The 203,759-nt window shown below is 45.7% G+C and overlaps 9 protein-coding genes across 20 annotated transcripts; 4 read left to right on the forward strand and 5 right to left on the reverse strand.

The window, feature by feature from the left end:
- Positions 1-12,072: 12,072 nt before the first annotated feature.
- On the reverse strand, positions 12,073-15,488 carry RGS21 (regulator of G protein signaling 21). Its single transcript, XM_061345350.1, has 3 exons — positions 15,059-15,488; positions 13,638-13,804; positions 12,073-12,672 (listed from the first exon to the last, which is right to left on the reverse strand). Exons 1-3 carry the CDS (start codon positions 15,099-15,101, stop codon positions 12,469-12,471), a joined length of 414 nt encoding a protein of 137 aa, XP_061201334.1. The 5' UTR covers positions 15,102-15,488; the 3' UTR covers positions 12,073-12,468.
- An 8,621-nt stretch (positions 15,489-24,109) lies between these two features.
- On the reverse strand, positions 24,110-33,014 carry RGS18 (regulator of G protein signaling 18). Of its 2 annotated transcripts, none has more exons than XM_061345353.1 (5): positions 32,654-33,014; positions 31,902-32,003; positions 28,439-28,500; positions 27,238-27,404; positions 24,110-24,586 (listed from the first exon to the last, which is right to left on the reverse strand). In XM_061345353.1, exons 1-5 carry the CDS (start codon positions 32,770-32,772, stop codon positions 24,332-24,334), a joined length of 705 nt encoding a protein of 234 aa, XP_061201337.1. In that variant the 5' UTR covers positions 32,773-33,014; the 3' UTR covers positions 24,110-24,331. The 2 variants fall into 2 exon arrangements, with proteins under 2 accessions (XP_061201337.1, XP_061201336.1); XM_061345352.1 differs by having other exon boundaries at positions 28,439-28,503; positions 32,654-33,013.
- A 26,276-nt stretch (positions 33,015-59,290) lies between these two features.
- On the forward strand, positions 59,291-64,784 carry RGS4 (regulator of G protein signaling 4). Of its 2 annotated transcripts, XM_061345354.1 has the most exons (5): positions 59,387-59,641; positions 62,140-62,244; positions 62,874-62,935; positions 63,696-63,862; positions 64,385-64,784. In XM_061345354.1, exons 1-5 carry the CDS (start codon positions 59,598-59,600, stop codon positions 64,634-64,636), a joined length of 630 nt encoding a protein of 209 aa, XP_061201338.1. In that variant the 5' UTR covers positions 59,387-59,597; the 3' UTR covers positions 64,637-64,784. The 2 variants fall into 2 exon arrangements, with proteins under 2 accessions (XP_061201339.1, XP_061201338.1); XM_061345355.1 differs by lacking the exon at positions 63,696-63,862 and having other exon boundaries at positions 59,291-59,641; positions 64,385-64,455.
- A 4,653-nt stretch (positions 64,785-69,437) lies between these two features.
- RGS5 (regulator of G protein signaling 5) lies at positions 69,438-79,304 on the reverse strand. Its single transcript, XM_061345356.1, has 5 exons — positions 79,174-79,304; positions 74,340-74,450; positions 71,533-71,594; positions 71,262-71,428; positions 69,438-70,745 (listed from the first exon to the last, which is right to left on the reverse strand). The coding sequence occupies exons 1-5, from the start codon at positions 79,215-79,217 to the stop codon at positions 70,584-70,586; spliced, it is 546 nt and encodes a 181-aa protein (XP_061201340.1). The 5' UTR covers positions 79,218-79,304; the 3' UTR covers positions 69,438-70,583.
- Positions 79,305-84,398: 5,094 nt separating this feature from the next.
- Positions 84,399-86,917, reverse strand: HTATIP2 (HIV-1 Tat interactive protein 2). Its single transcript, XM_061345357.1, has 5 exons — positions 86,690-86,917; positions 86,509-86,616; positions 86,291-86,428; positions 85,481-85,542; positions 84,399-84,909 (listed from the first exon to the last, which is right to left on the reverse strand). The coding sequence occupies exons 1-5, from the start codon at positions 86,864-86,866 to the stop codon at positions 84,684-84,686; spliced, it is 711 nt and encodes a 236-aa protein (XP_061201341.1). The 5' UTR covers positions 86,867-86,917; the 3' UTR covers positions 84,399-84,683.
- Positions 86,918-88,371: 1,454 nt separating this feature from the next.
- Positions 88,372-89,404, forward strand: LOC133208102 (1-phosphatidylinositol phosphodiesterase-like). Its single transcript, XM_061345772.1, is given in 3 exon segments — positions 88,372-89,194; positions 89,197-89,241; positions 89,244-89,404. Coding segments are annotated over 3 exon segments (1,029 nt in total).
- A 3,804-nt stretch (positions 89,405-93,208) lies between these two features.
- Positions 93,209-101,204, forward strand: LOC133207932 (P-selectin-like). 8 transcript variants are annotated; one of them, XR_009724196.1, is made up of 17 exons: positions 93,211-93,428; positions 93,838-93,928; positions 95,593-95,982; positions 96,070-96,177; positions 96,290-96,472; positions 97,426-97,611; positions 97,746-97,931; positions 98,085-98,270; positions 98,404-98,589; positions 98,726-98,911; positions 99,048-99,233; positions 99,369-99,554; positions 99,708-99,898; positions 100,046-100,163; positions 100,515-100,604; positions 100,795-100,850; positions 101,067-101,146. XR_009724196.1 is itself a non-coding variant. In XM_061345359.1 (17 exons), exons 1-16 carry the CDS (start codon positions 93,426-93,428, stop codon positions 100,847-100,849), a joined length of 2,469 nt encoding a protein of 822 aa, XP_061201343.1. In that variant the 5' UTR covers positions 93,218-93,425; the 3' UTR covers position 100,850; positions 101,067-101,204. The 8 variants fall into 8 exon arrangements, 7 of the variants coding, with proteins under 7 accessions (XP_061201349.1, XP_061201350.1, XP_061201348.1 ...); XM_061345359.1 differs by having other exon boundaries at positions 93,218-93,428; positions 99,708-99,893; positions 100,044-100,163; positions 100,574-100,604; positions 101,067-101,204; XM_061345358.1 differs by having other exon boundaries at positions 93,220-93,428; positions 100,574-100,604; positions 101,067-101,204.
- Positions 101,205-101,481: 277 nt separating this feature from the next.
- On the forward strand, positions 101,482-176,720 carry ATF6 (activating transcription factor 6). 3 transcript variants are annotated; one of them, XM_061345368.1, is made up of 16 exons: positions 101,482-101,640; positions 101,723-101,799; positions 103,462-103,549; positions 103,884-103,978; positions 104,471-104,600; positions 104,843-105,049; positions 107,681-107,901; positions 111,594-111,779; positions 112,204-112,295; positions 123,899-124,042; positions 126,325-126,444; positions 127,337-127,439; positions 128,611-128,675; positions 132,375-132,486; positions 158,276-158,360; positions 175,536-176,720. In XM_061345368.1, exons 1-16 carry the CDS (start codon positions 101,565-101,567, stop codon positions 175,742-175,744), a joined length of 2,010 nt encoding a protein of 669 aa, XP_061201352.1. In that variant the 5' UTR covers positions 101,482-101,564; the 3' UTR covers positions 175,745-176,720. The 3 variants fall into 3 exon arrangements, with proteins under 3 accessions (XP_061201352.1, XP_061201353.1, XP_061201351.1); XM_061345369.1 differs by lacking the exon at positions 175,536-176,720 and adding an exon at positions 160,024-161,159 and having other exon boundaries at positions 132,372-132,486; XM_061345367.1 differs by having other exon boundaries at positions 101,483-101,640; positions 132,372-132,486.
- Positions 176,721-178,332: 1,612 nt separating this feature from the next.
- On the reverse strand, positions 178,333-192,236 carry OLFML2B (olfactomedin like 2B). Its single transcript, XM_061345370.1, has 8 exons — positions 192,040-192,236; positions 190,767-191,030; positions 187,231-187,338; positions 183,954-184,130; positions 182,073-182,301; positions 180,832-181,356; positions 180,174-180,350; positions 178,333-179,874 (listed from the first exon to the last, which is right to left on the reverse strand). Exons 1-8 carry the CDS (start codon positions 192,181-192,183, stop codon positions 179,273-179,275), a joined length of 2,226 nt encoding a protein of 741 aa, XP_061201354.1. The 5' UTR covers positions 192,184-192,236; the 3' UTR covers positions 178,333-179,272.
- Positions 192,237-203,759: the final 11,523 nt, after the last annotated feature.

Raw genomic sequence — 203,759 nt, forward strand, 5'->3', positions numbered from 1 at the left:
CCTGCTAACATGCAAGATACAGGGATTTCCTTTTACTGGTTTAATTGACACAGGTGCAGATATTTCAATTATTCAATGATCTATATGGTCCCCTGAGTGGTCTTTGACACATGCAACAGCCGGAGTCTCAGGAATTGGAGGAACTCGAGTCCCTGGGCAAAGTGCTGTACAGTTATATGTCGAAGGGCCGGAGAAAAAGGTAGCAATCTTGCACCCATGTGTTCTGGATGTGCCTTATACCCTTTGCGGATGAGATTTATTGAAACAGTTTAACATGGCAATTATGACAAATTTTTTATAAGGGCCACTGATGCTCAGCTGTGCCTAAAATTGACCTGGTTGACAGAAAAACTGGTCTGGGTAGATCAATGGCCCTTCAAAGGAGAGCAGCTTCACAAAGCTCAAGAACTGGTTCGGGAACAGCTTTCTCTGGGACATATTGTTCCATCTACCAGTCCATGGAACACTCCTATTTTTGTTATACCTAAAAAATCAGGAAGGTGGTGGCTTTTGCAAGATTTGTGAGCTGTTAATGCTGTTATAGCACCTATGGGTGCCCTGCAACCTGGCATCTCTAATCCTACATGTATACCAGACAGCTGGTTTTTGCAGATTATTGACGTGAAAGATTGTTTCTTCACCATTCATTTATATCCAGATGATGGTCCCAAGTGGCACATATCCAGATGGTCCCTTTAAATACCAAATATCAATAAGTATCAACCAATGTCACGGTATCACTGGATTGTTTTGCCACAAGGCATGAAAAATAGTCCTGCAACATGTCAACTTGTAGCTGCTGAAGCATTCCTAATGTGCAAAATTCTCATGACCAGATCAAGTTCTATCACTACATGGATGACATTTTGCTGTCATCTGAGACCAAAGTTGAATTGAAATGAGCAGCTTGTTGTCTTTCTCTGGAACTGCAACATTACGGCTTACAAATTGCTCCAGAGAAGGTACAACGGCTTCCTCCTTGGCAATATCTTGGTTGGAAACTGTGCAATTCCTGTGTGTTCCTGCAACAAGTACGCATTGCTAATAATATCGCTACTTCAAATGATCTGCAGCGGTGGTTTGGAACCATTAATTGGCTTTGTCCTCTTTTGGCCATCACCACAGAAGAACTATCTCCTTTGTTTAACCTTTTAAAAGGGGATCCTGACTTAGCATCGACACGAAAGCTCACTCCTCAGGCAAATGCGGCTCTCATTAAAGTGACATTTAAGACAAGCACTGCCTTTGCACATTGTATAAAGCCTGCCTTGTCTGTAAGCCTTTTTATTGTGTTTAATGATTTTCAGCCTTATGGACTAATAGGTCAATGGGATGCGAATTCCTCTGACTAAAAGAAAACACTTATCGTAGTTGAATGGTTACTTTTACAACATTAATTGCGAAAACTCTGGTAAGTGCATTAGAAATTATTATCTGTCTAATTTCTCAGGGGGGATTGCTTTGTCAGCATGTGCTGGGACAAAATCCTGATGCTATCCATCTGCCTTTGCAACCTCTTGAATATGCAACTGCATTCAGAGAAAGCCTATTATTACAGAGTGCCTTGGCAGATTATTTAAATGACATTTCTCACATGTTACCTCAGCAAAAACTGCTTAATTCTTTAACCTCTTTGTCATTACAGCCAAAATCCTTATTATCTGATTCTCCCATCCCACGAGCTCATACAGTTTTTGTGGATGGTTCAGGTAAAACTGGTAAAGCTGCTGCAGTCTGGCAAGCAGGTAATGGATTGGACCTCTGAGGTTATAGCATTATCCGGGTCCACACAAGTAGTGGAATTAGGGGCCACTCACCATGCCTTTTTCTTGTTCCAACGTGAAGCACTTCACATTGTTGCATATTCTGCATATGTGGTAGAAATAGTTCAGCGTCGACAAGCGGCCTTTATCAAGGAAGTTTCAACCAAACAACTTTTTCAGCTGTTCAGCTGTTATTAAGTCTTGCCTATTTGCTTAAACAGCAACAACATCCTTACTTTATAATGCATGTTCGTTCACACACCCGTTTACTGGGCCCAATAACACAGGGCAATGCTGTGGCTGACAAGATAACTTTGACAATGGTTTTGCCAGAGCAGTGTGAGCAGGCTAAATTATCCCACAACTTTTCTCATCATAATGCCCATACATTGCGTGAGCAGTTTTCTCTTAGCCTGGAACAGACAAAGGGCATGTCTGTGCATGTCCAGGCTATCAGTGTTTAGCTCCTCTACCCTTATTGCAGGGGGTAAACCCTCGGAGACTAAAGGCTAATGTACAAATTATTTGACATTAATTATTTGGATTATTGGATATGCAAATGGATATCACTCATATCCCTTCATTTGGCCACCATAAATACATTCATGTTTCGATTGACACCTTTTCAGGATTTTTAGTTGCCACAGCTCATACAGGTGAGAAAGCCAAAGATGTTATTAAGCATCTGCTTCATTGTTTTGCCACCATGGGAGTCCCTGTGCAACTAACAACTGACAGTGGTCCTGCTTATAGTTCTCATCATCTGGAATTGTTTTTACAAACCTGGGGCATCACACACCTTACTGGTTTTCCTCACTCTCCGACTGGTCAAGCGATTGTAGAATGAGCACATGGCATCCTGAAAGCTATGCTTGACAAACTAAAAAGGGGGAATACCCCGGGTGTGAGCCAACAGGAGCAATTGGAGAAAGCTACCTATGTGTTAAATGTTTTAAATTTGTCAGGGTCTCAGAACTATACTGCAAAGGACAGGCATTTTTTGCCAAAGTCAGTTCGAGAAAGGTATCCTGAGTTTTTTTAGAAGGATCTGCAGACGAAGCAGTGGGAAGGGCCTGTCACTTTGCTTACACGGGTATGGGGATATGCATGTGTGTCTCTTCCAACAGGACTGTATTGGATTCCAGCAAAGACTGTGAAGCTCGCCCAGAAAAGTGAGCCACGTAATGATACCTCATCAGAATCTGTAGTGACCTGATGACAATAAGACAGTCAAGTTTTCTAGTTACTTGTTTATTTTGGTGACTGTTCATATGTGTGCTGAAGAAACTTCTGTGTATTGGGCACACATTCTAGATCCGCCCCTTTTCCAGCCACTTAGGTGGTGAGCTATAGGGGTGCATTGATGAATTAGACCTACCAACTGGGAAATACTGATCTGTGCAGTTGCACAGCTTAATCAAATGATAGAACAGAAATAAAAGCTTCTGCTTTAAGGAATGTTGTTTGAGATCTTGTTGCCTTGAAACTGATGTAGGACTGGGATGTTTTGTTTGCGTGTTAAACATAGTGCTTAGAAACTGACTTGTTTAAACATGTTGAGTACTTCTACCATGAGTGAAATGCGTGTAGTGTTTCCTCATAAAATACAGCTTATTTTTCAGTGCAGTGCTGATGGATCTCTGCCTTCCCCCGGCCCCCCCCCAACCCCTCTGCATTTGTTTCTGCTCTGGTAGGTCTAACAGCTTTAGTTTCAAATGCTTTGATTCCAAATAGCTTGGTTTGAGATTTCATATTCCATTTGTTTACTTGGGAATCATTGAGACGATATCTAAATACAAAATACCGGGGCACAAATTAGTACAGAAAAAAGGTTCCATTTGAAAATGTAGAGATATGTGAAGAAAGAAATGGTCTGCCCTCTCGTGGCCGTTTTCTGTTGTACAAAAATGGGTTGGTTTGAATTGAACTGGAAAATAAATGCTTTTTCTCTAAATTGCAGCGCTGTAGAAAAGCAGTGTTAAAAGCAGCTAAGTTGTAGATGGATTTCATCCTGCAGTCTGACAGAGTTCTCCATATTCATGGTTTAAGTGAATGGTTGTTTATTTATAGAAGATGCTTAAAATGTTATGAAGTAGGAATAATAATGAGAACCATTATGGTTATTTGAAGTATGTTGTTCAGATTGTTGAACATAGGTGTCACTACAGCTTTGCTATCCTCTGTACCAATTTCAGTCCTAGTCTTTTCAGCAAAGCCAGTTTTCAAGTTAGTAAAGCCTATTATATGTGGAATTATAAACCAGACTTATTTCCCTGTCAGTTTGCTGGCTTGGAATTGGGTAGCTTGCCTTGTGGTTTGGTTTCTTCCCCTTTTCCACATGAAGGGAGCTATGCCACGTATGTGTACTATGTCGTTATTCAAGTAGCTGAGGTAAAAGGGCCATTTGCAAAAGACCTGGGACTGCTGTCAGTGGGCAATAGAAAATATGAGGGAAACAAAAGGTAAGAAGGAAGATGTGCACAAACAAGTTGCCACTTTGTACAAAACAGATTCAACAGCTCCTGGAATTTTTTGTGTTCTCCACCCAGAGTAGCCAGATGAACTGGTATGGGCTGAAGTCCATGTGCTTATTTTCTGCATATATTCTTACCAGTGTGTCAGACCCAAACATCTAGAAGTGCTTTCACACAAACATGTGAAAACATATTATTGCACTAGTGGGCAGAAATGTGATTGTGAAAAGGATTATTCACATGTGGATTTTTCTCTTCGACATTCATGAATTTAACAGACAATTCACATTAGTAACACTTCTTGTTCTCCTGTATCTTTTCAGATTTTAACATTGATCCATTCCTTTTTATTCCCACACCTTGTTTTTTAATGTGTTGCTCTTTTTATCTTAAATACCAGTGACTGAAAGAGCATATCACAGTGGAGCTGGGTAGTCAATAGGTAAGTAGAATTGTCCCTGAATTGTATAAAGACATTTTCCTGAAAATACCAGGATGCTTAGGATTTGAGGGAACAAGAAACCTGGGTAGTTTTGTGCTATGGGAGTTGAGCACCAGCCTTGTGTTTGCTGCCTGCTGTAGGGGTGGAGTCAATGTCCAACTGAAGTGAAATATGGGCAGAAAAGAATTTAGTGGTGAAGCCCATCTGCTGTGCCAGTGAGAATTTCTTCTGTGGTCCATTATCTACTTATTATTCCAGTGAGTATCCTATCTCCTAGGAATTCTGTCCTTTCCCTCAGGAAAACAAGGAAAAATTCCTAAAAAATCCTCAATCTGTATCATGGAGCTGTAATCCCATCACTCTGGTTCCTTGAACCGTGTTCCGTGTTTTCTGCTTTTATGCTGCTTTAACAGATCTGGTACATATTACCTTGGCTGAGATACTGTATTTATGGTCACTTCTGGTCATAATGTTTTTCATAACTCAAACATCTGTTGCCCTAATTTCCTAGTCACTGGATTCCTGCTGGTTCATTTGCTTCTGATTTCAAAATGCCAATGCATGAAAACTTTGGAGAGCAACAGTTCTCTGCCCCGTGAACACCAACAATATTTTGAAAATGAAATGAACCCTTAATAGTTCAAGACTGTGTACATTCAATATGCGTATTGAATTCTAGCACTGTTTGGACCTAATACATTCAGATCCATATGAACTGCTTTCAATTCCTGAAGCCAAGCTCAGTTGGAGCTGGTTGTTCTTAATGCGAGGCCATGCACTCGGAATTATATTTCTATACTCCCCATTGTAGTCAAAGCCAAAAGGGACATTGTTTAAACATTATCTGCTAGTTCAGATCTTTGAAAGGTATTTTTGATAAGGGATAATACATACATCTGAATAAACAAGCCCTTAGACCAAGGGTGCAGAATGCCCTTCAACAATACTGCTAGATACCACCCGCCCAGTGGGCTGAATTTCAAGCTGTCTTCCCCTAAATGTATTAGATTAACATTTATGAAGCTGAATCTCATTACTTTTTTTTTGTCATTATTCTGCTGCCTCTATGAAGTTGCTCTTCAATTACATTGCACTACATCCCCTTTTAATGCCTGCAGATTTCATTTGCACATGAATTCCCCTCACTTTTATATAATTGAGAACTGAAAGGAGATCTCTAATGGGCTGTAATTCTTTTTGTTATTTCTCCTTTTTCATATGGATTTCCAACAAAAGATCAATTCCTGGAATAATTTTAAATACACAATTAACATAAAAATTAATAATAACACCAAAATCATATTGAAATGTATTATAAAAGTAAGATGTGAGATACAATTTTCTTAAGAAATAAAAACAGATAATTTTCTGGCATACACCGCAATTTTTCTGTAAGCACTTTGGTAAGCAGCAACTCATAGGAATTGTCTGATGGACTTCAGTTATCAATGCATAAAAACCTGTTTTCACAGAGGACAGTAAAGTATGAATTACTTCATATTTCTGCCCATTCTAAGGAGAAACAAAGACAATGAAAAAACTCCACCCTTCTTTTAAGAAACATTCATTTTTATTTTCATAATTATTATATAGAGAGAGCTAACCTGAAATGGCATTTTTTGTGGATGAAGTACTTAAAGGTGGTAGTCATTCTTTTTTAGTAATTCATGGAAACCCATGACACTTTACGAACAAGATGGACATTTTCTTTAAACTGGAATCCTTCACTCATGTCCCCTTTTACCATTCCTCCAATTCTAATTTCAGGTTAAAATACGGACTTACTACGTAGTTATGCACAGGAGAAAAAAAAAAAAAAGAAAAAAGAATTAGTCCCAATCAAAATGTTGGACCCAGCTTGGAGACCTGCCATTAAAAATGACAGAACCAACCTAGGTATATTTTTTAATATCCAATTTTCCTGATTTAAAATTTGTGCAGAAACTCGGTTTTGCTAAGAGAACCCATGTATTCCCAGCAACAGAATTCAGCTCCAATGGGGTATGTCATTGTCACTGCAGAGAGCTACATAAAGGATGAGAGTGACTGCAATATGGCATAAGTATCACAAAATATTAATATGATAAAACTACAGGTTATTCTAATGATTCCTGTCTCAAAATATAGAATTTCAAGTACCAACTCACTATTAACAGTGAAAGACATTTGAGACTGTAAAAGGTGTCAATATTAGTGACTTTGTCCAGATAGGAATATGTTGCACTTAGCATTTGACTTGAAAAGACATCATATCACAAACCCCCTTTTATGCCATTTAACAAGACACATTTTAAATTTTATTCTCCTAAAAGGTTCGGCTCTGGTAAGGAATTCAATAAATACATAGGCTTTCGACTGTGCCATTTTGTCTCATTACGACAGGCAAAATGATTGCATTTCGATCAAAATCCAGTCAATTTATTCTGGAAATTAAATTCAAATCAATTTGAAACTATTCATATTGTATAGCTGCTGATGGTGAAACTATACAATATGAATGCAAGTTCAAGTAGAAGACAAGTGATAGCACTATACAAATTTAGAATGAGCTTGAAGCAGGAGAAGATCCTTCGTGGTGAAGAGCTTGGGTGACCATGTAGACAGAGTGCAGAACTTAGAAAAATATTAGCAGTACAAGCAGTAGTGTCAGTGTCAGTCCATGGCATTTTATCTCTTATCTCCTAGTTTATGTAGTGTCATTTTACAGTGTCAAGAGCATTTCAAAGATGAAATGTTGGCCTTTTCAGCCTGAATTTGCCTATTCATCTTACTATTGAATATAGTATTTTAAATACCAAACTCATTCAGCCTTTCAAAGCAGCTTCCCATGTTACATTATGTGAAGAATGAGCTTTCCTGAGTTCGTGATGTTTATACTTCTTTGCATTCTTTAATTTTTATTTAGAAGCAAATGCCCCTTGAGCCCTGAATGTTGGGTATTTGCTTAGGTTAGTGACAGAACTATCTGTAATTAGACCGTAAGAACTATTAATAACATTATTTATGTGTGGTGGTAAGCACTAGAGAATCTGTAACCTGAAATTAACATGGCACAATTACTCTACATTTCAGAGGGAGAGAAAGGTAATGCATTATTAATAAGAGGAGTTCTTTGCCACTGGAACTTGGTGAAGAACTGAAGCTCCAACCTAGGCATGATTGACCAGTGTAAGGTAATCTCTCTGTACCCTGCCTTGCTACATTCTCCATGCTGTGCAGTCATGAAGATGTTTCTGCCAACACAGATAAGTTTTGTATCCAAAATAGTAAATCCTACATCTTCCTTATGTCTTCCCTTCCTGCCCTTTTCTCTCAGCTAAAACAAGATATTTATATGACAGCATAGTACGTTTGAAATTATTCAAAAAAGACAACTTATTTAAAGATTTTTTCCTTTCTTCTCTGGTTTATGAGTTTTTAAGTTATAACTACTGCATTATGAAAAACATGGTTTCAGTACAGTTTTTACTGAGTGTGTGCCTTTGTTTACCTTTCCAGGACTGTTATGCATAGTAGGCAAAATATTCATAGAACTAAAAATAACCTACATGCAAACCTGAATGGAAACAGATATGGATTGAGAGACAAATCCAGCTCTACTCATTTTATATGCAAATAACCAAACCCATGCAATATAGAAGAAAAAATAATGCAAGCTAATGTCTTACTTAGGACAGCTAAACCATAGCAGCAATATAAAAAAATAAGGCAGGGAATCATTTGCTTTAGTATTGTCTCATTTTTCTCACTAAAGATCAAAGCACTCAGGGCCTCCTCTGAAATGTGTAAGAATACATTGAGTCTAATTTCCATGGCCAAGTATTATAGAAGTTGAAAAGCTGGGAAAAAATGGAAAAGAAACTTTTCTGGGAGGTGTTTTTTCTCAAAATGAACATAAAAATTACTTTATAAAATATGATTTTATACTGGTGTTATTAATTTAATCTACCTGGCTTTCTTTGCAGGAGCCAGATTAGGTATGGTAGCTTTCCCTTTCTTAGACATAGCAGTAAATTCCAGATATAACAGGTAGTCTCCCCCAAAATTCAGAGTCTTTATGGTAAAAAAACAGCTATTTTTAGTCTCTAGGCTTCAGAACTTCTAGAAATTTTATATTTCTAGTTCAGATAGTGGATTGTATTATCTCACATCTGATTTAACTCACACAAAGGTGAGCATGGGTCCTTCCACTGGCTTATGTGGCTTCACTCACACAATTCCACACAACCTGACTGGTTTATGTATATTTTTAACTTCTTATGCTGCGCTTTCAAGCAGACAGGAGTTGGAGACCCCTGGCAGCCATCTTTTTACCAATTTCTAGCTTTGTCTGTGATGGTGTAAAGTCAAAAGTGTGCAAGTTTTAAAGGAGTGAGTTGTGAGGTTTCATGATCACACATCTATTTTCAAGGTAATTTTTTTGTTTCTCCTTGCCCTGATAAGAAAGGTGATGTGATCCCACTTCTTCCAACATGTGGCAAGTTTCTCTTCTGAAAATGAGAACTGGATTTGTAAGAAAATTACTTGCTGCATTTTTGAGTAAATTTCAGCAATCCTGACTTCTGCCTTCACTGTGACTTTAAGCCGCAGAAACCCCTAGTGCAGGAAGGAGACCAAGGCTGTGCTGCAGGCAGAGCTTGCAGTTTTCCACAGAACTATCATTGCAAAATAAATGGTAGCTGTGGGACTGCAAAACAAACCTACATCCTCTTTTCAGCGCAACCTCAGCGACCATGTATGTTTCTCTGTTAACCACTAGTACTGGGAAAGAAAGAAATGAAAATGAAATGCAGACAGGAAGATAAAGTAGGTGATAGTAAAGATGGTGGGTGTCAAAGAAGAGGTATTTTACACCGTACCTAACTACTTACTTGCATAAGTTGTGGCAGGTAACCTAAGTATACAACTCAAGACAGTGTACTGGGGTTTTCAGACTACTTAATATCCTTTATTTCCTACATGGATTAGTTCTTTAATGTAGTTGGATACCAGAGAGGATCTTTTGCATAGAATATGTGATGGTGTATAGAAGGCATAAACAGAGAATTAGAGATTCCTAGAGACTCAGAGCAGCTCAAAAGCAAAAGATTTGAAACAATTAAATTAATATCAAATGAAAGTCTTTGGGGGGAATTTTTCTGTTTTGTTTTTAAGAAAAATCTTATGGCTGTCTCTTGTATTTAGAATTAATTCCATAGTGAAGATTCTTCCTGGCCCAACATGGTTAAAAATATTTTTTATTTCAGTACTATACAACAGCTCCTTCCTTCATCAAAATATATGCAATAAACTCTCCAAGAGCAAAGAATGATATCAGTGTGTGCAAACATGACAACTGCACTAGAATCCTACTGCATCTTGCTTGTTTGAAAAATAACACCATGATTAAATTCTGATCTACATGCTTACTTGCCTGAAACTGTTCCTCTGATGTTTACTTTTCTGCTTACCTGTATTTCATTGAAAAATTGTAATAACTCATTTAATGAGTGCATGGGGACAGTATCACTGATACACTTGGAAAAACAAAGAAAAGGAGCTATTTATTTAAAATGTACAAAGGAATATTTACTCAGGGTTTGGAGTTTTTTTTCCAAATGCCTATACAATTAATAAATGAGATTTCTCAATAAAAATTCAAATTAAATAAACGCAAAGAAAATTGGATAGAGTCATATTGAGGACAGCTGCATTATGAAACAGTAATTTGCTCTGAAAGCCAGGGACATTTGTCATAAAGCATCTGCCTATTAAATACTATCATAGAATCATAGAATAGTTAGGGTTGGAAAGGACATTAAGATCATCAAGTTCCAAACCCCCTGCCATGGGCAGGGACACCTCACACTAAACCATATCACCCAAGGCCTCGTCCAACCTGGCCTTGAACACTGCCAGGGATGGAGCATTAACAACCTCCCTGGGCAACCCATTCCAGTGCCTCACCACCCTAACAGGAAAGAATTTCCTCCTTATATCCAATCTAAACTTCCCCTGTTTAACTTTTAACCCATTACCCCTTGTCCTATCACTACAGTCCCTAATGAAGAGTCCTTCCCCAGCATCCCTATAGGCCCCCTTCAGATACTGGAAGGCTGCTATGAGGTCCCCACGCAGCCTTCTCTTTTCCAGGCTGAACAGCCCCAACTTTCTCAGCTGATCTTCATACGGGAGGTGCTCCAGTCCCCTGATCATGCTCGTGGCCCTCCTCTGGACTTGTTCCAACAGTTCCATGTCCCTTTTACGTTGAGGACACCAGAACTGCACACAATACTCCAAGCGAGGTCTCATGAGAGCAGAGTAGAGGGGCAGGATCACCTCCTTCGACCTGCTGCTCACACTCCTTTTGATGCAGCCCAGGATACGGTTGCCTTTCTGGGCTGCAAGCACACACTGAAGCCACCTCATGTTCATTTTCTCATCGACCAACACCCCCAAGTCCTTCTCCGCAGGGCTGCTCTGAATCTCTTCTCTGCCCAACCTGTAGCTGTGCCTGGGATTGCTCCGACCCAGGTGTAGGACCTTGCACTTGTCCTGGTTAAACTTCATGAGGTTGGCATCAGCCCACCTCACAAGCGTGTCAAGGTCCCTCTGGATGGCATTCCTTCCCTCCAGCGTATCTACTGAACCACACAGCTTGGTGTCGTTGGCAAACTTGCTGAGGGCGCACTCAGTCCCACTGTCCATGTCACCGACAGAGATGTTAATCAAGACCGGTCCCAACACCGATCCCTGAGGGACACCTCTCATTACTGGTCTCCAGGCGGACATTGAGCCATTGATGACAACCCTTTGTGTGTGGCCATCCATCCAGTTCTTTATCCACTGAGTGGTCCATCTATCAAATTGATGTCTCTCCAATTTAAAGACAAGGATGGTGTGTGGGACAGTGTCGAATGCTTTACACAAATCCAGGTAGATGACATCAACTGCTCTACCACTGTCCATCAGTTCTGTAGCCCCATCATAGAAGGCCACCAAATTGGTCAGGCAGGATTTCCCCTTGCTGAAGCCATGCTGGCTGTCACCAAGCACCTTGTTGTTTTTCATGTGCCTTAGCATGCCTTCCAGGAGAATCTGCTCCAAGATTTTGCCAGGCACGGAGCTGAGAATGACTAGTCTGTAATTCCCCGGGACATCCATTTTCCCCTTCTTGAAAATGGGGGTTATATTTCCCTTTTTCCAGTCATCGGGAACTTCACCTGACTGCCATGATTTCTCAAATATGATGGCCAGAGGCTTAGCAACTTCATTCGCCAGCTCCTTCATGACCCGCAGATGGATTTCATCAGGACCCATGGACTTGTGCACGTTCATGCTGTGTTATCTACCATATTTCTACTTCTGTTTTGAGTTGGTATAAAATATGGAGATTTTCATTATTTCTTTTTTACATATTACAAATGAGATGATGAATGAATGAGTAAATGTATCCAAGTCCCCTGAAATTTATTTTTGAGGCCATACTTCTACAGAAAACTCAGTAACAAATCAGAAAACCCAAAACATTCTGCTTAATGTGAAAACACTTTGACAGATAAAGCAAGAACTGGCAAAACTATCTATGGCAAACTTCTTTACTAAAAAGGAAGCTCAAATGTCTTGGCATATTCCATGTTTCTTGACTATGTCTCCACTGTTATTAGAAAATATCATGTGCCTACTGTACCTGAAAACAACCTGGCAAAGGCAATTTAGATCTGGTTTGTACAATCAGTTTAATAAAATATTAACTGTACTGACTTGCAATGGGAGACATTTACAAATTCATAATCCCTTGGGCATTTTCTCACAAAAATGGGAACCATCTCTTCTGATTTCCATTCTGTTGCTTCTTTACCAATTCCTTGTAAACATCTGACCTTAGAAACCTGGGAAAAGAGTCCTTTGCCATGAGACTATAGACTAACCTCTGAGCATCATCAAAGCAGCTGAGAGTGGGTTCAGAGATGTTCTGAGAAATGTGGGTTTTAGTTTGGAAGTCAATATTAATCTGTAGGAAGAAAGGAAGCATAAAACGAATGTCAGTTTGGTTGGAAAGCTGACGTTTGTTCCTCTACAGGACACAGTCTGCATCTGAATTTCCCCCCAGATATCCTGGCTGATGCAAATAAGCAGGAAGGTTATTCCTTAATTTTCTACTATACTGAATTCCTAATTTTATTTGAGTCTTAAAGAGACAGCATCACTGCAAAAAAAGAAGGGGAAAACTTGCTTCTGTTTATCTCATTTTTTGCCAGTGCAAATCCTTTGAAGTACTGATTACCAATGGGTAAATTAGTGATGAAGGTACTCAGCATCAGTTTAGGTTTTGGCCTTATGTATTTTATAAATATTTTCTGGTTTTTATCATAATAAAATGGATTTCAATCATATGTAAGACATGGAGACACTCAAAGCACACTCACTGTCAGAGGCAAAAAGATGAGTGTAAAAATTTGTTAGGGAGTAGAATGTGAACGATAATCAAGTTGTAATTTCTTCCTTCATCACAAGCATTTTTAAAGTAATGATAACATTAAATGCTGTGAGGGAAATGTTTTGCAAGTTTCCATTTTATTTTTTATCATGTCAAAATACCTGTATGAAAGAACAAATACAACCACTAAAATTCCAATATACTGGTACCTAAAATATGGAGGAAATGGTGCTTATTGCATTATCAAAATGGTTAGAGAAAACAAATTATATCAAATATATATTTCATTACATTTTAAGGTGGAATTTTCAGAAGGTGAGATAAACCCATGCCCTCTGTGAAAAAATATATATACCATAAAAGGTCTTAGTTTGCTTTACAAAGTCCCATGCAGTGTTTCCTATCTGGTAAATAATTGACATGAAAATGCAAAACAGCCACATTGAATTGTATTTTCTGTTATTCCTAGAAGTTTGCATCTGAACTTTCCAATTGATTCTCATCCTCAGTACCCAAAGTACACACAGAACACTATGTACCTCCTTTGGAGCATCAGCTTGTATAAAGTCAGAATAAATCTTTTGGGCTTTTGAGGCGATCTTAGCCGAGGACTTGGTTTTCTTGAAGTCCTCACAGGCGAGCCAGAACTCCACATTCTCCTCACTGAACTCTGACTTTAAAAATGTCCTAAAAGCTGCCAAGCCATCTGGAGAAAAAATGCATGAGATGATGGGTAGAGGAAAACTGAAAGACGAATACAGATCATATATATGTACGTACACGTGTGTGTATATATATATATATGTGCATTTTACGCTGTGTAACTTATGTGTCTGATATTATTCGGCCTGTCAGTCAGCAATTAGTCTTAAGAGGCTGTTGTGGGCGAAATAAATAGGAGATGAAACTATAGCAATGATAAAGTGACTAAGAGTTCTTTCAGAGAGTTACTAACTGAGGAAAGCTCCCTGCTACTGTCTGGTCTCTAGCACTGATACACTAGTTAAAAGGGGATCCTAGAGATCTTGGCCTTCAAGAAGGTTTTTTCATGACTAGAAAATTAGGGATTTGAGGCTCACTGCTGCTCTACGAAGCAATGAGAAATCAAAGTTATATTGCACTACTGTTCTCCTCTCAGAGCTGAGGTTACCCTGCTTGAATAGCCCTTCCATCTACTTTCAAATAATGATAGAGACTTGGACAAAGACATCGACTCTTTGTTATTTCTTTGTTCAGCATTTTTTACACTTTTAAGAGGAAAAAAAAAGAAATAAAAGTTTGTTTGGACAAAATTGATTTCAACTTAATCCAAGTTGCAACCTCTTAGAAAAGAAAGCTGACAGCACCCAAATTAAGTTCTCTTAGTCAAGTTAATGCTATTAAGATACAGCGTGGAGGCGCCCCAGGGTCCAGGCCACAAAGTTACTGTAGAAAAGGGGGAAGGGGCAAGGAAACTTTAAAGTTACATGTGGTTTGAGGTTTCAGGTCAGTAGGAATGGGATCTATTAGAGAAGTGACTTTGGATAAATTAGAAATTATTGGTTTTTGTTTGACTGAAAGCCAATGCACAGCACATATATTTTGTTGTAACAGGAATACCTAAGAAAAGGTTTGTGTGTTTGGTTTGGTGGGGTTGGGGGTGTTTTTTAATTAAAAAACAAAAAAAAAAAAGAAGAGAACCATTGCATGGATAGTTAACACAGTATCTTAAACCAAAATGCTTTAAGAGGCTTTTGCTTTCTTAAATGTCCCTTTAGCACTGACCAGAGGTATATTGTGTTTGCAGCTTGGAGAAACATGCCCCCTCTGCCTTTCAGCATGGCAGGTTGCATGCCTCCAGTATTGGTGTACTTCAAAGCACGTGGAGAGTCCAACTGGAAAGCAGTGTGAAAACCTCATGGCAACGTTTGTGAACTGGGTTGATGCATGTTGAAAAAAAAACGTATCTTTCACTGCTTACCTTTATTAGCTAGTATTGTATCCACAGACTCAGACCAGGCCATGGTTTCCCCAGCGTTTGACCTGTGGAAACAACATCTATCCTTGAAAATAGCATTGGGATCTTTTGCCTGTGCAGTCTGTGGCAGCTAGTCTGTTATTTGGCTATCTCCTTGAAGGAGCAGAGTGAGTAATTCCTGTTACCCTATGCACTGAATAACAGAAAGTCAACAAAAAGTGTGATGCGGTTTTCTTTAGAGTGCAGAGAGCCATACGGACTCATAAAATATAATATTTGACATTGGCAACTTGATTGTTCATCCAGGAGGTAGTAGTAATGCTTACAATTAAAATAAACCCGGAAACAAAACACCAGGAATAAATCCCATTGGTCATCTAGCTCATATTTTTCACGTGTTTCTAAATAAGACACCTACTTCTTCAATAAAGCTCGGTTCAGTGGTTTGTAGCTACATTTTTAATAGGTTTTTTTTTTAAGCAAATTTTTCTTACAAATGTCCTCAGCCAAGATTTTTGAGATAGAAATTTCAAGTGTTAATCAGTTCTTCTTGTAGCCTCTAGTGACAGGTAATAAAAGATGAAGAATTTCAATGAGCTGATACCCCATTATCTACTTGGAACAGACTTAGTAGGTTTTATTTTATTTTAGTAAAATTAATGCAGGTGTTCTGCTTAGTGGATGGGGGAATGGCTGTGGATGTTCTCTACCTAGACTTAAGTAAAACCTTTGACACCATTTCCCACAGCACTCTACTGGCTCCTCACGGCTTGGACGTGTGTACTCTTTGCTGGGTAAAAAACTGGCTGTATGTCCAGGTCCAAAGTGCGGTGGTGAATGGAGCTCAATCCGGTTGGCAGCCAGTGACAAGTGGGGTTCCTCAGGGCTCAGTACTGGGGCCAGTTCTGTTTAATATATTTCTCAATGTTTTGGATGAGAGGATCGAGTGTACCCTCAGTAAGTTTGCAGACACCACCAAGCTGGGGGAGAGTGTGATCTGCTTGAGTGAGAGGCTCTACAGAACAATCTGGACAGGCTGGATCAATGGACCAAGGCCAACTGTATGAGGTTGAACAAGGAAACGTGACGGGTCCTGCATTTGAGTCACAACAACCCGTGCAAAGCAATAGGCTTAGGGAAGAGTGCCTGAAAAAGGACCTGTGGGTGCTTGTTGACAGCTGCTGAACATGAGCCAGCTTGAGCCCCGGTAGCCGAGAAGGCCAAGGGCATCTTGCCTTATATTAGAAACTGTGTGGCCAGCAGGAGGACGGGGTGATGATCCCCCTGTACTCAGCACTGGTGAGGCTGCACCGCAAATCTTGTGTTCAGTTTTTGTCTGTCTTCTAAGGTGAGAAAGAAAAACCCAAGCACCATCACACACCACATTTTGACCTTAGTAATGTTAAGGAGTTATTCCTCATATGGATCTGGAAAGAAGTTTCAGGCCAACTATTTGATGAACTTCACACGGGACAAAAAATAGTGAATCTGGTCAATGGTGCTTCAGAAAACTGAAATAAGATGGGAATAGATAAAAAAAGGTGTGGTACTGTGATGACTGGGAGAACTGAACTGTCTTACAGGAGAAGAATAAATGACTTGAGCTTGCCTGTAAAATGAAAGCAAAGAGGAGCTGTGATCACTCTCTGTCAATGCAGAGAGGTAACCCACAGAGAAAAAAGAATTATTTTAGCTTAAGGATCATATTGGCAAAAGAAAAAAAAGGTACATAAACAGCCAGTGAATAAATTTAGATGGAAAATGAAGAAGGCTTCAGAAAAAGTGTTTTTAAATCTCCCAGTAGAATTTTTGGTCTCTCTACTCCTCTGTACTTCAAAGGTAGAGTTTCACATATTTCACATATTTATGAAATAGATTATTTTAAATTGTTGCCTTTGATAATAGGGAACTAGAAATGATGACTCAAGGTACCCCTTCCACTCCTACATAATGCTGAAAAAGATTCCTGGTAGCAAAATACAAATCCTTTCTGCAATTTCTTACCTTTGCATCACCTCTTTCTGAAAGTTATAACAGAAGGAGAAAAATACGAACTATCATGCCGAGTCTTTGCAGTGTTTCTTGTTTTCCATAATCAGTTATTTTCTCTTATTTCCACTGAGTATGTACTGCAGGCTGTAACACCGCCAGTCAGGACCAAAAGCTTTCCATGCATTGCTCTATTAAGATTAATTTCAACATCTTAAGGGTGGAGAGAAAACCCTCAACATCTGCATGCACACTGAATCCTTTGTGACTGATTCAGTCCTAGGTTTGAGATTTGGTAAAGAGGAAAAACATCATCTAAAATTCAAACAATGTTTATCTGTAGAGTTTCTGGCCTTGTAGACGGTAAATACCTACAACTTGAATTTTCTTAGAGTGAGATTGTCTCTTTCTCAATTAATGCTGATACAGTAATTTCTTTCCCCTAATGGTATGTTTTGTGATTGCCGGTCTACTTTTCTCATGTAGCAATCAGGAGATTCTTCTGCAAATCCATGCAGGCATTTACATGTATTACTACATCTTGTTATTTGAAAAAACACAAAAAAGGGACTTTGCTTTTCAGTGGCCTATGTTCTTCAGGGAAAAGTGGCAAAGACTTAGGAGCAGTTCAAAATAGGCATTGAATTTCAGCCAAGAGACAAATTTCTAGATAAATATCTGATGCAAGTTTCTTCTGGATTCCTTGGTGCAATGCCAGTAAAGTCAGTGCAGTTATAAGCACAGAGATGACACAATTATGAGCAACATTCTTGGATGGTTCCATTGATTTCTTGATGCTTACCCTCTGTCTAGTCCTAATGATTATACTATTCACTCCCCTTAGAACTATGATCATAAATTGACTTATTTTACATTTTTGAAGTAGTAATAACACTCTTGTTATAAAAGAGTCCCATTCACTTCTGTGACACTATTTATGAGAGGGAGGGCTGCAGACTCTGTCCCTACTTTATTTATAATCAGGTGGTTATATACTTAAAAAGAAACCTAGCAAAAAAACAGTTCCAAACACTACAACAGATGCTTTTTTAAAAATACTTCTAATTGCCTGGTATCGAATGGCACAGACATAAGCATCTCTTGAAGATTTCCAGTGCTGACAGATACTTTCAAGACAGTTCTAGCAGTCACAGAAGGGTGCTAAAACCTATGAGTGTTCTGACCAGCACACAGAATAACTAGATGATGAAATCTGATTGTTCATGCAATTATGGGGTATTGATCACTATTCACAAAACCACAAAGAAGCTATGAGGGATTTTCACCATTGTGTAACATGCTGTTCGGTGACTATTTAGTGTACGTAAGCTGACTGTATTCCAGGAACACAGCAGGTAATGGGGTTGTTATTATTATCTTAGTACAAATACCACAAGTCCAGTAAGCGAAGTCAGGCATCTCTTCTCATAAAAAGTAGTTGGTAGCATTGTCATATACTTCTAATGCTTAAATTTATCAGAGTTTCTTTCCAGAAATTAGTATTTTACTGAAATTTCATAAGGAGCAAAAGTCATCTTAGTATTAAAATAAATGCATCAGCTGCTTGTGCAAATACTGTTCATAATGAACAGTATCCAACAAACAAAAAGAAATATGAATATGTACTAGAGGTGGGCTGGAAATTGCATGCAGAATTGTTTGTGAAGTTTTTGGAAACCTGGACCAGCTGACAGTGCTGATGTTTGCATCCTCAGTTAAATAATAACTCAGACTGGACCAGCTCCTAGACCCTTATCTGCTCAGCTCATTTCAGTGTATTTTAAAAACTTTATCCATGAAGCCTCTGACTTAACATTTCTGAAACTCTGAGAACCGTGCTATGGATTCCTGTTTTGAGCCTCCTGTCTTTGGCAGGCCACAGGAGAGTTAGAACTGTACGAAAGGGAATGTGGATCTATTGATTAGCCGTTTCCTCCTTTGCCAGTATTACTTGCTAAAGACTATTTTTTAATTTTTAAATATTTAAATCTCAACTTTTAAGCTTACTGCTTGGCTTTTTACTGATAGTCATCTTTTATTCTTCAGCTATTTTTAGGCACTAGTTTCACTGAGTTACCTTCCTGTACGAAAAGCTATTGGCTGTTTAGAGGAATAAGGTGTGATGTTTTTTGTTTCTCTGATCCACATTGGAGTTAGATATTAATGTCAATAGACCATATAAAATGCTTTATGTTCAAACTCTTGGTGTATTAACCTAAGAAATCACTTTCGCTTATACATGTTCCTAAAACAGTTGCCTCGTACTCACCTGATTGAAATGAGAAAAAGGTCACACTCTCCAGTAGCTGTTCTGGTGTGCTAGTGTTTCCCCTGGATCACGTTCAGTATGTTACTGCCCTTCAGCACTTGGCCTCTGTTCAATCCATTCCACATCCAGGTTTGCTTAGATAATGTTGTTTTGTATAGCGTAAGCTCAGCAGAAAAATAAAGTTAACGTTCTGCTGGTCCAGGTAATTCAAGCACACAGAGACTTGGCTGCATTTCTTATGATGGGAGAAGCCAAGATGATTTGAGCACTGCAGGCATCCTAAGTAACATGGAAACGCCTGTCATACGGGATGCAAATACATTTTAATCACAGCACTATTTTTTCTTCCATCTGAATAAGTTGGTGTGTCTGCAGTATGCCACAGAGTTGTTTTGCGTAAGAAAATGAGCTGTTATTTTCCACCCAAGCAAAGTATGCCCTTCAGGTAAAATGTTGTGATTTCAAGAACTATCTGTCAAAATGTTTTACAGCATTCTGGGCCCCTCATATATGGGATTTCCAAGTATTATGCAAACACTATACAAACACAAATCCACATCAGAGAAGAAATGGAAACATTTCTCAAGAAAATGTATAACCTTGAAGATTCTCATTTAGTAATAACTAGCAGATTATTTGGCACAGTTTAAGGATGAATAGACTGGTTTTTACATAGCATCACGCCTCACAAAACTTCATACAAGAAGCCAATATAGCATAGACATACAGGATCATATTACGACCTTATGATGAGACAAGTATAAATTGCACCAATGCAAGAATATGTGAAAGGTAGACACTATGCCTCAGAAAGCTCATATGGAGTAGCATTAACTGCAGAAATCTAAAACAAGTCTGGAAAGCTGGGAAGAAATGGGAGCCTCTAGAATACAAGCAAATTGCCTGGTGAAGGAACAACAGTTCAGGGTTGTCCTTACATTAGACTTCAGCTTAATCTTCTATCCTGTTTGAAAACTCTAAATTGACTTCTGTGGAATTGTGTTTCGTGCTAGTTAATTTTAGTTACGTTTCATAGAGAAGGCAATGATAGAGGCTAGACTGTAAATCTTGGTGTCTAGATAACCTGTTGTAAGATTTACGAGGGAGTTAGGCAAACAGATGCTATTTAGGAAAGGAGAGAGAAAAGCTTTAGTATTAAACCAGAGAGAGCTTTTGAGTCCAGCCCTAAATGAACTGAATACAAAAAGTGGAAGATGACAACAAGACACTAGCAAGAAAAAAGTAGGAATGGAAGCAACCTGTATGCTGTATAGAGGAAATACATGTTTATCTTTGGCATAGAGCCACACAGGCATTTGATTGAAGCATTTGACTAATATGCAAATTACAGAGCGGGATCCAGGACAAGCACCTAAGCCAGGCATAAGTTCATGAGCATATGAATCACTGGGGAGAGGATGATGATTTTATGCATTTATTATTTTTTTTTCTCAGTTGAGGTTTTTTGGCAGTATGCATGGAAAAGAGAGGGAACTGCATTCAAAGCAGTACCTAATTAAGGCAGGCTGAGCAGCTGGGGAACAAAAAGGAGAGAAAAATGATCTGACTTTTGTGAGTCTCTTGTAAGCTATAGCATGTAAAGGCGTCTAAGAGCCTTATTACTGACTGACAACTTCAACGGAAGATGGAAATCTGTTTCTTTTAGATTCTTTATCTTAGATTGCATTCCTCTTGTTTCTTGTCAAATCAAAAATTAATCAAGCTTTCTTTTGCACAATATTAAATTCCAAAAGCCAAAGAAGATAATGTGTCTGTTAATTTCCATCTCCCTGCAGTTAAACAAGAAGAGCAGATAATAATTCTGGTTTAAAGCATCTAATAAGATTTAAGTACTGGAGCACGAGACAAACCTTTGTGCTATACAGGTCAGCAGATTATTTCCCTTGTACTTTTGGTATGGTGACTTCATGTATATAAGGAGTAAAGTGAAGTGTGTATGTACAGTGAGTTATTATGTTTGTAAGAGGAATATTTTGAGAGCCGAGTATTTTGAGCACTCTTACTGGATGCTGAATGGCACATACAAATCTAAAAAGCTGCTACAGAAAACAATCCCCAATAAAAATTCTTGATGATTGATTTTGTGTATGTGTTATTTGTACGAGGTTAGCTAAACAAGAAGATTTACATAATTATGGCATTGATTCTGCCAAAACTAGAGAAGCCCAACAATGCTCTCTGGCACTACTCTGAGGTTCATACCATAAATCCACCTATGCAGGGGTAGCCCTTAGTCTGATCAATCCCATCTAACTCAACTTTGGGACAGCATCACAGACTTGTACTAAACCTATGCTTAGTTCATCTTCCAGAACTACAATAGAGAACTAAGTAGCAGAGCACTCGTTTTCTCCCACTAAAAGGACCCTCTTTTAGAAAAAACCCTTTGCCAGCTAAATATGTCATTTTAGTTTATCTTTGTACCCTTTGCTTTCCTTTCTCTGAATTTATCTTGACTTTCTTTTTACAGCAGTTCCCATGGCATTTGCATGCTGTAAATTCAGCTACAGTTCATAATTATCTTTGAAAACCATACATGCATAAATAGCTACCAGAAATATCTTGTTTGTTTTCATCATAAAACTCCTAAGAGGGACCAGCACTGTCAGTACCACAAGACTGATGGTTTTCAGGAAGGCCTCCCTGGAGATAAAGAAAACTTTCCATGTGTCAGTGAAATGAAACAAAGAGTGCCTGCTGACCTAAATTTATCATTACAGACCCTTTTGAATAACAGCTTTTTTTTTTGCTAAGAAGTAAAAGTCTTATTCAAGGTACTGTATTTGTCACTTGTTTGGGTTTTAGAATAGTATTAAGTATACTTTTTTTTTTTAGTTATCTATCAGTGGCAAGATTAAAGGTGCAGATTCTCAGCTGGTATGAAGAAACATAATCACACCAGGGGAGAATCTAGCTGCAGATGCCCTCAAACCTGTTCTCTTTCTCTAACAAAGTTAGTAATACAGACCATAGGAACATGCATTCTTTAAATATCTGCAAAACCTGGCATTCAGACATATTAGTCTAGTTGATTCTACAATTAGAGGTTCCCTAATCTGAAACAGGATCATTTGTGGCAGAACTGATGCATGACTCAGGAACAGACAGTCAAAGAGCAGGGATAAATAATCTATCCAGAAGAACATACTGACTTCAAGCCATGAAATTGTGTTAGGAAGTTGCTTTTCACTGTATTCACTCATTCATGTGACACGTATGACAATGACAACAGGAGTGCAGTTTGTAAAAAATGGTGCTGAGAAGCTCCAAAGCTGCATTTGATATTGATACAGAAAATGAAACACATTATCAACATTACTAGAAACATTTTATTTATTCCTGAATCACTGTGCAGAGGTTCTGACTGCTTACACAGTTAGAAATAGCATGTGTCTGGAGTTTTGGGATCAGGGAAGGATAATGGAATAAACCAGCAAGGATCATACTCCTCACAGCTGCTAAAGTGTTTCCTGTCTCTTCCCAGGGTAAAGCTGAGAGCTTAGAGATGGTTCTCAGGACGCTGCAGCTCAGCAGTGTTTCCTGGTGAGTTCGGGTCTCTCTGCACAGTAACACTTTGGGTTGAAATGGCAACAATTACAACTGGTATTGAACTGTAAGCGAAGTCTTCATGTTTTACTCATCAATGGACTGGTGATAAACTGAATCCTGGCAACTTTTTCAATAGATCACTTAGGATTTATTGAAAGTTAGTAAAGCAGACAGGGAAAGCCTCAGATCAAGCAGTTCATATATACCCTGAATTAGTAATGAACATAACTTTTCATCCTCAGGAACTGCACCTCTTCACTTTGACAACTTACAAAGAGTTATGAGAAGGGAAAAATCTTAAACTCCATGAAAAGTGACTGAATATACAAGTCATAGGTACAACTAAATTCCGCAGCCACTTGTTAAACTGAACCAGGGTTTAAGATTCTCAAACCTTTTCCATGCTTCAAGATATGTCTGCATCAATTCTGAAAGAAGACACTGTATCCTGACTGTCAAAATGACATATCTGACTTCAGTTTACTACTGAAGTTAAAGGGAGGTTTCTCCTTCCTCCTCTATAACCATGGAGAGTAATGACCAGTAGAACTGAAGGTTATTCTACCTGAGTCCAAGAGCTGTTAATTTTCAGATTATTTTTCAAAAGAAAAGTCAGAAAAAAAGTTTAGAACAAAGCTTAGTAACAAAGTTGGTATACTATAAATATTTGCAAATAAAAGTAGGAGTATTATATACATATACACATCCATGTGACCTGATATCTAATGACACACATTGTGTTAAAATAGCATTATTGGGTCTCTGTTGCTACTCATTTGGTTGCAAAAACCTAGAATACAAGTATTTGATGGCTAAACTAATATATACAGCATAACTTAAATACAGAGAGACACATGTAATAAGAAAACAGTACAAATTGTACCCAAAAAATTAAAGATATTCTTATGTTCCTCTTAAAATATGCAATAGCTAAATTTTAATTATGCAGTGGCTGTAGAAAAAATCCCTGTAACTTTATATTATACCTAATAAAGTTCCTATGTTTTGCAGTATGAGAAAATACCACAAATACTCTGTGCTTAGTGTAGAAAATATTGCAGAAACATAAATCATAAATATGTGCAAAGGCTGGGTATATAGATTCTAACTGTGATGAGACTCTGTCCTAAATGATACAGGCCAACAATACACAGTGGATATTATCAACTTATCATCTTATACAATGTTTTTATGCAGGAAACTCAAGTTTTTCTTCTAAATACTTGGGTTAAAAATAATACTGTATGAAAGCTTTACATGATATGTTTTGACAGTATGTCGCCTACTTCTCTATAATAAAAGAGATTAATCAGTGGATACAGAACTCTGAGCTGGTGTAAGTGCATGTAACTTTGCTTTCCACTCATTTACACCTGCTAAGGATTTGGACTGTAAAATACATGTGAGCTGCAGCAGTAGCTAAAATTTATGAGGGTTCAGTTTCCCTGTTACCAAACAGTAAAGTCTGGTCGTACCCCTTTAAAATCATTGACAGTGAAAGACCGTGACCGTCTCCTAAGGGTAGGACGACTGGGACTTCTCCCCTTAACCAAATTTAAATAAGGATCAGATCTCAGGAAGCGTGGGTAGCTGTCTTGCTCCATCAGCCTGTAGACCGTGTTTTGTGCTCTATCAAAGGTGGTGATGATGGGCTGTCCAATATTCTGACTTGTGACTTCTTTGGTTTGAAAGTCCAAATTCACCTGGAGAATGAGGAAAAGTGGATTGCTTTAATATACACTCATGCATTTCCTGTGTTATTATCCATAGCAATGATACTGTATTTTGGTGAGTTTTTTCTGATGAAAGGACCTTGAATCCCTGATACAATGGGATATTTATATCCCAGAAATAGTTAGTATGTTCATGTAACATCTGCCAGAAAGTCTGCACAGATGTGTTATTGGTACAATGGAAAACTGACAAAATAGAAGATGAAGTTTGATGTTTGACTAAAAGTAATTTTCTAATAGCAATCTTTGTATACTTGCAGCTGCCAAGCTTTGCAACACCAGACTAATACAGAACTTCATTCTCATTTAGGATTCATGTAGAACTTCATCTCATTAGACTAAGCTAGTCAATATTTAAAATTTCTGGTTTCTGTGTAGAGTTTTGGTGGTAGGAAGGTGAGAAAACTCTAATAATTGAAATATGAAAAATATTTAAATGTGTTTCTGGAGGTTTTTGATGGGGAAATATGAAAAATATTTAAATGTGTTTCTGGAGGTTTTTGATGGGGTATCAAAATGATCATTTGTTCAATGTGTCATTGCCTTCATCCTGGAAAGAATGAATCAGTAATTCTGGAAAGAAAGTTCTGGAAAGAAACCAGTAATTCTGGAAAGAATTACTGGGAAGAATTAATTAGTATGAGAATTTTATTAAGGTCTCAGGCACTTACCTAAACAAGATATTTTGAAAAATAAGGTAGAAGGTATATTAAAAATTGTTGATTCAGTCAGAAAGTAACTTCCCTAGTATGCTTTTTTTCCCCCTCTCTAAGATACATCTGTCATTTCCATAAAGCTAGTTAAAAAATAAATCCAAGAACTGAAGGACAGTTAATGATGATAAAATAGTCCACTCATCAAACCTATGATTTTATGATCCTATCATAAAACTGTACACTCTGAAATGTGTGTGTAAAAGAGCTCTGCTCTGATGTTAGTCAGAGAAAAGATGCAAGTTCCAGAGCTGTGTGTTGTGAAATGAGATGCTGTTGGCTGGTCTCAGCTGCTCAGCTAAGCCCAAGGAAGGAAGTCTCCCCATAGCCAACTGCTTAAGGGGAAAAACAGCACTCACACTACCCACACATGCACCAAATCAAAAGTATGACAGTTAAAGAAATTGTTATGTTACTATTAGTTAAAATATGACGTCCACACCCTGTCCTCTCCCTAGCTTTCCTACTGCTCACCTTCTCACTTATGTCAACCTTGGAAGTGCTGACAGTACCAGTACTTGATACCCTACCATAAGTGCTCAGAGATTGGTCAAATGGCAGTAACAGGTTCTACCTTGAACAGCTATGGGGTCTCTTTTTACATAAGGTTCACCACAAAGACAGGCAGCATGGAAGGAAATCAAATGGGACATAAGTCTTTGAAAGCGGGCATTTCCTAGGAAAAGCAGATCTGAATCTCAACTACAGTCTATGCACCATTTTGCAATATTTCTCTTAAAATAAGAATTACACCTTTTACACCCTTGTTACAGGGAAGCAGCAGTTAGTGTGTAAATTTTGCTATACTGACAAATAAGAAAGAAATAATACAGGAAAAAAAGGAGCATTGGCCAGTAACATAATTTGATCTCAAACTCAGCAGAATTACAGGAAATTATAAGTCCAAAAGACCTATTGGAGAGGCTGATGGTGATTTCAGTGAGACTTCATCATCTCCCAATCTGTTCATCACTTTCATAGAGCAGGAAAAAAAATATTCCTTTTGTTCATTTCTGAATTCTTTATAACATGTTTCAGTAATATGAAGAAATTGTAAATATGAAAACTTCTTGCACTATTACAGTAATATAAAAAGGCCTTACTGTCGATGAGGATTGATGTACCAACATATTTTTGTGGATGTGTGTCCTGGTTTAAGCCCAGCTGGTAACCCAGAACCACACAGCCCCTTACCCCCTTCTTCCTCCCCCACTCCCAGCTGACAGTAACGTACCAAGAACACACAATTAGATCTGGGGAGTAGAAGGGTGGAAGGATCAACCAGGGGAAGGACCAATCAAGAAAAGCCCATGCTTAAAACAGTTATGTTTTAAAGAATATGTTTAATTTTAATAGCTTATTCTAGTCTCTTTTAGTCCTTTGGCTCATTTAAAGTAAAAGCTTCTGAACCTCAGTTATGTAATAATTCAACAGATGATTACTGGTTTAAAAGAAAGGGACAATAGTTCTGTTGTTCTGGAGGTAGCTTTAAATAAAGACAGATAATACTTCCACAAATTCTAGCTAGTATGTCTCATTGCAGCTTTAATATTTAACATCACTATTTTTTCTTAAATATACCACGTATATGTGTATATATATATATATATGCTGGCTTTACAGACCACTAGGAATCTCTGAGTCCTATAACATTTAAAGTCTTGCTCTACAATTAAAAAAGTAACATGGAGAGGGTATTGAAAGGAATATGAGGGACAGTGAGAACAATCTATGCAGTTGCTTGCACATTTCCTTCCAGAACTTTGACATTTAAGATACAGACTTCATATGTCAGTGACTACACGATTAACTGTTGCCTCTGCATCTAGGCATGCACTTCTTAAAAGCAGATTTCATCAGATGCAGTTGTGTCAAATACTGTATACAATGAAGATGTTTTTACTGTACCTCTTTTGGAGCATCTTTCTGTATGAATGTTTCATAAATGGTCTTAGCTTTTGGCAAAAGTTCATGTGCAGTCTTGCTCTTCTTGTAATCCTCACAAGCTATCCAGAACTCAATGTTTTCCTCACTGAACTCAGTTTTCAGAAACTTCGTAAAGGCATCCAATCCAGCTACATAAAAGAATGTTAAATGGCATTAAAAAAAAACATATATCCTTATCAAACAGTTACTCTTTTCACACAGTCTGTGCAAGGCAACAAAATAGGTTCTGCTCCCTTTGAATTACATCACATTAAAGATAACTACTTTAAAATACATAAAGGTTTTCAAATGAGTGAAGTTCTTTCGTTATGATCCTGAATACTGCAACTCCCATTAGAGAATTCTCAGCATCTGTAAAACTCCACTACCAAGATCTCATTGATTTAGAAAAAGAAATAATCAAAACATGTGGATGTTTGTGGAAGTGACAGATTTTATTCTGGCTGAATGTCAACTTAGGTTGACTGAAACACTATTTGAATCTGTCTTTGTATGTAGACTGTCTCCAGTAGCAATTTAAAATGAATGGGTTTTAACATCTTGACAGTTTGATTTATCTTATTTTTATCATGCTGAAGATACTTTCGTTTCGAGTATGCTTAATCTGCAGAAGTAATGCAATCGTATTGATGTCAGCTATTCAAGGGGCAGATCTGAAAAGCACATAGTGTCCACCATTGTAGCTGGATTATACGTGTGTCCCTCCAAAACGGAAGGAGGGGCATATGTGCATTTGATAATTACATAAGCAATAAGCCCTTTCAAGCGACGGTCAGCTTTGATCCTATCACTGGTTTAGAAACAAACTGTACCAGAAGTGACAAAGTCTGTTCTTAAATACACAGAACATGTTTTGATTTGTAAGGTTTGATCTTATGGTCAGGAATATTTGAACAATGCTCAAATAAAGTCCTACTGTTTATTGAAGGAACTCCTTGCTGTCTGTTACATTACTTTGTTCAATAAAATACAAAACTTAAAAGCTATTTTCAACTATTTTCAATAGTTGACAGCATTCTATAGCCTAAGCACAGGAGAGCAAAAACACAAGCTGCTACAGATAACCCACCCTATCTAGTTTAGATAGCTGCCAGGTCTATTTAAGTGTACACTGGATTTTTTCTATCCCAACAGTCTGCACAGAGAGGGAAAAGCTACAAACCTTTCTCAGAAAGCAGTTTGTCAAAAGACTCTCCCCATTTCACTGCTTCTTCAGGAGACACACTGCTTAAGAAACAGAAAGTGGTTTTGAAGAATTGCGCATATTGTGTATTTATGAAGCTGCTGCAACTTACATAATCTGTTACCATTATTGCTTAAGACTGCTTCACAAAGTCTTTCATTAGATCACATTACTAAAGGAGCTAATTTTCTTAGGGACTTCAGAAACATCTGGTTTCATTTTTTCTGACACTTCTCCTGCAGAGTTGCACTTTTTCCCCTGCCTAAAAATCCATAAAAGCAGAGATTTTTCTTTTCAGTGTTTTGTGTTGTGCTACTGATTAAGCAAATTGATATCATGCAGTATAGTAAAACTCATAGGGGAACCAGGGCAGTCACCTACTTAAACTTAAAAAATATTCTTGCAGAGAATTGGTTTTGAATGTACTCGGTCTGAGGTTGTGTTACCACCAGAAGTTCTATAGCCTGAAGACAAAGTTGTAGCGATATGGTTCAGGTGATAGTCTTACAGGGTAATAGCACAAATAAGCTGGTTTGCTCTCCACGTTATGCTCCATTTATAAAACATATTCTTCAACAAATATGTCAAGTTGCATATATTTTACTTTGATTTCAAATATTCTGCCTAAAAGAACAATGAAGAAAGTAAAGAACAGCCAACATCACTCACACAATTACAGATTTGGAGAAACCCTTCTTTTTTGTTTTGCTTAGATTAACCCTAATTGCACACCTCAACAGCACTTTGATTTTTAGCAGACCATAAATGGAGTAAGCCCAGTGATTAATTTCATCATGCTAGGAGCAGGACTTAAGTTTCAAGCCTGAAGCTGAAGTCAATTTTTATCAGCTGCTTTATGAATACTAATATTTAGAACCATTTTCATTCAAGGGCAAAGCACAGTGCACCGAAAGTACCAGTAGGTGACTTGTCTGGGGTTAGTTGGTTTGAACAACTCTTCATGGACTGAACATTTCTTGGATATGATTCCCCCTTCCTTGTGGAGGCTTGACATTCTGTTGCCTGATTCACAAAGTTTGGGTTGCTTTGGCAAAATCTGTAGGCACATGAAGTTTAGATGAAAAGAAATTCCAGTCATTTTGGGAAGGAATTAAAGCCAGTAATGATCTTGGTCTTGCACAAAACTAAAAGGAATATTTTTTATTTATTTAATAGGTGATGCATGTGTCTTAGTCATTGCTTATAGGAATGAAATTTTTAACTAGGAAGAAGCAAAGAGCACTTCAGAGGTACACATGCTGGAGAACTGAAATTGAGCAAATGCGCATAGACCAGTAAAGTAGGGGGATTCTGGAGTCAGAGAAAACAAGAGCTCACTCTCTTACAGACGTTTTTAGTTATGAAAGTGCAAAAAGTGAAGTTCTCTGTGGACTTGTAAGTCTAGGAACAGCGGGTACATATAGTTACAGGAATTAATTTGGTCACAGTGAAAGAAAAACCCTGATGACTTCAGACAACCTATGTCATCTGCAACTGCATGGAATGTGAGAAGTTCTTTGCTGGGTTTGGAAACTTGGTGTGGGTTTCTGGTTTTCCTTTAAAAACTGCATCAACCCAATAGCACCATAGATCCCCGACACTTGGGTGCAGAAATGAGTTGCTGCAATAGATGGAAACCAAGATTTGCTCTAAAGATGAGAAAAAGCTAATTAACAGGTCAGAGGCATTTCCACAATCACCACATTGGCCAGCTGCAGTGTTTCATTGATTTTTTAATACCTGTGTTAGTCAATATCTCTGTGTGAAGAATGGAAATTATAAAAACTGTAAATTATTTAAGTAATAAATCTCAAACTATCATCTCATTTTACTATTCAAAAAAGAGTAATTATCTTTTATTTTCATAAAAAAAAAATACCCCTCTCTAATCCATATGGAAAGACTGGCAAAAATCTACCAGTTTCTCTTCTATACCACAAGAAGGTATGAATCCCTGTTGTCAGGCACCCAGCTGAGAATAACATGGTAAAAGGCAGCTGAGAAGGAAGTGATAGTCTGTTAAAAGGGGGAAATTCTGCAGAGAATTGTTTACTGCTATAACATCTGGCTCTAAAAGTGCCTTTTCAGAGATTATAAGAATGCACTGATGGCCATGTATTTTGAGATACCTGGGGTAATCGAACACCCACCACTGCCTGCATACAGGTGTCATGGTGGCTGTGCTTCCTATTTTTAGATGCAATCTCACATGGTTTTACATGTATGGAAAAGAGAAATGGAAAAAGGGTGTTCTCAGCACTGTTTTAACTTTGTCATTGCAATGTCTTGTACTCCTGAGTGAACTGTAAAACCATTGAATTAAGGCTTCTGCCAGCAGCAAAACAAGGAGAGGAAAAAAAATTAATGAAATGCCCCACAGGCATGGACTGGAAAGTCTTCCAGATTCTGAGCACACCCTATCATTTGGACGGGCATGATATTTGGACATAGGAGCAACAAATGGCTAATTACCCTGATGCATAGGTGCAAACATTCTTGACCACTTTTTCATGGAATCTAGAAACAGCATTTGGGTCTCTATACCATTTCTAACACGTGTTCACAATTAGTAAGGGCTTGTAGAAGCCCTTTTTCTGGTCAAAGAGGCATCTTGGTCCCAAAGATAGTAACTGCTTAAACAAGGCTCACCAAGTTCTAAAGGCAAAAGAGCATGGAAAGCCCTGAAATATTGTGAAGTGATCTGTAATAGAAAGAAAGGGTCAGCAAATTTGTTTAGGCCACGGAGTTGCAGTACTTCGCAAATTCCTTCTTTTCAGTCATGACCTACAAATGCAATTCTTATGTATCAGTGAGCTCTTGGAACCCCATTGAAGTCAGAAAATAAACTCTTATTGAATCCAACAAAACCAAGATTTTACCCTGCGTCTTTATAAGAAATAGTATAATAGGGACAATATTATAACAGTGTTTAAACTTCAGTATCTGAATTTTGGAGATGAAAGTATTCCAATAATTACTGGAATTATTGAGAAACTATGCATTCAGTATTTGACATTTATGTGGCATTTGTACATCACAGAATTCTATGGGAAACCTGCTTTCCAAGTAGCTGTATGATTTCCCTGTAAGCAATAATTCATCAGCTACATTTCTGAGTTGCTGCTTGCTCCATGTAGTCAGTGGACTAATAAAAATACTGTTGGCATGAAGAAAGGTTTAAACATACCTGCAAGTGTATGGGGACCAGTCTACACTTAGTGGTCTAAAAAACACTTGTGGTGAGCTGCCTTGGTGCATACCAGGTAATTCTACACTGTTTGCATGCTTGAGTTAGACTGCTAGCTTTAAAATTAAACAGAACTTGAAAGCCTTATCTCTGCCAAGTCTGAACACACTCATACAGATGCAGGAAACGTTCTGACTCACACACAGGCACTTCTTGAAAGGAATCCCCATCTACTCAGTCTTTTATAACACTTACCTTGCTGCTTTTGTCAAGTTTTCAGGCTTAGCGAGATGATCACCTTCATGAAATTCTGGTTTCTGCAGGAGAAGGCTCAGCCTATTTCTCTTCTGCTTAGCTCTACAACAGAATTAGGGTAGCTTTTCAAACAACTTTGTTGAAAATTAGGGGGGTTTACCCTCAAACATTTGACTAATATCTCTTTCTGCATCATAGATCCACGTAAATTTACTTAGAGTAATGTTGATGTTACTTCTCCTACTTAGTCACGTTAGTGATTTTTTTTCTTTATAGCTTAGTACAAATTTACATAGGAAGCACTGGCAAAGAGAAATAGAAATCTTTTCATTTTCACTCTTGATTTTGAAATGAAGGGGTGAAATTTCACATTAGAGAACATAAACAGCTGGCTCAGCTGTTCAACGTTTAAAGCTTCACAGAGAAAAAGGAAGTATTGTTTCCTGTCATTTGAAATTTTTAAAAAGAAACTTTACCAGATCATATTCAGGCTTTAAAGAAGCATTTCTCAGAATGTGTTGAAACCTCCTTTTCCTATTTTCTTACCTTATTATTTGTTCCTTGTTCTTACAAAAGAGAAAAATATCTGTGATGAGTATTTTGTGTATATGATTTCAAAGACTGCAGTTCTTGAGTTTTCATGAATACGTAAAAAAAAATAAAGATCTGTGCCCTAAATTCATACCCACAAGCTATGTTAGAATCCTCTGTGTAAACAGAATACTTAGTATCAGCATGCCCTTAAAACTTACCCAGGCTTGCTTGCTTTATGTGGCTCTTCCTTAATGGTTGATTTCATGACTTTGTAATAGGATTTATCCTTTGAAGCAGAAACGTTTAGTTGAGGGAATAAAAGAAGCGGAGTCTCCATCTTCCTCTGAAAAGGCTTCCCAGTTTCAGAGAATGTTTCTTTTACTTCCTTACAGCAGTTACATCTGGCGTGACTGATGTGCTCAGGAGGGCTCTCACATGCTGTATCGGTTGCCCCCAGTTGGCCGTTGAGCAGTTTCCAGAGCAGGTAGTAGGAAGAAGGAGGTTCTCCACCTTCACTGCCACTGCAGCTGCACGTACACAGGATTTCAAGTAGGGCTCTGGTTTTACGCTCGTCATTTAGGGAAGTGAGATTGCAACTTTGTAAAATGGCCATTGACCATCCAGACAAACACAGCTACCAGCAGGGAGCACCTCCTGGGTTTCTGCTTGTGGAAGCTGGTATTTTACTGTACTTAGGATGCCACCAACACATAACATTATCTTAAGCTCTTAGAAGAACTTCTAACTGACCTTAAATTGCCCTCTACAGCCTCCAGCAGTGCCATATGCCAGACATAAAATCAGTTCTATCAGCAGCATGTGAAATTGAAACACGGGGCTTCTCAGAGTCTCCGGCAAAAGCCAGATGAACCTGTGGTTGAGCAGATATTTTGTAAGCAAAGATTTTAGTTTTGCCCCATTTTTCAGGAATTACGGGCACCTACTCTGATTTCAAGTTTCTCCAAACTCCTCCTTTTTCTATCTGTGGCTTTATTTTCATTTACAGTCTCCCAGACAAGATAAAAAGTCTTTAGTTTAGCAAAAATAACTAACTAACTAACTAAATAAATAAATAAATAAATAAATGGAATTTTGTTGTTTTGACAGTAAATAAAAATTTCTCATTTCAGTTTGCATAACCTAAAAATGCATTAATACTTACCCTGATCGGCACAAATTACCTCTTCAAATACAAGCTTGGTGTCAGTTAAGTTTCTTAAGTACAATTTGCGTTGGTTTTGTTCAGTTCTGACAATTACTGCAACGTGGGTACGTCCAGGTGACTGTCCCACCATGGCCTTTTCCTTGTGGCTTCCAGAGATGAGAAGGACACGAGGTATTAACATTCAGATGAATTACAGAAAAAACCTCTGCTGGGACTATAGATTCCTGAAACATAACAAAAAAAAGATGTTCTCTACTGTGAATTTTTTAAGAGAGAAAAAAATGAAAGGAAACTCACATGCATTACATATGTGACACAAATTTTAAAATCAGACTAAGTGGGAAATACTCAGTGCAAATCCGCATTTTGTAACCCAAGGATCATTAAGAAGCCGAGTTATGGTTTTAACGTTCAATTTCACTTTCAGAGTAGACATATATCACATCCTGCTTCTTTTAAACTGGCTTTAACCACAGCTGTTTATGACAATATATTCTGCCTTTTACCAATAAGTAAGTAAATATAGAATGAATGATTTTATTTTGTTGTTCTGCAGCAGTGGTATTCACATGAGCTTTTTTTCCCTCCTATTATGTGTATATAATACTATCTGTTTACATCTACCATCATTTTATTATCTGGTGACTTCAGTTTCTGAAAAATGTTGTTAATTGTAGCCTCAGTATTTCATATAATCTGATTTAAGAAAGATTTGGAGCATGGAAGATCACTCAGAAGTGAGTTATTGTGGCCTTGCCACTGCACCATGTAACTTATAGATGGAAATGACCTGTTATGTCATTTCTTTCAGCACCCACCAATGATGGCCTCTCCTCAGTGTATGCATGAATGGTTTGTCCAATCCACTGTTAAATGACTCTAAAGCAATGGGTGTTACGTCTTAAATGCTTGACATACTACTGTGCTATACTGTGATAATAGCATCAGTCCCAGATGCAGCAGTGTGCTGTGCATCTCCTGAGAATTCATTCAGAAATTTGAATAATTACAATCTCTCTTTTTTCTATTTTCTGCTTCCCCTGCCCCATTAATAGAAACCTAATATTAAATTCAAGCCCTGAAGTAGCCAAATTGCATCACAGTCTGTGTTTTGTCAGCAATGGTGCTGGTGCTAATAAGTATTTCTGGTTTGCACTGAAGGCTACGGTAGTTATAGCAACAGCATTAATGACCCTGTAAATGCTTCTGGGCCATTTTGCACACTGCAAGATGACGATATAGAAATATGCATAAGTTACTTTAAGCTAGAAAAAGCAGACCCAAAATATTACACTGATGACATGAATAGAGACCTAGGAAGTTCTAAAGATATTTGGGATGAGAACTAAATGTTCTAATTCCCAACCACTTCTCTAACCACTGAAATGCATTCACAAATCTTTTGGGAGATTTTTAAGCCCTCAAATCAAGACCATCTCTGCAAAGCAAGAGCAATATTGACTTAATGATTTTTTTACTTGTAGACAAGAATAAACATATTTCTTCTAGAGCTTTCATAGATGAATAAAAAATGCATTTTCAAAACAATCTTCATGCAACAAAAAAGCAACACTGAGTTGACTATGAAGTGCAGGAGAGATAGGTCATGAAGTTACTTGAGGCGATGTCCTGATCTCTTTAGGTCTGTTGTGAAAAGTGAAAAGTGTCTGGCTTCTGTAGTGTTTCATAAAGTCCTATAAAAGCTGACAATCAAGTAATTCCTGACTTGTATAGACCCAATAGCTGCCCTCTGTGAAACAAATACTGACTGATACCATTAGTAATAAGGAAGCTGTATTATACACTGAATATGTAATTTATTTTTTAAAGTTTAGCACTGAAAGATTCAGACTTTCAGTTCAACTGACTTGAAGCCCTGACTGAGGGGTTCAGCTCAGCACAAAGAACTAGGGTACTATGAGAAATTCTTTGTCAGCAATCCAGCAACATCTCTCTCCAAGCTATTTTTGTTACTTCCCAGGTAAGTGTCATGTCCATGCTCATGTTCTAGCACTGCCTGGGCTCCTCCACAACCAAGTTCCACCACTGTTCTTATTCAAATCCAGTTTTACCAATATGACTTTTGCAGGGTTATGTTTGTTTTAGTTTCTGCTTTGACCTTTGCAGGAATGAAAAAAAGCAACGCAGTTTCTACTGTGCTGTGAAGAATAAGCACAGAAAGAAACTTTAATGAAGGGCATGGGCTGAAAAGCTGCATTTCCACATTTCCTTTTTCCTGTAAAGGACATGAAGAGTTGAAAATTAAAATTACATGTTTTTAATGAATTTAATTGTTACCATTCTTCAGTAACTTCCTAACAATTTATCACTTCGTCAATATTTATGTTGTTTATTCCTTATTGGAAACCACAATTGGACCTACAATTTAATCATATAATCCAACATGTTTGCTTTGCTTATCTTCAGACTAAAAAACATTTTTGCTTCATGAAGGACTACCAAAGGGAAAAGTTTTATTGTAAATCTCAAGCAGAGGAGCTTGCAGTCTAATTCAGTGGTGCATTTACATGATTCATCCTAGTAGAGGAACTTGGCATGTGGAATACTTCAGAGTTAGTGGAAGAGAAGTATTGTAATACTTAAACATAGCTCTCATTATAAAACCCTCTTCTGTTGTTCCTGTTTAAAAGGAAGGAAACAAAATTGCATTGTTTCAGATATGGATCACTGACAAGAAGAATACAACACTTCTCACTCAGGGTCTGTAGGTCCTGTCAGCCAGAGATCTCAAAACAGTTTTGTTAAGGCACCTGTGATGAAAACTCAAGCTTGCTGCAGGCTTAGGAATCTTTGTAGTTCCAGCAGAACTTCTGCTGTGGAAAATGTTTACATCTGTGCTAAACTAAATTCATTTATCTAGTTTTTGAAAGGTCAAAATAAGAAAGTGAGTCTGCAATGTTCTCAGCTGTATCCATTTCCTGCCTGTCCCATGGGTATTTGGCTGGCATCTCTGATTAGTTCTATTTACATATTACATACATCACTGTCACAATTAATCTACAGGAAGCTGATTTCTTAGTTGAACCACTTGGTGTTTACAACCAGCTCTCCATAAATGTACAGCAATGACATGGGTGCTCATTAGACAATTGCATTTTAATGACCAGCTTCTGGAAGGCACACTTTAAATGTGTTTTTTCAGTGCGGTATTCACAGGAAATGCTGAAGGCAGGAAATGTACTCTAAATCCTTACCAAAATATCTTACTGGAGTTGCTCACTACTGGATTTATTTCTGTCTTACAGAAACCCAGAGGGATTCCTCACATGACCCTCTGCTTATTTTTCAAAGAGAAAGATTTTATCAATCCATTCTAACAGTGCAAGCAACAGCAAGTATTTGGCTGAGCACTCTCTGGGCCTTCTGTGAAAGATGTGAGAGACAGAATGGAAAGACTATTGCTTAATGATGCAAGAGGGCTGTGACTCCTGGCACACTAAATATGAGTCAGAAAATCAAACTCCCTACAGCAGACAAGGCGATAAAATCTGGTTTACATCAGAACTGAGTCTGCCATCACCAAACTCTTGTGTAGTTTAAGCAGAGCCCTCATGTTGGGTGTCAAGCATGTCCTCACTCTGCTTTTCCAGTCAATGATTCAGGAATATCACAGGGATGCTGCAGCACAGGTTGAACTACAAGGGCAGGCACTGTCAAACCTTCATAATGCAGAAGCCATAAGGAGTGCTTCATATTTAGAGGCAGCTCTGTAGGGAAAAAGGCTACCCCAGTGCTGGGGGAGCACTCAAAACAGGTTTTGAAGGTCACATCCAGGTAGTTAGGGTTAGATAAGGCAGGCTTTAAAAGCTCAGGTTCTACTGTAAAGCCACCTTTGATGGCTGCAGTGTTGCATCATGTGCTCCCTCAGTTGCACTGACATGAACACACCTAATCCTGCCTACTTAAAGCATAGCTAAGATTATTGCAATAATACTTTCTTCAGCTTATATACTATGTTTTATTCTTCCTGATAGTGCATTGTTCTGATGTTGTGATTTAATTGACATAAATAGTTCTAGGGTTTACAAAGCAGTATGGTGCATTGCTCATCAGAGCAGTAAAAAACTTGGTACTGAGACCTGAAAAATTAACCTCAGTCCTCATTAAATATATAAATACATATGCATAAGAATATATAAATGCATCTTCAAAGTCTGTTAAAAGACAGCATCTGAAGATTTTAAAGCTCCTACTTTGATTTTTCTCTTCAGTAATTACCAAAGAAGTTCACCAATAAAATGAGAAATAACTTATTAATAAAGCCAGCTCAAATCTGAATGAGGACAAAATGTTCAGAATGACTGAGAAATTTTCCAGGAAGGTTAAACTCTTTTTTGAGGCTCAAGAAAAGCTGTACTCTAAAGTGTAAGTTGGGACAGTTTTATTTCCTAGATGATGGAAGTTTTGCAGGAGTACTTTTCTTTTGTTCCTCCCAGTCTGTTACAAATCTTCTCTTGTGAGGAAGGTGGCTGCAAGGCAGGGACACTCATTGTCAGTGTTCAAGAGCCAGGCATAGTCTTGTCTTCTTAGGTAATACCAGAATTTCCAACAAGTCTTCAGTTATCAAGCATCAGGGCAACACTGTCTTCCCCCAGATTTTGGGGAAGATCCCTCGAGGAAAGCTTCCCGATTACCTAACACAGTAATATGCTGAGGGCTTCACAAAAGCTTGAGGTGTAACAGAGATAAAACTCCGTTCTAGTAAGGTACTTATACATATGCTCACTTTCAGTCATGCAAGAAATCTCATCTGATGAACTTGCTATGCTGGATTGGAGACTGTGTGATGTGGCTAAGATCTGAAACACTCTGGGACACAGCAAATGTGAGCAGCAACTTAAGAAAGTATTAAACTCACTCTTCATTCTGGACTCCAGGCAACAGCATGGATTTTATGGATTCCTCACTGTCACCCCTGCCATCATGTTTTTGACAAAAGACCTTGCCATTTGGGCACTATCCATTCCTCAATTTTTTCCAGCTTTTAGCCCGAGTCACAGCGTGCTTCGTTATTGCAGTTTTGATTTGACACAGTCCTCAGCTTTTGCAAACCTTGACCTTGGCAATCTCTGGTTTTCACACCAGCATCTAAACCAGATTCTCATCAGGTCCAATCTGCTGCTCCTGTCTTTCTTGTCCACACTTTTTTGTTTCTGATGGAATAACTGGAATCACAAATTTAAGTTTTGCAAAGATTGCCAAAAATACTTCCTCAATACGGAGGAAATGTGAGATTTGCGCTTTTGGTATGCACACCAGGAAGCAAGCTATGCTATTCTCTCTGTTGAGTAAAATCAGGTGATCGCTTATCAGGTTACACTGTCAATTTGATAAATACAAAACTTGCAGTAATTTTGATATTGCTATGGTCACCGAATCTAACACACATTTTGCATCTGTTGCCAAACAGCCTAGATTTGAGGGTAAGAAATGTTGGTCTGAAACATGTCCTTGCGGCATGTATGAAATAATTTCCATTCCAATTCGCAGTGATCACAAGTCACTTCCTATGGAAGGTCTCCAGACTGCTTTGCTTGATTCACAAGTGCCTTCTAAACTCTAACTTTAGAGATTGTCACTGAGGGTAAGAAAAAGGGGGGTTGTTCTGTTGGGGGTTTTGCCCAGAATGGTCTCCAAGTTTAAAATCTTTGCTTTGTGATGACCAAATTACACCCCAATCCTGGCAGTGTTGGTATTTCTTCCCCAAAGGATGCAAGGTGGGAATAGCCGTATGGACATTCAGGTCTTCAGCGCCAAAATAAAGCAACCCAGGTTGACCGTCCAATGGCCACAGCTGTCCCAGTGCTCCCTCTGTTGGAAAAGGTCTGACATGTCCTTTCTCTTCTCTTTCAGAAAGAGGGACATGAACGGCCCTGCTCGGAAATCAGTGTCGCAGGTGTTTCTCCAGTCAAATCCAGAAGAGTTGTGAGACCTGTGCGCATCCCTCTGCTGCTGGCTTCTTCCTTCCTCCCACCTAACGCTGGGGTTTGTCTGGCACGGCCTGGCTGAGGGGGCTTGGTTTGGTTCAGTTTGTTGTCGGACTGTACAGAGCAATACATTTTTGGAAGACTAAAAAAAACAAAGAATCGGCAAAACAGTCTTATTTTTTGCAAGTATTTTGCCTAGGAGGGGCTTCGGTGTCAAGTTATCTGCTCCATGCCCCGGACTCAACACAGCGGCCCGGCGGCTCCGCCACACTTGTGGCCGCCGGGCCTACACCTCCCGGCACCCCTCTGGGCAGCCCTGGCCGGCCGGGGCCGCTGCACCGCCTCCCGTCGATGTGACCGGACACCCGGCAGGTTCACGCGCGTTCGTCTTCCGGAGGGGCCAGCGGCGGGGCGGGGGCTGCGGGGACGCTGCCTCGGGGGTGGCGATGCCACGGAGCGCACTGGGGTTATGCTCTGGAGATATGCACTGTTCTGTCCACAGGGTTTTCCACAGCGAATGGGTGGTGGAAGCCCTGATCCATCAGGTGTTGCTGCTTAAACAGTTGCCCTGGGTTGGGCTAGCTGTGGCCATGGGCATGTGAACTGGGCTTCCTGACTGCTCATCCTGATTACGCTGTTTAGTTACCTCCTTTACCTTGTAACACTCTGTTTCTTTTCTGAAGGTGATTTAGGCACATTCTGTCCTGGTCAGGTTTTCCCGAGATTTTGAGCTGGATCTGTGAGCAGAGCTAGACCTGCAGCTAGCAGAAGGATGAGCTAGTGAGGGTTGAATACTGCCAAGTCTCCGTATGGCCAAGGCAGGTACAGCCCGTATGTTCATGATACTCCACTAGCAGAGCCCTGCTGAGCCTCCTGGTGGGACAGTGGAATGGGCTACGTGAGTGCACAGACTCTTGCCTGGCTTCAGGTTTGAGCTTACAGCCCATGTTCCCTGGTGACCTACCTTGTGAGCTATGTGAGCTTGTGTGCAAGCCAGGTCTCTCGTGTACCTTCACCTTTGCTATGTGGTTCACATGGAATCATCTCAGATGCATGCCACCATGTGAACTTACCTGTCAGCTGCCTGGGGGCCAAAAGGCTTGCCCCTCTTGACTCTGTCCATGCTGAGAATGACCAGGATGCTCTTACCACCTGCCCAACCTACACACTGTCATTCCTGATGGGTATCTGGTATCTAGAGCTGTGCCATCATGCACTGGTTTTGTGGTCACCCTCTTCTAGAGACAGCCCCATCAATAAGAAATCCCTGTTTGTGTTGAGGGCACACACCCTGGTTGGTTGGTTGGCTGGTTGTTGTTTTCTGGTACTTTCGAGGCAGGGCTGTGCAGACGTGGCAAAAGACACAACTGCTCTCTTGATGTTTGCACCTGGTGTCGTTATCTAAGTAACCGAGTCCACGCAGGAGCCTGCATAATCTCAGTTGCAAAACAAACCCCACAACAAACAGGTGGACTGTGAGCTGGAGACCTTTTCTGGCTTCTGAAGAACCATTTGTGACTGCCTTGTCTCTGCACTTGCTATGCTGTATTCATTTAGCTGGAGTGAGTGTGATGGTTATCTGAGCAGAGCTGGAAACAGGGAACCCCAGTAAGCCCTTGGGGCAGAGCCAAAGCAGACACTTCAAAGTAAAACCCCAGCCTTGAGCCTGTGACACATGAGGGAAAGCCTCTTGTGCACAGTGAGCCTCTTTGAAGTCTCACACAGGCTCCTGCAAAACGTGCTTCTTTTCAGGTGACTTCTTTATCTGCACATTCTGCTTGTCATCACTTGTGGGCAGCTAAGCTTATGTTAGGTTTTGCTCTAGCTATGCATGCTTCATTTAGTTGTTCATATTTCAGCTGTAAAATGGTACAAAACTCAGTACAAGCAAGGAAAAACTCACAGCTTTGGGGTTGGCTGTCCAGGCTGTGCCAGGGAAGCTACAGTTTGTTAATCACCATCTTCTTGAATGGGAAAAGATGCTCTCCCTTTGTTTGAATACAGCCTGTTTCAGCAGACCAGGTGGTGCACCCTAAGATCACAATTGCTAGAAGTGAGACTATCCTATGGTATTGCTTGATGCAGTCTGGTCTAAGCAGGACTCAAACTTTTGGACAGAAGCTGCTGGCAAATTATGTTAGTCACATGAAAAAAAAACTGGTTGTCCAGTGACAGATGTTCAGCACAGTGTTTAACTGCAGCTGAATGCTACAGCGATAACAGGGGGCTGAGTAAGTCCGGGCAAAGTTAGTTTCTTGAAGAGGATGAAAAATTCTTGTCCCCAGTAGGAGTGACTTAGTGCCTTTGTATGGAGCCTGTGCAGGCACATGTGGGCATACAAATGAGCACCAGAGCTCCCCAGATGGAGGGACGCAGTGTCCAAGAGAGAAAACCAAGGTGTGTATGGAGCAGTGAGCCTGCAAATCACAAGTATATGGTGAAAACCAGCGTGAACAATAGCAATGCTCAGGCATGTCTATCTGCCCCGCAACAGGCACCCAGCTGACTGTTAGCTCCTTGTTGTCCTTCAGGCAGTAGTGGTAATCCCTATGCCATGCCTTCTGCTTCCTTAGGAGACATTGGAATTTTTCTCCTGAAATTTTTCACGTCCTGCATTAGCAGCTGTGAGCTTTGGGAATAGAAGTGTGGGCGATGGATGCACAGCTCCTGTCCCTGGCCTCACTGATCAACACTGTGAAAAAGTATAAGGTGAAGCAGTCCAGTGTCTCGCAAAGCCCTGGGTAGGCTAAGTAGCAAGAGTGGTGGCACAGCTAGTTGGACAAAGCTGGGTGTGGGGCTGGTACAGCTGTTTCGTTAGTATGTGCAAGACGGAAGCCTTCTTGGTCCAAGTCAAACCTGTTCCAGGCCCTACCTGACATGCCTGGTTGAGATTTCTTTCTGGTGGGACCCCATGTTACGTGATCCATAAAAAGAATACAAGACATCAAAGTTGTCCTTGCTTTGCGTTGTATATTGGACCAGATGGGCCCTGACTCCCTTCCAGCCTCAGTTACTCTGTGATTCTGAACTCACTAAGGAGCTCAGGAGTTTCCCACAACACAAACGAGCCAGCAAATTGTCCCCATTGAACCAGAAAATTGTAGGGCAATGAACAGTACAAGCACCTTTGCTGATTTTTGGCTCAATCCATCATAGTAACTGGGTGAGTTGTACCTTGGATGCCTCACCAGTTTGCTGCTGCTGCCGTGTGTGAGTAATCGCGAGAGACGGGTGTTCAGGGAGCAGATGTTGAGCCGAAGTCACGCAGGGTCGTTTAGCTACGATTAAAGCAGAATCGAAATACAAAGCATTCGCCATAGCAGATGTTTTGCTGCTGGCAGGGCTGTGCTGTGCACACCAGCAGTGGGCAGTCGAAGCCCATTCTAGAGTCCAACCAGAGTCTAACCTGCACCGAGGGTGCGGCGGAAGGCAGTTTTGTTCTCTGTTAGGAACTAGATTTCTTCTCGGTCTTAGCACTGCCCTGGAAACTAGCACTTGAATGGAGTCTGCAGATCAGAGAGGAGCTGGGAAGATGGTTCAATATAACAAAGAGAATAAAGCAGCTTTGATTTATTTTCTGAGATAGATGAGATTATTTTTTCTCTGCATGTCACAGTCCTGGGCTCTTGTATTTTTCATGCTTTATTACAAGTGTTTGTAATTATATGAGTGGCTTCAGAGGGCAATTAAGCCTTCATTTGGAGTCAGCTCTGGATGCTGGAAGCCCTCCATTAGTCTGGGCTTCTGCCAAGGAAAAACACTGCATTGTCTTTAACAACTGCATCAGCTTCTATCTGCTTAATGTTGATTTTCCTGTTAAGTTCAACTAATACTTTTCTAATTGTGTGAGCTGGGCCTGAAGCCAGGCTGGGTGACTTTTGATGGCTGCTTCCTAGGTTGAATCAGAGATGAGCAAAACCCTCACAAACACTTCACTGTGTTCATGTTCAGTTGCATCTAAACAGCAGCTGTTCTCCCCAAAACTGACTCAGGCTTTTACCTGTGCCCCTGTGTTGCTTCCCAAAGCAAACCCCACACAGTAGGAGATGTGGATACTCACTGGAGCACTAGGGGCCTGGCACTGATTGCAGCTTATCCCATGAGGTACCAAAGAAGATGCCATGGAAATCAAAGGCCAGCCTACATCTCTGCTTGCGGATGAGCCACAGACTGGGACTTATTCTGTGGCTTCTTTGAGGCAGCTGATAGCATAGAAACTGCCCAGGAGTGAATATTTACATTAGTCAAATTTTAATGCTTTATTACATCCCAGCACTGACAAATGGAAAAGACATTCACCTTGATTCTCAGAAGCTTGTGTTTGGAGCTGATTTGCTTAAGTCTCTCGCAAACCTGGCTCTGGGCATGACTGCAGCCAGTCACTTCATAGGGAGCCTGGCCCATCGCTGTGTGACAGCATATGGTGCTGAACAGGGGCCCCGGGGACAGCAGGCCACCAGAACTCACTGGTGGCCACAGAACCACCTGTGGTCATTGCACATGCTTCAACTGAGATCACCAGCTCTCATCCTCCAGGCCTGTTAGAACATTTGTTTTTCAAGGGTTTATTTCTTTACTGAGACAGGATTGAGAAAATTAGAAAGATTGCTGAAAATTTTGGTGTTTAAGGCAGAAAATAAGGTCTCATAGCAAAAGTCATCATTACTTTATTGAGCATAAAAAAACATATTTTTAAATGGTCATTTGACATGTTCAAAACCTAATTAATCTTGGAATTTCTGGCAGCAAAACATGCCTTCTGCTTAAGATGTTTGGTACACAGAGAGGAAAGCTTAGATTGCTTGAAATGAACTGTAACACAGCACTAGACATCCAAACAAGTCATTATTGTAGATGGTTTCCTGGTAGCATAAAGCAGCAAGAGGGAGCCATGGCTGTTTCAGAGCAAATTTGAAAACACTAATTGACTTTCACTCACTGGGAAAGAGGATGTAGCATGACAAATGGCTTTGTGGTTTCAATCATTAGAGACTGACAAGACAGTTGCTGCCTGATGGGACTCTACTGGGCAGAAATGGCTGTGTTAAGATTGCTGTGAGCAATTTGGAAGATGTGCTCATAAAGCACAGGAGGAGTCAGCAGGACCCCAGCTGAACACCACATGGCCGGGCAGAAAGCAAGAGGGATGAGGCTGGAAAGGGTCAGAGAAGAACTGAGCAGCACTTGATGTTGCCTTTGTCTCTGGGATGCGGTGTGCAGCTCTTCTTGGGGAGGTCAAAGATGACTCTGCCCATCTGAGGAGCAGGCTCAGAGGGCAGACATGGTGTCAGAGTCCCAAGGGCACTTATAGGCCTTAGCCACCCTGACCATACTCACCTGGTACGACACCCCTGCTCATGGACCAGGAGCTCTATTTAAACTCAGGCCTGGGGCTCTAGCTCTTTCCTGAACTATGTTGTAGGTAGGTCTATCCCCAATCCTATTCCCAGCTGCTCATTACAAGGCTGCCTACGTGTCCCCCTGCCCTGCTTGATCTAGGGCTGTGGATGGACCATTTATTTGTCCTCATGCAGCCTGCCCTGCCCTGCTTGGGTGCTTTGGGATGATGCCTCTCAGTGAGGGCATAGCCTATGCTGGGGTCATCCTCAGCTTCTGGCTTGTCCCCCTTTATAGAGCATCTCTAATCCTACTGCTTCCTAACACAAGCATGTTTTGAAGTGGGTCCTTCTGAGAAGGTGGGTGACTGGAAGTCCGATGGGCTGCAGAGGGGTCACTGGATGAGCCCTAGGAGGAAGAAGCCAATCTTCTTTCTTGTGGCCTGTCTCCTGCAGGAGAAATGTGTTCTGGCTATAGCAATTGAACATGTTTATTTGTTGAAATAATAAGGTTATGCGTCCAATGCTCCCTATTTTGTATCCTACGCATCAGGGTTTGGTTTAGCTGCTGGAAGAAGTGAGCTCAGAAATAACCCAAGGGTCAGCTTTCTAACATTAGACTGGAATTGTCTTTATTTACTTTTACAAACTTGGCCAAGGCTCAAGGCACTCTAATGTTATGTATTCTTCAGTAAACACAATTAACTGGAAACTCGGAAACACTGATATCATCTTTTCTCTCGGGACTGGTCACTGTGAGCTGCTTTCTCCAGCCAGAAAATCAACCTCCTTTTCCCTAGGGTTGCAGAGTAGGTGGAAATCCATTTGGCTACAATAACAAAAGAGAGAGAACCAAAAAGTTTATGAGTTTGATGATGCAGACTGGCTTGGCTTTACTGCAGTGGTCAAGGGGAAGCAAATCTTGGTAAGAATGGGAAAGTCTGGACTGTGAAAGGCAACTGCACTTAAAGTGTTGAAGTCAGGTTGTATGGAACCAGTGGATCCTTGCTGTTGAGCAGCAGTTTCCTGTTTGTCTCTGAGGCGCCTAGGTGGGATTGTTAGGACCTGTTTTACCACATCCTCAATAAGCTCTTACCAAGGAAATGCAGAAAGGCCATTTAGAGCCTCTCCAAGGAAGAGGCAAATAAACTACATTTGTAGTAGGAGCTTTTCTAAGTGGTGTTTTAAGCCCTTCCCCAGGTGATATAGTCTAATACTTCATGATCTCACAGCTGGAAAAAATCTTGTCTGCTTGTCTAATCTAATCTTTACTTGCTGTAATTCAGGACAAACATTTCTTGTCCTTAACTAGCATGGGCACACTGAACAGTTTATCATCATCTTCTCTGTAACTGCAGCCTTTTATGGATATGATATTTAGGTACTTCAAGTATCATTACCCTAAGTCCCTTTGGTCTACTCGCTTCTAGATTCAACAAACTCTCATTCTTCCATCTGGCCTTATAGGTCTGTGATCTGGACTACCTCCAGTTGGTCTACAGCCTTCTTGAAGAGCAATACCCATCTTCCAGCCTCTTACTGAATGTGAATGAGGCAGAGCATATTGATTATCCCATATATTCATGTATAAGACATTTATAACAGAAATATTAAGGTTGAAGTGAAGTCTGAATTGAAATGTGTGTGTAAACAATGGGAGAAAAACAATCGAATCAGGGTTAAAAGAATGACCAGCACTGCTCCCAGAACTGGGTTCCTAGGATGCCATTCCTGGTTGTAAAACTGAAGAATATGTTTATGGCATGACCAAAAGGCCTGCGCTCTGGTAGGGTCACAGCACAAACAAGTCATCAGCAACAGACCTCGCATCCTGCCTGGACATTGAGGTTGAGCAATTCACATACCACTGCTTTCCCTGACAGCCCAGGAGGAAAACAAACATGTCCAGACAAGGAGAAGCAGATCATTCTCAAAATTGAAAAGTTTAGCCCATGCTGTTAGTAGCAGGAAGGCCACTATGTACAGCTTCAAGCTGGCATACCTGGCTTTCTGCACTTTCTACATCTTGCCCTTCCATTCCTCCAGCAACAGTAGGCTGTCTCAGCTTCTCCTGTTCTCCTGTCTGTACTTCCAGGTTATTTGTTCTTTGGTCTCCATTCCCCCTCCCCTGCAGTCTGTCATCTTTCTTGTTGGTCTTGCAAACCTTTCATTGTGCTGCTGTATCCCAGCTGCCCCTGGTTTTCTCCCCAGCTGTCATAAGGTCACAGCTACCTGCTGTCTTGTGCTTTTGGCTTGAATAGTCCTAGTCTTGCTTCTTAGTGCATGGCAGTCTCAGGCTGGTGGCTTCTGCCTAGCCATGTAGTTGATTGAAAGCTGCTGTATCTCATCCATTGCACTGACCTTCAGCAGACTGTGTGTGTATAGCACACTCTGCTCTCCGTCTCTTTATTTTCCGTGTAGGATGGCTCACATTATAATTCTCCATGCTTTTTCTTATTACCAAGTCTTGTACATACACTGCTTCTGAGCCCTCTACATGCTATGTTCAGTACTGCTCTTCCATGGCTGAATATTTGGAGGTTCTGGACTGATTAAGAAGACGAAGGATGTCTCTACTGAAGCCCCTCAGAGGTCTGATCTGATGTACTTTCAGCTAAACAAAATATCTTCTTCGCTGAATTGTAAACTCTGGGTAACTGGGCCAGCTAGTTCATCAGCAGAGGTTGGTTAAGGTAGACATGTTTCTGCACCAGTACCAAAATAGGTTTCCTGAAAATACATTAGCAGCTTCAGAGCAGAGAATAGGGATGAATAAAAAATGGATGAACTCTTGGCTAGAAATCCCTTTCCTGTCCCTGTATAATAACACCTGATCCTGTACCATGGTTCAGTTTGGGGTTCAGGGTCTGTTACTGTTTTGTTGTGAAACCAAGCAGATACTATTAGATTGAAGGATTTGCTATAAGGCTCTGTTGACCTCAGGCTGGGTGTAGTATATCTTCCCCCTGCTCTCTCATGAGCAACATCAGGCAACATAGGAAATTGAAGAGGAAAAAAATTCATAATCCTTCCACTCTTAGAGGTATCCTCATTCCCCTTCCAGCCTCTGCAGCACATTACCTTGTGTGACTCATACAGAACAGAGACAAGCAGGATTTTTGAGCTAATTTCTTTAAAATTTGAGCACACTTTGGTCTCTGCTGTTGGCAGGGTCCAATCTGCCTCCCCTAATGGACTGATGGATTTTGGAACAAATGGGTATATATTAGAGAATTTTAAAAGCAATAAAACAGCACAACAGGATTCAGCCTCTGTTGTCCAGGAGCCGTAGTAAAGGTAATCCACAGCTGGGTGCCGGAAAATAGAGAAAAACAGAAACAAAACTCTCCCCTATTAACACTAGATTTCACATAGTGCCGTAGCTTTGTTAAGCTCAACGCTATCATGCTAATGTACCTTGTCTGTGAGAGTACATGATGTGGTTGTCATCTGTCAACAGTGCCTGTTTCCTCTTCATGGTGTGAAGTCCTTTTGACGGACCAGCCTCGGGGATGTCAAAGTTTAGCATCTGAAGTTTAGCATCCTCAGGCACCAGGCTGAAGGTGCTAAACTTGAATATGCTGATCCTAGGTCAGTGAGTTCTTGAGTGGGAGCAGTCTGAGCTTTCATGAGAAATACTGGAGCCATGCCGGGTTGTAGCACTGCTTGAGCAGGTGATGCCCTTCGTCCCAGTCTTTTCTCCATAATTTTTCTTTTATTTTTGTGATTGGGGTGCAACTGGCAAGACAGCTCATCCCTGTGCCTCCTGGCTTACTTCCTTCACTTCTCATTGATCAGAGGCTACTTCAAGAGTTGCTCATTAACCCTCAAATTAAAAAATCCTGTTGGAACACAATTTTTGCTTGATACAGAAAGCATCGCAGTCCTCACTTGGAAGCTGCATCAGAAAAGCTCTGCCGGCAGGTGAAAGCATGACCAGAATGGTGCCTTTAGATTACTGTAGCACAGAGTCCCTCAGCATAACAAGGATGTGAGCACCAGTGATTAGCAGAGAAACCGAGCTTGAGGGCTTGTTTTGATTTTTGCTTCAGCCTTCCAATCTAGTATAGTTAATGCGCACCAGGGAGCAGAGCAAGAAGACACTTTGTTCTTGTATCTTGCGAAGTCAATCAGTTGCATAATATGAATCACAGAGGCAGCAGGAACGTGATGAAGTGCAGAGAAGGGACACATCAAATGCTTTATTGTGGCTATGGGGAAGCCAGGCTTCTCTCTACCCAACTTCTCTTTCCCAAACTGCCTTTGAGCCTGTTTTGTTTCAGCTGCCTGTCACTCAGATTGCAAGGTAGCTTCCCTCAAGCCCTCGTCTATTACAATAAGCACCCCCAAAAGCCTCCAGAACAATTCAGAGAGTTTAAATGAGCCACTTCCTCTGCATTAGCCTCACAGCAGGACAGGGATTGCTCAAGTCTGTGCAGCCTGAGCAGTGTGACTAGAGCATGTTTGAGAGACAGGTGAGAGACAGCAGCAGGGCAGGTTGTCACCCTGCCCCTTTGATTCAAATGGCTGATCTCTGAGAGGGAAATAGCTTTTGTTCTTGACAAAAGGCTTACAATCAGAGCTCCTTCAGCTTCCGGGAGGTGTCTAGGCAGCTAGTCTGGTGTGGTGCAAGTAGATTTCTTCTTGTGCCGCCCCCCCCCGCCCCCATGCTTCTGAAGCTGGGCCAGTGGGCAGCGCGCAGTACCTGTCACACCATCCAGAGATGACCAGCGACCCGGGTATCATGGTAGCCTGAACTATTGGCTGTTTCCCCTCCTGAGCCTTCTGTTTTTCTTTCATCAATGAGTGATTAGAAGTTTTACAAACCCATAGTGCTTATTCAAAGGTTGAGCTGCAGGTGTACTCGGCCACATCACAAGGGGCAGACTCCGCACAGGGCAGAAATTGCAGCACCATAACTGAGGGTGAGACTGAAAAAAGCCCTATGTGGTCTGGGCAGCATCTGTCTCTGACAAGGAAGAAATGTTTCACTGAAGCTTGATGCTGAATTAGAAAGTAACAGATGCCCAGTCTGTTCTCTCCCAATGCAAGTTTTGGTGTGGTGGTCTACCAGATGCTTTCCACCTCTACTGGCAGCTAAGCCCTTCATATGGTAGTTGAAGGAAGCAAAGTTACACAGTGGATAGCAATGAGGTATGTTGAAAGAAGAGGGGGCAAAAGGAAATCACTCCAATATGAAGGCTTCCAGGCATCTACCACTGTCTTGAGCAATTTTCTTCTTTGCCTAGCAGCAAGAGCATTTGCTGTTGAAAACATATTTGAAAGCTGTGGGAGGATATAATGACTGTGAGGGGCTTCTGGGCTTTCTCTATCCACTTTGTAAATTCATCTCTTATCCTTGTTATATCAGCACTATTTTTAGCTGCTTTTACTCAGAACAGAAGTGATTCTCCATTAGGAATCTCAAGTACAAGATAGCAGTAAAGACAGGGATGTTGCCAGGCAGAAGGGTCATGCTGAAGGGCTGATTCGAGCACTGAAAAGGTAGCAGAAAGAAATTTGTGCTGCCAGTAGCTATTGTAAATGTGTTAATGTAAGGCTGGGGGAGGACTACTGGAACACTTACACATTTACCTTCACTCTCTGAAGAGTAAACCTGCCTCAGTGCTTTTACACTGTGTTCTTGGGATTATGCAGTAAATTATTCTGCGTGCGTTTTGTCCTGTTCATGGAGTACGCTTTTGCTATTTATCGGTATTTAAGGAAAGGGATTGTTCTAAAGATGGCAAGCTTGTGAGCGAGAGAAATCTGTGTAGAGGAGTCAGGATAAAGCATGTATTTCCTTATTAGATTGAAAAATGCCACAGATTCATGATTTTTGTTTGCCATCTTCATGCTGAACTCATTGTTTTAATATAAGAAAATACAGAAATTCTAAAATTGATCTGCTGTAGAATAAACCATTTCCAGGGTGAGTATCCATTTACAAAATTTTCTCATATATCTTTGTTTTTCTGCAGTGATAGATACACTGCATTTGCATGCTTGAATTCAACAGGTTTGGAAATGACAGTAAGGACAGCACTGGGACATTGTCTATTTCCAGAACTGTAATTTCTACAGAAAAAATATCTTCTATTGACAACTAGAAAGGTATTTTTCCCAACTTTTCACTCCAAAATCAGTTTAGAGTGTGCCTGCACAGCTTCCCTAGAGGTCCTACCTCACAGTCCCAAGGCACTGGGGCACTGGTTTCAGCTCTCAGTGACCTCCCTTGCAGGGCAGCAAGGCCACTCAGCACATGCACAAGCTCCCTCCAGAGACAGCTGAGTGTCCCTGTAGACCCTTGGTTGCTGAATAGTGTTCCCGATGATTGCCTTGTCCAGATGCCATGGGTCATATACTCCTCCCTCCCATGGCTCATCTCTGGGGCCTCTCCTCACATAGCTTCTGCCTCCTCTGTACATGACTGAGCACTCTTCCTTTCCATCTGTCATGACCCAGCCTTTCCTATTCCTGTCCACCATAGATTCATCCTCCACAGGCACCCCAAGGCATTGGTGGACATGGGGCAAGAGAGGAATACAGGTGGGGTCTGCAGGAAGCAAAGAGGTAGGATGTGTCTCACAGAGCAGAGGTGAATATAGAGTGCAGCATGGTCATGGCATGAATCTACCTTGCTGTACTAGCAATGCCCACGGGGGATTTGCTAGCTGACAGAATATTGGGCATGTTTATTTGGGGCATCGAGTGCTCTGTGTAACAAACCAGAGTGTGCGCCTGGCAACCTTTTCCAGGTGCGGCAAGCCCATGAAATCAGGCTGAGTGGCAATCTCATGTGGGGGATTTGTGGGTGAAGCTTAGCAGGACTAACCGGGATTGCAGCAAGGTTTCACAAAATGGGGAAACACAGTTTGTCAGTACTAGGCGCACCAGAGGCCTGAAATTTCCTATGGTGTACAAGTAAGATAAATAGTCTGTATTTATGGAATATAAAGCACTTTGTACATGATGGCAGTCAGTTTATACCATGATAATGCTGAACAATACAAATCCTTTCAGAGGCATGCTTGGGTTTAGAGGTAGCTTGTCTCTCCACTGATCAGAAACAGTATCCTGGATGTGAAAATGCTTGACCTGAGAAAGTCCAGGTCCATACTGTACCTTTGCAGCTCCATCTCTGAGATTATCTAAGGCAGAATCTCCTTTGATTTTTGCACTGTATCATTGGGACTACAAATCCTCTGTGGATGACAGTTCAAGGAATGTTACAATAGGTGTTGGACAGACACCTGTGTGACGCAAGTGATCCTGTGTTAGATGAGCCAGTTATGATTCAAAACAGGTGCAGAAGCCCATATTTTTTTCTTCTGTGTTGAAACTTATTTCTAGTTCGAACACCAAAGCACAAATGTGCTTTGGGATAGCAGCTTGCAGGAGTCCCACCTACTGAGCTGGTAATTGCAGTCTTTATTATCCAGCCTTCATCTCGAGTACCAGAAAGACAGGCACACAGTTTCAGAAGAGACAGTAAGATCTCAGCCACGTGCATCCTGCTGAGAAGTTCAAAAGGATGAAATGTAACAACATGGAGCATTTATTTCTTTTTTGGAAAAAAGGAGAAATTTCTAAATGATGAAGCGTTAAATGTTGTCACTCTCAGCATGATGCTGTGAGCATCAGCTGCAGGGCACAGCCATGGACCATGTGCCATAGCTCACAGCTCACAGTTCTTTCTGCCTTTTTTTTTTTCCCTCTGTGGCACAATGAACCTCAGTTCTCCTTGATTTTCAGCATTGCAGCACCATAGCTTTCAAACAGCAAGAGATCTTGCAAAACCAGAGCTCACCGAGCAGGGATTGTTTTCCAGTAGTCTTTGCATGTCTATCATATACTGTATGAGTTCCAATGAAATCAGCTTCTGCAGCAAGTGACTTTTTCCCAGTGTAGAAATTCCACATTTTTGCTACATTGGATGTTTGCCACTTGTAGTTTCTTTCTGTCCAGTTCACCCCAAACACTCAGATTGAGGAACTTCAGGCTAGGATCAGCTGTTTTCAGTGCAGTTTCATTTCGCTGCTTCCTTTCTGTGATTTCTAAACTACCTGTGCATCAGGGCTAACTGAGCTGTTGAATACTTGGCACCTTTTAGAATTGCCCTCCAGGCTGGGGCCATATCAAGAGCATTTATTTCTACCTCAAATCAACTCAGCCATTATATGCATCAGGCTGTCATCACAGCTTTTGAATGAATGCTGTTTCTCTGCTACAGGTCCTTGTGCTTGCTTTTGTGTTTCTTTAGCCTGAAATCATGAGGCTCTGCAACCCCAGACTTGTCAAACATCACTTTTAAATAACTGGCATACTCTTGAGACACCATTGACAGATGCTTGCTGCTTCCTAGCTGTCTTTTGTAAGTAGGCTTAGAGAATTAAACAACTAAACTGTGACCAGAGCAATAAGCAATGTGCTTTGGATGCTGAGCCATGACCCCGCTGACAAAATGTCCCATGGGCTTTGCACTTCTGAATAAAGCTCTAGCCTCAGTTCACTGGCATGGGCCTTTGTGGTATGGCAGCTGTAATCCTGCTCAGCTGCCACTGGAAAGATAAGAGGAAAGAAAGGAAGAAAGGTCCATCTAAGGTTAAGACAGTAGATCCCACTAGCAATAAAAGATTTAGCCTTGTAGCCTGTACTTCACATCCTCTAGGTATTGTCTGGCAGATGATAGCTCAATCACATTAAAAAGTTGGGCTTTTAAAAGCTGTAGAAAAAGGAGTCACTGCACAGCTGGGTTGCTAAGGGGCTGTAGTCTTGCTGTACACTGTACATAAAGGCGTCTTCACTTCTGACGCATCAACTCTCTACCTGCCTCCTTTCACGCCTCCTCCTCCTCTCCTGTACCTTAGGGCACATTCAGGTGAAGCAGTCGGCCCACGAATGAGAGGTTCCCAGGCGAGGTGTGTGAAACCCTGCCTTTAAGATAACATGGTGATGGGCCCACAGGGGCCATCTGAGCTGTCCCACCATCACTCATCACAGCTCCTGTCTCAAACAGGGGATTTCCCAGTAAGCTGCAAATAGCAAATGCAAACAAAGAACATGAAGGAACACAGAACTGTGTCTTTAAACCAACAGCAACTACATTCATATTACACTATATTGGGTCAAAATATGGAGTGGGAATACTTAGACCGGACTGCTGTCAAGGGTGAAATTGCTCACCGTGAGCAGTCCATGATGTGTGCCTCACCAGAGCCACCTTTGCTCAGTGGGAGCAGTGCCTGGCTCTTGGATGCTGTGCTTTAGCCAGGGTGTGTGAGCTGAGGAGGGGCTGGCAGCATGCAGACAGGACAGAACCAGCTGCTTCACACCCCCGGGCGCGTTCCAGGGACAGAAGCAATGGCAGCGTTGGCATCTGGCAGTATGAGACATCCAGAGGAGCTGCAGGCAGAGCTGGGGCACAGCACAAGGGTCTGCTCAGTGCTCCTTACAAAAGACCAGCAAGCATGTCCCTGCCTTGGGGCTATGCAGCCCTGGGGGTGATCTACACAGTTTTATATCACCCAAGTGCAACTGCCTTGCACTAAGATTTTTGAAGGAACAGGCTAAAGATCTCTCAGGACAAAGAGTGGTTCTTTTTCATGCATTTTACAATAAAAGGAGACTGGAAGCAAGCCATGCTCTGAGAGGGGGTGAGCTGTGTAGTCGCAGAGCAATTAACCTTTTTGATCAGCGCAGAAGCACTATTAGTATGGACAATAGCAGGCTCATTTGAAAAGGTGGTGATATAATTTGTACCAGCTGATGTGATTTAATGGAAAAATAGACCTTTTCTAATGAGCTTAATAGTGCTTTTATGAGGGATTTATGGTGGTGAAATAGATTTATAAATGAATATCACTTGCTATCAATATTTGGCTTAAAATGTCATAAAATCCATATTAAATGGACTAAAAGTGGCTGAGACATTTCAAAGTGGTTTTAGTGGACAGGCCTCTGTTGGCTTGATTTGTGGTTCAGTGTTATTCAAAACTTTCTCAGTGATTAAGAGTAAATGTTTAAGGGCTGTTAATCAAGATGGATGATGAGACAGAGATTTTGAAGATTGGAAGGCAAATTACTCAAATTATAGTTTCTTCTGTTGCCTGATGCCCACAAACGACAACAATGGCCAGACAAAAAACCAGAAACACAAAACCAAGCACTTATTTCATTTGCGAACCGAAACCAGAAGAAAATAAAGAAGTCCATTTGGGCTGAACAAATTTCTTCCTTCCAGAAATATTTTCCTCTGGGTATTAACAGCAAAAGCAGGCAGCCCAAACAAAAGCTGAGGGTTGAAGCAATGAAAAACCCAACCAGCCCCCTCGCCCCCCAGATTATTAGGAACTTCCAAGAACTTAGAAATTACAACAATCCACTGATGTTACAGGTGCATCTATAAGTAGAAAAAAAGATGAGAGCATGGGAAAACTGTATGAGTTGTACATTTGGTTGTATGAATTGTATGAAGTTGGAGCTAAGGAACATGCTGAATGAATTCGCTAACATTTACAGAGCATCATGTCAGAGAGGAGCAGGCTCAGAAAGAAACTCCAGCAACACGCAAAGCTGCTTTGCCTTTCATCTTTGCCTCATCCAAGAGAAGCAGAAAGGTGACTGGGTCAGGCTGGAGGCGCATCCACTTGAGAAGGTTTCTGTGTGATCTGCAAAGTAGCATGGTGAATTATGCCTCTGGTCAGGGCTAGTTTGGGAAGAGATGCCCCCTCCTCAAAGCGTGCCTCTGGGGGCTGGTTGCAAGGGCCACGGCTGTGGTGAAGCATGAAGTCAGGCAGTGCATTGCAGAGATATGGGAAAGAAGGTTTTCCTCAGGCTGTGCTGTGGGACAGTGTTTCTGGGAATCGAGCACTGGATGGGGGACTATGGGGACAAGTGTGTCCTCTCCATGTGTCTTTTAGAGAGGTCAGGCCATGGCCCTGAGATGGGAAACGTGGCTGCATGCTGTGTCAGGTACAAGCATGCACTGAGCTGATTCATCCAAACTCAGGCCAAAATGGCCCTTCCTGCTGCCAACTCTTTAGCCATAAGTCAATCAAAGCACACAGGTATGTGGATAAGATACAGCTTTCATGACCGGAAGGAAATCTTACCCACTATAATGGGTGTACCAGAGAAGAAGTTAATGGTTACTTGGGGGTTTCACTGTAAAAGATTTTGTGCAAAAAGTGCTTGGAGATGGGGTATGGAGAGAAACAAATCAGGAGTTCAGCACAGCTCCAGGCCCCCTCCCCAGAGCAGGGCTTGGTGCTGGGGCAGCTCACAGAGGTTTAAGCGTCACCAGGGCTTCTGGGGCCCTGGGGACCAGTGCCACCCTGGTTAGCACTTCTCAGGGGTGTGGAAGCTGCTCTGGTTCCTCAGCAATGCTGTCTTGTAGAGCGGATGAGAGGTCAGACACATATTGGGGTGGGATTACCCATGAAAAAAGATGGACAGTGCTCTGCCCAGCGTCCTGCTGTGCACCCAGGCAATTTGCTAGCCCAATCCCAAGATGCCTGGCATGAAGAGGAGGAAGGGTGGGACACTGTTAGCCTTTGCAAGGCACATGAGGGAAGGCAGCAGTGACAGGAGAGGCTCTGGCCCAGCAGCACGTCCTCACAGCTCCCATGTCATGCCCTTCCCCGTTTCAGTGACGCAAAGCAGCCGTCTTCCTTGTGCGCTCATGCATCCCACAGCACGCTGCTCTGAGATGGGAAGGGACTGAGGTAGGAGAGCCCCGCGCTGTCAGAAGGACAACAGCCTGGAGTAGCTTGGCTCTGGGCAACGACCGCTGAAGCAACGTTCCCGTGCTCCCTGCTTCCTCCCACGGCCTGCTGCTTGGCTGCAGCAGAGCCGAGGGACACATCCCACATGCGCTTGTGTATGGGGGTGAGCCAGTGTGTGTGACGTCTTTCCCCAGCAGTGATGGTGGGAGGGAAAGCTCCCTCTGTTCCATAGCCTTGTCTCTAGCTGCCTAGGGAGGCAGGGTGGGGGATGCAGCAGGGATGAGTGCGTGGGGGATGAGGGATGCCACAGTGCGCACCGCAAATGTTTGCTATCCTTTATCTCCTGTGAACCTCCAAAGCACCACATGGCCAAGAGATGCAGTTGGCCAGGGGGCCCCCAGCCCTAGCCTTGCACCTCCAGCCCATCATCACTGAGTTCTCCATGCTGCAGATGAAGTGAGCCAGAGGTTACGTGATAGGCGTAATAAGTGGCATGAGCTGCTGCTTCTCTAACTGGCAGGGAGGAGGAGACTGGTGTTGAGTACAGCACAGTCTGTGCCCTATGAGAAGAGGATGACTATGAAGGGTGAGAGATGGAAGGGGGTACTTTTGATTGGGGATCAGCTGGAGCAGCTGAGAGGATATTAAACTGCAACAGCTGGGAAACAGCTTAGAGGAGAAACACTATGCAAACTCCTCTCATGGGGGCCTGACTGAACCAGTCTGTATTAATCAACTGGGAAAAGGGAAATTTCAGCTTCAGCAGTTGCAGGAGGCTGCATGCCCAAGTCCAGAGAGGATGGACTCAGTTGCAAAGCTCTCTGGGCTGGCTGTTATGGCGGCAGTGTTAGAAATTTCTTAGTACAGCCTGCTCACACAGAAATTGGGGAATGCAGAAGGTGACTTGATGTTGGCAACACCAGGCAGGATTTGGATGTGATTAGAGCCATGCAGCAAACATGCTTACAGTCCACAGGGAAGTGAGACATTCCAAAATCTGATTACATGCCAGTTCACAGAGAAACTGTAGGATCTGTGCTCTGCACAGAGGTTCCTTGCCCTAGCAAGCAGCCTTTGGGACCCTCCTGAGCTGGGAGGTCAGGCTCTTGCTGCCAAGGTTAGGGTCAGGGTTAATGCTTACAGACAACCTTGGCCTTTTGAGCCAGCTGAGCTCTTGAATAGCTTGAATAAATGTGCTGCATGCATGGCACCTTGGGATTAACAGGCATGCAACGCATTTCACATGTCTGAGAGTAAAATTAAATGTTAATTAGTTTTTTTCATGTAGGCCATATTCTGCCCTTTGGCTTCTCTCCTTCCCAAACAGAGGATATCAGAGCTTTGGCACCAACTCTGCCAGTGCTCAATTGCTACCTACAGATCTGTACAGGTGCTGTCAGCTAAGCAACACTAAAAACAAAAGGGGATTCACTCAAAGTTTTACACTGCCCTGAGCTGGAGCTGATTTTCAGTCCAGACAGTGCATAACTTGCAGGTATGTTGCTTCAGGTTTGGCAACGGGATAGTTACATTCATACAAAAGCATTTATAGTTAATTCAGCAGTTAATAATCTGAGAGGATGCAGTGTGCCAAGGCAGGTAAACTAACCTGGGGTTTGGGGTGTCTGTGCTGCTGGCTGTAGGCTCTAGAGACACAGGAGGGAAAATCTCACTCTGCAACTTCTGCAGGTCATGGGCAAAGCATTTAGGGGTTTCTGGGGGAGGGAGTGCAGCAGTGGTGCCGTGGGCAGACAGCCTGCTCCTGAAATGAGCCTTCTTTATTTCGCAGCAAGAGTAAGTCTTCAAGTGTGGCAGACCATATGCACACCTGTCTGCCCAGAGCTTTCCCCTCTTCCCTAATGATGGTACAGGCTGTGCTGAGCTGCAACTCAATAAGTATCAGCCACCTCTCTCCAGAGAGACAACTGCTTTCTGCACCCTCCAAGGGCTGAGCACAAGTAATGTAGCTAGGCTCATTCTGCTCTCCCTTGTGAGTACAGGCAGTGTAGTCACCACCAAACATCCCCACAGCCAGGGGTTTCATCCTTCAGCACACAGCAGCCTCAACACTGCTGCGAATTCCTCTCTGGGCAGGCACAGTTATGCTATTGTTTTAATTAATGATCTTCCCTTGGAGATACAGGGACTTGTGATTCCCAAGGTCTGGCTTTTGATGGTATATCTAAGGCAGCTGTGTGGCCAGCCTCCTGTCTTTATTTGTACACATGTACATGAGCTGTCCCCAGATGCGTGTGTGCCAGGACACACACATTTTATGTCCCAATAGCGATATGCCCCTCAGAGCTTTCTTAGCTCCACCAAAAGCATATACCCACATGCCTCTAGAATAAAACAGGACAGTCTTGTCTGCCTGGGTTATTCCCTGTTGAATTTACATTCTTCTTTCCTCAGAGCTCTGTTTTCTGCATCTCTTGGGATTATAGGAACCTTTTGTGTTTAAAATTCTTGTCCCTTGTTTTCCCCAGGTTGCTTTACATAGAAGAGGAAAATAAACTGAGGAACCATCAAAGTGCATCTCACTTCTCTGAATTGATTCTCTGACCCTTTTTACCATCTGTGCCCCTCTGAAAATCTCCAGCTTTTATCTGCACCATTCCACCTTTTGCAATAGAGGAAGCTCCTGAAGCTCTTTCTGCCTTTTTAAAAGAATCCACCTCTGCAGTCAGACACCAAGCTTCATTTCTGTTAAGGTTTTCAATCCCACTCACTCCTTTGTCTTGGCTTATACGTCACCCTCTTCCTCTTGGGTGGGCAAAAAGGGGATGGGTGCTGCCGCTGTGCTGAGTCCTGACTGGGTCACCCAGTGCTGCTGGGCTGTCTGGGCTAGGCTATAAAACAGAGCCAAGGCAGCGCAGCTGGCTCAGAGACCAGACTGAATTCTGCAGACGCGAGGGACCCACGCGCAGCCTCTGCCTCCTCCTGCGTTGCTGTTTTTCCTGGAATACAGAACCAACCTCCAGACCAAGATGTGCAAGGGACTCGCTGCGCTGCCAGCCACTTGCTTAAAAAGGTACTGTTTATTTCTGAGCGTCTGTTAATGGTCTTGTTAGGCTGATGTATTGAACTTGGTGTCTGAAGCACAAGGTTTGGTTCTGCTGCTTTCCTAAGATGAGATATAAATGATTGCTTATAGGCTGGTTTTTTTCTTTTTCTGTTATTCAGAAGCAGAATTACATGAAGGTTTTGTACTGAGCTGTGTGAACTCTGAGCCCATCCTCATCAGCAAAACAAGCAGCTCTTAGCACTGCCACATATTGATATTCCTGTCATCTGTTTCTGCCACAAGCCTTGCACCCCTTTTCTCCTTTGAATCCTTTCTCTGCTGAATTTTTCTTTCTTGATTTTTTGAGGGAAAAAGAAGGCAGGAAGGATATATATATATAAAAAAAAAAATAGAATTGAGAGTCATTCTCCAAAACACATCCCAAATGCAGAAGGCCAGCCTGGCAGGACAAGGCAGGGCTGCAAGCCAGCCCAGGGCAACGCGGATCTGGATGCGGCACCAGCCAGTGCAGGGTCAGCCCTGGGTGTGTATGGGCGGTGAGGGACCAAGTCAGGCTGTATCCTGGTGGATGGTGCTGTGGGGCTGGTGTGGGGCTGGCCATTCCCAGTGTGTCATGCTGATCAGGAAGGGCTGAGCTGTACCCCTGCCATGGGTGCATGATATGGCTGCACCCAGGTGTACGGCACCAGCCAGACATCCCTGTGCCCCCAAGACATGCTCTTGGCTTCATGGCCTGCCCTGCAGCCCAGTGTGAGGGGGTCTCTATGCCAGCAAGGTGGCCATGAGCTCTCATGGAGGGGTGTTACTCCCTTTCAGGTGCTATGGGGCCTTGAGACCCCCAGCAGAGTGGCCCAGGTCCCCAGAATGTCACCAGTCCCACAGAAGTCCCTGCTCATCCAGCCCATGCAAACTTGCATGGGTCTCTGGTGGTGCAGTGCTTTCCAGCTCTCATGCCTTCAGGCTGCTTCCCTGTGGCTGTGCAGTGGGAGAGAGTTGGGAAAATACAAACTGAGACTCAGCCAGCTCCCATCTGGGAGAAAAAGCTTCCACTCATGGTGGATTTGAAAACAAGTGCTGAAAATGCAAGGAAGAATATTGACACACACCACACCACCCCCCCCACCCCCCACCCCCCCCCTTCCCTGTTTGCAGGAGCATGTGATTGGGGGAAAAAAAGGAACATTAAAAAAAAAAAAAAAAAGAGGAAGGGAGGGTTCACATCTTTTAACCTTTCTGTTCAGGATTGCCAAGAAAATCCCTCTCTCCCAGAAAGCTGCGGGACTCACTGCAAGCAGCAGCATCTTGTTTCCCCCTGCTGCTGCTTTCCTGCGGACCTGAGCGGTCTCCTTCTGGAGGCAAGAAGCATGACCACGCAAGGCAGCCAAGTCTGCTGGTGCAGAGTACCCGATGTCTGCCAGGGCAAGGCCTGGGTGCTGGCCCTCATCACAAGCTCTAAGGAAGCTCTGAGGTCCCTTCACTCTCACCCTAGGGCTGCAGTTGTTAAGGAAACATTAGGAGCACAGCAAAGCAGTGAGATAAGATATGATCGGGAGTGCTGACATGGTGCAAAGAGCAGTGCTGGGAGGCTGAGAAGCTATCAGAGCTCAGCCCCTACACAGCCTCTTGCTCTTTTCCAGGCTCTGATCTGAGAAGCAGGAGAGTAATTTCATGCTTACACTATCATTGCACCCTGCAGCAGGCCAGGGCTTGAACCCCAGAACAAGCAGGACTGATTTACCCACCCCTTCCTCCAGTTCTTAAATTGGAATAAAATCCAGAGAGATGCTGAGAGCAATACCAGCTGTATATCTAGATGCTGCTATCAGAAAATGATTGTCCTAAGCATGCTAGAAGGCAGAACAAAATTAAACATGAATCCTTGAGGAGCTTGCTGTGGAGCAAGGGATTAGCCTGCAGCTAGTATATGCTGGTTCCGGTGAAGCTCATGGCTCAGCCTCTGATCTCACCCCCTGGTCCTGCTCTGAGCCCTTTGCTTCCTCCCTTCCCCCTGTGTCACGGGCAGCTGCTTGGCGGTGTGGCCTGGCATGGCCCTGCTGTTCCTGTAGCTCGATGATGAGGCAGGGAGATGGCAGGGGCTGCCAGAAAGGATTAGCAAGGGTGTAAGAACCAGACACTGGTAGCTGTGCGAACCAGCTCAAGGAGAGGTGACGCATTTACAGTGCAGTGATGCCTTTCTATCATAATAATGTAATTGTAAACAAACAGTAGGAAAACAGCAACTGTTTGCAAGGCCCGCCTGAAGGCAGATGACCTTCTCAGCAAGCAAATGGTGCTGTTGAACACAGAAAATTACTTCTTTGACTTCGTTGTGTTTGTCTAGCAGCAGAAATGTGCATTATGTGAGGAAAGCCAGCACTGGAGTCACTAGCAGCCACCTGCATTTGTGTCATGAGTGAAGCTAAAGGAGCTTGTTGTGGGTGAGGACACTGCAGTGGGAATTGCAATGCATTATCTTCATCTTGCTCTTCAATTGTTTCTTTCAGTGCCAAAGACATGAAGCATCGTCTGGGCTTCTTGCTGCAGAAGTCAGACTCCTGTGACTACGGCTCTTCCCAGGGCAAGAAGGAGAAAATACCTTCAAGCCAGAGGTAAGAGCAGATGCTGCCATGTAGTTAAGCCCAGGCTGGCAGCAACATGTTAGTTACTCTTTCACTGGGCTGAACTTCGATAGTGTTTCTGCTGCTGCCTCCTTGTAACTCCTGAATGCCTGTGTTTGACTCTAGTGGGCAATAGTTCTCAGGTATTGATTGATAGCCCCTTTCCATGAGGAAAGTTAAACTAGATGTCCCTTTCTGCCAGCACTTCTGTGATCCAATATGCATATGCACATGGAAAGATTTGTGCAGGGGAATAATGCCATCACAAGACCCAGCTGCTGTTCCCCTGACAGGTTAAAGAAATCAGCTCTTTGGAGTTTGCCAATATGACCTGTAAGAATGGTCCCAGCTCTGTGCTCCAGCGAGAGTTGCAATCAGTCACAAAATAAACACAAGTCTCCAATAATTGCCAGGGATTGCAAACCAGAATTTCTGTAGATTGGATCTGGGATACTCAGGGGTCTTTAAAGGAATCAGGCGTTTCCTTCTTGGTCTTTTGTGTATGCTCTTAGAACAATCAGGGAAAAAGATATTCTAATGATGCAGAGCAAAAGAACAAATTTGTCTCTTCTGTATGGCCCTTAAATCTTCCCTATGTTTCTCTCTTTGTCTCCTTTTAGGGTTAGCCAAGAAGAAGTCAGAAAGTGGGCGGACTCTTTGGAAAACTTGATCCATCATGACAGTAAGTAAAGAGGGCCCTTCTGCTGCCTGCAGTGTGTGTGCTGTGAGCAGTCCCTGGAGTGAGCATGGAATGTTATCTTACGTCTCTTAGCAGCACACAGTACCTCCTCTGGCCACACAGGCCTCTGGGATGAGTGGTGAAGTGTCCCCTTGGTGAAACCCCAGGGACAATCACAAAATGTCAAGAGTGGGGCTTTGGCCTGTTGCTGAGCTGTCCTTTTTGTAAATGCAACTGGTTTATCCCCTCTGCAAGGGGAGTGCAAGACCACAGCACACAGTTAACAGTGGGTTAAACAAGAACCTAAAAGTGGAGAAACTAAGCCCGTGGGAGACTTTGTCTTCCTGTTGGTTCCAGGCTACACTGATGTCCTTGAGGTTTCCTTTGTGCTGTTCCCATGGCCTGAGGCTCCTGTGGCATCTGTTGGCTGTCTCCTCAGGGCCTCCTGGGAACATGTGAGTTGCCTGTGTTCTCCTGGCTGAGACACTGGAACAGTCTCACAGCGGGGGAGCAGGCAGCTGAGGGACCCACATGCAACATCCCCATGGGGCCTGTCTGAATTCCAGGCTCCCTCAACAGCCACGAGCTGCACGAGGAGCTGCCGTGGAGGCAGGCAGCTATCCTTACTGCTGGCCCCAGGGGAGCTGCTCACTGTGCTCCGGGAAGGAGAACCCAGAATTGTTGTTTGCTGGGGTTCACAGGTACAACTATCCAGGAACCAACACTCTTACCTGATCTGTTTTTTTCTCTGAACAATCTGTAGGAGGACTGGCTGCTTTCCGTGCCTTTCTCAAATCTGAGTACAGTGAGGAAAACATCGAGTTCTGGGTCAGTTGTGAGGACTACAAGAAAACCAAGTCACCAGCCAAGCTCAGCCCCAAGGCCAGAAAGATCTATGATGAGTTCATCTCAGTGCAGGCTACAAAAGAGGTATGTGCACAGAATATTTCTTGGGCAAAGGTATCACCCTGAATTGTGAACTAGGCCAGCAGCACAGGGAAGGTAATTTCACAAGAGTTGAAGGGTGCTGCTTCTCTGCTAGTTAGCAAGTAAATGGTGCATTTTTATTGCTTCCATATTAAACTTGGATAGAGAAAAAGTGGATTTAGTCACAACCATGTGACCATCCTGTGGGTGTACTCAAATGGGAGAAGCCCAAGTGGACTCTGATTCCCAGTGTTCCTGCTTCTCTCATGCAGTTTAGTTTCCTGGCTGGCCGCATCCCATAGGGGTACGTGTCAGCCCTCCCTGACGGCTCGTATGACAGAAGGGATGCATTGGTATCAAACTGCACAAATTCTGCCAAGGCTACAGGGTGTCAAACAGCCATTACAGACATCTGCCCAATAAGGAGAGCTAAAGCACATTTGGTACAGAGATGCTTGGATTTTCCCTTACCTATGCTAGCCACTCTGGGACACGTTCTAATTACGCTGTCCCTTTGGCCCACAGGTGAACCTGGATTCATGCACACGGGAGAAGACAAGCCACAACATGCTGGAGCCTACACTGTCCTGCTTTGATGAGGCTCAGAGAAAAATATTCACCCTCATGGAAAAGGATTCGTACCGCCGTTTCCTCAAGTCCCCCTACTACCTGGACTTTGTCAGCCCCCCTGCTGCTGGCTGTGGGCCTGAAAACTGCAAAAGAAGCCACACTCACACCTTAGACTGCAACTCTAACATCATCTCCCAGTGTGCCTGAACCTGCAGCAGGGCAGGAGCAGGCAGGGCTCTTGCAAGAATATACATCAGCAAAAGCATTCATTGGCATGAAGCAGCAGAGCTGTCTCCAATAGCCGTCTAATGTCCCAGTTGTATCCCATGTCATGCTACAGCCAGCATTGTAAACCAAGCCAGGCTCAGTCTGTGTAGCAAACCCTCCTCTGACTCCATCGGTGTAGGAGCCCTGGAGCCTGTGTCTGACAGGAAAGCTGGGTGCAGTCCTTGTCTGTCCACTGTGTTTCTGGTGAGCCCTGCAAGCCCAGGAGGGTGGTGGGGAGCACTCATTCAGACCCAGCACTACCCACCAAGGGACCAGTCTTGCAGTGTTGCAGTGAGACACTTAGCAAAGAGCAGGGGAATGAGGAAGCCAAGGGAAGTGTTGGGGACTGTGATCTCCCCTTTTTAATTGGCAAAAGCTTAGATGAATAGGACTTGCTCTGGTCCTTAGCAACTTGAAGCTCTCCCCTCTGGCCACTTCTCCCTCTGTAGCATCTCGTTTATGCTGGCCAAGGATCTTTCCTAGGGGTGTACAGAGCTATTGTTTTGGGAGAGGTTCATTATTTTGTATATTATTTTGTCCCTGATGCTCCCAGGTAAAACAGTGTAGCAGAGCAGAACAGAAACATGTTTCTTCTCTTCCGGATTGACAGGTGTATATTCCTGATGCTGGGAGCGCTGTTTGGATTCAGGTTTATCTGCCCTGGCTTGTATGGAGAAGTTTGTGAAGGAATAGGATCACAACCACAACAGCTGGGGGAGGAAAGACCCTGGTTGGGGTATTTGAAAATGTCTTTTTTTCTTTTTTAAATGTTATTTATGGGAGTTTATATTTCAGGAGTAGCATGACTCACTTTTTTTTCCTGAAGATGGTAGGAGGAATGTGTCAGGCTCATTACTGCCCCTGGGCTTTGCAAGAAGGCAGCTTCATTTTTAGCCACTGCAGCTAGACATGGCCTTCACTGGGGCCTTTGGGACAGACACTGACCTGCAGTTGGAGGCAAGAAATAGGCGCAGGGCTTGCTGTCTTGGGCTGCAGTACCAGGTATCGCACTGTCCCCCAGCCCCTCGGTCTCTCCTTGGTTGGATATCGCTACTCTGACAACCATGTATTGCTTGCTCTGCATCCCAGCCCAGATAACAGTTCTCACACCGGGGTTTTGACACAGCAGGAGGAGGCTGTGGTTCTCCAGTAGACACTTCCAGGCCTAGAGAAACATCTCTTTTAGCATTTGCTTTATTTTGTATTTATTCACCTGTACTGACACATACCACCATAGCATGTTCAGCTAAAAGATGGAGAGGCTTGCTAAAGCTCTGAACATAGCCAAGCATGTGGCTATGTTTTATTTCCCCTGGTACTGGGAATTCTTGATAACTGTTATGAAAACTGCATTGATATTTAAATAATAATGAATTCATTCTGAATAAAAAAAAAATGTGTTAGTCCTTTCTAAAACACCATTGTGTGAACCAAAGAAAATGCACAGAGACCCAATTCACTGGCCAAGGTTACTCTAAGAAGTCATTTTACAAATGGCTCCGCACACATTTTACTTATGGAAAGATGAAACAGCCATTTTTTCCTTCAGATGCCTTTGGCATCATGAGTGTGGGGGTTACTGGGCTTTTGAGGTCAGTGCGGTGCCTGACAGTGAGCACAGCACAGGGACCACCCAGTCTTCCTGAAGGGCTGGTCTGAGTGTGAGGCCCCTGTGACAGCTTTGGAGGGACCAACATAAAGGAACACCTCCTCCCTGCAGATGTCCTCCCACCCACAGCTCAGCCTTTCCCTGTGGACACAGAGCTGCCCAAAGGCTGTGCGGCTCCCAGTGAGCAGGGCTGGCTCCTGTGCCCCTACAGACACCACAGCAGCTACCGGGGTGTGAGCTGAGTGTGTGAGCTGAATCCTGAGGAAGCACCCAGGCAGTGGGGCTGAGGGTGCCTGTACCACGCTGGTGAGTTGCTTTTGGACCAGCCTCCTGGGGTGATGTTTTTATTTGCCTTTTCAGTTTCCTGAGAAACCAACACAGCTGTTGCAGCAGTAGCTCTCAGAAGCCCTTGGTCTTGCCAGGCATTTTGGGTACAAGTTTTGGGAGAGCACTATAGAGGGTAAGGAAACTTTCAGTGCAAAGAGATAAAATGAATCATCAATCAAGATAGTAGCAGAAATAACATATTTATGTGTGGATTACTGAGTAGTACAAGAACAGGTGTTAACACAACCAGTCCCTCAGTGCACACCTGTGCCCGTGTCTTCCCCGTATGAAGATCTGTAGTGGAAAGCACATGGAGAACATCAGCCTGAAAACCTGTTGCTTGTGTCAGGAGTCAGTTGCCCCTCCTGATCTCATTTCAGCCCTTGGCCACAGCACTCAGAACCCTCCAAGAAGTGACCAAGGAATGGGGGGAGCCTGGGCGAGCCCTGGGACACCTTCAGCCATCCCTGGACAGTGCCCAAGGCTGGGACCAGGCAACACCAGCAGAGCCCTCAATCACTGTGTTGGGGGAAAGCTGGGTGCATCACACCATGACTGGGGGGGTGTGAGGGTCTGAGACTCTGCAACAACCAGAAAACACACAGCAAGTGATCCGCTGGTGTTATTCCAAGGGATGCAGCTGCAGGGAGTCCTCCTCCACATGCCTCCATGGTGGGAAGCGGGATCCAGGGAGGCACTGAGTGCCTGGGGACCCTGCTGCAACGTGGGGTTACCTACCAGGGCAGGGTTGGGGTCCTTCAGAGAGCACAAGACCTGCCTCCTGTGTGAGCTCCGGTGCCAGGATGCACCCAACAGCCACGGCACAGGGTGATTCTGGAGGATGTTTTGGAAGATGCACCTTTGCGTTCACTCAGGCAGATGGCCAAGGCTTCCCTGCACAAGGTCTGAGGCTGCACTCAACCCGCACATGCTCATCTCTCTGACAGACCACAAGCATAATAACCAGAAACTGCTTTTTGGCTCTCTGACTCGCTAGGGGTCCAGATGCCCGTGTTAGGAGTATTGCATATATGTATGTGTATATACTTATATATGAGTATATGGATACAGATGAACAATGCTGTGTGTATAGTGCTCATACATATGCCAAGTATGATAAGACCAGTGTGATAAAATATATGTAGATATATGACAGTTGGGATTAGCCCAACAGTAAATACCTCTGGGCCTGTGGAATGCTCTGCTATGGCAAAGGTACAGGTATTGCTGCTTTTCTGGGATGAGCCTGCTTGAGTAATTAGCCATATGATCCTTCTACACAAACACAACTTCCCAAGAGCTCCAAAATGCTTCAGGGGCCACATTTTATGGCCACCTAGCAGATCACTGGCACTTGTTCAATCACCCCCTAAAGAAGGCTTCCAGCATTGTAGCAGAAATTGAACTGGGGAGGGATTTCCAATAGAGCTGTTTCATCTCTCCTGAATCCAGCCTCCACCTTTCTTTGCAGCAAAACATACCTAGACACCTTCTCCATGCCCCACACTGTTGCAACTAGTCACATCTCAGGTTTTGATGGCATACAGCAAGCCAGCCTCCAGCAGCATCCCACCCTCTATGGCGTTGGTGTTGGCATTTAAACTGCGAAATGTGTGATGGTATCTGGAAATAGCAGCCAGAGGCTTAAGTGAAAATGAATGATCTAGGTCTTTATGCAGGGAAGCCTGTCTGGATTTGCATTTCTGAGTCATGCTGTAAATAGGGAGCTTGAACATGATGAACCTGCTTGTACTGACACCAGTCTGTGGAGACATTAGGAGAGTACAGGGAGCGCACATGGGCGGAGGTGGTGGGAGCAACCTGCAGCAGAAGGGTTGGCCAAGTCCCCAGCCTGTGCCCATCCCTGCTCCTGCCTCCCCCTTGCTGCCCACCAGATATGGGCAGTGAGCACTGCTGGGGGAACCTGCACTCTCTTGACAAATCTCTCCAGCTGCTCAGGGTTCCCTTGGGCTCCTTGGGCCACCCAAGCTGCTCCCCACGCTCACCCCAGGGGAATGCCCTGCGAGCATCACCCTCTGCAGTTGCAGCACCGACTTTCCCAGGCCATTTGCTCCAGAGTTAGAAAATGTCACATTTGTGATGGCCTCCATCCTTCTCCTGCCTCCCCAACCCTTCCTGGAAAACACAGCCCACTTCCTGCAGCTCAGGATGTATTTTTCTTCATCACCATAGTGACACCATGTAAATATTTGGGGCTGGTGGGGTTTTGATCAGATTTTGAAAGTCTAGAAGAGGCTGGCAAACCCCTTGTTTATGTAACTGCATTTTGCACAGTCTCATGACCTGCAGTTGAGGTTGAGCAGCCTGAAGAGGTGGCTGGTCCAGGATGCCTGCTGGGAGCACAGGGGCTTGTTATTTTGCTGGCTTGTGTCAGGTTGCCAGCTGAAGCAGCTCATTTCAAGCTATGGCCTTGCGGATGCTGCACCAGGAAACCTTCATGGGGATGTAATGTCCCGGAGCCCAGGGGTTCATCACATTCACCTTGAGGATGAAATGAGACCCCAGTTGCCTTTCACATATGCCCTTGCCCTATCCTCATATATGACTTCTTGTGGTGGTGAATAGTGGGCTGGCTTTGGATCATTTGAAAAGAGCTGGTCTTTTTAAGAGACAGCCTTATAGAAACACATGTCTTAGGCAGATTGGAGGAGACAGGAGAGAGAGATGCAGGCTACTCAAACTCAGCAGATTTTGCTATCTGTTAAAGAAGCCAGGGGTTTATTTTTCATATCTCCAATGATGGTTTTGTGTTTGTTGGGGGGGCGGTTGGGAAGGGGGGGGTTGGGAAGGGGTGGGTTGTTTTTTTAATCAGCTCTAAACAGTTGCAATTGCAGCTTTTTCAGCCCCAACGTGATTTTCCTTCCTCCTCTAATCAATGCCCCTCGATTGGGTTTGTGCAGAAGTATCACTTTGGCATGCCTACTGCAGAGAGAAGCAATGGGAGCAAGAAATCACTGCAGCAACACCTGAAGCTGCAGTCCTGCGGAAGGCTGCGCAGGCACTGGGGACAGGGCCACAGGCTGCAGGCTATGAGCTCAGTACATCATGCAAGTGATTGGAGCGAGCAGGAGGTCTGGGTTGCTAAACAGTCCCGGTGTTTTGAGCAAACAGATCTCATTTTATCCTCTTTACTGTCTTTACTGTGAAGCAAACAGGCTGCCTCACAGCTGACTCCAAGAGGAGTCACAGGGGAAGTGGTGGTGCAGGCTCACTCTGCCACCCCTCATGCCAGCCCAGTGCACCCTGCAGCACATGGCCATGCATCTCCTGGCTCAGCTGTCCCTGCCATTCCACCAGCCCTGCCACCCTGCTGTCCCTGCCATACAGCCATCACTGTTCCTGCTGATGATCTGCTTTCTGAAGACCAGGTGATTCCAGTCCATTGATGGACATGCCCCAGCCTGCACCCCAGGACTACAGGACTTAGCCAGGGAGGGCAGCACCCACAGGGTACCCTGTGCAGCCACAGCAACACCCTGGGAAGCTGGGAGAAGGGGGCAAGCCTGGGCTAGACCAGCAATTTGGGCAAAACTGGAAGAAAACTTGTCACGTCCTAAGATGTCCTAGGGAAGGCAGAGCTGGAACCTCTGAGCCTCTGACTAAAGCCAAGACCCACGGCACTAGGAACATGCCAGCTCCCAGTCACTGCAGGGCTGGGGCTGCTCCCACCCTTCTGGGTCCCAAACCCAGGGAGGATCAGAGGGGTTTCTACTATCTGATCTTTCACAAGAGAGGAAAGAGACTGTAAGAGAGGAAACATCAGGACATCTGACAGTCCAAAGCACGGGGGGGGGGATGCTTAGCAATGCTCCTGGGTGCTCCTCTAGGGTGGTATCAGGAAAGTAAAGCGGCTGAGGAGAAGGGGCAGGTGTTTAGATAGAAGCAGTGGGGCCGCCCGCAGAGAACGCCTCGCACAGCCCTGCCACATTGCTACTTGATTAACTCTTGATAAAACTCCGACCGCACAAATCTGGGTAGGGAGTCTTTCTCCATCAGGGCAAAAATCCTCTTCTGGGCCATGTCAAAGCTGCTTGGTGATGGCTCCACCAGATTCTTCATGGTCACAGCCTTGGTGAAGTGGTCGATGTTCACCTGTGATTGAGTGTAAGAGACGTGGGGACTCTGACCTTGCAAGGGATGGGTGATGGCATCTCCCATCCCCTGCTCTATCCCACCAACAACCATGCAAAGGTTATGAGGAGGGACTGAAGTAGGCTCACTTATCCGGGCAGATTATTGGTGGCAAGTCTGTAAGGATGAGGTTTATCCTGCAGCACAGCTAACTCGGGGTGGGAGATGACTGTAAATTGTCACCCCTTATGATCAATGTAAGGCCCTCTCTGGGGAGAGGGGAACAGGCATGTGCTGGAGGTGCCCATGGCAGGAAACAGCCCAGCAGAGGCTGAGCATGCGAACAGGGGCACCAAGGCTGTGAAGGGTGGGAGGGTAGCACACTGGGATGGGGCTGCCCTTGGCTGGGGGTACAGCCCTCCAAGCCCCTCAGCCATGGTACAAGGTGCCCTGCAGCCAATTCTTTCCTTGGGATTAGGCCACTGGGGCAGCAGCCTCATCCCTCCTGCTACCACCTCCTGCCCCAAGGCCACTGACCTCTTTGGGTGCCTCAGTCTGAATGAACTCCTCGTAGATCTTTTTGGCCTTCTCCGTCATCTTCATGGGGGACTTCGTTTTCTTGTAGTCCTCGCAGGCCATCCAGAACTCAACGTTCTCCTCACTGAACTCAGAGCGCAGGAAGCTGTGGAAGCTGGCGAGCCCATCTGTGGAGGGAGACAAGCCCTCACTGAGCACTGGTGGTCCCAGGGGGCTGACCCCTTGTTGAGCACTCAGGGGGGGACATGACCACAGGTGAATGTGAACTTACAGGGGTTTTGCAGGAGCTTCTCCAGGGAATCACGCCATTGCAGAGCCTCCTCCAGTGATGGCCTGAAGGGAGTAAAGAAAGCCCAGGTGGTCCATGCTCAGCACAGCACCCGTCTGGGCTCCAGGTTTTTAAACAGTTCCTTTAAAAATCAGGAGGAATGGAGTAACAAGTGGACACTGTTGCAGAGTGAGAACAGTGGTGGAGAAATGGGGATGCTGCTACGCCGCAGTATAGCACTCTCCTCCCAGGCACAGCCAAGAGCCAGAGAAGGTGAGGATGGGGCTGGATGGGCAAATTCCCTGTTGTCTGAGCAGCGATACGGTTGAACTGTGAATCAAGCCCCCTATGCAGCCATGGTTCCCTTCCTTTCCCCAGCACCCATGGATGGGAGGGCAGAGCGGGGCTCTGCAGGCAGCTGGAAAGCATCGCTATGTTTTTCCACTGGGATGGGGAAGGATGCTTCCTGCTGGAGGGGGCGGAAAGGCCGAATCATCCTAGCCCTGCACTGCCGGGTGGGGGTCAGCAGCCCTCAATTCCCATGGCCCTCTTGCCCCATTCCCACGGCCCGCAGCAGGGAAGGATGCGGCCCTGGCTCCCTTCCTCCCCAGTGAAAACCTTCGGTGTTTTTCATGTGCGTGGGTTTTCATCTCTTTTTGTTTATTCTTTTTTGATGCAATTCATGTAAATGTGACTGTGCTACTAAAGAGCTTTGGGGAGGTTGGGGGTGGGGGAGAGTAGTTCTGGGTCTTGTTGGGGTTTTCTTAAGCCCCAAGGAGTTTGACCACGCTGCCCTGGGTTGCACTGATGCCCAGTGTTGGAGGGGAACCCCTCTCCAATTCTTGAGTGCTGGATTCACTGCAGGCCATCACCACTCTCCATGGCCAATGCAGCACTCAGGCTTGTTTTGCTGCTTGTTTGGCTACGCACTGGGGCTGAACCCCTGAGGCTGGGGAGGGAGCAGTGGGCAGGACAACCTGCTGGTCCTGGGGACATTGGTGCTTCAGCAATGGGTCTGGGGTAAGTGCAGATGCTCCCATTCAGCCGCCCTGCGCTGGCTTCAGCTGGGAGAGGAGTGTGGCAGTAATGCAAGGCTTGCTCAGATTGGGTGTCCAGCCCTCACTCGTCATCAAACCACCAGCAACCATAGTAAAGACCATGGTGGAGGCTCTGTTCATTCACTTTCCGCACCTCAAATTGCATTTGCACTTGCCACCAAGGATGAAAAGCTCTCCCTGCCCTGTGTTCCTGGCAGGCGTCTCCCCACCCTGGTGAGACGGAGCATCACTGCAGGTACCCAACACAATCCAGATTTCCTGGAAGCTACCAAATTCATTTTTCCATTAGCTGAATGTCCCAGGGATGAAATTAACCCTGAGCAAGATGCTGACGGATGAGTGATGCAGAGGCTCCACAGTGCAGGAGAAAACAACTCCTCCAGCCAGCGGGGAGTGAAGATGTTCTCCAGCTTTCTGCACAGGCAGCTAATGGGGACAAATGTGTCTCCTTTGCAGGCATCCAGGGCACGCCAGCGACAGAGTGTGAAATGCACTGTCTGTCGGGGCTCTGCCTGACCTGCCTGTCCCAGGCAGCTCTCATTGGGCAGCTCTGCAGCAAACAGGCACAGCACTGGCAGGTGTCCCTGTGCTCTCAATGGGCTCTTGTCAGGGTGAGCAGGTTGTTCATCTGCACTTTGGCTTGTTTTGGGGGTTTCTTTTGGGTTTTTTTGAGATTTAGCAATCCCTTGGCAGAGGGTTACTGGTTTAGATTAACATTGCCTGGGCTGAAAGGGACAGGTGTAAAACAAAGAGTCATTATTTTAAAGAGGAAATAGAAACCTGGCCTCATGAAGAGTGGGCACGAGCTTCTCCTGGTTCTCACTGTGACATGGCCACTCAAACCTTTCAAGATGGGTTCTTGCTCCTGGTGCCAAGAGGAAGGCTGGCTGGGCTAGTCACCCTCCTACCTCCAGCAAGTCAGTCTGGGTGCTGTCAGACCTGGGTCCTCCAGCACTGTCTGTGCAGCCCCAGGGCAGGGGCACTGTCTCCAGGACAGTCACACACATCTGATGGTGACAGGGCTGAGGGGTGCCAGAAAAGTAGCCAGGGGAGCAGCTCAGGCACCTGGCTCGGCTACCTGAGGCTGTATTGGAGGTACCACAGGCAAGGCCATCATCATATGGCCAGGAAGCCATCCTCCTTCTAGATTTAAGCTAACATTTCTTTCCAAGGTTTGCTTTGCCTCCTTTGAACTGTTAATCCTGCAGCACAGGTCATCAGCCTCTCTAGCTTCTACTCTTCTTTGCTTTGTCATTAACCCAGCTCAGTGCCAGAGAGCAGAGGCTCGGGACAAAGGCAATAAGGTGAGAAGGTGCCATCATCACAGAGCTGCCCAGAGCCAGGCATCACACCGCGGGGCCATGCACACAGCTTGGGGACACACTGCCATGTTGAAACCAGCAGACTGTGCAAAGCTGGCACCCCTGGGCTGAGGTGGGTGACTCAAAGAAGTCCAATTGCCAAATGCCTCTGGAAAAACCTTATCAAATAATGTGAAATCTCATCAGAAGTAAATTGAGTTTCCATGAGAAATCTGGTTTCCATAAAGCTGTATTGCCTGACACGTCTCATGCTGCCCTGACATAAATGTCTGAGCCTATATCTAATCTGTGGGTCATGAGGACCATGTCACGAGCTGCCTGCCAGGTAAAGCCTGCTGTACCCACTAGCAGCAGGGTCTTCAGCTCCTTCTTGTCCACCTCTCCAGCCAGGCATGGATGCCTGCACAGCACACCCCAGCACACTACTCACTTTTGGGCCTTGGGAGGCTTCTCCGGCTTCTCTGGATAGGGGATAATGAAGTCAATGGCCGAGTCAGGTTTCTGGAGCAGTGTGCCCAGCTTGGTCTTGATCTCCTTGGCCCTGTAAGAAGGGATGAACAAAGACAGGTCAGGTGGAAGGGATGGGACAGTGGGGATGGTCCCTGCTTGCACCTGCATGGACCCTAGCACAGCCACTGGTGAGGTACAAAGCTGTGTAATTAATTAGACGTGAATAAATGGACCCTAATGCTGTAAAGGTGCCTGGCTAAAGCATTTCAAAACGAGCTCTCTCAATTACAGGCAGTGCTTGATTTTGATCTTGATGGTTTTGCTTTGTCCCCATCTGTGGCCATGATAATTGCATCAGTGGAGCTGGCTACTCTGAGGATGAATTAGGGGACATGTGCGCAGCACTTAGTTTCTATAGTGATGAGCCCAGTGGAAATGCTGTTGAGGAGGTGCAGGAGCTGCCTTCAGAGAGGAGGCTGTGCAGGATGCCATGCTTGGCTGCACAGCAGTGCCTGCCCCATACCTGTCCATGTTGTGCCTGCCAGCCCTGCTTTGCCATCAGTATTCAGAGCAGGGTGCCCTAATATATACATCTAGTGTGTATATAAGTAATAAATAAGCCTTATGTCTGCACAGGAGGTGAATGAGAGCAAGGGGACTCACTGCTTCCCCACAGGGTAGCTGGGCTGGTTGCCTTCTCCATGGCACGGCTGTCAAAGCTGGGCTGCAGCGCCCTGGGTTCAGGGCTCACTGCGCTTCTCCTCTCTGCTGTTTATTTTCACAAGTCCTCTGTGGACGCTCACTCCCTTGCTATGTCTGCTATTTCATTTCCATTCCTGCAGCTTTTATCCCGCCTTTACAACCCATGCTGTGTTTTGGTTTTCCACCCTTCAGCCCCACGGGGGACTTTTTGAGGCCTGACATGGGCTCTGCTCCTCCATCAGCTGCCCCCCACTTCTGCTGCAGGATCCTGGCTCTGGCAGCCACCCTAGTGCGGGAGCAGGTGGCGGGGCGAGCAGCCCAGCGGGGTCTGCAAGGACCACCTGCACTGGGTGTAAGCACAGACCCAGAAGCATGGCTGTGTTCATGGAAAATGTCAGCAGCTGCAGGGACAGCTCCCATTGCTCGTGCTTCTGAGAAAACTTGAATGTTGCTTGGAAGGACCAGGACCTTGGGTGAAGGGTGATGAGGTCCCCACGCTCCCACACCAAGGTGTCTCTGGGATGGAGATGCTGCTATGCACTGTTCATCCCACTCCCTCTAATAAATACATAACATGCAAATAAATGCTCCACGATGGAGCTGGCTCCTGACACACAAAGGCTGAGGCTGGCTATCCTGTGAGCCTCGGGTGCCCCTTGGCACCCCACTGGCACCACTGTGTCAGGAGCCCTGTGTCATGCCTGTGACCCACATGGATGGCAGAGCAGCAGCGAGGGGGGCAGGTGAAGTGGGCAGGAGCTGCAGCCCCACTGGCACCAAAGCAATGGGCTGGTGCAGAAGGTGCCACAGGAAAGCTGATGGGGCAGGGTGTCCATCCCTTTGGCTTTGTTTTCACAGGCAGCTGTGTTTGTGGCCCCTGATGAACGGGACACATGGGCTCAGGGAGCAGCAATCAAAGAGGGGCTGAGCAGAAGTGCTCAGGAGGACAGAGCTGGGAATGCTGCCATGGCCAACCCATTACTGGTGCTTGGTGTGGGCACCAGGGACAGTCCCCTTCAGGTGATCAGGCCATGTGCCTGACCACAGGGGTTTTGTCTGGCTGGAGCAGAGGTGAAGAGCAAGTGGGAAGGGGCTTGCCCACCTCCAAAGCAAGGATGGTGCATGCCAGGGGGCCCCAGACAGGCAGGGGGGAAACAGGCTGTGCGGGAGCAGGGCACTAGGAGCAGAATCTAACATACAACAGCCTAAGGAGGTGGTAAGGCAAGACCAGGACTGCTACTGTCCGAGCAGGACCCAGTAACCCCCACACCCTGGTGCCAGTGAGGCCAGCACACATACAAGGTTTGGCTGTAATTGGTGGTGGCTTCAAGCAACAGCAATGGATAATGCTTAGACCTGGTTCAAAATCTTGTTCTCCAGTTCTCACCCTCTGACAGCTGAGCCCCACACCCTTCACATGGCTGAGGACTCCATTTCAGCTCAGCCCTGGGCCACCCTCCCTTGGGCTGTGATGTAGGTGGGCTTCTCCCCAACCTGGTCTGTTGGATTGGTGTTGGGCCTATACTGCAGCCGCAGTGCCTGATGCTCCCAGTGGGGCTCCCTTGATGGCTCCATCCCTGCTCCATCCCATGGTGCTGTTGATGCACCATCAGTGGCTGCCCACCCTGCTGAAGCCCCACAGATCCTAGTGTGGGGACAGCAGCTGCCCACAAGCAAGCCCTTGGCTATGGGACCTTCATGAAATATGAAGAGACGGCAAAGATGAATAAGCCTATTGAAAAGAAGCAAGAGAGAACAGGCAGGGGACTGAGTGCTTACAGGCTGGCGGAAGGGAAGGACTATTTAAAGACATCATCCTGGCATCCTCCAGCAGATGTATCATAAGCTTTCAAGCAAGGCTTCAGCAAAGGCTAAACAGCAGGGTAAAAAAGGCAGTTATAAACAAAAAGGCATCCTTCAGCCCCCTCAGCTATGTCCAAGTGAGAAAAAGCAGGAGAACCGTAAACTGTGGAAGGTTAAATGTGAGAACATATGGGAGCAAGCCAAGAAAAAGTCTGAGAAACAGCTTCCAAGAAACATTAAAAGAAAATATCTTTTTATTTTAAAAAAAGCTCTGTCAAACACATCAAGGGCGTGAAGGGCGCTGGGGAGGGTCAGGAAAGACTCCAGCTTCACAGACAAAACTGAAAAGAAGAGGCTCAAAGACCTTAAAGCCGTAGCTGGAAGCTAAAGCTCCTGCTATGGCAGGCAGGTGCCAGAGGGAATGCCCTTTGAGTGGAAAAGGGTGCCAGGGGGATTCGAGGAACCATAAAGTTGCAAGTGTGATGCTGTCCAGGCACGTAAGCAGCAGCTGTATCAGGGAGCCATGGCGGACACATGGACAAATATGGTCTATTGGAGCAGAGTCAAGGCAGCTCTGGCTGTAGGAAGAGATTCCTCCAAACTTATTGGTCCTCTCTGAAGAGGCCAGCAAGAACGTGGTTTGGGAAGAGTCAGGGGGTACCAGCCCCTTGGGTCTGCAGGGGACCCTGGATGGGCTCTCCAGACCCCAGGCAGCTGCAGGGGACAAGGTCATCTCACGGATGGCAGTGTGCGGAACAGCGTGGGAAAGGTAGCACAAAACACTCAGGGGACATGGTGCGTTTCCCTGCATGGGGATGGCCCTAGGGGAATGCAGGCTGGGGCTGTGCTGTTAAATGTGTCACACCACACACAGTGGCCAAGCAGCAGATACTGCACTGGAGCACCCGGGTGCAGCACTTGGGGATCAGTTGTGAGAAGCTGCAGGAGGGTCTCGTGAAGCAGCTGTTGAAACGCCTGTAGAGCAATACAAAATGATGCACATGGGATAAACCCAGTCCTAACTCCATGTATGAAAGTATAAGGGAAGCTGACCTCAAGAGTGGGGATTTGAGCATATAATGGAGGTCAATGAAAGCATCAGCTTAGCACCAGTGGAAATAAACCTATTTCAGTATATGAAAGTAGCAGAAGAGTGACAAGAAAGATGACACCAGAGTCAGAAATGTGTGGATCACTCATATCTTGAAGTGCTGCTGAGCCACCCATGGTGCAAGAGACTGCAGGAGACCCGGCAAGGTGAGCACAGGGCCAGAAGGATGACCATAAGGCACGTTTCAAGCAAAGAAATTGTGGCAGGCCTGTGCTGCTGTTTGTGCCTGTGATGGGAATTTGCCTTGGTTTTGAGCAAGCTGCATCAAGTCTCCAGTGGCACAGCTTCCACTGATAAATGGGGGCTTCTCCCAAGCTCCCTCCTGAACACTGAACGCCACCCTCACTCTCGTCTAAAAAGAGTACTAACGCATTTGTAGCTGTAGGAAATCCTTGCTGGGTAATTCACATATAAACTCTTTTATCGGGTTTTACCCCAGCCTTGTGCAATGGCCTCCCTTGCACCTCTGCTTCTCCCCAGAGCCACTCCAAACCCCCTCCAGCTCCACAGGTTTTGCTGAGCATGAAAACAGCTGGGGGCTGGAACCTGCCTGGGTTCCCAAGGGGCAAGAGCAGCCTAGGAAGCACCACCACCATCCAGGGCAGGTTGAGGCCAGTGCCAGGGCAGAGGGGAATGAAGATGAGGGTGGTTGCCACATGTGGGGCAGAGTGGGTGCTCTGCACAGTGCTGAGCCTCTTGAGAGGGGCTGGGGATGGCTGATCTGTCTGTAAGGGAGACATAGGCACGTCAAGAGGATTCTGAGGCACTTTGGAGCCAGGCTGTTTGTGCCTCAGAAAGGCAACTGCTTTCCTACTCTTTCCCCACCTCCTGTGTTTTGCAGTTAGGGTCTGAGGACAATACACTCCTGCTCCAGGCTTGCACAGGGGAGCAGCTGAGGTTGAGGATGGGTCTGGGCCCAAACTCACCCCTCAGAAAGGTTCCCAGGCTGGAGGGGAGAGTTCTGGACTGCATCAGCGCTCACCCCCCAAGGGTCTTAGCCACTCACAGCATCCTGCTGAGCCCCTGCCAGCAAGCCTCCCTTCCCTCCCTCCTCAGAGCTGGGCCACCCCAGTCCCAGTTGGAGATGTCCGTCATGGGGATGTGCTATAGGAAGAGCCTCTCTGACCACAGCCACCCCTGGCATAGCCCTGTGGGGAGGCAGGCCCCCCACATCCCCTCATAGGCTGTCCGCTCTCACCTCTCCAGGCATGTGTGGGGCAGCGCTGCTAGTCCTTTGCACATCTTGGTAGGCTGTAGCTTTCCTCGGCCAGGAGAAGGGTGTGAACGATGTCTAAAGCAGGCAGTGGCTCAGTCTGAAGCCTAGCTCCTTGCTCTTGCTCCTATATAGCACCGGGAGCTGGACCCCCGCCAGCCCTGTAACCAATGCCGTTCGTCCTCCCCAGCTGGCCCCAGCACAGCAGCTTCTGGATATTGTTTTCTCCTCCCTAAGCTCACACAAGGGGAAAAAAAATGTGTTTTTTTCTGGGGTTAGATCTGATAATCAAACTGGAAGGGCCAGGCTGCTGTTTGGGGCACTTCAAGAAGCCCGTAGGGTTTCTCCTTAATGACATACCAGTATTTAGATAAGCCAAGCAGAAATCCTTCATTCAAGAAAGATGTTTTCCAGTGCAAAATGTCACTTTCTTAAAAAGAGCTTACAAGAAGTCCCGCTGTTGAATTGAAGGCTGTGGCTAACATCAAAATATCCACAGCTTCAACAGCGGTTATCAGCTGGTGAGTGACAGTGGACGTTGTTCCAGAGCAAATTCATTTTAATATAAGCTAAAAAAAAAATCTTTTAATCATAGCAAATGTTGCAATTTTATCTGACAGTGACACTTTGATGAGGCAAAAAAAAAAAAAACCCACACAGAATTTTATTATGTGCAAAATCTGGATCCTTTTTGATGCCACTTCAGAGCAGTAAAACACACACCAGAGACTGGAGTGACCATGATGTGGGATGCAGGGCCTGAACAGGGACTGGTCCCTGGCTCATCCTGCATAGTTCTGTCCCATCACAGTCCCTTGCTTCCTTAAGGCTTGGGTACTGCACAGCGCTGTGGCATTTCTGTTTGCTTGGGTAAGATCTCTTCGACTGCACCACTTACTCGCAACCACAGAGCCAGTGCCTCTCTATAGTGCTGACATCTGTGGCACGAGCTTCTTCCAGCCTCAGCAGGCACCCAGCACAGTGTAAGTGCAACCTCAGCCAGTGAGGCTGCCTGCTGCCAAGCAAATCACGGTGAACACTGGGACCAGCCTGGCTCTGAGTGATGCCATAGTCAAAGCCCTCATGCAGTGGCTCCCCGTGCCACTGAGGGGGACAATGAGCTGCAACCAGCAGCTGCCATGGAGTCACTCTTAACGTGGTTTAGCTGTGCTTGGAGCGAAGACAGTAACACAGCCACCCTGGGTCTTTCCCTGCTGCCTGTCAGCCAGAATGTGACAGCCTGTCCTCAGCAGGGTCAGCTGGGGCATGGCCCATCACCTAGGCCTGCATGAAGGGAAAACCCTCAAACACAGGCAGAGCCTCAGCACCAGCTCTCCTGCAGTTTGTCTAGCAGGACTTGCCCACACCCGCATGGGGTCTCTGCCACCCCACAACAGTGCTTGTCCAATTACAGCCACCCTGGCCCAGGCACAGTGCAGAAGGTGTGTGGCTCGTCTCTGCTCCCACCTCCTGCTCCACCTCAACCAGGATATTCCCTGGGTATCCCAGCCAAGGTGTGGGCTCACGATTCACCCTGAAAGTCTGCCACCTGCCTGTCCTGACCTCAGCTGCCTGGGTGACTATGGAAATGTGCATCTAAGTGCCTTGTTTAACACCCACAGCTCGGAGCTGGGAACAGGAGACCTTGCTCCTCTCCTTGCTGTCCACAAGGCAAGGGCCTTAACTCTGCTGACCAGACCCACCTGCTCCCTCAGCCCAGGGCTATATTTAAGCTCAGCCCTGAGCCTTATTTCTTGCCCCCTTGAGCTGTGTCAGAGGTGTGCCTGGCTCCGGCTCCTGTTCCTGGATGCACTTCGGGCTTGCAGCAAGCCAGCTTCTACATCTCAGCGTGTGAGTAACTGAGAGCTGAAAGTCTGCTGGAAACTGTGTATCCCTGCAAAGCTTGGCCTTGCTTTTTACTAGCTTGCAGTAGAAATTGAAAGAAAAATGTACAGCCTAAAATTTCAAAGGATAAGATTCTTGAACGATGTTTGCCTGAACTTGGGCTGATCAGAGACCCCTGGATGGACTCAAGCAGGGCCGCCAGGCTCCTTCCCACTGCCTGGCACTGATATGTCCACTAGCCTACCTTGTGCCTCAGTGGGGGGGCAGGAAACGGGTAGCCACAGAGGATGGAGGTAGTTTAGTCCTTCACAGGCTGCTTTTCACAAAGGAGCTGGGGGGAGGCTCTGCAATTAGCACAGAGATGCTTCACCCAAATTTGGGGGTAGCCCAGAGCCTGACTGCCCTGTCTCCCAGCAGCTGTGGTGCAGTGCCTGCTCTTTGCAAGCTCAGCACTTTCTGTGGGCTGTGCCAGTTGCCCTCGGGGTCAGAGGGTGAGTCCAGGCCATTTATTTGCTAGCAGAGATGTCACCAGGGTGTTCTGTGAGTGTCAGGTCAGTGCCTGCCAGCTCCATGGCTGCTCTGAAAAGCCCCTTTGACACCGAGGTGCTGTTTGCAGGGTGCTTTGCCAGCCGGCTGGGCACCTCCTGGTGTGGGGAGCGAGTGACAGTGGTGGGTGGGTGAGAAGTGTTGGTGGTTCTCACAGCTCCAGGGCTGGGAAGGACAGCAGGGCCATGGGACCACATGGGAAGCCCCCGCAGCTTCGCGCTCAGCTGCTGAGCTATTGGGAATACAGTTATTTTTTCTCATTAATCTTCAGTAATAAAGTCAGCGTCAAAATCCCAGGGGAACTCAGATCTGTGGGATCAGGTGGTTTGTGCAAATGCTGTCCAGCAGACAGACACTCCTACGTGCTCCTCTCCCAGCTCTGGCTGAGCTGCACGCCCCTGGAAAGCAGGCAGCTGCTCCAGGCGTGCGGGGGGCATGGCTCCAGCACTGCAGACTTCCCACTGCTCGGAGGAGCACAGAGCTTTGCCCTGAGAGACTCCACAGAGGAACTGGGTCTACCCCCTAAAGACTTTAACTTACTTCATACCTCTTTCAGCCCTGCATGGGCAAATCCCCTGCTCCTGTGGCTCTGCTCAGTGACTGATGCTCTGTAATTTCTTCCAGAGCCCTAGGGTGGAGATTTAATGAATGCACAGAACAAGTTGTGGAAACTGAGGTCCAGAATGACTGATGAAACTCCATGCAAAGTGATAAAGAAGCTAAACTGGGATATAATGTGCTGGGATTGCAGTTGTGCATTTCAGCAGAGACTTTTCTGGAATACTGAGAAAGAAACCGTATACCACTGGGCAGAAACAAGGGTTACACAGAAACAGCTTGTATTTTCCATGGACCTTTGTCCAGTAAGAAATGTTTGGTTTGTGTGTTTCAAGGCTTTAAAGCGCTAAGAAAATATTTCCAATATGAAACTACCCAGACCTTTCTTTTCTTCCCACGACAGCTGAATTTCTTTAAGAGCTCTTCTGGGAGAGCTCTTTGGAGACCCAAGTGCACTCTGAGGACCAAGTTGTCTTGTGTACACAATGGCTGCCTTCCCCCAAGAGCGCTCTAGGTTTGTGCCTTGCAACTGCCCCCTCAAAAAACATGTGGAATCTCCCATTACACCAGATTTATCCTAGGCCATGTTATTTCAAGACTTTATTATCCTAACAACTTGCCTTTTATAGAAGGCAGCCTCACTGCTTTGTGGTTTCTTAGTTCCCACTGGATCTTCTTAAAAATTAGCATCATATGTAGCAACACTGACTTTCTGGTTGAGGGATCGCTGTAATTCTCACCCAGGCATGTGTTTGGCAGTTTGCACTCCTTCCAGGAGATTTCTAACCATGTGTTCTAAAAGTGGGGTTTAAAGCAATTATTCTCCCCCTCCCCCCTAAATGCTTTGTCCCCTAAGGCATAATGCTGGTGTGAGCTCTTGCAGAGCAAAGGCCGCTGCAAGTAACTCACTAAGCCTTTCTGTGATGTCTCTTTCCTTCTTACAGAGCCAGATCATGTTCCGCCCCTGGGGCCTTTAGGATGCTTTCTTCAAATCTTCTGTGGCTTGCCTTTCAAGCTTCACTTCCTTTAAGGTCTACCACTTCAGGTGTTCATTTTCACTCCTCTGTGTAAGCACATCACCTTCTTTCAAGAATCTCTTTGAGTGCTGGCATGCTTTTATACCTATGTAATCCAATGCTGCACGTGTACACAGACTTCGTGCTGCGTAAACTTAACACCCCTCAGATGCTTGTGTGATGCTCCTGACCAGCCTACCTCGTATTTCCCTTTTGACACTAAATATTATTCTAAAAGTATTGAGTTTGCTCCCATCAGTAACTATGGCTCCATGGCCTCTCATTTGTCACCTCTGGACTAAGGAGTGCATTAACGCACTCCATTAACACACAGTTTGAGGCTATACCAGCCAACTACTTCCACCAAGCTTCTGAGGTCCAGCCCCATGAGTAAAGTGTTTGTGTAAGAGGAAGGAGAAGAGTCAGGCTCACTCCACTCACCACAGCCAAGTCACTGACACAGGAGCCATGGGTGAGGTTGAACAGAAAATCCTGGAAAGCAACACTACCCGGAGCACTGGGACTCTGGCCAGCTGGGAATTCGGGAGTCACGTAAGACCCATGTCCCAGCTGCAGAGCCACTGAGTTCCTCGACCCTGAGAGCGGTCAGGGATGAGGCTGGAACACGGCACTGTTCCTTGTGCCTGCTCTGTGCCCACAGAAGGGACCTGCTCCTCTTCCAGGACAGCATGGGGCAGGGGCAAACCTAGCCTGAGACATGCATGGGGCTGGCCTCACCTCTTGCACATGCAGAGCACCCTCAGGAACATAGGGCTGAGCTCTGGTTCATTTGTGTCTGTAAGGAAAGCCCAGAGAAGCCTGCTGGGTACAGGCATTTTCAAGTCAATGCAAGTATTTGCATAGTGTTTATGCTCCTACAGGTACTAAAGTGACAGTGTGGTTCTAAACAGCAGCATCCCCGTAACAGTCCCTGTGCACCCACAGCAGATCAGTGGGGACAGTGAGGCAGAGCCACCACCCTACGCACCTCACCAAATACTGTTGAGCTTCCGGGAGCTCCACTATTCAAGTGGCACTGGTGCCACCGTGTGCTCTGTGGAGTGCAGCCTCAGCACAGGCAGCTGTGCACTGTCTCTGCTTTCCTGTGGCTGTCTGCAGCATGGCCACCTGCCTGTGTGTGCTCCCCGAAGTGTCACCAAAGGCACAATTTGTGAACAGATGCAGTTCAATTGACGAGGTGACAGACACAATTTCAACCCAAAGATGGCACAAACAGACCAGACCAGTCACCAGGATTTTATTTAATAAATAAAATTTGACCATATTGCACCTTTTTTACCCAGGTTTGCATGCTGGATCCCAGCAGAAGAGCACAGTTTCTTGTCACCCACCAACCAGCACATGCATTTTTGATCAGTCGACAGAACCAGCTGACATGCAAAGAAGTGCATCTCTACCTCCACGATGGCCATGCAAGCACCCTGCTCCTCTCCCACATGTGCACTCATCCTTGGCCCAGAAGAGCATCTGAACAGTGAATCAAGCTCTTTCCTGCCCATCCCTTTTACTCTATGTGCCCTGCTGTGGCACTGCCTTTCCCAGCTTATGGATGTCCCCATTCTCCAGCACCTCCACCTTCCCCTTGCCTGGCTGCAGCACACTGGCCACCATAGCCCTGGCCACCATTTCCACAGGTACTGAGTAAGCAGTAGGGAGGACCCAAGCCACAACACCCAGAAACTGCTGAACTATCCACTCCATGGGCCGGGATTCCTGGCGTTTGCACAGCAGCACCCTGCAGAGCGAGCGGGTAAGGTGGGTCAGACTGAAGCCATCCCTCAGGATAAAGCTGGAGACTAGGTTCTCCAGCTGTGCTAGAGGCCCAGCCCAGCTTGCTAAACCCACATGAAGCTTTGGCAGGGTCCCAAAACATGACCGAGCTCAGTCCTGGGACATAAAACTCCTTTTCCCACTGTGCTGTCAAAACCAGTATGCCAGTACTCCCAGGTGGCAAGAGCACAGTACACCTGAGGAGATACAGGCAAGTATCTCCTCTGCAGAAGGTCAAGGTCTGTGCAGAGATAAGCTTTGACCTATGTTCCCCAAACTCTGCTTTCAACCCAATCCTCTCCTTACATGGCACTAGCATTGGGATACAGGCCATGGGAAACTGCTGTGCTTGCTCCCTGCACCATTGGGAAGCAGTGTGCTTGTCCAGGAGCTGCATCTGCAGCTGGTGGCTTTTTCCATTTCTCTCCCCAGGCCTCCCCTTACAGATCCTTTATCTCTTTCTCCATCTCCTAGCCTGCTGACCTGGCAATCCTCCACCTAAGTCCTGTGCCCACCCTCCCTCCACTGCTACTCACGCTGGCCGGAGAATGGTACAGCGATCAAAACCAACAGCTTGGACCAGGTTCTCCACTTCTCCCTGTCACAGCAGTAGGGCAGGACGAAAGCAGACAAGGATGATTGCAAGCACCATCCCTCCCATGCCGTGAATTGGTAGGAAAGGGCTGCTAAGCCATGGGTAGGACTGCACTAAATTTAAAGCTGGTACAGGCCAGGCACTGCCAGGGCAGCCAGCAGCTCCCCAGGAAAAGGCAGTGGAGGGCGAGCGTCTAAGATGGTGGATTGTCAATCAGCAGTGCACCCTTGCAACCATCACGCTAACTGCAACTGGATGCTCCTGAGACAGCATCTGGACACTGCCCAGCCCAGGGATCCCAGAACAGGACACTGGAGACAGTAGTGAGTGCAGTAGATGCCGGGGGCTGCAGCACACAAAAAACCTTCACAATGATCATGGTCCCACATGGGGAGCCTGCGGGTTCTCCATCCCGGGATAGCTCACATCTCACCTGGACACAGCCCTGAGCCTCCTCACCTAGCAGTGAAGCCGTCCCAGTCTGGGGAGCTGGGATTGGGCTGGAGACCTGAGCAGGTCTTTCAGTGGTCTGAAGAGGGAGACATGCTGTATGCCAGTGCTGTGCTGCTTTGGACAAAGCCAGTTGCACAGCTGTCCAGCCAGCCCCCTTCCCTCATTCCCTTGTCCCCTAGCAGGACCCCCAGAGCCATTCTCATCTCTAGAGACCTCAGCTCCTGCTTCATTCCTGAGCATCCCAGCATTTTCTGACTCCTGCACGAGCATCAGGAGCTCCCCCCATGCGCCTCCTCACCTTCACCCGGAGATAGAGAAAGCGGCTGTGCTGGTCTGCCCCCCGGGAGGACTGCAGGACGAAGTGTTTGCAGCCCCCTGCCCGCGCCAGCTCTGCCGCCTGCCCAACGTAGTCCCGGTCCACACGGATGAAGCCATCCTGTGGGTAAAGGACAGAGGAGGGTCAGCATGGGAGGGAGAAGGCAGGCAGGACCCCTGCTCCCCCGGGGCCCCACTCACCACGCCAGCCTTGGCCCTGGTGGTGCCCAGGCAGCAGAAGCCGACGTCGTGTCCCCGGAAGGCCGCAGCGTGCTCGCTCAGCCGCTCGAAGTCCACCACAACCTGCTCCTGCGGGGAGCCCAAGGGTCAGCGCGGCCACCCCGGCGACGGGGACCCCTGAGGGACACCCGGCCCAACGCACCACGGCCGCGCCGGTCTCCTCGCCCAGGCTCAGCCAGCGCCGCCCGATCAGCGTCACCCTGGCAAAGAGCTGCCGGGCCAGCAGCTCCCGCAGCAGCACCCGGCCCGTCTCCCCGGAGGCGCCCAGCACGAAGCAGGACCTGCCGCTGCCGCCTCCGTTATCGCTCGCCGCCGCCATGCCGAGCGAGGTGGGGCGGGCCTCTTCCGCCTGCCCGCTCTTTACCGCCCAGCCAGCTGCGGGCTTCCCGGCAGCGCTGGCAGCGGGGCCAGGGGAGTGGACACAAGCTGCTGGAGTTCAACGTGGGGCTGCGTTCAGCGCGTAGGGGAGGTAGCACAGGGAGGCTGCCGGGGCTCCCGAGCAGGGGCTGCCCGAGGGGACCCGCCTCAGGCTCGCTGCTGCTTCCAGCCCGCACGGACACACATATACTAGTGCTCCCCCTCCTGTCCTTGCGCTTGGTGTCCTTGCAGCGGCAGAGCCCACTCCTGGGAGGCCGCATGGTGCCACATGCTTTACAGTGGTCCTAGCGACAGGGACAAGGAGCAATAAAAGTAAAACACAGGAAGTTTCACCTCAACATGAAGAAGAACGCTTTATGCTGAGTGTGGCAGAATACTGGAACAGGCTGTCGGGGGGTCATGGAGTCTCTGTCTCTGGGGACATTTAAAACTTGCCTGGATGCGTTCTGTGTAACCTGCTTTGGGTGTCCGTGACTTAGCAGGGGGGTTGGACTGTATTATCTCCCGAGGTTCCTTCCAGCCCTAACAGTTCTGTGATCCTGTGAGTCCTCTGCCCTCCATGCTCAGGTGGAGGGGATGTGTTCCTGGTGGGATGCTTACAGGTGTCTGTGATCTCCTCCCCAAACCCATTTGACGCAGAGTGCACTGCTGGCCAGTGTGCCCCATAGCTGTGTCCTCAAGGCAGCAGGCAAGTTACCCACCCCAGGCACCAGCTCCCAGCACAATGAGGGACAATGGCAATCATCGACAGGACAGGACAGGTGCCATTGAGAGCCAACCTGGGACATGGCTCTGCAGTGGGCACCCAGGGGCTCTGCACAGCTAGCTGCTCCCACAGGTAGCATTAAGGGGCCTGCAGCACCCCAATCCCGTTTATCCTGATTCCTGGGGAGGGAGGTGCAGAGGCCTCCATACTTTAAGGATTAGCCAGGTGATTTTCCAGCCCGGCACGTCTGCCGAGCACTCCTCTTGGCCGAGGGCTGGGGATGAATCCCTAGTGCACGTGCCACATGTGAGGCAGGATGCGCGTCATGACCATCACAGGGTTAATGGCCGGCATCCCGCTCTACCTGCCAGTGTGCCTCTGGCACCCATGGTTGTGCGTCCCATCTGGTGGCCTGCATCCCGCAGCCACAGGCAAACCCAGGTAGGTGCAGGACAGGAAGGCTGGCGTGCAGTGGGGATCCAGGATAGTGGGATGAGTGCTTGAGAATGGGAGAGGAACTGGGAACTATATAGTGCAATGCTGCAGAGTACTGGCAGCAACATGTACGGGGTATGTGATATGCCATAGGGTTTCATGGCATGGTGGGGACACCTCTGGGCAGGAGTGGGATTGGGATGCATGGGGCCATGTGGTGCTCCCACTGCTCATGTTATGCTTCTCCTCCACGGCAGGCCTCTGTACGGCTGGCCAGGCACCAGGGTGTCTACTCTCCCAGTGGCATGGAGGCGCAGTGCTGGCGCAACGCAGCATTTGACTGCACGCCCCAGCCAGCAGCCTGCTGCCCTGACTGGATGGCGGGGCTCCCCGATTCCCTGCCCCTCTCCCGCCTCTCCATCCCTGGCACCCACGACTCCCTCAGCCTGTTCGGTGGCCGGCGCCTGCGGTGCCAGAGCTGGGGCCTGGAGGCTCAGCTGGCAGCGGGTGTCCGCTTCCTGGATGTGCGCTGCAAGCTGGCACGGGGCGAGCTCCATGTGTACCACCTCTGCACCTTCCAGCGGGCCAGCCTGCGGGGGGTCCTGCGCCGCACCCTGCGCTTCCTCCGCATGCACCCTGGCGAGGCTGTGCTCATGCGCATCAAGGAGGAGTTGCCCATCTTCTCCCGGCCTGGCTTCGCCTCCCAGCTGCAGCGCTGCTTGCTGGAGGAGGGACAGGGCTCTGTGTGGTGCCGGGAGGAGGTGCCAACGCTGGGCCAGGTGCGAGGGAAGATTGTGGTGCTGGAGGCGCTGGCGCAGGAGGTGCTGGGCATTCCCTATGAGCAGCTGAGCATCAGTGACGCCTGGAACGTGCTCTCGCTGGAGCGCAAGTGGGTGCAGGCACGGCGGCACCTGGATAGGGCGGCCAGCGGGGACCCTGCCACCATGCACCTCACCTTCTGCTCTGGCAACGGGCTCTTCACTTGCCCCGAGGAGGTGGCCCGCTTTGTGAACCCACGCTGCTACCAGCACCTGCGGCGCCGGCGGGGCCAGCCCGTGTGCTGGGGGGTGGTCATCATGGACTTCCCTGGGGCAGGCCTTCTCTGGCTCATTGTGGAGAGCAACGGTCTGCAGCCAGCAGACACATTACAGCGGCCCCCAGCAGCCCCACAGTACCCTCGCGGCAGCCCCCCAGCAGAGGGGAGAGGCGCAGCAGGCAGCACAGCTCCGCTCACTGCCCACGCCGGTGCCCATCAGGACGGACGCTGCTCCCAGCCCCACGCCTCTGCCGAAGGATGTGAGTGCCTTTAAGAGCAGAAGTGGGTTTTCTAGCTGTTGAGCACCAGGAAGCCTTTGACTGCCTGAGGCAGAAGAGGAGGGTTGGCAGCTGTGGTTGGAGCAGGGCAGCCCAGGGTGCTGCCCCCTGCATGCAGCTCTCCCCAGAGGAGCCAGATACAGCCCCATCACAGCGCTGGGCCAGCTGAGTCCCTGGCAGAGCAGCAGGTATGGGTGGAAGGAGCAGATCCTGCCTTGTTTCCTGTCAGGCTGGTGAGTCCACCCAAAATGCGTCTCTGCAAAACAGTCCTTTTCCTTTCAAGGGTGAATAAAAATAAAAAGAACCTAGGAAAGCACTCCCCATATTGCCTTGCCGTTTCAGAGCAGAAAAGTGCAGAAAATACCTTTTGATTTTACTGCTCAGATAGGAAAAAGCCTGTACCCCTCTGCCCATGGCCCAAGCACAGTTTAATTGGTGTTTGTAACCATCTTACTCTGAAAGCAGAACAGGAAGAGGGAGGAGGAGGAAGTCACTTCACTTCAAAGGTGACAACAAATGGGTTATCAACATCTTTTCCCTCATTATTTTAGCTTCTAGTTTTTTCTTTCAGGGGGTTGCCGCAGAAGTCAGGACTTTTAGACAGGTAACTTCAGCAAACACCACCTGACCCTGTGTACAGAAAGCTGGACAGCCACAATAGTAGCAATTCAGATGGGGGATACCTCTTCCCTGGTGTCACACACAACTAGGGGACGCCGCACAGGGCAAAGCCCAGCAGTTTGCAACTGCATGGGCAGCATGGATAGGGCAGTTTGCAGATCCACAAAAGCAAAGAGGCTGAGATGTAAAAAAGACCTTAAAATGCACATGCCAGTGCCTGCCCTGCCTGCAGAAAATAAATCAGCAATTTAAATAGACTGGCAAGTCACAGGACACAGCTTCTTGGAGCAGAAAGACAGTGGAGATCCCAGGGGAGAAGCACCAAACTGCTGACTGCGCTGAAGCAGGGAGGTGAGAAAGAGGAAAGCCCATCCCTGGCCTGATGAGGGCAGGAGCGATTTTCCCCAAACTACCCCTGCATCCTGTAGCTGGGGCTTCCCCAGCACTATGAGGTGGGTGCCACAGCCCCTGGGCTGTCTTAAAGCACCCCTGTCCTGTCCCTAGCTAATGCTTGCAACCATCTCCCCCACTCCAAGCCAGGGCAGCACTTGGATAACACATCTTCCTGTGGCTCAAATGATGAAAAAGATTTTATCAGGCACTGCTTTCCGCCAGGACCGTCCAAGGAGAAGCCGGCTACTCAGCCTGCAGACCAGGCTTGCACTGGGAGATGTGCCCAAAGGCACCCTGAGGCTCAGGGACACTCTCTGGGTCAGCCACCCTCTACTGACCCTGAGGTGGGAAGAAGCTATCTCCCGCCTGCAGTCAGGATGTGCCTCTAAAGCCTCAGAGAGTGCCATCTCTGTCCCCATGGTGGAGCTGGGGATGGAAGCAGAAGGGCTGCACGCTGGTATGGTCTGGGTCCCTGCTGGTACCACACCACACCCCTGCAGGGTGCCATTGTGTGCCTTCTCACTCGGTGAGTTGCTGATCCCTCCCTGGGAGAGAGGGGGGCTTCCCAGGAAGGTGCCCACTATATCGTGGTCAGCAGCTGAACCAGGCTGGCTTAGTCAGGGTGACTCGGTTCCTCTGTGGTTTGCCAGGGGACATTGCACAAAGAGGGGAACACTGGGGCGGGAGCCTCTGCCAAAAACAAGGGCGCCTCTGCATGGGGAAGGGTGTGGGGGGGGGGGGTATGAGTGTGTAGCATGGTGGTGATGTGTGCCCCAGGGTCTTGCTGCACCAGGTTCTGGGCACTCCCTGGGGACACGCTGTGGGGCACAGCCTGGACTTGGCCCTGGAGCTCTGCAGGAGCTAAGGCCTGGGCCATCTGCCCATCTCTGCCAGTGCCACCTCCCCACACAGCACATACAGCCCCTGGCACCAATGGTCCCAGCCACACCTGGGTGCTCCCAGTGCTGTCTGAGTACTCCTGCAAGCATCGCACCCTGCCCTGCCCATGAGACGCTGCTGCAGCACGGCTGAGCATGCTGAGAGGGCACAGAGCATCAGCCTAGGTGGGCAGCTATGGCTGCAGCCGCTGAGCTGCTTTCCCCTGGCCAGCCCTGCAGTCACAGCCTGCTGGTGGGTTGCCCGACCCCTGGCAGTGGTTTGTAGATGGGAGGGGGGCACCCATGCCCCCTCCCCACAAATACTGCCTACAGCAGGGCTCTCACATGAGAGGGAGCATCACCTCTGTCTATGGCTCAGGACCAGGGCATAGCAAAGGAAGCATATTTCCATTGTAGGTTCCTGCAGCATCCTGAATCCTTCCTGGGGGACTGAGCCTTGGAAAACACCGAAGATGTGAAAGGGCTCTTCGTGATCACCCAGCTCCAGCAGAGCTATAAAGCTAATTCAGGTCTTCCCTCCCTCCCACAAAGTGTGCCTCTCTGAGCCCAGGTACCTGTGGGCATAGGGCACCTGTCCCCACAAAGAACTTTGAACTTTGCTATGTTTATGTGGTGGCAGCCTCTATGTCTCATCCACTCTGATTCTGTTTTTCAAACAATACCAGAAACTATTTGTAGCTACAAAAATAAAGGTGGGAGTATTTTCTTTCTACTGCTCTGCCTACCGTGCTGAGTTTCAGCTGAAGTGAAACTGGCAGGGGCACAGCCTGCTGCCTCCCACGGCCATGCACCTATGAGCACCCCTCTGACTCCCAGCAGGTCTCACACCATTAGGAGGGATAGCTCCAACCCCCCCGGGTGACCCTCAGCATCTGGAGTTGTTCTCCTGCCCCAGCAGCTGCCCTTTAGCTTCTTTGCTTGCCCATCTGCTTCTTTCCTAGCTGTAATTGTACCCCCTGTACATGAGCTGCTAGAAAGTGAGTGCTCCTGGATTACTGGACACACAGGCTCATCCTCAGCAATTCCATAAAAATAGACAATTACAGTAAAATTGAATATTTTTACAAGGAAAATACCCAGAGACAGGAACCAAGATTCATTTACGTTGGCCAGGCATAAAGTCATTGTAGTGGGTTACAGCTTTTGTGGGATGGGTTCCTGCTTTTGTCTAGCATGAGTCTCAGTGGAGCAGCATCAATTTCTCTGGAACTGGAAAATGCATGTGACCTGCATGGCTCACACTTTGGCTTTAACTGGAAGAGAGCAGCATAATTCCTGCAGAAAACCCTGCCAAAGCAATTTAACTTAGAAGCAGAATGGGGTAAGGAAAGATTTATGATGATTCAAGAGTGATCCAATGGGAGGTGGACACAATGAGGCATGTTCCTGAAGCACCAGTGGAAGTTCCTAAAGGATGTTAACAACTCGGGGGAAATTCCCCTGGCATGTTCTTAGAACTTTCTCATAAAGACTTAAAGGCAAAGACGGGAAAATTCATTGTGTAAGTAACCATTTATAAAGAGTATATGAAGATTCACAGCCAGAGCAAAAAGCCTGCAAGCACGGAGAGCATCCAGCACAGGAGCTCGCAGGCTGTGAGCCATGCTCCCACTTTGCCCACGTGGGAGCTCATCACAGCTCATCCCTCCTCTGTCCTCCAAACACCAGTGAAGGAACATGGACATGGTGGGTTAGAGAGGTCTCAGTGCCCTGGGCACCACGGGCTGGACCCCTCCTGGGGGCCCCTTCTCCACCTCCTGGGGGCATGGGCAAGCCCAGCTTGTTGTCAGTCTGCTCCTGTGGTTGTCATGTCCCCATGGGGATGCACTCAGCTCCTGTGCCATGGGGCAGACATTGAGCCGAGTCCTGCCTGGGCTGCAACCAGGACTGACCCAGCTGCTCCCCTCTGGCTTCAGGCTGGGAGCGGGGTCTCTGCGGATGGGAGAGCCCTGTGCTGGGGGAGGCAGGAGTGCAGGGCAGGATGCGGGTTGGCAGCAGGGCTGGGGTGGGAGGGGAAGAAGACAAGAGCAGGGAGCAATGCACTTGGAGGAAGTGCGAGCACCACTGCTCACAGAGGGGCAGATGTGCCTGGCACTGCCAGCAGCTGGGCAAGGCGTGTCTGTGGTGCTGACATGGTAAGTCCTTCTCTTTTCCTTGGGGATGTGTTGGGGTCTGCTTAAAAGGGGGAATTAGGGGAGGGCAGGGCTATAGGTAGGTACTGCCAGGAAATGGTGCTGCTGCCGGAGGCAGATGCCAGCCCTTGGTCTGTGGGGAGGGCATGCCCTGTACTTAGGGGCTGCCCAGGAGTGAACTGCCCATGGACTCCCCCACTGTCCAGCTGTGCTTATAGGCACAGCCCCTGCACTGTGCCTCACTAGAGAGCCCATTCTGCAGCATAGCAGTACCTGCACACAGCGTGCCTCTGTGTGAGCCAGCATAAGCAACGTGCCCGTGTGGCTACCAGGACTACCTGGCAGGGGTGTGGGTGCACAGCCCCGCCTGTAACCCCCCATGCATGCTCATATCTCTCTCCCTGGCATGCAGGGCACTGTTCTGGGACTGCGGTCTGCTGGAAGGACATGGGCTCTGAGCTCTCATGGCATCTGCTACCTGGGCATCGCTGCCATCACATGGGGTAAGCCACTCTCCAGCCGCTCAGTGTGACCCTGCTGCCAGGGAGCCTGCAGGCCCAGAAAGCTGAAGAAGAGCAGCAGTGTTATTTTGGGAGGTCATCACTCACAACCCCCATGGCTGCCAGCCAGGGCCGGGTCTTTCTGGGCTGGGAGCACGCTGCATCTGCCTGGGGGTGGAAATGCAGGCAAACAGCACCCACCTGGGATTCAGCTCCAAGTGAGCAGGGAGAGGTAACACAAGGCTGTGTGGAAGGAGTGGGGATGAGCTGTGCTACAGAGAGGGTGTTGCTGGTGGAGCTGGAGGAAAGAGGTAGGAGAGCATGTGAAGGATGGGCATGCAGCAGAGGGGCTCCTTTGGTCCTTCTTGGTTTCAGGCTGGGGTGTGTGAGGGTGGCAGGGCAGCTGCCCTAAGCTGTGCTGGGAGGGTAGCAAAGGCCAGGAGGTAGGTGGTGGGAGCTGAGGTTGGAGCAGTTTCCCAGGAGGTGCCCTGGGCTTCTCTCCTGCAGCCACAAACTCCCAAGTGGTGGAGGGCTGCAGTTGAAGGCCACCATTTCCTCATCTTTGGTTGTCTTGAACAAAGGGGATAGTTTGCTCTTCATAAGGAAAACCAGACAAATTATGGGAATTTAGCTTAGAAAAAACATAATTGACCAAACCAGAGCCCTAATTAGACTCAAAAAGCCCTAGATTTACATCTAATCTGCAATGTCCAGACCTCTGCATGCATGACCACAGTTTGATATACTTTCCCGAGGCACAGGGTTCCCCAGGCCAGTTGTTTGGACCAAACTCTGATACCATCTCACTTTCTGCATAGATGGAGATAGGATTCCCATATCGGTTTTTGCAATTGTGGAGATACCTGCTTCTGGGGAGGAGCTAAGAAGCTTTTTTGTGGCTAAACCCTTTGATTGCATCAAGTTGTGGTGTGAAATGCTGTAAATAAGAGCAGGGTGCTCTTCACTTCTGGGTGTGGGTTCCAGTTAATCTCTGGCTTTGTCTTGCCTGGTGGTCATGACCAGGATGTGAACTTGACTTTTGCAAGATGTTATTTTGCAATACTGAATTTTACAAGATTCTTCAGACCATCTCTGACTCAGATTAGTAGGTTGGGATCTAAGTGCTTTTGGGGGTGAGGGCATGCTTGTTGCTCTGCCTTGCTCCAAGCTGACTCTTGTGTACAAGTGTAAAGAAAGAAAACCAAACTGGTATACCTCTATGCTTGAAGAAGGAACTGTGTTTAAAGAGCCATCCTGATACTGGGTTTTGCCCTTTGGGAAACCCTTGTGGGCAGGGGAGCAGGGCTGTGGGATTGGGCTTTCATTTCTTGTGCTGGAGGAGAGGTTGCCATCATCGCTTGGGGCTCTTCTGCTACCTGTGCTCTGCCTGTACCATCCTATGCTGCCCTCTGTCTCAGCCTTCACCCCATCTCCCCCACCTTCCTCATCTCTGTGCCATCCCCCTCAGTCTCACCTCAGCTCCTTCTGCCATGCCTGATCCACCCACATTTCCATTCTCACCCACACTCATCCCTTTGACACATCCCCTCACCTAGCTGTTCATTGGCATCTCCTGGCCTAGCCCACCCTCATATGCCAAGGGACCCAGTTCCCGACCTAGCTTCCATCCTTTCTGTGTCAGTCCTGGACCTCATCCACTCTCACAGGCATGATAATACAACTGGAGGTGAGTGCCTGGACATACCACTACAGTGACCAAGGGGACTACACATGGGAGCAGGCCAGGAACTACTGCCAGACCTTCTTCACTGACCTGGTGGCGATCCAGAACAAGCAGGAGATTGAGCACCTCAACAAGAGCCTGCCCTTCTATAGGCACTACTATTGGATTGGCATCCGCAAACTGAGCGGCACCTGGACCTGGGTGGGCACTAAGAAGGTGCTGACAAAGGAGGCAGAGAACTGGGCAGCTGGGGAGCCCAACAATCGCCGCTCCAACCAGGACTGTGTGGAGATCTACATCAAGCGGCTCTTTGAGTCGGGCAAGTGGAATGACGAGCCCTGCAACCGAAGGAAAAAAGCACTGTGCTACCAGGGTGAGCAGGGGGGATTGTGAATCAGGTGGGCTGGGGACCTCAGCAGGGTGGCCAGTGGCTTCTGATGACTGTCCTCTGTGTGCACAGCCTCCTGCCAGCCCTTCCCATGCAGCCAGCGCGGCGAGTGTGTGGAGACCATCGGGAGCTACCGCTGCGAGTGCTACTCTGGCTTCCATGGCCATGAGTGTGAGGATGGTGAGCCATCCATCCCCATCCCTCCCTCCCTGCTGGAGAGCCTGAGCCTGGCAGCAAAGTGGGCAAGTTCATTTGTTCTCCTAACGGGCTGGTGGTGCTTTGTCTCTCCCAGTTGTGCAGTGCACTGAGCTTGAGCCCAAGGGAGTGCAAATGAACTGCAGCCATCCCTATGGACGCTTCAGCTACAACTCCACCTGTATGTTTGAATGCCAGGAAGGGTTTGAGCGGCAAGGGGCAAGCACCCTGCGGTGCCTGCCTTCCCAGCAGTGGTCAGCAGACACCCCCATGTGCACAGGTATGGCCTGCCAGCAGCTGGGGGTCTCAGGGATGTGGCATTGAGACTTTCAGGAGGCCAGCCCTTCATGCCCAGTAGCAAGCAGGAGCTCACTGGGCCCCTTACCCTTCAAGGAAGTACCTTCTGGTGACACATGTGGGAAGCAGTTTCCCAATGAGGCTGTGATGGCCAGAGTGGCTGTGAGCTCTGGATAAGCCCCCTGCTCTCCCTGGCTGTCCCAGTGCTCTTGCTCACTGTCCTCAATGCCACCCAGGTGCCAGCACCCTGTGTGCACCAAACACAGGGGCAGAACGGCATCTTGGCACCTCCATCACTCTGCTGGCATTATTTCCATCTTGCCAAGCCCACTCCAATCCACCTTGGAAGGTACTCTGCATCTTGGGAGTCCTCAGAGAGGAACGAGGGGCTGCTGTCCCACTGCCAGAGGAAGGGCAGGGCTGGGCCACACTGAGTGGGGGTGAGGAGATGAGATTAGATATAAGGTGGGAGGGACAGAGCGAGCAGGAAGGACAAAGGACAGAAAGCTGTGTTATGTTATGCTTCAGGGGGTAGAGAGAGTCTTCATGCCAGTGGCTTGAGGGTTTGCAGCCAGGTGTCACACAGAGATGCTGGGCTTTTTTTGGGAATGTGAGAGCCCTGCTCCACTTTCCTGTGTCACCAAGTAGGACTGCAGCAGCTGCAGGCCTTCATCCTGGGGGCTGTGACTAGGGATAGTGCATGGGATGAACAGGTCTCTGGCAGGGCAACAAGTCTTCCCCCAGGAAATCATATGGCAGAAAAATCATAGTACCAGCTACATTGCTAGTTTTTAAAGAGGTGAGACTTGTCTGTGTGAGAAAGGCAAATCAAAGACATTTCACCATAGATTTGGTTTTGTTTGATTGGGAATCAGCCCTAATCCCCTAGATTTAACCTCATCTATCCTGTCTCTGAGACCTGCTCTCCCACTGCAGCCATCACCTGCCCAGTGCTCAGTGCTCCAGACTGGGGAGAGCTGAACTGCTCCCACCTCCACGGGAACTTCGCCTTTGGCTCCACGTGTGCCTTCTCCTGCCAGACAGGATTTTCACTGATGGGGTCAGAAAGTCTTCAGTGTATGGCCACAGGAACCTGGACTGGGGATACCCCACACTGTGAAGGTAGAGCTGCTGCTAGAGCTCAGGATGTGATTGGTCTTGGGGTGACACTAGGATGTTCCCCAGCCTCTTGATCCCTGCAGTTTAGTCCCTCAGTCCCCAAGCTCCTGCTTGAAGTGTCCATCTTTACCCTGCAGCTATCACCTGCCCAGTGCTCACTGCTCCAGAATGGGGAGAGCTGAACTGCTCCCACCTCCATGGGGACTTCACCTTTGGCTCCACATGTGCCTTCTCCTGCCAGACAGGGTTTACACTGATAGGGTTGAAGAGTCGTGAGTGCATGGCCACGGGGACCTGGACTGGGGATGCCCCACGCTGTGAAGGTAAAATTAAGGTGTCACAGGCCTTGGGTTGTTATCCTAGGTTGTTATCCTGTAACATCCTAGGATGTTCTTGGGTATCTTGATCTTCTTTTCCCAATAGTGGAGACCTGTAGTCCCCAGGTTCCTGCTTGAAATGCACCTCTATCCCTGCAGCTATCACCTGCCCAGAGCTCAGTGCTCCAGACTGGGGAGGGCTGAACTGCTCCCACCTCCATGGGGAATTTGCCTTCAGCTCCACGTGTGCCTTCTCCTGCCAGACAGGGTTTGCACTGATGGGGCCAGAGACCCGTAACTGCACAGCTACAGGGACCTGGACTGGGAATGCCCCAAGATGTGCAGGTATTGCTGCTGCTAGAGCTCAAGGTGTCACTAATCTTGGGAAATATTCTAGTGTCACCTCAACCCCTTTCTCCCAAATGTTTAGTCTCCCAGTCCCCAAGCTCCTGCTTGGAATGTATCTCTGTCCCTACAGCTATCACCTGTCCAGTACTCAGTGCTTCAGACTGGGGAGAGCTGAACTGCTCCCACATCCATGGAGACTTTGCCTTTGGCTCCACGTGTCTCTTCTCCTGCCAAATGGGGTTTGCACTGATGGGGTCAGAGAGACGTGAGTGCACAGCCATGGGGACCTGGACTGGGAACACTCCACAGTGCAAAGGTAGTGATGCTACTCAATGTGTCACAGGCCTTGGGGTAACCATAGGATGTTCTCTGGTGTCTTGGATGTCTTATTCCAACAGTTTAGCATCATAGTCCACAGGCTCCTACTTGAAGTGTGCCTATTTACTCTGCAGCCATCACCTGCCCAGTGCTCAGTGCTCCAGATCAGGGAAAACTGAACTGCTCCCACCTCCATGGGGACTTTGCTTTTGGCTCCACGTGTGTCTTCTCCTGTCAGATGGGGTTTGCACTGGTGGGGCCAGAGAGCCGTGAGTGCACGGCCACGGGGACATGGACTGGGGATGCCCCACACTGTGAAGGTACAGTTAGTGCTCAAGGCATCACATGCCTTGGGTTGATCCTAGGATGTTCTAGGGTGTCTTGATCCTGTTATCCTAACAGTTTAGTGTCATTGTTCCCAAGCTCCTGCTTGAAGTGTGCTTATTTACCCTGCAGCTGTTGCCTGCCCACTGCTCAGTGCTCCAGACCAAGGAAAGCTGAACTGCTCCCACCTCCATGGGAACTTCACCTTCGGCTCCACATGTGCCTTCTCCTGCCAGACAGGGTTTACACTGATGGGGCCAGAAAGCCTTGAGTGCACAGCCATGGGGACCTGGACTGGAGACTCCCCACACTGTGAAGGTAGAGTTGCTGCTCAAGGTGTCACAGGCCTTGGGTTGATCCTAGGATGTTCTTGGATATCTTGGTCCTTTCATCCCAACAGTTTAGCCTTGTAATTCCCAAGCTCCTGCTTGAAATGCATCTCTCTCACTGCAGCCATCACCTGCCCAGAGCTCCGTGCTCCAGACTGGGGAGAGCTGAACTGCTCCCACCTCCACGGGGACTTTGCCTTTGGCTCCACCTGTGCCTTCTCCTGCCAGACAGGGTTTGCACTGATGGGGCTGGAGAGCCACAAGTGCACAGCCATGGGGACCTGGACTAGCAAAACTCCACAATGCAAAGGTAGATCTAGTTGTAGAAGACTTTCCTCAGCATCAGATTCCCCTTAGCACCCCAGTCCATGTCAGCTGATCCCCTAGCTCCCCAGTGCACATGTCCCCATCTCACTAATAACTGTCCCGTCCTACTGCTGCTGCTGCTGTGCTCTATCACCAGCCATCAGCTGCCCGGAGCTGGACCCCCCCAGCAGAAGTCACCTGAGCTGCTCTCACATGTATGGGAACTTTACATACAACTCCACGTGCACCTTTTCCTGTGAGGAGGGCTTTGTTCGGATGGGAGCAGAGGTGCTCTGGTGTGCAGCCACAGGGAACTGGACTAGGCAACCCCCTGTCTGTGCAGGTATGGTGGGACTCCATGCTCCTCAAGCAGTGTGGGGGGTTCAGCTTCCTGCAGCACACCTTGAATATTGTTGGGGGCACCCTAGCAGCTTGGGTACTGTGAAATCCTTCTGACAACTTTCTAACCTCTGTGTCTGTGGATCTGTTTCAGAGAACGGTGCCCTCTTAAAGCAAGTCCTTGCCTACAGCAGCGGCACAGCTCTGGCAGTAGCTGGCCTCACGCTCTCTGGGATGCTCATTGCGCTCATTGCCAAGCGGCTCAGTGACAGAGGTAAGGAAATACCTCCTGCAGCCCACTGTCACTTTGGGGCGGGGGGGGGGGTGTCCTGGGGAAGGTGGTTATAGAATCCCAGGGGAGGGTGGGTTGATCAGAAGAGTTTAACAGTGTGACTGCCTCAATCCACTTGTCTTACTTGCTTCAAGTTGGTTGGGTTCTTGGCAATTTGTCCAACTGAAAGCGTCAGCAACCAGGTCTAGAGGGGAAAGCCAGAAAAATACCTTCACTATGAAGAGGAAGAAGGGAAATGCTTCAGCACCCCATCCTTGCTTCATCCCACACATGTAAAACTCAGTTCAATGTCAGATGCTGCTGCTGCAGCTTCTCATGTCTTTCACTAAACAGATTTGGTTATTTCTTTTCCATCTGCTCTATCCCTGTGGACATTTCAACACCATTATCAGAGGAGAAGAAGAAGCTCTTGAACCCTACCAGGTGAGAATTGTGCTCTGGAGGAGGATGGCTCTGCTCTGTGCCCATCACAGCCCTGCAGTCACGCTGCTCTCACCCCGAACTGCCTATGTGAGGCTGTTTTTATATACAGGGCAGATGGGGCTGTGCAAACCTCTGCCCTTCACACCCCTGCACCCTCCCCGAAGGTGACATCCTTGTGTTTGTCTTTCAGTGACCTAGGCTCGCCTGGCATCTTCACCAATGCAGCCTATGATGCCAACCTGTAAGGTGAGCACCAGCAAGATGCTAATAGCAGCCTGTGCTCCTGCAGTGGCCTGGACGTGCTGCTTCCTCCTTCTGCAGAGTCACTTGTGGAAAATCCACCTTGGCAGCTATCCTCCTGGTTGGGGTGCTCCCAAGTGTGGACATCCCTTAAAAGGGGAAGGGGGAAGACCTGGTGCTTTTGGTGCTGTACCAAGGGCTCTCTCCCTCCTGTGCTTCCAGCCTGGCCCGGACCAAACGCCACCGTGTTCCCCAGCGCTGCAGACCCAGCAGGAGCTGCTGCCAGGGCCTAGAGGGGCTTCGTGTCTTTGCCTTCAGTCCCGACCTGCGCTGCCCGTGGAAACAGCACCCACGCTGCGTTCACACACACACACACACACACACACACACACACACACACACACAGACGCTGCCTTCCGGCAACGCCGTGCACCAGCACCCGGGCCGCTGGCCGCCCTCTGGGGCCAGGCCTGGGCCGGGTCCGTCCCCTTACGGAGCTGCCTCCCTGCTCCTGCCGTTCGTGGTTCTGGCGACCGGCTTCTGCCAGCGGGGCCTGAATAAACTGCTATTTCTAGGGAATCGTCTGTGTGTCTGCGCGCGGGTGGGGAGGTACCGCAGCCGCGTGTCTGTCGGCGGCCGCCGTAGGAGGGGAGGGGCGGAGAGGGGCGGGGCGCGGCGCTGCCGGAAACAGACGTGTGTTTCGGGAGGAAGGCGGAAGCGATGGCTGCGGCGGCGGCTGAGGCCGAGTGGGAGCCTCCGGGGCTGCTGTCGGCCCCGGGGAGCGGCCTTGACTGGGGTGAGCGCGGATGTGGGGGTAGAGGCCGGGAGGTGGGGAGCCCCTGGGCGGGTCGGCGCTGAGGCTGTTGTCTCTCACGCAGAGGCGGTGCTGGGCGAGGAGCTGAGTGAGCTACTGGGTCCTGCGGAGCCGCGGCTGGCCCTGAGGGACGAGCCCGACGTGAGTATCCGACGGGCGCGGCGGGAGGTCGGGATACCCGCACTGCCGGCTGCGGACTGGGGGGACGCCGAGGAGCAGCAGTGCGGGTGTCACGCCGCCCGGCGGCAGGAAACACTCTGTCTCTGCCGGTGGGGGGCAGGCCGTCCACCCGTGCGTTAGATGTGGAGGTGCTGGGTAGTCAGTGCCTTAATAAGTTGTCCCTATCAATGCTAGAGATCTAAAAGCCAGGTTTAAAGGTGAAAGTTTGAGGTGCTGAGTTGTGAGAGAGCTGGGAGAGCCGTATTGTCGCTGACCTAATGAAGGTAGGGCTATTGGGGAGGACGTTTCTGGATTGTGTGAAAGGAGACATATGGAGAAGCATGGAAAACGCTACACCTGCGTCCATCAGTGCTGTGCTTTATCACCTTGCTTGTATGATAGCTTCTTGTTTTCTTGTCTATTGTAGGGTTTTCTCCTAAAACTTTTGCTTGCAACCTTATGCATTCATCCCCATGTTTTTCACTGTCTGATTGTACCTACGGCTTTTTCTGTCCCAGAGCATGGATTCTCCTCTCTGTGTTGTTCCATTGTCTTTCCTTTGCGCACTGTATCCTAACCCACCTCCAGCACAACCCCTGGGTTATCCAACATAAACCTCAGGTGCTAAGATCATTCTTAGAGGTTCTAGAGCTGGGTGCTGGAGAAAATGTGAGAACTGCTTGACTTTACAATTAATAGGTATTTCCTATCAACAAGTCAGCTTTAGTTACCCATGTGCTCTTATTACATAGCCTGGGCTATGGCTTTTCATCATTCTTCCTGTAAATGCGCCCTGATGAGCTTTCTCTTCATGCTAGCATGAAACTAATATCCATGCAGTCTGTGCCTTTCTGAACCTCCCTTTACAAGGCAAGTAAGGAGAGGTACATTTGCAGGATAGTTTTTAGTGTTAAAATATTTGCTGTATATTGGTGTAAGTTGGGTATGTGATATTTGTATTTTTCATGCAAGAGCTCATAAAAATGTCACATTTGAGTAGGGGACTGAGGCTTACAGATGCATCAGCAGAAGAAATGCTGATGGAGCATTTCTGATGATTGTCGTAAAGGTCATTCAATAAATAATACGTATGAAGTGATTTTAGTCTTTCCCCCACCACCTTCTGATGGAAAAGGAAACTGGTGTCCCTGGTTTTAGAAGGTTATGATGTCAGTTTATTCAAGTATAGGGAGACCTAATATGTGCTGTTCATTAGATGCTGAGCAAATCAGTCCTTGTGGCTCTTCCTGCTGTTGCTGGTGCTTTTGCTTATGAAGTGCTTTGAGATGTGATGGGATGCAGATGAAGGGGAGGATGGGAACAAGCTGCTAACACTTGTGCTATGTATGAGATGATTCAATGACTAGACTTAGAACTTTTGCTTTACAAATTACTGATAACAATACAATAATTAGTGACAGTCTTAAAATTGCATTCTTCGTTCTTATGTATCTACGATGGCCTTGTCTTGTGTATTCCAGCTGAAAATTGCCTCCTTAAGGGCTTTTATCTCTGTGTGCTTTAAGGCAAGTGAAGTGATAGTTGTGTTGTTATCCAGAGCTATAAGAATGTGAACATAATGGATGGTAGCTTCAATTCGTATTGCCTTTTTGTATTCTTTCTTTTTCTGAACTGTCATTCCAGGAAAATGATCTCTATAACTTTCATTTTGATTTGGATTTGATGTCTTGGGACTCAGACCTTTGGAATATTACAGGCCATGCTTTTACAGGTAATTAACTTCTGTATTTTGCAAGTGTGACTATTCCCCTCCATCCCACAAGGGTGAGCTGTTACAATTTAAGAATATTGGTAACCTGTTGAAACTATTTGATAGCCTGTAGCATTTATCTCTGTGATAAGAAGTCATGCTGTGTTCATGTAGGATGGGTACAATTGGTGAGGACTGCCCTACAAGCTAAGCTGTTTAGTATCTTTAGTCTTGCTATGTTTTCTGCTGTGACTTGCTTCAGGAATTAAATAGTTGATATAGGGCAGTGTGTTTTTCACTGATCTCCCATTGCCAAAAACTTGTACAGTAAAATTTCTGTATCTGCCTCTTGCAGATGCAAGCGTGAAGACAGAACCCTTATCACCAGCCACTTCAAATTGTTCGGTCCCTTCTCCATCATCCGTGGACTCTCCAGTGCAGAATGTGCCTGTATGCAGAAACTTCCATGTAACACAAATAGCAGCAGTCATTCAGAACCAGCTGTGACAAACAAAAAGCCCAGTGATTTTACTGTCTGAACAACTTCATGGCATAAGAAGAAACAGCTTAGTTTTCTAACCTTTGCAAAAGCAAATTTCTTTGAGTGATGTTTTGGTTTTCCTCTCGTGCTGTGACCCATTCTAAAAAGAGCATGTTCAGTTCTATTTCCTCAGCTGTGTTTATTGGCCTGGTTGCCAAACAGTATGCCTTCTAAAGGCTTCTGAGTCTAGCAGTTGCTGACCTTTGCTTCCCATCATTGTGCTGATAAGGAGAGCTACTTGTTTGCTTTTCTGTAGTACTTAGTTTTGATCAGAACAAAACCTTTCTCCCCTTTGCTGCAGCAGCAGCACAGATGTTACAAAAGGCAGTTATGTTCTGAACTGCTAGTAGACACTTTCAGGTGTTTCTGAAGCATTAATTTCATGCAATTTCTGTCTGCAGGATGATGTGGACTTTAGCAGTAGTTCCCAGATGTCTCCAGTCTCTCTCTACAGCAAGAGTTGCAGAAGCCCTGCATCACCTGAAGGAGATGGGGGGAAGAAGCCTGCTATCAGCATCTCTTCTCGGTCTGGTATGAGATTAAGTTACTTTGATTCCATAGATTGTATATTGTCTTGCATGTGAATCTTTAACTAACAGGCCTGTTATGTATCCTGTATATCCTGTAATTTGTGACTTGAATTTGTGACCATGTATGTCTGGTTTTAACAAATACTATAGATGGGTAAAATAAAGAACATACCAAAGGTCATGTTATTACTGCTTAAGTTCTATATATCTTCTGGTCCAACTCTGACCCTTTTTCTTTCCTAGCAAATAACTCTGCAAGGACCCTGAAGAGGTGTAGTCAGACAGTGTCCAGGCCTTTGATACAACCCAAACCCCTTTTGCCTGCTGTACCTGAAGCTCAGGCTAATGTTGGCATCCCAGCTAAAACCATCATTATTCAGACTCTTCCCACACTTGTGCCACTGCCAAAACATCAGCCAGTCGTTAATGTCCAGCCAGCACCTCCTAAAGGTAGGTGAATTGTCTTGAGCCCGGTCTTGAGGCAGAAACTGTGTTTGGGATGGTTGTTAGAATGGTTAAGTTTGGCAGGTGAAATTGGAGGGATAGGAGTAAAACAGGGGGGTCCTAAAATGCTTTGCTGAAAAAGCTTCGACTGAGAAGGTGGCCTTATTCCTCTCACATAGTCCAATGAGAAATAGCATTCACCTGAGTGTTATGTGGAATGGAAGACAGCATATCAAAACAGGCTATGCTGAGCACTGGTACATGTGGAGATAAAACTGCTGATTTGGAACAATCCCTATAGGCCCTTTTCTCTTCTCTGCTTGTGATGGCGAGTGGTGCATAAGGTGATTGCAGTGCTATTCTGTTGTAACCAAAGGAAGATCTAGCAGAATCAGGATGGCTTGAATGAAACTTGTAAGTTGGGGAGGTGTGATAAATATTTTTTTTTTCTTTACACACGTGAAATTCTGTCACAGAATGGTGGGAACATGAGTTTATGGCTTTTTATCTTGCCAAACAGCATTATCTAGGATGCTGTGAAATCTGCTAAAAGCAAAATCTTCTAAAAGTTGAAAATCATGTCAGAGGTTAGAAAAGTTGTTTATAGTTGCAAGCTGATGTTAACAAGAAGCAAGTGATTTCCTGTCCACTGATAATTCTTCATTGCTTCTGTTGCCCTGTAACAGGTTTTTGAAGTATCTTGAGCCTCATTTCTGAATCTAAAGCACTATTCTACTCTTAAGCTAAGGCAGTTGCATTGCTGAAATTGTTAGATGCAGTTGCTCATTTTCACCAGCTGATGGCTTGTGGTTGACATACAGGCACTGAGGCGTGAAATGGAAAGGAGACAAATACCTAAGAGCCTGCATCTAGAAATTAGTGAAATAGTGAAAAATTTGTCTTCCTTACTAATTGCTCATCCAGCAGGAGTTAAGCCAAAGCTGTAACAACTGACATTTTGTTACGACATGCCTAAGATTGTTACAGTACTTAAAACACAGGTCAGCACAGTCATCGTGACCTGATTCTTATTCCTTCTGATGTTCCAGCTGATAAAATACTGTCTAGAATAAGGAATGTTGGGAATATGGATTTCTTGGACATAAGTATAGTACTGCAAAGACTAGCTTCTCCTTTTTCCTGGAGAAAAATCAGAAGCATAGTTTCTGTGAGGCACTATAGAGGAAATACTTCTGGGAAAGTATTTCCATGCCATGTATTTACTTTAACTGCTGCTGTGTTTAAAAATTCTGTTGTGCTGCTTCCATAACAAAAACCATAAGGATCTTCATTAATGAAAATTCCTTGCGCATGACAAGTTGGAGCTACCGTTATCTTCAAGGGAGCATGTGGAATGGTATTTTTATAGTCACTTTTGTAAAAGCTGAAAGAAGAAGGCATGATCCTAGAGCATCACATACTTTGTGCCTGAAAAAAAAAATGTTGAAATCTAAAATTCACTATTTGATGTTCTTAATCAGGTGGTACTGACTTAGGATGTCTTTGAGATTATTTCTGCAAAAAAAAGAGATTTCATCCTACACCTCGTATGTAAAAGATCTTGGTGCTAGGTGAATTACTTCATTTGTCACCTTCCACAAAGTTGGGTAAATGCTGTAATACCTTATGCATTTTGGTTGGAATGCTCAGCTGCAACATGCTGTTTCTGAAAGCTGGCGAGGTCATCCTGTTTCAAAGGATTAGAGACACGTCCATGTGTTGTCAGGCAACAAAGTATTACTCAAGCACCTGCTTGAGTTACATGTAGTTGTTGGACTGAAATTTCTTGGAATTGAGTTTCTAATTCTATTTCAAACTCTGTTAAAATTACCTAAGTTTTTCCGCTTGCTTTTCTTTAAGCTCTGTTCAGCTTGTGTATGAAATTTCTTACGTAAGACATTTTTAAAAAAATTAGTCTTTTCTTAGTGTGAATTGGGGCTGTAACTTGTCTTTTGAAAGTGTAACTTCCATTGTTCGTTCTTGTTCATCTTCTTTATGCTGTTTCTGAATTGGTTTGTAAGCATGTTCACTTACTTCTGTGTAGTAAGGTTTCAATTCAATACAGTAAGAAGTTAAGGATGAGCAAAAGGGAGAAGGAGTATTGATGTAAGCTAACTAAGTTCTTTGAAAAGGTGGCTCAAAGTGCATCAAGTGTTAGCAATACTGAAATGAGTAATGTTTCTTGCAGGTGACAACTTTTATTAACTTTGAAGAGCTTTTGGGATAGAGCCTGATTTTTATTTTTTTTTTTCTTTGATCTCTTTAATATGTGGTTTTGGTTTTCAGGATGGATGAAGAGCCTTGCAAACTTTTGAGCTTTTGGGGGCTTTCAGGGGGGTTTTTTTGGTTGCTTTTGGGGGGGGGGGGGAGGGGGGATGTGTGGTTTTTGTTGTTGTTGTTGTTAGGGTTTTTTGTTTGTTTTGTTTTTCTCCTAGCCTGTGGAGTATACTAACATGGTAGAATTAAACTTGAGGTAAATTGTGCAGGGCAGGAGAGGAAGCAAAGCTTTCTACTCGTATATCATATATTTTATACTCATATATTTTACATGTATATATATAAAGTATTCCCCTACAAACTGTTCACATACAAATCCATTTCATATGCTGAGCACTCCTGTTTGTTCTTGTGTTCTAGGTCAATCTGTGGTGCTCCCCCAGCCCACTGTTGTACAGCTCCAAGCTTCTGGGGTGCTTCCTGCCTCCCAGCCAGTCGTTGCTATCACCGGAGGGACCACACCACTTCACAAACATACTGTGAATGCATTGCCTTCAGCTGCTGGAAATGGCTCAACAACTGGCAAAATAACAGTGACAAAGCCCTTGCTTCAAAGCACCACACCAGCAATGGGGCTGGATGTAAGTTCTGACTGCGTGACATAGCTAATAACCAAAGCTTGGAAACAGTTTTCAGTTACCTGCATGTGGGATTTAATGGGAAAACCAGGTCACTTCAGAATCACAGGAAGACTGAGCTATAGTTAGGCTTGTTAATATAGTTTCTAACAGTAAACAGGGAGTTCAGCAGCTTGGCAAAGAATAGGAAGGAATAATTTGATATTTGCTGGCCTGCCTGGAGTTGCACATCAGGTATGCAAGTGCTGTGGCACGAGGCAGTGCTGATACATTTTCCCTTCACTTGTTTTCTCAACAAGCTCTCAGTGACTGGAGCTCTCTTACACAGAGGAAGATTTGATATATCTGGTTTTTGATTAGTGCTAAACCAAATTTCTAATGCATATAATAAAACCATTTTTTGGAAGTAGATGAATCGGGAAGTCAGTAGTAGGCCTGATTCTTTTACCATCCCCTTCCAGAGTTTACTTGCAATTTTAAGACAATTCAGGTATTGAGTTTCATATGATTCTAATCTGTTCAGTCTGCCTTTTGATCATATCCTGAATTGAGTAGAAAAAGGGTAAGCTTTCAACAGTCACTGTGCAGATAAGTTTTTCCACAGTAGCTCACAGTAAGCAATAGATGTAAACAGAAACAGCTTTTGAGATATATGGGCTTTTTTTCACCCTTCAACTTTGATGTCTTAACTAGCTAGCAAGCTGGGTGTTAACTTGATTTAGTTCACAGAGATCTGGAGTTGCTTTGTTTGGATTTTGTTGTCCAAAAGAAGGCATGGTTGTGGAAAGCACTGAAGCTTCTTTGAGGCTTTTAGGCTCTCAGGGTTCCTCAGTGTGGTAAGCCAAACGTAGTTGTTGTGAGTTGGGGATCCTAACACATCTCTCTGTAAGGGAAAAAATACTGGTGCCCATTCACATGAAATTTTGCAGTATAGTCACCTGCTTATTAGCAACGCAGGGCATTGTTTCTCAAAGGAATGTGCTTTCTGGCTTCTTTGGAGGGATGTGGTTGTATGGTTTCCTAGTGTCTGAGAATTGCCATTAATGCTTGGATCTTAATTTTTCCTCACTATTCGTGTTTGTGTGCTGCATTTTTGAGCGAAAAAGTATTTGCTACAAGTAATTTGGTAGCTAGACTGCAGAGTAAACCTAGTCTTGAATTTGCAAGAAGCTAAGAAGTGTCCATCAGTAGATGGACCAGGTAAAAGTGCTGCGGTTTTAAATGATAATTGCCTGCCATGCAAAGCCAAACTAGGGACCCGTCAATAGTCATTAGGTTTGTGACTCCCATTATCAAGACTAGCATGGCACCCTGCCACTGTCTAAGGTTTAATTGACAAAACCCCCTTCTTGCCACCACACTTCATATAGACTTCTATGACAGTAGTAAAATGGATAGCTGGGGTACCAAATAGCTGTTTGTTTTGAATGATGGTAATGTATTTACACCTGAAGCTGTTTTAGGGACACGGTTTTCAGACTTAGTATTAGCCTAAATGCTGCACATCTTAGCTGTGTTTATTGAAACAGAACAAACAGTTGTGACTACTCTTTGGCGCATACTGAAAAATAGCACTTTGAAAAGAAACAAATGTTTTGGGATACAGATGGTGCCAGCAGGGTTAAAACATCTTGTGACTGCCTTAGATGCCATGTGTGTCTGTCAGAGCTGCACAGATGTAGCTGTCATTTGAGCTCTGTAACATGTGGTTTTGTTTGCTAATCTAAGCAGATATTTCAGGATAAAAAGAAACACTGCAGGACTTTCTTTTGGGCTTAGGAGGGATAAACTGGTATCTTTAAAACTCAGCCCTTCCAGTAGCTTAGGCTGAGATTGGCTGATAGCAAGCTGTGAGGCCCTGTGTGTTGCTTATCCTGATGGTACACATTTACACAGCTTGCCAGCCATGGGGAAGTGCCAGGCTTTCGCTGGGGTCATTCTTCACTAGGAAACTGGTTAAGAGATTTCCACTAGGAAATGGGGCAAAAAAAAGCTGCCTAAGCAAGCCATGCTTCTGGTAGAGGGAAAGAGGCACTTAACTGAAAAAGCAGACTGCCTTTCTGTTACAATTGTGTGATAATGAGGGCATAAACAGTAGGTGTGTGAGGGCATTCAGTTTAGCTGTCATTGCAGGGCCTTTCTGTCATGTTTCCACTCATGGATCTCACTCATGGAGAAAGGATTTAATTCTGACCTCCAGTTCTGGTGATGAAAAGTTATTGAAAATGTGGTAAAAATTAGGTTATGGAAAACTACTTCAACATAGGTGTGGATTTCTATTAAAGAATCCTGCTTTCTGTGCAATACATTGGGTCATTTTCATGTGAAATAAAGCTCATTAGTCAAGTTGTGTTCTGTTGAGTTAGAGACAGGAAACCCTCATCTTTCATGAGAACAGAGAAAGCACTGCATAGGTTTTGTATGCCTGCATTTAAGACACATTGTGGAAGATGGCAGTTCTCATAAGTGAAGATGCCAGCCAATGTAAAGTTGAAATGGTTTGTACTCTCAACTGTTACTTAACTTCCCCACAAAGTGTGTACCAAAACCTGTGGAGTGTGAAAGACGTTCCTAGCACCTAGTGCCAGAAATGCAGGTTGTTTTGGAATGGAAGTTAGATTTTTGCTCGGAACTGGAGACAAAGGGCAGTCATGAGGGAAGATAATGATGAGAGAGGAAAGGTGGCCATGAGGGGAGATTGTAAGGGAGGAGGAAGGGTGGCCACAAGGGGAGATTGTGAGGGAGATGATGAGAGGAGAGGAATGGTGACCATGAGGGGAGATTGTAAGGGGAGAGGAAGGGCAGCCATGGAGGGAGATTGTGAGGGAAGAGGAAGGGTGGCCATGAGGAGAGATCGTGAGGGGAGAAGAGGGGTGGCAGAAGGGGTGAGTGGCATTTGTGAGGGGGGAGCAAGGGCAGCCATAGGATGTGAGGGGAGCTCATGAGGGCAGAGCGGGGCAGCCATGGGGCATGAGGGGTAGGGGTGGCAGCTACACCTATACAGTGTGGGCCACTAGGGGGTGCAGATGAGGAGTGGCTGCGTGGAGGTCATGCAGGGCAGGGATAAGGGGGGATCTTGAAGGGAGATCACTTTGCCCTTAGTGACATGGCTTAGTGGTGGGCTTGGCAGTCCTGGGGTGATGGTTGGACCGATGATCGTAAAGGTCTTGTCCAACCTAGTTGATTCTGTGATTCTGTGAAGTAGCAGTTTATTTGTAAATTGCATGAGTTTGTAAAGACTGAAGACAGGACAATCTGAATATAGTTGGTACTGTTTGAAGTAAGGTTTTACAACAAACCTTTTGCTTCTTCATGTAGCCTGTAAACTGGTGAATGGTAAACTAAAGGTGAAAGACATTCTTGCTATGTTGCAGACCTGAAGATATGTATTTTCTGTCCTTTTTGATCAGCTACTTGAGTGTACATTTGGTGTCCTCCACACAAGAAGTTTAAGAATGCAGGAGAAAACAGACAGTGCAGGACCTGTTTTTTCATGTTTTTTCCATGAGCTGTAACTTCAGGAGATGTACTGTGATTCCTAGTTGCCTCTGTGCTGAACATTTCAGCTCATTTAAAGCAGAGGGCGGAAAGCTATCTATGCAGACTTTTGCCAAAGTAGAGGAGCAGACATTATGCGTGAAATAGAGGCACTTTAACTTGTGTATCATTAACAGGCTTCTGTATTTTCTGTCCAGGTCAATGTCTTGAGACGGCAGCAGCGCATGATCAAAAACCGTGAGGCAGCCTTTCAGTCACGGAAAAAAAAGAAAGAATACATGTTGGGGCTGGAGGCGAGGCTGGAGGCAGCCTTGCTGGAGAACGAGAAACTCAAGAAAGAAAACAGCACACTGAAGAGGCAGCTGGATGAAATAGTATCAGAGGTAAGAGACTGTGATGAAGATCTGACTTTATAGGAAGTTGTTCTAGTGGAAGTTCCATGTAAACAGAATCATGGATATGTTGATTGGAAGACCTTTGGGGGTTTCTAGCCCAGCCTCCCTCTCCAAGCAGGACTTTCACCAACTCTAGGTCAGGACAGCTATCACACTATCTAGTTGACTTTTAATTCATTATTTCATGGTTCTCCTGAAGATTTTGGTGAGCAGATAGACTGACTGGAAGCTGAGTGTAATGTACAAACAAAGAGAGTTCTATTTTTAAGTTGTCCTCATGTGTATTCATACACAATTAGGCAAATATCAATCTAAAAAGCAAGCATAGTTTGCTGTATTTAGCTTTTGACACACCTTTGCATGCTTGTGCCCCTTTTTTATTGCATGTCTTCTCTTATTTTTTCCTGTCTAGAATGAGAAGCTCAAAGTGTCATCTCCAAAGAGAAGGACCCTGTGTGTGATGGTTATACTGGCTTTTATAATGTTGAATTATGGTCCATTGAGGTAAGCTGTGTAGGAATTACTCTTCACATAGCAAGTTTGCTGTCTGGTGATTTTTGCTTGAATCTTTAATACAGGCAGTGTTATATTTTAAAGCCTTGAGCTTGAAACCTGACTTCTGTCTTTTACTCTCCTCTTGCATAGCGGAAGCCTCATCTGTATAATGGTTCCTCTTCTGGAATCCTTCTGGCAAAAAGAGCTAGATCTTGTACTTTTAATTTCTTTTGGCTCAGCATTTTGCCAATCAATGCAGTGTACAGCAGTTTGTCTGCTCCATTTATCCCTGAAGAGATTAAAGAGCCGTGTTTGTGACTTTTTTCCCTAAAAGGATTTTAGACTTTGAGAGCCCGTCTGCTTGTTTATACCTATGCTACTCCCAATAGCTATGAACTTAAGCTGCTTCTAGCTCCCAGTGCTGGAAATCCCACACTTTTTCCAGTGCTTTGCAATCCTGACCATTAGATGTATCTAGGCACAGTCTCCTCGTTACAGTGTAAGCCCTGTATTACTTGTCTTCTTGATCTGGTGAAGAGGTTGACCCCTCTCCTTAATTAGTTGCAGTGGTACTCAAAAACCTCTCTTGTTTGAACTGTATCAGAGGGTGATAGGAACCAGAGAACAGGGAGGAAATACTGCATTTCTTCCCAGACAATTTATAAAGAAATCTATGGAAGAGAGGAGATTAAAGATGGATACTTCTTGCACAGATCTGTCTATTTAACCTGGATTTAGAACATAAAGAAGAAACCGTTATAGGAAGCTGTTTACTTTTTCAAAAGGGGAGGATATTTCAGTATATTTCAGTATATTCCCAGTCAGCAGTGTCTCCATTTGTCCTCAAAACCCCAGTCAGTCTAAAGGAATGGGGTGGGATAAATCTGGAGGAAGACTTTATTTATGACTATAATAATTTTTACAATGTTGGTGTTTGTATTTTTAATAATATTAGAAAATTTGTGAATGCTGAAATGACTTTCGAAGTATTTGCACTTACTGCACATACTGTTTACCTCAGACAGTGAAATACAACTGATAATTTTAGCTTGATGTGAATGCTTTTAAGATAGACCATTTCCTAATGCATTTATGTTTTGTATTGGGACTTTTTGCTATCAGGTAGAAAAATCAGCTTCCAGATACTAAATGATGAATTTGTACATCCCAATTGCGTTTGCAGGCATTACCACTCACTTGAGAGACACTTCGTGAGAACTATTAGAACCACTAATCTTTTTGAAGCTGAAACAAATTCTAGTTGCCCCCACATTACAGTGAGGAGTTGGAATGTATAAAGCTCTTGCATAGTTTTGAGAGGCTTGGAAACATAGAGAAGGTGGTGGAATTGTTTTACCACAGTGCTCCAAAGCTCCTGTGTCAGCTTCAGTACCCCCAGGAATGAGTAAGGTTTTGAGCTTAATGGCAAGGAACTGCTGTCTTGTTAGACCGAAAGGACTGTGTTCATATCTCTGCAACAGTTCGTGACTGTAGAAATGTGACAGGGTTAGTTTCTTGATGTATTTGGTGTTTAATAAAGTAGATAAAGCAAAAAAATTCTTGTATGTCTGGCTGTTTCTGGCTGGTGTAGTATCTGAGCATGCCAGTGTAATTGCTGTGCCTGAACTAGGTGGTCTGTGTCAGTACTGGCTTCAGACAGTGAAGAGAAATGTAATTTCAAATTTGCAAGGAATTACTCTTTCTGCCTTTTTTTTTTTTTTTCCCCTTAGCAGAGTAAGTGCTTACACTCAGTTGAAACACCAGACTGTACCAAGGTGCTGTGAATGTTGGTTGTGCAATACCCTTCGGATGGCCCAGAATATGGGATATGCAAAACGTTACTTAAGATTTCACTCTCATATGAATTTACATCCTTTTGTAGAGGTGTCACTGAATGGTAGCTCCATGAATGTGATAGCCTTGATTCTTGTTCTGCTTAGACTTTAATAACAGAAGCTTACAATACGTGATGTTTTTCAGTCCCTGCAACTGCTTACAGAAAGAATTAAATTTTTTTGTTATAATTTCCATGCTAACTTATAGTTCAGCAAAAGTGCTTTCCCCCCAAGTCAGCTACCTATGGAATACCTGCTTTCTGTGCAGTGGTCAACGGGAGATAAATATGATTTGAAACTTTGTGACAGTGTTGCCATTTCTTCTATGTAAGGAAATAATTTCTCTTGCATACCTGTGTGGAGGGAGGTGTGCTAGTACTCAGGCACAGGATGTTTTGATTCAAATATATTAGCAGTGAATATTTTATTATTTAAAACCAATTAACCATTGCAAAGACAAACATCCCCAAAAACCAAGATCATGGCAAATTCACCCCCTAAATTCTATAACAGACTTTGAAATTCCCTTGGCTGACCCTATTGTGAGGTATGTGTCTGATTCTTAATTGGAAATGAAAGGATTCTTTGAAGGCTAGAGGTGATACAAAAGAACAGATAACATGAGTTTTCTCTTGAGTTGCTTAGTTCCTGCAAATCACAGAAGGCAGGGAGGTGACTGTGCTGTTTTGGGATGGGGATGTGAAGCTGAGAGTCCTGCAAACCCTCTGTGGCCTGCAGTAGTTCAGTAGAGGTGCAGTTGGCATGCAACATGAAAAATATCATTTGGATAGTTGGCTGTGTAGTTAGTTCTATATTTTCTTGTACTTTAATTGGACGTGTATTGCAGTAACAATGGCTCACACATATTTTGTTCTTTGATCTTAAGCCTTGCTGACTGTGTATGTAACTGGAGAGATGTGTGTGGTATTTCATGGAGGACTGAGGCTGTGCTATTCTGCTTTAAGATTATGGGAAACAGGTCAGGATGTGGCAGCCCTCGGCACACAGGTAGAGCAGATAAAACTATTTCTGCTGACACATTTTTTCATGCTGACAAATATGCTGTGTGTGTGGGTAATCTGTAATGTTGAACTTGTGACTATGGGAATGGGGCTGAAAGTCTGGTAGGGAAGCTGGTGTATTGACCTGAGAAACCTATTTCAAAATATTGGAGGGAGAGTCCAGTCCCGTCTGCTTAATTGCCAACAAGCTTTTAAGAACATTCTGTGGTGTTAAGACATGGTGCCATGTTATCTCTGAGAAAAGAATGTAAGTTGAATGAAATATAAGTGGAATATGAATACAGATTGAATACTTTCTGGTTGTGAAAGTGGCTTGTGTAAAGTTAATGGTAATTCTTCATTATGTTGTACTGTGTGCTAAACTATTCTGGGTGTGTTGATATTTTGTATAGAAAACTGAAATTTTCTGTTATTAAAAGCAGAAATAATTTAGCAGGAATTCTATTAGTGTAAGTTTCTATTTTATCTATTTACTTTATACTAGGAGAAGGGTGCCGAGGAATTTCCCCTGTGTGTCAGTGAACTATTCTCTAATCTTTGTGAATTATTTGGACTTGGATTTAACATCTATAAAACCTTCCTTTTATTATTATTTAAGAATGATTGGTGAGGTGTATGAAAGGAAAAAGCTAAAAACATTTTGATTCAGTTGCTTGCAGAGGTCACCCCCTTGCTCCAGTCTTACATATCATGCGGTGTAGAACAGAAATTAGAACCCACAGTATTTGCACAAAAGGCAGTGAACATGAACCTCAGCATGCAGCTGGGTTGGGAGCTGGAGCCATGATATGTCTGGAGGCAGGTATCTGGGAGGCAGCATCTCCTGCCTTCAGACTTAGCTTCTGTGAGAGCTGGTGTGCGTCAGCATAGCTGCGTTCTCAGCTGTTGTGGTGCTCCTGAGGTTGCTGACTTGTAGCATTAAGAAACATCTAATTAGCTGTGCATTTATTTATTTTTTAAGTGCTTTCAACATGCAAACTGAAAGTTTTCTAGCTATTACAATTCCTAGATGCTGGTTTTTTGTTTGGTTTTTTTTTTCCTTGTTTAATTTCCACATTTGTGTTGGACTGTGCCTGGGTAGTAACCAGACCTGAAAATGAATTAAACAAGCACAAACAGGGCTGAAACAAATGAAATGTAAGCACATGTTCTAGTCTAAACAATCCATGTATTTATTTTGGGAATATTTTCCTTTTCTTTCTTTTCCTTTTCCCCATTTGAATATAAATTTTCTTGGGTGTTTGGGTTTGGTTTTTTTTAATGCAAGTCCTATATGTGATAGTAAAGTATTTTCAGGAGCTAACCTAACTAATGTGTAAAAAGTAGGCAAGGAGAGTGATCACAGAAGATGCAGAACAACTTTTCTGCATCTCTGGTACTTGGGGCAGCAGCAGCAAAGCATGTAAGTCACATACTTGCTTAGTGGCCCTTGTGTTACTTTCATGGCTATGAAAACTGTTCACCTAATTATTTTCCCCTTTAATCAGTCTGTTCAATCTTACATGGTGGTCATCATCTAACAACAGTCTTAAAGCATTTATGAAGATGTCAGCCAGCCAGAATGTGTCCTACCATTTCAGATACTTAGTGGACAGAAAACAGAAAAATACGAAGTTGGAGAGAGGAAAGGCAGATCTGCAAAGAGAAGGTTGTGTGATTTTTTTAAATTAATTTTGAGGGGGTTTTTTTGGTTTGTTTTTTTTTTTCTTACAAGTTGGCCACCTCTGTATGGCTGGAAACCCTTTCAAATTAGAAAACAAACTTCATGATGTAACAAAAAATTCTTAAGCTGAGTGGTGACTGATGGAGCTAAGTAAAGCTGCTGCTTCAAAATCTCTTGTGTTCTGCTGACCTACAGCAGCTGAACTGGAATTGCTGCCCTTTTTGTAGATACTTCCTTGCAGCTCCTCTCTACAGTATCCTGATAGGTTTTCTTTTACTTTCCAGGACTATCCTAGAAACTGAATGGTCTATTAAAAATTTACATCCACTGAGCAATCTGCAAATAAAGACACCAGCCTGGGTAGCTGAGAAGCGTGCTTCGTGTGCTGTTGTTGTAGACTGCAACAAATGAAGCAGCAGTGCTTTTTTTACTCCTGCAAGACTGTGTGTGATCAATTTCTTAGATTGGTAGCACAAATATTAGAACAAAAATCCCAAAGTGCTAAGGTTAAGCATCTTTTGCTAAAAATGCCAAAACTGCTCAAGGGTTGTTCAACTGCATGCTACCATGATCTGCTGCTCTTAAAGGATAAAGTAAGAAAATTTAAAGGCTTTCACCAGCACCCAGATAAGCATCCCATCTACTTTGCAGTCTTCTAAGTCAGTACTGATGTAGCCTGCTGAGCTTTTGGAGCATGGGTGATTTGAGCTGCTGAAAGCAACATCCATTGAGCATATCTGTGTTGGTGTCAGTATGGTTTAAAGCCCTTACTCAAGTTGAGCAATCTCGCATTGGTGTGTGGAAGAGCAGGATTATTCTGAAGTTTGATGCATTCAGCAGTGATTTTGTACAAGTCTTCTATTGTTTGACCCTTAATGCTGGACTCGTTGATTAAAGGATCCGATTCATCTTACAGCAGTCAGGAGCTTAGGGATACTGTGGTGGTGGTATGTCAGAAGGTTTAAGAAATAATTTTGTAGTTCCCTTTAAAGATCATTAGCAGTGTGGGCAGCACAGCACTGAGATCCAGGCCACACTGAGATTTCGGCCCAGGACTGGCTGCTGTGTTATGGTAACAGGATTAGCTCCTTTGCCCACACAGCTAATTCAAGAGGACATTTGGGGTATTTTCAAACACATCACGACAATGCTTCATCTTGCATTTGAGCCCATCAGCAGGTGATCATTAAACATTTTAACCATGGCCCATGATTTCCTTCGGCTGTAGGCTGGATAGTGTTGTCTAAACTTGCACTGCTTGAAGCATCTCTGAAAGATGTTCTGAGAATAGGGATTCCCAAATCATGGGCAGTACAATAGTGTGAGTGTCTTACTGTTAGTTCATACAATCCTTTCCTACACTCAGTAAAGGATAGAAAAGAATTCTCTGCTTTTTGCAAACCTCGATAGCCTTTCATGTATCTTTAAGAGGTTAGTAGACTTAAATGTCATGTATGCCTGAAAGTATGCAAATATACACACAAATATTAATTATGACAGTCAAAGGGCTATTAATTTCTTACACACTAATAGAAAGGAACTGATGAAATGTAAAGAGAAAATTATTACATGAGTGCACGAGGCATAGAGCAGTACTATGTTAGCCAGCTGCTTCTGAAGGCCAAGGAAATACAGAGCCCTCTGAGTGTTTTACCACAAGCTCTCTCTGAAAGACATTTGTAGCTCGTAACACTTCTAATGCGGGAAACTTACTTTGTTGTTTCTGATACTGAAATAATATGTTTTAATGCTGAATTGAGTGTACATTTTTATTGAAGATGTCCCAGAGCTGGAAAACTGTTTTTGCAGCATACCTTTGGTCTTTTGTTATAGTTTCTCCTTGAAGAAAGAGAGAGAGAGGGGAGAGAGAAATTGAGAGGAAAGAACGGGTTGAGTAATTCGAATTAGGTTCAGGTTCTAGAACTTTCAGAACCTCTCTTGATGGGTTGGCACGTGAATAAAATGGAATATCCTTGATTTTCTTCAAGCTACAACTGCAGGAGCAGGAAGTGATTCCTTCCACCTTCCTTTACTGATCACAGCCACATGTGCGTCCTGGCGAGTTGTGCCTCACCTAGCTGTGCTCGCTTGCCTTGTCCTGCTGCTGCTGGTGCAGAGCCTGTGCAGAATGCCAGATGCACTCTGATAGCTTGCTCTTTGCTCCAGGTGTTCATCTGCTGGGCTGGGAGCAAAATGCCAAAAGTTTTTGCCTTGAATGAACATTGCAGTTGAGACAGTTTGCATCAGGCCTGCCCAAGCTTTGTCAGTAAGATCGAACCCACTTCCAAGTAACTGTATATAGTTTTCTAAGCAAAAGTAAATGCTCTGGGTGCCAATACTTGATTTTTTTCCTTTCTTTTCTAACAGCTTTATGATCAGTAAATTGGTTTTTTTAAAGAAAGAAAAGCGCAAAAATCCACAAAGGTTATCCCTCCAGTTTGGATTGCTTTCCCCATCCTCCCTAGGAGAGGAAAGGGGCCAGGTTCCTCTTATTAGCTGAGCACTCACAGAGGGTAGCTCTGGAACAGCCTGGCATGGGAAGGCGGTGCCTTGCTGTCAGCAGATGGTGCCCTCTCCGGGAATAAGAAACAGGAAATACTTTCCAGAGAGCATTTGGCATGCTGGCAGCCTTGTCTGGAATCACTTAGGATGAGGACAAGGTCCTTGCTTGGTGTCTTCTTGCAATGTCAACTTTAGCCCATTGGAAACATCCCAGCTCGTATTCAGAAATGGTTCTATCCCCAGAAAACTCTGTTATGATATCACTGTTGGCTTTCATCTACAAATTACTGTAGAACTTAAATGTCAGTATTCAAAAACTTGAAGTGCACGGGGTTTGTTCAGCCAGAAGTACAAATGAAATTTAGTTTGGGCTCCTGGCAAGACTTGCTTTCACATTTATCACCCTGACATTCAAACCAAAGAAGTAAAAATACAGCTAAAATATCAGGTGCCATTAAACGCCTGGAGAAACCATGACAGGAGTGTTGCTTTTCTTTCCCTCCTATAATCAAATTTATCTACACTTTAGAACAAACATCTGCATGAAGTATTTAGTGGTTCTTTCTTTTTTTCCTTGGATCGAGTTTTGCATCTTAAACAAGCTGATAGCTCAGCCAGCTTGGACAGGGTGTTTGTGGCTCTGTGAAAACCCTTAATACTCACAGTATCTGGGATGTCCAAATGTACACTTCAAGGCCTCGGTAGGTGCCCCAGGTGTGTAAGTGTGGCCAAACAGAAAAAGCTTACAGCTTCCAACCTCTAACTGGGCATCTTTTTAAGCAGAGCTGTTTCTCAGCTCCAGTCTTTCCTGACTTCTAATGTGGGACTGCAACTCCAGTTCCTGCAAGTAGTAGGACTTGTTCAGGACAGATACACCAAAATGTTCTTTCTTTTCCAAATTCTCATCTTGTAGCCCAGCAGAAATAAAATATTGTTCATGCTTTTGCTATCTGTCATATAAAAACTTCTAAGCCGCTATTGATCTCTTAGCTGAAAATACTGTTTTTCTGAAGATTTCTTTTCCCCCAGTGGAAAAATGGGATCATCTACCTTTCTTTGTCACTGTTTCCAAAGTCTCTTCTACCTGATGTTTTTAAGTGCTCAGTATTGACTTCATCTTTAGTGTAACTGTGTTGGGATCTGCTCTGTAGATGCTTCCTGTTCCAGCTTGCATTGTAGCTGTTCTGCCTAGCACTTGTAAAACTCAGTATGCCTCAGATTTTTCCAGGTGCTTTTCCAGGTGCTGCAGGTGTTTCCAGATGCACCTCTGCAGGAGTGGTCCATCCTGCTTAAGGGATTTCTTGGTCTAAAATCATGCTTTTCCCCCTTGTCAATTTGAGATGTCAAAGGAGTAATATTTCTGATACCCAGTGTGATACTCTCATGTACCCACTTGGCAAGGAAAGGTCTTTGAGAGTAAGAAGTCAGAAGATAAGTTACCTACATGTCCTCTCCTCTCTGTTACCTGAAGATGGAGCCCTATTTACAGACAAACTGCACAAGTGACCTCTTGTGGGAGTAAGGAAGGGGAAGAAATGATACCACAGAACAACGATGTCATCTGTTCAGATGGGGGGAAAACTGGCAAAACTCCTCAAGTAACCAGTAGGTGGAAACAGGCAGTATTTCAAGTTGTGGAGCTTTTCCTCATTCAGAATGAAAGTTCATTTGGTTTGGGGTCATTGATACAAACCAAAGGAGCAATGAAGGGTTTTCTTTGTTGTTGTTGTTGTTGTTGGTTTTTTTTGGTTTTTTTTTTTTTTTTTTTTAAGACATATTTGAGAAGGAAGCTTTTGGTCCTTCTCAAGGCCCTAAAAAAATGAATTTGAAAGGGAAGGCAAATGTAGCCCGTGTAGCTTAAGGCAGAAATTGCTGCCGGCCCTGCTTCAAAGACATTCTGTAGAAAATGACAGTCCTGGTAAAGGAAAGAGCACTGCAATAAATACCATAAATAATACAAAATAAATTTTGTCCTCAAGTTGGTGCCTTTGTTCTCAGAAGTGGGAGCCATGGGTTTTGCCTGTAAGGATGGCAAAATGTACTCTGTTCACCTCTGTCTTTTTACTGCTGAATATATCTTATTTCAGATTGAAACAGAATCATAGAATAGTTAGGGTTGGAAAAGGCCTTACGATCGTCTAGTTCCAACCCACCTGCCATGGGCAGGGACACCTCACACTAAACCATCTCACCCAGGCTCTGTACAGCCTGGCCTTGACCACACGAGGGATGGAGCATTCACAACATCCTTGGGCAACCTATTCCAGTGCCTCACCACCCTAACAGTAAAGAATTTCTTCCTTATATCCAATCTGAAAACATCCCATATTTAGCTGCTGCAAAAAGTGAAATTTAAATTATGATTGCAAGATTAAGATGTTTTAAGAATGAGAAGAGTAAAAATAAAAATTTCCTTTCTTTTAAAGCAAATATAATGAGGTGTGTATGTGGGTTTGAGTGGCTGTACAGCTAAAACAACTAAATTAGGAGAAACAACTAAATAACAAGAATTGCCTTTGCAGAACACAGCAACCGTTAAGGAAGAGCCATTATGGAAAAATTCAGATCTGTTACAGTTCTGCTGACTAGGTTTTTGTCAGCTTTAGCTAAATAATTGCAGGGAAATTTTCTCTGGATTGATGTGTCATTTTGAACAAGAAAGTAGAGAAGTAGGATAGGAAAAAATGCCAGATGCAGTAGGTTCATCAACACACTGGAGGCTGATGCACTTTGGGCTGTGTAGAAATGGTTGGCAGGAGAGCTACAACTTTCAGATCTTTTGATGGATATTCTTGGTTTCATGATTAAACTTCCATATACTTTTAGCTGTCATGGCTCCAAATTAGGTAGAGCAGGGGCATTTCACTGATAAGTGTCTTCCAGCAGGAACATACAACATCCTTTTAAGCAGCAGCTTTAGTTTTGAGCTCTGGTTCTGGGCTTGAGACACTGTCAGCTGTGCTGATGCTTTCATCCTTGAAACAGAAGAAACATGATCTCATAAAATATAGTAGATAGTGGCCATTGTTTCTGTAAAATCGGATAGCCTGGTGTTGCCTGATCTGTGAGGCTGTGAATAAACCATCCAGCTTTCCACGTTGTTCAATAGCAATGAGACATTTGTATGCAAATGTACATATACAGCAAGGAAACTGTAAGTACCTTTCTGCCCACTGTCACTAAGTGAAAACAGAGCCTGTAGCATTTCTGCTGCCCTGATTCTGTGCTGCTGCCTGAAAACCTGAAGGAGAAGGGGCAGTCAAAGCAATGTCAGCCTGGATCTGAGATTGCCCTGGCTCCAGCAGTTCTGCAGAATGTGACAGTTATTCAAGGGGAAACCTGGGTTACTGCTAACAGGAGCACAACTGTCTTGGCAAAAGCGAGGGGATTGCTAAGCAACTATGTCTATGTCCCTTCTGCTTAGTTGTGTAGTATTTAATTTGCCCTTCTTACTAGTTCTTGCCTTTCTCTGTTATTACCATTTGTATTCATTGGGTGCTGCAAAGTGATGCCATGTAACAGATGAAGTCTTTCCCTGCAGAGTTTATGCTCTGCTCCACAAGGGAGATGGGGCATGAATTAAAATGTACTCTGTAGGCAGTGATCAACATGCATGACAAAGATCTCATCAGCATGCTGGGTCTTGTTTTTTATATTTCTCTGTGTTGCTGCTGGAGATGCTCTGCTGTTGTCAGCTAAGAAGGTTAGGGCTTGATTTTGTAAATAAACATATTTCAGGAAGCAACTGTGTTTATGAAAGAGTAAAGCTAGCCTCTAGAGAGAGTATACTGAAGATTTGCTTTTGTGCTCTTAAGATCTTTCATTTCAATCACCCTTCTGAACTAAGGATGCAGCCAATCTTGTATAGGGGTCGCCTGGCCATTTTTCCAGCTCACATGGAAATGCTGCTACCTTGATTTGCATGGAGAGCAACACAGACGTTCTTCTGCTGGCTGGCTAAGCATCCCCCAGGGGAAGATCATTCAGTGCAAGCGCAGACAGAGTATTTGGGACCATGGCCTGCTGCTGCTACGTAGATGGGATTGCGGGCCCTGCCAATGTTTCTAAATCTAAGTAGAATTAAACATATATAAGTTTGTATATAGTTTTGTTAGCTGTCTGGCCTAATATTCCAGGCTTGCAGCTGCACGGAATTTGGTAGCTATATTTTTCTTGCATATTGTATTCAAATAAACTACGTCAACTGAGCTTTGAGGCTGATGAAAGTTAAAGTTCAGAGGTACTGTTATTTGAATGTAAGTAATTTTCTTATGCCTGCAGGTCCAGTTTACAAACAGATCACAGTTTCATCAAGTGAAGCTTACAGAGGAACATGAAAACAAGAACATCAAAATCCTTAAAACAAAACTGAAAAAGAGAGCAGAATAGCTTTTCTGCTTCCAATGGTTTGAATGACAGTAATATAATGTCACATCATGTTTTTACATTAACTATGACATGAGCCTTATCCCTGTAACATAGCAGCAACAAGAAACTTAACCCACCTGAGTATTTAACACCTTACAGTAAAGTGTCTTATAGTCCCTTTATATATGTGATATGTTTTACTATGGTTATTATGTCTTCCAGTGTATTTGAAAAGAATCCCAATGGAGTTGATTCCACTGCGAGTTCCAACCACAGGACCAGAAATCTTCTGGAGTTCTCAGCTAGGCAGGAGTCCAGCACAGCTCAGAAAATACCTGGGGACATAATTCCCGAGAAGAGTAATAGGTAAGATGAAAACTTTTAACATATTTTTAGTGGTAGGGGGCAACTGTGCTTTCAGACCTCACTGCCCTTCCATTTGGTAACCTTTTTGGCAGTGCTATCCCTCTCGTGAGACCTCACTTGGAGTATTGTGCACAAGGATGATCACTGGAGCACCTCCTGTATGAAGACAGGCTGAGAAAGTTGGGGCTGTTCAGCCTGGAGAAGAGAAGGCTGCGTGAAGATCTCACAGCAGCCTTCCAGTATCTGAAGGGGGCCTATAGGGATGCTGAGGAGGGACTCTTCATTAGGGACTGTAGTGATAGGACAAGGGGTAATGGGTTAAAACTTAAACAGGGGAAGTTTAGATTGGATATAAAGAGGAAATTCTTTACTGTAAGGGTGGTGAGGCACTGGAATGGGCTGCCCAAGGAAGCTGTGAATGCTCCATCCCTGGCAGTGTTCAAGGCCAGGTTGATCAAAGCCTTGGGTGACATGGTTTAGTGTGAGGTGTCCCTGCTCATGGCAGGGGGGTTGGAACTAGGTGATCTTAAGGTCCTTTCCAACCTAACTATTCTATGGTCTACAGCAACTGAGTTTACAAACACAGTATTTTGAAAGCTGATCCCTTTACTGTTTTATTGTTTAACAAGATTTACCAGGTTGCTTTTCAAATGAATACAATTTTGTTATCTACAAGATTACCCAATACATACAGCTTCAGAAACATACACTTCTGGCTGTGTTGTATGGTGTTAGGAACAGTGTAGTGGAAGAGAACATATAAACAAGTGTATATCATGGAGATTTTAATGACCTTCTTCAGTTCTTCATCTCTCTACTTTTTTCCCTGATCCTTATTTTAACTTGCATAGTTATGGTATTGGTTGTATTATCTCTCTCTTCTTACTTTTCAAGCCAGAGTATTTATTTTTTAGGTGTTCAGGAGAAGGCTAGGGAAATTCACAATTAAGAATATACTCTGAACTCAGCACTATACTTTAGAAATCTCTGAGTCCATCTTTATGCTTACCCATTATTTAATTACGTAGTTGCTTTCAAGCTTCTAGAAGATCTCTAGCATTCTGTGCACAAGTGAACATATAATTGTCTCCAGATTGAAGTCTGGCTAATCCAGCTCATGTTTTCCCCTTACACGATTTATCCTATCAGATTGTCCCTTTCCAGTAAAGTGTTTTGGCTGATTGAACAAAGCCAGGCACAGATGTGCAGAAAGCTCTAATGTATTTTACCATGCAGAAAGAAGGCAATAAATCAAAAGCATTTTAAGGCTGTAGCCATGGGGAGGGCTTTGTGTCCTGTATGGCACGTTGCATACCATGACTTATGTGACATAGTAGTAGGGTGGTTCTCTTAGGAAGATATTCTAGTGCATGTATCTCCTCCTTTTCTTTTGCTCTTTCTCCCTGTTTTTTGGCAAGCTGTGAGCTCTTTCCTGCATATTCTCCTTTATCAGTTCTAGGTGCAGTAAACGGGAAGCAGATACGAAGATGGAGAGAAAGCTGGGAAAGGGAGGGGAATGTGGATAAGGTTTTCATAAGCTCTTATGTTCAATTTTTCAGAAAGAAGTTGAGGTTTAGGAGCTACAAGTCTCTGTCAAAACTAGCACTAAGGCTGTCATATTCATACCCTATCAAGAAAGGAACTTATAATAGGTATTTGGTGATAGGTAATTAACCCTTAAGGAGATACAGATAACCAGGAGAAAGGAATTTTTGTTGCTGAAAGTGCTGTGGAATTTTGTGTTGAAATACATTCTCTTTTTCCCCTTTTATCAAAGCTAAGCTAGCTTCTGGAGACTGTTGGAGATATAAATCCTCTCCCCTTGTTGTAATCCAGTTTGTGGCTGTTCCACTGTCATATAGCTCATGGTCTTTACATCTGTATGGCTTTAGTGGCTAATAAATTTAATATTTCTGTAGCAAATCTTGCACAGCTCTGAAATGAAAGAGAAAGTTGCTTCTGCAGAGATCTTACTGTTTTCATATTATGAGGAATATTTTTACAGACTACTTTTTATTTCAATATCTGGCCTGTTTGGGAAGAAATCCAACATCTGCTAATGTTCATCTCTCTTCCCTGTGTTGAGTGCTATCAGACCCCTTTGGGGAACTGACTGAGTCCATTGTATATTTGCTAGAAATTGTTACTCACCTGTTTCAAAGGTCCCATTGAGCAGCTGTAACCTTTGTGGGTTTGCTGATGGTAGTGCATATTCTCTGGATTTGGTCAAAGGTTCATGGAAAAAGTATTTTAAGGGATTTCTTTGTGTCTTCTCCCCCCAGGTATGATAGTTCTGTATCTGATAACAAAGCACTGATGATAGTCTCAGAAGAACCACTGTTATATATTTCACCACCCCCACCCCCCTGTCAGCCCCTGATTAACCGGACAGAGTCACTGAGGTGAGCAAACAGCCTTTTCTGAGCATTTAAGCTTTTATAAGGAGTTTAGTTATAAATTGATGAGTGCTACTATGTAGACAGCTGTGAATGATGTTATTGTCCATTCACAGTGTTCCTCTAGTATGAGACTAGTGCCTCTGTAAGCATCTGCACTGTCCAATGTCTACTACCATAGAGACAGGAGATCAACTTGTATCTTTGTAATTTTTTTATGGTTTTGGTGATGATTTTCACTCAGTTTTCGTTCTGGTCATTTGTAATAACCAGTTAACAATTTTCTGATTTCCTGGAGGCTTTTCATGACTCAGTAGAAATAGAATAAAAGTCACTTCATATATAGAAATGTTCATAATATGAAAATCAAATCCAGCTAAAAGCCTATTCCATCTGAAATACATAAAAGATGGTCTTCTACTCTTCAGCTTCTGATGCAAGCAGACTGAACATGACACTGCAGATGTGTTTTATTCGCTATTAGAAAACAGCTATCTCTGCTTGTTCTGCATTGTCCATTCCTTGTCTCAAATTTAGTTGCCATACTGTAGCCTTCTTAGCTAGTATTTGTCTTGAACTGATCAACTTTTGATATTAAATTTCAGTAGTCCTTCCAATAATTTCAGAATTACTGTTCATTGAGCAAAAGAAAGTACTGTATCTGCTTTATGTTGAAACATCTGTAATCCCAGTACTTCATAGATATTCCGTTATGAATTCCCTCATAAGTTTAATCTTACAATTAAATTTTCTTACTCTGGTATTAAAAATAAATTGTTATAAAGTACAACAGTAGTAATTTGCATTACCTTGTAGTAGCTAGTTAAACTGTTTTCTAAAATTAAGCAATTCTGCCACTCTTCTTCAGAACGTCTGTTAATGCTCTGGGTTTTTCTAGGCTGAATCACGAACTTCGAGGATGGGTTCATAGACATGAAGTGGAACGAACAAGATCTAGAAGGTTATCAAATAACCAACAGCAGAAAGCGCGGGTTATGCAGGTAGGCAGGTTTGTACTTGTGAGTCAGCATGACAAGATAATTTCAGACAGCGTAACAAAATATTCTTTTACTTGTCCGCTCTTGTCATTATAGATAGAAGTAGCAACAGTGCCTGTAAACAGAGTACCCTACACGTCCCATTTGGAATTTTTGTATTTGGTTGATTATTATGTTGGCAGAGTTCTTCCATTCTTGCTCTTGGATTCAGTCTAGAAGTTTTTCTTTTTTTTTAGCAGTCATCAGAATATGTTCATTGTTGTCTAAAATGAAATTAATACCCTTTTCATGACTTCTCTGTAAGACTGCATAAGAATGAACAGTTGGTTAATAGAGAGAAATGCAACCTACAGCACATTGATCTGGCTCACTGTTAAGGAGTGCAGCTGATTGGTTTTGTTGAAATATTTCCATTTCATTTTTTTCCATTTTTTTGCTAGAGGGGTATGTTTTTGGTAAGACTACAGAATTATGAAATTTGTGCTGACACTTCCCATTTTTTAGAATTCTTTTCATCTACGTGGTATACCAATAGTGAGGTTGAAATTAAGACCATGAATTTTGAAAGTGTTTCATATGATTAAGCGGTAGTAACAGCTTTAAAAACAGTTGAACTTCAGAGTGTGGGAAATACCACACTTTTCTAGAGAGAAAGTGTTGAATATTAAACTTCAGATTCTTCTCCCTGATGGCCAAAGGAGAATGGTAGAACATTAAATAGGCCAAGTTCAGGTGCTTCGAGTGTTTCAAACACCAGGAAGTGTGTTATGGGTAGTATATTTTGGCCGTGGTAAAAAGTGATTTGACCTCAGAAGAATTCTGCAAATCTGACGTCAGTGATAGCAAATTTTGCAGTTGAATGACACAGTATGTGCAGCTGTTGTGTGTGGTGCCAGCTTCCCCTCTTTGTCTGTGAACGTGTGACTTCAAATTGGCTGTAGTAAAGCACTTGGGGGTTTTTGTGGTTACAGCTTGACTGCTGGCCATCTCAGTTATTCATGTTTCATAGTGGGAAAAATGCACATTTGTTGTGGAGGGCACTGATTAACCTCTGCACCCCATTATATATTGACTGTTTGCTACAGATGTGCATCATGTTGTGTGTAGTGCCAAACCAAGAAAATGCTTTTTGTTTTCACTTTGTGTCACCTTTTTATTCCCTGCCCCGTTTCAGAGCTCCCTCAGCAAGAAGGCAGATTCTCAGCTAATGGCTATGCCTTACACAGACACCAGCCTCAGGTAAGACAGAACACCTGCTACTGTTTTCTACTTAATGGCCTAATTTGTCACAAACAGACTGTAAAAAAAAAAAAAAAAAAATTACCTGTTTTCACCATATCAGGAGCAAGGTGCTAGATGCATTTATTGGACTAATTTCTCTTCGTTAGCAATAAATGCTTCTAATGATCTAAACTACACTTGAAGGGACCCTTGTATCACAGCTCTGTTCTTCTAGGCTCTTTCTACCAATGAGCCTTAAGAAATCCTTTACTTCACTCTGCAGAGTCCCTTCCTAAACAAATTTGAATCTTTGGGAGAATAAGGGGGAAAAGGAGAATTGTCTTGGGGCATCATTAGTTTATATGAAAGTTTCAAAGTCAGGTAAAAGGGAGGTTTCTTTCACTGTCTTCAAGAGTAGAGCCATTATAGCTAGCACCAAATTATTATGATGAAGTTGAAGTGTCATTACATTTTATTTACATGGTTTGTCTCCATCTCCTTGATTTTCTCCACTGATAATTAGAACATACTAATTCTAAGTTTTCTGAAGCCATCTGCCTTCCCTCCCCCCCCCCCCCATACTGCTCTTCTTCCCTGGCAACAGGGACAACTGGAGAGAAAAACTTAAGGAAATGAAATTTCTGTCTCCTGAATTTCCTGTGACACTGTTTAAAAGGTTCTCTGCTTTGAAGTGCCAAAGAGGAGTGTAAGAGTAGACTGGAGTATGAAGGGGACTTTCTGCCGAGAAGAACACCTGATATGTTACTGTTGAAAGTAATGCAGCCCTTTATTTGTATTGCTGCTTTGAAAGCAGGAACACCCTTGCAGAAGGAAGTGAGTTGCAGGCAAATGTTATGGAATCCAGGCTGCCAAATTTTGATGTCTTGACTTGTAAGAAAAAAAAAGATAAAGCTTTTTAGTTCTACAGGCAGATGAAGGATATCTGTTTTAATTGAAGACTGGATGAACAAACTTCATGGCATAAGGCAGTTTAGTATACATGGTTGCATTACTCTTATTAGAAACAGTCTGCAAGATCATGCAGCTCTGCATGCTCAGAAGGAAGTTGAGGTTTTTTTCAGATGATTGATATTTAAATGAACAAGACCAGCTGCATGCTGTGACTGTCCTGGAACTGCTAAGAACATAGAACAGACTTCAAGTTCCTCCCAGAGCCATCGTGTATTAGATGCTCCGTGAAATTATAGAATCAGAGAGTAGTTTAGGTTGTAAAGGACCTCAGGAGATCTCTGTAAAGGATCTCAGGAGAAAGGTCCAACTTCCTACCCAAAGTAGGTTTAACTTCTGGTTTACTGTGAGATCCTGGGTTCCAGAAGAATGTTGATGAACTGAAAAGTATTGCAGTGTAGTCAAATCAGAGAAGGAATATAAAAATTCAAGTGATTTCAAAGAAAATCATTAAACCCTCTCAGCTCTTTATAGTTTCTCTAGCTTTCTTCAGAGGTGATTTTGATGAGTGTGTTTTTGTGGCTCCCGGTATCAAACTGGGACTCTCCATTTTCCTATTTCTAAATTTACCACTATTAAAATGGTGTTTTGTGGTGCATAAAGTACTGTGTCGACAACCACATTGCTTCTTAAAGCAACCATGTGGCTCTGTGATGCATAACAGAGTGCCCTTCAAACGTAAACCAAAATAAGACTTGTTTCCCAACAAATGGCCGGACACAGCATCATTGTTTTGGATATACAGTTTAACATTATGCTTTGTATGTGTTTTTGGATCTTAAGTTACTTCTTTCCTGTCATGGTGCAGTCCATTGTGGTTACCCTGAGATACTCCAAGGTAGGTATGGTGTAATACCTGTAATCTACTGGTATCACTTGGAATATGGGAGTAGTGTTGGATTTGTTCCATAGACCAGGAGAGCTTTGTGAAGGCCCAGTGGTTTCCAAGTGTTTTAGAACATTTTTCTAGATGAACTTAGGATTATAAAAGACTGGGTTTTAGGTCTAGCTGTATCTGCTGGAGTGTGGGTGAGCAAATGGATCTGTGGGACCTGTTTCAGTTTTCAGGATGTGTTTTACTGAGCAATGCGTGGGTGCAATGCCTTTTATCACAGTAAAACTTCAGTGCTGAATCTCAGGGGCACTTCGATGGGCCTTCATGTTTCACAAGTGAGTCACGAAGCTCAAATTAGCTCCAGTCTTTGTTTCCTGTGTGTGAAGGATATGATCTGATTCCTCACTTGCGTAGGTCTGCTGAAGAGGATACATAGGTTAGAGCTGCCTGCTCTTGATTGCCCAGGACTTACATCCCCAGTCCTGTTAAAGGGCAACTGGCTTGGCAGCTGCAGTTTTTTGGTTACAGCAGGACTGTATTAGCAGTGAAAGAGGAGATAATGACAGTCTAGTATTACTGCTGCTCAAGAAAATCAATTGATGATAGATTTGTGCCTTATTTTGGGTGCATAGTTATATATATATTTTAGAAACATACCAAAATAATCTAAATTAGCCACCATAATTTAAAATCTGGGTCAGCAGAAGACAGCTTGGGAGGGATAGCTGATCAGTGTTTTTTGCCACAAATACTGCAAACAGACAGTATGTTATTAAAGTGGGAAAAAATTAAAATGACTGGTTAAAATTCCAGCTAATGGTTTGTGTAAGTACAGCTTTCCAATCTGATTAAATTCTGGGGTTGTTTAGGCTGGAGAAGAGGAAGCTCAGGGGGAACCTTATCACTCTCTACAGCTACCTGGAAGGAGGATAGAGTGAGGTGGGGGTCGGTCTCCCAAGTGACAAGTGACAGGACAAGAGGCAGCGGCCTCAAGCTGTACGAGGGGAGGTTTAGATTGGATATTAGGAAAGATTTCTTCACAGAGAGGGTGATCAGGCATTGGAACAGGCTGCCCAGGGAGTCACTGTCCCTGGAAGTGTTCAAAACCGTGTAGATGAGGCCTTTAATTATATGGTGTAGTGGTGGACTTTGAAGTCCTCTGGTAATGGTTGGACTTGATGATCTTAAAGGTCTTTTCCAACCTAGTCAGTTCTGTGATTCAATGAAATATGTTATTTTTGAATAGGATTGGGGAAATATACATGATAGCAATATATGCTAGGGATTTCTCACTTTTCCAAGATAAACAGTAGATAAGTACCATGATGTATGGCATGCCAGTGTTTTGCTTAGAATAGTTTATAATATAATAGTAAAACGAATTGTGAAAAAGATAATCCAGAATTACGTAAGTATCTTATATTTGCTTCACTGCCTAAATTGAAAATCAAGAGCAAATATTGTCATTTGACAGTAAATGAAAAGTTCTGTTTATGCATAACTTTGCACTTCTTTCATTTTAAGTGTTTGGATTTTCAACAGTAAAAAATAATTTCAGAATGACGTTTCATTCTAGAATTTGTTTTCAGAAGTCATCACAATTTTTCAGACCCTTTAGGTTGACTTGAAACTTCTTTTTTTGTTGAGCTAGCAAGTAAGCATTTGCCAGCCTCAGAAGCATGAAGAAAATCAAGCTGGGAAAAGCTTCCCACAGCAAGACCTTTAATTCACCTTTAACTTTCAAAAAATACCCATCAGTTTAACTTTCTTTACCTGTGTTTAATGTTTGTCATGCTCCTCAATGGATGAAGAGCCACTCATCTTTTGAAAAGTAGGTCTTTAAAGTCATTATCTCACTGAAGTTAACTTTCTTGTCTAAAGTAATTGCCATCTCCTCTCGTTCATTTCAGCAGGAACTCAGGGAATGAGCTGCAAGTGTATTATGCCTCTCCAAGGAGCTATCAAGATTTTTTTGAAGCTATTCGCAGAAGGGAGGATACATTCTACGTGGTGTCATTTCGCAGAGTAAGTGTAGTAGTTGGCCTTCTGTGTGTATCCATAAGACTGTTTCTCACACTGAGTGTATTTCCTTCTAACACAAAAGATGACCTAGTCAAGGGTGAATCTAAATTTGGTTCTTCATAAGTGATGCTTCTATATATCTTTTACAGTAGTATGGCCAGATCATGGTCTTTGCAAAATATGCCCATCACAGTTAGGGATGGAAATAGAGCTTTGCAGAAAACGTTGTAGTGCCAGGGCACAACAGCACAAAATTGCATGGACCCTCTGGTTAAACACTTACACATGTTAGCAGTCCAAAAATTGGAATAGTTAGCTGGATATATATTCATAGGTGTATAAATCTTTTGTGCTTTTGGGTATAGGAGTGAATGTACCGGGCACATGTATTATTTCTACTAGCTTAACATAATGTTATTTCTATCCTCCCCTAAAACTACATTTGCAGTTTTGTGTGTCACATACTGAACCTGTACAGGACTGCATGCAGTGGCACCATTTTTCTGCTATTTTGTGACTTATAAGTAAAGACAGATAAGCAATTCTGCTGTCTATGCTGGGATGCAGCATAGGCTTGTGCTGCACACACAGGCACATCCTCACATTGCGGTTGAGTTAGTGACCATAAAAGCTGGTTTAAAATCGAATTCCAGGTATTTGATGGTACTTTATGTACTGCAAGCCTGAGTGATGTTGAAGCCAGTACAGCTGCAGTAGTGAGAAGCTTCTTGGAATCTGGTGATGGAGATGATCAAGGGAAGCAGTGGTTGAAATGCCAGCTAGTGGTCGTGACAGTTTGTTCTCTCCCTTTTCAGAGGTCTTCATTAGTCCTTAGACGTATCTATGAGGCATCTTTGTCCTGGCCTGAAACTGGAGTCTTGACTTGATAAGTCTCCTGCCTTACTATTTTGCGTTTGTAATACTAGATCAGAATTGTTATATATGTGCTTATGACCAGCCATGGTTTTCATAGGACCCTGTAATTCCATTTGTTTCCTCATCACAGGAGTCTCCTGAGAGGGGTCCTGTGGTGGTGGAGGACCAGTAGTTGCCATTACAACAGCTCATACAGCTGCAACTAGTTCTGTGTAAGAGCACACAGATAAGCAAAACTAGTTCTAGCAGTTTCTGTGTTGCCATAGTTCTAGCAATCTGTAGATGCCATATGTATATAGGTAACATAACCCAGTTCAACCTGGTCTTAATTTGTGAAATACACGTCTTTAGAAAACGTTCAGGCAAAATAAAAATAGCGGTGCTCTTGTTAGGATTAGGGTTTTATGCAGAGTAGAAATATGAGGTTAGTTTCCAGTCTTGGGATTACTGGGTTGTGTCACAAGGCTGGAATTTTGTTATTAAATGCTTGGCGTGTTCTGCTGTTCTTTCAGCTAGCAACACAAATATAGCCAGAACCAGGCTCCACATATCCTGAGGATGAGTAGAAGGGAGTGGAGAATTGATATAAAAGTTTTTCTGGAAACTCTGAACAAAAAGCAGAGTAGTGTTTGTCTAGTTCTTCAATTGCAGCTGTTGCTCTAGTCCACCTGAATGCATGCATGGGTACATAGGTTCTGTTTACACTGTCAGATTGACCTGGAAGTTGCCAGCTCTCATTTTGACTTGCAGAGCTGTCCCTGGAAAGAGTGCCCTGTGCCACAGAATCTCTACTGCTTGGGTCTGCTCTATTACAAGGACAGGTGTGGGGACTTTTAAAATCATGTAGAAAGTTTATTGTGTAGCAGAGCTGCTGCTATGTCTGTTTATGAATGAAATATCTTCAAATCAAAGGCAGTTTTATACATTACCTCATTTATTATTTCAGCAGGGTGAAACTGCCCTAATGACAGGCTCTGCCCTGAGGCATTTTTAAATTCCTTGCTTGGGTTCTTGTGTGAGTGCAGAAGGGACTTCCGTGCACCCCAAGGGGTTGCATTCTTGCCATTGGCAGGGCCCCAGCCTGGAAAGCGCTCGTTCACGTTCTCCTTAGGACTGCTAACTTCATATTCTTTGCACCACAGTTCCTTTTTCACGGATGATTAGGAGCTGAGAGAGGGGCTAATTTCTTCTTCAGTGTTTCAGAACAGAAACTTGCTCGCTTGTTGCTTGTTCATTTGTCCAAGCTGGAAGGCAAGGCCTGGAGATGTTCTTGTTTTGTTCTCCTTTCTGGCTGTTTGCCGTGTAGACACTCCCAAGCACTTAATAAGACGTTAAAAGCCATATACAAAATAACAGGGATCATCCAGCTGAGAGTTGCAGGGAATGGATGGATCTGGTATTTGATGATGTTCCTGCTCCAAGTGGGAGGTGGGACTGAGGATCCCCAGAGATCACTTCCACCTGATGTCTCTGGGATCCTCATGCTTTCTGCTCTGTGCAGTGTCACATAACCAAGCATGTGTCCTGTGTACATGTGATGAAATGTGACGCATTTTTTATGTGTTTTCTGCATGTTCTCACTTGCACCACAGGAGCTGTGCCCTGAGTTCCTTGGACTTCCTAGAAAATGGCATTTTCTAGGACTGCCCATGCTTCTCATGTAGTAGAACTCAGCCAGGGCTTCAGAAGGTGCAACGTAAGGGAGCAAATCTCCCATGCACTGTCTCATCCTCTCTCTGATGATGCTTGGTACCTGTAACTGCCTATAAGACTGAATTTTTCATGATCTCATCAATTTTACTCTCTCTTGTTGCGTTGGAAGTCTTCCATGTCTGCGTATGTACAGTTGGAGTTTGATTTTGTTTTCTTTTATAAGGAGAAGAAAGGAAAATAAAGTAGTATTTGGATCAGCTGAGTCTGTACGTGAAGCAGAGCTTTCACTCTGGGACTTTAGAGAAATTAATTTTCTGCTATTGCCAGTGGAATCTGTAATGCCATTTTTAAACGAGAAGAAATACGTAACTGACAGTGAGTAAAAAAAGATTTCTTGAACTGAAGCGGTGCTGTCTCCCAGCTCTGCCAGACCGCAGCAGCCATCATCTCTTGTAGGCAGGGCTCACCACCATTTATTTCTTGAGATGTTTAACTTTTAGGAAGTTAACCTTTCTTGCTGCTTTACATGTAGGAAGCCATTTTTTCAGTGGTCTCATAGCACTGCAGAAACTGACACCTAACACTAAAAAAATACACATTCCCCATTGTACATGTTCACAGCTGAGCCCTCTGCTGTCCCCAAGTGCTCCAGCATTCAGAAGCCATGCATTTCCAATGGGTCTATAAATTGTGCTGGTTTGGATTGGCTTTGGGAGCACATTCAGACCTGAGAGGTCTGTGCAGTGGTCACCAAGAACAAGATACAATGCTTCTGTGAAAAGGGTACAGCAGTTTAAGCTCTGCCGAAGCACACTGGAGTCTGCAGTTGGTGCTGAAACTTCCTTCCATTACTTCCAGGCCTGAGAGGTAGAACTGAGTCTGTTACACTGCCAGCGTCTTTGATTGCTCCCCGTTAAGGTCTGTGATAGCAAGTCTGCTTTGATATGTTCCAAAACCACAGTGGAGCATGGCTGCAAATTCCAGTTAGTTGATACAGTGTGCTCTGTCAGCAGGGAGATAGACACCTGGCTGCCCCTGCAGTTCTCTTGTAAGCTTGGCACCCAAGCAGTTCTCTCTCAGAGCTCACATCTGTTTTGCCATGGAGTATTCAGACTTGGCGATTATTTCTAGAATTACTTGAATCGAAGGTAATGAAGTAAATCATTGGAAAAAACAAATCCTTTCCAATTTACTTTGGCCTGAAGTATGCTGCTCCAGATCATCCCACTCGTGTGGTTAGGATCAGAGTCCCCACAACTTGCAGTGATTAAACAGTAGATTTCCCCATCCTGGAATATTCTGTTAGTGACCCTGTAATGACATTTCTGCAGGCTTGTTAAGGACAGTGACATTTTCAGGGTAAAAGTGTAATTACTGTTCTTAAGGAAAACATGGTTTAAAGTTTGATTCTCTTGGGAAATTTAGAAGGCTACCAGCATTTCCTCTCACTGCTTTCTTCACTGATCTCAAAGTGCAGTGCCTCCTGATATCCAAGCTTGCCAATTGCAGTTAATGCAGCACGTATACAATATCTTACAGTATATTCCAGTAAAAGAAAAATAAATTAAAAGGTGATTAGGTGATTCTGATTAGAGCAGGAGTGGTACTGGCCCAATGGAAATCAATGGCAAGCCTTTACCAACTTAATTAGGACCAGAATTTCACTTTGTAAATATCTGCTTCAGTGCCATAAACCATAGAGCTTCAGGGAAACATATTATTATGGATGAGAATTTCTGGTCCTACAAGCCAACATCTGCAGTGAGCATTTAAGGATTTCTCAAGTTCCGCAAACAAATTTTCACTGAATTGATTAAGCCAAATTTAAATCAGAACTTTTGTTCTTTCTTTGTGTGAATGCTCAGTGTGCTAGGAATAAAAATATCTACATTGTGTTTTGCTTTTGTTGGCAATAAGCCTTTTGCTGTATTAATTGTATTTGGGATGATATATTGCTTTCAGGCAGCAAAAAATTATAATGCTTGCCTTTGACGTGCTTGTGTAGCAGTAGTTTGCTGTGCTGTGCATGCAGTAATGGCAATAGCCTGAATTGATTCAAAGAGTAAGGGTGAGACAGGTTCACATTCACTGCACTCCTGATGCCATCTACATCCTGCAGGCAAAGCTGCTTTATAAGAAGTCAGCTTCAGATGATGTTTCATAGCCAGAAATTCAGTCCTAACATGTACTTTTTTCCTATTCTGCTGCACTTGACAATGGGTGGTTTTCACTGAACATGGAAGTTTTCTGCTGTTGACTTTGTGGATTTCTGTGGACTGGGATGTATAATTTGGTCTTTCATTCAGGTAAAATGCACTGATGAGACTCACATAGTCCTGCTGCTCTGAAAGACACGTTAGCTATCGAATACGTTTGAGTCCTGTGGGCTTGCAACTGCTGCAAGTTAACATGCTTTTTTTTTTTTTTGTAAGATTTCGCAAATTCCCCTTTCTCCTGGGGAGCCTAACCTTAGCTATTCAGAGGAAAAAACTGCTTTATCCCAGGATTTTAAGAGCTTGTCCTATATTGTATACAGATGTTGAGAATAATATTTGTGGAAAGAACTGAGGCTCAGGGCGTAGTATCTATGATAAGATTGTTTGTCCTTTTCAGAGCAGAGGTCACCCTTTAGCCTCTCTTCTCTGTGAGGCCAGCCCTTGCCTCCCTGGGAAAATTTGAGAAAGCAAACGGTGTGTGTGATTGTGCTTCAGCATGCCTTGAAGCTCTGCAAACCAGCCTCTGTCAAATTATGGACGTATTTGACTTTCAAATCTGAAAATCCATTATGAAAACCTCCTGTTTCCATCAAAATGTCACTAGTGAAAATGAAGTCTGGCCTGCTGCATTCTTTGTTACAAATTCCTTGTTTTCTGGCTAAACTGTGGATTTTTTTCTCTGTCAGAATGAGCTTTCTCCTCTCAAATCCTTGCTGTTCCTATGAAAACAACGAAGCAAGCTTGCTTTCTGATCTTTCTTGAACTGCTGTCCTTCCTCATGTGGAATATTCCTGATAGGTTAGGAGTAGGGAAAGATGACTATCAAAGGGAGGTGGTGTGGAGAAGGTTTCTCTATGGCCTTCTGGATACTCAGGTGGCGACAATGTTGCTTTTGGTAGCATCTTAAGAGCTTAGCCTAAAAACCTCCAGAGAGAAATATAATAATCTAAGATTAAGTCAAAAAATTATATTGGTCTATGGAGCACAAATGGCTTTACCTCATTCCTGGGATTATCAAAATACATGTGTACGAGAACAACACAACTCCAAGTTTAAGTAACAAGAAGCTCCAAAGAAGTTTTTGTAGGTTTTCAGCTAAAGGATCTCAATTCTTCAAAATAATTTCTATCAATGTCTTCAAGTATTTTCCAGCAAAACCTCTGCTTCATTATTTCTCCCTGTTGTTACTCTGCGATGCCTAGAGGTTGTGTTCTCATGTAAGAACGTACTTCCAAGAGTGAAGTAACAAAGGGCTATGCATGTGCTCTAGCAAGCAGTCAGACTGAGTGAAGAAGAAGGAGAAGGAGCCAGGCAATGAGACGCCTTGGATGTGCAGTGAGTAGAAACCAGAGGAGCAGCCAGCAAGTACCAGTTGCAATGTAGTGTCTCCCGGGCAGCAGCTGTTTGGCTTAGCCAGATGCAAACAGTGATTAGAACGGACCTGAACAAGAATGCGAAACGCGTTTCTGAGAAGGGAGGTAATGCCTGTCACATCAAGTGAGGTTTTGTTTCCTTTGGAAGTGTCTTGTCTGTTACTAACTCTCCAAGACATTTTGGAAGCAAAGTCTTAGTCATTCTGATTTTTATCTCTTTGGATCCCTTTAATCCCACTGTCCTCCAGATAAAATTGAGAATGAGTGTGGTGTTGAGGACAGATGTATAAGCAGACAGAAAAGTTCTGTGAATATGTCTGGCATGAAGCAAAAGATACTCTTGGGATTTGTGTGTATAGTCTTGATTTGTTTGTCTTCTGTATGGTTGCTGGAACTTCATGAATCATATTAATGCTGTCACTAAACTTATTTCAGCCTTATATGTCCCAGGCCTAACTAATACTTTGTTATTTTTAAACTAGTATTTGGAAGGACAACATACACTGTAGATAATTATAGTGAAAATAAAACATACTGCAAAAAATGTCTCCAAAACCCAAACTGGTTGCAGACAGACGTGACCAGTAATAGTATACATGTATTTAAAATACGCTGCATGCTTGACAGACAAAGAGTTGTGGGCAAGAAATAGAGGAAGATTGTTGGTTTTGGAAAGCCTCTGTAAAACAGCCACTGCTTATGAAATTGGTGTGGACATAGGCTAGAGAAGTATAATTGGGAAGTGTGGGAAGAAGATGTGATTATAAAATGGGAATTGTCTCAGCAAGGAAGTGACAGTGGTATTTCACTTATTAAGAGCAGAGAACAATCAACTGCTGACATTAAAGTGAGCAGGAACAGAAGTTTATCCACAAACAAGTAATGTGCATTCAATTAGAGCAGGCAGTGGAAATGCAGCTCTGAAGCAGTTCCTTTCCTTCAGGAAATAACACAAGCTTAATAATGCATTAATAATACTTTAATAATGCTAGGTAATAATCCATTTCCTTTAGTGATAGCATGGTATTCATTGAAGAAAATTTGGCTTTAATTATTCTGAACAGTTCCCAGAAGGGAATGATGGGCTCTTGCTTTGTGATCTGTGGCAGTATTTAATTATGGAATCGATGCTGACAAAGCCCTAACTGTATAAAGACAAAAACGACACCTTCAGCTCTGGAGCTGTGGTAGCCACTATGGCATTGACTTGTGTTTGGTAGGAATGAGCTTCTGAATGAAAAAATTACCTTCATGGTAGTTTATTTGCCTTGAATTAAGTATATGCAGAGCGCACTTTGAAATACCCATGCTTATTTTCTTAGTTGCACTTCACATCTTCAGACTGGATTTTCAGACTAAAATTCCAGATTTTATTCTGGCAACCCTAGACAGAATGTTTAGAAAAGTAGAATTTGCAGAATTGAGATGTTCTTGGTTTCATTAGGTAGTGTTTGTGGCCACAATAGAAATCGTACCTTTTAGCAAATGTTAATTATGATAATATTACATCAAGAGCAGCATTAAAATCTTAGGCACACTTTTAGAGTTAATTCTGGTCAGGGAAAGTTATTTGCTTCCAGTTTGAATTAGTTCTTTTGCCAGATTTCTGGCTGGACAGCACACAAAGCTTGTTTTATGGAGTAAGAGCCCAGGTGCTATTACAAGTGTGTGCTGATCATCATCACCTCCCACTGGACCAAACAGAACACTTGTGGCTTCCAGGTTTTATTTTTAAATCACACTCCTACGACAAGAAGCGTGATAAAATTAACTGTATATTTTCATCTGTTGAACTTTGGGATTTGAAACTTGTAGCTGACTTTAAAACTGAGAGTGGAACATAAAGCTTGTTTTCTGCCTCTGGGACTTGTGGTTGCTTGTGGCCAATTTACTGGGATGCAGTAGGTGCAGAAATTCACTTGCTCCTTATGAAGGGCTAAGAAATGTTAGGAGACTCTCTGGCACCTAAATCTGCTCTCTTAGAAAGCAGTAGGGACTTTTCCCCAGAATGCAGCCTTTTTTTATTTTTTTTCATTGTGCTTTATCAGAGTATCAGGATGGGTCTGCTGCAGAAGTGTATGCTCTATGGTTAAATGCTTCCATATAGGTTAAAAGACTTCTATATAGGTGTGTTCTGCGTGTGTCCATAGCAGCTTCTCACAGCTTAATTCTTTTACAATGTATATCCATTCCAGCTCCCAGTAGGGTGGAATTTTGTTTCTGATAGTTGAAGCTGAGAGATGAGTCTAAGAATGAGATGGTTTTGTTTCATGCTTGGTATAGCTTGCTTCTCACCATGTAGTTGGATAAACAGGAGTTTTGCCAGCATAGTTGACATAAACTGTCCGTCTTTGGGTCAGTGATTAAGAATTTGGACTAACTCAGGCTAAGCTGAGAGATCTTTCATGCTGGAAACCACAGGTCAGGAAATCCTCTTTGTGTTTTGATTGCAAATGTTAAAATGTGCCTATGAATCATGCTGGCACTAGTAAATACTTCTGATCAAGAGAAGGCAAAGCTATGTGGGAGGGGCATGTGAACAACTCAGCGGCATGGTACACCATGAAAGTACTAGGTAGAAATGGCCTATTTGTTAAATTCCATATGTCCACTGCCCTTGGAAGTCAGTTAACAAAGCTCCACTAAGCATTGCATTGCATAAGTGATTATTATCATTCCTTGGTATTGTGACTATCCAAAATGAATTTTGAAGTGTCAGGTATCTCAAAGAGATGTCATACCCAGTGTGAGGAAAGCAGTCTTAAGCTGTGTTCAGACTGAGAGCTTGCTCTGTAAGTAAGGTACACAGGCCTTATTCTCTTGATCTTAGTCCAGTCAGGCTCCTGTGCATTAAACAATACTCTCCCTTGAGACTCTAGAAGTGGACATTCCCAAGCTGTTCTTCAGTGATGGTTCCTTCGCTGAAGCTTTGATGAGTGTGGGGGTTCCTGGATTGAGTCACTTGTTAGCATCTGGGAGGCTCTTGTTTAATCTCCTTTCCAGGAAACCAGCATGCAGCTTTCCTCCTTTCTAGGAGCAGCCCTGAGTGCTTGGACCTGGAGTTTTTCATCAAGATCAGGAACTCAGCAGGTAGTCACTGGGCAGGTGACTACTGGAAAACAAGGTTGAAAAGGAACCATTGTGTTACCTTAGGTAGTCTGGAGCCAGCATCTCCAGAAGGATATCTCTTTGACATCAGGGAAGGACACTGTGGGTTTCTCTTCGCTTTTGCTAAACCATCTGTTTGGAATTTGCTTACCAGCTGTAAGTGTCCGGCAGGCAACAAAGGTGCAAGAAGATTCCTAAGTTCTCAAGCTCAGTTTCCAAAGCACCCACGTGTAGAAATGTGGGCAAAATTAAAACAGGGCATAAACATTTGGAGAAAAAGGACAGATGCAGCAGTTGTCTTCATGTAAAGTTTTTACAAAAGCGCTGAATTGTGGCTCTAGGAAAATAAAGAGAAATTGTAAAGAACTCATTTACACAAGCAGAAGGGAGCTCTTTAGGTTCAGGCTAAGCACAGAGGTGATACTATAAATGCTAAGAAAGGAGTTTTAAGCCAACTGGGTAAACTGTTGCAATGTCGTGACATGATATTCCTGTTTCAGTGTAGAGTTGATTAGTATCAGCTTCGTATGGCAGTCCAGGATGAGAATTTTACCCACAGCACATGACTTGTCAAAAGGACGTAACAAATGCATGTAAAAAGTGTGTATGTACTTCAGTCTCATTATCTTGCATATGTGTGTCAGTAAACAGGAGACTATGGCTGCAGACCTTGTCAGGGAGAACAGCCTGGTGTCCTGTATGTTCGTGAATTGTTAGCTTCTACTTACCTACAGCACTTCTGTCCCACTTCTTGGCAGTTATAACCATCACTGTCCATTATCTTCTGGCAGATTATTCCTGCAGACCTCTTCATATGGATCAAATTGTATTGGACTGTATAAATCTCTCCAAATCTTAATAATTGATTGAAGAATTTACCTGTTTGGTTATAGAAGTCACTTCCAGAAACTTAATTCTCATAGAAAATAGATGCTGAAGAGCAAGACTGGTCTGGATTAAAAGAAGGAAAATAAACCTGGAAACCTGTATCTCAGTTATAGCACCTTTTATCCAATTCTGTTACAAATCACCTTCATCTGCTTGCAGTACTTTTCCTGTTTGAAAACATCCTGACAAAGCCTTGATACAGCTGCTTTGGCTTGCATGAAATTACAGTATTGAATCTGACCCTTCAAACAATGTGCTGTCATGCTCCTTGTGTGCATTTCCCTCCCAGTAACGGCATGTGCAGTTGTTGCAGGGCTGTGTGCACTTTTGGTATGCTTAGAAGCAGATTTCTGTGTGATCACAGGGGGAAAGGAAAATGATCTGCAGCTTGGGGACTGCCTGGAGTTCATGTTGCTTTGTGCAGGTCAGGGGTAGCTTGTACAGAACCAGGAGATGTTCAGAGAGCAAGAGGCAATGGAAATGGAGTGCATCCACCAGGATGAACTGTCCTCAGGCTCATGCTCTTCTGCATACCCTCACATTGAAGGCCTGTTTAGATATTTGCATTGGTGATTTTGGGTAATAGAAAAAATAGAGAATATAGCTATTAAATTGGTTGATGACAAACTGAGTGGCCCCTCCAGCTGTGTTGGAGGAGAGGATTATGAGTTAGAGCCATCAGGGTGCTCAGTACCTCTCGTGTTTTGTGGAAGTTGTAGTGAGTCCAAGATGTTTAATCTTCTTGCATAGAATTAAAACCACTACAGTAGTAAGAAAAAGAGGGGGAGGGTTCATATGGGAGTATAGTTCAAATGATTAAAAAAGTGTTTATGCAATTGGTGCTGTCCATATAGTGAAATCAGGTTTTTTGGCATAGTATTTGTAGCCTCAGTATCTAAGAGTACACTGTTGTACTTACTTGTCTAAAACCTTCACACATCATTTTTCACATCTTTATTCTATGATTAGAATTCGAAAGAACCTCTCTTCGACCTGAAAGTCCCCTGTATTTTGAAATAGTTAGAAAACCTGGAAACTCCAGTGGCTTGGTGAAATGTTGTCACTGGGGCATTTCATTTTTTAAACCCACATATATGAAAACACAGCTTCTGTGGTTCTCTGATATGGTTGTATCATACTTTGTAGAATATTGGCAGAAAATGTTGAAATTAGCTTGAATTTTGTTTCACAAGCAAAATGTACTTAGAATACTTGAAGGCAAAAGCAATAACTGTAGTTCTAGATGTTTAAGTTAACAGCACATGTCAGGTGAGATGCGCATAGTTAAAGGCACAGAACTGCACCCATTCATTTCTGTTCGGTATCATTGGCACCATCTCCCTGTACACCAGAGTTTCTAAATAATCAGTAATGAAATGGATTTTGTAAAAATCCACCACTATGGATTTTGGCTTCGTTGTCTCTGCAACTGCCTTCAGGTAGTTGCAGGTTGCTCCTAGATTGACTGCTTTGTCTCCTCTTCAGCAGACTGAACCAGCCTAGCTCCCTTCATCTCTCTTCACAGATCATGTGCCTCAGGCCCTGACCTGATCTTGGTAGCTTTTGCTAGCCCCGCTCCAGTTTCCTCACATCTGTCTTTGCTTTGGAGAAAGGGACCCCAAACTTTACATGGTATTCCAACTATAGTTGCACAGTGCTGAGCAGAAGGTCACAAAACTTCCCTCGGTGCCCTTGCCACACTCCCTAAATTTGGCTTAGGTTTGCTTGATTTGCTGTGTTCCTTTAATACTTCTGTTTTTCTTCTGTAACTTCTTTGCATCTGGGTTTATTTCTTAAATTGTTTCACAGGCTGCTGTTGCTGCTTTATGGGCTACCAGGCACCACAAATTCTCAAGCACCACACAAGGCTCCTTCTTCACTTAATGAGGCAGAAAACTCCTTTAAATTTTTCCCACCTATCTCAGAACACGTACTATTGCATGGGATGAATCTCCTTCTGTAGATGTTAAAGGAAGCCCAGTCAGCTCATCAGACTTCTAAAGCTGGAAAAAATTAATCTCACCCTAAGTGGGGAGATGAAAGTCTTATGTTTGCTCCAGCCAGTATGTTTTAAATGTGGTTCAGAGTTGGCAAGTATTGATAGAAGAAAACATATTGCTCTCCAGGAAGAAAGGCTCAGCCTGAAAGCTATAGCCTGATCTGTCTTTTGAGTAGCGTGCAGGCAAGCATCTTCATACATTTTTATGTTCCTGAGGCTGACCTTACAGTCTTTTTAATCTAATCTGGTGCCTGTGATCGTCCTAATTAAATTGTTATGACAGGCAGGCAGTTACTTACATACACAGATGGACAAGGAGTGTGGTGTTTTTACACCAGTTTATACTCCTATGTTTATCCTTTATCGCTCACGCTTCAGACGAGGATCCAAGTAAACTATTGTCACAAGAAAAAGCTTTCTTCTAGGGAAACTGCTGGTTTGGTCATGAAAAGTGCGCAAGTGCCTTGCCTCCATCACAATGCTGAAAGTTTTGATGGCTTGTGTGAATTTCCACAGCACTGCAATAAAAATAATGTGCTCTTACACTGTTCAAAATTGGATGATTTATTCTCTTCCCTAGGTACACATGAGCAGCTTCCAGGATTTTTTTAGGATAAAACCCAGTGAGTAATTAAACATTTTGCCACCACCAAAAAGGAGAGTTGCTGTTACCAGTGTCAGTTCCTTGGTTGCACCTCTTCATCAGATCTGTCCTTGAGCAATTTATCATGTTGGCAGAAAAACAGCTTAGAGTTCAGGGAACTCGCAGAAGAGTCTGGCAGTTGCCAGAGGCTGGCACGGAAGGTGCGAGGAGGAACTTTTTGGTTCTGGTGGCTGTGCTCAGCCACCTGTAGGGTATGCCCAGCCATTCTGAGGTGCAATTCTGTATGGTAGGTTAGCGGTGATTAAGGAGGAATCCTAAATGCCAGGCATTCAGGATCCTTTTTACTACTGAGTGTGAGTTAATCATGTAACTTATTTATGTCTTTTAAGACCATTTTCCGTCAGGTTGTTTCCTTATTTTGGTTTGAGGTTTTCTTTTTTTTTTTTTTGGGGGGGGGGGAACATTAAAAGTTTATAGATGTTTTTTCCCTTAAAAAATCAAGTCTGTTTCTATAACTGATTTACATCTTCAGCAACACTAAAAATTCAAATAGGGCAGACATTTGGCAAAAAAAGTGGACTCAGAATTGAGATTTAGAAGTGAAACTTAGCTACAAATGTGAAGAGAAGGAAGCTCATCAGGTTGGGGTAAATATGAGTTATGCAAACCAGCCGGCAAAAAAAAATGAAAGGAAGCTTCATCTTCACACTATCTTGTTTCAGCTAAGATTATTAATAACAGAGGTAACAGTTTCTTTAACACTATTTTATTGAATATCTCTTTAATTAGAAGAAACTATGAATAGTTGATGAAATCCTCAGCCATACAGATGTCCTGGGATATGCAGAATGAGAAACATCTTTCCAACAGGCATCTGTAATGCAATACACATTTCACAGATTAAAATGCTGCTGTCAAATTTGGATTCAGCACACTACATGTTGATATTAAAACTGCATTGTCTCTGAAGTGAGATTTTGTGAAAAACAAAAGGCAGTTTGGATTTGGATCACCAGCCCTGGCCCAAGTGTGCCAGACCACCGTCCAGCCACTGGCAGCCTGAGAACTTTGCCTGTCCCTGCTGCCAAGATGTAGAGACCCACCCAAGTCTGAGCTGAAGTCACTACAGAGGTCTGGGTAAATCTCGAGGATTCAAGCAAAAAGGCAGTCTTGATGCTGACTGAGAAGAGCGTTTGTTTCCTTGTTATCTGGTTGTGTTTCTTTTTGTATCTTTCATGTTGCTTATTGTGGTTTTGACAGTGGCATTTGCATTGTGGGAGGTTATATAAAAGCATGCTTTTATTCAACTTTGGCAGAAGGTGGGGGTAAACCGTTTTCTGTAGTGAAATTGGAGGAAGAGCACCTATTTCTTCAGGTTTCTTAGATGCTCCTAAAGCCACTTTACCCTTCAGTTACTGACATTGGAAACAAGATCTAGCAGTTTACTGAAAGTACTGCCCGTATTTATAAGACACGTTTCTGTGGGTGACCTAACACATCATTTCTTGCCACTGTTGGGAGGTAATACCTCCATTTCAGTGAAGTTGAATTGCTGTCTGAGAGGTTAAGAGGTATATTCAGGTGCATTGAGTGTATGAGGCTAAAGGATGGGGGACAGGAAAGAACAGCAGAAAAAGGTGATTGTTGGTCATAATATTCCTCATTCAGTTTGTGTTGTGTGTGCTCTTTTTGGGCAATCTCCAGCTGGGCAGTAATTCTGGGAATCCAAAATTTGTCTTACGTAGAAGACCTGAGGTCTTGCAAGCAAATATAGAAACTCTGGGCTAACGTTTTGTCAGAGAAGCAAAGAATCTGGATTATATCCTTTTTGGTTTTACTGGACCTTATTCACAAGCCCTACCTAAATTACATGTTTTTGCAATTACAGATTGCAGTTGCAAAACTAATAGCCTGCAGATGCTATGCAAAAGCAGAGCCCTGCTGCAGTGAATTGGAGAAGGAGGGGAATTTCTTTTTATGGGTAGCAGTAATAAAACAATTAATTCCTTTTGGGTCTTAAAACTTTGTAAATTCTACAAGGATAATTGACAGACTCTACTGGGAGTTACAGGTGAGCTGCATTTCTGTGCTTACACAGCCCATGGGAAGGACGGAAAATGTCAGAGAAACTCTCTTCTTAAATAACTTGGAGCAAACAAGTCCCAGTTTTATGATGCTCATTTGGTTGGGAGAGCCTTTAGAAGAAAATCTGATTCTTACCAATCATTTTAGGAAGACCTTTTCCACCAATACAAGCTGGGATGTTTTTTTGTCTTCACCAAAGCCAAGAACTGAATCAGCTATTCATGTAGACAAACCTTTTCTAGTTTATCTTGAAATTCAACTAATTTCGACAAATAACACATGCAGAAATTATGAAAGCATTTTCAGGTCCTTAAAACCTTCCTATATGATTTTAACCAAAACTGTTTATTTAAACATAGAATTCTGTTCTTCACATCCTCTTACTTTGCCTTTAGGAATTATTTTTTTTATCTGCTGCCAAACCAGAATTACATCATAGCAAATGCATGCATTGTTCTTTACTTTCGGGCCTTGCAAAGCGGTTCTGCAGACAAGTTTAATTGGCTGGATTTCTGTCTAGTCTCTGTCCTGTGCCTTCCTTGTTCACGTCCTTTCTTTCTCTTTCCTATACAGAGGTAAAAAGACAAAATTGGAAGGAAAAGTAGAAGAGTATGTTTATGATAGAAATAAAGTCCAAATGGGGTGCCTTCACATCCTTCTTCATTGCAATCGGACTGGCTCTGCTGTGCCTCATGGTGTGCCTAATTAGTGTGTACACACAAGTAAACTGTGATTTCCTGGAGTATTTCTGATACACAGGGGAAGGCTGATGCTATTTAGTGCCCCTTATTTAGGATGTGTTGCAAGTTAAAAATGAGATTCAGAAAGCTTGGATGGAAATGAGGCAAGTTCATCTTGTGTAATTTGCAGCTGGTGTTACTTTGCTAAGACGGTAAAGATAGATGTTTCAGTGGAACAGAAGGTTAGCGGGCCTGTCTTCTGGAAGCATGCTTGTATTCTGATTCCTGAAGGGAGACCAGGAGTCCTTCTCACAGGCCACTGGGTAGTCTACTGCTTGACTAATAGATACCTAATTACCAGCGTATTTCAGTGTTATCTTAAGGCATAATTCTTCCTGTTCAGCCTTGGAAATTGAAGAGAGGGAATGTAAACCATGAAAGGTAGAAAAACTGTATATAGTTTTTTTCCACCTTTATATGACATCTGCTTTACAGCTGCTTTTGGTGTGTCAGAGTAATTATAGTCTGTTGTGTATTAGAAAGTTGTTGCGTTGTTCTTCTCAAGCCTTGATGGAATAATGAGATTCTCTTTCATTTTTATTCTTGCTTTCTCAATTGTAATCCTGATCTTCTACCTAGAGGGAACTGAGTAAGATACTAAATGAAACAAAGGGGAGCAAATTAAACCAGGAAGACATGAGTTCAAACCAAGGAAAGGAAAGCAGTTAATACAATAGAAATAGATTTGTGGAACTTCTTGCCAAAATTCATTATAGATGCTGTAAGCTTACATGTATTCCAGGGATGAATGAGTAAGTTAATGGAATAGAAATCTACTAATAGCTACGAAATATATGGAAGTCACATCTTTGTCGTAAAATCCCTAGAACAGTAATTGAAAGTGGTCGGTGGCTGGAAGGCAGGTAGGGAAAAGTGTCATATTGGTACACACTGCTTGTTTCCATCTTAGCATGATAAGATGGCTTTCCTTGGAATCAGAGGAGGACAGCATCAGTTCTCAGGCAGCAGCAGGAATGTCCAGCCCAGGACAGGCAGAAAGTGGAAATCAGGAGCAGCTTCAGCATCAGGAAAGCTTAATTTGCCTCAGGTCTTTATAAAACTTGGTCTGCTTCTACATCTGGAAAGATTTTTTTTTGTTCTAAAATAGAATCATATGTGACTGCTGTTGTGTCTTAGATCTTTTGGGATTCAAGGCTCAACACCAAGAAGAGGTAACCTGGATTAATGTCTATGCCTGAGACACTTGCAGTCCTTTAAAAAATCTAAACTACATCACTTTAATTTGGCCTTTGATTTTTAGTTTCTTTTTGGCAATGTAACATAATTTCAATCCAAAAGGAGAAGGGACAAAAAGTAGTTCTTGCTTTACTGGTATTTGCTGTCTCTGTTTGTGAACTGCAGAAATGGACACACCTCACAGCAGGTTTACATATTTTTATTTGATTCCATAACCTTTTGATTTTGCAAATCAGAAGAGATTCTTTGCCGCTGGTCCTGCTTTACACTGAGAAAATGCTCCAAAGCTGAGCCAAACAAGCAGCAGTGCTGCCATTGAAGGGAATGGAGGAAACTTCTTCCAAAGGAGGCTTGTGACAGAGTGTATTTTCCATTCCTCTGGGGTCTCTGGGATTTTCACAAGGCTCTCTGACTCACAGTGAGGTGCTTTCCAGTTAGTTTAGTTTCGGAGCCCAGGCCATATCACATCTGGCAGTAGCTCAGCTGACAATAAAAGGCACTAAAGACTTCTTCATTAAAAGGTCTCTCATGTGGGAACTAAACTGGATAGCAACTCCCTTTTCTGCAGGGACAGTGACCAGAAAGTGGTCCAGAGTGCAGTTAGGTGTTGCTTATAGAAATTTGTCTGAGAATGTCAGAAAGGTGTAATCTTACACTACAGGACATTTTATTGACTGTGGGATTGAGCTATTTCTGGTAAAACACTTAAATAAAAAGCATATCTCATCACTTCATTGCTGTGTGCGAAGTATAGACCATAAAAAACACCTGTGCACAGAAACACTGGGATTGGGACAGCATCGGTGTGAATAGGAGCACTTTTGGCAAAAATACAAGCAGAAAAAGAAGCTCTGTTCCCACCACTTCTGGGAGCTTTCCTTTTATGGGACAGTATCCACCTTCTTCTACTCCCAAATAGGCTTAAAACTTAGAAAAGTAATTAAATTCTGTGGTTAGGGGTTGGAAGTTGAATTCTCAATTGCAAATTCTCTTTTTAAAGTATGCTGCAAAATCAAACTGTGTTAGTACATGCTAGCTAACCTCAAGTTTAATATTTGCAGAACTGGTACTCTTTCAAATTAAGTTAAATTGTTATTGTTAAACTCAAAGTAGTAAAACTACTGGAGCCTTCCAGGGTGGGCTGTCAAGAGCCAGTGCAGAAAGGCTGAGACCTTGTGAATTTTTATTGTGGGTTTTCTGTGGATTCCTTGCAGTTGTTATCCCATCTTTAACTTGCTCCCGTACTCATCTTTGTGTGTCATGGATTCTTTGTGATGATCCATGATGGGGTGAGTAAATCTGCTTGGATTTATAAGGTCTCCCTTAAAAAAAAACAAAAAACAACAAAAAACATATCAACTTTAAAAACAAGTTGAACAAGTTTACAGTTCATCGTATAATGAGCAAGTGTTGTGGCTGAGTCACAGTTGGTGTAGAGGTTTTAGCTTCTTTCCTCTCTCTTTTCTGCTCTTAAAAGCATCCCCATGCATTTCAGATGTAAATGTTGGACTAAAATGGTAGGATATCAGCAGTTTCAGAGGCATGCTCCCCTCTGTAGTTACTGTCCTGTTTAATGTCCACTTACAGTAAAAACGATGTTGCAGCAACTTCTGGCATTTTCAGATGGACCAGTACTCTGTCTAGTGTGGTGTATCCTCAGGACACCATATGGTTGCCATCACCCAACTGAATCAATAGTGAAATTATACAGCCATTTCCTCTACAAATTTGTAAACTTTCATACACCTCCTCTTTGAACTGACAGAGGAAACCAGAAACACACGCCAAGACCTGATTCTCATTTACACCATGATCTGTGCTGTGTGCTTTGCAGTGTAGGGGCCTGTCATGGTAAATGAGAATCAGCCCTTAGGCCATGAGTGCATTGCAGTAAGTTCTCTTCCTAGGAGAACAGTCTCTTCTTGTGCCCAGAAAGCTGCTGAAGTTCAGCCCTGCCAGTCTTAAGAATGAAATTCTGGCATCACAGGTACCGTTTCCTGGTCAGGAGTCACAAGCCAGAGGCTGCAGTACTGCTCAGTGCAGGTCCAGTGGCCTGTGTAGGAGATGAGGATAGAAACATCACAGCTCTGCCAACAGCCAGACAGCCTGAAACAATTATTTTGAAATTTTCAAAAAGTGTAAAATCTGTGGTTTGTGAAAGAAACGCTGGTTCATTAGCGCTGTCAGTCCAGGGTTTTAGAAAGCCCAGCTTCTTGGAGGACTGTACAGGGCAGTCTCTGAAGTTGCACACAGCTTTTTGGGCCTGTAAAAAAGCACACTTTTGTTTCACACTCTGTATGGCTGAAAGCATACCTCTAAAGAAGGTCCAGTGTGATCTCACTGACCTGAAATCCCTGAAGATGTTCAGAAAGATAGGTTTGAAAAACAATACATGAATTTGATGAGCAATGTTTTATGGTCAAAAAAACGCCTGCTTTCAATCTGCTTCATCTTGAGATCACTAGATGTGGTCAGATAGTTAATAGATAAGTTTTTAAGATGTCAGGACATGTTGAACACTACCAAAAGTAGTGCTGTTAAAGAAAAATGAACCCCCAACAGCTTTGGGAAGCTGCCAGCACTTCAGTGGGATATGGGAGGCTCCTCAGCCTGTATCAGCAGAGGTTGTAATGTGGTCCTAGAATCACAGCATGAACAAATTGAGGCATGACTCCCTGTGAGACCTCTTAGTCATAAACAGAGATGAAAAAATGCCAGCTGCAGTGTTTGTTTACTGTAAGAAGTCTTCTGAAGCTGCCTGGACACAGTAGCCTTTGGCATACCAAAGTGCCTGGCTTTATTTGCCCTCTCTGCTCTGGCAACTCGGTTAGTTGCAATATTCTAGCACATAGCTAGTTTCCAAGGCAATGGTAAAGATCAAATCTCCTCATCAAGGCAAATTATGAGAACAGCACACTGAGGTTTTCCTTTGGTATTTTAATCCAATCTCCTTGGAGCTTTCATTCCAGTGAAGTAACAAATGTCAGTTGTTTTCTAAAAGGGTATCCTTAGTAAATCAGAGAGGAATCTCCTACTGAAGAGCAAGGGTCATTCAGAAACCCTGATGAAGTCTTTGTAAGAAGTGAGATAGGGTCTGTCTTGCAGGGGTGGGTCATGTCTGTACTTCTCCAGGTACATGCTTTGAACCACTGGGAAGAGTCAGAGGCATGGCTTGCCCTTCAGTAGCATGACAAACAATGTTTACTTAGGCAGATGTGCTAACTGCACTGTAACAAAGCCCATTTAAATCAAGTTACATTAGTTATTTTCTGATAGGTAGTGCTTTTTCTCAAGATACTAGAAAAGGATTTTGAAAAATACTTATCCAAACCCTAAGCACAACAGCTCAACAAAGATCTAAGCCAATTGATTTGACAGATAAGTAACCTCAGGGACAGGAGGAAAGACAGCTCATGCTGAGAGTGCAGAGCCTTGGTGGCCTTGGAAATCCATTTCTTTGTTTCCTGTGCCACTCGGGTATCCCTCAAATTGTATGCACATCTCTAAACGTTCCCCATAGCGCTGGTAATATTTTCCTCCAGTACATGCTGCAAGGATGTTTAATGAAAATTCATGGTATGCAGTGATGATGTTCTGTTTATGTTCTTTCACTGCGAGAGTTAGAAACAATTACTTTTCTTAAATGAAAGCTAAGATGCCCAAAAGTTACCTAGAGGGGACTTTGAAAACCAAACCACATATCCTGAAGCTGAGCAGCCAGTTTTGGAATATTCTAGTACAGTGGAACAGGATTTCAATTGCCAGTTGATTGTGAGGGTTAGATATATGCAAGGCTCCAAAGATTAATCCCTGTTAGAGCCCTGACAAGAGTGATCTTTTGTAAAACCCTTAAAATCTTCATTGCAGTTCTATGCATTGTTGAGTCCAAACGCAGATCAGCAGGCACTGAATGAGCCAGGACAGTAAAAAGATTCAGTGAGGAAATTAATACTATAGGGATGCCTAATTTTCAAGTGTTTACAGCTCTGAATAATTATGTTTTAATAATATAGTGTCCTGAATGTTTTGTGGTGACAAGGACTCAATACATATGATTATTAATCAGAAGCTTAATGAGTAACAGCTTCAGATCTTATCCCCAGGAAAACATGTTTCTGTATCCCAAAATACTAAATTAAGGCAATGCATTTGTGGCTGGATTTTTAGTATCTCTGTATTAATCTGTCTGTCCATTTCATCTGGCTTCAATATCACTGAACTGTAGAGATGATCAAAAGCAAAATGAGAATGCTGAAGCTAGGGTCTCATTTGAAATACTGTCTTTCCAGGCTGATATTTTTCCAGTCATTCTGCCAGCAGTCTCAGGTCTGTATCGTGTATTTAAATCATCATCTCATCTAAGTGCAAATCTTGGTCCAGGCCTAGGCCATCTGTTGTTGGGTAATAGTTGTGATTTATTCTGCCTCTGGTTTACATTCATGCTCATGGACCAGATGCTGATTTGCTGTTATTCATTTTCAGTTTTGTACCATGTGTTAGTATCACAAGCAGCACTTTAATTTTAGAAATTTTTTTGTCTAGTGTTTAAATTTAGGGATGAATAATAGCATCACACATCCCTCTGGGACACAGTTCAGCATAGTTCAGAACAGGGTAGGATAGGAAGAAATATTTTTACATTTCAGAGATGCATTCAAACAGTGTTACTATATGTCTGATTTCTTCCTAGTCACTAATTCATGCACTCATTTATCTTGCACGTGAATAGTTACATATTGCTTTCAAATTAAAGTTGTGGACAATCTGAAGACTTGTGGGATCAAGATTGTTGTAGGAAGCTAAATAGTAGGCAAAATATTTATGATGTTCTGCAGCATATCCGCTGCTACCTTTGCGTTCAATGTAGAATGAGGGTAGTTATGAAACTGTGCCAGTTAAGACTGATCGTCAGAGGGACACTCCTACATATAAAAGGTAAAGATTATTAGGAAGATGGATACATTTCCTGAATTCCAGATTTTAAAAAATAAATCTTTGTAGTAGAGATTGGCAGCATCCACCTTCTAGATTACGTGTACATCTTGCACATTAGTTCCTGGTTGCTGTTTGGACTTAGAGCTGACTGGCTTTTAATATGGCTGTCTTGTCCAGAGTTGGTGTTGGAACACTGAAGAGTTGTATGGCAACTTGAGATTACATTTGAATACACAAATGCAAGTGGAAATTACTTCATTGTCTCACTATCTGCTGTGGGAGCAGAATGCTCTGGGCCTTCCCTTTCACACTGTTCAGACTGCTCTGGTAAAACAGAGGAGTAGCAGGTGAATTGATACATTAACATACCACTTTGCTGTGTAGTTGTGGGAGACGTTTCAGAGTCTGGGACTAATGGGAAGTTAATTCTCATGTGTTGGGTAACAGAGCACCTTCATCAGCAGTGATTCGCTATGCACTTTGTTTCAGATCCAGTGAGTTGATCTTGTTAGGTTGTGTGTGGAGGGACTGCTAGTAGCAGTGCACAGGTAATAGGTATCTTACCAGTTAAAGAAACTGGTAAGATACCTATTACCTGTGGCTGAGCAGGATGTGCTGGGTCTGCCATGATCTGTGTAAAAAAAAGATCACTTCACTAGGCTAGACTAGATTACAATATTGGCATTTTATGTGTCTGTTCTCCTTCTTATATTCCTTTGGTTTTGGATGTCAGTAACTGTGGTCTAGAAAACAATGCTCCTTTTGTTTCTCTGAGGCAGGGAAAGAGACTGTAAGGGTGGGATTCATTAAATACAGCTTGAGGTGTTTGGATGTTGGTTGACCAGTCTGAACTAGACTGTTCTCATGAGTTACTGAGCAGCAGCAGACTCCTCTGGAGCTCCTGTCTTCTCTAGTGCTGTCTTGGTGTGGAGCAAAATACCTGCTGGAGTTGCCCACTTCAGTTGACTGATCTAGCAGAAAATTACTTGCTGTTTTTGGTCAGTATTATGAAGACAGAGAGCACATAGTCATGGACTGCTTGTTTCTTCTCTGCAGCTCTTGAATTACCATTCACAGAAGTCTAAAAATAGTTGAGACTAAAGCTAAGTTCTGTTATTAAAAAACAAAAACAAAAACAAAACAAAAAAAAACAAACAAACAAAAAACCCACAAAAAAAAACAGCTTCTAGGTGAGGTAGATCTAAAAAAAGGTGAATTTTGCATTTCACTTTCAATGCAAGGTTTAGAATAAAGTGTTGTTTTCCAGCAAATCAGTTTGGTGGAATCTGAACCTGCCTGGCACTGTTAATGAATAGTTTGGCTGTGTTGTAGTCATGGAAGTACAATTTGTGCAAAGTCAGCCTGAGCCAAGGCTTTTAATTTAACCATGATGGAGAAGATGCAGAGCTTGTAAAGGCCAAATCGGAGGTGTTTGCACTGTCTCTGTAGTTACAATAGGACTCTTATGAGAAGTTGCTACTGACAGTCTCTGTCCTGTGGACTGCAAAAAAGAGATTCACAGGATCACCGAAATGGGAAGAGAAAATCTCTGCAGTGCCTAGCCTAGCTTCCTCTGTGAAGTGGAACTATTGCTGACAATAGATATGGGCAGCCATGGCTTTGTATAGCTGGCTCTTGGAAACCTCCAAAATCCTCTAGCTCTCTGCTGACTTGTTCCAGGATTGCACCATGCTCTGCATGAAAAACTGTTTCTGTATGTCCAACCTGAACCTCCCGTGGTGCAGCCAAGAAAAGGAACTGTGCAAGAGGAACTGGAGGAATTTTCCTTATTTCGTTGCTATCCAGAAATTTCTGTCATGACTCTGATGTTTATTTCTGTAGCGGTTCTCCAACTGTAAAGTTTTTGTAATAGTTCTTAATATAATTTATCCATACAGTAAATTAAAGTGCAGTTATAAGCAAAACTAAGCCAGCATCAATTAGTGTACCAATATTCAGATATGTTGGCAAAAAATAATAGTTATTTGTAATGATTCACATTTCATCATCTCTGCAGTATTTGTGTTTTGCTGGGTTATGATGTTATGGACTCTCAGAAGTATTGAAAAAAAAAGAAAAAAAAAACCCACAACAGGATAAGCATTTTTAAAGCGATGTTAAAAATAGTCATCAAGTCATGACAAGGGCATTGTTACAAAATCTAGTTTTAATGGGCATCTTACCCTTAGCCTGTTCCCTTGGGAACACTGAATTTCAAGAACAGTTTTTCTGTAAAGTTCATTGCCTGAGTGTTGTCTTAATGTCAGTGGTTCAAAAATGAAATGGGAATTACATATGTGGTCTGAAAATTATAGCAGAGTGGTTTTATAATTTTGGTACCGAGATGTTTTTAATTACAGTCATATATTGAAGTAATGTTTTCTGCTTATGGTCAGTTCTCTGTTATTCTGTGGGATTTTTTGGTGGGAAAAAGAAAGAGTGATATTTCTGCAATGTATCTACAGAATATCTTGGTATATTTAACGCCTATTTTTTGTGTAACTCAGTTCCCTGAATCTTAGACATAACAATGTAGTGTTTAGATACTAAAATGGAGAAATTACAGTTACCCTGACATTAAGATGTTAACAACACTGTCCTGAAGGAAGTCTTAGTTCAGTCTGCCAAAAAGATGACCTTGGCAAAAACCATGAGCTGTTTGTGTGCTTGTTCTTTGCCCTTAAGCAGGGAGCCGAAAAGCTGCATGTGAAGTTTCCAAGTCCTGGGTTTGTAAAATACCATGGGAGTTTTACAAATGGGAAAGCACAAAATGAGATGAGAGCATCAAACCTGCTTCTGCTTTTTAACCACATGAGATAGATGCTGACTCTTGAAAAGTGAAAGGCAGATGTCAGGGTCTGGTTTTGGATAGTTGTAAAAACTTAATGAGCTGGTCTCCACATGTTTGACATGGTGGCACCTGCCAGCTCTTGTTCTTCTCAGAGACACTGGGAGTGTATTTGGCATCACTGGGACTGGGAGAGAGACAAACTCAGGGGTTAGGAAAATAAAACTTTCCAGGTTCTTTGAGACCTGGAAAAGATAGTTAGTGATTGGAAGTTTTTTTCACTTAAAGCATGAGTTAGAAATTTAAACTCAGTTTGTCAAATATATATGCACACTCTTTTGTTCCTAATTAACAAGAGGGAGCGAATATTCTTCCCTCACAGCTCTCACTGTGTAATGAGATGGTGCAATGAAGCAACCTTCTATCAGGTAAGCTAAGTTTTGAAGGGCATGGGAAGCTTCCCTCATCGTTAGTAGCTTTTCTTTGGTCCATCTAGATCAGCATAGCACAGTAATATAGGATATATGGGACTTGGCTTGGACTGGCGCTTTATATTATATTACTTCTGTTGATAAGGGAAGAACCATATTTCCCCAGGCTGCAAGTTGAACAGTTTGAGTTCAGCAACAGAAAAAAACAAAACAAAACAAACAAAAAAAGGCTGCATTTTTTCCTTGAGGTCAGGTCCATGTGCAGAGCATCTCCTGCAGATGCAGCTTCCAGTGCTCAAACCCAGGATAGTTAGTTTTAACACTGCTGTCGTACAGCAGTACCCAGCCACCTCACAAATGAGATAAGCTACTAAAGCACAGCTTTGCCATCAAACTTCCCTGGTAGGTTTTGTCAGCAGAGCTCACAATTCACACCCTGTCACAACCCTGTCTGATACAGTCCTACTGTACAAAGCATGTGGGGTGGGCTTGAGATAGATATAGCAAGATGGCATTTATTTATAAAGCAGACAGAACTGCAAGTAGAGGCTTCAGTTCAGCAAAGCCTATAACCACATGTTTAAATATCACTGAAGTCAAGTTAAATTACTTTAATCATATACATAAGTACTCTGTTGAATGAGGGCCTAATAGTAGTTTCCATTTCTTTCCACATGATCAAGGCTTTTTCAAATTCTGCTGTATGCGATAGGGATTTCTTCTTAGTTACACAGCCTGAGCAACTGCTGTGACTCTTGGAAGACTCCCTCAACAATTTGAATTTGCTAAGCTCTCATAAGTAGTTTTATATGGAATGCCTCTAGGATAGAATGGAAAGGAATTTTCCCAGCTCTGTACTTCGAGGGTAGTTTTAACACATCTTTTCCCATGTTTTCCAGGACCACCTGTTACTGCCAGCCACGACACATAACAAGACCAGAAGACCAAAGATGTCTATAGTGTTGCCAGCTGTAAACATCAATGGTAAGTCCAAAATATGAAAGAGAATGATAGGAAAAATAATCTCAAAGAGATGTGACTGACTTGTATGTGGAAACCAAATTTAGACTAAATGTCTATAGTTACAGCTTTGAAAAAGACGTCAGACTGGTCATTACTGGACCTTAGTTGCCAGGGTCCCTGCTGGAGCTGGGGTGCTGGTAAATCACCAGTGCCTAGTCACCGAGACTGTAACGAATGGCTGCGTGACTTGGCCAGCAGTTCCGTGGTATCACATTCTAGCTCTGTCAAGGAGCTAGTGATTTATACACAGTCTCAGTGATTTATACACAGCTGATTAAAGGTTACTTGAATGTGTTCTATCTTCTCTAACTTGGTGGCTACAAAGAACCCATCAAGTGTGGAGACTGTTCTCGTTCTCATCCTCTCATTCAAGTTCATCCTGCATCTGCTTAGCAGGCCAAATTCCTTGGCCTTACTAGCTTGTTAGGATACCAACTGCCTTCCGTCAGCTTTCTTAGCTGTTTACCACTGTTATACAACACTCAGTGTGAGTGGGACCTCTCAGCACAGCTTCGTCAGGATTAATAATAATCATCTTACAGTGCTGCAGGACAGCAGAGAAAACAGCTTTGCAGTAGGGGCACAGGCTTATCAGTGAAGAGAAATGCTCTTGATATGTGTTTTAGTCCCACATGAGAGACGTGGCCTGTATAAATGTATTATTAATTCATGTGTTGAGGGACTGCCAAGTTAGGACATACTTGGGGCACAGGGTCACTGTCACAGTCATCAAACGCATCATGAACCATGTAACAGTATAAACTTTACTTTCTGAATATCTGTGCACATAGTGCTTCTAGAAAACTTGTGTGTTTAACAGTACAAGCAAATCATAAACTCAAATGTTATTGTTAAATTCAGGCATGCTGAAAAAATTATTTTATGATGCAAATTTCCATAAACTAAGGAAAAAAAAAGTAAAATCAGTTTAGGCTTTCAACATTTTGATAATTACATTTTCCCATGTAGTACAGTAAGTTCAGTGTGATAATCTATAGCTAACTGTCTTAGGGGAATTTTTATTAGATGGATCAGTATTATTTTTGGCATTTATCTGCCTGAAACTCCCTTTTCATGTCCATTACAAAAATCCTTTTCTGGCTGAGCCGTAAATTATCATGTGCAAATGGGCACTTTATCACTTGAAGAACAACCGCTATTTCTAAATTACGAAGTATTTCCTCTTAACATCTTACTGAGTCTTGTTTTACTTGAAGTAATGTTTCAGTTGTTGGAGTAAATATATTTTGGAAAATACACATCAGAAGCCAGTGACAAATCTTATCCTTGATTTATAATGAAACATTGTGAAATTTTATTTACTTGGGTTCTTTGGGAATTTTCTTCAGAACATCAGCATAATCCAGGAAATAAAAAAATGTCCAGGGATTTGGGGAGAGATGTTGAAACAGATGAAACACAAGGATAGCATTAAGTAAACAATGCCATCAAACACTGCTTTGTCTATGTCACGCAGCCAGGTATTAGGAAAAAAATTGCAAGGTACGTAAGAGGCAGTAGGTAACTTGGCTTGACTTTTAATTTGGTTATTAGTAGATTACATAGAGGACACGATTCCCTAAAAAGTTCTGCCTGGAGAAGGTCCCATTTTCTTTCCTTTCAGAACATTGCTCCTCCACCCTATTCTGCCTCCTCCGTGGGGACTGAGCATGTCCTGAATAAGCATCTGGAAGCTAGCTGACAACAAAGCTTTCCTCCCAGCTGTTCTTTGAAGCCCACCTTAATTCTTTGCCCACCTGCAGAGAGCTGGCTGCTACAAGAGGATGGGTCTCCCTGGGAGGATTTGGCAAAACTCTTAATGAAAGGACTTGTCCCCTTCTCCCTTTTCTTATGCCTCAGCCAGGTCTCTGTGGAAGAACAGAAATCTTTTCCACTGCCACCTACTTGCCCTTCCTTTTTATTGCCACAAACCTAGCAGAGGAGATGAAGGGAATGAAAGTGAATGTCCTTTTCTTTGAAACTCTTTTGGAACTTCATCACTTGCTTTCTTCTTCAGGATTTTTATTTGTCTGTGTACTGAAATTTACCCATGACACTGTTTCCAAACATGAAACAGCTTACAGTTCAGTCGAGAACCCTTTGAACTGCTTGGATAGTCTTTTTCCTAGCAGAACTGTCTGACTGCACTTTGATTACTTGAGTGCCTTCTGAGCTTAGCTACAGGCTCTGCCTATAGTTGGCTTGAGCTGTTCCCACCACCACTGCAGGGACAAAGGACAGGTAAAGACAAAGATGAGAAAGCAAAGAGTTGTCAGTGACTGTCCTACATGACTCTGCATGGATGTTTATGACATGATTCTGCACGACTGGTCTGGCAGTTTTCACCAGTGTACAAAGTAGAATCAAATTCATACTTTGAAGAGTTTTTCTTGGAGGGAAGAGTGGGGGTAAGTCTAGATAGTGGCAGTTTGAGTGCTTTGCAGATAATGGCAGATCTCAATGGAAAGGTTTGTAGTAGACAGGTGTGGGTATGTGAGCATGTATGCATTCAATAAGATGGAAGTCTGAGAACAATTTTGTGCAAATAGTACATTACTCATGTTCAAGGCAAAAGCTTGATAAAAACTATACAGTTGCTGTATGTTGGAAAGGAGTAAAAATGTCCATTACCTTGCAGCTTTCTCCTGGGTGCTGCTTCTGGTAAGACTGAACTGACTTTGACTCATACTAATGTGAGCATGAGGATAAGCCAGCAAAAACCCTATTGAGGACTTATGCACAGGTGCACAGAAATAGGTTAAAATATTTAAATATATTTAATATGATAACATGTTAAATATGTTGAAGTGTAAGTTTTTTAAGTATCATAATTTGTTACACATTGGTATGTGTTAATCCTCTCTCTTTTACCCTCTTTTCCTTCTTCCGCGCCCTCTTCCAAGCCTCTTTCCAAGCTTACTAGGCCGCCTACCCCCTGACAGTTGACAGCCAGTACTTGCTGTCAGCTCCTCCATTTCTGCATCCCCCAAGTCCCTCCCAGCCCTTTAGCCTTCTCCCATTGCCCTGCTGGTTGCTGTCCCTTGGTACAACTCTCCATTTTGCCCCCACAGCCACCCATGCCCACGTTTTGACCTGATTCTGCCCAACAACAAAGCCCCAGCATTTGTGCACAAAAAAGGTGTCACTCACAGAAAATCTGCCTGATAGTACCTAAGGACCTTAGGGCTGGTGAGCCTGGAGAGAAAAAAGCAGAACTGGGTAGTCCTGGTTGCACTGTGTAGGGTTTTGGAGGCACCATTGGTGTGCCTTTACTGAGAAGTTATTCCAGGAAGAAATATCTTTCAGTTTCTCATGGGAATGAAAGCCAACTGCAATTTACAGTTAAACTCCAACTTTTGTTTTTAACCAAGTCATGTTTGTTATGCTGGATTGCAGCTATTATTTTAGAAATCTAACTATGCACTTGAGACCAGTTAAGTCTCCAGTAGATTTCATTCCTAAATTTGCTTTTATTGTAATTCGGAATCTTGTTGGCTCATAACTCAAGTTCCAAATTGACATATAGGCACTGCCTTTCTTGAAGTTTAAGTGAAAACATCTGCCATTAGCCTTCTATTTACTTAATTGCTGTAAAAAAATGCAGTTACATGTAAAAAATGGGTTATAACATCAGTCTTTGTATCAAAATAATCTATAGAGTACAGCACAGCTAAACCAGTCTCCCTTACCCCAGGCACAACCCTTTTGTCTCTGCAGAATGCCCACAGCACACCACGCTACCAGTAGTCCTCTCCTTGCAGCACACAGAAGTGAAAACATATGTACAGTCTTTCAGTATAGGAGATAGCATTCAATGTTCAAGAAGCCACTTTCATTACTAGACTTCTCCCTAGGATTAGGTTAGGTACTCTTGCAGCATACACTTCCTCTTGGTAGGAGCATCTGTAAACATCTGTGCAGATGTGTACTCACCATGAGTATTGGTGCCCTAAGCAGCAGCACAAAAACCAAACAGTCCTGTTGTATTCTTAGGATCCCTGTGCAGAACAGTTCCCCATACGTGAAACTCCTTCCATCATTTGCTCTCAGTGGAGGGTTGGTGTCTGCGCAACAGTGAGAGGCCTGATGAGAGAGCCCGTGGTGAGATCTGGGGCTCATTACCTGGGAATTGGCAGCCATGACAGTTTTGAAGTTTTTACAAATATTCTGAGTAGGTTTTTGGTCTAATGTCACACAGTGGGACTTGTCTTCAGTCTGCCTTTGACATAGCTGTGTGCCTGACCCTCTGTGACTTGTATGTTTCTGATTCCTTAAGGAGCCCTGTTCTCCTAAGGGTTGCTTTTGGTCGTGAAGCACAACATGGAAATAGTCTCCTAGAGGCAGAAATGAACTGTGAACAAGATGCTGAGTTTTGCAAAATCCATGTGATCTGTTGTGTTGGCCAGCCCCTGATCACAACCACTTCCCTCGGCCTTCCTTGCTAGCATCCACCGTCATACTGATGTAACAGACTTCAGAAGTGCTATGAAATAATACATATTCTAAATAAAAAGGTCAATAACAAATCTAGTGTTAAGGCTTTTTGATCAAAACTGGAGTGATTTCTGCCATCAAGTATCATGATTATTTGCATGCAGTTACAAAGAGTCGTCTTTCGATGGACAGCCTTGTGTAAGCCACTCACAGATGTCCAAGGCTGGTGGCAAGCTGTGAAAAATCCATAAGGCAAACAGAACCCACACAGGCTGAGAAGAAAAATAAAAACAAAAGCTCTTTGGGAAGTAACAATGTTCTGTGAATTCCCATGTCTTGGGGTTGAACAAATAAAGTCTCCAACTTCCTCTGCCTTTCAGGGTCAAGCAAACAAAAGATGCCATTTCCATCTTTTGGAGAGAATAGCAGAATTCCCAGTCAGTCATTGAAAGAGGAAGGTCTAAAACCATACATACCATTTAATGGCAGAGGACTTCCCTGAAGGTCACTGCTTAACATTTGGGTAGCCTTCTCTCTCACTTTGAATAGCTTCAGAATGGTTTCCAAGTGGCTAATGACCCCAGCTATCTCTACCTGTTGCTGGTTCACAGAATCACAGAATAGTTTGGGATGGAAAGGACCTTAAAAATCATCTTGTCCCAGCCCCCTGTCAATGGCATTTCATTCTTCTCATCATGCTTAGAAGCCAAGTCTTAGTCCCTGTGGCTCCTTCTCACAGCTGCTGTCCTTGGCCCCAGACTGAGAAGCTCATGCCACTCTAGCTGGTACAGAGGACCCATCTCCTGGCTATACAAGCATGATCTGTAGAGATACCTCTCGTTTCTGCTCTTATATCTGGATTTAGCAGAAATCAGTGAGAACTTGGCAACTTACAAGCTATAGTGTATAAGCAGAAGGCTCTGGAGGTTGTGTATGTAGGATTACAATCTATCTGTGAGATTAAAGAACGGTGGCTGCTTAAGTTTTTTGAGAAGGTTGCTGAGAATCCTTCAAAGCATGAAGACCTAAACCAGGATGTAGGAAAATATATCTAAGAATATCTACATGTTGTAAGTCTACAGCCCATTTTGAAAATGCCACCCTTCTGCTTCTTGGGCTGCCAGTTGAGGAATAGCAGTACTTTGGTGAAGCCTGAACAGGAAAAATCAAAGCTGTGGTTAGCTGTCAGTTAGACCTTACTGCAGCAGCTGATTACTGAGCCTGCCCTAAGAAACAGGGAGGGTCTGCTTTGCTCTCCATGCAGTCTTGGACAAGCATTATGTCAAGTTACTGTGATTCTGCTGTAATTAGGGGTGGTTTGTTAATGTCACAGAGGTACTTCAGCTCGTGTGCTCATACAGAGCTGTGCTGTAGAGATCAGGATTGAAATCATGCCATAAGATACTTTATCAAGGAATTTTAATGACAGATTTTAATCATATTGTAAGACGTTCTTGTCACTCCTGTTTTCTTTTCAAAGTGATGTAAAAGCGAAGTTTATCAAAACAGAATACCCTCCCAAAATTTTGTAGATTCCTTTGAACATCAGAATCTATCATTGCCTAGATGCAGTCTTAAATAGATGTTTTCCACATATTTTATCATATTTGAGAGACTTTGCTGTCCCCAGCCATTGTGTGTTAATATATGTCGTCTTTGACAGGAAGGAGAAGATTAAATTACTCAAAAAAGTATGAAAGAAATCATTCAAGAATCTGCGCACAGAAGTAATGGAATCAGTGTCACTTGAGTTCATGTTTATTTAGTTAGACAGGAAACGATCAAGAAATGAAATCATAAAGGCTTATTCCCCAGTGACTTTTCATAATGAGCTGTTTACCTAAATTGCTAAATAAGCAACCTATTTTTATGTATTCAAAAGAACAGGAAGATGATTTTGTAGGATCCTCTGTGCCTTTTTGTCCTTTCATTAATACAAAAACACTATCTCTTGGGTTTTGTGTGGTAGAGCAGGCCAAGCCTCAGTGTTACTGGTCTTCCCTGTATGGACAGGATAAATGCTACAGATGGCATTTTTTTGGGAACACACTGTTCCTGAAGGGGGTAGAGAATGAGTCATAAATTAATTGGACTTTTTGTACTTAGTGTTTCCAATACCAGTGTCGAGTTATTACACCAGATTATTTTTTCCATATAAAAAACAGGCTTCTATAAAATTCACAAAATAGAAGAAGGAAACCCATGGCATTAGCTGCCAGTATAGATGCCCGTATGGACTTACAGAAGGAACCAGATTCAGTTTAGAGCTGAACATATATGTGTCTCGATGCAGAGATCCTGTCTTCCAGACTTTTGTTAACCCTAGATGCTGATACTGCTCTGTAGGTAACACTCTCCCACCACGCTTCACAAAGAGCACTGTGCTGAGATCTGTGCTTAAAAGCAGAGAGAAAATTTTCATCCCCATCTGTGAGGTTACCGTCACCATCTCAGCTCCATGGAACTGTTTGCACAGCATATTGTAATTCTAACCTCAAGCCCAGCTGATCTGCCTTAGTACATTTTCAAGTGTTGTAAATTCAAGCTTACATAATTCTGCCTCATGTTAATTTATAGGTGGCAAACACAGTTTTATGTTGGTGATGCATAGGCTAACTCTGGTAGCTCTTTATTTCTACAGTGATGTGAAACATAATTATCCATAGTGAGCTCACCCTATAAAAACATGAAAAAACTGCAACAGAGCTGGTAGAGGAGGTTCACATTTATGAGTTCTGTCTTGAGAACATCACTGGACTAAACTTAGAGATTAGTAAAAGCACAGCAGTTCAAGAGGGTCATTTTCAGTGTTTGGATTGCAGTCTCTAAGGAGACTGGTGCCACTGGGGCCAGGAGGCTTTTACTTTCTCATACACCAGGTCTAAACTCCATGCAACTTTGCTAACCATCATACAGTCCACCTTACCTCTGGTGCTTCGTGGGCGTCCTCTGGGCTTAATCATTTGTAGCAAGGTTGCTGTAGTAAAGCATTTGTAAAATATGTCCTGAGCATCTGAAGAACATCTTTGATCATCCACATAATTGTAAATCATCTACCTCCATCCTGTCTTCTTTTATAGAAGACCCGGAGAAGCTTGTGTGGAGGGAAGTGCTCACCCCACACAGACAGAAGCTTCACAAAGATGGTGTTAAAAATACTCTTCTATGAGCAAGGGCTGATCACAGTATCTAAATAAATGAGGTAATTTTATGTATCCAAGTGAGACAGGTGGAAAATTCAGCTCACTCTTTGGATACTATCCAAACTATAAAGACATTTCAGCTGTAAGTGAATACAGGCTCTCACCAGCCCTCACTCTTAAATCAGTGAGACATTTTTAACACAAAGACACAAATGATATTGGGTGGCAGAAAAGGTCCGTGTCAATGAAAAAGTGAGGCTGCCTTTTGGAAAAAAAAACCATGAAGCCAAAGAGTTCATTTTACCAGTAAGTGCCTGCAGATTGAAATGATGAAGAGTATACTACAGTTCACAGCTAAGGGCTAAATAAGAATAGGAAATAATATCAAAAGAAAAAACAATAGGATAAAGTGCTGGCAAATGTGATGAAGATTAATTAAAGATTAAAAGACTGCAGAAGTCTTTAAAAGGACCCTAGAAATCCAAGGGGCTTAAATAACACATTAAAGTCAATTCATAGAAGTAAGAGGTATCTTTTAAACAATAGACATTGTAGCCAAATGAGGGAATAGAAAAACGAAGGCAATTTCTGGCAGACTAAATGTCAAACCGTAAGAAGTCAGGCCAGAAAGATACTGAGGAACAGCATGCCTGAGGCTTAAAAAAATAATAGAAACATTTCTCAGAGGAAGCCTGCCAGAGAATCTCTAGTGTCCATAGAGAACCAAGGTGTAAAAGAGCACTTTAAGTTTAAATCAGCGCTGTTGAAGGAAAGAGGAAAAAGTTCTTGGTGTTAACCACTGAGGTTATATATGTACCAGGAGAATGGCAAATGACAAATAAGGCAAAGTTTTTTTTAATAATGGCCCTAGGAACTGTAAAAAATGAAGTCTCACTTTTTGCACAAGCTGAATCTGTGAGAGTTGAGCATGCCCTGCTACATACAACTGGGAAAAGATATTGCAGCTTCTGCAGAGGAAAGTTCTACTATAGTGCTGTATTGGAGGCCTCAGAGGGATAGTGAGTGTGAGGATAAAGGTGGTCTCACCAGCACAATACCTGAGTGTTCAGAAAGCTTGGAAAAAGGTAGTTCTTCAGAGACTGCTAGAAGAAAGCAAGCTTTTGGAGACAAGAGGGAAGTCTCACTTGCAGATTAATATCTTTCTCAAATGTGTAAGTATTTGTGAAAACAGATGGTCACATTTTGCAATAAAGAGGATGTTACCAGTAGACTCCCATGCAGGTCTGTGCTGGGGAGATGCCCACACATCTCCAGGCACAGGCTGGAAGATCCTGGGAGGGAGTGAAGCTCTGTTCAGCAGGTGAAACTTGGTGTGAAAAAAATGCAAAAGAACTTACATAGGAAAAGTGTTCCTGAACAAAATGGCAGATTCTAACTGAGCTGTTACTGTCCAGAGGAGCCACTGCGAATCCTTCCCTGAAGCGTTGGCTTAGCCGAGGGAGAAAAGCGCTATAATTCATTAGAGAGGGAGCAGAAAATAAAACATGACCCATCTTCACAGCCCTGTTGAATCTTTGTCTTCAATTTTTGGTCACAGAGGTTTATAGATATATATAAAACAATGAAAGATGCAGTAAAAAAGCAAGAGAACATTAAGTGTATCAACTTCCCTACTCCAATGACTATTGTATTTGAGGGCAGTTGCTGAGGGTAAAGTTGTAACAGAACCCTAAGAGGTATGAATGTTGTAGATAAGGTAGGTAGGAAGCATTTATTAACTATTTCACATATCACCAAAAGTATGTGCTTGCCCTAAATTTTGCTTGTGCTGCTGGTCACTGTCAAAGGCACAGGCTGGATGGGACTTTGCTACCAGGACTTTGCTCTCCTGCCTGTGCAGAACAGCCATCCTTAGGCAGTACCAAGGTTAGAAAAGGAGAACAGCCAGTCCACCATCACAGCAGGAAACAGAGGAGTTTGCTGGTATTTAAAACAAAAGGTAGCATTAGGTCAGAAAGGTTTTCCAGCTCTAACAGCCTCTGTGGAATGCTAGGCCCATGGCAGGGACAGAAGAGACCATACCCATGCCTCCCAGTCCCTCTCTGCTACACAGAGATGGAGCAGTCCCCTGTGTGCTGTCAGTGACAAGCCCTCCAGCCCTTGTTCTTGAAAGAAGCATTTACTGGAATATCCTTCTACCCTACTCTCCTGTGTACAGTTATTTGTCTTGTAAGTGGGTATGTCTGGATTCGTGGGCTGTGTGGGGAGTTTGTTTATACTTTTTATGCCTCCCAAGCAGACATGTTCTGCCTAACAGAGTTGATCTTCCTCCAGCCTCTTCACTCCCAAGAGTTCTCTGTGCAGCAGAGAACTTTTGCTTTGCCCCTTGTCTTTGTTTTCTCTTCTGTTTTTTATCCCTTGTCATTAGTATTGCCACAGCTGGTTATGTTTCAAATATGGCCATCCTGCAGCAATGGTACCCTGCCAACAACATGCATATGCACAGCCAGTGCTGTCAAAAATGTCTGTTTCCGAGAAATACTCTACCTGAGGGAGCTTTAAATGATGTGCCTGGGAGGGTCAACACTGCTGATTCTGAGCCTTTCTTCTTGAGATGGCCATGAGTTCCCTCCAAAACAAATAAGAGCAATCACAGTAGATCCACACTGGCCCCTCTCTTCATGCTCTTTCTTGTAGAGGGAAATGACTGTTCAGAATGAAAGAAGGGGAGGTGGAAGATCAGGTGGGAAGTGGTCCCCGGGAAGAGCCAACTTTCTTTCCCTGATCCTGGGACGTTCTAGTCTGGACCAGGTACTGCAAAGCACCATCTGGCACAGATCTGGTACTGACTGTGTTGCCCACAGGTGCTGTCCTTTTCCAAAAATCACATAGTGGTGTACGCTAAGGGCATGTTGCGCTCCTCATCCGCAGTCAGTACTGATCTCTCCTGTGGCTCCTTTATTTACCTAGGAGGCCACAGACAGTTTGTTTCCTTCGGCTTTCTTGCTTACTCCTCTTGCCTGTAAGTATCCCCCTTAGATAGCCCCAGTGCTCTAACAGCTTAGAGTTGGGGAGAGTCCCCATCTCCTTGCTGTCGGCTTGTGGTTTGTCAAAGTGACCTTGATTGTGTGTATCCAGTGTTTCTAACCGTGGCCCCTGTTCCTGTATGCATATAGACCCAACAGCCTGGCTCACAGTTTGCTAGGAGACCTGCAGAACTGAAATGCTCAGGATCTCACTGAGCCTGCATCAGGGTCTGAGGACAGCTGAGTCTACGGAGGTGAGGCCGTTGCAACTGGTTTTTTGGACATAGTTCCAAGTGAGAATTTGCTTTTTAAAGGAGAAGTAATTTGGGTCACAGTATAATTCCCTTGCCTCCAATAATCCTGTCTAACAAGCAAATCTGTGAATGCTTTAGGAGCCCTACTGCATTGTTGCAGTGAGTGTATTTTTAGTCTGTGTAGCTGTTACAGTAACACCGCTTCGATTATATACTTATTTGGTAGTGTATAGCAACCCTTCAGATGGAAACATTGTCCAGATGTGCTGGGTAGGACAGTCAGGGCTGCTCAGCAGAGATGAGAGGGAAGATTGCAGGAGTGATGGTGCAGAGGAAGCCCCTGAATTATGTCAGGGGACATCTGCAGCCCTTCAACAGGCCAGCCCCAGAGCTGTGCGCCCTCATCTTCTTATGAAGCTTGTGCTTTCTGAACTCTGTGATGCCTTAAACATAAGCTCTGTTTCGGGCCAGGGCAGGTTGCAGTATAAATTATTTGGATAATTTGGGGCTAAATCATTCTTTAAAACAAACTTTAGCATTGTCGGCTTGGCGCAGCTAGCACAAAGCAACCAGGTACTGGAATACATCTGGTGGCTCTTTGAAAGCTGCCATGGATCCTGCTGGTGTGATAGATGGGGCTGCAGAAGCGGCTCCAAGCATAAATTAACGCTGACACAGATTGTCTTTGGAATCTGGTACAAAGAAATCCTTCTTGTTAGAAGGCAATATCGGAATGGCATTGTAGCAGGCATGACTTCAGCAAAGATGGGTTTAAAAGGTTTGGTGATTTTGTATCACCTTTGGCAGAGGTAATTCTCTAACACCTATTTTCATATCAGCTAAACTAGTTACATGGATAGCAACTTCACTCTGCACTGCTGTCCCTGAAGAGGGGATGATTCTCTAGCCTTAGTGACTAAGACAGGTAGTTAAAGTAAAGTTGGTGCAAGTGATTTCCCTGCGTATCTTACCAGAAGGAATAGGACATAGTCCAGCTCCATGTGCTTGACACTAGCTTAACTGTGTATTCAGCAAGCACAAATCACCTACTAAGAAACAAGGCAGTAGGTAAGTGGGTTATCTACTGCAAAAGCACCAGGGGCCTTTGAGAAGAGGCTGAGGATTAGGGATGTCAAATAAGTGGCACAGGCCCTGAATTATACAGTACTGGTCTCACAGAATATGTTTTGGGTAGTCCACTGTGGAGCTGCCTGGGGTAAGGTAAAATTCATAGTTGATACAGTAGAACAAAGCTCTGTCCTAAGCTTACCTAAGGCGTAAGCACATCTCCAGAAAGCTGCAAAGCTCTTCGATGGTACTTGGTTACAGCCCTGAAACAGTTCAGCAAGGTCAGGTGGCATTTCAGAGGAGCTCTGTTTCAGCCTCTCTGCAAACTGTGCAGTTTTCAAGGCAAGCATTTTCCTGCAGCAGAGCTTTTTGGGGAAGGTATATGTAAGCGGGAAGGGGCAAAATACCAGAATAATGTGGTTCTGCCTTATGACTGCATCCATAGGGCCAAACAGCCAACCAACGTGTAGAGTTTAAATCTAGAGACAATTGACATCACCATTTGTTCTGACTTACTACAGAACAGACACTAAGATTTTCATTGCTCACCTCTCAAGCCCTCTGCCTGTCTTCTGCCTTTCTCTAAGACAGCATATCTTATATAAGTAGATGCCTGATCTCAAAGATGGACATTTGAATGTTCAACTTACTGATACCCACCAGTACTACTAAGGGGAGAAGGAGAACTTTGGCTTTATGGTCTCTCTGTTAAGCCAGTTGTGTAAATTTAGTGTTTCAAATATGAAGACAATCTTCCATCATCTCCTGTAATTTGTAACAGTAGTTATTACCCTCAGCCTTATTTGCTAAATGTTTCTGGTTTGGACTGCAGACTTCAGCTTTCATCAGTGGGATCTAGCAACATGTTTGCTTTTTAGAGGAACTGCCATAAACCCTGGAGAGCAGCACTGCAGAGTTAGATTTCTGTTCCTTAGACCAAGCTTGTGCTGGGAGTGTGGTACTGGCTAGGAAAGCCAGTGAGCCTTGGTGAGAAGGTGCAGTCAGAGAATAGCAATGTTGGCACAACTACCTGTGCTGTTGATTTGAAGTGTCATCTGAAGCACGGCTTTTAAACCTGTTAATAAATAATTAACTGTAACACAGCCTTTTGGCCTGGGAAGGATAGCTTCTGAAGCCTGAGGCTGTACCGTGTGAGAGGCTGTGTGTTCTGAACTTCAAAGAGGAGAAATAAATCTATTTATAAATCCAGACACCTCTACAGGAGATCTGTTCCTGAGTTTTCGCTTATGTAATCCTACAAAACATCAGTCATAGGTAACTGAAGACAATAAACTCTAGAAATAACTCAGTGTCAAGTGTTGCTCTGGGCTATTAAGCCAACCTGTGCAATGCATGTTGGCGGTGCTGACCTTCCAGCCAGCAAACAAGCAGCAGCAGCAGGCAGCAACTTCAGGCAGTCAGCCCTGCCTGCCTTCGCCTCTCTGTGAGACGCGATGGGTGGATGCTTAGGCAGGGCAGTACATGCTGACCTGAGTGTTGAGAGAAAGCACCGGTTACATACTCTGGTGCCTCCAGAGATCAGCCACATGCAACTGGTGAGCTCCACACTCGTCAGGGTTTCTCTGCCTTGGTGCTCCACTGGTGTCTCTCAGATGTTGATCATGCCAGATGTCCTCATGGAAGGGAAAGGAAAGAAAGCTTGATCAGGCTACTCTTAAAAGTTCTGATGCAGAAATCACCAGGCAAAATTGTTGGCCTGTTCTGTGGCCTCATCCACAGAACAGGCCACGGGGTCCCATGGGGAATCCACAACTCTACTTCAGATATTGGCCACTTGCTGACAAGGGGTTAGGCATAGCACAGCTGAGTGTGTCCAGATATGTAGCCACTGGATCTAAACTGGCCATCAAGGAAAATCGGCACAGTTCTCACCGCTGCCTGAACCATAGGCACTGGAGGTGTGCATCACTTCCCTGTGGGAAACATCAGCTCAAATCTCACTGCAAGGGCTTTGCCCAAGTTGCACTGCCTTGTTTCTGTCACGAGCAAAGAGTAGAGAGAGTCATCACAGCTCAGTGAATTATGTTGGCTTCTTTGTGGAGCTGAGCTGTTTAATGACTGCTTGCAGTCTACCCTAAGGGGCTCCAGTCATGAGCAGGCAGCTCACAGAAAGGCTGGGCCAGAGGTACCAGGAACAAATGCAAGTGCCTGTGCCTGTGGGGAGTAAGAGTCCGGTACCGTGGGTCTTGTCTGAGATGTGGTCATCAAGCCTTTCCTTAAAAACTGACAGTCGCAGATGCCCTCTGATCTCCTGAGGTAGCTTCAGACAGGGCTTGCAGTTCATTATGATTAGAAACTTTGCAAAGATAAATCTGTTTCTCTTGAGATTGAGCTGATTTCTAGTCCTGTCATGCTGTTGGCTTATCCACAGTAATCTGCAGTCCTCAAGGTTTTTCTGCAATGCTTCTGCCCAGCCCCATTTTGTAGTCATGTTTTCCAGTTCTCCTGAGCCTTGTACTTCACTCTGGCCTTGGCTGAAATGCATCTTGAAGGTTTTGGACAGCCTGTCTTATCAAAACGGCAGTCTAATCCAGTACTCCAAGGTGGTTGAAATTTCTCCAGTTCAGCATCTTCCAGAAATCTTACAAGTATGCTCTCTATTCCTTATCCAGATCATGAAACAATTTAATGGCATCGAGGTCAGGACAGAGCCATGTGGAATCATTTTTGCAATGCCTGCCCCTTTGACAGTGAGCTAATCTTTCCAAACATCGGATTGCTCTGGCTGCATTCAGGTCACGTTTGCCTGGTGTTTTGCTGAGAGCATCACATGGGCTTACACAGAACATCAGCCACTCCACCCTCCAGGCTGGGGTGGGCTGGGGAGGGTCTCTGGTAATGGCCACGCGTCCTGGGGCTGGCACAGCCTTCAGACTGCTCCTTTCAGCGCAGCTGGTCCAGGCAGCATCACCAAGCAGTGGCTCCTGTGTTTGTGGCAAGTGTCACCTCCACTGCTATGTCAGTTTGGTGCTAATGGCAATGAGAAAGGCTGCCAAAAATGTCTGTACTGGGAATTGAGCCATTCCCGCTACCATCCTTATCCCTGTGAGACAAGTCCCTTTGCAGAGTCTCCCTGCAGTTGTTCTTCATCTACAATGCCTTCAACCTAAAAGGGGAAAGAATCAGGCATCTGCCTTTAAACCTGAGTGTCACTCCTGGACTAAGTCACATACACAGGACAGGATCTGAGCACTTTGCAAGTACCAGAGTTGGGTGTGTGAGTCCCTTCCATGCCTGCTGGCCAGAGGCTCATTGGGAGCATGATTCCTCCCAGCTATCTCAGCTGTGGTGGCCTCAGAAGACACAGCACCTCGTGCACAGGGTAGCAGACCTGTGGCTTACTTAATCGTGGTCACTTATTCGCAGGGGGAGCCTGTGTCCGTTCTGGGAGAAGCGGGATCCCAGCTGGCTGTGATGTGCTGATCCGGTTCCCATGCTCCCTGCTGCCACACACACAGCGCAGCTCCCTCCCTCCACGGGCTGCTCCCGGGATTGCTGTTCTCCATGTTGTGCAATGCCAGGGAACCTAATGATAGCCCACTGCACTGACTACTGCAGGCAGACACGGGAAAGTCTTACTGCCTTACAAAAGGATTTCCTGGCCTTGGCTGCCATCCCATCCCACCTTACCTTCTTGTGGCTTTGGAGCGCATATTCTTACATAGCCAGGGTCCTATCGAGCTGTTGTCTGCAGTGTGAGAGCTGAGGAGCTGTGCTTTCAGCTTGCTGTATCACAGGAAACTGACCTGTTCCCATTTGCTGTCTCCAGGCTCTTTGCCCCTCCACTTTCCTGCCAACTTCCCCTTATGCCCCTCCGCTGCCCTGTGCAGCCCCCTTGCCTGAGCTGCACTGCCAGCACAGACCCCTCCAACCATCTGGTCCTGAGCTTGTTGGGTGGGAACCAAGAGCATATCCAAAGGATGAGAGAAGGAGTGACCTGGAGGCATGGTGTCTAAAAGGGTCCCATCTGGGGACCAGGAGAGACAAGGTGCTTGTTGTGGTGTTTGGGTCAGCAATACAGAGACATGGAACAGCTGCTCCTGGCCTTGGTCACTCAGTGGCACATGCAGACCTTTTTCCATTCCATTTCTGCAGGTGGGAGCTTTGATTTCACTTACAGGCTCTCAGCCCCTTAGCAAGGGTTTGCTCCTGCTTTTCATTACTATACCAGACATACTAGATCTAATGGCTTCCACAGGTGGCATGGGGTGCAAGAGGGTCTGGCCGTGGTTGTCAGCTGTCATCCAGAGTCAGAGTTAATCCAGGAAAACAGTAAAAATTAGTAATGTATATTGCATTCCTCCAATCCATACGCTTTCCATTAGGTGATCTTCCATCCTTCTTAGCACAGAAAGAAAACCCTGCCAATGGCAGTCTTCTGACTCTGAAAGGCAAGGATTGGTTGTGCCTGGAAATCTGATCTCGACTCTCATTCCTGGACACACTGTCTATGCAGGGAATAGTCTCCCACCTTTAAATCTAGGGAGCAGATGCTAAACATGTGCACATCCTCTGCGTGTAAGCCTAGGAGCTTCTGCAGCAGCAGACGTGCCTGTTCTGGGACTGCGCTGGGGTGATGCAGCCTGGCATGCCCTTGTGCCAGGATCCCCTCTGCTGCCCTGGGTCTCCCTATGTCCAGAGGTGTCTCAGGGTAATGGCCTTGCCCAGTGTCACCATAACATCATGCAACTAACAACAGCTGGGTCTGGGTGGTAATGAGGCACAGTTAATGCTTTCAAGCGATTGCATTTTAACTTTTTTTATTAATAATCTGGTGAAGAAACTCTTCTAGATCCTCAATGTCAAGGGGTTACAGTATTCTTAACCCAATAAAAAGAAAGTGAAACATTCAGCTTGCTTAAATAAACTCTATCTTCACTCACCCCTACGCTTTAGTGGCTCAGGGACAAGTTAGGTAATAAATTTATACAATACAAAGTCCATCAGTAATTATGTGCAGATGACAAAGGGGGAAAGAAATTGCATTAATTTCTGTGTGTGCCTGCAGATGCCTGGGGTGGCCTGAGCCCTTTGAGGTGTCACAAGCAGGGTGGGGCTGCACTGTGTGAGATGGAGCTCCGTGTGTGGAGCTGCAAAAACAACTGGGGTCTCCCTCTCCAGCTTCTGCTCCAGACAGAAAGAGGTCCAGAAAGTTCTGGTTTTGGTGCTGTGGGATCACCAGTTTGCAGGGCTAAGTCTCAACTTTGGGGTTTTCTTTTACTTTTGCAGAGAATGTGATCAACGGGCAGGACTACGAGGTGATGATGCAGATCGACTGTGAAGTGATGGACACCAGGATCCTCCACATCAAAAGTTCATCTGTCCCACCATACCTCCGGGAGCAGCGCAGAAACCACACTGACACCTTCTACAGCGCATCTCCCTCTGTCCCAGAGACGCCCCATGCCCTGAGGGCTATTGTCAAATCTCTGCAGTAGTTCCTGCAGCAGCAGCACCTGGCACACAGCAGGTCCTGTTGCCAGACTGAGCCCCTTTGCCAGCAGGTCTCTAGGGTTCCTGGCACATCAGCACAACAAGGGCAGACCCCACTTAGCCCATTCCTGTGCCTGACCCTCCCCAGCAGCGGTATCCTGCCCAGGGATTATACTGCTCAGCTGGCTCCTTGGCAGGGACAGGCCTGGGGGACCCATGCCACGTGCAATGCCTGGTCCCAAGGGTGTGGGTGGGGCACTCTGCCACAGTCCTGGTGTTGGCGTCAGCCACTGGTGCCCGGGGCTGGCACAGGGAGGACAAAGGTCACAGGCCGTCCTTGCTACTTACACACTGTCCAGAGCTGTGAGTTGTTTGGTTTGTTGGTTTTTTGTTGGTTGTTTTTGTCCCCATTAAACTACTCCTTAGGTGGGGTCCTGTGGTCCTGCGCAGGGACACCACTGCAGAGGCTTCCCTCAAGATCAGGCTTCCCTCCCTGCCGTGCGCTCGGGGCAGCAGGAGGAAGCTTTCAGTAAGCTATCCCTGCAAGTACAGGGAGATCCACAGCCCTGCACCCCACACGGAGCCTGCCACTCCAGCCCCGGCCCTACACCCCGGGGACAGGAGCATCCCTCGTCTGCCAGAGTGGCTGTGCTGGGCCTGGACAGATAGTCCTGCTCCACTTCAACCCCATATGCCTGCTCAAATCCCTGCCCATGCAGCCTCCCTTGCTGGGAAGCCCTGGGCTGCTGCCCAGACTGGCAGCAGTGCCATGGGGCAACCCAGCCCCAGCCACACTGTGGGATGGTGGGAACCCCCACTTACAGCCAGAGCACTACAAGCAGAACAGCTTACCACGGTGGTAGGGGTGAGGCAGTGTGTACACACACACAGAGTGGTAAAAGGTTGGAGCTTGCCCCAAGGGTGGTGATTTAGTGGAGCACATGTATTTGTGAAGAGCATACTGCTCTTTTTTTGTTTGGTTGGTTTTTTCCTTCTGTTTCTTGCTTGGTTTGGGTTTTTTTTGCATTTGTTTGTTGGGGGGTGTTTGTTTTTGTTTATTGGTTTTGGTTTGTTTTATTTTATTTTGTATTTAATGCTTTTCACTGCTAACAGCCTATGAAGCAGTGTTGGATCTGCTGGGGCAGAAGAGCTGCTTTAGTTCAGTGGGACACAAGAACATCACCTCCCTCCTGACATGCAGACACTTGCACACCCCTTCTCTGCCTTGCGCTGACAGCCACCCATCACGCAGCAAAGCAGCTGCTGCTTGTCCTTGAGCACTGAAGAACCAGACATGGCTCTTGCTGCAGCCGAGTGCTGCCGTTACACAGCCTGCTGCAGAGCTCTCTTAACTGGTCCCGAGTTTGCCAGGCCGGAGTTGGGCCATGGAGCTCCAGCACGCAGTGCGCTGCTGTGTTCAGCTGGGATGAGACCCCAGCAGAGCATCGGCCTTTCCTAATGACTTCAGCATGTTACATTATATTTTTTCCCCTTTGCAGTTAGCATATAAAATCATGGGCTTCAGTTTGCCAGCCAACTGCCTTCATTGTCTGAACTGCTGACTGATGTGGGGTGTTTTTAGTATCATTATTATTGTTATTAATATTATTTGTGTGTGCAGCTGTTAGGAAATAAAGGTTGATCCTGTAGCAAGACAAACAGCTTGGGGGAGGCCAGGAGGAGGGTGAGGAGCAATACACCCTGTAAAGTATGTGCCTTGCAACACTATGGAAAAGCTTTGCCCTTTGCCACGTAGTCAGCGTGAGCTGCACAGGCCCCCAGTCCCCTCGGCGCTTGCGCTGCTGGGAAGCAGCCGGGCTCGGTGAGGGCTTTGGCTGTGCTCCTTGCACCAGTTCCTTTCCTGGCCCGGCCCCACCTGACTGTGGGCCAGCTCACACAATAGTCAAAACCAAACCCCAGCAGTGCCCCAGGCAGCGGCACGCAGCTCCCCACAGCGCTGCACAGGAGTGACCAGCCTTGGTGGGGGGGGCCTGGCGTGGTGGATGAGCTTGGCACAGCCCAGCCCGTTGGAAAGGGCTGCCTGGGGGGCTGGGGGCTCGGGCATGGCTGTGGCACCACATTCTCAGCCAGCACCCAGGGCTTCAGTGGCGGAGAGCACCTCTTGGCCCGTGTAGTTCTGTTCTCTGTGTCCCTAGTACTGAAGGCAATAAAATGGTTATTTTATTTATTATTACTATTTTGCTTGTTGACACTGCTTTGCTTAAGCAAATGATTAGGTCAGCGCTGCCTCTTGGGCTGCACAGCACTGCTGCTGGCAGAGGCACATGCACCCAGTCCCCTGCTCCTGCTCATGAGGAGGGCACTCTGCATGAGCTGCTCACTCAGAGCCTGGGGAGGAGGGAGCCACCACAGCCTGGGTGACCTGGGGGCAACTGCAGGCATGATAGAACCAAGCTCTTCTCATGTCTGGACACGGCCATGCTGCCCTGCCCTCCCCTCCTGCCGGGCATAAGCAGCCTAGAGCCTCTTTATGTGTAAATGGGCATTCCCCAAAACAACCAACACCACCACCCTCCCATGCATTTCCATGCACCCAGAGGGTGAACCAGACCCAAAGAAAGCCCCAGACAGCTGCAAAGGTACTGGATGTTTTATTGTTGACAGCAGGTAAATACAAGATGCTGCTGGGCAGAAGGGCAGGGGCTCCTGATGGCCAGCAGCTAGGACCAGGGCAAGCATGGCAGTGAGAGGGCACATGAGAGACGGAGCGGCACAGGCATGGGGAGCCAGGGCTTCCCCACATGTGCAGCTCCCCACCCAGGCAGCCCAGCGCCTGGCCGAGCAAAGCCTTTGCCCAACAACCAGTAATGGGGACTATTTGGGGTTACAAAATGAACAAACAAAAGCCATCTACACGTATTTACAGTGTCCCGTCCCCACCGGCAGCTCACTCCAAATGCAAGTCGGGGCTCAGGGTGCACCCGGCCCCCCAGAGCAGGTTGCAAAGGGCAGAGCCCAGGCTGGAGGGGACAGTCCTCGGCCTAAGTGCCAGCACCAGGGGCTGCTGGAGCTGCACTTGGCAGCCCCATTGTACAGCAGGATCGCCAAAGGGCCTGCTGACCGTCGGCTGGGAAGATGGTTGTGGGAGACAGGACAGTCCCACGGGACATGCACATCCTCCACAAGGACAGGCAGACATCAGCATCCCACTGGGACCTGGTGCCTGCAGCAGGAAGGCCACCTTTGCACTGGTTGTGGGTCTCTTGGTGAGCATTGTTAGATGAAAGCTCTGAGGAGGACTGCATGTAGGCCACCTCTTCTCCCAGGCAGGAGAGCTGGGTCTGCTCTACTGAAGGAAGACCTCCCTGCAGGAAGGAAAGCCAGAAGCAAGGTTACAGCAGAGAAAGGGGGTGGTTCTGGCCTGGGGATCGATCTACAATCCGCCATAAAAAACAGCTTAAAAATCCATCATTTACTCTTTGATTTGTACAAAATAACAATAATAACAATAAAAATAATAACAAAAGGTGCTGGTGGCCCCTGTCTCGCAGTGCCCCACTGTGCCGGGGGTCTCAGTAGGCAAAGATGACGTGGTAGGTGACTTGGTGCCCATTGTCCCAGGCGTAGAGCAGGCGGTCCTTGGGGTTATAGTCTATCTGTGTGGTGTAGGCGTACTCATTCTCAAAGAGCAGCCGGGGGATGATCTGCGTGTTGGTGTGCGTGTCAAAGGCATAGGAGATGTTGGCATTCCTCTTGTTGTAGCTGTCGACCGCATACAGGACCCCACAGATGACAAAGCAGTTCCCATAGAAGTTCTTCCGCAGCCCCGTCCGCCACGTGGTCTCCTTCTGGGTGCTGAGGTCGGCCGCGTTCAGCTTGCTCAGCACAATCACCTCTTGGTTGAAGCCCTCATAGCTGATGGCTGGGTAGATGACCCACAGGCCATTTTCATCCACAGCAAAGTCCACATCTGAGTGGCCACGCCACCGCCACGGGGTAGACTCCTCATAGGCCACATCATGCAGCATGGCCCAGGCAGCCACATACCGCTGCTTCAGGTCATATTTGATGATGTTGCGCGTGAAGGCCCGGTTGTAGTAGAAGGAGCCATTGTAGACCACGTGCCCCGTCCCAATCCAGCTGTACGGGAGCTTGTAGGAGTTGCTCCAGCGACCTGTGCAGCAGAGACACCTTGCTTGTGAGACCCTTTGCTTTGGGGCTGGTGGCCCCATCAGCAGCACCCTTTGCCCACAGCCCTGCTGCACTCCCTCCCCAGCCACCAGCAGCCGCCTGGTGTAGTGCCAGGCAAGTCCAGGATCACAAGGGGCAGCCTGACCTGCCCTGTGCTCTGAACTCCACACACCACCAAGAGGGGAGGGTCCCTGGCCAGACAACCCCCCCATGGTGCAGCATCCCAGGGACAGGGACACTACTCAGAGCAGTCGAGCAGCATTGGAGATGGTGCGAACCCACCTTGCTTGAAGTTGTCGAGGTTCCTGAACTCTACCAGCGTGTTCCCATAGTAGTAATTGGTGACATAGATACGCTCCTCCTGTGCCAGGGGATCCTTCATCCAGGCACCCTCATTGCGCCCATAGGTGTTCTGGGTGGTGGGCCCCGAAATGGTGGATAGCGTGTCCTTGCAGCGCCCTGCACAGGCAGAGAAAAGCTTACAAGGCCAGAGGTAGCACAGCCATGCTCTCCCTGCTGCTGCTGGGGGTCTGCAGGCATCACCCTCCTCCAGCCCTTTGCCCACCCACCCAGCAGGTACCCCAACTGCCTCAGCCTGGGCTCAGCCTTATGAGGTCCAGCAGCACTGGCCAGATCCTGCAAACAGTTCCCCAACAGCCTCAGCCATGTTCCTGCCCCAGCTGAGGCTGCTGTCTGTCTTGGGTCCATCTCCAGGGAGGCCTCTTTCTTCCCTGCCTGGCCCCTCAAGCTGAGAGGAGATTGCAGTAGGCTCCAGAGTTAACAAGCAAGTAAACCTGGCACCGCAGTACAGTGCTGTCCAGCCACCATCTCCATGGCACCTCCCACCCATGACTGAATTCAGGTGTGCTGTGCTTAGCAGAACACACTGCGAGCACAAGTCAGCCCTCATGCTGGCAGCTGGATCAGTGCAGGCACTCACCAATGATGTTCCTGATGTCCTCCTCCTCCAGCGCTTGCTTTGGCGTGGCAGGGATGGTGGGACTGATTGGTGTCGGAGGGGTGCTTGCTGGTCCCCAGACTCCCGGGCTGCTCTCTGGGGCAGGGCTCATCCCCATGTCCCTTGAGGTGCCAGTGGTAGTGGCCATGGCAGGGCTGGGCACAGCAGTAGTGGTTGTAGATGGGCTTTCTGTGGCTGTGGCCACCATTGTGCTGGCCAAGGCTGCCAGTAGCTGTGGAGTTTCCTCTTCCACCAGCCCCGACGGGGCGGTCATGGTCTCTGGGGTGGCATCCAGCGTGGGCTCTGTGGACACGGCAGGGGACAGGGGCACTGTGGCCATCGTGGCGGTGTCAGTGGCTGGCGGGGTGGTAGGGTCACTGCCAGGGGTGGGCGGCCATCCCACCGGGGCGGGCTTCCTTATGTCCTCACCCGCCCTGCTGCTGGGCCTTAGGAGCTGGTCCTCAATCAGCAGGTCCACCGTGTTGTCCCCGCTGAACAGCTCGTCCGCTGGCAAATACAGGCATGGGCATCAGCCCCACAGAGAGCAGGAGTAAGTCCTGTACAGCCCCTCTGCACCTACCCCACTGCTCTTGCTCCTCCGCCCACTTGTCCAGGCTGTACTAAATCCATCTGGTTTCCCTCTTAATTTCCAGCTGGAGAAGGGCTGTGTGAACTGCAGGGGCTGATGGTCAGTGAGACCCCATCGCAGCCACATCCACCACCTCAGGCTGGGCAGAGCAGGAGGTGATGGAGAGTGATTTGGCCTGGGAGTTCCCAGAGATGGAGCAGGGGCTCCATGCTGCCTGGGACAGGACAGAGACACAACTGCAGTACCCAACCAGATCCCACCCTCCTAACCCAGGCTGCCTTCCAGCACCCCGACCACTGCACAAACATCCCTGGGCAGGCACATTTGCAGGACTAACATGTAATAAACTTGCATTTACTTTTGGAAAGGTGTTGGTGCTGGGTATTTTAAACTAAAGCAGTGACCTATTTCCTTAGCTACCAGGGATTCTCTATGGAATAACAGTGCTGTAGTGGTCCCCCACGCAGGGCTCAAAGGCTGCACAGGGGTGAAGTACCAATCATCCCACTTCCAAGCCCTTCTCCTATGGTGACCCCATGTGCCTCCCAGGGGATGAGGCAGGACTCAGGGGTGGACACTGGTTGTGCAGCAGGATGCAACCATCCTACTGGACATGGCTGCAAACCCAACTCACGTTGCTCCTCGATGTCATTCTCTGACTCAGTGGACTGGGCTTTGTAGTAGGTGACCCCTCGGACAACAGTGGGCTTGGAAGGAGGACGGCTCCTCACATGTAGCTTCCTCTGCAAGAGCTGCTCAGGCTTCTCGTCCTCCGGAGAGAGGTGCAGCTCCGGCAGGGACTCAACGGAGTTGATCTGCTGGGATATGGTTTCCTCTTTCAGGAATCTTTCTTCATATTTTCCCTGGAAGAGATGCAGGAGGTTGTTAGTGGATGAGCCAGAATAGCCATGTTTTGGCAGATGGGGCAGGTCAGGCTGGCCAGCTGAGCCTTGGGTAGGACACTGTCCTCCCTCCCTTCTCAGAGTCATCTTCAGCCCTTTCTCCACTGGGAGAAACCCTTCAGGAGGCAGCAGGGGTGGCAGACAAGCACTGTCTCTGCATGGCACTGGTGCCACCCTGCAAGACTGGGACCCAGTGCTCAGTAAGGCACAGGCTGTGGGATGCAGGATGTGAGGGCAGGGAGAGGGGACCCCGGGGCAGCATTCTCAGGGTACAGTCCTCATTGCAACTGCTCACACATCCTCCCCCTGCACTGTCAGCACCTGATCCATGGAGAGCGTGCAATGTGCACTGGGCTTTGGCAGAGCAGAGGCTGAAGGTCCTGACAGGCAGGCACCAGGAACCATCCCCAGGGCAGGGAGAGGGACCTCGCCAGCCAGGGCAGGAAGCGGGAGCTCTGCACTGAGGCAGCCACCAGCTGCCACAGCTCATGCCTGATGGATTTCATCTCATTAAAGGAAATCGGAAAGACAGCTGAAAGGTTGAAGCAGTGCCCATTTGGCTGAGCAGACAGGCACAGGGCTCCTTCACAGCCCTGCTGCAATTAACAGTGAGAAAAGAGGAACACTGGGAAATGAGGTCACCCGGGGTAATAAAAGCCCCACACTTCCTTCTCCTGCCTGGCCTGGGCTGGCTCCTCTCCAGTGGGCAGCAGAGCCCATGCTCCAGGTGTGGCCTGGGGAGCAGGGAAAAGGTGCTGGGAGTGCTGCTGGACACAGAGCTCTGCCTGGAGCAAAGTTCACAGCACATCAGGGTCAGTGCCCCACAGTGCACAGTGGGAGCCCATCCTTCCCGCGGGGGCTCAGGGAGCATCCCCCTGTGTAGGACCCGCAGGGGCCATGTGCAGGATGCTCTCACTCCCTGTACCTGAACACCCCTCTTTGAGCTGGAAATGATGCAGCAACTTTGTTTGCTGCCCGCATCCCCAGACACCTCCTTCTGCCTTGCAAAAGGCAGGATGCTCCAGCAGCCACCCAGCATGGATCAGAGCAGCAAAGCAAAAAAGCAAGGGGTTCAGGACACCCTGGGCAGGCCTTTTCCCAACACTCTCTCTGGGGCTGCACAGAAACCACTGCCCCAGCACAGAAAGCCGGTGCACGGGGGCAGTCCCCACAGGGATCCCCACAGTCTGGGGCTGGAGCCAGTGAGATGCTGGAGACTCTGCCTGGAGCCTGTCAGGAGCCGGGGCTGGCTGGGGAGGGATGGAGGGCGACAGGCTGCCCTGCACCGAGCCCCAGGCCCTGCTAGTCGAAGCCTCCGAGTTTCCCAGCGCTCCCCAGCCGCCCGCAATGACATCATGCTTTCCAAGCAGCACCGCCGCTGACCTCGCACACCAGCAGCCCCAGGGGAAGGGGGGCGGCCCGGGGAGCTGCCCGCTCCAGATCCCTCCTACATCCCGACGGCAGCGGCGAGGCGCGGGCTGGAGCCGGAGGCACGGAAGTGGGGTGGGCTGAGCCAAGGAGAAAATAACCCTGGGCCAGGAGCCACATCCAGAGGCACCCTCAGGAGCTGCAGCAGCGATCTCGAGCCCTGCAACCCGCCTGGGCGGTCCTACCTCTGCGTGCATGTAGGCAGCCTCAGCGTCCCGCTGCAGCGAGCCCTCGATGTCAGCAAGGCTGTTGGTGAGGAAGCTGGAGCAGTTCTCCCGGTCCCTGCGGTGGGGATCCTGCAGACCCTCCTCCACGCTGGCTGCTGCAGCGTGGCCTTGCTGTGTGAAGTTCCTGGACATGCCCTAGAAAAGCAAGAGAGGAGACTTTATCCCGTGTAAAGACAAGGGATGGTCCACAGTCCGTCCTGACTGGCTGCTGCCTGCCTTACCCCTGAGGCAAATCCTTGATGTCCGCATCCCACTTATCTGGTTTCTCTTCTCCCAGTCCTGCGCCACTGCTTGGCTGCTCAGTGCCACGCTCGGGGGTTGCTCCTCCCCACCACCATCCACTCCCACGAAGAGAGGGAGAATGTGGGGAGGAGAGGAGAGCCATGGACCCTCAGAGAGCTGTCCTGGGACCAGGAGGGAGCTGTGGCAGGCTGCACCTCATCAGGCAGCTCAGGGCAGACAAACCTTGTGCCCTTCTCAGTCTCCAACCATAGGCATACCTGGTATACAAGAGACTGCTGCAGTCTCTGCTCATCACTCCTTGGGCTTTTATTGCTTTGAATAGATGGCACATCAATCACAGCATTTTTGCACAGAGAGTGAGGGTGGTTCCCGCAGCTCTTCATTATCAATCTGTTCCACCATTGATTTCTCCTAAACCCACCACGACCTCCATCTGCAACCTCAACATCACCAGCTGATGCAACAGCTGCAAGCTAAAGACAAGGCAGAGAAGCTGCCTCCCTAGAGAAGGCTCTAGCCCTTTGGAACAAGTATTGAGGATTCCTTCCCTTTACCAACACCATTTGTGTAAAACGCCTTGTTATACTGCAGGCAACTCGCAATAACTTCTCACCTCTGCAACACTGCCATCCTGAGCTCAGTTAACCCCTATCCCCCTTCATGGGCATCTGAATTACCAGTCTTTACTCAGGAACTGTGAGACACATATTTATAACGCAGTTTCTGCGGCTGAGTCCAACAACACAGGGCTTCTCAGCAAGCATTTTGCTGTAGTAAGAAAAGGAACAGAGGATTTCATGACGCTCTCCTAGGAGCAGAAGCAGCTTTGATAACATCCTCCTCTTGGGACTATGACTGATCCTGACAGCCCTGTGCCCTTATCACTTATTCTGTGTAATGTTTGGCTTATGACTTCTTTAGGGATAAAATCTGCCTCCCCTTGTGTGGGGAGGCACCACCGAAGCCTGGCCTGTGATGCTGCTTGAGGCTGCTCAGCTGCTTTCTGGGGAGCAGCTGCCAAAAGCACACCCGCCTGGGAAGTCGATGCTTTAAAGCCATGCCAGGCTCTTGTTCAGCATCTCAGCTGTCCATATCAGATCCTGTGGTCAATGCAGGGTGTGAGCCTCATCTTCCCAACAGGAATTTACATGCTAAGCCAGCAGCAGGAGGCACTTCACACCTGTTGCCTGCGCTGCCTGCATTAGCTCTGCCCTGCCCCAGCAGCACCAGGGGAATCTCCATGTACCAGATGATGATTTTCCATCAACCCAGACCTCTCTTGTCCTGCTCCATCCCATCCAAGTGAGTGCAGGCAGCTTCAACTGCTTGCTACATGCTCCCACTGTCCTACTTCTGGGGAATTAAAAACCCAAATCTGTGAATTCCCCCCTCCTACACCTTCATTGCTCCCTCTCTGGCCAAACTACATCAGCCAGACCAAGCTTCCTGCCTGTCTGCACCACTGCGACAGGCTGCGAGCAGAGCAGCCATGAGGCAAGGTCATCCTGATGTGCTTAGACATACAACTGCCACCAGCAGTGCTTGCGCTGAACCCCTGTGCAGGAGCTGGCGGGTACACAGGGCCACTTTGGTGCCAAAGAAGAGCAGTCAGCTGGTTTCAGGGGAGGCAAATTCATGGACCACAGATCCACAAATGCTACCGAAAAAGACCTGTTCCTTTCATCATCCCTAATCCAGCTAACTGTGGATGTTAAAGAGCAATAGAGCGTCAATCTGTCCTGATGGGGCCCTTCCTATCCCGCGCTCTGAGGGAGACCAGCTCACCATGCCATGATACAGGTCACACCACCAGATCTGTGGCCATCAGTGTCACAGGGGTGAAGCTCCCCAATGGGGACGTGCAGCACAGGGCTGGCAGCACAGCTCCCACTTCCTTCGCTCCTCTCCCCTAATTAGGAACCCAAGAAACAACTGGAGAACATGCTAAACCACAGGAAGAGGGTGGGATTGCAAACAAAAACATTGGTGCTTTGTTAGTTTTAGACCTCAAAACCTTTTTTCTCCTTCTGGGTCAATCCCTGTGCTTGGAAACACAGAGCCCCCCAGGCAAACACGCTCTTCTCGGCTGGCTCCTTCCTGACCCCAGGATGAAGCACTCCGTGCCTTCCCAAAACACTTTGCAAGCGGAATTTTGGCTTTATAAATCACCGCCTTTCGGCTCCTGGCTGCAGACGAACAGGACTGCTCCACTCTGACAAGAATGTGGAATTACTGTCCCAGATATGGACCACGGGAGAAAACTCCAGTATTTAATCTGGCAACCTGTTGCTACATAGCTGAGCACAGCTTAACACACTGCAAACCCTATGCTGTGCTAGCCAAAGAAATATTAAACTGCATGGGAGTGAAAAGTATTTCACTGGAAGTCTGCTCTGAGAAAAACAAAGAAAAGAAGAGGAAGGTACTTTACGTATCTTTTTCGGAGCGAGAGGGTTCAGCTCTTTCTTAACACAGGCCAAGATGTAACTTGGTCCTTAAGGAATCTGACCTCCTTGGCTACCAGCAGTCCTGGTGAGCGTACCTCAACACCAGCCCTGAACCTTTAGTGCCCACATCAAACAGCACAAAAGCAGCCACTTCAGAGCAACTATCACACCAGCACAGATGTAAAACTTGGAAGAGGAAAAACTTAACAGCCAGCCTGTCTGACCCCAAAGGGATACTGGTTCCCATGAGACTGCAGCTGGGATCCTACATCCAGTTTGAACCACACGGGATGGAGGGACACTGGAGAGGGTCAGGGGAGGTTAATGGAGTGGTGAAGCACTGGGCACCGCCTGTGAGGAACACGGAAGAGTCTGGTCTGGTCTGAACAGCCTCGCCTGGTCAAGTTTAGGTTCAGCCTAATAGTTAATTAACATTTCTTCCAAAGAAACAAGGCTCTGAATGCACCAAAGGTGCCAAGAACTTGACTTGAGGCGAGTCCTACTGAGGGCAACAGCCTCAAAGGAGAGAGCGGGACTCATCTTACCTCCTCGAGCTTTTCCACCCGACCCACCAGCTTGGTTGTGACCGAGTGCAGCTTCAGAAGGTCTAAACCATAAAAGGCACTTTCCAGCATCTCGACAATGGAGGACAGCTGCAAGGCAAAGGGAGCACACCGTCAGTCAGAGGCACTTGCTGGTTTGTACATGTGCCTGCATGGTTTGTACAACACAAGAGGCAAGAGCAATGCACCCATCCGAGTGCAAGACTTATGAAAAACAAGTTTTTCCTTACACAGCCCTGCTGCTGTGGTCAGAGCACAGCAAGCAGAGCAACACACACCGCCTCTGCAGAGCTTCAGGAGCATGTTTTGGGTGCTGGGAATTAGCAAGCAGAGCAGGGAGAAGCACTGCTCTCCTAGGCAGCACTAGGGAGGTTCTGTCACAGGCACAAAGGATTAGCTACCCCACCAGTGACATGACTGGCAGCAAAAGAGGCAACAAGAGAACAGCAGCTCAAATAAAAGTGAGTCTGAGATCACTCTGAGTTCACACTGTCCTGTGCTTTTTTTCCTGGAACAAGAAGAAACTTGTTTAAAAACTTAAAAATACTCACAAATGCAAGAGTGAAGCAACTGAAACCCAGTGCCAGCCTGGTAACAGCTTGCTTCCCTGGAGATCAGCTCTGCCACAGGGTGCTGCCTTCACCTTCAACCACCCATTCCAGAGAGGCTCTGCATTAACTCACCCCCTTCCTGCAGCAGGAAGGGTTGTGTCCCCACGTCCTGCCCAGAATCAGCCCTTGCTCACCAAGCCTGGAGATCCAGACAGAAATACGCTCGTTCTGCATCTCATGGTGCTCAGTCTGCAGAGGATGGTGCTGAGCAAGGCACAGGCTCGTGAGGAGAGCTCCTGGGCCATTCCCTGCCTTGGGTCCCACAAGCACCCACTCCCTGTACCCACGTGCCCAGCATGCTGCTGCAGACCCTACAGCCCCGACAGCTGGGAAGTGTTTTCAGTGCATGGGAATTACTACAAGGTGGTGGCATTTTCTCCCAGCAGCTACAAACTGGTCAACAGAGCTTCCCAAACATGGAAGAAGTGCAGGCAGCACTGCTGGCAGCACGCTGCGTTTCCACCCCAGCCTCTGCAGTCTCCCTGTGGAGCTGACAGCAAAGGAAAGAGTTTTTTGGGCCAGATAAAATGGCAGCATTAAGAGACAAGGACTGTTTTATGGCTACGCATCCACTTTCCACCAAGAACTGGACGGAGACGGCCGATACAATGCACTCAACTTGCCAGACAGCCACTGGAGACATGTGCTTTCCCTCCAGGCTGGATAGTTTCCATCAATGCACAAAGGCCGCAGACTTTATTAACCACCACCTAAATCTTCCTGAGCACAGACTCCTTGCAAGGCTCTGCACCCCAGACCCCAGAACACACACTGTGCCTGCAAGCAGGGAAGCAGCATGCTGCCACTTCACAAAAATAGATCTTAGATTTAGCTACCCCTGCCAATCCGAAGCTGAGCCTCCCAAAAAGATCATGCTGATACACACCAACTTGATGTTTCCTTTCCTTCACCAGCTGCAGACTTTGCTCTCACTGGCCTGATGGTCCATAAAGTCCTATGGGACCTTATTAAAGGCACAGATGGGACTGAAACCTTCAGCTGGGATGCTCAGCGCAGCCATTCAGCTGAGCTGGGGTGGCTCAGGGGTACATTCCTGCTGCCTGGGCTTATCTACTCCCTTCCTCACTGCTCCCTCAGGGGGACATCCTCCAGCCCATCCCTCATAAAGGGGGGGGCTCTCATTTTAGGGAGCTTCTTACGGCTCTCCCACATGTGGAGTACCCAGGGCTTTTGAGTCGGAGCATAAGAAAGCCTCATAAAACACAACCGACATAGAGCACGACTCTACATGCTTCCCGCTGCTGCAGGGGGCAGAACAACGCCCATGAGACCAGCCCTGGGGCTGTTAGGAGCAATGAGGAGGCCTGGGTTTGCCGGCCCCCCTGCCGATGAGCGTGGGAGCTGCTCCTCATGAGTCACACACGAGCTGAGGCTGTATCCCCTCCTGCTTCTCATCGTCTCCTACAAGAGGTGGCTCTTCCCAGCGAGCTCGACCTCAGGAGGGGCTCTGTGCCCGGCGAGGATGCAAGCCTGTTTTCACAGCTCCTGGGGTTTGACTCTTGCAGCACAGAAAAACCCCACGTGTGTGTATTTGGATAAACCTTGTGAAAACGTTTGGCTGCAAATCCTTGTGAAATGAGCGGGGCAGCCTGGGCCAGTTCCTAGAGGACAAGCTTTCACACCACAGCTGGCTGTGAGCTGCTCCCTGGTGGGAAGAGGCAGCCGGAGCCAAGGGTGCAGCTAGCCATGCCGCTCTGCTCCTCCTGGAGGCCGACCAGCTCTGGAGAGGACAGGGAAAGGGGGTGTGAGCTGCTGGTGAAGGAGCCTGCTTCCCGGTGAGAGACTACAGGGGTGGCTCTGTCACCTCGGAGGGTGTCCCCACCCCTAACCACAGGGAGCTCCCAGCTCTTCATCCAAGGCCAAGTGGGACATCCTGGCTGCTTCTGCAGACGAGGGACCACCAAACAACTCCAGGCTGGGTCTCCTCCTTCTCTGAAATGATGGATTATCTGCCTGTGCCTGTTTATCTTCCCTAGCTGCAGGGAAGCTTGGACAAGAAGCTGCTAACTGTCTGCAGTCCGACAAGACAAAACACACCCTTGAGCTCCAAGTTAATTAGAACAAGCCCATCACGGTGGCCCCAGTGGCAGGCTGCCCCACAGCACCTTGCATGCTGCCTGCTTTCCCACCTGAGCTGGGATGAGCAGCACTGCCCCAGGGTACATCCCAGCACTCAACCTTTTGTTCTAGGAACTCCCCAGGGCTGGACCAAACCAGTGGCCCTTTAGGGAGGATTTCTGCTGCCCTGTGCAGGTAACAAACTGGAAAACCCAGCAGGGTCTGCTGCCACCTGATAGACCAGCAAAAGTAAGCATCCACTCAAAGCCGCAAGTACTTGGAACAAACACTGTCACATTTCGAAGAGAGGGAGATACTACTAAAGAGACAAAATACGGAATAGAACAGAAGTGTCAGCATTTAAACCAACAAAACCCATGCTGCCATCAGCCAGCTGTGTAACACACCCTCACACTGACGCATCAGCAGCTTTTGGCCCCTGAAGCCAGAACAGCTTTTTGCATGGGCCCTTAGGAGCCCCTTTCTGTGTCCGGAAACGGACCTGGCAGCTGTAGAGCTGTGCCCCAGGGACATGCAGTGCTGGACAAAGGGCAAGGAGCAGCCCAGTCCCTCCTAGGCTTCCAGCACAGGCAGCCACAGGGGACCCCAGGCAGCATGGAGTGAATGGGGTGAATCTGCAGCTGCTCACATCAATCCCTTAAGCTGAGATTGATTTTCATATCAAACATGCAGACATAAAGGTAACTAGGAGATGTTTTATAAAATAAAGTTTAGGAAAAAAAGTTGTTTTTAAAAAAGCCCCGAAATAAAAGGCTTCAGAAGATCTTCCCCTCCCAGAAGAATCCCAAATTCAAGGTGCTCTCCTACCTTCAGGTCACTGCTCTCCGCCTCCCGCAGCTTCTTCAGCCTGAAGTCCCCCTCGCAGGGGTTGAGTGCCGAAGGGGGGGCCACGCATGCACACTTGCAGCTGGGTCCTGATGTGATGGTTTCCACCGTGTAGAAATCCTCCGCTTTGAACGCGCCTTCGTTAATCCTTTGGCAGGCACCACGGCCCAGAGGCCTGACCAGGCATTTGCACCGACAGTCAGAGCCTTCGGACACCGCCTTCACCTTGTCATAGTCACCTAACAGCTGAGCACAGGTCACCAGCAGTTAGCAAACGTCTTCTCCTCTGCTTGCCCAGCAAGGGACAAGGGCACCCTGGACTTCACAGTCCAAACAAGGACACTTTGGGCACCCTAAACCTCAAGGAAACTGGCCAGCTCTTCCAAAATCCAGCAAGTTTTCTAGAGAGTGCAGAGCTTTCTGGTCCCTGCCTACAAGGGGAATAAAAACTGGCTTCTCCCAATAGGGTGGTTTTTATTCCACTTGGCATACAGTGGACCTAGCCACTTGGAATCTTAAATACAGGAATTTTAAATAAGAACTCCATCCTGATGTCTTTTAATGCTCTGTGTCCAATAAACCCAGTAAGTCACCTGTCAGCCTGAACAAGGTTTTTTTCACATGGGCAAACGGGGTAAGGGTGCACGGGAAGGGTTACTGAAAGCCACCCTATGAGCAGCGTAACCTGGTGGTGAAGCAGTATTTCTGATTAGCCCCATACAATGCCAGGAATTTCCTTTACAGAGATTTGCAGACAGAGCTTCTGAAAGCCCAAGCACAAAAATAACTTTGACGGTACATTTCCAATAGACTCCACATTAGCCATTTCCGAGGGCAGATAATAACACACAGTCTGATCGGCCAAATCTAATAGAAACCTCCACCACATCCCACTGGCGGGGAAAGAGCCTGGATCCCTCCCCTCTGCACACAAAGAGGCTCCACCAATTCCCTTCCTAAAGAGCTCCCCGGTTTTTGAGCTTCCCCCACAGAAACGATAGGATGGAGGCTGTGAACTGCTCCCCTCTGGGCTGCGGGGAGTTCACTGCACCCCGGGGCGATAAAACTCCCTGCAGGGATATCCACCCTAGCATCGCCGATGAGCGCCGGAGTGCGCACAGCATCCCCCAGCACCGCCGAGCACGCACATCCAGCATCCCCCAGCACATCCAGCACGGCCCTGGATGCACACAGCATCCCCCAGCCACACTCCCCCCCCTGCCCCCGCGGTGCCCCTCTCGTCGCCAGCAGGTACCTGGGAGAGGATGTTCTCCTGGTTGTCCGCCTCGTCCTGCAGCGGCTCGGCGGAGGGCCCGGCCGTACCGGCGGGGGGGGACCCTGCTCGGCAGCCGGCGCCCAGCGCGGCCAGGCAGAGCAGCAGCGGCAGCGGCCGAGCCATGGGCGGGCGGCGGAGGGGCCAGGGTCAGCGCGGAGCCGCCGCTGCTCGCTCAGGTGCGGCGCGGCAGGCGCGGGCGGGGCGGGGCCGGGCAGGGCAGGACTCCCGCCCCGGTCGGTCCGTTCTCCCTCCCTCCGGTCCTCCCTCCGCAGCGGGATAGGCCCCCAGGCGGGGCCGAGCGGGCCGCGGGGCGGGACCGGGGCCGCCCCGGGCGGTGCTTCCCACCTGCGGCGGGGGCTGCCTGCAGCCTAGCCCCAGCCCGGCGGGGACAGGGGTCGGTGCTCAAGCTGCCCCTGTGGGAGAGGCTGCGGCCAGAAAGGGGCTGGGGGTGAGTTGGGCATCTCCTGCTCCCTCACATGCGGCTTCTCTGGAGGGCTGCAACCCTTCTCTCCCAAAATAACCCACATCGCCTGTCTGCATCAAGCAAACCTGCGCATCCTACCCCTGCAGCTTGACAGGGAGCTGGTGGGGACAGGAAAGTTTATAGCCTGCCTGGCTCCTTTTCCATCTCCAGTAACAGCCTGGCTCTCATCCTCCACGTACTTAGGGTCACAAGGAAGCTGTGCTGATGGCAGGGCACAGCACAACACTCCTGCATGTGCATGCACAACACTGTATGTGCTGGGGTCACGCAAGCAGTTCATGTTTCAAACACAGGCTGCTAGCCATGAGCGCAGACCTCCATGTGCTTACTGACATTTAGGCTGATGCCGCTGGGAAGCGGCCCCACTCTGGCAGTCCTGTATCCTCCTGTGCCTCCTGCCAAACGGAAACGTCTTGGACGCACTGTTCCCGCAGAAAGCAGTCGCAGCATCCTCCACTGCGTAGGTGTCTGCACTGCCCTGAGGATGTCTGGGCCTCACTGACACATGAAGAAACCTGAGATGCCCTTATAAATGTACTGATGGAGGTCAAACACATGCCAGCACCATGCTCCAGTTATGGCACAGGCTCACAGTTGCCTCAAAACCTGCTCATGGGTCACAGGAAGAAGCCACAGACACAGTGGGTGGCAAGAGGGGCCACGTGAACCTCTCGATGAAGTGAGGCTGTGTGCGAGCAAAGCACCCCCAGTCCTTAATGCACACATGTCCTCAAACCGCCCCAGAACTGGCGCTTGCAGTCCTGGGACCAGGCACCTCTCTAGGGGGGCTCCACCTCTCCCATCCCATTGCTGTCTCCCAGGGATGGTCTGTGGGGATGGAGCTGCCAAACACAAAGAAAAACATTCTGTGTGAGAGAGGAAGCTGCTGTGGCATGGGGGGCGGCAGAAGCTGCTGACTCCAGGGCCAGGACCGCAGGCTGTGTATGGCGTGGCGCTGTGCCTTCCTCTCCTTCAGCCTCTCTGGGAACTGAAGCCTGTGCAGAAGGGGACAGGAATGTTTGAGTCTCCGCAGCAAGGCTGAGCAGAACCGAGCAGGAGGGGAAGCAACTGGAGAGGGTGGGAGGACAGGGACAGTGAACCTTCAAGCAACTGAAGAGCAGTAGAAGAAAGGCATTTCTGTAAGCCTCCCCCATCAAGCTCTCTTAAGGATAAAAAGCCCCTTGGGCACCAGCTCCTTCACTTCTGTTTCCATTGCTCCGTGATGACAACAGCTGAGCTTCCTCGGGGGTAGCTGCTCCATCTGTCAGCACAGACTGCTCTGAAGCTGTGAGACCAGGGCTTTTGGAGCCCCAGCCTGTGCACAGTGGGGCCTCCAGGTGGCTTCGAGCATCGGGCCCCAGGCAGTTGTGTCACTGTCAAGGTTAGCAGCTGAGAGCAGCTCCAAGAGGTCCCATTGCAAGCAGCACCTAAAACTTCTGAAGCCTTTTCCCAGCAGTAACTTCTAAAGGCTGGAAAAAAGGAGAAAAACAAATCGACCACAGTATTTTACAATGGAAAAGAAGGAATTCACATATCATTGGCATCCTTTCTTGATTTTGGGGTGTTTGGTTTTTTTGTGTGGTTTTTTGTTTGTTTGTTTGTTTTTGTTTTTTAATAAGGTGAAGAAAGCCTTTCTGGTGGTATTTAGCTTGGGTTAAAGACAAGTTTAAAGCTGTCCTTTGGGGGCAAGAGGAGACAGTGGCAAGCACTTTGGGATCACTGTGGTCATCTCTAACTCTCAGCATTCCCCCTTCAAGAAAAAAACCAAGAAAACCCACAGACAGAGGACAGTGGAGTAATCAAGTGTGGCTTTGGCATTTCTGTCTTGCTGAAGAAGGATGGCTCAGCTCTTAGCCTGAGTAGGAGGTGCCAGTGTCCCCATGCCTGACCCCATTCTGTGCAGTTGGTCTAGTGCAGAGCCAGGCCTGCCCAAGGAAGCAGGTAGATGGTGCTCTTCAAGTGCCACAAGTGAAAACATCACCGGGGCTGGGGAATAAAGGAATCTAGCAGACCTGCAGAGCATCTCAGTGCCAGGAGCTGTGGATGCAAAAAACCTGCCCCCCCCCGACTCCTGAAAGGCGGTCTGAAAGCACCTTCCACCTCCTTGTGCTGATCTGGGCGGCCAGGACTGGGCAGCATGTTGTGAGCACCGTTGTCACAAGGGACATCAAGTCAGGCCATAGGGGGAGGCTTCAGACCTGGGCTGAGCTGGACGCTGGGCACGGGGTGTCATTCGGTGTGATGTCAGGGGCTGCCGAGCTGGGCAGGACCGGGAGGCACAGACGCAGCGCTCCAGGAGAGCTCGGGGCCCCGCTCCCTGCGGGATGCGCGGTGCCGAGGCCGGGTGACCCCGCGCAGGCCCCCGGCCCAGCCGCCGCTCCCGGACTGTCCCCGCCGAGGCCGCCCCGCTCCGCAGGGGCGCAGCACCACCGCGTGGCTCCGCAGCCCCGCGCAGCGCCCGGCTGAGCCAGCCCGGGCCTTGGGGCTGTCGCTAGTTCAAGTTCTTTGCAGTTAAAATGCCTCATATCCGGGGCAGAGAGCCAGCGCTGGCTTGCCCGAGACCACCCTGGGCCTCCCGCGGGCTGAGCAGTCCCGGCTCGCTCAGCATTTCCTTACAGGAGAGATGCTCCAGTCCCTTCGCCGTGAGTGTCCTCCGCTGGTCTCTCTCCAGTATGCCGATGTCTCAGTGCAGAACTGAATGCAGGCATGGCCTCACCAGTGCTGAGCAGAGGGGAAGTATCACAGCATTCCCCCTAATGCACCCCAGGGCATTCACCACCTTTGCTGCAAAGGCACGTTTCTGGCTCATGTTCAACTTGGTGTCCACCAGCACCCCCAGGGCTTTCTGCTGCCAAGCTGCTTTCCAGGTGGGTGGCCCCCAGCATTTCCTAATGTATGGGCTTGTTCCTGCCCAGGTGTAGGTGTAGGACTGTGCACTGTCCTGGGTAGAACTGCATGAGGTCCCTGTCAGCCCATTTCTCCAGCCTGTCTCTGAATGGCAGCACAACCGTCTGGCTTGTCAGGCACTCCTGTCTTGTATCAGTGGTATGAGTGAGAAGAACACACACCTCTACAGGACACCCCCTGGCTAATTTAGGAACAGGTTGCCCAAAGAAGTGATAAATGCTCCATCCCTGGCAGTGTTCAAGGCCAGGTTGGACAGAGCCTTGGGTGAGATGGTTTAGTGTGAGGTGTCCCTGCCCATGGCAGGAGGAGTTGGAACTTGATGATCTTAAGGTCCTTTCCAACCCTAACTATTCTATGATTCTGTGATAACTGGCAGCCCTGGTGGCACAGAACATATTCTTGTTGTCTGGCTCAGAGGTCAACAAGGTGAGCTAGAAGCTGTGCTTGATCCTTGCACACTCCTGGTACTTGCTGTAGTTCTCAGCACCTCCCTGTGGCCTCAGCTCCTGTGGCTTTTGGTCCCATGGCCTCAGGTGCCAACACCACTTCCTGTTGAGAGAGACCAAAGCTGCAGGAAGCAGGTCTCCTTGTTAGCGTTCCCATGCTGGATTTTACAAGGCAGTATAAGTTTGTCCAGCTGTGCCTGCCAGGCGTTACAGAAAGAGGCTGGTGGATGATGCCATCATGTCCCTGGGCTCTGCAGCTCCATGCCGGCTGTCAATAGCTGCCAGGGACTCATGATGGCAATGTTTCTGTACCTCCCAAGGGCCAGCAGAGAGGTATGGCAGCATTTGAAGTGACAGGAACTCAATAGATGCCACTCATCTGGAGACAGCACATGGTTGGATGGCAGGAGGCCATGCAGCCTGCCAAGGGGCTGCAGCAAGCAGTGACAGTGTCTCGTACATCCGCTGAAGGAGGAAATCCATCTCACGGAGCAAATTGACTAGACAGGAAAGAGCATGACGTGAGCCTTGGCCGCACAGCAAATTGAGAGGTTTCCCTCCTGACCTCAGCAGTGACACTTGTGTTTATGCCTGTGAGTCAAACGAGACCTGGGCAAACAGGCATATGTTATGCTTCGGAAACCATGTTTTACTAACGCTGTCCAGCCCATGTCACCTGCAGGAGGCACAACTGCATCAAGCCTTTCAGCATCCCTCCTTCAGCAAGCTCTAGGCGGACAGAGGAGGTCTGTCCAAGCCAGAATAGAAGACGTAGTTAAAAATATGTCTTAATAATAATAAACTTGAAATAGTGGTTTTAAAACCTGGAGCAGGCCAGGAGAGTTGTGCTGGATCAGATGTGTTAGCTGGCTCGGATGAGGCCCAAGCTTCCTAGACAGGTCTGTCTGACCTGGTAAGAGCTTAAGGGCAGCTTAAAGCTGGGTTGAGTAGAATGTGCAACAAGCTGAGCTGCATGGGCAGTGAGTGCAAAACTCAGGACAGAGTACTGTAGTATGAGAAAAGTGGGACTTCATACAAGTTCTGCCTTATAATCATGTTATGCTGAAATTCATGGCTTTCTTTTCCCATCCACCAAGCAGTGCCAGGAAGTTTCCCATCAGCATCAGAGACTTTTTGGACTTGCCTGGGTTTCCTGCATACCGCAGGTGCCTCTGCTGGTGCTGTTACCTGATGGGGGGGGCAGCCTTGGACACCTTGCAACCCTGATCTCATCCATAAGAACCTCTGCCCCATAGTTACCCCATGTGTGGCATGGTGGGAAAACAGGTCCAGCTAGGAGCCCAGCTTTTAGTAGCACAGAAGATGCCAAAAACCAGCCAGAGGCTAATGGGTGTGAGTGTCTGCCCCCTGACCCCAGCTCATACCCACTGTCTTCCTCCCAGTGCAAGGATGCAGCTGTACACATCCTGCCTCCCTGAGATGCCAGCTGATTGAACCCATCCCCACTGCACACTGTAATTAAGCCTGGCTGAGCCCCTGTGATCAAGGCAAGGTTCCACATTGCTGAGTTTCAAAATCTCCTTGAACACACACACCACAGCAGTACAACGTGCCCTGTCCACTGCGCGGGGCTGTGCAAGACTGTCCCTGGGTTTTGAAGCTGCTTAGCCAATGCCAATGCCCTGCTGCATCGGCTCGCTGCCAGCACTCCCACACAGTGATGGGGGTGCTCCATCAGTACCCATACACACGTGGATGTGAGCCACCCGTCAGCTTCTGGGCCATTGCAGAAGGAGCAGAACATACCCCTGTCCCTCTCATGTCTGCACATCCCATCCTTTGGTGGGAGGCTGTGATGGGAAGAGATGCCCATGGATTCACCACAACAGCATCCCCAGGCGCCACACACATGTGCTCACATCACCTTCTGCACAGAGTCCATCGCACAGGCTGTCAATGAAACCTGGCACAGGCACAAAAAGCAGCACCTCTAGAGATGAACTTTCAGCTGAAAACATAAAATTAGTAATTTTAGACAAAAGCTATGACATAACAAGCTGGTACAGAGGGATAATCACCATTCCATGGAGCTCTGACCACAGCACCTTGCATTCATACCCTCCTCCCTCCCGTAGACTCCAGTTCCCCTGCTTTGTGCTGACCCAGCTGTGCTCAGAGCAGCCCTGCAAAGGCAGGGGCTGGGGCCCACAAGGGAAGCAGGGGCTTGAGGGTGCCACAGAACTGCTCACCTATAGGAAAAGGAGAGAAGCAAAACCTGTTTTTATCTCCCAGACAGAAAACGACACTAGAATTTTATGGGGAGAACTCCAACTTGTGCAAAAGTGGGTCTCTGAGGACTGGTTGTCTGCAGTCCTTTTGGCTCCAGGAAAAAGCAGCCTGGCTTCTCTTCACAGCTCCGAGGTGCCCTCACCCCTGCCTGGGGATGTCCCTCTAGTTAATGCCCTGCTGTGCTCTCCCCTGAGCTGAACCACGGATCTGAGGTCAGGGGACCTGAGCTGTGCAGGCAAACCCCAGGCAGCCCCTCCAGAAGCTGCTGGTGGTTAACATTTAGCAGTGCTGGCAAAGCAAGCATGGGTAAGGAACAGGATGGACTGCCTGTTCTGTTCCAAGCAGGACTTCTATGGTGTCCAGGACACTGTGGTTGGACCCACAGCACACATATCAGTGTTCTGCCAAACACTACAAAAAGCCAGACTTGGTCATGTAGCAATTGTGTCCCAAGCTGAGCACCTCAAAGAGGGAGGCAGGGACACAGCTAAGAGGAAAAGGTGGGGAGAAAATGAGGATTAGCAAGGGCTGATAAGACCTGACCTCTCCCTGGCAGAGGTGTGGGTCACAAGGAGTGTTGGTAGGTCCTGTTGCAACTAATTATGAAGCACAGCACAGGCAGTGATCAGCAAACATCATCTGTATCTGCAGCATTCAGAGAGGGTGATAGAACAGGTAGGGTGATATGCTGGGGCAGGTCTCTCCAGGACACAGCCATCACATGCTGTGAGGTGTCCCAGGCCGCTCATCCAGAGATGGAACCAGCTCCCTCATCACCAAATCTATCCCAACATGTTCCCTATTTGCCCTGGGGCAACAGCAAGTGGTTTCACTGCAGTCTGTGTCCATGCCTCAGTGAAGACCCTGTGGGCTCATGGGGGATCCAAGGGACTTTTGGGAAGACAATTCTTCTAATGCCACCACCTTTACATTCTGAGAATCTTTACATCTTCTCCCCTATACCCTCTACCAGCACTACTGCTCTACACCCTAACTGCATTGTCCTCGAGTTTGGGGAAAGAAGCTGGACCTAGCTCTTCGCCTCCACAGAGAATGACTGTGCACACACAGGATGCTTCCTGCAGATGTCCCACCCGCGTGGTCCCTTCTCATTAAATGCTGGTCCCATGACACCGGCAGGTCTGGCAGGAGTCACCAGACCTGCCAAGGGCTTTGTTGATGACGGAAGTGCCAAAAGCCATCACCACATGGGAGGGAGGAAGCCACTGGCACCCACGGGACTGGGGCAGGCATCTGGCAAGCTGCCGGCTGGGCTGGCACGCTGCTGGGTGGTTCACCAGCTGAAGGGCCACATTGCAGAAAGGTGGAAGTTCAACCCCAGTGTCTGCCGGGGGAGCTGAACTGGGCACTGCTCATGTGCGTGGCTGCCCCCAGCACAGCCACAGGGACCTCTGTTGATGTCTGGTCCCACTGGAAATGGCAGAGGGGTCCCCAAAAGGCTCACTTTGCAATGAGGCAGCTGCCAATGCGCCAACCCCATGCACAGCAGGCAGCTCCACCAAGGTTGTCCCTGTGGTTAAGCATCCAGGGACTACACTACCCTGATACATCTTGGCCCTTAGAGAGAGCTCACACTAGAGGAGGTGTTTGGGCACGAGGATGGACCTCTTAGCTCATATGTGAAATACAAGGCATATAAGAACCTTGGATTCAAAAGCGTCATGACTCGGAACATGAAAGAGCAGCAGGAGAGCCCAAGGGCATGCCCAGTATCATGAGGCCCTGCAGGGAGCAGGGAGGTAGATTATTAGTGCTGGATTATTAGTACTGTTTCTCCAAGAGGGACATATTCAACAAGGGACCTCCAGAAGCCCATGCCATCAACACTCCAGTGACCCTGTAACAAAACATCCAGAGACATGACCCACTGCCTGTATACAGAGAAATGCCCACACTGCCATTGCCCCACCAATCTGACTTCTCTGACCTTAGGTCTGGTGCTCCCTTACAGCCTAAACATGAGGCAGTGTGCATGCTACAGCCTCCTCTCCCTAACTTCACTGAACTCAATTTCTGCCACTGCCTGGCAGCTAGCCCAGAGAAGGAGCCATCTTCACAGCTGATCTCCAGCCCTTTCTGTTCTCCAACGCTCCTGTTAGCACATGGACCCAAGTGGTCACCCCCGAGAGCATGTTTTCCCCACTTCCATCCATGTGGACCAGATCCAGGTGACAACACATCCCTCTCCAGACAACAGTATGCATCATGAGCTGTCTGGGGATCTGTTGAGCACTACAGGAAGATCCTGAGTCAATCCAAGAGCTGCCCAAGGCCAAGGAAGCCATGACCTGGTCTAAGGTATACAGGAAATTAAAGACAGGGATGTGACACAGCTCTCCTGACCCTCAACTTGTGGCAGCTGCTGGCAGGCAGAGTGTGGGTAGGTAGCATAAGGATCTGCTCCACACCTGAGTAGTATAACTGCATTTCAAGGCCATTAACAACCATTTACCCGTGCCCAGAGACAATGCTGCACATGTCCTTGGGCTCTGTGACGCAGGCAGGAGCAGAGCAGCATCCCTGCAGCCTCCACGTGCCACTGCTTGGAAATGACATACCCAAACCATCTCCACAGGTCTGGCTTTTGCTGGCTTACCATGGATGAGCCATCACCTATTCAGATGACAAGGACACGAGATATCACTGCACCTGCCTTGTGCTTCCCAGAGAGGTGCAGGCCACAGTGACTCACAGAGCTACTTCAGAAATGAATCTTAGGAGCAGCCAGCTGTGGGCAAGGATGCCTCGGTCTTCAGAGCTGAACACGATGCTCCAAAGCATGGCTGTCCTCTTAGCTGTGACCCACACAGCCACTTGTAGAGACTGGCTAGATCCCCCCCCACCCCTGAGGTCACCGATGCCTCTTGAGGGTGTGTAATGCATAGCCAGGGTGGCAGATGTACACTGAAACAAACCAAACCAACCAAAGCTTCTGCTGAGACAGACACAAGCAGCAGGGCAAGACCAGAGCCATGCCTGCCCAGAGCACCCTGCAACCTTAATAGCCTCTCTTTTGAGAAAGAGAATCCTATGTAAGTGTTTAGCATCTGTGCTGCCTTGCAGCAAGACCTTGCACAGCTTGACCCCAGGCTGAGTATCCAGCCAGCTGCCCCTCTTGCCTTTGCTTGAGGCAGTTGTAAGAGAGAAATGAATGCAGTTTTCAGTTCAGCTTGAAGATGAACATCATCCAGCCCTGGTTGTTCATCTGCCTGCCCTGCAGTCTCCCCTACTAGCACTTTGATATAATACAAATCCTTGCATCTGCAAGAGGGTTTCTGGCAGGGCAGCCTCCCCAGGCTCCTCTCACTGATGCCAGAAATGTTAATTAGAGCACCACAGCCTCTCCAAACCCTGCTCTCACACAGGAGCACCTACTCATGAGCTAGAAAAAGGATTTACTACTCATTGTGATTATTCTCACAAGCTGCTTCTGAACCCATCCACCAGTTCCCCTTCAAGGTCTCCTTTGGGCACAGCTCCCTGTTTTGCAAGGCAACACTGAAAAGCCTCCCTGACCCTGCAGGGGCAGTCTTGGCTCTCTTTGGACTTTGTCATTTCCTCAGTCATGTGGCACGTGTGCCCCAAGCCTCCAACATCTCATCCTTCAGGCAAAGTCATCCTTACTCTTCCTTGGGAAGATGCAAAGGGCGGTGGAGTGTGGGAGCAGCCCCAGGACAGGGCCCAGCAGGGCTGTGAGGTCTTTAAACCTGAACAGTCCAGAATTTGCCTAGGCACATCCCTGGGCCAGCCAGGAGGCAGCCCATCGGCTTGGGGCAGGACTGGCTGGAGGTGCAAACTCTGTCCCAACAGAAAACTTCTTGGGACTCCACAGTTCACCCATTCTCAGCAAAACCCACCTGCATCCATGTCCCTCTCACCTCTTTCCTGCCACATAGGCACCCCCAGAGGGGTTTCTGTTCACTCAGCTCTTCAGAGGTACATCTCTCCCCCACCTCTGGGCAGCTCCCCTCCAAGCACTTTCAACATCAAAGGTGCTGTTCACAGGTGTTTCAAAACAAGCTGGGTGTACTACATCCACCTCTGTTTACAGGGACACGCACTGGCCCTTGTTGTTTCCTTCAATCCTGTCACCTTTCCTTATGGGAGAGGCACAAGTCGCACACACGTGAGGATTTCAGCCCTGCCACACCGACCTCAAGCTTTCTCCTCCCGCAGTCACATCTTGGGATGCAGTTCCCACCCATGCTCTTGTTGTCAGTGCCCGGAAGTAGCTGAAAACCAGCTGAGCTGCAAAGAAGTGGAGGACTCAGGCTGCATTTGGAGCAAGGCAACACATCTACCCAGGAAGATGAGAAACCGGTGGCTCAGGATGAGGCACAATGATTAGATACAGTCATTGCATAAGACCTCATAAAGCAACCACAAGGAGTTTTCACATTCAAGACCTGCCCTAGAGCATCTCTGGAAAGCTCTGTATCTAAGCATGCAGACAGAAAGGTCCTATCTTAGATCTGACTCATGGCTGCCACTTCTGGCTCTTGCCTCGTCCCATGCCTGGCATTTCTCACCACCCTGCTCTGCCACAGGGCCCTGTGCTCTGGGAAGGACCTGTTTTAATTGCACAAAGAGCTCAACAACTCCTTATGCACAACCTCAATGGGAGCACCCAATTCATGCAATGGCATCAGCAGTGTCTACACTATCTTAGCAAGCAAAGATAAGGGGACAGGAGTGTATTGGGAAGAGGCTGACAAATGTATGTACCTGCCCGCTCTCCTTGACCCAGTTGTCATTTCTTCATTACTACCATCATGCCTGGATGTGCCTGCCAGCCAAAAGCAATTAGCTGGAGAATTCAGGTCCTTTGTATAAGCATCTGTTGGCCAAGAGCAGGGCACGAGGATCATCCCTCCCCTACAGACCAGCAACTCCAGGGTGTTGGCCAGCTCTGCTCAGTCACCTGGGGGGGTGGGAGGCCATACCAGGCAGCACAGCATCCCTTGGGTCAGGCAAGGTTCACAGAGAGCAACAAGCAACTGAGCCACCTCCTGCCCTTTGGACAGTCTCCATTTCAAGCACCAGGTGCTACCTGTGCTTTCAGGATGAAAGACAAAACCTGAGAGGTGGTTACAGTTCCCATCCCACAGAACAGCCCTACCCCTTGGGTGTAAAGGTGTCCAGCTTCTCACAACAAGGAGGAGAGGAGCAGAAGATGAAGTCAAGCACAGCTAGGTTTTCTTCTACAGAAGGGCATGGACAGTGGTGGCTGTGGTCACAAAAGAAGGCAGATACCCCTATAGAGCGATGGGGTTTTGCGGCAAATGCTGTAGGACACTAGAGCACCTCCTCCAACAGAAGGGCAGTCTTCTGGAGACACTTGGGTTTATCATGCATCTCTAGCTCCATGCAGCACCATACCTACAGGAGACCACAAACATTATCCCATCTTTCCAGGTTGCCCAATCTCTTAACTTGTGCTTTGTCACCTCTTCTTCCTTATTCATGTAACTCTGAGTGGGAAGCTGAGCTAGAGAACCCCAAAGGCTACTTTCCATCTGCACCTACCATAACCACATGCCACAGCAGATCCCCAACTCCCAGTCCCACACTTGCATCTCCCACTATGTGAC

Source organism: Neopsephotus bourkii, unplaced genomic scaffold (genome assembly GCF_033783945.1).
Source record: "Neopsephotus bourkii isolate Nb327-2 ecotype Australia unplaced genomic scaffold, CSIRO-AGI_Nbou_v1 NB_234, whole genome shotgun sequence".
NCBI classification, from domain to species: Eukaryota; Metazoa; Chordata; class Aves; order Psittaciformes; family Psittacidae; genus Neopsephotus; species Neopsephotus bourkii.

Coding starts and splice junctions, on each gene's coding strand:
- RGS21 (XM_061345350.1), bottom strand. CDS start 15,101: ATGGCCTGGTCTGAGTCTGTGGATACAATACTAGCTAATAAAG. Junction 13,805..15,058: donor TACAATACTAGCTAATAAAG/GTAAGCAGTGAA, acceptor TTTTTTCTCCAG/ATGGCTTGGCAGCTTTTAGG. Junction 12,673..13,637: donor AAGCTGATGCTCCAAAGGAG/GTACATAGTGTT, acceptor TTCTTCCTACAG/ATTAATATTGACTTCCAAAC.
- RGS18 (XM_061345352.1), bottom strand. CDS start 32,772: ATGGAGACTCCGCTTCTTTTATTCCCTCAACTAAACGTTTCTGCTTCA. Junction 27,405..28,438: donor CAAACTGCTTTCTGAGAAAG/GTTTGTAGCTTT, acceptor TCTTTTATGTAG/CTGGATTGGATGCCTTTACG. Junction 24,587..27,237: donor AGAAAGATGCTCCAAAAGAG/GTACAGTAAAAA, acceptor CTCATTCTCCAG/GTGAATTTGGACTTTCAAAC.
- RGS4 (XM_061345354.1), top strand. CDS start 59,598: ATGTGCAAGGGACTCGCTGCGCTGCCAGCCACTTGCTTAAAAAG. Junction 62,245..62,873: donor AAAATACCTTCAAGCCAGAG/GTAAGAGCAGAT, acceptor GTCTCCTTTTAG/GGTTAGCCAAGAAGAAGTCA. Junction 63,863..64,384: donor CAGTGCAGGCTACAAAAGAG/GTATGTGCACAG, acceptor TTTGGCCCACAG/GTGAACCTGGATTCATGCAC.
- RGS5 (XM_061345356.1), bottom strand. CDS start 79,217: ATGTGCAAAGGACTAGCAGCGCTGCCCCACACATGCCTGGAGAG. Junction 71,595..74,339: donor AAGCCTCCCAAGGCCCAAAA/GTGAGTAGTGTG, acceptor TACTCCCTTCAG/GCCATCACTGGAGGAGGCTC. Junction 71,429..71,532: donor GAAGCTCCTGCAAAACCCCT/GTAAGTTCACAT, acceptor CTCCCTCCACAG/ATGGGCTCGCCAGCTTCCAC.
- HTATIP2 (XM_061345357.1), bottom strand. CDS start 86,866: ATGGCGGCGGCGAGCGATAACGGAGGCGGCAGCGGCAGGTCCTGCTTC. Junction 86,429..86,508: donor CCAGGGCCAAGGCTGGCGTG/GTGAGTGGGGCC, acceptor CTTTACCCACAG/GATGGCTTCATCCGTGTGGA. Junction 84,910..85,480: donor TGTACCATTCTCCGGCCAGC/GTGAGTAGCAGT, acceptor CTCGCTCTGCAG/GGTGCTGCTGTGCAAACGCC.
- LOC133207932 (XM_061345358.1), top strand. Junction 96,178..96,289: donor TGGCCATGAGTGTGAGGATG/GTGAGCCATCCA, acceptor TGTCTCTCCCAG/TTGTGCAGTGCACTGAGCTT. Junction 98,271..98,403: donor GAATGCCCCAAGATGTGCAG/GTATTGCTGCTG, acceptor CTGTCCCTACAG/CTATCACCTGTCCAGTACTC.
- ATF6 (XM_061345367.1), top strand. CDS start 101,565: ATGGCTGCGGCGGCGGCTGAGGCCGAGTGGGAGCCTCCGGGGCTGCTG. Junction 101,641..101,722: donor GGGGAGCGGCCTTGACTGGG/GTGAGCGCGGAT, acceptor TCTCTCACGCAG/AGGCGGTGCTGGGCGAGGAG. Junction 101,800..103,461: donor CCCTGAGGGACGAGCCCGAC/GTGAGTATCCGA, acceptor CTGTCATTCCAG/GAAAATGATCTCTATAACTT.
- OLFML2B (XM_061345370.1), bottom strand. CDS start 192,183: ATGGCTCGGCCGCTGCCGCTGCTGCTCTGCCTGGCCGCGCTGGGCGCC. Junction 191,031..192,039: donor AGGAGAACATCCTCTCCCAG/GTACCTGCTGGC, acceptor ACCTGTGCTCAG/CTGTTAGGTGACTATGACAA. Junction 181,357..182,072: donor GAATGACATCGAGGAGCAAC/GTGAGTTGGGTT, acceptor TGTATTTGCCAG/CGGACGAGCTGTTCAGCGGG.